The sequence below is a fragment of the Carassius auratus genome, chromosome 2 (assembly GCF_003368295.1).
Source record: "Carassius auratus strain Wakin chromosome 2, ASM336829v1, whole genome shotgun sequence".
In the NCBI taxonomy this organism is placed as follows: domain Eukaryota; kingdom Metazoa; phylum Chordata; class Actinopteri; order Cypriniformes; family Cyprinidae; genus Carassius; species Carassius auratus.
Genome location: NC_039244.1, coordinates 16,238,693 through 16,526,212, shown reverse-complemented (window position 1 = coordinate 16,526,212; position 287,520 = coordinate 16,238,693). Strand labels below are relative to the sequence as shown.

At 36.8% G+C, this 287,520-nt stretch overlaps 13 protein-coding genes, 1 long non-coding RNA gene and 1 pseudogene across 26 annotated transcripts; 6 read left to right on the top strand and 9 right to left on the bottom strand.

Moving 5' to 3' along the window:
• Positions 1–10,287: 10,287 nt before the first annotated feature.
• On the bottom strand, positions 10,288–44,825 carry LOC113117966 (V-type proton ATPase subunit H). 2 transcript variants are annotated; one of them, XM_026286850.1, is made up of 14 exons: positions 44,743–44,825; positions 44,059–44,192; positions 42,153–42,252; positions 41,794–41,883; positions 41,306–41,419; positions 39,382–39,486; positions 33,994–34,047; positions 32,863–32,960; positions 32,139–32,331; positions 24,603–24,781; positions 24,395–24,520; positions 19,644–19,745; positions 18,277–18,390; positions 10,288–10,645 (listed from the first exon to the last, which is right to left on the bottom strand). In XM_026286850.1, exons 2-14 carry the CDS (start codon positions 44,160–44,162, stop codon positions 10,579–10,581), a joined length of 1,446 nt encoding a protein of 481 aa, XP_026142635.1. In that variant the 5' UTR covers positions 44,163–44,192; positions 44,743–44,825; the 3' UTR covers positions 10,288–10,578. The 2 variants fall into 2 exon arrangements, with proteins under 2 accessions (XP_026142635.1, XP_026142636.1); XM_026286851.1 differs by lacking the exon at positions 33,994–34,047.
• Positions 44,826–45,700: 875 nt separating this feature from the next.
• Positions 45,701–54,652, top strand: LOC113117938 (regulator of G-protein signaling 20-like). 3 transcript variants are annotated; one of them, XM_026286845.1, is made up of 5 exons: positions 45,701–46,118; positions 51,261–51,424; positions 51,803–51,880; positions 52,150–52,384; positions 52,485–54,652. In XM_026286845.1, exons 1-5 carry the CDS (start codon positions 45,906–45,908, stop codon positions 52,671–52,673), a joined length of 879 nt encoding a protein of 292 aa, XP_026142630.1. In that variant the 5' UTR covers positions 45,701–45,905; the 3' UTR covers positions 52,674–54,652. The 3 variants fall into 3 exon arrangements, with proteins under 3 accessions (XP_026142630.1, XP_026142625.1, XP_026142634.1); XM_026286840.1 differs by having other exon boundaries at positions 51,791–51,880; XM_026286849.1 differs by lacking the exon at positions 45,701–46,118 and adding an exon at positions 49,204–49,729 and having other exon boundaries at positions 51,791–51,880.
• A 1,290-nt stretch (positions 54,653–55,942) lies between these two features.
• On the bottom strand, positions 55,943–59,601 carry LOC113117928 (transcription elongation factor A protein 1-like). Its single transcript, XM_026286832.1, has 10 exons — positions 59,423–59,601; positions 58,817–58,879; positions 58,618–58,723; positions 57,957–58,056; positions 57,656–57,801; positions 57,238–57,294; positions 56,974–57,128; positions 56,741–56,887; positions 56,590–56,661; positions 55,943–56,478 (listed from the first exon to the last, which is right to left on the bottom strand). The coding sequence occupies exons 1-10, from the start codon at positions 59,495–59,497 to the stop codon at positions 56,470–56,472; spliced, it is 930 nt and encodes a 309-aa protein (XP_026142617.1). The 5' UTR covers positions 59,498–59,601; the 3' UTR covers positions 55,943–56,469.
• Positions 59,602–61,806: 2,205 nt separating this feature from the next.
• Positions 61,807–86,410, top strand: LOC113040657 (oxygen-regulated protein 1-like; annotated as a pseudogene).
• Positions 63,804–78,083, bottom strand: LOC113117912 (uncharacterized). 2 transcript variants are annotated; one of them, XM_026286819.1, is made up of 7 exons: positions 77,450–78,083; positions 77,052–77,252; positions 74,993–75,999; positions 74,396–74,465; positions 71,170–71,347; positions 67,850–68,015; positions 63,804–64,377 (listed from the first exon to the last, which is right to left on the bottom strand). In XM_026286819.1, exons 2-6 carry the CDS (start codon positions 77,239–77,241, stop codon positions 67,856–67,858), a joined length of 1,605 nt encoding a protein of 534 aa, XP_026142604.1. In that variant the 5' UTR covers positions 77,242–77,252; positions 77,450–78,083; the 3' UTR covers positions 63,804–64,377; positions 67,850–67,855. The 2 variants fall into 2 exon arrangements, with proteins under 2 accessions (XP_026142604.1, XP_026142608.1); XM_026286823.1 differs by lacking the exon at positions 77,450–78,083 and having other exon boundaries at positions 77,052–77,391.
• A 4,015-nt stretch (positions 86,411–90,425) lies between the features above and the next one.
• LOC113117904 (uncharacterized) lies at positions 90,426–92,410 on the top strand. Its single transcript, XR_003294226.1, has 3 exons — positions 90,426–90,631; positions 91,272–91,309; positions 91,406–92,410. It is a non-coding gene; the product is annotated as an uncharacterized LOC113117904 (long non-coding RNA).
• A 4,485-nt stretch (positions 92,411–96,895) lies between these two features.
• Positions 96,896–165,343, top strand: LOC113117852 (catenin delta-2-like). 6 transcript variants are annotated; one of them, XM_026286797.1, is made up of 23 exons: positions 96,896–97,164; positions 109,494–109,627; positions 116,593–116,705; positions 124,995–125,029; positions 126,143–126,259; positions 130,066–130,232; positions 131,003–131,357; positions 131,498–131,641; positions 132,934–133,183; positions 135,333–135,389; positions 145,384–145,516; positions 145,949–146,162; positions 148,711–148,894; positions 150,816–150,933; positions 154,183–154,368; positions 155,578–155,772; positions 156,305–156,455; positions 157,303–157,525; positions 159,200–159,284; positions 159,554–159,680; positions 161,640–161,771; positions 162,113–162,189; positions 162,979–165,343. In XM_026286797.1, exons 2-23 carry the CDS (start codon positions 109,499–109,501, stop codon positions 163,222–163,224), a joined length of 3,438 nt encoding a protein of 1,145 aa, XP_026142582.1. In that variant the 5' UTR covers positions 96,896–97,164; positions 109,494–109,498; the 3' UTR covers positions 163,225–165,343. The 6 variants fall into 6 exon arrangements, with proteins under 6 accessions (XP_026142582.1, XP_026142570.1, XP_026142565.1 ...); XM_026286785.1 differs by having other exon boundaries at positions 130,817–131,357; positions 155,578–155,751; XM_026286780.1 differs by having other exon boundaries at positions 130,817–131,357.
• LOC113117890 (ankyrin repeat domain-containing protein 33B-like) lies at positions 164,246–175,749 on the bottom strand. Of its 2 annotated transcripts, XM_026286808.1 has the most exons (5): positions 174,604–175,749; positions 173,314–173,880; positions 169,279–169,408; positions 168,297–168,437; positions 164,246–168,159 (listed from the first exon to the last, which is right to left on the bottom strand). In XM_026286808.1, exons 2-5 carry the CDS (start codon positions 173,758–173,760, stop codon positions 167,342–167,344), a joined length of 1,536 nt encoding a protein of 511 aa, XP_026142593.1. In that variant the 5' UTR covers positions 173,761–173,880; positions 174,604–175,749; the 3' UTR covers positions 164,246–167,341. The 2 variants fall into 2 exon arrangements, with proteins under 2 accessions (XP_026142593.1, XP_026142588.1); XM_026286803.1 differs by having other exon boundaries at positions 173,314–175,749.
• A 2,179-nt stretch (positions 175,750–177,928) lies between these two features.
• Positions 177,929–193,994, bottom strand: LOC113117826 (E3 ubiquitin-protein ligase MARCH6-like). Its single transcript, XM_026286759.1, has 26 exons — positions 193,707–193,994; positions 192,800–192,899; positions 191,608–191,681; positions 190,681–190,824; positions 190,492–190,564; positions 190,125–190,293; positions 189,468–189,660; positions 189,303–189,364; positions 189,185–189,217; positions 189,039–189,090; positions 188,862–188,920; positions 188,670–188,750; positions 187,888–187,956; positions 187,503–187,577; positions 187,087–187,221; positions 186,888–187,007; positions 186,397–186,497; positions 184,487–184,624; positions 183,892–184,096; positions 183,712–183,781; positions 182,856–183,037; positions 182,533–182,667; positions 181,830–181,919; positions 181,620–181,752; positions 180,025–180,160; positions 177,929–179,674 (listed from the first exon to the last, which is right to left on the bottom strand). The coding sequence occupies exons 1-26, from the start codon at positions 193,723–193,725 to the stop codon at positions 179,587–179,589; spliced, it is 2,736 nt and encodes a 911-aa protein (XP_026142544.1). The 5' UTR covers positions 193,726–193,994; the 3' UTR covers positions 177,929–179,586.
• A 4,128-nt stretch (positions 193,995–198,122) lies between these two features.
• LOC113117835 (neuropilin and tolloid-like protein 1) lies at positions 198,123–204,972 on the bottom strand. The gene is made up of 9 exons (XM_026286765.1): positions 204,416–204,972; positions 203,945–204,016; positions 203,667–203,801; positions 203,339–203,587; positions 201,150–201,191; positions 200,931–201,058; positions 200,542–200,770; positions 200,218–200,331; positions 198,123–199,414 (listed from the first exon to the last, which is right to left on the bottom strand). The coding sequence occupies exons 1-9, from the start codon at positions 204,441–204,443 to the stop codon at positions 198,831–198,833; spliced, it is 1,581 nt and encodes a 526-aa protein (XP_026142550.1). The 5' UTR covers positions 204,444–204,972; the 3' UTR covers positions 198,123–198,830.
• A 2,027-nt stretch (positions 204,973–206,999) lies between these two features.
• LOC113117845 (cerebellin-2) lies at positions 207,000–209,347 on the top strand. Its single transcript, XM_026286774.1, has 3 exons — positions 207,000–207,358; positions 207,475–207,594; positions 208,451–209,347. The coding sequence occupies exons 1-3, from the start codon at positions 207,071–207,073 to the stop codon at positions 208,646–208,648; spliced, it is 606 nt and encodes a 201-aa protein (XP_026142559.1). The 5' UTR covers positions 207,000–207,070; the 3' UTR covers positions 208,649–209,347.
• A 12,409-nt stretch (positions 209,348–221,756) lies between these two features.
• LOC113117820 (suppressor of cytokine signaling 6-like) lies at positions 221,757–227,978 on the bottom strand. Its single transcript, XM_026286753.1, has 2 exons — positions 227,645–227,978; positions 221,757–225,515 (listed from the first exon to the last, which is right to left on the bottom strand). The coding sequence occupies exon 2, from the start codon at positions 225,396–225,398 to the stop codon at positions 223,800–223,802; it is 1,599 nt and encodes a 532-aa protein (XP_026142538.1). The 5' UTR covers positions 225,399–225,515; positions 227,645–227,978; the 3' UTR covers positions 221,757–223,799.
• Positions 227,979–238,124: 10,146 nt separating this feature from the next.
• crispld1b (cysteine-rich secretory protein LCCL domain containing 1b) lies at positions 238,125–245,391 on the bottom strand. The gene is made up of 15 exons (XM_026286742.1): positions 245,194–245,391; positions 244,587–244,893; positions 242,303–242,421; positions 242,055–242,187; positions 241,803–241,918; positions 241,607–241,707; positions 241,218–241,385; positions 240,960–241,020; positions 240,801–240,867; positions 240,515–240,645; positions 240,392–240,435; positions 240,231–240,303; positions 240,056–240,125; positions 239,499–239,632; positions 238,125–239,146 (listed from the first exon to the last, which is right to left on the bottom strand). Exons 2-15 carry the CDS (start codon positions 244,842–244,844, stop codon positions 239,095–239,097), a joined length of 1,527 nt encoding a protein of 508 aa, XP_026142527.1. The 5' UTR covers positions 244,845–244,893; positions 245,194–245,391; the 3' UTR covers positions 238,125–239,094.
• Positions 245,392–248,686: 3,295 nt separating this feature from the next.
• pi15b (peptidase inhibitor 15b) lies at positions 248,687–252,586 on the bottom strand. Its single transcript, XM_026275055.1, has 6 exons — positions 252,508–252,586; positions 252,080–252,365; positions 249,823–249,941; positions 249,538–249,670; positions 249,350–249,465; positions 248,687–249,193 (listed from the first exon to the last, which is right to left on the bottom strand). Exons 2-6 carry the CDS (start codon positions 252,344–252,346, stop codon positions 249,058–249,060), a joined length of 771 nt encoding a protein of 256 aa, XP_026130840.1. The 5' UTR covers positions 252,347–252,365; positions 252,508–252,586; the 3' UTR covers positions 248,687–249,057.
• A 15,936-nt stretch (positions 252,587–268,522) lies between these two features.
• Positions 268,523–286,822, top strand: LOC113117791 (junctophilin-1-like). Of its 3 annotated transcripts, none has more exons than XM_026286730.1 (6): positions 268,523–269,161; positions 271,745–272,507; positions 278,561–278,679; positions 283,021–283,682; positions 284,302–284,399; positions 286,102–286,822. In XM_026286730.1, exons 1-5 carry the CDS (start codon positions 268,783–268,785, stop codon positions 284,380–284,382), a joined length of 2,004 nt encoding a protein of 667 aa, XP_026142515.1. In that variant the 5' UTR covers positions 268,523–268,782; the 3' UTR covers positions 284,383–284,399; positions 286,102–286,822. The 3 variants fall into 3 exon arrangements, with proteins under 3 accessions (XP_026142515.1, XP_026142501.1, XP_026142506.1); XM_026286716.1 differs by lacking the exon at positions 286,102–286,822 and adding an exon at positions 284,566–285,359; XM_026286721.1 differs by lacking the exon at positions 286,102–286,822 and adding an exon at positions 284,508–285,359.
• Positions 286,823–287,520: the final 698 nt, after the last annotated feature.

Below are 287,520 nucleotides of genomic sequence, written 5' to 3'. Positions count from 1 at the left end.
AGACTCACCTAAACAGCAGAAAAACCCTTAATGATAGTGTTTTCATGACTTTTAAAAAGAGAAGAAAAAAGAGAGATTGATGGCAGTCAGAAGAGAGAACTAAGTGAAATTTACTGTTACTCCCATTGCCATTGCATTAGAAACATCATTAACAAGTTTTATGTAATATGATGCAAAGGTAATATAATACAAAGTATAGTGTTATAAACGAATATATCAAATATCAAAGAGTAAATCTTTCAAAATTGATGATTCAGTGATGTCATCATCCAGTTCAGCTGTCTTCCAATAGGCTCAGTGTCTGTGCAATCAAGTGAACAATATTGCCAATAATTAAGCAACACCAAACTAAGCAAGCCAAAGGTGGCAGTGGCAGGGAACCAAAACTCCTTTGGTGACAAAAATGGAGAAATAAAAAAATCCTTGGGAAAACCCAGGCTCAGTCGGGGGGGCAGTTCTTCTCTGGCCAGACAAAACCAGCATGATGTGGTTTAATTCCACCAATTTAATTCCAGAAGTCATCTCTAGGCGCTGATCCACCATCTGGTAGATATGGACTGGATCTGGATGGTTATGGTAACCATTTGGTCTGGAAACAGACTGAATCTGGGTGGTTACGGTGACCTCAGAATAAAAATGAAATGGACTAATATTAGCATAGATGCCATTCTTCTTATGATGTAACAAGTACATTAGGTACATATATGAGTACATGTATGAGAATTGTTCCTGGTTCTGGTTGACCTAATTAATGCAGCCTATTTTAATCCTTATGAATTAAATATGACTGTGTGTTATGTGCATGACAGGTGAAAGAGATGGGTCTTTAATCTAGATTTAAATTGACAGAGTGTGTCTGCCTCCCAAACAATGCTAGGTAGATTGTTTCAGAGTTTGGGTGCTAGATAGGAAATGGATCTGCCATCCAAATGATGAAAGGTCAAAATTTACATATATTATTAAGACGGAAAAATGCAATTTTACAAATTCTAGAAACATGGTTTTCAAAGGAAAGATTGCTATCAAATAGCACACCTAGTTTCTAAACTGATGACAAAGAACTGACAGAGGAGCCATCAAGTGTTAGAGAGTGTTCCAGGTTATTACATGCTGAGGTTTTTGGTCCAATAATTAACACTTTTTTTTCAGAATTTAGCGGTAGGAAATTACTACTCATCCAGTTTTTTATATCAACTATGCATTCCATTTGTTTTTCTAAATTGGGACGTGAAGAAAAAAAGAGCTCAGTATCATCAGCATAACACTGAAAGCTAGCACCATGTTTCCTGATTAAATCTCCCAAGAGTAACATGTAAAGCGTGAAAAGCATTGTCCTAGTATTGAGCCTTGTGGTACTCTTTACTGTACTTGTATGATAACTCTTCATTCACCGCTACAAATGAATGATGGTCAGATAAGTAAGATTTGAACCATACCAATGCAATTCCATTAATACCAATATCATTTTGTAGTCTACTCAAAAGAATGTTGTGTTCGATAGTGTCAAATGCAGTGCTTAAATCCAGTAGCACTAACAGAGAAATACAACCATGATCGTATAGTAAGAGCAGGTCATTTGTTACTCTGGTGAGAGCAGTCTCAATAGTATGATACAGTCTAATTCCTGACAGGAAATCCTCACAGATACAATTTCTTAATTTTTGAACCAATAAGGGCTGATGCATTCTGGGTTTCTTAGTTCATGGCCTACTTGATGTTACTTGGGAAAAGAAAAGGGTAAAACAACTTATGAAGTGTGATTTCTATGGTTTTGGTTGTTGCCTGCATGCTAGAGGGATGGGACACTGTCAAAGATGTATTTGCAGACTGTAAACATAACAGAGACGATTGTTGTAATACTGTCCCATTCTGTGCTTACAGGTATTTATTATTGTATTTATATTGGTTTATTTTTGTTATATAAAATAATCATAAGAAATCTGCTACATGATGACAACAAAATTCATAGAATATGTCTAGATTACACTCATACAAACATTAATAATATGGACCCTTTTCATAGATTGTGACGATTTTGCTGCTGTGCTGCTCAGTGGTTTGTGAGTAGATCTATGTAGCTTTGTTTTTCTGTTGTAATCTTGTGCAGTAAGTTAGCATTCCGTTAGCTTGTCATAAAATTTTCCATTTACCATCCCATGGAATACACATACTGGTTAAAAAAAATAATAATAATTATAGCCTGAATGCACTCTAAGTTGCTTTGGATAAAAGTGTCTGCTAAATTCATCAGTGTAATGTAAAATGTACGAGTTATATGAATATATTCTTCAACCCCGTTAATGACGTGGGGTACTTCAATCTGAACTTCTTTGATTTGTTCTTTTCATTTGTTACTACGTATAAATTATACAAATTTTGATGAAACGCAACAAATTCACACCATTATAATCTTCATGTGACCTACAGTGTCAGCTGTCTGTCATTCACAAATCATCTCCCATGATCTCATGGGATATCATCAGATGTGCACTTCAGAATCTCGCCAGATTTAGTGAACTGTAGGTCATCCAGGTTTTTGCCTAAATACTGTTTTATAAATACTGTGTTACCACTCTTTCACTTTCATCTTCAGATTCAGTTTAATTGTTGTTCAAGTGGGTGTGCAATTTATTTGTAATTAATCCATCTAATTTCATTAGTTTCAGGCACATTTACGAACCTGTTATGAACATGATCTGCACCATTATTCCACACAGCATGATTAGTCAATAACAGTGCTTGGAGACACAGCCTCCTATCATGTGACTTTTTTTACCGACCTTCACTCCTCCTCACATTCACCGAGAAGAGGCAAGAGAGATGCTACCTATAGTGTCACTTTAGAACAGCAGGTGAAAAAAAAAAAAAAAACGGTTCTTAAAAAAATCCCTGATATGGTGTTTTGCATATCTTTATGAGTACAGTAGTAACTTAAGTTTTTTTTTTTTTCTAAATATGCCTCTGTATTAACTATAAATGGTGTTGAAGTAAAGTTGAGAAGTAAGAAAGCATGCAATATATTTTTTTTCTATTAAATATTTGCTCATTGATGGCAATTTTAGAAACATGAATGGAATTAAAAAAGTACCTTTCCTTTATGAAAGAACATGTACTTGTTTTTTCTGTCCCAACAACTTTGAAATCAAAACATATGACTAAGGGTCCACCAAGAGCCAATGACCCCCTTTAATGTTACTATTTACCCTTCCATATTGATTTTACTCATCTAACGCAGTCTTGTCATGCCAGTAATGGACACAATAGACATCTAGTTCATTAGCATGACATTCTGTAAAAGCAGATTCTTGTTTGTTTCGTTCTTTCTAGGCAAAAGTAGGTATAGTTCACATGTTGCTAAGAGACGTATGTAGGTGTTGTTTGTGTGGTAAGCCCCCCACCACCCCCAGTGCTTGTGCTTCATAACCTCAGGAAAAAGCGTTTATAGGGGTAGATAATTACAGCGCCATCATCAGACATCACAAAATCCCACTCAAGGACACAGCTGTGCGGAAGGAAAAATAAATTTAATCAGTTATTTTATGTAGTCTTTGTTTTTCTCTCATGCGATTTTTTTTCTTTCTTTCAGGCTGAAGTTAATTGGATGTATTCTGCATATTCCTTCATATTCTGCATACTATTTTATTATTGTACAGCCATAAAACTGCATATAAGATAAAAAATTAAATGATTAGTTTACCTAACAATGACAATTCTTTTTTTTTACTATTACAATTCTGCTGATCATATGATGCTATTATTTTCATGCCTGAAAATGAGTGAAAGTGTTACGAATGCACACAGGAAACGAGAGATCCAGTTGCAGTATTTAATGGGAATTCAAAAATCACATCCAAAAACAGGCAAGAGGTCATAACAAAATCAGTTCCAAAAACTAGAAACAAGGAAAACAAAAGGGAGCATGAGAAAGCCCGGGTGACGGAAAACAAGGACTCCATCAAACAGATAGAAACAGACCGGTTTATATAGACAGGTGAAACGATGAAAGTGGAGACAGCTGAGTGCAATTTACAGGTGTGCAATTAACAGTGATGAAGCTACAAGGCTTCATGGGAAATGTAGTGCCTGCAGTGGGGTAACTATGGGGAAGTGAGACCACTAGTGGACACCAAGGGAAACACAGACCAGACACTGTGACAAAAAGTCAAAGAAATTGCTTTTGTCAGCATTCATTTAATCACATTACTAATCAATGACTTTTTTTGGGAGTAAATAAAATAAAACACCAACACCACCAACCCCCCCCCCCAATAAAAAAAAAAATCTAAATAAAACACTAAACTAGATAAAAAAACAACACAATGTTTTAGAAGTATCTGGTAAAAAAAAATTTAAGTTGTGTTAGCCAGGTAGCACACGAACGACTGGAAGATGTCTGTTAAAGATCACTTCAGTTGGAAAGCATGCGGAGTATACAATACAATATCTGATAGACATCTTTCAGACATCAGCTTTACATACATTCTAGATCATAAACATCTTAAAGACACCTACTAAATGTCAGTTTGACATCTGATAGGAAATGTCCTGTAGATTTATAGCAGATGAGCAAACACCCTAAAAAAATATTTCTTGCAGCCATCAAATAGACATCTCAGTGATGTGCAATCAGGGTAGTCGTGACGGATGCTTTACATATAACAGGCCATAGTAATAGCCTCTAATGAGGCATTTATCTATATATGTCTACTGACATCATGACATTTTTAACAAGCTTGAAGAATCAATGGCATATGTCCCTTATGCAGCTTACATGAGGATTTGTACATAATGGCATGATTAAGATCCCTATTTATTAGACACACAAATGCCATTTACACAAATTTTCCAACAAATTTGTTAAAGGATAAAGGTGAAAAGGATAGAGAATAATGACCAAATCCCTTTATTTGTGTGTCTTTTAAAATTGCAATGTGTAAAATCAAAACTAGAACATCACATACTGTACATGCCAATGATAAATTCAAGCACTACTGGAAGAGAAAACTTGTGAGAAAAAGGGGAAAATGTAACCGTGTGCAGTTCTATTTCAAGGTAAATCAAGTCAAGGACAAGAAAAAACCTCCATCAGAGTCACATGAATCTCTTTTATGATAGTCTTTTAAACCCAAGCTCCGCAGTTGAACACACTGGTGAAGAAGAAACTCTCCAGTCTTATCAAGTATAGATAAATATATTAATATACATGTGCTTTACACTAATGAATTATAATTTCTGAAACGTGTGGGATTTGCAGCTACAGTAGGGTGAGAAATAACCTGCTGTAATTGGCCAGAAGGAAAAAGTGGAGAGGACAGTTTATGGATATGCATTTTTATTTTTTTGCATTTGAAGTAGGGAGAGAGAGTGAGGTAGAACGAGAGAGATGGTGGGATTGTTCTTTCTATTTTCCAGTGCCCTTGAAGAATGAAAGGAGTGTACCTTGTGAAGGTATGGGTTAGTTTAGAAACAGTTTCCAAGGAAACCAAAGTTTCTTTTTTACATATATATATATATATATATTTACCAAGGCGCAGCAGTTCAGAGTGTGCGTGATTTCATGCCAGATCTCAGACCTTCCAGCCATGAAATAGATTGTTTGTGCCCTTCACAAATACAAATGAAGTGTTACAATGACAACTCAAGAATGCTGCCTGCAAGCAAATCAGACACACAGTCCTTAACCACTCTGAATGCTACTGTAGAGCAAAATAATAAGAAATAACATAAAGAGCCAATTGTAGAAAGCTACTGAGAATAACAGCCAGGTTATCAACACTTTGTCTCACAGCTAAAGGCATGCTTCCCAGAAGAACAATAGATTTACTGGAAGTCCTTACAGATCTGTCAGGTAGTCATAAAACAAGCAGCACATTCACAATTTAGAGTTTATTACCAGACATGCCATTTCCATCCTCATATATATCCACAAATTTACAACAAAATAATCAGTCAGTCTTATATCACATGTTAATAAATTAATGTCATATAAATAAGTGTGACAAAAATGCAAGTGATCTGTGGGAGATAATCAATTTTTTCCTTTTTGTGTCTCTCCTTTGCAAGATATAATGTTGACAATCGCATCTGTAAGTAATGTAATGCTGCATATGGGCTACACACTAGGCATGAAGACAGCTCTTGAATCTCTGCTTCATTTCCAGTCTATGTTCACCCTCTTTTTTATTGTTGTTAATCCCAAACGCAGTGACCGTCAGTTTTTGTTATAATGGGCGAGTGTTCATCATGCACACAGTGATAAAAAGGAACACAATCTTCAGATTTTATTCCATTTCAGCCCACCTTAACATTGCAGAGAGCATGTCCAATTAAAGGCTAGCCACAGATGGCTCAGCTGATGCTGCCTAGGCTTGATCAAAGTGTGTGTCATGCTAGAACAGGCCTGAAGATTGAGCACTCTTAAAGAGCCATTAGTGCTGATGGTGCAGTATTGGAGGACACATTTATGGGTGAGCCTTCTCTGTGTTTCTGCAGTTTATGATATGAACTAGTAATAAATAGCAACCTGCCTAAAAGCAAGTAAAAGTCTGTTCTACGGCTGCTGGCTTTAGATATGAATATTTATGTAACCACATAATATCAATGATGATTACTTTGGGACTTTAAGGCAAAATAAAATAAATAAATAAATATAAATGTATAAATAAATAAAATAAAATAAAACAACCAAACTGCCCCCTGACAAAAATGACAACACACACACACACATAAACACAAAATAAATAATAATTATTGAAAAATATGAAAAAAAACACACAAGATAAACCCAAATAAGAAACAAAACAAACAAACAAAAATAAATAAAAGAAAAGAAAAGAAAAAGTGTATTGAAAACCAAACCAAACAAATAGGTTCAAACAAACAAAGACACTCAACATCACATATGAAATCAACCATGTGACCAACATCAAAGCTTGCCAGATACATATCTGTCCATTTATTGTATACTAATCATCACTAAATGTAAGCTTTACTTGCAAGGGGACAAGAATATGTATGAACATCCGTGTATAATAGTCCTTGTGACTTCTAAAGAAATATGAATATATTTGATCAATATCTTTCAGCAGTTTTCTGATCCCTATGATTATCATCTTGATTCTAGATATTTTTGAGCTAACCAAAAATGATTAATTGCACAATGTCTACATTTAATAACAAATAGAGAAATGTGTCCTGTAAGTCTGGTTTTCATAGCATGATTCAACGAATGAGCTTATTGGCTGATGCTGCAGGGTTAAAGGCAGTCTCGCTACTGATGTGCTGTGAAATGGCCCTAATCTCAGCAATCAGGATCTGAATAGGAACTCCTGATGTTAGTGAAATGTTCACTGGAGAAGGTTGAGCTTACGGCAGCAAAATGTCAAATGGATTCAATCGTAGACTGATTGTAACAAAGCGGTATAAATGTGATCCAATATCTAAAGACAGTGCAGCCATCTGTGCAAATTTACATCATCCACAAAAATGATTCACTAAAAGTACTTCATTATGCTTAAGAATACACATGATACTATTATTTTATGAGTTCAAATAGTTCCTTAATGTCATTACAGCGTTTGGATGAGATTCAGCTTCTGCAAACTTTGAAAACTACAAATACCACAACGAATCTAGCTGTCCATCTGCTGTCAGGATGATGGGGAAATCACTCTTAAATGCTGTCTGAGTTGCTCCTGTTTTAATTGTAACCATGGAAACAGACACTCTTTGACCCACGTCAACAAAAGCGGACAAATCCGGTCAATAAAGTTAGTCGATAATAGTCTGCCTGTATTACAAAGCCACATCTTCAACTGACAACCTCAGGGAGCAGCTCGGTAACAAACATTGCAAACGTTTGACTGCAACATGCAACTGTAAGCATACCAAGTCTGAGTCAATTGAAAGTTTTGTCCTTGCTAGGAAATTCAATCAGTGCATTTAATGTCACTAAAAGAGGCTGTTTATGAAAACAGCCCTTGGAAAAGCTACATGCAGCGTGAAAAAGACTTCACAAAAGCCATTGGTGAAGAGTTCTCAAAGCGACATGCCTCCAAGAGCACTTACAAAAAAAAAATCATAATTGATTATAGCAAAAAGGATGTCTGAGTCATATAATACTTAAAGCAGCCACTCAGTGTGGGAAGTGTCATACAAGCACTGGCACGCCATGAGATGTGGGATCATAGATGTGAGTCAATTCGTTCTTGACACAAAAGCGGCATCTGAATATGATAGAAGAAAAAAAGTTTCCCAATAATGTTTAATCAGGCATCTGATAATGCCACTATGACAACCTTGTTTCACAGAGCCTTGTGCAGCCTAAGATGACCCTATTAGAATTCAAATGACCCTCGACACATCCCGAATGAGTTGATAATATGTGCTGTGGATCTGATGGTGTGGTGGTAATAGGCTTTGAAGGTTATGTCTATCTGGATATTTGCGAAGTGATCGTGCTACTGCTACAGTTTGTTTTCCATTTAGAGAGAGAAGAGAGGGCGACTGAAGACATATTACCCAGTGGATGCATCTGCTCTCGTCTGATGCTCTGCCCGGTCGTGTATGGAAAAGGTTCTGGGAGGTTATTTAAAAAATGGGATTGCACAAGATATGCTGCAAATTGGCAAATGCGTTTGTGTTTACGAATGACACAGGTGGGACACCTTATCATAAAAGGTGTGAAAAGGGCCGTTGTGACATGAAATGAAATACATGAGTCTGATTGGAAATATTCAAGAACATGAGAGAATATACATTTCTGCAATGTTTTGGGCCATTCACACAAACACATTTTTTTTGCATTTAAAATGCAAGAAGCCGGACAATGGAATGTAGTATAGTTTTTAAGGTTTAACTTTTTTAATTTAACTATAGCAACGTTTTTAGAACGCTGTCGTATAGGAGATGCATGCTCCAAACCTGTATTACTTTCTTCTGTGGAACACAAAAAGAGACATTTTGAAGAATGTATCAGTTGCTTTTGTCCATACAATGCAAGTTATTTAGTTTTCACAAAAAAACAAACAAAAATAAAATTACATCCATACAATTAAGTGTAATGGCAATCCGAAAAGGGTGGAGACTTGGGTCTGTGCAATGGGTGTTGTCTGGATCTTGATTGTGGGTATAGTACTCAAAAATGGAGGTAGATCAACTAAAGAAGTCTGGCATACGTCACCAGAAAGAAGGTGGGAAATATGAAAAACTATAAGCCCTTTAACGGAAAAATATGAAATCATATTTCAAGATCTGAGGTTCATAGTGTTGTTATAAGACACTTCAGTTTCTTGATTATGAAGACACACTCATCATGTCAAAAGACAAAGTTCACCTTAAGGTTAATAACATATTCCCTTAAAGCAATGTCTATGATAGAAAAATATGGCTGTTTAGTAGCAGTTTTTGAGCCCTTACACAAGCAAAACATTGTGAAACAGAAACTAAAATGATGTCTTGAAGGTGGTTGTATTGCTTATTACACTGAAAGACATGATATGGTCCAGGGGCTTCTGATATTGAAGGATTATCATATGAATTTGATATTTGAGCAAGACACAGAAAATCTCTGTGTGTTCTATAAGCTCCTGGGATGAAGTGCAAATAACTTCAGATCGTTTTTTTTATCTATACTATCTATACTAACATCTATTCTGAGAAAACAAATTTGAAATAATCAGACATAATATGACTGTCTCTGCCTGTCAATTAATCTATCTATCTATTCTCTCTCTCTCTCTCTCTCTCTCTCTCTCTCTCTATATATATATATATATATATATATATATATACACACACACACACACAAATGTGACCCTGGACCACAAAACCAGTCTTAAGTCGCTGGGGTATATTTTTACCAATAGCCAAAAAAGGATTTTATTGAAAAAAGCATTTTATTGAAACAAAATTATAGATTTTTTGCACCCTCAGATTCCAGATTATCAAATAGATGTATCTCAAATATTGTCCAATCATAATAATCCATACATCAATGGAAAGCAGTAATATATAGATCTCAATTTTGAAAAAATGACACTTGTCCAGGGTCATACACACACAAACATGGGTTATGTCCTCGTAAGTCACCCTCTACTTGTAATACCTGTGTCATACCCATGTCATTATACAGAGTTGTGTCCTGATATCTCACAAAGCAAGAGCACCAAACACACACACACACACACAAACACACACGCACACACACACACACACACACACACACGACACCTTACAACTCGACCACAAAAACTGATGTCTCAAAAATATTTGAATGAAAAACAGAAATATGTCATGGTAGAGCTTTATTGGAATTCATACTCAATTTTTTTTTTTTTACACTGAAGACATAAATAACATTTAATATTATTCTGTGAACTGTTCCGATCACTTTATGTGATTTAATTAAAAGGACACACAACTTTACACAACGACATAGAGCACAATAAAGAAGCAGGAAATCATACATTTAGGGTTCAATACATCAACTCTGCTTTTGTTTAACAAGTTAATTCTATAGAGCACAGATTTACATTCACACCAAGAACACGAGATCACACACACAAGTACAGGAGCAGTTCAGCTCCGTGCAGCCACGGCTGGAGTCGACTGCTCGGTGGACTGCAGCTGCTTCCCCAGGTACTCCCTGAAAAAATAAAAAATAAAGACCATAGAATGATTATGCAGGTTTATCTTTTTGAGCATCTATGCACCTCTTTGCATTTACAGATATTCCTTAAGCCTTTATGGAAGTAAAAAGCAGGTTTTTGAGCCGCCACTTTAAGCTCAGTGAGAAAAAAAAAAGATGTGTGCGGAAAGAGATGATTACAAAAGACACGCAAGTTTGATCGCAGCATTTTCCAACAGCTCCCACACAGCTGTTTCTCCAATCTAACTACATTCAGTTCAACCTGCCTTCCAGAATAATCTTCATGAGATTCGATTCCATTCCTCTTTGATTATTGAAAATGCCATTTTACCAGAGAGGGTTAATTCTGAATGGCACCTGTGGTTTCTCAGCTGTTGGGAAATGCTATCTGTCATTTAAATCCATTCAAAGTGTCCACCATCTTGACGTCCAGCCAAAGCTGTCAGCGTTTGCTGTCTTTATGTCGAACCTTGTTACAATTTCTCCTTAACTCTGACCTTTTTAAAGTGGCGTGCTTTACTTCAGGCCTCAGGTGCTTCAGATAAGATTGCACAGCTTATGAAGGAGCAAACAATTGAGAAGCGATACACAACATATGACTCGTATCAAGCATCATTCATGTCAGAATAAACAAGATCCAATAAAGCAATTACCACATCTCTGAAAATCTAACATGTACAAGCTGTGAACTGTCAAGAAATTAATCTAGTAGAACAGTGGTTTTCAATAATTTTTGTAAAAACAATCTTTTTTTTTTTTTTTTTTTATCGACGCGTCACCTATTTTATATATATATAAATATTATTGATATATTAATAATCATTGAGCTGTCCCTCATTGCAGTTAATCACGATTTCAGAAAAATCCATTATAATCAATTAATCTCTGTACACTGCACAATAAAGCTCTTACTTAAATCGTGCCTACACATTGTTTGTTATTATAAGAGGATTAGCTTGTAGAATTCAGGACTGAACAAGAACTCTGTGCCTGGCTACAATGTTCTACGCTGTAAGAACACATAGTTATTAGTTACCTTTGATGCTCTCCAGAGGGCAAACACAGAGAAACAGGGACGCACTGGTGTCTGCCGTGAGCTGACTGACGCTTGCTTTCATTTTGGGGTTCTTTTTGCTATTAAAGTAAAATTTGCCGTTTTCTTCTTCCCTGAGTCTTGAACTTCGATAAATGCATACATTTTCCTAAAATCATCCCAGCAACCCATTTCTTAAGTCTCACAACCTACCCAAGGATTGCAACCCGAGGCGTAAAAACTGCGGTGGTGGAGTATACGCTCTGAAGTCATCCAAGTTCAGAGACAACTATTTGAGTTCAGGTCTTCTCTTCCTCTGTGGCCAAACTGACTACATTAGTAACACCTGTCATTCATTAATTGTCATTTCTGGCGGCTTGTCAAACGTCTACTGGGTTTGACTTCAGCACATCAGTCGATATTTGCATGAAAACAGCAGATAAGCTGCGCGTGGTTGTACATGATCAGCAAGATGGAAGGCGAGAATCAAAGACAGCTGATTCATTGGGGATCAAGGAAAAGAGATAAAACACCATAAAATATGAGGATTAATAACAGCTTGACTGCCAATTTATATATTACTTGAGCTAATATGTTCACAGCTGGCTCACAAGACAAGATATGCATGGCATTAAGGGTTTGTTATGGAGATTTAAGTAACTGCAGAGCAGGGTTACCCAAGCGGAACTGCAGGGGGTATGTGAGTTGATGAAAACCTAATTAATAATTAAGCCATAATATATATATATATATATATATATATATATATATATATATATATATATATATATATATATATATATATATTAGGGCCGGGACTTTAACGCGTTAATTGGGATTAATTAATTACACAAAAAATAACGCGTTAACTAAGATTAATTAATTACAGAAAAAAAAAATCCCGCGTTTTTAATAACTTATTTTTGCACCGCGGAACGTTTCTCACTGGATGCGTTTCAGCGGACCGATTATACTGGAGCACCAACTAGCGTTCGCATATCACCGCAGCAGCACATCGAGCCTCAGGTATCACCTCAACGCAAAACATATAGCAGCTAGCATGGACTTTACACTTTATGTTGAACTATGTATTATGTTGTTGGTGCAACAGTTTATGTTGAACTCTTTATTGTTTTGACCAAGGTTATTGAGAGTTGGAATTAGTATGTTATGGCCTCTTAAGCAACAGAGAGATGTTTTCTAATAGTCAGTGTTTCCAATGTTCTGAATGTTTTGAATTGACAGTAGTGTGTTTTACTTTAAAAAAACACCTTACAGAAGGTTCCAGCACATAAGCTTCCTGAATTTCTGAAATGTAATATTTCTAAATTGTTTCTAAATATGCTATTGCTACACTTCATGGCAAAAATGCACTGGTCTGGCTAGACTTGGTTGAATAAAAATAAACAATATTTTTTTGCTTAAGCTTATGTATTCAGTCATTATTCAATGGTATACTATAAATCCATGTGAAAAAAAATACTTCTCACTGTTCTCAGGTCAAATATTTATATGCGATTAAAATGCGATTAATTTAGATTAATTAATTACAAAGCCTCTAATTAATTAGATTAATTTTTTTAATCGAGTCCCGGCCCTAATATATATATATATATATATATATATATATATATATATATATATATATATATATATATATATATATATATATATATATATATATATATAAAATGAATAAAAATGTAACTGAAGTCTCAAAAGGCTGGGATGTAGTCTGATGCACTATATGTTCATTTACACACAAGCAGCTCATGTTTTCAGCTTTTGGTTCCCAGTAAATGCTGCTCCACATGAGCTCTATCGCTGCAGGTCACTTATAATACATTTGGGAAGGCCCCATGCATCACTTTATTTTCACATTTGCCTAATTAAAAAAAAAAAATTGTGGATACGAGTTTTCAGCATTTTATCAGATGTGTAATAAGAAATATTAACAAACCTGTTGTCAGCTAAACACAGATTCGTTTTCCACCAAAATAAAAGCTAGAGGGTTTCATGTTTGAAAAGGAAGAATTTAAAGGCATGTTAATATTCATAAACACATTAATGTTTTTAACTTAAAATCTCAGGGGGTATTTCAAAAATATTTTATGTCAGGGGTTGGGCTGATAAATGTTTTTGTGAATATAACCTGAAATCTGAATTCAGGAACCATATATACATAAAATGATAGAGCTTTGCTTTAGACAGAAGCTGAGCTAACAGTTTACATTGTACTATAAGGTCTCTCTGTGGAACATGGTACATTGAATATTAATGTCAGATTAGTTGCCCTGCTTTGTGCTAATTGAAGTAAAGCTTCATGCTAATATAAAGATCAGCAGTAAATGACATTCATATATTAAATTGCCTTAAGAAAACTTTCATAAAGGACTTCATTTAAAGGGCTTTATAGGCTTCTTATGAATAACAAAAAAATGTAGAAATTTAAGTGCAGTCTACAATGCGTATGCAGAGAGACACAGTACCTTAAAAATGAATCATAATGAATCATTTCCTACTAAAAAGCACTACGAGTCATACCTGAGGTATAATTTAGTACATTTCCCAGGTTTAAAATAGACTACTGCCATTTTCAGTGTACTCTCAGAATTTTAGACTGAATGGCATCGAACACAACCCCAGTCCTACAGAACAAACAGGACAAAGACAACAGTCAGACTGAAGCAAAGTCTCCACTGGGCTCAACCACCTGCACTTTGCAGTCAATTTTCTGCCAAACTTGCAATCGACCGAAACCACAAGATGTATGTGAGGGTCACGGTGTCAGCGGGATGATTTCAAGAGACTCTTAACTTCTTCACTGACACCTTGAACTGATTCCTTCATTTTTTCAATGTCAAGGTCTTATAACTAAAAGCAAGAAAAGTTAGCAAACCTGACAAAGGAGAGTTTTCGTCCTCATTTATCCCGCATACAATGCAAGAGACGACAGATTTATCCTCTAAGTATGGCTTATGAGATGCTTGACTATGTCTGTGGCCTTATTCAGTCAACCTGGTAAATACGACAATGATCCATGGCAACCTTGTGTTTGAAGAGCTGTGGCTGATTTTAACAGCTGAAAAGAAAAAGACGACTCTGCTGTGGCTACCAGGCATCGACAACAACCACGCATTTAAAAAATAAAAAGCACTGAAGTTAACTTTGAATCACTTGGGATAATCCTGCAGTTGAATTCTCCTTCTGCTCTACACAATCTCAGGATTGCATGGATCCAATATTTCCTCATTCTTTTTCTCTTTTTAAGAAGAGAGGGGACAACAAAACCATCCTCACTGCTTTAAGACTCCATTTTGTATTTTTTCGCAAATATATTCGCAAAGGAATAATGAATATGCATTGGACTTCTTTGACTAAATTATTTCTAGGTTGAAGAACACGAAAAAAATACATATGAAAATTTCGGTCTCAGTGTGCAAGGACCTTCAGAGGCTTCAAATGAATGTTCTATTACTCTGTGGAGTGGACTGCTTCTAGAATTATCTAATTCTGAGTTCCTGAGTTCAAGAAATGGTAATGAACCCCTGTCCCATGATGAAAATGAAGGACAATTCTTTAGAAATAATTCTCCAATAAATATCTAAGCATAGATACATAGAAACTTTATTCAGTTTGGAATTAAAGGGCCAGTACACAATATTAATATTTATGTAAATGTGCCATCTTAGTTATTACAACAACTTTTCAAATTTAGTCCCTTTTAAGTTTGCAGATCATGATTTTAAAGTTACACTAAATGAGTGAGAGGTTTTACATTTTAAATGTTTCTGTCATGCACATTTTGAACCTGTTTGTATACTGACTGTTCAAGTTTTGGACAAGGTGCCTGAGTCCAGCTGGATTAACAATATGTATAGTATATTGAATTGAAATAATAAAGTGTTGTTGCCTTTTTATTCAAGTTTTATTACTGTCAAAAGTGACAGTAAAGACATGCATAATGTTACTAAAGATTTCAAATATATGTTTTCTGTTCATCATAAAATCCTGGAAAACAGTATCATGGTGCCCACAAAACTATTAAGCAGCACACTTATAACTTAAATAATTGAAATAGCAATGAATGTTTCTTGTGCACCAAATCAGCGTATTAGACTGATTTCAGAAGGATCACTGGACACTGAAGACTGAAGTAATGACTGCTGGAAATATTGTCATTAGAGAAATTTAATTTGATTTTAAAATATATTCAATATATTCAAAAAGATAACAGGCATTTTAACAGGATTCTATCTATCGGTGTGTCTGTTATAAAATAATATAATGTCTTACATTTGGATGTTTAAGCAATCTTTCTTCAAAATTTTCCACATTCACTGTGTGAATTATTCTATAATAAAGATATGAAGCATATGACACAGCAAAGGTGTAATTATCTTTGACCTTGTTTTGCAGTGAACTCTTGCTTAATAATTTTTTTGTTATTCCGACCAGGACTTCATTCGAATAAAATGATGTTTCATAACAGCGAAGCACACCTGAGAGATTTCACGCTAAGCTGCATCAGACAGACCGTGGATGAAGTCCTTAAGTGCATAAAGGCTTGTGCAAAACAAACATTTAAAAAAAAAATTGATTAAACACTGTGTGTCATCCAACATCTCCAGACTGTGGAGACGCTGGCTGAATTTCTGCACAAGCACAGCGGCACACCTCCAGGGGTTCACCCAGATGGTACAGATACAATAAGCTAACAGCGCAAAGTCGACCATCTAGAACTGTGCCAACTTAAACATCTTGTCCTCCGGCTGTTGCCATGACACCAAACAGTCTCAATGGAGTGAAAATAGGAAAAAGTGACAGCCATAGTGTGGTAGCAGCACCACATCTCTCAAGGGGAAAATAAACTACTACGCACATATGCTTTTTTCCCTGTATCCAATTCTGAGTAAAAAAAAAAAAAAAAACCTACAAAGAAAAATACCCTTTCAGTATCTTTATACAAAAAAGCATGAAGACAATGTGTTATGCAAAAATTGCCATTGAAAAAAAACAAGATGTTCCTCTATGAGAACATCATCTCAAAACCATGATAACTGAAGATATTCCTATAAAAAGAAGAGTACAGCGAGAGGAAATGTCATTCATGGATGCACCTGGATTGTAAAGATGCTGTTAGAGAAGAGGGAGAGAAAGGCCATTCTTGTAAGGCTCTTCTTGAGAGCACCTTCAAAACCACGTTCACCAAATCTTAACTCAATCATCCAGCTATTACACACCCTGTAATTTCCTCCTCCAATTAAGAATACAAATAAGTGTTGGCCTCCTTTCAGATCTTCATATAACACATTCACTCTCTGTCTCTTCAGCGCAACTGGCATTTTTTTTTTAGTCCCCTTTTAACTATGGGTCCGTATCTGAGGGACCTGAACCCAGAAGCAACCATTATATTATTACTGAGAACAAACAAAACTTATTGTTCTGCTTGCTTTTTTTTTTTTTGCTTTCTTTTTGGTGGTGACGAGCTAAGTTTGCGTCAAACTGCTTCAAATTTATGAACAATTAATCCTGAAAATTACATGTGAGCCATTTAGCTAATGGCTAATAGTTGCTATGATACACTGAGTCAAAATTAGCAGACAGAACTGTTTCTAAGCAAGGAAATGAAAGACCTGTTCAGATGATCATATATATATATATATATATATATATATATATATATATTATCATATACAAACCTTCTGTCTGGGTTCACAGTATAAATACTAGCATATAAATTCTTCCCTGAGCATCGGCCTCTGTAAATTTGTGGCCGATGATAAAGATGAATTATTCGGAGATACTTTATGGCGTATGTTACTGCCTTCTCCCAATGCAGGAGTAATCTATACCACTCAAGCAGCATTTAAAGCAACTTGTATTCTGCTCAATCTCAATTTAAAGCCACTGTAATGGAACGCTGACACCCAACATTTGCTCTTCATGGCACCACTGAATATATGCCAGGACATGTCTATTGTGCTTTAAACACGCATGCTGTGTTCTGGGGCCTTGGGTTTATCATCCCTGTGGAAATAGTAATCTTAAGCGTCTAAGAATGAATGCAGACACAATAATAAGCCAACAGTTTGGGATGTGTTTGTTCTATCTGAACCTGAGCCAGTGCCTCGCTGGCCTCGATTCAACAGTTTGCCGCTCTGACAAACACATCGAACATGCATGGAGAAGATAATCATGCTTTTTTTCCACTTATTTTGTGCCCTGGGTTTTAATCAAAGATCAGCTAAGGCTGAAAAGACACAATGGTCCGCTGAATAATTCATTATATTATGCAATGCTGAAGTGAGAAAATTACTACTTCGTGGCAAAGAGAGATTAGGAGGAAGCTCAATTCCAGGACCCTACTGAGGGCACAAACACTGGGGCTGTTTTGCTTGTGGAATAAAAACAACAACCAGAATTTCTGTGAAGACGTTGAGATGTTAGGTTAAAGAGATATGAGGTTTTTTGTGTAAATATCCTGTAAATAAATTAATAACAGTAACATATAATAATAACATATAAAAAATAGTAATAAATAAATGCTGAGCATAAATTTTGGATTCATTAATGAATATGATGTTAAACGTACCAGTTATGCACCATGAGCTTCTGAACAGCCAGCAGGGCATTATAGCGGACAAGCTGGTCTTCATGATGCATGTGGTTCATCACAAGTTGTTTACCACCCAGCTGTTCGATCACTCTAAAGGACAGAGAAGCAGAGAGATGCAGTCGCAGATTATTATGTTCTGCAAGGTGCGTAATAACACAGGGCCTCTATGCCTTTCAATTCTTGTAAAACTTGCCACTATCATACTAGGATGCTAATGTACCCTTTTAAGAATGTTGTATGTATGTAAATAAATAAATAAATTTAAAATGAACAATTACTAAATACTGATTTTATAAAATTTGATATTTGATAAAATCTAATCATTTTTCATTTTTTTTTATTCAATTGATTTGATTTATTCAATTGATGAATCCTTTTACAATAAAATAAATTGAAAAAGAACAGCCGCATATTAAAGCATCAACAAATACTGAGCTGCATTTTTATCAGGTTCTATAATCAAACTCTCACTGATGCTTTAGTTTATCTAACACAGTGCTTTCTGCTAAATGGCACTTACAATTTTCCATTTAAAGCAATTTTGAACTTGATCTGAAATGTTCACGATAGAAAAATGTAGCCTTCTGTTCGAAATATTATTGACAAAACCATTCTGTTCCCACTTGAGGGCCAAGTGAGGGATCTGTACTATAGATTCAGATAGACAGAATGACAAAATGATAGATAGACAACAAAATGACAGGATGGATGAATGGACAAATAGACAGTTCACTGCTTGGAGATCACAAAAGTAATATCTTAGCACTTATTGCAAATGAGTGCAGTTCTTAAGGACAACTGCTCATCTGCAGAAACTAATTTGTTCTAGAGTGGTCCGATCACAGGGTTCAAACCAGGGCTGATGAGACCAACGCGTCCCTACAGATTCAGCATGGTTTCTTTGAACAATGTGGGTTTTTTGAAGAGGAAAGTGAGATTGTTCTGTGTTCTGAGAGGCTAACCTCAGGGGGAGGATGTTCTGGATTAGAGAAAGGAATTAGCCACTCACAGCGGAGCTGGACATGAGTGGCGGATCACTCTACTTTTAGAGGAAAACTATATATAACGTTTTTAAGTCTAAAACTGATTGGCCGATCATGAATGCAATGTGCCAAAAATATAAACGGAAAGCTCTTGCAATAGCTCAGTCTGGATTACTTAGCATGCTGCTTTCTTTGAAGTGATGTAAGTGTAAATTAACACTGATATCGTCGCATGCATGCTGCTGCCATGGATGGTATTTAACTCTAACCAGGACGATTTTCAGCACTAAAATCACAGAGCTACAGAACATGTGGAAAAGAGGGTCATTTATGGATGAAGGATGAAGGACACTCGCTCACCTCTTGCCACGAGGGTAATGTCTCACGTATTCCCCCACGTCGTGAGCTGCAACGGCAATAACCTGAGGGTCATCAGACACTTCCAACAGCCTGGTCAGTATCCTGGCAGGAAGCACAAACACACAATCATTTCAGGTCCATAAAAGCAATCAGTAACACCTCCAGGGCAATACTAAACCCACGCTGAGCAAATATATCCCAGGGTCCTGTACAGATGGAGATGTGATGTCTACCACAGTCCAGAGAAATATTAAAGGTTATGTTAGTTCAGTAAGAAAAAATCCTTGAACAGTATTTTCATCATGTTTTTTTCAGTAAAACGATTTAATCATCAACCAAATACAATGCATTTAATAGAGAAGACAGAGCGCTTGTTTTCAGAAAATATACAGTGGGTCCCAAAAATGTTTGGGCTCAGTAAGATTTGTAAATGTTTTTGAAAGAACTCTTATAAGCTTGCTTAGGCTGCATTTATGTGATCAAAAATACAGTAATTCAGTAACCGTAATCATTCTTATATGCTGATTTGGTGCTCAAGCAATATTTCTTATTATTAACAAAGCTGAAAACAGCTTCTTTACACTATTTGTGGAAACATGATATTTTCTGTCAAGTTTCTTTAATAAATAAAAAGTTATATACAGTCGTGGCCAACAATATTGGCACCCCTGGTAAATATGATCTAAGGCGGCTGTGAAAATTCATATACGTACATGGTTAATCCTTTTGGTCTTTCATTAAAAAAAATAATCACAAAAATGTATACTTTCATTGGATAATAAGAATTTAAAATGGGGGGAAATATCATTATGAAATAAATGTTCCTCTAGCTCAATTGGTAGAGCACTGCGCATCAAGCGCAAGGTTGGGGATTCGATTCCCCGGGAACACATGACAGGTAAAAATTGATAGCCTGAATGCACTGTAAGTCGCTTTGGATAAAATCGTCTGCTAAATGCATAAATTTAATTTAATTTAATTTAAATGTTTTTCTCTAATACACATTGGCCACAATTAATGGCACCCTTTTATTCAATACTTTTTGAAACCTCCATTTGCCAGTTTAACAGGTCTAAATTTTCTCCTATAATGCCTGAGAACACCTCACAAGAGATCAGAGACCATTCCTTCATCCAGAATCCTTCCAGATCCTTTAGATTCCCAGCTCCATGTTGGTGTTTCTCCTCTTCAGTTCACTCCTTTCATTTTCCACAGGGTTCAGGTCAGAGTACTGGAATGGCTATAACTTGGTTTTGAGCTCAGTGACCCATTTCTGTGTTGTTTTTGAGGTTTGTGTTTGGGTTATTGCACGGTTGGAAGATCCAAACATGGTCCACTATAAGATTTCTAACAGAGTCAGTCACTTTTTGATTTTTTATCTGTTGGTATTTAATAGAATCCATGATGCCATGTGTCTAAACAAGATGTCCAGGAACCCCAGCAGAAATATAGGCCCACAACATCAAAAAATACAGCCGTATATTTCATTGTACACATGGGGAACTTTTTTTCTCTGTGTTCACCAAACCCATCTTGAGTGTTTGCTGCTAAAAAGCTCATTTTTGTGTTTCATCTGATCATAGAAGCCAGTCCCATTTTAAGTTCCAGTCGTGTCTGATAACTGAATATGCTTTAGTTTGTTTTTGGATGAGCTAGGAGGATTTTTCTTGAAACCCTCCCAAACAACATGTGTTGATGTAGGTTCTGTTTGACAATTTTTTTTAAAGGTTTTCTGAATCAGAGACTCAACTATTGACCCTTGGAGACCCTTTAGCTACTCAAACTCTCCTTCTCACAGCACATTAGGACGATATAGACACACGACCTCTTCCAGGCAGTTTTGTAAAATGTTCTGTTGGTTTGGAAATTCATAAATATTGCCCTGAAGATGGAAATGGGAATTTTCACTGCTCTAGCTCTTTTCTTAAAGCCACTTCACCAATTTGTGAAGCTCAATTTTCTTTTTCTGCACATCAGAAATATATTCTTTGGTATTTCTCATTGTGATGGATGATTAAGGGAATTCGGGCTTTGTTTTCCCCTCCTCTTTATATTTCTGTGAAACAGGAAGCGAGAGCTGGATGATGTTTATAATCATGCTGGAGTGCTTAAAATTGTGAATATGAATGGGAATATACTTCAGAGATATTTTACTCATAAGAATTTCTAGGGGTGCCAATAATTGTGTCCAACGAGTATTTGAGAAAAACCGCCATTTTGAATTCTTATTATCCAATGAAAGGATACATTTTTGTGAATTTTTTAAATAAAAGATCAAAATGATTAACAATGCAGATCAATTTTCACAGCCTTGTTTGATCATTTATCCCAAGGTTTCCAATATTTTTGGCCACGACTGTACATAAGAAATATAAATCTTTTTTTACATTATAAATGTTTCACAGTCACATTTGGTCAATTTAATAACACATCTTAATAGATTATAGGGTTATTTTTTCATGAATGTTGAGATATTTTCAACAAACATACTGCTTAAGAAAATTTGGTATTTTGTTGTGAGCAAGAAGCTTGTTGTTCTGGGAAATATAATTTCAATCTTTTTTTGCTCACAAACAATAAGTATGAGACAGATCTCAATTGCATGAAAGCGTGAAATTATAACAATCGTACAGAACGGAGAGAAAGAGAGAGCGTTCAAGCGCTACAAATCACCTGCACATTGAGAGCAAAAAAAGGAGGGAAAAAAGAGAGACGAACTGAAGTAAAACACAAATTGCTGAGGGCTGAAATGGAGCCTTGTGCTGATTGTGGAGAGGGCGGTGATGAGAGCAATGAGATGAGTAGATTAGGATTTAAACAGGGCTGTCAAAAGGGTCAAGCTTATGCATGATTAAACTACTGAGAGACAATGAAAATGAGAGTTTTGACCGCTGGTACTCGGCTTTGGTTTCAACTTGTGCGACCTTCACCAGAGAAGGAGGAGAGGAACACGCACACAACCACACGATGTGATTCAGACAGCAAAAACAACTTGTGTAAAAACAGTACAGAATGTTCAAAACAGTCATTTAACCATTTGCTCAATACTGCAAAAATGATTTCAGTTCCTTTCTGAACACTTGACCCCTACTAACATCTATTTATTCTAAAAGCAGGGAGAACTGAAAACACTCATTATGACTATTCAGACATGTGTATGATATCAATTCACACAGCATGTATGTTTTAAAGCAGCCACATCAGGGTTCACGCTCTATTTCTGTGAGCATTTTCCAATACTTTTCCAGGAACATTTTTATTTAATAACAGTGGGAATAAAATACAAAGATCATGCCCTAAAGTAATATATTCCTCTCTCCAGAAGTCTTTAAAACATACAGTTCGTGGCCATGACATATCTATCAAATCAGCTCTCTAATATGAGCTCTTAATTATACATTACAACAATTATTAGAAAAAATAAATAAATTAAGTTCATTAGAAGTGTTAATAATATTAAAGAAAATAATATTTCAAAATATTGGCATGTATCTTTCAAATGTTATTTATTAAAAAAACTTTTAAGTATTGCTTTTAATAGGGTTGTTAATGAATTAATGTTAACAAAGTTGCTTTCCACTATACTACAAATATTCATCAAAAACTAAATGACATCATTCAAAAAACTGTTCACACTGTCAAAAGTCAGTATTGATGCACCAATCTTGATATTTCATGGCTAGCTCCAATAACTAATTAACATTTTTCTTTTTTTAAGCAAGAGATAAAATTAAAATATGAGTACATGATCAAAATGTTTTTTGCTCTATTACAGGCCATTTAAAATGAGAGGCAAACACTGCATTTTAATCACGAATCACGATCCAAAAAAAGATGCTACGTACATGAGGACTTTCTGATTTAATTTAGATTCAATTAGATGTCATTTCAAAATCTGAAGCAGAAACAGAATGTTCTGACTTAAAGGTGCAATAGGTGATTGTTTTATTTATGGCCTTTGTTACTGTTTTATGAAGAGAGATCGACAGAAATAATGGGGGGGGGGGGGTAAAGAATTCACAAGAACACAAATATTTAGCAGCCACTGTATCTTAAAGTTTTCTTGGGGTAAACTGGCAAACAGGTTGTTCTTAAACAATAAATTGTCAACATTTAGTGAGCTTTCTGCTTTGTATATCAATATATATTCTAGAAAACAAGTCCGACTATCATAAACAAGTTTGTGCTTCAAGTAAATGTGCTTCTTTAAAAGGAAGACAAGACCTGTTTATTTGTCTGTTGAAAACTAAAAACTCAATCAGTTAAATATCATAAAATGGATCACTACAACTGTAAATTATGATTTGCCACTTGTTCACAATCTTCACAAATTAAATAATTAAATATTATATTTGTGACTCTTATCAGCTGGAGTGGGAGTCACAATTAAACATTTGAAGAAAAAGCCAAAAAATAAATATATAAATAAAAAATAATTATTATAATAAAAATATTTTCTTTAAAAATGTAATTAAGTTTTATTCTTTTTGATAAAATCTCAATCTCAAATTCTGTCGATTAATTTTTTTTTTGAGGTTTCGAGACTCTATGGTGCGTGTGTGAGTGTGTGACTGTGACAGATCGCTGTTAATGCCAAAAAGAAACAAATGATCTCTCCCTCTTTAACTATAGCACATTTGAGAATAGTGTTACATTTTGAATGCCAGTGTTACTATCTACAGGTTGACCCTAAAGCAAGTTATACAGCAACTCACAGTTCAGCCCAAATACTAACACCAGACGCTTCTTACTTCAGCAGCTCATAGTTCTTCTCGTTCAGGCGAACAGCGTTTTCCCTCCAGAACTTCTCCGATTTGTGCACTGGACTCCACTCCAGACGGCCAGACTTCAGCTCAGAGCTGTACTCATCAAAAGAACTACAAGAGGAAGAAGGAAAGAAGTATAAATGTGAGGGGAATGTTTTTTTGAAAACATGTTGAGGAAGTATGTGGGCTTTACCTGAGATCCTGAACGCTCTCTCCCAGTTTTTCCAGCAGGAACTTGATGTCCTCCGTGATGTCCTCATCATCATATTTCTGCTGGTCCAGGTTCTCCAGCTGTTTGAGCACTTTGCATTGGATCATAGCAAGTGCGTACTCCTGACGGGTCTCTCTCTCAGCGGACTTCTCCAGCAGGTTCTACAGCAATGACCAAACATGAAACGTTAACTTTGTTATCGCAGAAATTATTCAAGTGGATAACAAGTAATAAGAGTACTGAAAATGACCCAAACACAAATTATTCCTATTTCTAGAACAAAAAGTAACCAGATTTAAACATTCAATTCATTTTTCAACACTTCTTTCATTTCAAATATTTAAAAGATAAACTCTTTCTTTCATAAGATTTCACTTGAAGGTGGATACCGTGTTACCATGGTGTTTAGCAATAAAGAACAATATACATTCAAAATCAAAACAAAAGATGACATTGAAGAACTTCTACATTTTAAATCAGCAATGGCTGAATAGCTAAACCTGGACTTTAAAGATCTGTCCTTGGCTTCTGCAGTCAAATGATTCAGTAAATTCAAGACTATTTCCCAGAAAGAGAGCTATTGCACAGCACTGGAATAAATAACTATTTGAATAACTGAGACTTGAGATGCACCAAGACATCTGCCAATAATTGATATTGGCCGATAACAGCCTAATTTGTTTAGAAACAGACAATAATTATGGCTGATTATTTCTTGTTAATCAAAAATGTGCAAAAACATGGGAGACAGCAACTTGAGTGAAGAAAATGCATATTGTGTCTCATTTAGAGCGCTACAAGTTAAAGCAATAATAACGCATTAATGGAGTTAACACCGATTCTACTTGACTCTATCCGTCACCCATAGGTCTTTTTTGTAATGCACCTCTTATCCAATAATTACAAAGAGCTTTGGGTTTTGTTGCTTCTAATAAGAAGTCTCAGCTCTCAAATTCTATCCATTTTTTTCCCAAATTCAAACAATAAATGCAGTTTTCACTCTCTTAAATGTGGAGTTACAGATCACTGTAGCCACTAGTGGCAGTGTGGAGCGATAGTCTCTTCCAGTTTAATACATGTTACAGTTTACAAAAATGTAATCTCATGTAATCCCTCAATCAGTGTTTCAACCGAAAAACAGACTATAAAAACAGTTTGAGAACAATCACTTAAGGATTTACCTTAGGAAAGTTATCCGGTGTTCATGTCTGTTAATTAGAGGGGGGCTTATTTACTGCTAATTATATATGTAATGTTTGAATGAATCTGTCATGAAGACAATTTAAGAAAAATATGATGTGCAATTGTGTTGTATACAAATGTTTTATTCAAATGCAATTTTTTATATATCTGAAAATAAATAGCATTCATTTTAAAGTTTTGTTGTTAATTTTAACCTCTAATATCATGTACCAAATTAAAGGGTTCCCTGTATAGTGTACAGCATTAGTTGGGAGAGATTAAATTTTTTCCTTAAGTAAAATTAAACTATTGGCATAATTATGAATAATCATCTATCAGTATCGGCTGAGTAATTTAGCATCGGTGCATCTCTAATTGAGACTGATGTGAAGAGAAAGTCAGTGCTTAAAATCTTAAATATGCATTCAGAGTTTCTACTTAATTTAAAAAAAAAAAAGCAGAAAAGCTTTGTGCAACCACATAGTGTCCGCAATGTTTTACCAGAACCTGTTTGACACAAACTTCACCACTGAGCAATGTGACTTGAAGAGGAAATTAACATGCCATATTTGAATAAGAGTGCTTTTATTTCTAAGAATTCATTAGTCTTAATGGACATGGCTCATTTGGCAGGAAATGCTAACATAAGCAATGACTTCCTTCTTTTTAAAACTCCTTGCTCTTAGCTGTACTAAAATTAGGTGTCGCTCTTTGAAAACTCACCCGCAAGCCTTGAAAAACATGCCCTTTCTGTCATTACTGGAACATTCCTCTTAAATTGTTCATCTAGATACTAGCGGTAGTCATCAAACACTGATAAACTCAAGGTAGTACATAAAATGTAATTCCACTCAAGCAGCCTAAGAAGCTGAGCTCTCAAACAGGTTAAAAAGTGATTGCGCTGAATACTGCCAAATATTATATTGTATTTAAAGGCCAAAAATCTCACTTGCTTTTAGTGTTGTTGCTGAATTTTTAATTTAGCAAAAAGTCACGTCACAGGTAATCATGACTGATCGTGGCTGACACTATCAGTCATTGGTGTGCCACTTCAGAAAACCTGTGCATATCACTATTAATAGTCCTACTATGTATTATTTGTAGCTAGTGTTGTTGTAATGCTTAACTATAACAATTAATTTGAAATAACCCAATAAATGTATTAAATCTTTCTTAACAGTTGGGATTTAAGATAGGTCTGAAGTTATCCTAACCTTACAAAGCTATTTACAGTGATTTTCAATTTGATTCTTTTCAAGAACAACTTAAAAAAAAAAAAAGAGATAAGAATATTCTTAAGAAGAATGTTTGGGAACACAAATTATTCTTAACTTTTTTCTTAAGTTAGAAAATATGATACAAATGGCAGTTACGGCAATTTCGGCAATTTCTGAGAATGTTTCATGAATCCAGCCCCAGATCTCATTTTAAATGGTCCTGAATCACTGTTACTGAGACACTTCCACTACGTTGAAGCTAGTGAGGTAGAAACAAAGCAATTATTAGATATCTCATTGCCTCCCAGCAGCTTTTAATCAGCAGAATTGTGACATTATTACACAATAAAGCCCCTAACGAAAATTGAAAAATTTAGAGTCAGTGATCGCCCAGCTGCCCAGCATGAAGGATGTCATGCTGTTGCACGTATGAAGGACAGCAAAGATTTAAAAGAGGTGTAAGTAAGCTAGCAAAGAAAGAGTTGATATTAAGAGGAAGTGACAGACTCCTAATAAAGCGATAGCTGCAGCACTGAATTACAATTATGCATTTTGAAGAGGCGATGAACAGTGCTGGCATTTTAATTTGCAGCAGCCTAATGTTTGGTTTCAGTGCAGATGCTGTAAAGCTGTTTGACAGGTCTTGGTTTTAGCAGTCCTGCTGCAAACATGTTCCGGACACACATCTCTATTTCAGACAAAGGCTTCATACCTTTTCTCATTCTCATTGCCATGTATACAGTGTGTCATATTCTTTATCAGATCCTATTCCAGATGTACTCATCAATACCATGTAAACATTCTCTGTAACAAGAGACGTAGTCTCCTTCATACATTTGTAACACAATTTCTGTCCATGTAATGCTTGTTTTGCAGCACATAATAAATCATGTTGAACGGGTCAGAAAACTGATTAGCCCAATGTAGAGCTCTAGTTAACAAGATGATGGATTGTGTTAGCACAATGCTGTCCTGCACCTTCCTCTGTGACATTCTGCATCTATGCATACTTACACGCTGCTTTCCCATTCAGTGGAAATAAGACATTGATCAATGAGCAGTAAGCATGGTTCATTTGCATGAGAGTAAATGAACTTGTAAAAAAAAAACAAAAAAACAAGACACTTGGATTCAGAATTGGAAAATGACTGAGCGAGTGTTAGATACTGTACAATGATTGAACGATAGACAGCCAGACAGACAGATGATAGATAGACAGACACACAGACATATAGACAGAGTAGTAAAAGACTACATTATGTATTTATATTGTATTCATCTGTCATATTTGTTGTCTATTTCATTTAATTTCATCTGTACTCTTGGAGAACTGACTCACACTCAGAATTGAAAAACGATAGAGTGACAGAATGACTGTAGAATGATGTTAGTGTGTTATTGTTAAATACTATAGAATGATAGATAAATTGAAAATCAGACAGAATGTCAGATAGAACAAGAGAGGGTTTGATACATGAAGGGGTGTCCAAGACCGCTCCTGTCCAATCAATGTCCTACAGAGTTTAGCTCCAACCCCAAATTAAAACAATCTCTGGCTCCCAGAGATTGGTTATGTGCCCATGTTGAACACAGATTACTCCTGTCACTTTAAGAAGTTACTCTTAATGTCAGCTTGTTAGGAGTATAAGAAATCTCTCCACATAATCTGTATGTTCCATTCCAACCTCTCCCACCACCATGGGCAAGACCAAGGAGCTGTCAAAGGATGTCAGAGACAAGACTGTAGATCTGCACAATGGGCTACAAGACCATCAGCAGGAAGCTTGGTGTGATTACTCGGAAATGGAAGAAATTCAAAACAACCATCAATCAGCCTCGTTCTGGACCACTGTGCAAAATCTTGCCTCATGGGGTAAGGATGACCGTGTGAAAGGTGAGGGACCAGACCTGAACTACATGGGAGAAGCTTGTTATTGATCTTTAGGCAGTTGGGACCATAGTCACCAAGCAAAACATTGGTAACACACTACGCCACAATGGACTGAAATCCTGCAGCGCCCGAGAGGAACCCCTGCTCAAGAAGGCACATGTACAGGCTCATTTAAAGTTTGCCAATGAACATCTAAATGATTGAGAGAAGGCTTTGGAGAAAGTGCTGTGATCAGATGAGACTAAACTCACAGTTGGAAACATTATGCTTAGGGGCTGTTTTTCTGCTAAGGGTACAGGATGACTTCCCCGCATTGAAGGGCAAATGGACGGGGCCATGTATTGTAAAGTCTTAGACGAGAACCTCCTTCCCTGAGCCAGAACACTGAAGATGGGTCACGGATGGGTCTTCCAGCATGACAATGACCCGAAACATACCGCGAAGGGAGTTTGTGCATCAAGTATTTAGTCATGTTTTGCTTGGGGGTCAAATACTTATTTCACTCACTGAAATGCAAATATATTTTTAACCTTTTTAGCATTTTTTTTCTTTCTGGATTGTTTGAATGGTATTCTGTCTCTAGCGATTAAAATAAAACTACCATAAAAATTTACAGACAATTCATTTTTTTGTAAGTGGGCAAATTTACAAAATCAGCAGGGACTCAAATAAATATTTTCCTCACAGTAGCTCAATAGACAGACAGACAGACTTTTGCCTAATTAAGGTTGATTTTAAAGGGGTCATATGATGCATTTTTAAAGATCATTATTTTGTGTATTTGGTGTAACAGAATATGTTGACATGCTTTAATGTTCAAAAAACACATTCTTTTTCGAATACTGTACATTACTGAAGGTCCTCTATGCCCTGCCTCTCTCAAACGTGTCATTTTCTACAAAGTCCCTCCTTCCACAAGCGCAGTCTGCTCTGATTGGTCAACTGACCCGGTGTATTGTGATTGGCCGAACACTGCAAGCATTCGTCAGAAATGTAAAGACTCTTTCTATAATCATGAGCTTCATCTTTCAAAATAAATGTAATTATAGTTAATAATGTCCTTTGTTTGATTAAGTATGTGTTTGACTTAGTATGTGTATGTTAGTATTGACTTAGTATGTGTTTGCAGTACACAAGCCACAGACGGTTAAGACAGCTGACTCTATTTTGATGTGACTGTCTCTGTCTCTGTCTCTGTCTCTCTCTCTCTCTCTCTCTCTCTTGCTCTCTCTCTCTCTCTCTCTCTCTTTCTCTTTCTCTCTCTCATACACACACACATGACGTGCAAAACTCTGCATCTGAACTGTCAATAGCAAATACTTAAACTAATAACAAAACATACATACAGTAGCTGATTCAGAAGCACCATATTGTCATACCAAAGTCAGAATTACCTCCTTGCCTAGGTTCACAAACGGTTGTCCATAAAATGCGTTGCTGTTCTGTTGTAAGTAATCTTCAAGATTCCTAAATGCATCTATTTTCGGAAGGCCAAATAAAGTGCTTTTGCTTTCGCCAAGAAACACACAGCATCTCACTGACACGGCTGCTTCAATACTAACTGCGGTTACTGAAACCACACCTTGCTTCTTTGAGTGAACATTTGGGCGGCATTAAGCAAATATTTCCACATAGTGATGTAGACGTGTGGGGGCGTGTTTAAATGAGCCGTTTAAGGGGGGGGCGTGGCAGAGTCTTAACTTTGATAAAGAATATCTCTTTGGATTTGAGACTATAATCTTTGCAACTTTACAGATCTTCTTAATGGACCAAGAGCTTGTAACACTCCAAAGCGAAAGGAAAATTTAAAATTGCATCATATGAGCCTTTTAAATGTGCTTTATAATTAAAACTGAACTGAAATGAACTGAATTAAAGTTTTGCTTTAGGCAATACTATATATAACAGTGGGGAAGAGCGTACACATGTGAAACATAAATAATTGCAAATGTGCAGAGGCAGATCCACTAATAGCTGCAGAATGGAAGCTATGCAATCATGCAGGCACAGAGAGAGAACAGCCAGTCAAGACAATTTAATAAGCTCTTCAGCAGGTGAGATGAATGAAGCGCTGCACTCTAATTCAATACTGTCAGCGACATGGACAATGAATTCATTACACAATTCTAATACCAACAACATAGCCCAGCTTTCAGGGCTAATTTGAACATTAAATGTATGAACAGCACTATGAACGGCATGTGCAGGAAAATGAAATGCAGAATAAGAGTAACACACGGCCTGTTTTTGTGCCTCAGTTATGCATTAAACAAATATGTGCCGGCAGTGGAAAAGTAATAAGCCCAAAGGAAGATAAAATGCCTTAGGACCACATTCGGTCTAGCACTAATTCAAATGATCAACACAAGCAGGAAGGGCAATGTGGGTGTGACAAGTCTTTTTCTTCTTTATTCTTTCCTTTTATAGTCTCTAAAAACCAAGCACTGAATGGGCGATGATGTGAGAGTGTGGAAGAGATTAAAATGAGCGCTTTTGTCAATCTGCAACCTTAATAAGGTAATAATGGTGTTCTTAGTACATTCATCACGGAAACGCTGGGCAAATTAAATCCTTTCAAAATAAAAGAGTGAGTGATCTGCTAATGGACTCTGAAGAAGACACCTTCTGCTGAGTGAAATCCTAATCTGAAAAAAGTGAGAAAACCAACACACCCATCCATCTTTAATGGATTCAGCACATGCACTTTCATTCATTATTTGTACACCAAGAAAAGTCAGATAAATAGTCTGCCATTAGACTTAATGATCACTCATTAAGTGTTTTTATATGTTTATATGATGCCTTTACTTACCTTAATTTAACAGATGCTTTGCTTTTCATTTCCTCAAAGCACTCTAATTGCAGCAGTGGTGCCTTGTACATGATTGGGGTTAAGTGTCTTTCTCTTAAGTGTCTTAATATGGTGTGTCTCTGAAAAATGTTTCACCCTTTAAGTGCGATAGGTCACAATGGTTCAAATCTGTCTCTAAAGACTCAGTGGACATTTGTGATATTTCTATCAGCCGTTTATTAATTAAAATTAATTTAGAAAAAAATCATAATAGAAGCATTAGCTAGTCTGCTAAAGTCAATCACATAAGGATGATTTAAGGATGATCTGACAGTCCCTAATGAATTCGGTTGCATTCATAAAGTAATAAAGTTCATAAAAGGAGACTGGGTTGCTACCGACTGCAGTTTGAAGCAGACACATTTCAAGACACATACCCTGAAAGCAGCCAGGATTATGCGAGTGACCTTCTCTTTGACAGACTCTTGGAGGATGTCGGAGAGTGCCGGTACTACGTTGTAGCGCCGCAGCTGTTCGCAGAGTTGCGGACTGAATGCCAGGAGCCACACACAGAAGACCATCTGATACTGCAGCTGGAAGCCACACTTATTGCTCAACACTGCCGTGATGCTGAAAGATGCACAGAACAGAACAATCGAAGTTACTAAACAGTAGGGCATCCCCCACTCTCCCCCATATGGTGTGCTGAGAGGATACTCTTCATAAAGTTAGACCTGATGGTTTGATGGGTGAGATGAGGGGAAATGAGAGCTCACATTTTTCTGATATATAATGAGACCATTACATAAAATAAATTTTACTTCAGAGGCAAGAAAAATACAATTATCTTCAAAGACGCCTCATTGTCCTGTCTTTTACTCTGTCTGTACACTAGCAAACAAAGGAGTATTTATGATCACAGGGCTAAAACCTGCTAGAATGAGAGATGCTTTCTTGTTCTACAAGATTTGTTCTTCAATACAGCAAGGGATGGGAAGCATTAAAGGGGCGTGAGTAGAGCACATATATTAATTATAATAATAAATTGGTTACAGGTTACATATTCCTTTTTAACAATAATTTTTATACCTTTTCTATGAATTTTCCAGACAACTGGTTACAGATTTAAAAAAATCATATTAGTGTGAAAGTTGGTGTTACCAGTTCACTCCGTCAGCCTCCACCCAGGCGAATCTGTATTCATTCACTCTCAGCATCAGCTGCAGGCAACCAGCAACGCACTGCACATACTGGGAGCTCTGTGAGGGTCAGAAGAAAAAAATACACATACACCAAACACGCAGAGATTAGCATGCACACAAACACAAAAGGACAACATGATCAGAACAGGAAGAACAGAACAGTTCAGATAAGCCGGGAAATGGATGCGTGGAATAACAAGCCCATCCTTTTCAGGAACTAGCAAAGGAACACTATGAAACTAGGCTGCTCAGGCAGCATTTACACTCTCTGTAATTCTGCATTCACTTATGCACATGCAGTACAGTTCTGACTTTATAAAAAACAGCTTTTGGGTAACATGCTGGATCAAAGAGGCAATCCCACAATGCAGCAGAGAGAAAGCAGCAGCCTTGAAACCTGGATAGAGTGAGTGAATCATAGAGAGATGTTAGAGGAGACGTGGCTGAGAGGAGTGAACAGACTCAGTTATTAACCAGGAAGATGATGCTGTAGATCAGCACCATATGCATAAAAGCAGAGTGGTCCAGAGAATAGAAGAGACAGGCAGAAAGGTCATGACGAATAGCAAAGTGGAGACGTCTTAAGAGCCATGAGAGGTAATTGAACAGATTTGTGCCCGCTTGCATTGCGCCAGCAGATTTTGACTTGCGACATATGATGAAAGGAAAAAAAAATAGTATTTTCAAATGTACTCTAAAAAGCATAAAAAATAAAGATGAATACTGCTAGAGTACAAGACAAAAGCCTTCTCGTGGTCATTTCAATCTATCAGGTCTAGGTAAAAAAAAAAAAAAAAGAAAAAAAGCCAGATATACTGATTTATGACCACAGCCACTGGCAAGAGAGGAAAGAATCTTTGTAAAAATGCTTATAGATTGACACAGACAAAAAAAAGTGTTGTGGTGCAGCTGTAGGAAAGAGTGAAAAAATTCACAGTGAATATGAATGGAAGAAAAAATAAGCAGTAAACAAGAAAAAGTGTGTGCCGCATCTCAGAAAAGATAGGGGTGAAGATCTCGGCCTCTGAAAGGTGATGGAGGATAATTCACACAGTTGCACATCCACCTCCTTCATTTGTGACATACTCACTTCACTGGGGGAGATGGTCCCTGTTCCAGGTTCAGCACCTGTACCATGTAGTTTCTAACAAACAAACAAAAAAAAACAAATACAAAAAAAGATAGAAAGAAAAAAAATCTGTGATTCTGGGCCTCTTGTCGGAGGAAAATAGAGCGACATTATTGGACAGTGATTGGAGGCATATGACTCCTGCATGAGTGAGACGGCTTGTTCATGACAGGCAACCGTCTTAAATTCTGTGGAAGAGTGGCACTGAATTTATTTCAGTCTCAACTGCACTGCAAAATTAAATGTTTAAGCATGTCACAAGAGCCAAGTCGCAATTTGTATGTAAAGACACGAAAGTCAACACTTTTGCAACTGGCATCTTAAAATCCAAAAATAATTAAACTGGTATTTATAGTCATTTCCAGCTTAGAATTGAAAGCATTTTTCCTGATTCATTAAAAACGTTTATTCACAGCTCAGCAACAATTAAACTAATTTATAGAGCGCACTCAGAGTGGTCTAATAAACATGAACTGCTTTGAGAGGTCTTCTTTTTATGATTTTCAAAATTCATTAATTCAGAGGGCCCAAGGGCTAAAATATGAAATTGCATGCAAAATGCAACATCCTATTACTGTAAGATGATTTGTAGGGGAAGTGAAAATGAAAGCTGGACTTTATCATGTGATCTGTAAGTATATGCATTCAATAAGGCCAGAAACCACTGTATGAATAAAAATACCAAACAAAATAAAACGTGTTCTAATTAGCAGAGGACCAAAGCACTGCTGATCTCTGATAGTCATAATAAAACAACTAGAATGAAGTAATTACTTTATAAATAATGAACTGAATAAAGTTTTTGTAATGCATCAAAAGATCTTTCATTCATTTTGAAGGTATTTCATGAGATGCCATACATTCATAATTTATTTAATAAGCTCATAAAAGCAGAATAAAGATTCTAGTACGTTTCATTTAACTGAAAGTAAATGTAAACCATCTTATTTATCACATCTACTGTAGAATAACAAATTATTTATACAGCTATTTTTTTATACAATAAAACAAAAACAAAAAAACTAAATGTCTATACAGTACAAGTAAGTCATGTTTTACTCTCTCTTTTTACTTCGGTTTTAAATAAACCAATCTAATGCAGTAATCTATCTGAAGGTTATACACTCTCCTGAAGTATATAACTGTGTCTTTCCACTAAGCTCAAAACTGTACTCTAAAGCCATTTTCTAATGAAGCAATCAAAAAACACTGAATGTGTCAGTACACAAAAGAGGGATGTTTTCAGCGATTAAATCACAAATATGGCTTTATTTTCTTACAACTATGAACCCCCAAAAATTCATTGTATGCACACTTCTTTTGATTAAACCAAAATAAAATCTCAACTTCAGTGGAGGTACACTACTGTTCAAATGTTTGGGGTCTGTAAGACAGTAAGCTGCGTTCACTCCATGTCATAAGTAACACAATTCTGAGTTGACGTTCTACTCTGAGCTATTCCAGGTCCATGGACTCTGAATTATGCATTTCTATGGCAACACTATCAATGGCAACGCATTCACATGCTCGTAGAACTCGTCATTACAACTTGCAAACAGGGAACAAGTTTTGACAAATGCTGTTCAGATTAACTTTTTTTCATCAAAATGGAAATAACAATGGAAATTATAATGGTTTCTAAATAAATATTATGCAGCATACTATTTTCAACATTTGTTATAATAAGACATGTTTCTTCAGCACCAAATCAGCATATTATAATGCTTTCTGAAGGATCATGCAACACTGAAAACTGGAGTAATGGCAGCTGAAATTTCAGATTTGCCATCATAGGAATAAGTTACATTTTAAAATACATTCAAATAGAGAACAATTATTAAGAATTATTACACTTTGGTAAGATCCTTAAAAAATAATAATAATTAAAAAGAAATCTTAAGATCCAAACATTTTGAACGGTAGTGTATATCCGGGGACACATTTTGTTTTGCATTGAAATGTGATCAACTGGAGCTTTGTTGGTGAGGATAAAAAATAAATAAATAAATAAAAGTATGTAAATATAATTTGAAAACTTAAAAAACGTGGTGGGTACATGTCCCACCGTCTCCAACGTTAAATATGGTTATGAGTGAAATCAAGATTCTAAAATGCTGACACAGAATTCCAATCTCTAATATAACCAAAACACTTTTCCTGTTATCACTGCTGCATGTAAATGGAGGTTCATTACAACTATCTTCAAACATGTCCATACAGTGTCATGTGAAAGTATTCATACCCCTTCATTTTTTTCACATTTTGTTATGAAGCAGCCTTATGTAAAACTGCTTTAAATGACCTTTTTTCCAAATCAATCTACACTCCATTCACCATAATGACAAAGCAAAAACAGAATTGTAACAACTTTATTAAAATTTAACAACTTTTAAAGTAACAACTTTATTTAAAAAAAACGAAATAAGTACATTGCATAAGTATTCATCCTTACCTAAATATTTAGCTCAAGAACCTTAACAGCCTCAAATCTTTTTGGGAATGATGCGACAAGCATTGCACATCAGCATTTTGCGATTATCTGCAATTCTTCTCCTCGCCTTTTTCACATTGGATGGGGCAGATGAAGATTTTTGTCTATAAGCTATGCTTGATGTGTGTTTAGGGTCATTGTCCCGTTGGAAGGTAAACCTTCTGCCCAGTCTAAGCTTCCGAATGCTCTGGACTGGGATTTCATCAATGCTATCTCTATATTTTGCTGCACTGAGGATCCCTGCTGCTGAAAAATATCCCCACAGCATGAGACTGCTACCAGCACATTTTACTTGATGGTACTCTGCAGATGATAAGCAGGGCTGGTTTCCTTCAAACATAATGCTTAAAATTGAGGTTCATCAGACCAGATAATCTTGTTTCTCAGAGTCTGGGGGATCTTTTGGTGTGTTTTTTTTTTTTAATTCCAATGTTTTCAGGTGTCTTAACTGAAGAGACGATTGAGTTTGGCCACACCGCCATAAAGCCCAGATCAGTAGAGTGTTGCAGAGATGTTTGTCCTTCTGTAGGTTTCTCCCATCTGCGTATATGATCATGGAGCTCAACTAGAGTGACCATCAGCTTCTTGGTCACCATACTAACCGAAGCCTTTGTCAACCAATTGCTCAGTTTGGCCAGGAGGCTAGCTCTAGGAAAAGTATTTTAGTATTTAAGTATTTTATTTTGAATAAATTTGCAAAGATGTTAAAATACAGTTTTTTGCTTAACCATTATGGTGTATGGAGTGCAGATTAATGTGGAAAAAGGTAATTTAAGGCAATTTAACATAAGGCAGCAACTTAAAACATGAAAAAAATGAAGGGTTATGAATAGGCACTGTATTAACACATATTTGCACTCTGATATAAATGGATTTTGGTTCAGGCTTGTGAAACAACACTAAATATGTTTGAAAGTTATCAAAAATGGTTAAGATTAAGAATACATCCAAATCCAAACAACAAACACGCACACACACACAAATACTGTGTAATAACCAGGTGTGACATGAAACGAAAAGCAATTTTCAGTGGTACAACAAAGAGTTTTTATGGGGCATAAAAGAAAAAAGTTTGTACTTCGACAGGTAAGGCTGACCCCTGGTTCCCATGTGACTCAACCCAATGCACTTAGCACCACTGCACCCTGAGTGATTCTCTAAATCTGTATCTGTGGCTGGCCTGCTGCAGCAGAGCTCACAGTTCACAGCTCATTCTGAGTCAGGAGGATCCAGGATCAAATCGTGCTCTAGGCACTTCTCGGTTTATTCTTCTTATTGTGCCCTTTATATAAAGCATTCTGCTGCAGTAGTGGCCTGGCACGGCTGCCCCTGCAGATCCTTACCCCCTACTGTGTACATGTAGGATACGAGGACTGACACAGTACATACAAATTCACTCATTCCTGTGCAGGTGCTGCAAAATGTTAGACACACAAGCTGGGCTCAGAAAGTCTGACTTCACTAGTGAAAATGCCTGTTTTTTTTCAATTCTGTAAATATACATTTACAATTTTTTTTTTAATATTATAAACTGAAAAATTTTCGGAATTTCTTAGCCCATTTTCCTGTTTTGTGAGCAATTTTCCGTGACATTTCAATGACCTTTCCCATTATGTTTCATATATAGCATAAAACAACCATTCAAATTCAGATCAGTTTGGTAATGAATCATGCAGAATCATTTGTGAACCAATTCAAATGATTCAGTGAAAAGAAACAATCCTGAACCAAACTGGACCCCACTATGGCTTTCAAGAAAATGCAATCTACACAAATCTAAATAACTGACTGATTAAATAAATACTGGTTGATTCATTAATAACTTGTGATTAAATATTTATAGTAAAACCAAGTATGCTAATTATAGAAATATTCATTACTTTTTCAGGCCTAAAACACAATTTTATAAGTCCTTAATATTTTCAGGATTTTACATTTGACACATTTTTTAAAATAAACTACAAATAGTGCTCAATCAAATATTTCTGAATTTATTTGAAGTTTTAAAGTTGCTTTACATTTGCCAAAAAAAGATTTTGATCTTAAATTTTCCATGTGGACTCAAACTTTTGGACTCCACTAAAATAACTGAAACATTTTAACTGTAACTGCTACTGACAGTAAGTAAAACTAAATAACCATCTTCAATATGAAGGCTCACTTTTTAAACCTCAGGGCAAAAATTATTATTATTATTTTTTAAAGAACATGGCACATGGCCAGTGCTTTGACACATCACAAATTATTCTCAGCTTGCCTTTCACACTCCAGTGTTAGGAGGGGGACTGATAAAAGAAGAAAGTGATTGCATCTTTTAAAGTTTCCATTCTATAGGAAAATTTACATCATTAGGCACAGAGGCAACACTAGATTATGTTCTGTGACTGATGCAAGAATAAGATGTGTTTTAGATCATGTGAAGATCTTTTCAAAATATAAAAGCCTGCTGAGAAACAGACAATTTCTGTCTAGCATGTAAAAAAAACGTAATCTTCAAATCTCATGTAGATCTTAAAGGGAAAATTACAAGATCCTTTACTTAGCATCATGTTGTTCCAAACCTGTATGAATTTCTTCTGTCTAACAAAGTGTTCAATATTAAGCAGAATGTCTTTCTGCAGCCTCTCTTCACTTCCATTTTATGAAAACAGATGCAATGAAATGGACACTGAGACTCAGTCACTAACATTTTACATAACATTGCAATTATGTTTTTCAATAAAGAAAGTCTTCAGGTCTGGAATGACATGACGGTGAGTAAATGAGAACAGAATTGTCATTTTTGGGTGAACTCTTCCTGTAATTGGTTGGAGAGAGACGTTATGTTGATTTTAGGATAGAATCTCTTTGTTTTCTACCTGAGAGCTGAGCTGGGTCTTAATCCAGTTAAAGTAATAATTCAGGTCACTGCCCTCCATCAGGTCACGTCCCCAGGCAGCCAGCTTGGCTATGATCCGCGCAGCCTGAGAGAAAGAAGAGAAATGTTGCATCAGTGCTTGAAAAATACATTTCTGTTAGACATGGCTTTCATACAGATGCTTAAATATAGGAATATATATATATAATGCCTTGAAGCGGCTGTGGCCTAGTGTGCCTTGTTTGGCACAATGAGCTGGGGCCATGCAGACAAACAGAATTTGTATAGAGCTCATAAATCTTCCCGATCCTGCTTTTAGTCACTCGCCCCATCATTTCCTGTTCTCTTTGTTTTACTCTGAATAAGAGTAGCAAAAGGCCAAAGGACAATTAACAGCCTTAATTGTGATAAGTAATGGCAACTGTTGCTCCACATCCATCTGAAACATTCAACCTGAAATTAAACGCCCCAAATTAATATTTTAGCCAAATGAACATGCAACCACTGCAGAATATACTTGAATTACTGGTCAGATGAAGTGATTCACTGAGAGCTCTATAGCTGCCAACATTTGTGTGTGCGCGCTATGGTAATGAATGCATTTAGAGCCATTCTGATGTTTCCAGAAGACATGACATTTACTCTTGCTTGCCATGCAAAAGGGGAATTTCGGAGTGTTTCATTAAGAGCTTAGGTGAGGATGGCAAGGGGAATAAATACCATCCTCATGCAGTTCAACACCCTGTGACCGCCGTCTGCCTGAATGGTAATTAAACTGTGACTTCACGACTGGCTTCACGCTGTTCTGCGTGGAAATGAGAGTACCCTGGGAAAATGTTAAGCTCAATCTTCAAAACTAAGCATTGAAAACTCTTTGATGAATTATTGATGGACCCCATACTTACAACGGACTCTCAAACAAGAGGTTTAAAGGTTCTGGCCCTGAATCTAAGCTCAATAATCCACATGTATGTACAAGCTACTGTTGAATAAAAATCAAAAAATTATTGCTTTTAAGAACAAAACACAATGCTACTATACAATAAGCAGAATACAATGTGGAAGATTGTGGATGACCCTGAATACTGGCTGTATTTCTGTTTAGGCAATAATGTCACTCCAAAGTAATTATAGAGAGAAGGGAGGATAAGCAAACTTTGTTCAGTAATTACTTGGAAACATTTTTCTTCCAGCAGAAAAGGGTTGTGTGATACTGGCCCATATTTTATGGTGACTTTGTTATGTAAATGCAGTTGAACCACCAATAAACACCACTGAAATTTAATTGCGTGTGTGTAACTGTGTGTAGTAGAAATTCTATTTTTTTACAGAACAAAATATGAGGTCAAAGCAGGTGAAATGGGCTTCTTAAAATACTAATACAAATAATTTAAGGAATATTGTGATTATTTTTGCTCATAACTGTAATAAAGTACTTCCTGTCTTTTATGGCTGTTACAAGTATGAAAACATATAATAGCATTGCAATTTAAAATAACCATTTCATATCTACACATTTTAAAATGTGAAATGTTTTAATTCCTGTAATGACAAAGCTGAATTTTCAGCACCCATTACTCCAATCTTCAGTGTCAAATAATCCTTCAAAAAACATTCTCATATGCTGATTTGGTGCTCAAGAAACTTCTTATTCTTATTATTTATGTTAAAAATAGTTGTGGTGCTTTATATCTTTGTGAAAACTGTGACCGAATTATTTGGTGAACAGAAAATGAAAAACATTTATTTTAAACATAAATCTTTTGAAACATTGAATGCAAATGTCTTTACTGTCACTTTTGATCGATTGAATGCATTATTGCTGAATAAAAGTATACATTTCTTAAAAAGAAAAATCATATTGACCACAAACTTTTGAACAATAGTGTTTATTATACATATCTATTTTTGCCTGAGCAACTTACCATGTGAACAGTAAAGAGGTCTTGACGGTTCAGCATTGGAAGGAAATACGACCAGGCTGTATTCTTAGTCTTCTTGGCATAATCAAAAAAGATATTCACTCTTTGATGGTTTTCCTGTATAATAGAGCAGAAGACCCATTACTGCAACATAAAATAAACTGATCAGAAAAGTTGGGTGATTTATAGAGATCTCAAACACATCGTCTGATATAGAGTTAAAGGCTTTCCACAAATGGACATTAAAAAGATCAAGTACTGCCATTTCAACACCACTACAACATGAGCAATACTTGGTAACGTTGTTGTCTCCTTGAAAAATACTTAATACATCCAACATCATATACATGATACTTCACGAGAGTGAGACAGTTTATTTGTTCAGTTTCCTCAGAGACACCTTTTTCATTTCAATACACTTTATACCTTTCAAGTTAGATAATACAGGTCAATTTATGTATTATAAATGAACAATACAAAGGCGTTTTTACCTGCAGCGTGTCATCAATCAGGGTCAGGATGTACTGAACTGTTTGCTCTTTAGATACATGAGCCATAAGGTTGAGGAAGGTCTTTGCACACTACAATAAAATATGTTAGAAGAATTAGTTAAATGTACAGACTTTATATATATATACAACAACAAGCAAGCTTAGCCTATGTGAGCCTAGTCATTTTCACAGTTTTAATTTCTATAAAAAGACCTGTAACATCTATGGTTCTAAAAAAACTAACAAAAAACACAGACAATGATCTACCTTGGTTATGCTAAATTAATGTGGTACATTTCATTTTTAATCTAAAAATGTTGGAAGGGGCAAAACTAATACTAGAAGATTGTGGTATCCACCTGATGTCCTTCTTTTGTCAGAATTGCTTGCTTGTCCTCAGACCCGGCAATCTCAAACTTTTTAATGAACTCACAGTCCTCAGCTGAGATCATTTGGCCCCTGAAAAGCAAGAAACTTACCAATGACTAAAGGGAGATAGATACAACAAAAGCAAAGTGCATCAATTGTTCACATTCTTTTTATTAAACATATTTACTCTCACTTGCTTTTTTATTGTTTTAATCTGTCAAAGTTCCAATATATCCATTCTCAAGAGCCCACACAAGTAAATTGTGTTTTTCTCATCTGTGGAGAGCTTGCAGGATGCAATAATAAGGATGTATGGGTCAGGCCCATTGATGAACTGTTACTTCTCCCACTGGGTCCTATTGATCACATATAAGTGTCTAAGTCTTAAAAATTAAAGGTGCACTCAGTATTTTTGTAGGTATAATTTCTGGCTATTATTACAAATTAAAATTCTACAGTTCTAATTAGATCTAAATGTAGTAATTGTAATTGCTTTACTGTATTTTGCAAAGATACATGTTGTTGAGCTGTTCCTTGTTCCTTCAAGAAATATGGAAAAATATAGACTAGTTATCAGACTTCATTATTCAGTATTTATTATACTTAATTTGTATCAAAAGAAATTCTAGCTGAATTTTTTATTGTCCTCAAAGTTCTGTAACTTTCCAGTTGCCTGGTTTACAACATAAAACAAATAAAAACAACCATAATACAACACAAATATATAACAACAACTACTATTTAAAAGCCTGAGGCTTGAAGGATTTTCTAACATTTTTAAAAGAGGTCTCATGCTCTCCAAGGCTGCATTTGTTTGACTACTTGTTTACAACTAAAAATACTATTACAACTTAAAATAACTGTTATATGTATTAAAATGCAATCTATTGCTCTGATAGCAAAGCTGATTTTTTTTTTAGCAGCTATTACTCTAATCTTCACCTACACACAATCCTTCAGAAATCATTATTTAATATGCTGATTTTGTGCTCAAGGAACATTTAGTATCATTATTAATGTTCAAATAGTTGTGATGCTTATTAATTTTTTTTGGAAACCGTGATACATTTTTGTAACAATAAATTTTTTTTAAAAAATCCATTTATTGCGTCAGGTGCCACAAAAAAAGAAAGAAAGAAAGAAAGAATTAATTTATTTTAAGTAAATAAATAAATAAGTCTGACCCCAAACCTTTGAACAGTAGAAGTGAGTAACTAACCCCTTAATGACAGGGTCGAAATACTGACTACATCACTATGTAAACGGTAGATATCACTAATGGGTTAGGAAATAAATGACTACATTTATAAGCATCTTAATGGTTGAAAAAAAATAGTCTTGGCTTAGTTGGTAAATAACATGGTTGGACTTTATTTTACAGTACGTGTACATACATGTACTTATAGTGTACTTACAGTGTATTTATCTAAGAAAGTTCTGGTAATACAAGGTAACTACATGGGGTAGGGTTAGGTTTAGGGTTAGTACCTAGTTTCTACATAGTTATTGTAATTACTATAATAAGTACATAGTATGTACATCAAGGGGAACAGGACTGTAAAATAAAGTTCTACCAATAATATTAAGGGAGGACTATGCATACAATAGATGACAAACCTTAAAACGCTTAATGTCAGAACCAGACAGAAAAACACCATCTTCATCATAAGTGTCACAAGACAATTACACAAACTCCGTTTCCTTACAAGATCCTGTTCCTGTTTTAACGAAGCATTACACCAGAGCTTATTTTGTCTGTATCAAAGCAACCAAGATCCAAATTCTAAAGATACACAAATGCTTTTATTCTTGTTTCATAGTCAGTGGCCTCTATAGACAGTAATCTTTCTAAAATATAATACTAGTGAAGCAGAAGTGGTATTTAGATGTACTCACTGGAGGTAGGACTGCCAGTTGACCTTGTTAGCTCGGACCTCTGCGGCCTTGGCTGCGATGATATTGGTAGGGACGGCAGCATCCACTGCCCCTCGGATATCCATCTTCAATTCTTATTTATTAGGACCTTTAAACTGAACACAATATCAAATCTTGATGTTCTGTCTCTGGAAAGGCCACCATGACAAATACTGCAGCATCTGTACTCATTCCAGCTAGCTCCCCCCGAAAAGAGTTAGAAAACATTGATAACACAATGAAAAACAATGCTTAACACAGATAACACAAGATTACTGTGGGTAAGTTATCGATAAACATTGTCTATAAATATGATTTAGCTTAGCAGGAGTCGTGTATCAGCTAGCAAAGGGCGAACGGGTAAAAATGCGAATTACAACTTCACTTAACAAAAAAATAAGGTTTACTAAACGTTTCGGAGGATCCCGACACATTATTTCAAAATAAGATTATATTATTTGTTGTAAGTCTTCATAAACAAACAAACAAAATACTGAATGGAGAGAGCCACTGCTAATGCAGAAAACAGCGGGTTAGAATGCTAGCGCCTAGACTATTTGTTTAGCCAGACGTTGCTATACAGATATATGACCATGTTTTTTCGAACCAGATAATAAGCAATATTTGTAGCAGAAATATTAGAAATACATTTGACTTCTCGCTTACCTGCTGCCTCTGCTGTCAAATTGGTACAAGACGTCACGGGATTCATGTCACGTGACGCTGTCATGTGAGAAGGCCTGCGATTAACCCTTGAAGAGTAGAATCTTTTCAGTGGCGAGGGTTTTGATTTAGCTCAGTGACTCGATTCATTTAAATCCGTTATGGTTAAAATGCGTTCACTGATTCGTTCAGTGGTGCTTTTATGGAAGTGAGGCTGTTACCGCTGGACGCTTTGTAAAGAAATTTGAGGTATAATAAAGGCCTACTTCTGTAAATAAATGTCCATACTTTAATTTAATATGGCCTAAATCTGTAGCCTATATAAATTTACACCAGTGGTTCTTCAGCTTTTTGACTCCATGCACCCCATAAATAATATTAGCTGAAATGACAATGGAACCAGATTAAAGTAGGTAACTACAATAATTATAATTCAAATAATTGTGATGAAATTATATACATTTAAATAAATCATTGAATTTAATAATTATAAGTGGAATAATTGCAATTAAATAATTGTAATAGTCTAATTATTTGATTAAAATAATAATGTTTCAGAAGTGTTAAGCACTAAATGTTTTTCAAGGAACCCAACCTTTTTAACCAGTTAATTTACATGACTTTTCATGTCATTCATGGTTTTTTGGATAAGAATTAAGAAAATATTTTTGCTAAAATTGACTACCTGATCAAATTTACTTGCCATTAGTATCAATGAAAACATACATTTACATGACTTTTCTAGGTATATAAATCAAACTTTTAAGTAAAGAGTATTAAAGTTAACCACAATTGACTGGTGAAGTTCTTATATATTGAATGAACACTATAAATGCATCCACTTTATTCAAAATATCACTCACTCAACACACTTGTGGCTGTGAACGACAGACACACATCCTGTGTTTAATCTGCTTTAAGCCTTTGAAGTGGACTAAACCACTGGAGGATTAGACTCGATTGGAAATGCACAAGTGTAATCCCTTTTCTGCCATCTTCACCAAGTGCTACTCTTCTGTTGTCATCTGTTGTCTTCTGTTTAAGTTCATTTTGTTAAGGTACCTGCCAACCAGAGATGTGAAACTGCTGTGGATCATGAGAGACCTAATGGCTTTGGGTCTTTGGGAACATGTTCTTTAACAACATGGAAAAGCTTTAGATGAGCTATGCCATGTAACAGAATCATCTTAAAGTGGGAGGTCTGGCCCTCTTCTGTGGTACAGAGCATTTGGCTTTCTCCCTGCTTGATGTGGGGACAGCTACGGCATCTTCTCTTGGCCTGTCAGCACGACGGGGGTTACTTAGCGACAGGAAGTTATGAAAATGAGGACCAGAATGATAATACGGAGGACAGATCAAAGGATCCCATATCCTTTCAGGTAAGTCAGGATATGGACCAACCTGACTGATGTCAACACTATTAATTATTTAAAGATAGCCATGCATGATAGCCACAAGAGCTTTACAAAAGATCATTTTGTCATTCCTGACAGCTAGATTTACTATGATGAGAAAGTACAGATTTTCACAATAACAAATGCTTTTCACATCCATAGATTTATATCAGTGGTTTCTGGGTGTTATTCATGTCAGTGGAGGCAGCTCTCTTTGATGGGATCAGGTTATTTCTGGAAGCCTTCCTGTCTGAAAACGGATTAAGAGTATTTGAATAACTTATTGCATAATCAAGTATGAGCAACACAATTTATGCAACACGTTTTGTTTAATGGGAATCTCTCAATGTACATATGAGGTCTACACTGTTTTTTTTTCTTTTTTTTTTTTCTTTTTTTTTAAATTAAAGAATTCTTACTTAGACATCATTAATTACACCAAAAACAATTTAGAGAAGTTTATCTTCAGAATGAGAGGAGGGATTATCTAATATTGTGCAAAACGGAAAAGTTATTTTCTGTGGTCGTGCAAAACTTCCAATTAATTAGCTGTGATTAGTAAATAACTAAAATAACTGGTGCAGTAAACGGAAAAAATATTTGTGCTATTATTCAATGTGTTTATAATTCTGACAATAAATTAAAATATTACGAAATAAGAAATGCAAATATGCACATGCAAGTCAAATGTGGACACCTCTTTCGGATACACAAATCTTTTTCATTTGTGTAGCAGCTTTTCAGAAATTCATGACATGTCATGTGCCTTAAAGTCCATATTTAAAGCTTGGCATTAGGATAGTTTATATTTCACAATGACATTGAGTTTTTTCTAGAATGAGCCCTATATAGTTGCCCTCTGACACCTTCAGCATGTTGGATGAAAAGTCTCTTTTAGTTATCAACTGATCTCTGAGGGAAAAATGACAGTTTCAGATTCAGAGCTTGTTCTCATTAAATGGAACACTTTCTATTCACTTTTAATTTCAAGATTAGTTCTTTGTTAGATGATGTCATAGACAGTATGACATATCAGAGCTGGCTGCTCTTGAAACTTACAGTGGTGGACATCTGGTGTATTTTTTAATGAATGTCTTAAATTCACATAAGAATAACTCTAATGACCTTCATGGAGATCAATTAAAAATGACATGAAGCTTAAGAACAGCTTCTGCTCTCCCAGAGAGTTCTTGGTTTGTGTTTTTCCTGACCTTTTTTATTCCAAAGGGCAGAAAGAAAAGTTCTCCCCCGCTATATTGGCATTAAGGTATATGGATATAAGGAATATGTATTGGAGCTAAAGAAATCCTATGGTCACTGAATGCTTGTCACATAACTAACATGAACATTCTTGATACATAAAAACTCTCAAAGAAAACAAATTAATTACATGATACTACTTGATAGTCATATTTAATTAATAACTCTGAAGAAACCCAGTGGCAGTATGTGACATGTAAAGAGTATATATTTATTACCTTTCATTTTAAATTACTTATGTTCTCTCGACTATATATTTTCATTTCCATCAGGAAGGCTACTGTTTGCATAAAAGAAAATTAAACACACTAAGAAGGGTAGTGTGCTCAACATCAGATAATGTTTGTTAAAGCATTCAAACTGTTCATCTGTCATGGATACTGCAGCTTGAGTCAGTGTTTGCATCATTAGAAGGTGCTGGAGCACAAAGTAAGCTAGTCTTTTTGTCATTCTCTGTTTCTGAATGCTCCACAAGGTGATACTTTATAAGTCTAAGACTGTTGGGAGCATATTTAATATCATTGCCTATTTTACAACATTCTTCCAAAACAGGCTTCGACCAAAAATCAATAGACTTTTGAGCAGACTAAAATAATTAACATATGATATGTTGTAATGCAAATTATATTAAAATATGCAGCACTACCCATTACAAACTGTCAATTGTGAATTTGGGAAAAGGTAAAGACTATACAAACGGTCAAACAGTACCACCAAGTGTTTGCGTTGAGCTGTGCCTCTCCCACTCTCTTTTCCCACACTGTGGTTGGATGTCATGATTCTGTCTCTATATATAGACTACTATACCTATATCTACTCATTTTTTACACATTTTCAAACTTCACGTTTCTGAGTATTCCCGATTAATATTAAATCTTTAAATCGCACATTATCGCTTTTAAATACGGCTTTTCTAACATGTACAGCAGGCTCGTCTCTGATGTCTTACATTCGTTGTTTTGTTTCCCCAGCAATTCCGCTCACAGCTCCAGCAGATGTCAGTAATGCCCTTAGATAGCAAAGATAGTAATCACGACTGTATGCGACTGCTAATTATGTCAGCAAATGAACACGTCATGTTGTTGGGTTAAAGTCATAAGCGTTTTCATATCATCCTATAACAGTTACCATACCTACAACATAACGAGTTATTATTATTTTTGGTATTTCATTGCACAATGAGTATTTGTATGCTTTTAGTTGCTTGAAACTGTTGATGTTGCTGCGATTCAGCACCATGGACAGAGTCAGTAGTGCTACGATCCACAGTATTATCCTAAGACCAAGAATTGATCCAACTAGCTTCTCAAATTACGTAGGCCCTACCATAATATTAGAGGTAATTATTAAGTGTTTTTTTTTTTTTGTTAAAAAGTGTAAGAGGCTGGTAATTTGAGAACTTCGTGTGGTGTACAATTCTATTTTGAAAAATCAAGAAATTGCCAAAATATTCCGACGATAGGCTATCAGCTGCATGCTATTACTACTACTAATTATTTTTTTCTGAGATTAAAAAAAAAACTGGCTAATTGCAGATAGATCAAATGCCTGAATTATTTCACACTGAAAGAACAAATTGATTCGTTTTCCCTTTTCTTCACTTCCTCAAAATCAACATTGATATTTAAAACACAATTCTTATGCGGTAAGAGCAATGTCTACCCCAGTCTACAGGCTGTTACCAGTATATAATTTATTATCTGTTTATTTATTTGAATTTGATGTATATTTATTATCACATTCTTGTAGATACATTTAATTTAGGAATGCAAAATAATTTATTAGCCTAAGTCTAGGAGATAAGTGACTAGGAAGCCATTCCTTACAAGAAAAGGAACCTCCGTATGATGTTCTGTACTTAGTGCGGGGGTCTTCCTCACTTTTACAAGCACATAGCACACCATTACCCTGTCGGTCATGTTCTATGACACATTATTGACACCTCATGTGAGGCGCACAGGGACACTCGTGAGTCTGTGCTCGTTTCATTGGAAGCAGTGTTAAATATAGCTATCCTCCTCCATTAAACATACAAAAGAATATTTCAGTTTCATTTATTATATTGAGCTGACGTTTGCTTGTGCGGATATGGCGTTAATTGTTTGAAAGTAAGAACCGTAGGATTGTAGGAAAACGTTTAAATATGTCGTTTTTCGCCGTTAGATGTGCATCATGAATCAGTGACATCCAAATGATTTACGCTACCACCGCCACAGCTCGCGAGAGACACGCATGCGCATTGTCAAAAAACAGCCGGTCTTAAAAAAAATCCTTATGCCAACGGATGTAATCAAGGCAAAGAATATCTCTTATCTCTGGGCATACATGGTGAAATTGTAAGTATGAGGATCTTAAGTTGTTTTTAAATAAGGTATCCGTGGAGAAAATGACCTTTGATTTTGATTGTTGATGATGGCATGTCATGTTTGACAGAAATGTCTTTTCGATGCTGTCCTGGGCGATAAAGATATATAGTAGCTGTGCTTAATGGTTGCACTTTGCAATGCGAGAATATGCGATGGAAATACTGTCAGACCATTAGGTTTTTTTTTTTTTTTTTTTTTTTTTTGGATAGTAGAATGCTCTTTGTCTTTTGATTTTCACAGTGCGCCCCATCTTTTAGGATGCGGTCCACATATAAAGCTATGATATTGCTTTTTCGTCTGTTCTGCTTCGGTAAAATCTAGCTGTCCATAACAGTGTTTTCTGTGAGCCAGTGTAACATCATCATTTGCCAGTCGTGAAATAATGCTGACAAAATAATCCGTAAATTACCGAATTATTATTATGTTTTTTAAATCTTATTTTATTACCATCAAACATGGCCAAGCATTTATATGCACCGCGGCTGTGATCACTGATTAAGTGATCTGACTGCAGCTAGATGCGTGCTGCGCCCCCTCCTACCCCAAAATATTCCAACATCTTACAGCTCAAGCGAGGAATTTGATTCCACTGTTCTTTGGAATTAGCACAGCAAGATTTAGCAAGATCGAAGATACTGATCGGGAGTCATTTGATAATTATAACTCTTATATGTATGCATTTAAAGACAGCTCAGTCCAGGAGCTTATTTATTTGCTTCAAATAACCTTCGGTTTTTTTATCCAATGTATGGTTTGTTTGAGCCCGAAAGTCATGGTTGTTTAAATCAGTACAGACACCAATGCTTGAAGAATTAGAGAAGTCCCACCCACATGGCAACAAGTCTAAATTGGCCTAAGCATGTTTGCAGAATGAGAAGCACTGTAACACTGAATGTGATAATTATCTTATGATAATAAGCGATTTCATCAACATGCTTGTGATTCAGAGATGGTAGAAACTGGAATCTATCAGTTATTAAATGTACAGGTAGGCTTTATAATGGAAACAATACTTTTTCCACACAAAATCTAGAAATTGTTTACAAAAAAAGTCGGTGTTAAGATGATAAGTGTTTAAGTAGGGGTGATATGCATGGATTCAAATCAGCTGTGGAGAGCCCTTTGAAATAAGTATGACATGACATGTTAGGTCATGTTAGTGTTCGTGACTTGCTAGGACATTTTGGTTTCTGGTCAAGTTAAAACATGTCTTCTTCACCCAATTCATATGCGCATTCAGCATCTTGTGGGGGTTGCTGTTCCATCCTTTTGTTATCTAGCATGATCAGTTAATGGAAACCACTTTTGTTCATCTTTGTTGTTTTGTTAAAAGCATTATTTTCTCCAATGGAAACCACAAAATGTTTAAGTGGACTGGAGGAAAATAACTTCCTCCGTAATCTACACCCTACAATTGCTTGTTGAACCATTAATTCGGCTTTTTGATATCTGTGGCTGCATTTGTATTGGCTCCATCTCAGTTGCATGCTGTTTCCTGCAGCCCATGGGATCAGAGCGGATGGAGATGCGAAAGAGGCAGATGTCGGTGCAGCAAGAGTCGGTGGCGGGCACCACAGCACCGGCACAGAACGAGCAGCCTGGCCAGGGGAACCGTGGCTCCAACGCCTGCTGCTTCTGTTGGTGCTGTTGCTGCAGCTGCTCCTGGTAGGAGTTTTTTTCTTTTTAGCTATACTGCTAATGTCAGATCTTACCTAAAAAGGTCAATTTAAGGCCAAACTAATGACCAGGAAATCACTGTATCATAATACCTGGAATATTGCTTAGATGTGATTTAAATACTATTTTTGTTCATTCAGCATGCAAAGTATTATGTATAATGTTTACTGAAGTGTCTGAGATCCCAAGATATCTGCTTTGAAAAGCGCCAGAATTCATGACAGTCTGGGTGTGAGTTTATAATGAGCAAGAGTTACAGTTATAAACTGAACAATGAGCAGATGACTACTCCAAAACTACTCTAATGTCTGCTGTTAGCTGTCTTGAGATCATGATGTGTTTACTACATTGCAGTCTCACTGTTAGGAATGAAGACAGAGAAGAGAGGAACCGGAGAGCCTCGTATGATCTTAAAGCAGAGGGGAATGCAGACTTCGAGGAAAGGTCAGTCATTTTACCAAAAAAAAAAAAAAAATTTAAAAGGATTATTATTTTTTAATTACTGTAGTTTTGCGAGATGGAACATTGAGAAATGACAAAGTAAAATAATCTTTATTTTTATTTAAATGAATTACTATTGTTCTGCAAGATACAACCGTCTGACGAATTAGACTTTAAATATTTTTGCTGTGACAGTATTTCCTAAAAAAAAAAAAAAAGAAGAAGAACATAGGAAAACTGTTGCTGATTAAGAACCATGTGTTTTGTGGCAGTCTGAAACCGACTGCGGAGGAGGTCCTCTTATGGGGGCAATCTTTCGACCAACTGATGCACTGCCCCGCTGGAAGAAGTGCCTTCCGGCAGTTTCTGCGCACTGAGTTCAGTGAGGAAAACATGCTCTTCTGGTTAGCCTGCGAGGAATTCAGTAAGGAAACCAATAAGAGCGTCATCGAGGAGAGAGCACGGATAATATACGAAGACTACATCTCTATCCTTTCACCCAAAGAGGTAAGAGTATGCATCAGCCCGTCTAGGAACAACCTAATCACACTTCCTGTATAATGACAGTGATTAATATTCTTGTTTTGCATGCTTTTTTTTTTTTTAGGTGAGCCTCGACTCTAGAGTTCGAGAGGTTATAAACAGGAACATGTTGGAGCCAACATCCCACACGTTTGACGATGCCCAGCTCCAGATATACACACTAATGCAAAGGGACTCATATCCGCGATTCATGAACTCGCCGGTCTACAAAAACCTGATCAAGACAGTCTCTGAGCAGTTGGTGGAATCTTAGATCTCTGTGATCCCGGTTGAATGCCCCATCCCTATCTTTTGGTTGTTACCTTTTCTTGTGTAGAATATGTTTAAAAGGACCTCAGCGAGGGTCTTCCCAGGGATTTTACTGCTATAGCGATCTGTACCTGAAAAAAAGACACTCAGGTCTCCAGGTCACTGGATTAAAAAAAAAAAAAAAATGTCTCAAATTTCCTGAGGGCTCAACACCACAAGTACTGCTACAGATCAGCATAGCAAACGATGCTCCAAAGGATTATCAGTGCGTTTAGATGTTTTAAAGAAAAAAAATCTATTTTATTTGTGTTGAAGGGTTGTTTTTATTAATTTTTTTTATATCAATGTTCGAAGGAAGATGTGATACCAATCGTGGACTATATACAGTAGATATATTTATGAATTTATCTTACATTCCTTCAGCCTTTTTTTTTCTCTCGTGTGATAATATTTAAAGAAGAGGGAATTATGGGGCAACAAGTATTGCCTGAAAAATGCGTATGAGAATCAAAGCTTAAGTCAAGGCAACACTTCACAGGAGCAGTCTGTTGTAAACAGTATTGTTTCAGCTACTTTATCAAATACTCCCTATTATAATGACTTGGCATCTCCAATGAGAAATCATCATTATTTCCTAAAGAAAAAACCCTAAAAACTGTAATTAAAGAGATAATTGTTGTAAGCGGAAATATATTCAATTAAAAAAAGGTTGAACTGTATCATGGATAAGAAATAATTATTATCATAATGCATATATCAGACAGCTTAGTACAGTTATTTTCTCTGCCTTATGTACTGCTTGAAAATATCAAGAATTTATTTACAGAAATATCATGAATCTATAAGTGTTTTTCTGTATCATAGCATTCATTTATTCCTAGCCACATTCAGAACGAGCAGCTAAGAGTTGGTTGGGCATGGCAACAGTTCCTTGCATGTACTCAACCCAAAGACACTATGAAGACTGAAAGCCTCATCTGTGTACAGTATATAGAGGAAGTATTATTTTTATGAATGACCTTGAATAGAAGAGATTTAACCTGCAGGTATTATACTACAGTATCAAATGTGCTGTATTTCTAAACATGAGCACTGAATGGGAAGGTGCAGGTTTTATTGCTAGGACCCTCAGAAGTAGATGACACCAAAGTAGCCAAGTTCAGTAAAACTGTGTGATTAGCTTTCTCTCCAATACAACTGACTAGAATTGGAGCTGCCAAGTTCTTACTATATTTTTAGTTCTGTGAATTTACTTTGTTGCCTGACTCTCATGTCACTCAAAGACAAGATCCTCACTCGGGGAAGTGCCTTGACATTCAATTTTGTGGCATCTCTTTTTTGGCAATAGTTGATTTAAACTCTTGCCACATACAGTATGTAGACTCTGGGCCTTTGATCAATTCACCAGATGACTTGTCCTGCACTGTGATGTCTGAATTGAACGATTACACTTCATATGCCTCTAGTTTTGGAGCAAAAAACACCATTGGTTTTGTCAAATGCTGAAGTCGCACATTTAAGAAAGTGGGTCTGTTTGCCAGTTAGTCAGGTACAATTCATTAAGATTATTGATCTGAGTCCAGACATACATCTACCAACATGTATTTCATGGTGGTGCTTCTACTTGTCTTAGGCTAACTTAATATGAAATGTGCAATTGATATGTGCAATTTGAGCTGATGGATTCACCACATAGATCAACCTCAAAAACAATCTAAGCCAATGGTTTGGAGTTATACTGCCTATGAATCTTTTTTTTTTCTTTCTCTCTCTCTCTCTCTCTCTCTTTTTTGTTGTTGTTGTTGTTGTTCTGTAACGTATACAAAAACAAGTGTTATTTTCCAATCAGTTTACATACAAATTATTATAAATGTTTTAATTAATAATATGTGAATGTTTACAGTAATCAGATTCGTTTTTTTTTTTGTTTTAATGAATTGAGAAAAATAATGATTTGTGGGCATTTGGAATCTTTAAGATACAATAAAGCACAATAATTTTAAAATGTGTGATTGTTGTCAGAGCTCTGGAATAGTGGATATATATATATATATATATATATGTGTGTGTGTGTGTGTGTGTGTGTGTGTCTGTGTTATTTATGAGCTTTTGGGATCAAAAATAAATACTTTAATTAAAATAATAGAATATATATATATATATAATTATAATTTTTTTTTTTTTGCAAATTGCCAGTACCAAAAATGGCATTATTTGATCTTTATTTGCCATTTGACATGTAAATAATGAATCCAAATGTTCAGAATAAACGCAGGGCTTTCAGTTTGGTCTTCATTTACAGCGGATCATAACTGCCTTCTCACTCTTTGCTCTGGAGAGGATGCACCTGGGAACATCACAAAAGAACCTTGAAGCAAGTGTCCTCCCCATTTAATTGTTTCTAAAGGCTAAAGTTAGTGTATGTATAAAAAGCATTCATAATGTAAACATTTTCTTATAAAAAATTGGAGAGTCGTTCTGCTAATCTTAAACTACTGTAAATGAGCAAAGATGCAGTGGATTCAGGATGATACAAACCTCGTTTTCCATGTGCACAAAAGGACATCAAGAACAACCACCAAAGGGTTGTTTGTTATTCAGATGAGACATTGCTAATGCAAGGGGCTTATTAGGACATCAAGGCGGTAGTGGATACTACAGCAAAATCATTTAAGAGAGCGATAGAAAATCAAACAGAAATAGAAATGTCATCTGGACGCAAGGCAAGCTCTATCCACTTTGTATTGATTGCTGATGTCAAAAGTAACATTGACATGATTGATAGAATATGCTGATGTATGTTTTTTTGTTTTGTTTTGTACAACACATCATCTCATTATAAATCTTTGGGAGAAAACCTCACAGAAAAACAAACAAACACATGAGCTACCAAACGAAACATTACACACACACACACACACACACACACACACACACACACACACATATATATATATATATATATATATAGGACTCAAATATTAGTTCAGATCCCTATCATCCACAAAATTTATAATAAAAATCTGCTGAAGATAATACGTGGACCCTACATAATTGATGAGCATGAAAGAGTTTGAGATTTCTTTTTTTTTTACTAAATAAATAAAAATATACAGTGACCTTGATCTATAAGACTATCCATTGGCTTGTAAATAAGTTAAGAGCAGCAAATAATAATAATAAAAAAGAATAGATTTGACAAGAAAATCACCCATCTCAGATGTATAATGTGGCATTTTGTTAATATTATGTATAAAATTCACAAACACCATCAATCTTAAAACATTTTACTCCTGGGAGTAAACGCAATGTACACAGTAAAAATTTGCAAATCATGCATATAAATATGTACAATTCAGAGTGACAAACTTCCAAATGAAAAAGAAAAAAAAAAAACACTTGAGCCAAAAAGCAAACATATTCTAAAAGCATTTTATTTTAAAATAAAATAAATTTGTCTAGGAAAATTAAATAGTTTTCACTAGCTTTCATTAGAGCAAAGCAAAACTATCTAAATATGAATGTTGTCAAACATTGTCAAAATGTTTAAGTACATATAAAAAGTGATGGTTAAGGAAAACATAAATTTGACAACATTGATCATAGTCCAAAGGCCTATGGCCTAGCTATACGTCAAGTTAAAACACTGGACATGAGTTTGGACCATTAAAACAAAAACAGTTGATAGGATCTACTGTGGCCTTTTTACATCGGGTGCACTATTAAATTGCTGTCCATGATACAGAAACTTGGTCCTGGAATTTAGCTACATCTCCAAACACAGAGAACAAACCCCAACTTCAGCAGAACTGTGAAAACAGATTGAATAGAGACAGCGTTAATTCAATTTGTCTTGTTTGTGGATAACAGAAATGTATCAATGGATACAACAAAATAAAATAGCAAAAGGAAAAACCTACCTTCCACCTATTTCCACATTCAGTGCAGAAGACGAATGTTGTCATCGGTTCATCAGCACTTCGAGTTTGAACCTAAAGAAAGTTGTGCGTTTATAAAATGTATATATAAAAAAACCCTTCACTGATATTCATAAACACTTTCTAGGATTACCTGGGTATAGGTACACTTCTTCTTTTTGCACTTGCCACAAGTGAACAGGTCAGTCTGGGTGCCCCCAGAAGTGGACACCTGGTGGTCCCTGATGGCTTCTTTGGTCAGATTCTTACGCATCTCCTTCAGCTCATCACTTGCCATTTCCTATTAGATTTCAACAATGTCAGTATGAGAGAGAACATGTTTCTATAATTAATACACAATGTTAAAGGGAACTTGTTGTCACTGACCTCTGCTGTCATTTTTGCCATGCGGTCTGGACTCACATTCCCACACAGCACATTCCTTCTCAGGTTGGGGTTCTTTGCATCCTTAAGATTGGATATTCGGCTTCTCACACGATTCTTGTATTTCATATCAGTATTTTTGAACTCCAAAAAGATACGTGCAAGTTGGTCAAGGAAATGCATGTGAATATTTTTTTTTTTTTACTTTTCTAAAAAACATTTCAATAACAATTGCTACTTTTTTAGGATGGAATTTGAAATGGATATATTCTTCAATCTGAGCTCCAAGTTCATCACAGTCGGCACCAATCGCAATGTAATCATCTAAATGAAAAAAGACAACACTTTAACCATACACACCCCTTGCAAAAGTATACAGACCATAAATATGAACAAAACATTCAACTTTTTCAATTAGTTAAAATTTTCTTCAATTTAATATCACAGTCTAAAAATTGCACAAAAAATAAATTACTAAACTGACGTATAATTAAAGAGTCCACTTAAATTAGTATTAAAGTATTCCATGCATTCTGCACCATTCATTCAAATCTAAATGTACGATTTATAATTCAGAAAAATAACTAAATTAGAACCAGGTCTAAATACTAATAGCAAAACACTGTATGGTAACTTAGCAAGGAGAAAAATGTGTGTTAGGAAGATTTGCCTGCCATTGACTTGCCTCCTGTTTGCAAAGCATTTGCCAGCATCTCCCTGCACTTGATACGGACCGAGTCAGATGTGCCTGGTGCTCGTGGGAAAGTGGCTATCAGCGTGTTGGGTGTTACATCAACAGACTCACTCTTACTGCTAGAATTACTGCTTGAGCTGAGAGAGAAGAAATAAAGAGACCACAAAAAGGAACAGAAATCAGAGGATGAGAAAGTTAGATGTATAAAGCCTTATTTAATGCCTAAGATCATGAGCAATGTGATTATTTAATAAATAAATAAATCTTATGACCATTAAAATGGTCTTGGTACCTCTCCTCTATGGGTTCTGGGCTGGCTTGAGATGGTGAAACCACTGGAGATGTGCGTTCCTTCTTTTTCTCCTCAGAGTTCTTTTCTGCAGCAGGTTCATCTGGATGTTAAAACCACTCGTTAGACATTTCATCAGTGTAATACTAAAAAATGATCAGAAATTGACCTATATATTGGTGTGGTGACTCAAAATCTTGTACTAAAGAAAACCTGCAGTTGCTACCACATACAGGCAATTAATGGTATTACAACAACACAAACACCTCCAGACTTTTATTCATGTTACACAAGAAACTAAAGGAGAAACTTGACATGAATTATTCAATATTATACACAACATTCCAAAAAGTATTTAGACACATAAGGCCCACTTTAAAATGTGTGTACAGTGCAATAACTGGTTTAATACTTGGTAGTTCTAATATAATGGAATCCATACTTAAATTGCAGCTTAAGTGTTTAAATTAAATATAAGCATGCTGATATAAGCATTTTATGACCTCTTAACAATCAAGAAACTACATATGGGCAATTCAACCAAACTGTAAAAATTTGGAGGGAAAACTAATAAGAAATGCTTACAGCATAAAAAAATAAAATAAAAATAAACTACACATAGATTTAAATGAAAAAAGATCATGTTACTGATGATTGCACCCACCAAGCAATTTTTTCCAGGACTTGATCAAGGACTTGGCCAGTGAGGTCACTTCGTCGTCTGTGCTCTGCTTGCGGATGGCATTGACAGACATCCCGATCCTCGTGGACTGTTCAGAAGAGAAGCAGAAGAAATGTCTCGTTAAAATGTGTTTGAGCACCGTAGCGTGAATGAGGAGCAATGGACAACAGAGTAAACATACCTGCAGAAGCTCCAGGGTCATGGGTATACTCTTTAGTTCCTTTAGTAAGTCCAGTGCACCAGCCTAATTTTAAAAATAATAAAACCCGGCTTACTAAAACACATTTCATTATGATACATTGACAGACACCATCAACTTTATGGGAACTTTAATAATACATAAATATTTACAGAAACGTCAACAGACGTTACCATGTAGCATAACACCTAACTATCCTCACTTTTACTGCAACGACGACATGGGTAAAATATTTCTTTACTAAAAATTATTAAACACACTGAACGCAAGAGTCCGTATTTTTTCCAGAATAAATCACATTCGCATTATCGCCTCCCGCTGACTGACCCTGTGCATTTATCCGCGATAAAAGCTAACGTTAATGCTGCTCATTTCCCCGCTAAGCGCTGAGTTTCTTAAACAATGAACTAAACCACTATATTTATCTCACTTAAGCATTAACCACTAAAATCAGATCTAAAAACAGATCCCCAGTTTCGCGGTAGATGATGAAATCAGTTGTTCTTCGTGTATGTAGCTGTTAGCTTGCTACGTAACTAGCCTCGTCTGATCCGATACATGAATTTCATTCATGACAAAACACCTCACCCCGTTCTTCTTCTGTGCCATTTTATCCATCTTTTTTGCGATCCGGATGATATCTTCCTCTTCTTTCTTACTCATTATTGATGTTTAGCGGTAAATGTATAGAAACAACGTAGAACCACACGCGAACACACACCACTCAACCGGCGGCGAGCGCAACAGGAAGGCGTTTCTACGAAAGCCCAGACATCACTAATCAAACCATTGACTAGAAGCGCCATGGCTCAACCAATCGACGATGTAAAGCGCAGGCAACAGTAATCGAAGAAACGAGCGCGCACCACACTTGAAGCATTCTGAATGAATTTCATCAAGTGTATCCTTACACAACTTGAAATTTACACACATAAGTGATTCAGATGTTATAAACAAGATGTCAAATACCTTGAGCCGTATGGTATGGAGCGATTTGATAGTGATTTGTGCTGAAAGTACTGGGTGGTGAGATTCCAGCAACCTCTGTTTGCAACACTAGAGTGCGCTTGTGCTCGTGCTTACTGCTTACTACAAACCATAGACAGTAAAAAAAACGATGTTGGTGCTCAGTCATGTTTTAATAATCAGTTAGTGAGGATATATAACAAAATTAGTTATTTTGGTGCGCATTTTTTAGTATATTGATGTAGCGGTGGGATATATAGGTTTGTTAAGTGCCTCCAAATGTTGGAAATGAGCGGAGGCTGACACGAAAAGGCAATGGATGAGACAGTAGTGGATGCTGAAATACTTCAGAAAAAGAGAAAAATTAGAAGGTAAAATTGTGGAAATGCCTATAACAATAGTCTGCTTGAATGTATAAAGAGTACGGTAGTGAATATTGTGGAAGACTACTGTACATAGGCCACTTTTTATATGTGGTACTTTTTATATATTCTTTCTTTTTAAGACATGTGTATATATTAGAATATAATGCACAAGGGTAATGATGTTCTGGACTTTGGGTTGTGGCCTTTCACTGGTGTAGCTGAATATGCAGACATTTAGTTTTCCAAAATCAGCCTATAAGTTGTCATCCTGACTTCTCAGTGGGATTTCAAAGATCAAGCGTAACACTATGATGCAACGTTTGTCATTGCAACATCATTTATTATAATAGACATATAAATCAATCTATTAATCTAATTAATTCTAAAGTTGGATTCAGATTTCAATAAATAAATAGGTAAGGCCTTGTATCAACATATTCTTGGGTTTATGACAAGGTGAAAGAAATAATTCTATATATAAATATGTCTTTTTCTATCGATACTGTATTGGTCCTTTTGGTTGGAACCCTGGTTGATATAAAATTAATAATGTTCTGAAATTTTTGGTAAGTTTCATATAAACATCTAAAATATGAAGACAAAGTATACCATATAGCTATACTCTGGCCTTATACAATGGAGGTGTGAGATACTATTTAAGACTTTTCTGTTTTTTTATATACATTTTACATTTTTATAGATTTGTTTAATGTATATAATGAAAATAAATATTTATTAAATATACTTTGCTTTTAATGTTATTGATTTAATGGAAATGAATTTGTCACTCTTTTCCAGTGCTTGCTTGTTATTAAATAAAATTTAATATGTCTGTTACTCAGCGCCTTGCATGCAAGCCTCTAATCCATCAAGCATCAAACAATGTCTCATTATGAAGAAAAAAATATATAAAAGTTAAAGAATGAACAAATAGAGTTAACTCCTATGCTGTACATATCAATATCTAATACTGATTAATATGATACAAGATCACCCCAGATGTAATGCATTAAGAACTGATGTTGCCCTGCTGTAAACCAATCACAGTCATAATATTCCTGCTGTGCTTCTGTATCACAGCTATGCGCCCACGGAGAGACACATGCTTTACCAGCTGAGACTTCCCTTTCCCTTATTCAGCTACAGCGTAAAACCTCTCGACTTCACCCCACTCTAATCCCTATTAACAGAGGCCTTAAATCTGCTTATATCTCTGCAAGAAATTAGAAACACCTTCAGCCATCTGCTGGATATCACACACACAGCAGAACAGATACTTCATGTCTCATTATGTTTAAGGGGAAACCACTAAAACAGCATTTACAAATGTAATTTGTTTAAAGTCAGAGGAAACAAATATGCAAGTATACTAGCCTAAATAAACAGTTCAGATCAATTGAAAGACTTGCAAGAGGCTGTTGCATAACTTAATCATGATGTTTTATGTTTGTATATCATTCGTCACACTTACTGTTATTATGGTTATCAGTACTGTAATGTTAGAAACCTCCAAGGATATACAATTTAATTATATGTTAGTGCAAATGCTTCAATTTGGTTTTTTTTTACATTCCTTTCAATATATGAGGACTTAAAATGATGATATTCTTGATGCTGTCTTTCTCAAAAATGCTGTTTAATCATGACCAAAGATTACACGAATCGACCCTGATGCCTGCAGTCCCAAAATAGCCTTAAGTGTTGCTCATAATCTCTTCAGTTGATGGACAACAAACTCGCCAGCTCAACCCTCCTGAAAATGTGGAATAAGGTAGGATGAATGGCTTCAAATATTTGTGTTTTTATCTAAATAGTAGCATAAAAACTGGTTGCATATTCTGTATATATATTTTTTAAATGTTTATACTGGTAAATTAACCTGCATTAGAAAGGGTGTGCTTTTCTTTAGATATTATTTAGTATGGTGTTTAAAAGGCACTGTCTCTTTGCAGCATTTTAGAGTTTGAGCTTTATATATATATGTGTGCTTTTAAATCCTGGTTTCCAGAAAATGTCTTGTGGCTGTTATGCAATGGTTTATTGCTCTGAAAGATTCTTGTAGAACATTATTTGTCAGTTGAATGAGGCTGTCCGTGCCACACGGTAAAGCAATCTGTATAAAGATGATGTTTTTATATAGCTTTTAAGACTGACCAGTTTCTATATTTATTTATTTATTTTTCAGAGTAACACATTTTTCAGGTTTATTATTGTTTGAATTTTAACTAACATTATTTGTTTTATCTGTTGATTTCGTTAAATATAAGCTTTAGCATTTGTTCAGTGGCTTGCATTCTTATACCTGGCCATGTTAAGTAAACATTCCTGATGTTCTGAAGTGCTGAAGAGGCCATTTCACTGTTGACTGCGAGAAGCCATTTCATTAATGACTTTAATGAAAAATCGAAAACAATACCTGACAGACGAATGTAGCTTTTGCTGCTAACGAACTACAGATTGATTTTTCTAATGCATTTGTAGTTGTAAAAATGGCAAAGTATAAAGACATCATTAAAAAGATCATATCACATAATTTAAAGGTTTTGTTTTGCTGTCATAAGCTGAAATTCCCCTTCATTTACAAAAACGCTTGCTTTATGTCTGACACAAAGTGGATGTGGAAGTAATTTCAGGAAGGTAGAATCAAACCTAATGAGATGCAGATAGTAAGAAGAGAATAATGTTCTGGAATGCAGTGCAGAATTTATGTTGTTATTATGAACCAAATAAAGTTGTTGAAAAAAGTTATATGAAAATTATGTAACTGAAATAAAGAACTGAATTTTTGTTGTTGTTGTTATTTAACTGTTGGCACTTTATTTTTCCCCCCAGTATCTCTTAATATGAGCACTACACACCTTAATGATGCACCCCATCCTGACATGTCAGTGGGGAGTTTGCAGACATTGGTCTCCAGACCCCTACACCCCCAACAAGACCCCATTACCACTAAGAGGGTATGTTTCCTCAGTTCACAGGGCACTGGATGCACTGTAAAAAATTTACCGTAAAATTTACAGTAACTTACTGGCAACAATTAGCCAGTAAGTTACTGTGAACACGTTTTACAGTAAGGGTACTGTAATTCTATTTACAGTATTTTATGTATACACTGTGAAATCAAAAACAATTAAATACTGTGATTTTAGTTGTATTTACAGTAACTTACTGGCTAATTGTTGCCAGTAAGTTACTGTGAATATGTTTTACAGTAAGGGTACTGTACTTCCATTTACAGTATTTTATGTATACACTGTGAAATCAAAAACAATTAAATACTGTGATTTTAGTTGTATTTACAGTAACTTACTGGCTAATTGTTGCCAGTAAGTTACTGTGAATACGTTTTACAGTAAGGGTACTGTACTTCCATTTACAGTATTTTGTGTATTCACTGTAAAATAAAAAAAACAATGAAACACTGTGATTTTAGTTGTATTTACATACAAAAAACAGTTAAGCACTGTTTTTATGTATTGTATGCAATACTGTACTATAAGCAGTAGATAACAGTTAATCACTGTAAATTCAGTTTCTCACTGTACAATTTAAATACTGTATCACTGTGACTTAATATTAGCCATCATTAAAAGAATCACCCATATTCTTAAACCCTGCAATCAACTGCAGACAATAAGAAAATTGTTAACAGTTATTTATTTAAAAACATTTGGTGAACAGGAATGACAAAACAGGTACAACATAAAGGGATAATTGACACTGGACAACATGCCATTATGCCATCCAAAGTTAACGAACATTCTGTGTTTGTAATTTTTAATGGCGTGAAGTCTATTATCTGCATATTCTACTGTTGCTAAATTTAATTACTGACTTAAGAAAATTTTACAAAACGAGGCTATTTCATTACAAGTTTTGTAAAGTTACAGAGCAAACTGTTACTAGTTCATTCACTAGTTCCACATGACTGGTTGCTATGGCAGAACAATAACGCAAATTGATACAACACGGTCAAAATATTTAACTACTTTGAAGCTTTTTAAATAACTGATTATTACCACATTCTAAAGAGTAATAAATAACACTATGGCAATACTGAAATAAAATAAAACATTGAACATTTAAAAAAAAAAATAAAAAAAAATTTAACATTTGCATGAACATTTAAAACAGAAAGGAAAATAAACTTCCCCTGCCACTATGGCCTCTTGCATGCCCTGACCTTGGAGACCTAGAATCCTAGTTGGAGCCCTGAAATTAAAGAAGAAAACACATTAGATCAGCTGAATGGTTTCGAAAATGGTAAAACTAAACTGTTTAACTCTGGGGGAGTTGTAAAATGAGCCTATTTCCAAAAAAAGTGGAGTGTTCTTTTAACAAATACAACTTTTTATTTTAATAATGTAGGCTACTAGTAAATAGTGAAATTAACATTTAGAAAAATTAATAAATGCTGTAGAAGTGCAGTTTATTATTAGTTAATGTTAACTAATGTAGTTAACCAGTTTAATAAATTGAACCATATTGTAAAGTGTTACCAATTTGTTATACACCGATTCAGACGACTCGCGAGTTCAGTGTTGGACAGATCAGTTGTTTTAACCATTCATTAAATGTAATCGGTTCAAATAAGTCATTAGTTCGAGAATCGGACGTGTCAGTAGCGGACTATGGCACGCGCTTTATTATCCCGGGAGTTTAGGACATTGCACAAGATTTTTGTCAACACAGGAAACATTTCATCACTGGATAGTTTTTTGTTTGTTTATTGAAAGTGTTTATATTTCAGGTGATGCAGAACAATTTTCAGAGTACATAAGGCAACGTTTTCTTTAGCACAATTCACACCCAGCGGTAATTCAGGGGAAACAAAATCTCTGAATGCTCGACATGAACTTCGGTCTTCCGATCTTTTACCATCATGTCAATTCTCAATTGATTTTGATTAATATTTAGATTTACATTTAAGCATTTAGCAGATGCTTTTATCCAAAGCGACTTGCAGTGCATTCAGGCTAACATTTATTTCCTAACATGTGTTCCCCTGGGAATTGAACCCATAACCTTTTGCGCTGCTAACGCAATGCTCTACACCACTGAGCCACAGGAACATGCCTGAGGGAGCGAGAGAGAGCAAGACAGTTTGACGACTGTGAGAGTGCGTGCGCGGCCAGGGCTCTCTGCTCGTTCTATCAGTAACATGCGCCCTGTCACAAGTGCAGCAGTCATCTACATCACACCATTCAAATGGCTTTGGCGGGACAAAAATTCGTTTTGGCGGCTGAGAGAAATGGAGGGTGAGTTAATACTTTTCTTTTAACTGAATAATGAAACGCAATTCAGACCCTGATATTTATCTATCACCCAAAAGCCGGTATTAGTTTTCCTACACTGTTCATAGGCTTGCAGCCTCCATGTTACAGCTAATGCTGTGAGATTTTATGCATGTTAAATCTTAAACATAAAATAACCTGATCATGTTTGATCAAGGCAAGCGACTGTTCTGACTTGCATAAAAATCCTCTCTATTCATTTGAAATATAGAGTTGGGTTCTGTTTTAATATACCCAAGTGTACCTAAAATAAAAAGAGTTTAATATACAGGTTTGTGGCTCTTAATTTCTTATTATTAATTTAAAATCAAGAATTGAAAGCTTGCGAATCGAAATCGAATTGGAATATCTGAATCGTTAAGGTTATAATGGTATTACTACTCTTACCGATACGGCTTCGATCGATCGATCCGATACTTTAACGGTATTCTTGTCGGTACTCTTTGATAAATATTATATATATATATATATATATATATATATATATATATATATATATATATATATATATATATATATATATATATATATATATATATATATATATATATATATATATATATTATATATATACATAACAAGAGATAAACAATTAACAAAGATACACATTATATAGGCCTACACAGTGCTTTCATTTCAGGAAGGTCTACTACTGTTCAGGTATGGTCTAAACAGAATTCTAGTAAAGCAATCAAATGTAAAATAACGCTGCATCGTTTATCATAGATAGATTAATGCTTATTAAAGCTGAAGTTATTCATTTAAGCCTTTTTTTTGTTTAATTCACAGTAATGGTGCAATCGTCAGCATGTTTATTAGACACTGACCCTTTAAGACCGAGTGCAGATCTAATAGGCGACTGATGCTCTATATTTTCTGACAACTATTTCCATACCTACGTCCATTTTAGACATATTTTTGTGTACATTTGCTAGTTTAGATGTGCACATGAAACTGAAAGTATAATTTGCTCATCTCGTTGCGTGCGCCACCTTGGGAACAGCATCTCATGAGCATATTTTTGTGCTATTAATAGCTCTTTTTATTATTAAACGCGTCTCCACAATTTAGCAACAGTAGCTAGACTGCATTTTACAACAATCACTGAATGCTGAATCTGATTCTGTCGTTACGTTTAAGTTTTAGGGAAAAATGAGAGCGTAGCCTACTGCTGCAAAGGGAATTAAGTTGCGCTATACAGAATGCAGCTATAGTTTTTAATGGTTTTACCTCAAATATATTATTATTATAATCTTTGGAAGCCAAAATCTAAAATAAAATCAGAGTAATCACAAATCTGAAGTGTAACCAGGCTATGTTTGAATGTTTAGTTCTGTCCTCCAACGTCACTCATTAGGGCTGTCATGTGCGCACTGTGGAGATCTCTCTGTCTCGGACTGCGAATAGCAAAAATGCATCACAGACAAATGGTTTAATATTATGGTATATAGAAAAGGTTGGCGAAATAAAACGTCTTTATAGCAATAATAACATTACGTGTATTTTTCCAAGTACCAACAGCATAACCGATAACGTCCGAGCTTATCGATACAGCGGTCTTTCAAAATTCAGCCCCGGGGCCCGTTTAATACCAGCTTTCGGTACCCACCCCTACCCAGCCCTATATGTTAATGGAATATTTTTATGCATGAAGGCGTGTATCACTGATATTAGTAATATAGCTACTGATGTCTCGATGAAAATGTTTAAGAATCAGTATCAGTTTTGCAAAAATGAGAATCAATTAAAATAAAAAAAATCTATATTTTTTTACCCAGCCCTAATAAATAAGGTAACAGTTTATGTTTTACTTACATATATGATTTAGTCAATCAAGAGCAATCAACAAGTCTCTCTCTCTCGTCAGTTAACGTTGATAAGCTACATTGTCTTGTTTGACTTTCTTTGCCATTTACATCTGACTGAACTACAAACTTTCCAATGACGTTTGGATAAATGGATGCGCTCAATTAGCTCACGCGTCTGTCCCGCTGCACGCTCAAGCCACAGCACGTTTTTCTCTTATCAGCTCGCGCACCAAAGCAATGTGTGTTACTATATTTCGTTTAATATTTCACTAGTAAGATAGATTTACTTCATATACTGCCTTTTTTATCCCCATTATACCCTCTGTTGTCAGTGTTTCTTTTTCTAAACACAAACACTATTTACACGCCTGGTATCGGTTGTTGGTATCGGAGTAAAAAAAATCATTTTTACGAGTACGAGAACATTGAGCTTAGTATCGGCCCGATATCGATACCAGTATTGGTGCATTCCTAATAATTATTATTATTATTATCAAATTATGATTAATTATATTAAACCCACAGATACCTATATTATTAATTGTATTATAATTATTATTAAAGCTATTATCAGAACCTCACCTGTATCTAGTCAGTTAGCAAATAGAACTCCGTGAAGTCCCTGATGAAGGAGATTACATGGGGGTTCATGTATGAAGTCTTCCGCTTCACCACTCTCCCAGTCGTCTTGCTCATCTGCTCCTTGGCAGTGCACTTGTTGGAGTCAGGATTAATCCTGACTAAAAACCTATGAACATGAGTATAGGAATTAGGGGATGGGACAATATGCGCACATTAATGAATAACTGTAAGTGCAGTGAGCAATGTAGAATCATACATAAAGGCCAGCTGACAGAGGCATTTCACATCTCAACAGGAGTTAGTCAAGGCTGTCTACTTTCTCGATTACCATTCCTCTTCGAAGGACGACTAGATCATGCGGCCGACTAGATCATGCAGCCGACTAGATCATGCTGCAAGCCACTGACAACAGGTGCAATGGGATCCAATGGACCCCATTTACACAACTGGACGACCTAGACTTTGCAGATTATTTACATTTACATTTATTCATTTAGCTGACGCTTTTATCCAAAGCGACTTACAATTGCTATACATATCAGAGGTCGCACGCCTCTGGAGCAACTAGGGGTTAAGTGTCTTGCTCAGGGACACATTGGTGCCTCACAGTGGATTCGAACCCGGGTCTCTCACACCAAAGGCATGCGACTTATCCACTGCGCCAACACCACCCATAGATTATATCACATTACTGTCCCAAAAACACCAACAAATGTAAGAGAAACTGAGAGGGGTAGAACAGAAGTCAGCTGAGACAGGTCTCCACATTAGCACAACGACCAAAGTGCAAACAGAAAGACACTGGCCAGCTTGATGGTTAACCACAAGAATGGGCAAGGCAAGAGCTGCATTTGACACTCAAGACCAAACTACGGCTATTCGACTCAAGCATTAACACCATACTCCTTTAAAGATCTGAGACGTGGAAAACAACAGAGAACCTCCTGAACAAGCTACAATTCTTCAACCAGAAGATATATTCTCAACATCAGATGGCCTGAAAAAAAAAAAATGAAGAATTAAGAGCTTAATTACTCCCAAAAGGTTTTATGTAAAAAATATAGTGTGTACATGCCCAACAGTCCTAAAGCATTCAAATTGTAAGGAGGCTTCAACCTACACTATTTAGATACTCAGATACTTTACATAATAGGGCTGGGCCATAAAACATTAACAATATGTATCGCGATAGACATGTAATCAATATCAATAAAAAATGCGTTCGATAAAACGTTCCATTTTTTTTTTTCTTTGCATGAACAAAGGCACTCACTCACTGGTAACCTAGCAACATAGGGAGTAACACACTACCAGCCAATCATGTAACAGTTTAGTTGCACCATATTGTTGTCTTGTGTTGGATTCTTCAATAACAGAACTGACGTGGAGTGATAAGTGGAAAGCCTTGTTTGATCGGTGAGTGATGTAGATAAGATGACTGACTGCTGCGCCAATTCTGACAGGCAAGCGCATGTTACTGAGAGAACGAGCAGAGAGAGAAAGAGAGCCCCTCCTCCGGCATCGCGCGCACACTCTCACAGTCTTCAAACTGTCTTGCTCTCTCTCCCTTCTTCGCGCATATTAATTAAAATTGATATTACCATCAAAATCAATTGAGAACTGACACAATGATAGGTCGGAAGACCGAAGTTTCAGGTGAAGCATTCCGAGATTTTTTTCCCTGAATTACTGTTGGGTGTGAATTGTACTAAAATAACGTTGCCTTATCTTCTCTGAAAAGCGTTCAGCACATTCAGCTGACATAAACCACACTTTAAATAAACGACAAACACTATCCAGTGATGAAATGTGTTCTGTGTTAACACAAATCTTGTGCGATGTCCTAACTACTGGAATAATCACACGTGCTGTCACTGCGTCATGATAGGTGCGCATTATATTTTCCTGCTTTTTTGTCCTTTGCCAATCACACCTATGAATCAGAGGAAGGTTAAAGGATTAGTTCACCCCAAAATGAAAATTTCCTAATCATTTACTCACCCCAATGCCATCCAAGATATTCACGTCTTTCTTTATTCAATAGAAAATAAGTTTGAGGAAAACATTTCAGGATTTTTTTTTTAATTTAATGGACTTCAAATGGCAACTAACTCAGTTGGTTGCTATTGTTTCCTCAAAAAACTTAATTTCTTTTCCACTGAAGAAAGAAAGAAATTTTCATTTTGAGGTGAACTAATCCTTTAAGTTTAAAATAAAAATGTTTAAATGTAATATATTTTTCTCCTGGTCCTTATTTTAAATAGGTCATAAAAATATCAATAATTATCGATATCGACCAATATGAAACACTTATATTGTGATACAGTTTTCAGCCATATCGCCCAGCCCAATTACATAACATTTTAAATAGGGGTGTCAAAATTTATCGTTTCTACGATGCAGATGAGGACGATACGGTATCGTTTCAGTAATAGACCATAACAGATTATAATGTACTGACACTTTTCTGACGTCATTTGTCGCGGTAGCATACAATGGCAGAGGGAGGCGAGACGCGAGTGCGAGTAATTAAAGATGCTCCAACTACTTTTAAAGCCTACATCTGGGCACATTTCAGCTTTTATGAACAACCTGGTAAGCACATCCTGAAGAAGACGCACTTTGTGCGCTCATGTCACGCACAAATAGAATATGCAGGAGGTAATACCACTAACTTGATAAACCACGTTAGCCGTTTTCACCCCGAGCTGTTAACGTCTGGCAGAGTCTGATTGCTTTTAGAGATGCACGGACGAGCTCCAACGCTGAATCCACAGCCAAAAATAAATCATCCACCCGCCCCAACAATTTTCTCTGACTTAAGTATCCGCACCCGATGGTCAAATTACTATTATTCTGTGTTGTTATGCGTGATTATAAATGGATGATAGTTACCTTCAACAGCGGACTCAGCGACGGTTGATGCGTGCATCTTTAATGGTAACATAATACACCGATTAATAAACGCTGCTTTTAAATGAATATTTCTTTAAAACAATTTATATGACAGATTTTTCTTTTCTTAATGGCATAAACAAGCTTTACTCCCAACTGGAATGTCACTGTTTCAACAGGCGAGCACACACACGCGCACTCATCACTTTTGAAGAAAAATGTCAAATTGAGTATGCGGTGCATCGCGATGCATTGAGATATCGAATTGAACTGAATCGATGACATGATAATCGTAATCGAACCGAACCGTGAGACCAGTGTCAGTTCACCCCCCCTAATTTTAAAGGGAGAAGATGATTTTGAACAGCTTTTCAATTGTCAATTTGCTTTTACACTGTAATCAAACTATTTAAGATAAAAAATACCTCTGAACAAACTCCAGTGTTGTGCTGGCTTCCACCTGATACTCTAGGTTGAATACATAGTAACAGGCGAAGAGAGCGGCCAAGGCAGTGGTGAAGTCTGCCATGTGAGCACCAGGTGGGATTACGACCCTCCCCTCGATCGACAGCATCCATTTTTTTGCAGTCAGGATTGTCTCTCCTTAGTAAAGACAAGAGTCATCACAAATTATATTTCATAGTAATACATTCTATAAAAGATTTTCTCCACATAAATTATTGTAAAAACAGGGCAGGGAGCATACATATCTTCGAAGCAATGCATTAAAGGGTTAGTTCAGCCAAAAATGAAAATTATGTCATTAATGACTCACCCTCATGTCGTTCCAAACCCATAAGACCTCCTTTTATTTTCGGAACACAGTTTAAGATATTTTAGGTTTAGTCCGAGAGCTCTCAGTCCCTCCATTGAAGCTGTGTGTACGGTCTACTGTCCATGTCCAGAAAGGTAATAAAAACATCATCAAAGTAGTCCGTGTGACATCAGATGGTCAGTTAGAATTTTTTGAAGCATCGAAAATACATTTTGGTCCAAAAATAGCAAAAACTACGACTTTATTCAGGATTGTCTTCTCTTCCGTGTCTGTTGTGAACGCGACTGTTGACGTACGACCCTGCTGACGTGTTTTCTGGTGCAACCAATAACAAAGAAAACACGTCAGCAGCATTGTACGTCAGGGGCGTCACTGCAGTGTTATGAATGCGCTCACAACAGACCCGGAAGAGAAGAAAATGCTGAATAAAGTCGTAATTTTTGTTATTTTTGTAGCAAAATGTATATTCGATGCTTCAACAAATTCTAACGGACCCTCTGATGTCACATGGACTACTTTGATGATGTTTTTATTACCTCTCTGGACGTTGACAGTATACCGTACATACATTCTCAATGGAGGGTCAGAAAGCTCTCGGACTAAACCTAAAATATCTTAAACTGTGTTACGAAGAGGTCTTACGGGTTTGGAACGACATGAGGGTGAGTCATTAATGACATAATTTTTATTTTTGGCTGAACTAACCCTTTAAAGGAACACTCCTTTTTTTGAAATAGGGCTTATTCACATTATTTCCTACATTTAGATAGGTGGGCAAATGCATTTTTGTGTCAGTGCATGCATTGTTTTAGTTTGACTGGGTCGGCGTTAGCTTAGCTTAGCACAATGAATGGAATCCTTTGTTGCCAGCTAGCATGGCCTGAGTAAAAGTGATCAAAAAAATAAAAAAAACCCCACCTAATTACCTTAGGCGAAGCACTGCTACTTCGGCGCAGAGATATCACGCAACACATGAAATCCCACGACTTCCGTCAACATACCGGCGTGAATAGTAGCTGCCTGGCTATTTTCCTTACAGTACACGAATGGCGATGAACATGGCTGATTTTGAGAGAGACGAAGAGGGTGACTTCTCAGACAGTCAAGAACCAGAACCATACCTATTTGAAACAGAGTTTACAGAAGACGAGCTGCGTGCTTTGGAAATAGACAGGAGGAGGAGGTTGCGATCGCTCAACAGCCTGAGGACGTGAGGATGAGAGCCAACATGAACTGGTGGTGTGAATGTGGGGGAATATGCCAATCTATGCCGACGGAAATAGAGTGTCTGTGCTGTAGAGAGTGGGACATGTTTTTGCCATTGATGACCAGGCTCAACACGTCAGATCAAGATGAGCGTGCCCGAAGTTGTGTCACATCTACAGAGGATTTCACGGCGCTGATCCATTCTGCAGTACTCGATTTTTTTTTCCGGTGTGACAAAGTGAACTGGAAAAAACGCCCCACGTCGAATGGACCAAATGGACAGCTGTCCACAGAGTAAGTGATTATTTTAATCATGACGCATGTATAGATCGACCCATATTATACCTGTATTCACATAGAGTTGATGTTTTCATGTGTTGCATGATATCTCTGCGCCGAAGTAGCAGTGCTTCGCCTAAGCAGCAGTGCTTCGCCTGTGCTTCCCCATAATATAGTCCCAAGTCAATATCTGCCTAGGAAATCGCCTAGTGTTAATCTGGATCGCTATTTGTACTCGTTGTGAATACACAGGCCACAAGAAGTAATTAGGTGGGTTTTTAAAAATTTTTTGATCACTTTTACTCAGGCCATGCTAGCTGGCAACAAAGGATTCCATTCATTGTGCTAAGCTAAGCTAACGCCGACCCAATCAAACTAAAACAATGCATGCACTGACACAAAAATGCATTTGCCCACCTATCTAAATGCAGGAAATAATGTGAATAAGCCCCATTTCAAAAAACGGTGGAGTGTTCCTTTAAAGGATTAGTTCACCTCAAAATAAAAATTTCCTAATAATTTACTCACCCCAACGCCATCCAAGATATCCATGTCTTTCTTTCCTCAGTGGAAGAGAAATTAAGTCTGATTAAAACATTTCTGGATTTTTCTTCGAATAATGGACTTCAATTGTAACCAACGTTTTGAAGTCTAAATCAATGCAGTTTCAAAGATCTTTGAAGTGCTTCAACGGGCTGTGCAGGATCCCAGCTGAGGATTAGGGTCTTATCTAGCGAAATGATTGGTCATTTTCTAAAAAAAAAAATTATAATAATTTATATACTTTTTAACTTCAATTGTTAGGATTGAGCTGGGAACTACATGTCGAAAGGTTGCGCTCGATATCGCCGGTGGAAATACACAAAGATGGTCGGCGAAATGGAGCGCGACCTTTCGATGTGATGATGTAGTTCCCAGCTCAATCCTAACAATTGAACTGCATTGATTTGGACTTCAAAACGTTGGTTACAATTGAAGTACATTATTCAAAGAAAAATCCAGAAATGTTTTCCTCAGACTTAATTTCTCTTCCACTGAGGAAAGAAAGAGATGGATATCTTGGATGGCATTGGGGTGAGAGTAAATTATTAGGAAATTTTCATTTTGAGGTGAACTAATCCTTTAAGCAGCAATAACTGGTTTGGTGATAGAAAAACTATGAGTGATACAGGCATAGCAAGCAATCTGAAATAGCAATCACGACATTATAGGTGGCAACTAAAGATGAGAGATTACTCCACATAACTTAAATTTGGAGTGACTGTGCTGTTACTGACTGGTGCAGAAGCAGAGAATGACACAACACACATTCACTAGTGTTTTCCAGAAACTTTGCTTTGCTTGTGCCCTATACATTCAAAGGATTCGTAAACATTGAATGTGAAACTTACCAAGCATGATGATCCTTGGAGTGACTGGGAGAGACAGCTGGGCCTCTGCGTCTGCGGGAGTGGAAGTCTCCTATGCCAGCAAAGATAAGAGTTACTCGAAACAAGGTAGACTGTATATTATCTCTAGGATAGAAAAAGCTTTTTGAAATTTGTTAATAAGGAAGCAATGAGCAATGGTCCTTTTTTTTTTTTTGCTCTGAAGGTTTGTGAAAGGTTTACACAAAAAATTAACTAAGTACCACAATATCTTTATCAATTACAACACTACATCAATTTTCTCTTAATTAAAATATTGTGCTCACAGTGGACAACAGTGACTTTACCCAGCATTTACCCAGGAATTGAGATAGAAGCTTGCACCATGTGGGTTATATTGTGAGGTGAGGTCTATCAAGGAAAAAGTGCTCAACCACCAATAACATAAACCTGACACAAACCTGTATTTACTTGAAAAACTGGAGGTTCGTCAACCTGCATTAACAATTTGAGGGGGGGGGGGGGTTCACTCTAATCAGGGAAAATGATTCTTCCACAATAAATGTGACAATTAATTGTTGAAAACTCCAAATAAAAGATTTAAATAATTAAGGAACTTACATCAGCAATGAGAAAAATTGACTCCTCTTGCTCTTTGAAGTGTGCCAACATCACAAGCATCGCTGCTAGGCCATCAGATCCTTCTCGGTCCTTCTTTATGGCTTCCTTCAGAACAGCTCTTACTTCTTTCCTCCACTTTGTAATCTGACTACTGAAGAAATCCAGGAGTCTTTTACCCTTTTTGTCCATATCTTCATTCAGTCTTGTGTATAGTTCAACATTGGTGAGAGTGGTGAAGTGTGACAATAAAAACTTCTGTGAAAAGAGAAATGGCCACTCTTTACCCACATCCAGAATGCTTGGGGAAGGCTTTGCGTTGATGTATTCCCGCTGTTTGGCATAAGTGATTGCCATTAGGTCTTCTACCCTTCCTCTCTCAGCGCCCTTTAGTCCCTCTCGGCTGAATATATCAATCATCTCAAGCTTCTTTTCCTCTAATGATGCTGATGTTTCCCCATCTGGATAGTCCGCTGGCTGCCAACGAACACACCCATAACTGTCGATTCTTGCACATGTAGCTACTGCTGGCTGGTCATCATCACCATCCTCATCATCTCTCTGGGTGCGTTTGTGCTTCCTCAGACGGGAAAGAGGGTTGCCTCGATTCAAATATTCTACTCTGGTTTTGAGCTGATTTATAATGCTGAAATACCCACATCCAATTAGCTCCCCCTCTTCATTTTTGTCTAAAAAGCTATTTGGATATTTTTGAGTTATAGCTTTAGCCACTACCACACACTCTCTGCGAGTAGGGTTCAAGGAACGCTCTCTCATCGCATCAACAGTGACTTTTATCAAGTGTCTGCGGTCATCCGGAGCTGGCCTCTCACCAGCATCTACTGCTCTTCTAAGAGTCAGCCTCACTTTGTTCCATGGCACCTCAAAACTGTTCACCCATGCAGAGATGGGACTTATAGATGATATGGGGCATGTGCTGGAATAGGCAACTGACAGTGGCTCAGACGATGAAGGGCTCAGCTGGGGATTTGAAGGACCTGCATTACACACTGTGAAAGCACAGAATAGTCAGGTGAAAATAAGGTTTGACCCTAAAAATAAAAATCTAACAAAAGGTTTCTTAGTGGTTTACAATAGTATCAGATGTACTTAAACTAAAACTTAAAAAATAAAATAAAATCAAAATGGTGGCCGTCAAGTCCTTATAGGTAGGTCAATATAGGGTTAAACCAACAAAATTTATATAAAATGTTTTTTTGTTTTGTTTTTTTGGATTCTGGTACAGTTCAAATAAACAAACTATAAAAAATACTAAATAACAGACTAAAATGTATTTAAATCTGATCTTGGGAAAAGGGTCATTTCAAAAATGGTTGTCATGGCTTCATCTCAATTACTAATCAGCCTAGATGGGTGATTTGAGGTCAACTGATGGCAAACAAGAAAATTATTTTACATGTTAACATTGATGTGTTCAATGTGATTCAATGTGTTTAAAAAAAGAGCAAATGCAATGCATGACTATGTGATCTGCATGGATGGGGGAATATGGGCAATATATTAAATGCTGTTTTCAATTGCAATGCGACCACTATCCTTCTGTACTGTATTGCACTGTTCTTACATACTTGGGCCTATAATCAAGTGATTAGGCTCTTTGGAAAGCTGTGGGTCTGTAGTTTTGCATGGAATAACTGTATCTAGTGCAGAGACAGCATTGCAGAGGCAAGAATATAGTTTTTATTTTTCCCGTATATACCATCTTTTATTTATTTATTTTTTATTTTTTTAAAGCAAATTTGGCTTTATATACTGCCATTAGCAAACAGCAAACTGCACATCCAGAAGGGCATTTATTGCCGTGGGGGATTTCAATAATTCTAACCTCAATCTGTACTCCTCAAGTTCTATCAACATGTCACCTGCCTGACCAAAGGGGACAGAATCTTGGACCAGGTATACACTAACATCCACATATAACCACTTTTTTTTTTTTTTTTTTTTTTTTTTTACAAAATTATGATTGAATGATTGCGGATTTATTTAGTTATTAATTGTAGCGGATCAACTAATATATGTTAATTAAAAGAACTAATCTCACCTTTCAAGGAATGAATAATTTTTCTGCACTGAATGGGTGTGAGCAGATGTTTGATGTCATCTTCTTGAATAAACTGTAGATCATCTGGTCCTTCAACACCTACTTTCACCAACTCATTGACTAAAGTTTCAAGCTTTGCTTCATCTAGCTGTGGTAGCACGGCCTGTATTGCCTTCTCAATGGAGTCCATTACTCATTCTTCTGAAACACAGAATGATGCAGAGCAACACGATTAAGACCAAATTGATTATATACAGAAAGAGGGTAATAATCTGCAAGGTTCTCTACAGGCTGTTGGCTTTCCACAGCCTGACAAGGGTGTGGCACTGAACTTTCTTTTTTTATTTCTTTTTTTTTTTTTTTTTTTTGCTCGAAGTAGTGATGGTAAAGTTACTTACTGATTTTCTGAAAGTCCCGATAAGCAGTCTGTGAAGGATCCGCGATTCCAAGATGGAAACTCCACGGGTGGGAAAAATACATTAACGTTAAAGCCTGTGAAAACGTCTCCGTCGGAGCTCTCACGGAAACGTTTTCGCTGAATTCCTCTCAGGCAAAAAGTGAAAGATATCAACACAAAGACGAAAACAAAATAAATAACTTTACAACCAAAAGACAAATCCGTGTATAAAGAAACGTAAATTTGAGTAATAGTCTGTTATTAACGGAGCTTAACGTTAACGGCTGCGAAGACGTCTCCGTCGGAGCTCTCACGGAAACGTTGTCGCTGAATTCCTCTCAGGCAAAAAGTTAAAGAAATCAACACAAAGACGAAAACAAAATAAATACAAGACAAAGCCGTGTGTAAAGAAACTTAGATTTGAGAATTAACGGAACTTGTCTGTCACTGACGACGAGTCAGAAATTCAAGTGCTGCTGCCTCTTTCGCGCTTTTTTCCCCCACAGATTCTAGATCGTTCTAGACTGGGTAAACTCCGCCCACTCTGGCGCTTTGATTTCGCCAAACAGCTCTGGAAACTTGCACCTTTATCTCGCCTGCTTCCGAAGAAAAAAATATATATAACACTGATGTCTGTAAAATAAAAATCCCATGGTACATATTTATGAGTTAACCAGACAGCCCCAATTTTGGCAAGTAATGCACATGACATAGACTACCCAAAATAAAAAGGCTGCTGCTCATAAGTCATTCTGAATAGACACATAACCAACATATATTTACAAAGCTTGAGAGTTTTGGCTCAAGTTCAAAACTCAAAATTAATCAGATGTTATTAATATTGAGAGATATATAAGCTCAAAAATAAAAACAACAAATATTAAGATTATATTTATTAAATGTATACAATATTTAAATATTAATATACATAATTATGTGAATATACTATTGCAACTTATAACCAATGGTCATGCTTCAGTTCAAATCTGAGGATGATATCTCAAAAAATTATGCGTTTATGAAGCCTATATTGTTAGACCATGTCAGCGGAGACTTTGGAGAAGTTTAAGATAAGGCTTATCAAATATTTTATTGCCCTGTTAACACCCATTTACACGCAAACACCCATTTACAGTCACAAAACAAACAAACAAACAAACAAAAAATATTCTTGGAATCTTATGTGAATTCTTTAAAAAATATATATTGTATGGAATAGAAACCTGCAGCAGGTGCATCAGAGTACAAGTTACATGACACATTTTAATTGATTAATATTACACTTTTACTTAAAGCTCACCATCGAGTATTTACATCATATTCCGGTGATGAATTATGAACAACAATAATCTGGAGCCGTCCATGTGAAAGGGGTACAAAGAAAGATATGATAAAAAAAGAGGAAAATTACAGTAGTTTACTTTACTATTTACAGTACTATAGTGGCTAAATTGTGATTTTTTTACAGTAATGCATTGACTACTGTGATTTCAACTGTAATGCTTGGACTACTGTGATTTTTACAGTCTTACTGTAAACTTTACAATATTTTACTGTAAAAATCTTATACAGTAATGTTACTGTGAAATCGACAGTAAATAACTGTAGATTTCACAGCCATTTTTTACAGTGTGGTCATCAACAGCCACACTTTTAAAACCTTTGATGCCCTTCTAGATGCTCTCTCCAAGAAAGTGCCTCTTCCATTTGGGGTAAGGACCATCACAACACCCAGGGGAACACATGTTGTCCACACCCTTGATGATGTGCAGGATGGGTGCTCTTACAGTAGTATCTGTGCTCAGATCAGAAGAAAGTCAAGTCTTTCGACTTGGATGAGATTCATAAGAGACAGGTCCCTTGGAAGACAAGCAGACCTGCCAGTGCGGGATATAAAGCATGCAGAGAACTGGTCTGGCAGCTAGCAAAGAGAAATGAAGTGACCACACAAGCAGGAAAAATGGCAGAAAACACAGTTCTGGTACGGACACCAAAAAGAGTGACAGTTTACAAAAACAGGGATCTGAGTATGAAGCGAGTAATTGTTCTTCATAGGAGAATAGCCCCAATTTTGAAGCTCTTTTGGATTATCTTTCTCAAGTGATGCAGTTCCCAGTTGTGAAGCTTTACACAGAAGATGGCAAAAGAGTAAGTATATATTATACATGCATACATGGAACAGTTTTGATTCAAGATTATTGATTGTTTATGTTGGTAATACAGAATGCTGAGATATTGCACAGTAATACACAGAACCATTGGGTGTAGCGATCATAGCCATGTTATATCTTGCATTAAACACAGCTGCTGACCAACCTGAATTGAGGAGTCAGGACCGTTTTGCTTTGCCCTGTCATTGAATTTTTATTTTATTATGTATGTTGTTTGCAAAATTTTGACCTATTTATCTTTCAAGCTTCAAAGTATACTATGTCTTTGCTGATTAGTCATTCCCTCAGTCCTTGATTTACTAAGCCATGATGTTTTAATTCTTACCCCCAGCTGTGAAAGTACACTGTAATCTTGTGGCATCTTGAGAAATGTCACACACATGACTGACCAAAGCTCATGTGAGCTGTCAAACTACAGTTTGACTTTCTGAAAAAAAGTTGTATTTACTAGATACATATGAGTTTCTTTTCCGTTTATAGGTTGAAGGGCTTCCTGCCCTCATCTTGGGCTCTGGGATTGCTGTGGCAGCTGGTAACGAACCCTTCAGAACAGGAAACTACAATCTTCAAGCTCCCACTAAAGTCATTCAAGGATTTCTGAATCTTTGCATCCAACACAAACTGAGACACATTTATGTGAGCCTAAATGATTAATATTCGTTTTTTTTAGCACTTCACTTTAATGATTTTTACGTTTAATTGTTGATGTTTTTTTCTCTTTTTTTCCCTTCGCCATCTTTCATCTTCTGTCTTCTAATAATATCGGATCATTCATCCATAAGAAGAAGAAAAGTTTCCAGCTGGGACTATTTAAAGATCAAGGAATTTCTCTTTATCTTCTGAAAGGTTCATTGTAGAGCAGATCAATAAGTCACTGAATGGAAACATATATTAATCAATGGAAACTGAAGGCAGTCAGCCAATGGGATTAGACGAGTTGGAGACTTGTGAATATATGAATGGTGTGGAGCAGAGGAATTACCCCATTATGCCTACCGAAGATGACATTGAAAAATCATTCCAGGTCAATGAAGATGGCAGCATGACAGTGGAGATGAAGGTGCATCTTACCATAAAACAAGAGGAAATTATCCACTGGACAACTACACTGAGTCGCATTTCCGTTAATAACCAGCAGAGTGCAGTGTGCAATTCCAAGCCACAGTTGGGTGCAAACTCATTAGATGTTACCAATGACTCAGGTAAACGGTTGAATGGACCTCACAGCCTAGATTCTAAAGAAATCAATACACTAGCTAACAAATCTGTAGGATTCATCAAAGAAGAAAGGGAATATTATGGCAGTGATGCATCATCTGAAAAGCCTAAGTCCATATATAGAAGGCCACCCACTCCAGGTTCCAGACAACGAAGAAAAGAGGCCTCAGTCGAAAACATCAAATCATTTCAGAGACTGAAGTTCAGGAGAGTACAGTAGGTGCACACTCATACATGGAGCGAACTGCACAGGGAGAACTGACGGAGGGTAACTGTGCGGTCAGTCGCAGCAGTACAAGCACTGTGTCAAAACCTGGGAAGAGTGAATCAGGAGAGGTAACGAACAAAAACTCTTGACTCCTCCTTTAGATCCTCAGGTGTTGCACAGATTCCTCAGCTACAAAACAATGGGACGATGGGCATACCAGAGACTGTGATGCCCAGATATGAATCACAGGGTATGTCTGACAATTACAATGCAAATACATAGATGTATGTGGACAACAAGCCTGGATATCACACAAAAGCTTATCCTCAAAGTGAGCGAGGCTAAACAGACTCAGAACCCCATTCGTCAAGTAATGATTGTGATGTAGATGTCACAAGGCAGTCCACAAGTTCCAGCTCCCAGGATGGTGGAAAAACTAATATGCTGTCATTGTCATCTATCTGTTCAACACCTCCCAAAAAAATAAACAACAATCCATCCATCCTCACTGATGATGAGAAACAAACTTTGGTTGAGTGCACTTCAGAAATGACTAAAAAAGGAAATGGTCCATAAAAGTCCATAAAATCTAAGAAAAGTACTTCTTCTGAATCATCTGGATTTGGATAAAAAATTAGGGGAAGTGCTCCAGGGCCTTCAAAAGACCTCCAAAGTACTTCAGATACACCAAGCCACACAGGATCAGAGAAAAAGACTAGCTCAGCAGAAAGTGATAGACCTGAACACAAATCTGTTCGAGACAAAAATAAGAAGACAAAAACGTTTGAAAGTTCTCCAAAGATTAGAAACATGAATCTCAATGCTGGGAATCAAAGTTGGTCGGATAAAGTTCTTAAGTTAAAAGATAAAACCGTCAAAGACATTTCCAACAAAGTAAACAAAAATGACTATGACTCTAAGCAGCCTAAACTAAAGAAGAATATATTAGACATTCAATCGCCACTCCATCCAGCTTCCCCAATAAAGAGGACATTGCCTGTGCTACAATTGTCTTCGACCTGTGTAAATCAATATGTTGAAAGCTGGCTAAATAAACCAGAACCAGAATCTGTGCCCTATGATGATGAAACAAACCATCCAGAGGTTGTATCAAGTGCAGTATTCCAGATAGGGAGTGATTCCACTGATGGTTCTAATATTAAAAGTGACCAGGAAAAAGATAGTGTAGATGATGAAGGCACTTTTCTAGAAGATAATGCTGACAAGAGGCCAACATTTCACCCACCTGTACAAATAAGGTGTGAGGGAGAGGCAACTGAGCCACAGAGGCCGATAGGATTTTGTAAATCGATGACAATTTTAAGGGTACATTCTGAACAGGAAGGTCTTGTAAGAATGCACAAGTCATCCGAGAACATGGTTCCAACCCGACCCTTATGAGACATCACAAAGTACAGAGGTCAGAGTTAGGTCAGGCATGAAGCCAGTTTTGCAACAGATGTGTTTGTCTGTTCAGTCCATCAAGCGGGCATTGAGTCAGACCCACTTAACACCTTTGGAAAGGGAAAAGTCCAGTAGTCTCCCAGATCTTTCCTCTCAGGTGGCCTCTGCCTTTGGCTCTCCCTCGAGAGCTCTTCTGTCTTTCTTGTCATTGATGACTCTGAGAGATGGACTTCCAGTCCTCTACAAACATGAATCACAAGCCAGCAACTCTACTGTCTGTCCAGAGGCCCTGCAGGTATTTCAGTCCTTGGAAAAAATATCCAATATTAAAGATGAAGATGAGCAAAAGGACAGCTTGTCCAGTCTTCAAAGTTCAACTTCATCCAACTTAAAACAAAGCTTGAGAGATTTCCAAGAGCAAAATGTCCTTGAAGATAGTCCGCCGCTGTCACCAAGATTCTCAGAGCAGGAGTTTGATGTAGAAGTGGACTTAGAAGGAGAAGCAGAAAATCGGGACAAACCGCAAAGTTTTTGTATTGAACAGTTACTGGATGAACTGAACATGCCTAAAGATATTCAGAGAGAGATTTCCTCTTGTGTTGAAGGAGATCTAAAGTATTTTAAGCAAGCAGACTCAATCAAACATGATGATGCCACCAGTTTAATTTCGGTTAAAGAAAAGGAAAATGAAGATGGGTCCTTAAGTGGTAGATTAGAGAAAGCTGCTGACATGGAAGAGGAAATGGAGAATATTGAGAATGATGACATGACCTATGATCCAACTGAACCAGAATCTCAGGAATTATGTTTAACTCAAGCTCATTCCTCTGACTCAGAAACCATAGAAAAGGACCAGGGTAATGAAGATTCTGGTATAGCAGTGTCCATACAATCACCTGGGATTAATGGTAGAGATTCAAGTAAAGCAGATGTTTTAGAAACCTCTGATAACAACCAGATGAATGCAGAGAACATGGAAGAAAGGGTAATGTATGAAGATTCAGAATCTGAAAACAACGATGATGAAGGAAATCATTCTCCAACATCAGAACAAAAGAGGACAGATGTAGCTGTAGAGGAAGTTTCTGAGCTCTCTGATCATCAAGACAATATGTCTGAAAGCGAGGACAATGTAACACCAGAGATTATAGAACAGCGAAACACTGATGTTGAGGAGGAGGACACCATTCAGAACATCAGGGTAAATTACAAACAATCCGATTGTTCAGAACCCGACGACACAAATGCCAGATGCTCATGTTTAGCATTAGAAACTGAGAGTATGCCATTTTCAGACAGAGAGGCAACTGAGCTAAATGAGGAAAATCAGTACAGTACAGTTGAGGACTGTTTCATAGAGGAAGCTGATCTTTCTGATTTTGAAGAAATGATTAATGATGGAGGACTTGAACAAGAAAACAAGTCCATCTTATCACAATGAATGTCCATTCACTCAGAGCCCACAGAGACATCATTGCCTCATCATGATACAGAGAGTGAATGTAGAGAGCAAACATAAGAATCATCCAGCCAAGAAGATGAGCAGGTGATGTCTCCAGATGTCAAAGATGCAGATCAACAAGAAGATGTGCCAGAGGACTCAGAAGGTGAACTCCTGAAGCTGAATACAAGAAAATGCAGCAAATTGAAAAGTAGTATTAATGAGGTGGAGCATGAGAGCTATGAAGTTTATAGAGTAGACCCAGATGCTGAACCAGACTCTGATCCTGAGGCTGTAGATGAGGATGGGACAGAAATGAAGCCAAACACAAGTGATTCCAAACTCTGCAAAGTCCAGACATTAAAGGAAGGTAGTCTCACTAAAAAGGACAGTTCTGCTGAAGAATGTGATGTTGAAGGGGAAGACTATGAAAGTTTGCTGGATTCTTATAATAGCGTGGACGGTGTTAGACACTTGTGTACTGATACTAAAGATTCTGTGGAAGGGGAGTCGTGCAGCAGTATGCAGAGTACAAGCGAGCACCAGTTTGAGAAAGCTTTGGCTATGAAACATGGCTATCATTATCTACTTAACTGGTGCTCACTTGTACTCTGCATACTGCAGCATGACTCCCCTTCCGCAGAATCTTTAGTATCATAGATTCTACTACATCCAACTGAGATCTGTTAGAGCTGTTCGACTTAATAAATTCAGCTTTGTTGTCCTCTACCCTGATTGTCACATGTGATTCAAATGGCAACCTCAGAATAGACCAAGACAAATGCAAAATGATGGAGATGTTTGTAGGTTGCCAAAGGACAGATGATCAGTACGGTAAAAAATGTCTACCGAGCCCAAATACATCAGATCTGTCTGATTACAGGCCTGAGACATGATGGGTACCAGTCGCAGGAGTTTTTACGGAGAGCGGAGAAGAGGAGGTTACGTATTTTTTCGAGAAATCATAAATAAAGATTCAGAGAAGCCAAAAAGAATAAATAATGTAAAAGAGAACGGCTTGATGAGATCATCTACATGGATGACAAAAAAACATACTCCCAGTCCAAGTTTAAAAAGCAGCAGTATTGGTTCTTTTCAGGATACTACAAGGGCAATCCAAGAGACACTGTCCCACAGTAGATGTCCAAGTGATAAAAGTTCACTTGACGGTGACTTTGAGTCGGTACAGTGCATGGCTTTAAAAGATAACGTGGTCTCTGGAGAGACAGTGCTGATTGATAAAGGCAGGTGGCTTCTCAAGGAAAACTACCTTATCTGTAACTCTCCTCCTGCAACTATGGAAATGTATGGAAATGCAGATATCACATCAGCTGACACAGCTCAGGACAACAGTAGTGAGTATTCAGCCTACCCCTCTTTTGAGAACCGAACCTCGCCTCTGGCTGTAATATCCTCTTCTGAGCTAGAGGACATGGCTAAACCCCCTACACCAAAATGTATGTACTTCAATATGTCACATAGCAGTGACTCTGATAATTTTTTGGATGACCAAAGTGTCAATAATGACAGCAGTGGAGGGAATGCTAGGAGAAACAAGGAACTTAAGCAGTCTTCTAAAATGTGGGCAAAGAAAAATGGAAGTATGTCTTCATTCGCATCTGTTGAATTTAAACTGCCTGATGGGAAAGTTCATCCTCAGGAGGGGTTGCGATCTGGTACTAACAGATCTCATATTTCCAACATGTCTTTTCACAGAGGCTGTATTGCACAAATCATCTGATTTACCTTAACTTATTGAACTTCCTAAGTGGTATTTCTCATTGAGAAAAAAAAAAATGCATGTAAACAGCACTGCAAAGAAGTGGTTTGCTGAATGATTTCTCAAGATGTGTTGCCTAACACTTTGAACAACATTTCAAAATATATTTGTATGGAAGCCCTCAGATAAGTAATTTATACTGTTAATTAAACCAAAGTCATCGGTCTAGAATAGAAGAAGAGTGAACAGTGCTCGGTTGTCTGATGTTTCTGGGCCAACAAATGTCACTGTTGGTCAAGTAAATTCATTTTTTTCTTAGGTCACATGAAACACTGACAAACACAATAGATCCATGGGTGAACCCATTTGGCAGCAGGTTATCTGTTAAACTGAAAATATTTGTTATTTGGTCTTTTACATTTTATAAAATGCTGTTTTTAATGCAGTATTAATATCATATCACAACATCCTGGGAAGAGTGGAACACGGGCTGTCATCATCACATCAAATGTGATTCTTTTTTTGTGCTGATATCAAATACAATTGCATCACCTCTACAAATGATCTGTTTTATTAAACTGTTTAGATTAATTGTATACATTTATAGTGTTATATATGTATATATGTACTTCCTTCAGCACAAAAGTTGTTGTTTAATATAAATGCAGACAACTGATTTATATGATTAAAAATAAAAACTAAATCAAAGAAATCCACAACACATATTAAAAAGAAGGACAGCTCCTGGACAAATTAGCTTAGTTACCAAAACACTCTGTTGTTAAGCAGTATGGGGTTTAAGGAAAATGCATGTGGAAGGTCAACCAGCTGAAACTGACTTTATTTCCAGTGAATGAGAATTGTTACATGCTTACCATGTAATTTTATTGCCTATTCACTGTTGCGGATGAGTTTGGAAAAGCAAACTGAGATTTAGTGAATGACAAAAAAAAAAAAAGAAAGAAAAAAGAATAATAATTATTATTATTCTAATTGGAAATATTGTTTGACATCTAACTTTGAAATGAAAACAAGCTACTGAAAAATAAATATTTGTTGAGGAGGTTTGTGCCATGACATTGTTTTCTTGGGTGTTCATGTTTGAATTAATTGCAAATAACAATAAGAAATACAAGTTGGGTATTTTTTTAATGATGGATATACGGAATTGTCCATGGAAAAGACTGCGTTCAGTCCCATACTATTGCCAGCATTTTGCGCTAAGCTTCCAAAGGTTCTCAGCCATTTCATCATCTCTAACAGCTCTGGTGCATCTTTAAGGTCTCCAGTTGCTTTTCGAAAATTGGAAAGGAATAGACAGAAAAAAAAAAAACATTAAAAATTTATTAATTATGGGTTCCAGTCAATTAGTGTGATATAATTAATATCTTCTTTTATAAAATGTAATTAATGTAAATTGTAAGTTTACGTCAAAACAGAAACTATAAACCTACGTCAGAGTGTATATGTTGGACATTTTGCTCAATGCAAAGATTCTCTGAGTCTTTAGACAACACGACTTCCCTCTGGAGTGGTTAGCAGATACTGTAAAGACAGTCAAAGCCACAGTGCCTTGGTGTGGATTAGAAATCGAACAGACTAATCCACAGCTAATCGGTTTAAAGCACCGATCTACTGTTAACTTAGCGTGAATGTATTCCTCATGAATTCTGGAAACTTGCTGCAGGTGTTTAACCTGAATAACAGAAAAATAATATAACCTATACTATAATAATATAACCTTATAATAAATATAATAACCTTCTCTGAAATCTACATAGAAGGTATGTGGCTTTGGTAAGGGCAAAAATGTATATATATATTCAAAGGCGGAAACTGGCTTAAAATGTATATATATGTTCAATGGCAGAAACCGGCTTTCACATGTTTAAGCCTGTATCAGACGAAGACACAGATTTTGAGAGATTTTGCAAGAAGGTTTAGCATTCTTGGTATGAACGTGACCGCTGCAAGAGGCTAGTGGAGTGAACGAGGGCGAGGTATGGAAAGCCATTTTAACATTTCATCTTCGAAGCTATCTGAGTTTTGCAGTGAACCATGGTTTGTCATTGTTGTAGGTTAAATGAGTCCTGATAGGAATGAACATGTCTTCACAGAAATTGATATAAGATGGTACAGTCTCTGTGAGCTCACCCAGATCGGTGGCAGCAGCTTCAAACACACTCCAATCAGTGAGGTCAAAACAAGCTTGTAAATCCTGCTCTGCTTCATTAGTCCATACATTTACAGTCCTTAATAAAAGTGAAGATGATTTCAGTTTTTTCCCTGTAGGTCGGTATAAATACTAAACAATGATCAGAGAGCCGCAAAGCCAGTGGGATGCAGCAATATGCATCCTTTATTGCGGTGTAACAGTGATATATATTACTGTCTCTAGTGGGAGTTTTTTGGTAGTTCAGTTGTAGCCTTTAATCAATACGTACTAGTATCTAACGAATAAGTACTAGTCCCTAATAAATAAGTACTAACATATAATGAATAAGCACTAGTATCTAGTTAATAAGTACTAGAAACTTTTCAAAAAACACTAGTACCTAAAGAATAAGAACTAGTACCTAAAGAATAAGCACTAGTAGTTAATGAATAAGTACTACTACTTAATGGAAAAATACTAGTATTTAAAAAATAAGTAATAGTAATGTTAAATTACATACTAGTACGGTTTATTACATTTTAAAACGTTTTAAAACGGCCCTATCATACAACTGGAGCAATGTGGCGCAAGGTGTTTTCTAGTTTCACCCTGACGCAGTTCTCATTTTCCCGTCCTGTGCCACATAGTTTAAATAGCAAATGCTTTTGCACCCATTTGTGTGCCCATGGGCGTGCTGTAAACCAACGAGCACAACACGCATCCCCAATGTGCATTCACTTTATTATACAGAGGGGTGCGCAGCAGCACACAAACATTTTTAAATTTGAAACAATAAAAGATTCAAATTTTAAATATTATTATTGTGTAGGCTATATTATGAATTATGAATATAAAAATGGCTACATGTCATAATGGATAGCCATTTCATGTATCAGAATTAGTCTACCTATTTCCTCTCGGAGACGCGTTCTGTCTTTTCGCTTGCAAATTCCGCCATGAAAATAGCAAAACCGCCATGGCGCAAGCGCAACTTCCTCTTAAAGGGAATGGGAGATGACACTCTGATTGGTTTATTGCACGTTACGCCCAAAAAACCAATACCCATTACTCATTAAGAGAATAGGGACAACCAATTTAGACCATGCCCCTGGGCGCGCCGACCATTTTCCTGTTCTTAAACTGTTAAAAGTGGATTCAGACACGCCCTGAGTGCACCTGTGCCATGCGCTTTAGAACATAAGCTTAGATCATTAAAATAGGCAACAGAGTTGTGAGTAAAGGTGCGGACACAGCCTTTTTGTTGCCAGATCCAGCTGTTATAAGAGTTTTTGGACTTGTCTTTTCCACTTTTTTGACACTTTAGAAAGTTAATAAAGTAAGGCGTTGGAGTTTGGGGTCAGCAATATATTAATTGCAAAAGATTTGAAATCATTTTGGTTTATTTTTATTTATTTATCGGTTTTTGTTTGTTTGTTTTAATAGCAATATGTGGTAACACTGCATTGACAGTTTGGCTGTGCAGGTCAGGCTAGCCTAGAACATGGGCTTTTATACATAATGCAAATGTTGGGGGTGTGAACATTAATGATCCAGTGTTATGTTTCCAGTGTTATGTTAGGATTCACCTCTTTTTCAGAGGTCTTTTGTATGCACAAGATTTACATGAGGAGGAAATATTGGTGTTTGAGGTTCACGGAATTGAATTCCTGTCTACAGAACTCTCATTATTCAACTATACCAAGGTAAATACAGTTTTCTTTTCTATGACACCTTTAAAATAATTGTGTGTAAATAATCAGTACTTTGGAGTGCACAAAAAACTATTTTAGATGTAAATGAAAATATGAAATATGAGATTTGCTCTTCTAAAAGATCATGAAATATAAAGGTGACTACATGTAATGTAAAACTAGAGAGAGAGAGAGAGAGACTTCACTTTTAAGACCCTTTTAGTTTACACCATTTTTTTTAATCATCACAGACAACACACAGAACTATTTTACTAATTAAAAACCATATTTTCAAACTCGCTCAGTGTCACCAAAGCATCTCTCACACACCCCACCTTATTTTGAAAAAAGATACATTATCAGTTTGCTTGTAATATGCAATTTCAGTAGCAACCCTAAATTCTGCCAATGGTTAAAAAGAGAGAACATGTCAACATCTTTTTTACATTTTTAAATTGATGTGTTTTCAAGATTGCAAACTTGGCTAACTTGAGAGAGATGGAAATATATTTATAATTATCATTATTTTTATAACAATATTTATTCTTATATTAATGTTTTTAAAAGAGTTTATGGTGGGATTTTCCAATAGTTCGTTCGAACTGTAAAAAGCCTGACCCAGAAAAATAGGTTATTTCCTTTTACATCTTTTTAACAGTACAATAAAGTGATTTGTTTCCTTGAAAAGTTTTATATATTTTTTAATGGCCCATTCACTGCATTAGATCATGCAAAACATTCACTTGAGTACACTGCCATTGGGCATATTATTATTCTGCCTAGTTGATATTGTCAAAATAACAAGTCTTGTGAGAATATGTGACCTTTCATGATCATGTTAGCTGGCAAAAGACAAAAATAAAAACACAGAAGAATATGTAATAGGAAGGCCAGATTGAGAAAGAAAACATTGCAATGTTAACTTCCTTGTACGTGAAATTAGTAAATCGTTCATGTTTCAAATAACAGTCGAGGGGTGTTTTCTGAAGGCTCCGGAGGCTGTCCGTTTGACATTGACATAAGATTTACACATGAACTGAAATGCTGACATCACATTCACCTTCAATTCTCTTGGCACCTACAGCAAATGGATTGAACTTCAGCTTGTCTTCATTACTTCAAACTTTCCGCATGCTGTTGCTGAAGGAATATTGACATTCACTACGGGTAAATTGGTAAGTATCTGCAATCATTTTCTTGTGCCAAACACTGTAAAAACTGAGTAGAAAATTGTTTAAAATAGTTGTTTATTTAGTATTATTTTGCCGAATAAACCTAATTTTATTGTGTTATGTTAAAAAATGAAGAACATGTTAGCACTATTTTACAAATACATTTCACTGGTTGCCTTGACAAAAACAGTCAGTTACATAGATTTATGATTTTGTCATATTTTTCTTTTTTGCACCTTTCTTCAAAAGTGAAAGGTCTTTAGAAGCATTAAGTGGAAGCAGCAAGTGTTTTGAAACTTCTGCTTCTGCTAATATTACATCATATGAAAGAACCATCAATGCCAGCACATTTAAAACACCCAAGAAGATCTTCAAATTCTTTTTAACCTTGACAGGCAAGACATGACCATTACTGTTGTTGTTGTTGTTGTGCTGCATTCAAACTTACCTTAGATTTGTATTCAGATAGCCAAGTTGTCACATAGTACAACTTCACAATTCAAGTTAACTAAACTTTTTCATTTTTACGAAGTTTAAACATCTATTTATTTATTTACTTACTGTTCTTCAAGATGTTAGGAAAAAAAAAAAAAGAAACAAATTCACAAAAAGAAATGTAATTAATCTGTCTTGTATTTTTCAGGGCCAAAACATTTTAACAGGAAAGAGTTTTGGGAAAATGTGAGTTTATGTTTCATATATTCTATTATATTTAATCTTAAATCTAAAAGTCATTTCTTAGAAGTAAAAACTAAATTGTCTTTCTCTAAATCACAGTATCAGGCATGATCCTAAACAACACCACAATCCAAACTCGCCTGCCGGAGGACATTAGAATTGCTCTTCTTGTTTTATATATATTCATCTTTCTCGCTGGGACTCTGAATGTTGTACTAATGTCCTGTATGCTACAGTCCCAAAGACGTCTCTCTTTTACCAAAGTGTCTGTGATCAACCTGATAGCAGTGCACTCTTTTTTCCTTCTCACGGTGCCCTTTCGCATTTACTATTATGCTTCTGATGGATTCTGGATTCTGGGCATACATTTCTGCAAAATTGTCAGTGTTATGATCCATGCCCACATGTATCTTTCATTCATCTTCTATGCCTTCCTTCTAATTGTGCGCTATGTGGAGCACTCTGTTCGGCACCACAAGCTAAAGTTTCATCGCATTCTTCACGCTACAATTGCAAGTGCAACCGTCTGGTTGGTCATATTCGGCTCTCTGTTCCCAGCAACCATTGCTAAATATGGAAAGGCACAGAATGACTCAACTCATTGCTTTCATTTTGGTAAGGCTCTCATGGATCCTACTGTGAAAACATTAAACTATGTCATTTGTATACTAGTAATACTGGTTTGGAGTGTGCTGGCATTTTTCCAAGTTTATTTTCTGCTCAAAGTGAGTAAGACATTTGGAAAGGCCACATGTCAACGTCAGGAGTTCTGGGCACAACTGAAGAACGTTGTTTTCCTGTTGGTCGTGTTTTTTTGTTTTTTGCCCTATCAAGGATTCAGAGTGTATTATGTGAGTGAATATGGCAAGACTGAAGAAATGAATTACATAAATGAAGTATTACTTGCTTTCACTGCTTTCAGCTGCATTGATATGATTGCTTTTGCTGGTAGAGATGTATGCAAACTTATAAATTCAAGGGGATGGTTTTCCTGTTCATAGAAAATTGTTGTATGTTGTATATTGTGTGCACAATATTATCACATGAGCCATGTATCATGATTTTTATTGTATTCTTAGGTACCCTGCAATTCCCACCTCTAAATGTTTGGAATGTATATATATATATATATATATATATATATATATATATATATATATATATATATATATATATATATATATATATATATATATTTTATGAAATCTATTTTGTACTTAAGATTTGTTTAATTTTTTTATTTTTATCTGGAATAAAACTGTCAAACCAGTGGTCAATTCAAGTGAGTGATAAGGTGTGGGTGTCAAGTCAAGTCTGCTTTATTGCCAATTCTTCCACTTGTACAGCACATACAGTACATACAGATAATTGAAATTGTGTTAGTCTCAGACCCTTGGTGCCTACAGATAACCCTAACAGTAGAGCATGAAAATGCAGATAGATACAGATTAAATATAAAAAACAATTATGCAAATAAAAAAAACCTTAAATAAAGCAGCACAAGGCAAATGGCAGATAGAGTGCAAACCCGTGAAGTAAACAAACAGGGCGGATAAAATGATTGTAGTGCAAAATTGCTTATTCAGTCTGATTAAAGCGACAAAAAGCTCAGAGAGCCATTCTTTATTTAAACTGACTGAAGAGGTGAATGTGATAGTGAACAGCAGGGCCAAAGCGGGGTGCAAGTTTTACCAGTGGGCCCTGTTTGAAATTGTTTCATTTGTATGTTAGTTCTATTTATTTATTTGTGCTATTTACACAATGTTTCAGTTTTTGCAAGTTTGTAGGTGTCCAGGTACAGAAACCGAACAATTAAATGTAAAATAACACTGCGGTGTTGTCAGTCCAGGAGAGGTCCTCTGTGATGTGGACACCCAGGAACTTGGTGCTGCTCACTCTATCCACAGTCGCACCGTTGATGGTCAGAGGAACATGTTGAGTATGCACTCTCCTGAAGTCAACAAAAATCTCCTTCATCTTCTCCAAATTCAGAGAGAGATTGTTGTCACTGCACCATCCGGCCAGGCGGATAACCTCGCTCCTGTAGTTTGTCTCATCTCTGTTGCTAATGAGAACCACTACAGTTGTGGCATCCGTAAACTTAATGAAGAGGTTGGAGTTGTGTGATGGTGTGCAGATGTGTCTCATCAGACTGAAGAGGAGGGGGCTCAGCACACATCCTTGGGGGGCCCAGTTTTCCGTGTGATGGTGCTAGATGTGTTACTGCCGACTCGTACTGCCTGAGGTCTTCCAGTCAGAAAGGGTGTGAGTTCCTAATAACGTTACATCAATATTGCTATAGAATAGCGCTAATAATAGAATCAGACCCATAACTGCTTAGTGAAGACCCTGACTTTAAGGTGTGACACAAAAACAGTCATTTTAAATTTTTAAGAAGTCACTTCAAATAACATAAATAAGACTTATGAAATAAGTTAAAGCAATTAAAAAATAGTGAATAGGGTTCGATAACTGCGTTAATTTTCATTTCTGCAAAGGAAGAATTCCTTTTTGTATTTTAGCACCCACTAGAGGCATCGAAACACTTGCATAAGTGTTCTAACTAACTACATCCTCAATCGGCTTTTACTTGTGAAATAACTACTTTTCAGAACTGCTTCATTTCAACATTAACCTGACTTCTGTTAGGACATTATAGGTTACTTCTTCCTCTTTCATGTTGTTTCTTTTATGGTGAATGGAAATACCTTATTTCTTACTGGATATGATTGATTCTGATGTAAACACAATGTTCTTTTTGTCTGCTGTTTAGTTAGCCCGACATTTTGAAAAACAAATAAATTACAGATTGTCCTGACACCCATAGTTGGTTGGCGACTAAAATTACATCCCTGCACTGATGTTGAGATTGAACAATTGATTGGCAAACCCAAAAGCCACTTCCAGTAAACTATGACTAATTATATACTGTAATACCATAAATACATCATCATGTGGGACCGATCAGCACCCACCATAAACCACAAAACCAGTAACCACAGCTGATAGGGTTTTTGTTTACACCCTAGTGGTCAACGAAAAGGCACCTCATCACTACAATATGCTAATGCTGTAGAGATTTGTTTAAATGGTATGCAGAAAATGTTAGTGCTCCCTGAAGTACAGCTTACCACTGAAATAGTAAGAGTCTTGAGATATTGCTGTAACAGCCTGGAAACAGTAACATAAGAAGAGGCTGTGGGCTGTGGTGAGATTCTCTGTTTAGCCAATCAAATGACTTTTCAGGTGCCTTCTGCCTGTCAGTCATTATACTTGTTCACAGCGGCCAGTCCATATATTGGAAGCAGAAGCTGAGTGATTTTTTTGTTGTTTTTTTGGCTCGATAGGTCATTGATATGACAGGTAATATTATAGATACCTATACCTGGGTATATCTATGGGTATGTAATTGCATAGTCACCATGGATATGACAAAGAAAAGAGGAGGTGTGGCTAAAATTTGGCGACTGTTCTATGAGGCTTAACAGCAGAGTCTAACATGTCTAACAGCATCCCGTCTTTTTAATTTGTTACATTTATTAAATTATAAAAAAATATTGCTGCTATGTCTACAATGACTTCCATTATTATTGCTTTAGTAAACCATGTATGCAACTGTTTAATAAGCACTACATTTCAAAATGGGAAATGTATCTAGCAATGGGAAATGCATTTTAGAATGAAAATATTTAGTTAAATGCTGCTGTTTGTCACATATTTTCAACTCAGTTGTATTAATTCAGGTTTTTCTATTTTGTTGTGATACATGTATGTTTATTGTGTACATAGCTCCAATTGAGATCTGTATTGTTTAGTGCCATTTTAATACTTCTTTATAAAAATAAAATATAGTGTCAGTGTAGCTGTTTAGCAGCTGGTAGTGTAGCAAAACTTTTAAAGTTCAGAATTACTGTAGTTTGCCTTCTTAAATTTAGGAGTAGTCTCTGCCTTTGGACACATCAGTCTGCTAAAAGCATTTTATTTGTAATTTCTTATTACATAAGTGTTTGTGGTGGCAGTGCCTGTCTGGTGGTCCCAGAGTATTTTTTTATTTACTGTGACTGCATAAAGTCAGTGTTTGGATTGTGATTCTGACTGTGTATCTAAACACAAGAAACATTCATTGTCAGATGATGAATTGTAATGGAATGGGAGTTAATTGTGAGTAGGGAACTAAGTATGTGCTTTTCCTTCCTCTAATCTTCCACTCAATATCACCAGAGTGAATGAACTCCTGTGTCCACAGCGGAAGAACCCCCTCCAGACACGCTGTCTCTATGTGTGTTGTGTTGGCTGGTGGCTGGCAGAAATGGGATTAACAGTGTTTTCATACAATGGTGCCTCTCACATGACATCATGCTGACATTTTAGTCTGCACTGAATACCTTTACAGACAAAGGCAGCAGTGATCTAAACTGATCAAACAGAAAATGTCCTTCTGGTTGTCCATTTACTCTATTACCTCACCATGCCTCAAAAGAGAAAGAATAATTTGATCATGATTCACACTTTTACAAATGTGTTAGCCCATATCTAAAAAAACCTTCTTTAAATTGTCTCTTAAAAATGTTATGGATGTTAGCTTCAGACGGCATTTCCACTGACCATCCATATTCTGTTATATAATACGTAACACAAAAACCAGATGAGTCCTCTGCCTTGCCTTTAACTGAAAATTGAGTGTTTACTATTGTCATTTTGCATTATTTACATACTATTTTCCTATTTAATACTGTAAAGTGCTTTGACATGATCAGTATTGTTTAAACCACTTTATAAATAAAAGTTACTTGACTTGACTTGTTAAAAAACTTGTAAAAGCACTTTCTTGGTCTGGCAAGCTCTAATCTAATTGGCTGACTTTATGCAGCTCTCAAAGATAATGTAACAGGCTTTTTTCCGTCCATCTAGAAACTTGGCAATGTTTGCAAGATGCAATAACAGACATTTTCTTTTTCTTTTTTTAAAGGAAAAGCTGATAACTGGATTAGCCACTTTCTAGACTAGCACATCACATTTCTATGTTAAATAAATAATGCTAATTTTGGACATACATTCAGTTTATGCTAGATAGTTATACTCTTATTTAATGTGTGTGTGCGTGTGTGCGTGTGTTTGATATGCATTTGTCTCTGTTTGTTTACTTGTTAATGTGTGTGCAGTATGTACATATACAGTCAACCAAAAAAAAAATTAAATCTCAGTTCTTGGCCAAAGTATTGCTGCCTTCACATGTTGAATAACCATAAACTATGGATTGTTAATTTGCCTAACCCCACCAAAAATCGATGAACTATATTCTTTCAAAATGGCACTGTTGCAGTTTTGCTCATATTAAATTGTAATTTTGGCAAGCTATTCTTTTTGACCACATATCTCTTGAACGTGACGTTCCCATAATTATTATTTCAGAGGGATTCAGATCTCTCTAAAACCACGCAAAGGAAAATTAAACTGCACTGTGTGGACCAAAAATTACGTCGACACCCTGGCGTTCCTATGGAAGGTGCAATACCAAACGTGACCGCGAGATGTCGCTGTGGGACGCGTCGTCATCACTGCAGCAAGGTGCTCGGATGGGGATGGTCCAGCAGGGAAGAGGAGGAGAGAGAGGGAGAAAGCAGGAGCTGCTGCTGCTGGGTTCGCGGCTACCCACCGCAGATTTCCGGTCTTCTTCAATCCTCACGGTTTTCCTTGGATACCTAGCGGATGCCGTCCTTTCCTAAACACACCAGCATCTCTTCTGCGTTCAATGCCAGTCGTTGGGAATGATTTCCATGTGTCGCTCGCTGTGAATTGTCGGCTTTAATTCGGGGAGGGGGAAGCGAGAAGAGCGTTGTTCCTCTGGACATTATTCGGTAAGCGCAATGTCATTCCAGTTGCATTTCCATCTGTAACATTCCCCACCTACAAACACGATATCTGCCAAGAAAACGCTAGGAACGGTTGCGAACCCCCCCGGTACGCGTAGTAATAGCACATGTTTTGTATTTATTAACATGTGGATGCCGCTGGTTTTGTGTTTAGGGATTTTTTATATATATACATCGCATTTAATGCTCGTATTCACAGGGCTGTGAGCGCAGGCTGGGAACCGAAAATGGAATCCATTAGAGCATCATTCTCCATCCAAGACGGATGGGAGGGGGAGCGCGAGCACAGAAAACCTATTACTTCCCTATTGACCTAAATTTCAATGATGTATTTATAAGATTACACCAGTCCATGGGCATTGTTTCTTTGTCTAGTTTTACAGCACGTTCCTCGCGTTTCGTTATGAAATCCAGACTGTCAACGGCTTTGCTTGTAAAGCACCGTTTTCATATGTGTCCATTCATTTAGAATTTCTTAATTTGCTGGTTCGAGTTGACTCATTTGTTTCCTAGCATTACGCTGAAAATTTTCGGTTTTGACCCTGTGACATAGAAAAATCCTTTATAAAACATTGTTTAAAAGAATATTTAGTATAAAAGATGAATAAAGCTTATTAGTTTAGCTGCGTTGATGGAGAAATGGGAGGGCTGTAGGCTCTGTGGCTAGACTGACCGCCTCTCTCTGCACTTAATTAGTTAAAGTTAAAGTCCGTTTTGAAAAATAATGAACAATAATTCAGTTGGTATAGAAGATATTAGGCCCACATGTGATTTGTGTGTGTGTGTGTGTGTGTGTGTGTTGAATAAGATGCTATCTTTTCCACCACGTGGTACATTCATGTATATGTTATCAATAGTATGTTGGTGCTCACTTATGCATAAGCAGCTGTTTTGTTACGTTTATCTTTTTTATTCTTGAATTTTTAATACATTTATGGTAAAAAAAAAAAAAAAAACCTGGTGGCTGTGGTTGCAAAAATTTTACTGTAAAAATACAGTGAAGATTGCAAACTTTACAGGATGCCATTTTGGTCACTGTATATTTTGCAGTTCTTTAAAAATTATTTTATGTAGGGAATTCTGGGAAACAAATTTAAATAGGCTATAATATAAAAAATTTCTCTACATAATTATAGTTTGTATATATATATATATATATATATATATATATATATATATATATATATATATATATATATATATTAGTAACATTCTACATATTGTTTAAAGTAGAACATTATTTACTGTATATATATATATATATATATATATATATATATATATATATATATATATATATATATATATATATATATATATATATATACAGGTAATTTAATATAAGGTAATTTAACCAATTATTACTGTAAAACACATTTTTACAGTTTAGGTATATAAGCAGTTATTTTGTCTTTTTTGAGTTTTGAGTCTTCAAGAGTTTTTTTTTACTGGCACAAAAGTACTTTTCTACTGACAAAAAAAGAGATTTAATGTGAGTAAGAGAGGGAGAGTGAGAGAGAGATGGAGAGAGACAATATTGATCGTTCAGGGGATCAGACATTCTCAGGTTGATCATAAATTATACATTGCATATGGATTTTTTTTCCTTTTTTTTTTTTTTTTTTATTTCAGTGTAGAAAGGTTTCAGCAGACCTGGCCCTGGTATTCAATATTTTAATGTCCTGATGCACCAACACCAAGAGCATGCTCTCAGAGAGCAACAGTGCATGACTGTGAAATATTGTATGCATACTGTATTAACCTGCTAGCTTCAGCATATGGCTGCATTTGATTTAGAATGGGCGAGCTGTGCATACATTTTGTAACAGGTTGTGTACTGTTGAAGACCTCACAGAGATATCTTACAGGAAAACAGGACAAGTAGCAGTCCTGTTTGGGGTATTTGCAGTATATATTCAAAAAACACAAACATTTATAATGTTTGTTGTTAAATGTTAAACGTTCAAGTATTTGATACAGATAAGACTAGAAAACTGTTTTAACCTGACCTTCTCTATCATTGGGCCTGCAAATTCAGAACAATTTACAGGTAGCTAATCAATAGCTTAAACTTGGTGTGAAGACATCAAAATGTGCAAAAGCAGAGTGCTGGTATGCTTAATTTCGTATTCACATATGATATAAGAGGTTAACCGCAGTTTATTGTAGATTTATCTTGTTACTTTTGCATGTCTTGTTTTATTTGCCATGAATATTTTGTTATAAATGCTAATATTTTCAAACTTTTTTAATAGTAACAGAATTTTTCTGTAATATTTGTAACTGTTTTGTTGTAGGGGGCCAGAGGAAGTCTATATCAAGCTCATATAGCATTCAGTATTCTGCTCAGGAGAAAGTAATAGACCCATTGATAAATGCCAGACTTGACTCCAGCCACTTGGTGTGGACCGATTCAGTCTCCTTTTCTGATAATGACCCCAGAGATAAAGCTGGTGATGACACAGATGCTTGCCATTGTTGTCATCTGAGCTGACACTCACAGTATGTAGTAATAGCTATATGTAGTAAAGAGCAGAGGCTTTTATATTTTATGATTGTCCCTCAGAAGATCTACCAAATAGTGACCCGGAATTTTTCATGACTCGATTTGAGGCTTGATGTATACACTTAATTTGTAGCTAGATGTGCCAACACCATAGTTAACCTCAAAGGATGTGAAAGAGAAAAGATCACTTAATACATATAATGTGTGCATGATTATTATTAATTACAATCAAAAGATGTACCTGTATATAATTTAATATATTGGCCACACTTTAGTTTGGGGACCAGTTCTCACTATTAACAGTCTATTAACTACGACTTGCCTTAGTAAACTAATTTGTTGTTTATTATTAGTTAGTAAGGTACTGTAGTTGTTAAGTTTAGGTAATGGTAGGATTAAGGGATCTAAAATATGGTCATGCAGAATAAGGCATTAATATGTGCTTTATATGTACTAATAAACAGTCGATATGCTAGTAACATGCATGCTAATAAAAAACTAGTTAACAGTAAGAACTGGTCTCTAAATTGTCACTAATGTATTTAATGAGCTAACCCGAACAAATAATAGTTGTATTTTTATTAACGAATGTTAGCGAAGATTAATAAATACCGTAACAAATGTATTGCTTGTTGTTAGGTAAAGTTAAGTAATTGATTGACTAATCAGAATCAAGTATTCCCCAGAGCCGTGTAATTTTTTTTGTTGTTGTTGTTTATTTTTCAATTATGAGCAAACAGAATCCTTTGGATATGACTTAGAAATCAAATAGCCTCCTCTTGCCTCCTATTTCCATTGTGCATTAAATTGTCTTGCTGTTATTGTGGGGTGTCTTTTCCCAGCACTGCTTTGTACACAGATCAAGTGCTTGAGTGAGTGAGTGAGTGAGTGAGTGATCTTTCCTCAACTTCATTTAGCCAGTGTACCATGGAAACATCTTATATGAGCACAACCAATGCATTGGGGAGCTGACTTGCTTATGCACATGCTATCAGTGCTCCAGAAAATATTTGATAGGAGGGTTGAAATACATTCTAACCTTGACTGCCTGGATTATTTAGACCTAGAATGAGGAGAAATTACATTGACTGCTTCACTGTAAACTCAAGTCTTTGATTATTCCAAATCAGAATCAACAACTCTACAACTCAAAACCTCCAACTAAGACAAGTTCATAGTGGGCACCCAGATTTGAACCGTCGGCATTATGTTAATTTCATCATCAAGAGGGCTCATTGACAGCCGCGCACCCCATGATACTGCGCATGTGTCGAGCTCATCCGTCCGCGCTCATCTACGGTTGAGTATACTTTTGAAAGCTGTTGAGCGAGACGGAAAGGATTGCTGAATGTGAAGTGTAGCCGGGCCTTAAGTTCGGCCATCATACACACATGTGACTGACTGCTCGCTCGCACCAACAAGGGGAGGAGGGGTCAGTGTTACTCTACACTGCACTCAGCCTGAGGGATTCCTACTCTTTTATGCAATTACATTTGGTTCAATAAAAATTAACAAAACTTTATAAAACTGAACATAACTTTTTCAGAAACTATCAAAAATATGCCATTACAAAAGAAGAAAAACACAATGAAAATGAAAACAATGAACTCAGTCGCACAAATTTAAACAGGCTCTTCAAATATGCTTCATTTTTTGTTCATGTTTTTCATAGATTCGTTTTCGCTAATCGTGGATTCTGAATGCATTGCCACAGATTTTGATTTTGCGTCACAGTTTTTCGTTTGGTGTTTTGACTCAAACTTCTCATGGGGGCAGGTTTAACAGTGACCTACTCTGATTGGATAGTGAGCTTTTGATGGACAGGTTCTCTCATAATAGTCATAATACCCAATAGAGTCATAATACCCAAATATAATGTTTTTCATATGTAGTGAGAAGCCTAGCAAAATCTTAAACTTGACAAACACACCAATATCATCCCAAAGTTTCCGAGTGTAGTGAAATGACAAAAATAAGTGTACAGTTTCTTCAGAACTCGAACAAAAAGAGCTTGTAAGATCAATGTCAGATTTAAATCTATAAACATCTTTACAGGGTAGAACCTGTGTATGAGCTTAAAAGTAATTTCTTTCACTTTGTCTGTGAAAAATAATTTTTGCAGTAGAGGTCAGATTTAATCACAGCGAGAGCTTTCCTATATGCGTGCCACTGAGTGACGTCTGCACTTCCCGGTCAGAGAGAACCTGACCATCAAAAGTTCACTATCCAATCAGAGTAGGTCATTGTTAAGCCCGCCCTCAGGAGAAGTTTAAGTCAAAACACCAAACGAAAAACTGTGAAGCAAAAGCGAAATCTGTGGCAATGCATTCAGAATCCACGATTAGCGAAAAAGAATCTTTCAAAAACATTAACAAAGAGTGAAGCATATTTGAAGAGCCTATTACATTTGTACGACTGAGTAATTTTTTTTTCATTTTCATTGTGTTTTTCTTCTTTTGTAATGGCATATTTTTGATAGTTTCTGAAAAAGTAACATTCAGTTTTATAAAGTAATGTTCATTTTTATTGAACCAAATGTAATTCCATACTTTTTCAGTCATTGAGGAGACATAGAAAACAGCGCATACCTCAGGAACGGTATAATGGAAAATATTAGTGGTTTTTAAACCGTGAATTTTTCAAATCGCGGTATACCTTGAAACTGGTAATCGGTCCATGCCTACTCTGTAATTACTTTTTGGCTAGTCGAAAAAAACATTTTATGGGTTTTACTGTCCGATTTACAGGTATTTCAACAGATAAAAAGGACTGCATGAGCTATAATCTGTCAAAAATATAACAACCGTTAATGAAATCCAGTCATTTTGAAGGAGAAAGAACAGCTCAGTCAATAAGTAGAGTCTGTAATCACTTTTTGGCAAGTGTAAAAATGCATTTTTAATGGGTTTATTGTGCAATTTAAAGGCATTTCAACAGGTAAAAAGGACTGCATGAGCTATAATCTGTCAAATATAACAACCATGAATGCAATCAAAGTCATTTTGAGGCAGAAAACTACGTTACTACAAAAGGACTGGATTGGTAGGCACAAAGCAAGTAAAAAAGGCTTCTATTATTGCCTATAATCAAATAAATATCATGCCAGATTACGTTATAAACGCCAAACACTTCCTCGGCCACAATTTAGTTTATTCCGTTATAAGAACATTTCTTTGCTATGAGCATGGATATATTACCATGGCCATAAGGTTATGTGTATTTGAAGGCTATGGCCATTTGATCATGATAAGTGTAGAAACTGAGACGATTCAGCTTTAACATGCTGCGCGCACCCCCCGCATTTGGCAATCAGTTTTCTAAAGACAATCAATTTTTGATTTATTTTTTTTGTGTGTGAAGGACGGTTTAAAGTTCCCAATTTAATAGTTTGCTTTTTAACTGGAATCATTTAAAATATCTAGAAAATGCTGGATGGGAATTGTGAGATTATTTATGGAATATCAGTTTATCTGAATAATATTTTAAGCAGATTTTATCTTATTGTTTATCTTATGATATAATGTTATGTCCAATAGCCGTTGTGTTAATATGGTGCTATTATGACAAACTGGGTCATGAATTTGCTTACTTTCTATGCCACTATGCAACTTTATTTTATTATTATTAGATGAAATACTTTATTCTGATTGGTCAGTTGTGGTATTGATTCAGTCCACAACTGCTTTTTTATAGTGACCAACTGGACAGTTCACCCTTGTGGCTTCTTATAGTTCTTTCTTCTCATAGACTAAAGTCATTTAATTAAGTTATAGACTTTGAGTTATAGTTATTTTTCAATAATTCAACAGACCCGGAGTCAATTGTTATTTTGCTAGTACCATGTTTACCACACCTCGAGATGTTTTAGAGATAGAGAGAGAGAGAGAGAAAGAAGTTGTACTTTCCATAGATAATTAGTCTTCAATTAGCTTTACACAAACAAACACACCAAATAGGTTGACATGAGAAAATGAATGTTTGCAAGGTTAGGTCTCTGTTTTATTCACTTTCTTCCTCCTTAAGGAGTAACACACTGCTTTTGTCTCGGAGAACTCAGTGGGTGTATTAAATTTCCACTGCTGTTCTTGTATATAGATAACACTAGTAAACACAGCTCTCAGCAATGTCAACTCTCTCCGGCAGCAAAGTCATTAATCCCATACTAGGTCAGGGCTCTTTTACTGAGCCAACCGCTTCCACCCAGAGCTACACAGGCATGGCAGCAATGTCCTCATGCCACGCTTGAAAAATCAAAGCCTTATACTGATATCCCATGATGCATTTTGCAATGTATTGCAAATATGTTTTCTGTCATTTCCCCGACACAACGACAAATCATCAGTAGTTTCTTTCATGACAGTTGAAGGTTGCAAACAGATTTGAAAAGTTAATAATGCAGTGACATGTAAACAAACTTTTTTTTTTTTTTATCAGTGAGTTAAACCGAAAAGCCTTTTCTTGCTCTTTTCCAACCAGAGACTGAAAAATAATGCCTCTCATTGGTAAACGGATGGCAAAGGGATACTTGTTTCAATTATACTTCTTAATGAGCATATGCTTTACCTTTTATATACTGTTGTATACTTATATTTCACAAAAATAAAGAGGGGCAGAGGTGGCCATTGAAAAAATAAAATGCACTCAAACATTACCACCAGAGACTATAGAGGAGAAAAAGCCCTAATAAGCAGTGGGGCCTGTTTTATCACAGCGAGCCTCACATAATTACTTTTTATCATCGATGTCACGCTCTGCTGTCCTTTGAGAACATGATCCGAGGAGCATTTTAAATGCTTCACATTTGCGCTGCTTCTTAATGTATCATTGACATTTTGGGCAATGAGACATGTATTGAAAAACTATACAATTCTCCTCCAAAGACTTTTGCTGATAGTTAATTAGGTCTTGAATTTGATATGCTATGCAAGGGCATAACCAAATTTAGTCCGTTTTTTTACTGGTCCCTCTTGATTTTGTAATTTGATATGACTTGCAAACACACGATGCATTGCTAGTACACTAAAAATGTTTACAGGTAAAGCAAAGACACGGTTAAATTAATATACCGATTGCAATGTAAAAGACACATTATCTCCAGTCCCATTTCGGTGCTTTGTGCAGAAGTGCATAACGTCATCTCGCAGCCTCACAGAAAACGAGATTAGTTTCCTTTAAGACCTTATTGAACATGTTAATCTTGCAGTGTGCTCTGAATTTTATTGCTGTTTCATTCCCAATGTTGTCAGTCGTGTGGCGACACAATAAATAAACAAATCTGTCCGCAGTCAGATCACAAAGGACTGATGTTTGCATGATTAATGAAGCTGTAAAAATATTTGTTTTCCTTCATCTTCCCATCCCCCCGGCATATAGCCTAAGTTAAATAACTAATATACTTGATAATGATTAAAAAATTTGATTTCGTATAATATTTCACATAAATATTTATCTTCAAATCGCAAGTTCTTAATGCATTACCCTCATTTTCACAGTCTCATTAATTGCAGTAGATAATCAAGTCTGATTTTACACTGAAAATACTGTTGGGTGTGAAAAAGTGTTTGAATGAGCGAATGTGGGTGTGACTGTAAACACAATATGTGCCTTTTGTTTGTGCATTTTGATACTTTAGTATCCTGTGGGATCATATGACTAATCTGGGATTGTAACCGTTATGCCGGCCATTGGCAACATCAGTCGAACACCTTGATGTCCTCTGGGTGTAGGTACTAGATCTGTTTTTCTGGAACATCTGGTGTTTCACTGGGTGAGCAGATCTTGGGAGTAAGTCTTCTGAATCCTGTGGAAAAAAACAAACCAGGGAGCGTCAGAGGGGAGTAAACCATTGTCAGAAGCATATGGCCATTGTCTTAATGGGATATAATGGGGATGAAAATGCAAAAACAAGGCAGATGTCTTAAATTAGATGTTTGATGCAGAAAACAAGATTAACAGGTTGTGTGATTGCATAATGTAAAGCATAAAACAAATGAGATTACTTAAAATTGGCGTTTTCTCTAGGACTGATTTCTGGGTTCTGTTTTCGTAGAGATTGTTGCTATGAGTTGCATGCAATCCCAAAGGACGGACGATGGATTAATTCCATTGGGTGCAATCACAAGACTGTAAATTAACCTGTTAATCTTAACTTATGCCATCCTATAAGAGCCTCCACATGCAGCAAAAACATACTTACCTTTAGAGCTGGGTAAAAATATCGATATCTCATTATTAATCAATTCTCTTTTTTATGGAAGGATATCGATTCTTAAATCCCAAGAATTGGCTAGTCTCACCTGTTTTCAGTTAATAGACAGAACACTGAAGGACACTTCCCATCCAATAAATCGCAGTAAGCATTGTGCTTGGGTGCTTTTAATATGAAACAAAGTCATGCATTGTAAAACGTCACATTTACCTCAGAAACGAACATATTCGGTGATCATAAACTCATAAGTCAGCCAGAAAAATAGACTGTAGAGAGGGGTATTTTGCTAAATATATGCACCATATAACAGGTTCATTATAATTTTTACTGTTTTTATTTATGTTTGAATAAATCCATTTTTTTATGAAAGCACCATTTAAATTTTTATATTTAAAAATGAATTGAAATAGAAATATTATTCTGTAATTCTAACTTTATTATTTAAAAAAAAAAACTTCATTGTGTAATTTTAACAGTTGTATTCTATAGCTTACAAATCAATTCAATTTTGACCTTCAATATTATAATAATGTAGTACCAAACGGCTCTCATTTATATTTTACAGCATTAGTTGAGAGATTTTTTTGTTCTTGAGAAAATTTGGCAAGTACTCTACCTGATATATATACAAAGCAATTGATATTGAATCGAATCGAATCAAAAGCTTGTGACTGAGAATCGAATCTTGAAATTTGTGCCAAAACCCAGCCCTACTCACGATAAAAGAGATGTGGCACCCTGCATAGCCAATGTTTGAGTTTTTTATCATTTTTCTCAGATGTTCATGCAGATCCAATTAGAAATTTTAGCCTAGTGGTTTTGCTGTCCAAAACCACCTTGAATAATAAGCACAAAACATCTTGAGGAGAATTAGTTACGGTGTGCTGCATCACCGATATGATCAACTGTATGCCTCACGGTTGTCTTCTTGGTGAGAGACTGTCATAATGGATTGATATCTCTATGGAAACGGGGGTCTGTTATGCGGTTTCAAGCATGATGTCATAGACAAACTAGGCATTCAGACATGTGCCTGAGCCCCGATAGAGAGCTCCTGCTTTGTTGTAGAGCTTTCAGTGAGGAAAATGATGAACATTTCACAAATTAGATATCAAATTAATTTCTCCTTCTCAGCTATTTGATATCTACAGCTACGCCAGTGTAAAGACTTGAAATGTCTACATTTACCTTAGTGTTTTCAGACAAAAGTCATTGGGGAAGCATAATAAAGTACAGTACGTTATAACAAAAATGTGTCTTTTGTCACTTTAAATGAAAAAGTGCCACTGAGGAAATGAAATAGGATCTAACCGCTGGTTGGCAACAATGGCTCCAACTCTTCCCACTGTTCAATTTGTTTAGTGTTTGACAATGAAATTGAGGTTGTGTTACGGGACTCTCCTGTATGTCTTGAGCTGATCTGATAGGTAGAGTCGGGCCATTGTGCGAGGGTGTTTTAGTAAAATTGCAGCAAATTTCCACTGAGCAGTGCAGGTCTGTTTCTAAGGTAACTGCGGCCTTGGAGTGATTGTAGCCATCATGTGACTCAAGACAATTAGGCTTTTTTTTTTTTTTTTTTTTACCTATTTCTAAGTAATGCCTTTTCTTTTTCTTCCTTTTTCTACTAAACACACAGTGTGTTATGCCAGTTAGCTTCTGTATGGTCTATTCAGTATGTTAAGAGTTTCGCCATTTCCTTTTGATGCTGCGTAATATGCTTGTGAGTCAGAAATCAGAGTACTCATTATATTTTACATGTTCATTTGGATTAATGCATTCTATGACTTTTGGTTCATGTATTGTGCTTCTTAGTGCACAGTCCAGTTCCAGCAAGCCTTTATATTTTTTTGTTGTGAGTTCTCCACATATAATAACAGCACTGAATAAAATGTACATTTTAAATTGTAATTTTCCAAGTAAAAGCACCAATTCAAATAAAGCCAACAGCATGTTTGATTTTAAAGATACCATACCAGCTGATTACGATCAAAACTACATGAATATTACATGATTATTCAGTATAATGGCATGAAATGGAGATATATATATTTTGTTTTTCTTTGGAAATTTCATAGATGATGAATTGGTGTTTACTTGGAATATTGCAAATTCAGATTCTATTTAGTGATTATCATCTGCAGAGAATTTCTCATAGTAAAACATGAAAAGGCTTGCTGTAACTGCAGTGTATTTTATACACACTATTTTTAAAAAGTTTGAGGTCAGCAAGATTGTTCAGTGTTTTTTTTTATTTCTTTATTTTTTTTAATTTTATTACAACACAACACTGGCATGCAACACAGGTCTTCAGCCCATTTATGCAATTATATTTTGAGGTTTTTGTTTATTTTTTAATCATGATTTATTTATGATGTCCGGATACTATTAATCAGAGGCAGATGGATGACTAAGATTATTGTCAAAAAAAAGTGTAATCCATCTGAAACCTCACGCACAAACAGCTGGGACTGGCGTTAGTTGATGTCCTGGTTTGTTTTGCATGATCTCATTGGTAGTAAGTCATCAGTTTGACCTAGAAATGAAAAGCATCTGCATCAGGTTACCAAAACTGATGAATAGATTGAGTATTTTTCAATACTTATTTATCAGTATAAATTTCACCTGCTATTTCACCTGTGACTAAAGCAGCTGTAGCATTAGTTTTCACAGACCTTACTGTTCCCTATTTTTGATTGTATGTTTACTCTTCTTTACAGAACAGAAGTGTTCACAGTTGTGCCTGATGTGGGTGGTAGTGTAAAAAGGCTGTGTGTGCTGGTGCTCATACCTCATACCACATTCACATGTGAGAAGCCATTTTCTGTCTGCTCCTGCTGTGTGCAGACGGTTCTCTCGGGAAGCTTTAAAAAAAGCCACAAAAACATTAAGCAGCACATCTGTTTTCAACATTCATAATAATAAGAAATTTATCATGAGCACCAAATTAGCATATTAGAGTGATTTCTGAACAATCATGTGACACTGAAGACTGGAGGGATGATGTTGAAAATTCAGCTTTGCTATTACTGGAAATTACAAGAATACATTTGATTTTATTAGCAATATTTCACAATATTAATTTACCAATAAATAAGTGCATCCACTTTTGTAAATTTGTAAATGCTTATTAAAACATTAGCGTCTTGTTGGCCTCAAAGCTAACAATTTAGTTTGATAGGGTTTTCAAAGTCTTTTTTTAAGATGATGTATACAAATCAAAGCATGACGGCAACAAGCTGAAAATCGTGTTTGGAATCACAAACCTCGAGAGATGAGGAGAGAAAAGTAGGCCAAAGAAGAGAGAGAGAGAGAGAGAGAGAGAGAGAGAGAGAGAGAGAGAGAGACTGAAAGAAACAGAGATGGTTAATTAAATATTATGTCTTACAATTATTACATCACGACAAACAATTGAAAATGTTGATAAAGCACTTTGATTAGTATTATGGCATCAGGAATGTGCCAAACCATGATTTTTTATGCCATTTTACCTGAAAGTCTGTCATTGCGAAGGATTTGTTTGAACTGATTGCTGTGGTATGCTGAAGCATGACAAAAGCCTTCATCTTGAATAATTATTGATGCTATTGTTTTGGTTCACAGAAGTAATGCCAGTACCAGACCAACACTCTGACATACAGAACTCCAGCATGTTGAGTCCGGTACTGAACGCCTCAAACGGAGATGGATCCGAGACGGAGACCACCTCTGCCATCTTGGCCTCTGTTAAAGAACAGGTGGGTACTTCATGTCAAACTATTGTAAAGTTTTTCATACTTTGATGCTGTCTCTAATAGACGGTTATGATTCTCACCAGACTCATACGGAAACATTCATTTCCCAACTGTTTAATTAGAAACTCTCTAAATCTTTATATACTGTAAACAGTAATTACACAGAATCATACCAGTCCTCAGTTGAACTGCATAAGCCATCTGGGTTAAGGAGCCACAAGGTTTGGTGGGTTTCTGCGTGAGTCATTTCCATCTTCTCGTGCCGCCGGTTTCATGTAGTGCTTGGTGTCTAAATTCACAGATACAAATGGTTTTTAACGGTCAACACACTGTGCAAATGTGCCGTTACGCCTCAGTATCACATGGTTTTGTGGACAAGTTGGAGGAATGGATAGGTTTTGGGCCTGCGTGGTGCAAGAAATGTGAAATATTTGACATGTTGCAATCAGGTCTCCATGCTATGCTAGTCACTACACCGCAGCCTATCTATAATAAGATTGGTCACCTGCTTGTCAGCAGGTGGACAGCTTTCCAGACGTTAGCGCAACCTTATGATAAACCGGCTTGATCTGTCAGGAATAATGACAGGTGATTGTAATTGCTTATGACCTCATTTACGAAATGCTTTATGGGATTATTGCATATGTCAGAATTTAGTGTGTGATGATTGTATTTCTCACTTTTGCTCTGCATATTTATGTCTGTCTTGGCTGGAGGACATTTTTGAGTCAAGACCATGTGTAGATAAAAATGGACTGTGACAAGCCCTTCACTTCCTGCTAGTGTTTAGCTCGCACTCCTGCTTTTAACCACGGGACAGAAAAAAGCGACATGCTCTTAGGGTTGGAAATCTACACAGGGAGTGTTAAATTAGGCCACAGCCATAGGCTGCTGTGGGCCAGTCTAATAGCTCTCCTATCAGAGCGAGAAAAACTGTCTGCCATATTTATTTTTTTGATGATGATGATTTTTACTGGAGGGTACTGGTGGATAAAAAAAAAAAAACATGAAACAATTGTGTAATTTTCTTTTCTAAGTTGGTGTACTTTCCACTGAAACACAATGATTGGGTGGGTCATACTGACCATTCAAAAGTTTGGCAAGATTTTGAATGTCTCTAATCTTACCAGGGCTGCATTTTTTTATTATAAATACTGTGAAAACAATAATATTGTAAAAAAAAAAATAATAATAATAAAATAATAATAATAATAATGATATAAATAACCTGTTTTTTGTATTTTTAAGTGTCATTTATTCCTGTTATTGCAAAGCAGAATTTTAGCAGTCATTACTCCATTCTGGAGTGTCACATGATCCTTCAGAAATCATTGTAATATGTTTATTTGGTGCTCATTTATACATTTACATTTTTTAATTTTAGTAAAAATGATAAATATCTTTTCTGTCTTTAATGACTTCAGTTTTGATCAATTTAATGTGCCCTTGCTGATTGAAAGCATTCATTCATTTAGTTGGTTAGCTAGTTATAAGTAATCTTACTGACCCCAAATTTTCAAATGGTAGTCTGTATTACTTAGAGCCCTGCATGGGCCTCAAATTTAGGCCCTAACCTGGCCGTGGTCCTGGCCCGAGACCCCTAGGCCCTAGCCCGGCGCGTGTCCAACAGCTTATCATAATACCAGCCCAAGCCAGTCTTTTTTCTCCCTTCTCCCAAAACAGCTTATACTACTGAACCCAAACTCAGCGAATACATGTCTTACAGTCAGGAAAAATATATCTATAGAAAGCTATAAAGTAACACTTAACAAAATAAAACAAATAAAAATCAAAAACTCTTTAATTAAAATGATACTCCATAAAGATACAATTCTCTCTGAAGGGGTGTCTGAGGAGATGGAGAACCAGGACCAGCAACTTCATCCTTGCGACACTGAGTCAGAAAACACTATTTATTAGTAAATAATTCAAATATCTCCTTATTGATTCCTCCTGACACATTTATGGTAATTACTTTTGTCGATGCTTTGCGGCTAGCGTTAGGTTGAGAACACAGAACTCTTCAGCTGCGCTGACTGTACTCTTGCTCTGTGCTCCTAGACACTAAACACAACATCGTCGAGCCGCTCTTGACAGTCGCTGTAGCACGGTCTAGTGTTGTTTCCACCAGCCCGCGATTTATTTCATCACTAGTTGGTGGATGTCTACAATATAAAAATAAGGAGAAGCCTTAAAAAAGGCCCAAGTCCTGGCCCACATCTGAACTATGACGTGAGAATTGTCCCGAAGCCCGGCCCAAGGGGCATAGATAATTCAGGGCCTGTTGGGTCCAGCCGGAATGCAGGGCTCTAATATCACTGCCATGAACCATGATTTGCTCCTTGGTATCAAGGCATGCTATTTTAGCCCCTGCTGGTAGATGCTATAACTACACAATTTGGCATCAATGCATTATTCCCCATCAGTCGCCATTCAAAATGAGTTGCATATAGTGATTAAATACATTTTTTTTTGCATATATTTAGACCACGAGTTCAATGGACATGCTAATAAATACCTTTCTTCAAATATTATAGATCTTGGTTTCTACTGCTAATCAGGTTGTGTTAGCGGGCAGGGTGTTCTCACTATTGAGAGCATTTCAATGGACAAAAATGTGTAGTACAAGATTATTTTGGTCCATTTCCTGAATTTTTTTTTTTTTTTTTTTTTACATTTTATAATTTTTTACAATGTGCTAAAAGTGAATTCTGTCAAATTTTAGGAACAGGAAAAATAAGACCTCAAAACTAACTGAAAGTCATTAACTGAATATAAATGCTTATCATTTTGCCTCTGCTTGTTTGCACACAATTATTATGATAAATCACCATAGGCTTATTTTTCCTCCTCCACTAGATGGCAATCTCCCATTTTAGAGGCTTTTAGTAGGGCTTTATAGAGGTTGTGAGGCAAAAAAAAAAAAAAAAACACTCTCAGAAATAAAGATAGAAAAGATGTCACCGGGACGGTACATTTCGAAAAGGTACGCTTTTGTACCTATCAGTTTCTAATATGCGCTAATATGTATCTTTAAGGTACCAAAATGAACCCTTTAGGTACAAACCTGTACCTTTTAAAAAGATACCACCCCAGTGCCAGCTTTTCAATCTTTATTTCTGAGAGTGAATAAACTGAGATCTAAAACCAGCGTAGATTTTGCTGACAAAGGATGCTCTGTAGCACTGAAAAACCATTTCCCCTCTACTAAAATGTCTGGCAAAATGTCCTGGTCTCTTGTATGGTGCTTTGTGTGCAGTTTTCAAGGTTACACGTGCAAACAGAACACAGTCTCTCCTGTGTATGACTCTCTCCCATTAAAATTCTCCTGTATCACTTGTGCTAAACAGAAATACATGCGATGGTCAGGGAGAGCATGTTTAACAACCTGGACACATGTGCAGTGCTCTCACTGTATGGTAAGAACTAGAAGATATTATATTTGCAGTAAAATGTTGCTTAGTGTGATTTCTTCTTTATAATGAAAACTCTTTTATTATTTCCCTTTGAGTGTCACTTTCTTAAATTATGTTGACTTCATGATTATAGTAGTCTTATTAATGTATAAAGTAAAGGTGTTCTTTTTCAGAATTTTCAGAAGAGCTGTAGTTAAAGCTTAGCTTTTTTGTCCCTTTAATTTGGTATTAATTAAAGAAATTGATCTTAGTGTTTTTAAAATGACACATTAATTATTCATAAAAAAGCCTCTGGCATATGAAGTTTTATTATGATCATGTCAAGGCTTTTTGGGGAAAGTGCCAGTGTTTGTAAGGGGTAGTAAAGCTAAGGTCAGATATTTCTTTCTTTTTTATATATATATAAAGTAGGGAAAGCATGTTAATCAGCTCATTATATCTTTGTCCGATAGGAGTGATTTGCTTTTGCCAGAAGTGAAGTCATTTAGATTTTTTAATCACATAATAATTAATGTCACATATTCAATCAAACGAAGCAGTTCTTTAATTACTTAGAATATTCATAAAAGTTGAGGCTGTTTTGACAAATTTATAAACAAAAAGGCTGTTCGGTTTATTTGAAGCTTATCCTGAGGTCCTTTGGATGGCCTCATTCCTGGTGTAATTTTTAACCAGGAATACATGCAATTTTCCCTTTATATTTTGCAAGCCAAATTGGTTCATCCGATTCATTCCTGTCTGTTTAACACTGTTTTGTTTGGCTCTCAGTCGGTGTGTTCAGACTGTGGAGTGGCTCTGGACTCATTTAACTCTGTGAAATTATAGGAATTGGGTTAAATCCTTAAAGGAACTCTTGAGGCAAACCCCAAGTGACATTTTGCAATCAAATGGACCAATGAAGAAACTTAAATGTCAGTCTTTGTCCACAGGGAGCAATTAGGCATTAAGGCCAGGAGATCACATTCAGCTCTTGAAGCAGTCAAATCAATTTCTTAGTCCCTTGGCGATTCGTTTTCTAAACAAATAGGTTTAACTGCCTTTTCTGGAGTCATTATGTAAGATAATGGGAATACATTCCTGTTTCGCTTTCTTTTCATATTGCTGACTATGCAAAACGCATTCTTATCAGATAAAATAGACCAAAATTGGCCTACTAAAACTTTTACTCAGAAATTGCACAATTAATTACAAAGAAACAGCCAGTAATGCCTTGGATCAGATTATCTCCAATAATCCCTGTTTTCTCTTTGAAAAATATATATTTTTTTATGTTGTAGCAAAGGGGCAGAAGAAAATAATGCTTTGACTGTTAAAGAATCACCATTTTTGGTCCATATGGTATGTCTGCTGTCCTAGTCGAGTGCTCTTCTGTCTGTGCGGACTGCTATATTTAACCAAATTTTGTGACAAGTGGAGGCTACTCTCGAATCCGCTCAGGGAGCCTGTTCATTGCAGGCTACTGAGGCAGAACAGTCTGTTAGGATCTCTAGAGGAAGCACAAAGCTTAGCGTTCCACAGTGGAAAAGGTACTTTTTCGCTTCCTGGACCCTCATAAAACACCTCTTTCTCTCTGCCGCTCTGCAATCTTTTCGACGAGACCTCGCGTCTCCCCCCTTGTCCTCTTCAGTGTGAAGCACAGATGGCGTCAGAAAGGGTGGAAGAGTTTAGGAGGAGGCGGAAGAGTGACTGGAGGGCGGTGGTATTTGGCTGGTGGGAGGGACCCTTTGTGATGCAATGTTGCATAAATAATGCCAAAGGGGCTCTAAATTCACTGTTGCCATGACGACCTTTGTGCCTGACTGCACTCCACTTTTTGTTTTCCCGCTTGAAGGCAGTCACTACCACTCTTGTAGTTTTTCTAATGACTTTACTCTACTCATAAGTGGGAATGAACACAGTCTAGTGGGATAGTGATGCGCAGACACGGATCTTTCTCAGCACAGACGGCCTCTGGAGTATGGTACATGTGCCGGTAAGGACGGTGTTAGTTTATGTTTGTGAAGGCAACAGGTGTTTTACTGCGGGACTAAAAGCTGGAGTAGTTTTGTTGATGTTGATGATGCTTAGATTGTTAGAGTCTAGATGCTTCGAGTCTCTGATTGTTTTTATCGTAATTGCTGATGCTTTTTCAGTTGCAGAGCTAAGCAGCTCGCCTGATTGTTGGAAATGCACTGAAATGCATCTGCCATAAAATCATTAAGTGAGCCTCTAGAACTGTATAATGATGTTGAAAAGTGTTTGAATGCTGCAGTTAGCACCTCTTTAGTTGTCATGGTTCATAGAGCTCTCTTCAACACTCTGAATGGGTATTTTTGTAGCCTTCATCTGGGTATGCGCTTAAAATAGCAGGTGATGCGTTCTGGAGCTCTCTTAGTGTTAACCGCTCTGGGGAGAGGGTCTTTGACCTTGTGACTGAGAGAATTCATTTTAGCCTTGTCACAAAAGGAGTGGGAACGACGCACTGCCTGTCGTAGCCCTGGGCACAGGCAGAGTTTCTGACTGGATTTTCACAGTGATTACTTTAAAGAGGAGCTCTGGGATTTTAGCTCTGATTTAGCATTGACAAGTTTGTCATTAAATGTTAAGCAGCGCATATCTAATTAAGAGAGGAGTGGGAGGGGTGTGTACTGTAGTGCTGGAATGCTCCAGTGACTATCAATGTTCAGAATAAAGCCTTTGGATGTCTGGAGAAACTGTGGAGAAGTTAAAAAGAATATACTATTTCAGTTTTTAATCATTGTACTTAGCAGACAGCTGATTCATTATGGGCAGGGCTCAAAATTAAGTATATATGTACCACTGTTTAAAAGGAAGCTGTAAATTGAGACCTATTAATAATGTTTATAATGTAAGTATTTCTATTTAAAAAAAAAAAATTTATTCATCAAAGAATCCTGAAAAATGTATCATGGTTTCCACAAAAATATTAGGCAGCCCAACTGTTTTCAACACTGAAAATATTAAGAAATATCTTTTGATCTTTTGAGCTCCAAATCAGCACATTACAATGCTTTCTGAAGGATCTTATAATACTGAAGACTGAGGTAACGACTGCTGAATATTCATATTTGCCATCACAGGAATACATTACATTAAAAAATATCCTAAAATAGTGTTTGTTTGTTTTTTTGGAATATTTTATATAATTTCACGGTATTAGTGTTTTTACTGTATTTATGGTCAAATAGATGTAGGTAAGCAGAAGAGACTTTCTTTTAAAAATCACATGAACCTCAACTTTTTAAACAGCAGTGTATATTATTATTATTTATTTATAAAAAAAAGATGCAAAATACAGCTTCTTTTCCAAACATAATAATAATAATAATAATAATAATAATAATAATAATAATAAAATCAGTTGACCTGAGACTAGATTTATGATAATTCTCGAAGAAAGATGTAATATGTAAAAATATGTAAAGAAAAGCCCTTAGTGGCTTAGTTACTGGAGCATGTGTAAGTGCATGTGTAGTACATGTTATAGACAGAATCAATTCCATAATTCCTTTAGGGCTTTACACATACGCTCTGTCTGCTTTATGTTTGCAGGAGCTGCAATTTGAGCGACTGACGAGAGAGTTGGAGGCTGAGAGGCAGATTGTTGCCACCCAGCTGGAGAGATGCAAGCTGGGATCTGAGACTGGAAGCATGAGCAGCATCAGGTGGGTCTGGTGGAGCGACACCTCTGCCTTAACTCAATCTGTCTCACCACACCATCACCACTTACACCAGCTAAAACTAAAGATAGATGTCTTTCACACCCTTCATTCACTCCTTGATCGTCATCATCTAACTTGTCATTAAGTCTACAAAATGTCTTGAAAGCATGTTTTTAGCCTCTTCCGTGAAATCCTTTGATATCCCTTCCCTTCCATCAAGAATATTTTAGTGTAACCACATTCCCAGGAAACTCAGATCTAAATTCTAATTTATTTCACTACTACAAAGTAATCAAAGGGTTAAGCTGTCACAAGCTTTGAAGACAGCCTGTAATTAAAATCTCACAGATACTATAATAAAACAGACTTTATGGATTATATATGCAATCACTTTGACCTTTCAGAGGCTGATAAGTGCTTCTAATCACTGTTTACACTCAGTGTTCAAATCAAATTGAATGGCCTCATTGTATTGTCTTCTTCTTGTTGCTGCGAAGCAAATTTTATGTGTTTGTTCATCTAGCTTGAAAACTCAATATATCAAATGTCCTTCAGCTGTTTAGTCAATAAGACTCCCACGTTACTTGCTTTGTCAGTGAGATTCTGTTGTGCAGGCTGATGTCAGGTTTAAAGTTATGCATTGTGTCATTGGTTTTAGTATCAGTACCATCAGTGTGAACAGGGCACTGGAGACTTCATCCAGGGGCACCCCTGGACCCTCTCATATTGTAAGCGCACATGTAAGCAACCTTGAGAAATTATTATAAAACAGAACATGTCAAAATTTACAGCTCTACATATTTGTGTTTCCTAAACTATTTTGTATTTCCTTACCTATCACAACTCATTTTTGCAAGTCCTCCCCAACCCTGTTTTTTCATGCAGCAGTTCAGTCGCTTCTCTCCCACATTAGACGAGAGCTGCCAACAGACATGGTTAGAATATTTAATTAGAGTAAAGTGGAGCGGAGACAACACAGGCCGTGATGATTTGGATGTCAGGCCATCAAGTGCTTTTGCACTTAAGCCCATGAGATGACTTATAAATATACACAACCATTCAAAATATTTGGGGTTGGAAAGATTTTGCAAGTTTTTGAAGGAATGTGGCACCAATTATATTATAAAAAATACAGTACAAACAGTAGTATTTTGAAATATTCTTAGAATTTACAATACATTTTTTATTTTATTACAAATGTTATAATATTTATATAGTATTCATATATTAAAGATTATGTAATAGACAATAATATATGTTTTTTTTGTCAAATTTCTTTAAAGACTGACTGTAAACTTTTGAACAGTACTGTTTTTGAATTGTTATTGGTTAAAGTAAGACATTTTTCATGAGGTCATCAACCCCAGTGTTGTTTTTGAACCTGTCTTTCATTTTTACTACAGCTTACAGAAGCTGCTTATTATTGCTGCAGGGTTATTTTACTTTGTGGACTTTCTATTCCTTAGTTATTTTTCTGCTGTTGACTGCAACAACCATATATTTTTCTGTGATGGCGTTACTAGCTGGTGTTCAATCTCAATTGCAAAACAATACTGATACAAAACACTTCACTGACTATTATATGTTTCTTTTTTATAAGACAGCAAGCTGAAAGTCACAGCTTCAGGAGGAGCACCGTGGGCTAAAGAGAGCACTTTCAGCCTGCGACCCACTTGTTTAATGAAACATGGGTCTTTTCAAATAGCACTCCATTTTGAACAAACATTGTACTGGCCTAGTTCTACCGCTGTTCTGATACTCAGCAAAAACAAAGCTCTGATTAGCCGATGTGCAAAATGCCTCTGCAGTCACAATGGAAATGGCAAGTGAAGTTGTCTTATTGCCTCTAGCAGGCCGTCCATCGGACCAAACCTCGGCACAGTGTCAAACATCTGCTGCTCTAAGTGAGGCCTTTGACTCGATAGTAGACATTCACTGTTGAGCCCTATCCTGTAGTGTGGAGTTGTCTCACTAAACGCTGTCTGTCGAGCACAGCGAGGGAGTATTAAGCCAAAGCTGTTTGACTGTTTTTCTGCCAGATTAGTCCACCAGTCTCCTGCGAGCTTGGACTACGCTGGCAATGTGTACGCATCTACAATGTGTGCCATGAGGAGAGATAATGCCTTGTTGGCATGTGGTGTAAATAAGTTGTATTGAGGAGACAATGTGTTTGACAGCTCTAATGCACTAAAATACTATTATTATTTTCCTGTTTGTAATATATTTACGTTATTTCAGCATTTCCTGTGCGCAGCAACAAGCTCTTTGTCTGTTCCTGCAGCTCAGTTGGTATAGGTTATGTTGCTAGCTACATCATGTATATAAAGTGTGTTTCTTGATTGCAGTGTAATCTGCTTTGAATAAAAGCATTTGCCTAAATGTAAAAAGGAAATGCATGAATGTGCATCTAGTATCAAATACCCACTTTGTTTGAAATTGCACATGAAAAGGAAAGAAAAATTTGAAAGGCTTGTCCACTGAGACTTTATGCATGAGAAATGCATTATATTTCTTTTTACCCTTTAGGTGTAGAGGATACATTTATAGAAAGAAACATGGACAAATTCACTGAACAGTTTTGTGTGCAGTATTTCATAGCAAAAATCTGCTTTGTTTTCACCAACCACCAGCAATCTACTTTAACTTGGCTTTAAGTGAAGTGAAATAGCAGCGTGCTGCGAGTATGTTAATTTAGTCAAACATGCAGTGTAGAAAAGTGCACTTTAAGCATTATGGCAAAGGCCAATTCAGGTGCCTGGATCATAAAGTATGTCAGAGTGATGCACTATTCTGGAATCTTTTTACCTGAGGGCTACCTATAGGTTTATGGGAGTGAATGTACAGCGCTCTCTTCCACCTTCAATACCCACAACTGAGGTGCCCTCGAGCAACACACTGAATTCTAATTGCTCCCCGGGCGCCACAGCAAAAATGGCTGCCGACTGCTCTGGGTGTGTGTTCATTGTGTGTGTGTGTGTGTGTGCGTTCCCTACTTACTGCTGTGTGTGTGTGTGTGCACTTGGTTGGGTTAAATGTGAAGCACAGATTCTGAGTATGGGACACTATACTTGGCCACACGTCACGTCGCCTATACCAACCAGCATTAAGAACAGAAAGTGTGCATTATTGCAATATTTCTGGTCCTCTTTGTAACATTATTTGCAACATTCATTCAGTGTTTTGGGCGCAAAAAATAATGCAGCATATTTAGATGTTGCAGAGTTATTATAGTTAAACAAAAACATAAAGGAGTAGTTCACTCCAAACTGAAAATTGTCATAATTTACTCACCCTCATGTTGTTCCAAACCTGAATGACTTTCTCTCTTCTGTTGAACACACAAACGCAAAAAAAGATATTTTGCAGAATGTTGGTAATCAAACTGTTGAAAGTAGCCATTGAATTCCATAGTGTGGAAAAAGTACTGTGGAAGTAATTTTTTTGTGTGTTCAACAGCTCAAAGAAATACTGCTGTGGTATTGATACTTAAAGTAAATTACAGATTTTTTTTGTACACACAAATAAAAGTGACATGACATGTGGCCAAGTATGGTGACCCATACTCAGAATTTGTGCTCTACATTTGGATCACAAATTCCATTCTCGGAATTCCATTCTCCATTCTCGGAATTTGTGCTCTACATTTAACCCAGTGTAACCCATCCAAGTGCACAATCCATTGAAATTCATCCCGTTGAACCCAGGACAGTGGCAGTAAGAAACCTTCCCATCTGCCTGTGCACCAGGGTGTATGTGCTCAGACAATCCCTCTCCGTTCTTACAGGATATTAAGCATATTAAGGGTGTCTCCCGCACTGGCTGACTCACACTAAGTGTCTCCCCGTACAGTACAGGGAACTCAGAGCGTATTGATTTAGTAAGCAATCTGTCAGGCTTAAGAGGCGATGAAAGCTTCTTCTGCTTCCCAAGTTCAGTTATAAGCCCTGACTGCTTGATTTCAGCCTACGCGTGTAGACTTAAACCCAGTTTGCTGACTGAGACTATCTGCATCTCAAATCCTGGGGTGACCCTGTAGTTATTATATTGAAAGTAGCTTTAGATAACTAGGTTATGCTTAATGAAAATGAAACTTGGGAAGAGATGTCTAATATTGCATAGCAGATTTTGATTTAGATATAGCTGAATTGTTATTGAAATTTCTGAAAAGATGTTTAAATAGTAGTTAAATGTAATTTATCATAGTATTTTTATCAGCTAAATCTTGTTTTATCGTTTAATGCTTTAGGTCTTAATGTGGTTCTAGCATATTTTTACGCAGAGGAAATTGTCTTTTGACTACATCACATGCCTGTCAATACCAGAGGAAGTCTAGACAGCGACACATACTTGATCTGCCTTGAGACAAAGCCAGCACACTGCCTCCTAGCTTAACTGAGACAGCCTAGCATAGTGTAGATCTCAACCACTGAGCTCCCTACATGTGACATCACTCACGCTGTCAGCCTAATGACCCACCACATCCTCAGATGCCCTCAAAATAATGTTTTGTCCTTTTAGAAAGTACACTTGCAATAGGAAATGTGTGATTGATCCTGTAATTGCTTGGCTTACTGCTGTTGTCTTAGCCTCGTGGCAGCACACAGAGGTTAAATCAGTGTTTGTCTTTTTTTAGCACTGAGAATGAAGCATGTTTTTATTATGTTATTTATTTTTTTAATTCAAATTAATCTGAAAACTCCTTCAACTGAAAATGCAGTGACCTTACCTGAAGTTATAAGTCATATTAGTATATTTATAAATGCATACATACACACACATATATTAACCATGGTATTCTATATAAGTACTACAGTTTCCACAGTTTTGTATCACATCCAGTGTGGCTATATTAAAAGTGCTATACATTTCCATGAGGCAGTTTCCAGATTAGAGCCATTCTGTGCCAGTCCGGGCTACTGAGGTGTCTGGGGACCGTGTTTATGTTGCTGTGATTTGTAGTGAGAGTATTTTACCTTTATGCCAGTCATAGTAATACACTGAAAAAGAGTGTTTGCCATCACAGATCAGCTGCACAGCATCTTTGCTACACCAGCCTTATCCACACAACTCAGCCATGATTCAGCACTTCAAAGGGGGCTCTCTCATTACAGGATGCTCTCTTGCGCAGGGATTGGACTGTGTTCCTCTTTTGAGGACTGTGTAGCATCTCTTTTGATTTGTAGTGTATCGTATATCAATTCATGAAGAGTCCAAAAGCCCACACAGGATTGTTTCTGCTTTTTTCTTGTCCTTGCTAAACTGAGTTTTTATAGACTGTAGGAGTGCTTCCATTTGCAAAATGACTTAAATTTCAGTCTATTCCTCACAGAAGGATATCGTATGGTTTCAGAAGACTTGGAATATGGTACTTTTATGATACTTTGATAGTCACTTTAGACCTAAACAGCTTTCATTCTCATTGATTATAAAGAAGAAGTGAGCAAGATATCTTTTCAAAAATCACAGTTTGTGTTTCACTGAAGAAAGTAGAAATTTAGAAGAAATTTACAATTTACACATTCTTTTCATTGTTGGGTGAACTTTTTCTTTAATCTTGGAACCCTACTTGATTAAACAGATTATTTCTGTAAGTCTAGCTGAAAAGTTACACGATACATTGCTATATGTTATATATGCCATACAGTATCAAGACTAACAAGGACTATTTTAGTCCCACTCATCTGGAGTTTAATGATGGGTGGACTGGCTCTTACGGATGAATGCCTTTGCTCCACACTCATTAATACAATCACGTGAAGCCCTTTCACATGCTCTGTCAGACAGCATGGCTTATACAACACACTAAAGACATGGGAAAGTAGTTAGCCCGACCCCCTCAATCAAACACATGTGAAAATCACCAGTTAGATTTAGGTGTATAATCTGAAATTCAACACAAATGTATTTGAGGTGACATTCTGCTTTTCAAGTTATGTGTATTTTACATTTCAATTCCTTCTACTCTATATATTATATGTATATAGCTTTAAAACTGCAGGCAGCCTCTCTTTTTTTGATGGCATGTGTCTATTTCTCTGTCTGTCAGTTGGGAGGCACTCATTGACCCCCAGCGGTTTAGGGCCGGTCTCATCCTCTCTCCCTCTTTCACTCTTTTCACATACATTAGCAGTGAACAAAAGCCGCTCAGAGCTTTGTTCCAGCTTTTCATAGCATACGTTCACTCATTCACACCAAACTCTTGTCTTTCTTTCTCCCATGACAATCCAAGGCAAACAGGCTGTAACAAACATACACAAAAAATCTTTTAGTATTAATGCAGTTTAGGCAGATAGGTTTTGTAATGCGGACTCCATAAGTTGGATTAAAAAAAAAAACATTTATTGTGTGTGTGTGTGTGTGTGCCTATTTGACATTTATAAAACTGGTTTAGAATGGATTTATGAGTTTAAAGTTGATGCTGACTGGTCAATATAGATAGCATTGCGCATATGCTGTACATTTATATTTTAATGCCACATTAATCTGGTCCAGAAATGTCAACGGGGAATGCTTGAGTGTACAACAATAAGTAAAACCAGATTGAATTGATGGGTTGAATAAACAGATTTTGTTTAAAAGTTTTAATGAAGCAAGAATGTGTTGCAAACAACAAAAGAAAATAATGAACTAAAATTAAGGCAGTGTTTAAGTATCACTTAAACTTAACAGGTAGGAAATATCACCTTTGAGCACCATTAATGATACTCTTAACAATTCAACAGGTGCCACTGTCAGGGATATACAGTCTTTTGTTAATTTCCCAGTGTTAGCACTGCATTTGTTTGTAGTTCACACCCCTTTGTTTGTTGTTTATTTGACCATTGCCGTGGTCTTGTGAATAATTGTAGAACAATATGTAGATAATTAAAATAAGCCAGAATGGAGGCAATGTTAAAAATACTAAATCAGTGGGCTAATTGTAATGGCCCAAATCACATTGCTCCAAGTGTTTCAGCTAATATGTTAAGTCAATATGGAAATGGAGCACATAAAGAACAGTGATTAACTACTGACCACACAATGACCCACAGCTGTGATTGCCTCATCTGTTATGTCACTATTCTCAAGTTAATTATCCTCAGAGAGAAAAATATCTTCATCCTAAAAGGCTTTAATGATCCCCAGGAAGACAGACTCATTTTGTACTATCAATGTGATGTTATCTAGCCAGATGTCTTTGAGAGCGAAATCACGTGTCCTGGAAATTGAATGACAATTTCCAGCCAATGGGAACAATTCTTTTTTTATTATTATTATTATTCATTTTATGTTGTAGGCCCTCCTAATCATATCTCACAACTGAATCTGTGTTTAGAGGACTTATTTATTTATTTAATTGTAATTACCTGACATATTTAGCCAGTAATTGTCTTTTAAAGGGAGCTATTAGAATGAAAATAGTTAATGCTTGTTTAAAGACAGGTCGACTCACTCATTAAAATGGAGATTTGGGGTAAAAATGCCTTGTGGCTCATCACTGTTTCTCACTCACCGGGAGCCTGTCTCTGTCTAAGCATTGTTCGTGGAAGAATCGGTGATGAATGGGTTTTAGGAGAACAACGGTGTGGCCCGTTTTGTTTTCTTCTGCGATTCGTCACCCCCTGCACAAACATAGACAGCCTCACAAAATGCATCCTTACACACTCACCGGAAGAAAATCAATAGAGTGATTTAGCAGCCGCTGTAAGGCTCCAAGGACAATGGGTGAGCGTTTAGCCTCCCGATGGCGTTACGGGTAAAGCAGGCCACTGTTTACCGTGTGGTGGCAAAGCCGGTCATTGATTAAGGGTTTCTGGCTCTGAGTTCTTCCTCAAGTCTTCATTTCTACTAAATCCATTACCATCGTAGCCACTGTTTGCGTGTTCTAAAACAGAGATGATACTTCATTGATCAGTGAGTTATGTGATTCAGAAAGTCTGCAAATAGGTTTATGAGCTTGATGGGTAAACAGTTACAGAAACAGTTTATGGCAGCCAAAGTATTTAGCAACACGATATGGCCAAAAGTGCACTTCTGTTTAAAATTGTATATTGTTATAAATATATTTTTAAATGGATTTTATCCTTGTAATGGCAAAGCTGAATCTTCCCCAGCCATTACTCCAGTCTCCAGTGCCATATGATCCATCACATATCATTTTAACATCATCATATCTTATTATTATCAACATTGAAAAAAGTTGTGATGCTTAATATTTTGGTGCAAATAGTTGCAGCACAGGATTGTACCGTAAGGTAAAAGATTGTTTGTGTTGATGATGCATCTAAATCTGTTCTATCCTTTATCTTATAGTTCTGCAGATGAAAAGTTCCGCTGGAACAACCAAGGTAACTGAACAGTTTTCTTGCTGAAATGAGGATTTTCTTACATTTGAAGAGCAAATGAAGAGCACCTTTTCCAATGCATTTTGACATTTGTCATCTTCAAGCAGCCCACATGGTACACCGTGCATGTCAGAGTGAAACATGTTGACTTTTGACTTAATAATTGTGCGCTACAGCAAAATGTTAGCCAAAGATGACAACCTTTGCATTCTAGAATATAAAACACTGAGGAGATCCTGAGATTGAAGAGTGCAGTGCATAAATGAATCATGAGCTTGAGATCACGCCACAATCTTTAAAATACTGGGCTCTTGATGAAGCATCAAAACAAAACCATTCCTGACTAGTTCAAATTCAATTTCTTTAGTAGATTCTCAGTAATGTACCTCAAAATGTTTTGGCCTTAATCAAAATACCTAAACTACCAAAACTACATTGTAAAAACATTGTGATAAGGCTGTGATAACATTCAAATCCATATAATAGGTTCAGTGTTGTGTGTGTGTGTGTGTGTGTGTGTTTTACAAATAAAATGTCACAATGCTGCAGAATCATTTAAAGATCAATATCAGACTCCACTGTATTTTTTTATATTCCTTTATTAAATTGTGACAGACTAGCCTAAATGACTAACATAATCTGAATAACTGGCATATGGTTGTTTTTTGGATACAAACCTACTTTCTGTAAATAATAGTATTTCCCCTGTGTTTTTGAAATATCTAATTCAGAAATTCAGATTATGTTATTTTAAATCCTAAAATGTTGCAGATTGGCCTGGTTTTATTTGCGTAGTACAAATGCGATTTTAACATGTCAACTGAACATTATTGTTCCATCTTACAATTTTAAATAATAGGTGTAATTTCTAGATCGTTTTTGCAAAGTGCAGTGTTACTGCAATGTAACCCAACAGCAATCAAAATGTAACATGTAAAACAAATTAAGCACTTAATGTAAAACATTCATACTTTAGTTACCGTAGTAACTCAGCAAGCTCATAATGTTTTACTTTAAGTGCTTGTTGAGTAATTATCGGCATATTGAAACCGTTTTATGGGTAGGTGTTTTTATTAGTCTGCTCTATGAAGTTATCTTTCATGTCTTTGTTGACAGACGGACAGAAGGATATAGAGGAGGAGCTCACCACAGGTCTGGAACTTGTAGATTCCTGCATCCGATCTCTTCAAGAATCTGGTATACTGGATTCACAGGAATTCACTGCCGGCGAAAGTAAGGAGCACATTTAAATGATGGAAGTTTGGCATGATTAAGAAATGACAGACTGAACAATGCTAATGACTTCTAAATGTTCCGATCCTGCAGAGTTGTGATCTTAAGCTGACATGATTGATGGTCCGGGACTATAATTTACTTTCTACAGCATTCTTTGACAGAAATGCGTTTGTAACATCCCATAAAATGAGTTAGCAGGTGTTGCTCCGTAGAGCACATGAGCTTGGTGTATCCTCCAGGTTTCTGAAATTCATGAGTGAGCCTCCCTGCCTGCCTTATTATGCATGCTAGCATCTTAATTCATGAATTACAGGTTAATTCTGAATTGAGTTTTTTGGGTAACAAATTCAAGGAAGCAACAAATGTTCAAATAGTGTATGTCAAAAAGCATATTCACAATGCTGAGAGTATATATCATGCCTACCTCATCTGAATAGATTAAATATGAATACTCTGAACAGTTCATATATATTTTCAAAGGCTCAGCTTCTCAGCGTTAAAGAGGTTGAGATATACAGTAGTGTATAAAAAAAGGTTTCCAGATAGCAGAGAAAAAAAAAGTTTGACAGCTGTAACTCAACAAACTTCACTACAGGAAACCTAAACTAAAGTATCAAATAGAACATGAAATATTGAGCAAACTGCTAAATAAATCAGTGTACATGGATAAATGGACTCTTAATAGATATTAATTAACCACTTAAAAGACATAAAGTATATTTTGTATTTATTTACTCAGCTGTAGTGGTTCCACTCTCTCTAGTTGTGAGTTATAAATAGAATTCAGCTGAAATATTTATCGGTTCTGATCTAAAATGCAGGTCATAAAGAGTGGAGATAAAACCCCTCTCCCCAAACAGATAAGTGACCGGCCCCCTAGACATAGATTGTCCACTGCACAACCACTATGTATGGCAGCAAATGGCATCTTATGATGTCTAAAATGCTTGGGTGGAGACTGGAGAAGGACCAGAAGTCTGGTATAGATTTATGAAACTTTCAGCTCTTACTGTAAATGTGCCTCTTTTTGAATCTGATAGTGGCTAAGTGGTTAACTCCAGCCATTTTCAGTAACCGCAGTCAGTTTCTGATATTACTGGGTCACCCGAAATGACCCATCCGAAATGACCCAGTTATCATCTTCAGTGGTTTTGAAGTCACACTGTCACATAGTCAGTTTATGGGAAATCTCTTCATAGACTGCAAACCTTTATTGGTTTTCTTTTAATCTTCTTATTTGCAGCCTATTTATGTTTGAAACCGAATCAGAGATGAAAATTTAGCAAGTGAATATCACTAAAATAAGGTGTTTCATTATTGTAATTCATCTTACAGAATGTTGTGGCATGTAGATCTTTTGTAAACAAACATTATTGCTCTGTCAGGCCATTTCAAACTCTCACCTCTTTTAAAGAGGCAGCATCTTTAAGTGCTGTCAGACATCCTCAGAAGAGGAGAAACATGCTTCGGTTAACTCAACACAAACCACACACCGTCATCATGTTAGACTTTGCAGGGATTAAACAGCATACAAGCTCGTCTCTGTGCATACAGGTTATAGCAGTGATTCCAAAACAGGAATTACTTCACATTCCAGAGTAGAGAAATTTGGATTTTGTTCTCTTAATCCTGTAAAACATAGATTATGACTTTAATTTTCATAAATTAGTTTCAATAATTTAAATTAATTTAAATATGTTTACTATTAAACATTTGAAAGCTAGTGTATATTTTAAAGTCTACACCTACAATTCAAAAGTTAAAGGTTGGTATGATTTTTTTTTTACTGCATTAAAACATTTCCTTATTATCAGTGTTAAATATTTTTGCAGAAACTGTTATTCTACTTTTTAAGGATTCTTTGAATAGAAAGTTAAAAAGAACGTGATTTTTTTTACATTTTGATCAATTTAATGCATCCTTGAAGATTTCTTTAGAAAAAAAAAAATTTATTACTAACCTTAATACCGTAATTCCTCAAATAAAAACCGGTAGTCAAATAAACCGAGAACTGTTTCTGTCAGACGCGTCCAATTGGAGAACCGAGGAGCTGATGATACTGCGCATGAGTGATTCAGCGTGAAACAGACTGACACACATCGCATCTGAACCGAACTGATTCTTTTGGTGATTGATTCTGAACTGATTCTGTGCTGATGTTATAATCTCTGTCCACTGGAACGCTATCGCTTTTTATTTAAAACGGGTTATTTAAAACAATTACTTATCAAATAGATGGAATTAGAAATAAAGACCTGCCTCTAATAAAAGCCTGCTTAAAAATAAAAGCCTGTTACCTTCTGCAGTTCAGGTAAATAAAGGCTCCGGCTTTTATTTGAGGAATTACAATAGTTTTGAATGGTAGTATATGATAATAAAATATAAATATATGAATGTATGCTATGCTGTATACATAGAATTTCATTAAATATCATCAAAAGCTTCACTTAACTACAAATGTTTTATTAAAACAAATATGAACGCAAAATGAATATTTCATCAGTATATCAATATATCTGTTTTTCTGTATGCACTGTTGGTTTGACCCTCACTCAGTGAAGTTTTTGAGTTGCAGAAAGTTGGAATACTCAAATTCTTATGGCCATATTTGAAGTGAAAATAATGTATAATATGTTGTAACGTGCTCTATATTTCTTCAACAGTGTTACTTGATTCACTCACACTTTCATTCTGTTAAATGTCTCAACCAGTCAAACTAAATGCTGTTATAAAGCCAGTTTCGATTGTTTTTCAAACTGCTTTAGTAGGTAAACCTGCTTCATTTGTTTTTTCCCCAACAGTATTCGATTTTGGTCACAATTCTCGCTATTAACAAACCATTAACTACAAATTTTACCTAAAAAAACTCCTAATTTGCTGCTTATTAAGTTAGTAAGGTAGCTGTTAATTTTAGGTATTGGGTACGATTAGAGATGTAGAATATAGTCATGCAGAATATGTGCTTTATAAGTAATAAACAGCCAATATGTTCATAATAGGCATGCTAATAAGCATCTAGTTATTAGTGAGTATATATAAATAATAATAAATACTTGTACCTTATTTATGTGATTGTGGGGGACATACTGTAAGATGAAAAAGGACTGGGAATCACTGCTGACAGCATAAGAGGGACGAGTGAACAGAAGGGACTGCGATTTCTGTTTATGCTGACCCCATTTTCTTGAGTGTGTGCTCATTGAGTGTCTTCCAGCAGTGATTAATTATGCATGCCTATTCTGTCCATCTACTCACTGTGAGGCTTGAAATAATGAGCTGTATAAAAGAAAGTAAAAAAGAGAACTGTGGATGGAGGCTGGAAGACCATAAAAGAATATGAGATGAAATGGTAAAGCAATTAACCAATTTTACGAAGGTAGAATGAGGTGAGTGGAATTATCTGGACAGAGAAGAGAAAGTAACAAGATTTGCATCTCCTGAAGGAAACACATGAGCTTGCAAGGCAGCAAAAGAAACAAAGTTTTATGTAAGTTTAGATTTTAGGCTTTGATTCGGTGTAAATGTAATACTGCATCTTGCCGCTTTTGACATAGTCATAAAAATCATCATACTTCATGCTTAGCTGCACACAAGAATGAACAGTCGCCGTAAATGAAGTTATACATGGTTAAATATATGCAAAGACGACAAGACCAATTACAATTCTGTATGCAAATAGACAGAATGAAAGACCAAATGCAAATCAGTGACTTTGTTGGAAATAAATGTGTGATATTTATACTTAATCTTAAAGTTAAACAGTTTTGTCTTGTATTTCTTTTCCCCAAATTCCCTCTTCACAGGACCAGGCATCCTCTCTCAGAGTGCTTTGCAGCTCAATAATCAAGAGGGCACCTTTCCCTATCAAGTCAGTTACCATAGCAACCAGACCCTGGCCCTCGGCGACCTGTCGGCCTCCCAGCCTCCTCTCAGTGGTCAGGTGGTAGGAGCATTACATAGCTATAATCAGGTGCGGATTCATCTCTTTGTAAAAACTCAGATTTTGACCCTCTTGTCTTAAACTATGGATATAACCCTCTGGGGGAATTCACTAAGTAGTGCGTCCGCTAATAACACTGTTCATGTGCATGCACAGTTTAACTAAAACAATGCAACAAATTAATAAGTAGGTTTTTTCCCTTTCACATATAATGTGCAGGCTGTGCCTTTCAACTTTTAAAATATTTTTTTTTTAATAAAATTATATATATATATAGTTACTGCGTTGTTACTGTTTTGCCATGTTAGTTATTTTTTGCAAATGCAAATGAGGCTACAGTGTTGCGCAACAATAATTGTGCTATCTTTATTGAGCCTAAATTAAATAGAAAGGAGCCTTGTTTGTGCTGAAAAGAATGACAATGACTTAAATCCTCATTTGCATTTAAACTGGCCTGTGAACTGTTGCTGCGCTAAATTACAAATTGCAAAAATTGCAAGTGTTTAGTGAATTCACCCCATTTTCCCTTGAAATTATCATGTCGGTCACCATCACTTAGTTCACAGCTCCTAGATGAGTGAAATTTTAGCTCTTTACATGTCACTTACCTCCAGGTGACGTCTAATCGTGTTGCCCAGCTGGCTGCCAGAGAGACAGCCGCCCGGGCCCATTCCCAAGACTTCTTTGCCCAGGGTCATGGCAGTGCATTCCACATGCCTGACAATCAGCCAGCAGCCCCTGTAAACTATTCCTGCTCCACTCTACCAGCCCAGCGAGTGAGCTCTCCCTTTTCCATGCAGGCTTTGGGCTCCCCATCCAAACTGCAGCGGCTGGGCTCAGCCTCTGACATGCCCAGCTATGCCACTCTGGCGCGGGTGTCATCGCCCAAGCAGTCTCCAAGCCGGCTGGCCAAGTCCTACAGCACCAGCTCTCCCATCAACATGGCAGTGGGAGGAGGGTCGTCCTCTTCACCACTGCACATGGCCGGACCGGGCAATACCTCCAGCTCGTCTCCGCTACACCAGCTCAGCGCTGCAGTGGGAAGCTACGCCACTCTGTCCCCCACCAAACGCATGCTCCATACCACCGATCAGTACAAGATCTCTCATGAACTGTACGCCAACGCCACCCTCCAGAGGCCTGGCAGTCTGGCAGGTCAGTGCAATTTGTGTGATACAGCATTTCTGTTTGGTAGTATTACCACATCAAAAACTCATAAGCACTGGTCACACTAACTGTAGCGGTTGTTTTTCTGGTTAACGGTGCATGAGAATCTGCCTTTGTCCATGATGTAGGTTCCAGGGGTTCGTACAGCAGTCAGCACAGTCACCTGGGCTCAGAGCTCAGACCCTTGCAGTCTCCTGAGCACCATATTGACCCCATTTATGAGGACAGAGTCTATCAGAAAGCCCCACTGAGGAACTTCAACCAAGGCCAAGGTAAGACAAGCAGACATCAGGTTCTCTAACAATTTAACGTCAACAGCAAAATCTTCTCAGTTAGAACATCATGGCTCTAGTACAGATGTGTTTATGAAATAAAAGGCTTGTTTCGGTTTTATTTTTGTTTAGAATAGAAATGTTTTCCCAAGTGCCCAATTTGTAGCAGTGTGCAGCTAGACATCATCACTTTAACTGTATCAGATAGTATATACTTTTTTGCTTTTAAGGTTTTAAAGTAAATTGACTTCCCTTCACATTTTGTTTTAAGCTGAATATAATGTATCATTACAACTAATCTATGGTGCTTTAAGGCATGTCTAGACACCTTTTAAAAATGTCTTGTATAAAAATACAGTGCAATCTATTTAAAAGCACAGGCTTCTATATATGTACATTACATGTTTGCAGGCTAAGACATGTGGTATTCAGTGTTTTGACACTGACAGCTGTTTCTTTGTATACTCCGTGACCCACTCAGAACGGTCTTGCCACCAACCAATTGAGAAACACTGGGATAGGGTACAGATTTGGAATTTATTGGATTCTAAATAGTGGGTGTTACATACCAAAACGGAGACAGATGGTGGAAAGGGAGGCGTTGAAAATTCATAGGGAATGGTTATATAATGTAAAAAAGGTTTACTTTACATTTTTAAGAAGGTCCCATTAGAAAAAGTTTCAGAATATCTGTCATATAAAAGTATTTCATACCAATTTTTATGCTGTAAGTGATTGTTTATTGCTTGGTATTGTGTTTTAATCTATCCAGTTTTTGCTATTAAAATAGCCTTTAGTGCTGACATGACATTAAAATAATAATAGAATAAACAAATACTTTTTTTAAATAAAATTATGCACACCAGGCTTGTGCAATAAAAGGTAAATGTTCTTGTTGACTTTAAAGTGGGAGTGTTTCCAGCACATCTCTGAGCTCCAGTCTGGAAAACCCTGCCATCAGGATGAACAGCCCTCAGTGGTGGTTTCTGGGTAGCTATTCAAATCTAAACAAAAGCAGGCCAGAGAGAAAAAAAACTGTTTTGCATTGACACTCAGACAAGCTAATAAAGCACCTACTGAAGAGCTATCATTATGGGTCAGTTTGTTATTTTGATGGCTTAACATCCTTTCTGTTCTGTTTTACTCCTCCTCTCCACCTTCTCCTCTCTTATGATTGTTATACCTGGTCAACATGTATCGTTTTTCACCTTTTTCTGCACCCAAAGATCCAATGAACCGGATTTGTGACCAGGTCCTAAACTTTCTGCTCTGTCCCTACTCTCCTGTTGTAGCCCCTTCCTCTCCTGGTGTTGACTCCATACCCTTGCAGCGCACTGGAAGCCAGAACGCCACAGGAACATTCCCCCGTGCCGGCTACGCCACTGGCCCTGGTGCCTCCACCGCTGACTATGCCAACCCCTACCGTACACTACAGTTCTGCCCTTCCACAGATTCACCCTACAGCAAATCGGGACCTGCTCTGCCCCCGGAGGCAACACTGGTCAGGTCGCCCTCTGTGGACAGCATCCAGAAGGACCCCAGGTGAGTTCTCCCACTGTCTAATGCATCTTGAAGGTCTCGATCTCAACCAGTTAGTGAGATTTAGAGCCAAACTGACAGGCTGTGTGATTAACAAATCAAACAGAGCACCACATGCACAAGTTGTCAATTAAGACACTGTAGGGGAGAGTGGGGTAAGCTGTGCCATTGTTTAGTTTGATTTGTCCTTAAACCTAATATGGCTAAATACATTTCAGGATATCTTGTGTCAACTGAATACAGAAGAAAAGCATCTATTACAAAGGGTCATAGAAATATGAGTTCTCAACAATTAAAAATTGATGAGTAGAAGCAATCCAATTCCAAAGTCTTATTTTTCCAACACATTATTCGTAAACCACCTAAGACAGATGTCACTAAATATTTGAATCAAGTTGAATGAAATGATATTTCTTGCATTTAGAGGCAAAGTTCCTTATTAGTCAAGCAGACACAATTTACCTCAAAGATACAGTACCATTCAAAAGTTTGGGGTCAGTACAATTTTTTTTATGGTTTTGAAAGAAGTCTGTTATGCTCATATGTTGTGAAATATTATTTAATTTGAAAATAATTTTTTAGCATTTTCAGCAGAAACATTTCTTATTATAAATGTTGGAGACAGTGCTGCGTAATATTTTTGTGGAAACAGGAATGCAATATTTTTCAGGATTCTTTCACTGTGTCTAAACCGGATACACCATTGTTAATTAAAAGACAAAATCTTACCCCAAACCTTTGAGTGGTTTTGAATTCACCAATATGATACATGTGTAGATAATGAAAATGCTCAATATTTATGTGCATCTCTCAGTCACAAGCAGCTGTACATGATGGGTTCTTTCTAAATATATGGTCACTTGGTCACAACAATTGTGCAGTTTACTTGATTAAGGGGGTGACACATCTTACTTCACTCTCTCCTACAACATGAATCAGACTTCACATGACATCACTTCCTGTAGTACTTTAGTTTGCCTGTGTACACCTACAAAATCCCAAAAAGATATTACACATTTGTCACAATTGTAAACATTCTTCAAGAATGATAGCGCATGATTTTATGGATTATATAGGTAGTCAGTTCCACCTTGTTCACTCTGTCTTTATATTGATATTAAGAGTACTTTTGGTTTTATCGTGTGACATTAATGTGATGTGCTGAGAGGCCCTTGATGATCATCTCTTGTGAGCTAAAGTACTGTAGGACTTTCTCTTTTTTTGTTTGCTTGCTTTTTCTGCTGATTTGACCTTGTTTTAGTTTTTTTTAGTTACTTGTCATCCCTTTTGTTGACTTCTCATGCTTTCTTTTCTCTCCCATGTCTTTTCACTGCTAGTGGCTATGGTGGAGATGGTATGAAGTGTGATGCATTGCATTTACTGACTGCAAACAAATGCACAGATATGGTTCACTAATATAGTGTTTGGTATATTAAAGGGTGGGTCTGGCAACAATACAGTATATCACCAAAATCCTTTTAAATTATACATAGATTTTTTTTTTTAAACTTGAAGGCAGTTTGTAGCAAAGTATTGAACTGTACATACATAAAACACTGCATTAATTATAACTCCTTGTACCCCCGTGACGAAACAAGAATGTATAGATTAGGGGTTTTCAAACTTTTTGAATGACACCAATGACCCATAAATATGATAATCTCCTTCTTAAAATATAAAGCTGCTGTATATTTTCATGTAAAGACTGTAAAGACAGACTTATTCTGTTTAAAATATTTATATATATATATATAATATTAGTATTATTATACAATAAATATTTGTGTAAAATGTACTGTTTTTATTTATTTATTTTATTAGTTTTTTTTTTTAAGTAGAACGCAGAGGACTTCTTATCATTAATCAGTAGTAGCACTGACTGGAAATGTGAAAGTTTATCCCAACTATTAAAGTTTATGTCTAGCTCACACTGAGTGATATGGATGGGACATCTTTTTCATTATGTGAGACCCCTCTTTAATAAAAACCTGCACCAAATTAACTTTGTAGTGCATGTTGAGTCAAATGCAAGTGTGATGTATGTTCATGCAGCACAAGAAGACAGCTAAACATAAATACATTCTTTTTAAAATGTCAAATCCCTTTGTGCTAGACATCTACCCTTTCTCTCTCTCTGCCTGTCTCCTGATAGGTACGACCCTGAATTCCTTGTCTGGAATCAAAATCAAGCCGAGCAAAGAATGACAAAGTAATCCAACATTTATTTACATTTCTACTCCTCATCTACAAAAGCACTGTTCTCCTCTCTACTCAAGATCATATGCTAGGGCAGCATGACTGTGTTGAGACAAGCTTTGCTTTACAGAATATGTCAGAAAATGTTTTTAATGTTTCCTTCCAACATTTCCGCATTCTGTTTACAAGAAGAGCAGTAGCCTTTCGTTCATCCACAGAAAAGTTAATTTGTGGTCAAGTCCATAGTCATTTTTGATTGATCAGATTAATGGAGAAATTAGTCATAGTTACATGAAGAGCAGATGTTCAGATCTGGGTTGGTTTTTCTAGGAGGAGTGGTACTACATAGGTGACCAGAATTTGTTCATTCCTGCAAAGCATCACATTGTGTGTGTGTGTGCGTGTGCGTGTGTGTGTGTGTGTGCATGTGAGTCTCTCCAGTTGTGTTATTCGTTGTTTTGTTATCATTTTATGTCAAAGCATGCTTATTATCATTTTTAATACTTTATTTAACACCATCGTCTTACTTTCAATGCAAGCAACAGCCACGATTTTGTTGTTGTGTACCACATTTTCCATAATGGAATCATTTTATTGGCTACAAACAATATTTTAATTTGGAGATTACTTTGGGGTGTACTTTTAAAGTGTATTAAGTGAAACTAGACTTTTACCATGGTAACCACGGTTTCTGTCAAATAGTTGCTTTAATTATTGTTACTATAATAAAGAATCTGTCAAATGAGTCATTAGACAGAATTGGCATAACATTGAAAATTAAATGATTAAAACAAAAAAAGACACAATACAAACCTTTTATATAAATATATAATTTTTTTGTGAAATATATACATTTTTCTGAAAGAAAAGTAATACTTTAAGCAAGGATGCATTCAATTTAAGAAAGTGAGTAAAAAAACTACTTTCAATGTATTCTTTTCATTTCTTTTGAGCTTTCTATGCCAAAAAAAAGTATCACAAAAATATTAATCAGCACAAAAGTTTCCATCATCATTTATAATAAGAATAGTTTATTGTGCACCAAATTAGTATGATTTCTAAGTTATTTTCTGAGTATGAGTGTCATGAGACACTAAAGACTAGAAAAGTCAGCTGTGCCATTGCAGGAATAAATACAATGCAAAAATATATTGAAAAAATATTTTAAAGCATTATTTTAAATTGTAATGATTCACATTGGTACTGTTTTTGTTGTATTTTGTGTAAGCATAATCAACTTAGATAGATAGATAGATAGACACTGTTGGGAACATTACTTTAAAAAAGTAATTAATTATAGTTACTCACTACTTGTTCCAAAAAGTAACTGAGTTATTAACTGAATTACTGTATAATAAAAGTAACTCGTTACCAGGGAAAGTAACTATTTGCCAGGGCCGTTTGAAGGAATTTGGGGGCCCCAAGCAAAATGGACATAGAGGCCCCCCGACCCCCGCACGCACGCAAAGCCTACACACAGAATAGCCAAACAGTTTAAGTCCACACTTTATATAAATAAAAAAGGTTTACAGTGCAAATACTGCTTGAAAAAATAGTTTGGTGGGAATTCAATAGTGATTTGCACAGTTTTTATTTTTTCTAATAATATGACAGCACATACTTATCAGTTTAAACTCTGGGCTGTGCAGAATATCATGCTATAATTATAGAGCTTGTGGTACCTTGGCTATATAGAGGAAACATCAGCACTGAGAAGTGATGCATGATGTTAAGGATGGTGTAGCTGGGAAAATAATTGAAAAAAAAAAAATCTGATATTACCTGTGAAGTACGTTTTACCATTTCACTGTTAGCATATTGACAGAGGTCACTATTAACAGCTCAGGGGTGCGTTTCCCAAAACCATAGTTGATAAGTTAGATGGTAGACACTTTGTAATAACAATCATTAATAGTTGGTAAATTGATAGTTAATTCATCTTTAGTTAACTGTCATTTAACTGTTAGCAAACAGTATTTTTACTTATTATAAAGTTTACAGAAAAATTAAAGATATGTTAGCATTTCCATATTTTGATTAGAAGGGAAGGGATGCAGGCAGCTGCTTTCACTACCTATGCTTAAAAACATCCCAAGCTAATGTTTGATGCATGGAATTTATTGTGTGGTTTTCATAACCCCCATTTGGTAAATAGATTATCATGGTGGAATAGTATAGCATGCTATTTGCTATGCCACTTTCATCTAGGGCTGTAGCTATCAAATTTATAGTAATCGAGTATTCTACCAAAAATTCCATCGATTAATCGAGTAATCGGATAAAATGTGTTTTGCCTATTAATATTAATTATGCAAGAGAAAATAAGACTCCTGGGTCTTTTAAAATGAACAACTAAGTTTCCTTTTTAAGAAATTTTTATTTTTTTTATTTTTAAATGCATAGATTGCAATGCATACATCAAAAATAAACATTTAATTATTATCCATTGTTTCTCTGTCTGTACTTGTACTGTGAACAATGACAATAAAGTTGACAGATGAATTAAGTGCATTTAAGTGCCATTCAGTTGGGGTTTTAAATAAAGCATTTTCTGAGATGCACATTAAACACAAAACATTAATTTAATTTATATTTTAATTATTTAAACAATTTAGAAAACTTAGCTTTTTGGTAAACAATGGGGATTTACTATTAAAAATAAAACATGGAAGAAATTGTGTGTTATTAAACCTTAAAAAAAAAAAAAAAAATTGATTTTTTTTAGTAGTAGGATATGTACATTCTGTTGAACAATATACATCTCTGCCAAATACTTGTCTAAAACAGGACTTTTATTTTGACGGGTTGATGTACCTTTACATTTCTGTGTATGTGATGTGACGCTAGTTTTACTTAAATCAAACGGTCAAATGCTCATGAAGTGACTGTCAGAGCAGTTCTGGAGATCTTGTTCTTGTGTTGTCGTCTTATTTAGTGAGACAGCAAAGTTTTTCTGCACTTCAAGTATTATCTTTGTAAGAAAAGTGTTTTTGGCCACTAGCTTTCTATATGCGTGTCACCACTTGCCTTTGACCACAATGAATTTGAAGTAGTGCTTATATCTCCACTTTGAAAATAGCAACTTTTCATCAGATTGCCCCTGACTCGCCATTTCTGCTGCTGCTGCGACTCTCTGTAGCTGTTGGGTGCGTGTGTGTGTTTGGCGCCGCTGGCGCTGCCGCGTGTGCTGGCATGTGTGTAAAAAGACTAGCTCTGATTGGCTACCATGAAACACATGACTCTGCCTTAGCCAATCATAATCGCTCATCTCGTTATTAACCCACCTGCTCACTCGCTGTGAGAGCCAGGGGGGCATTCGGATTGCATAGTTCATTAAATCAATGCATAGTAATGCAACGCATTTAACGTTCAGTAACGTTAACGGCGTTGTAATGACGGGAAAAGTAATTAGTTAGATTACCCCGTTACTGAAAAAATAACGTTGTTACCTAATGCCGTTCTTTTAAACGCCGTTATTCCAAACACTGTAGATAGATAGATAGATAGATAGTATCTGTGGTTACCATTGTAAATGATGCACATAGGTATTATAACTAATATAATGTGTAGCATCATTTACCAAAGGTTTATTATCCTCTGCATTCATCAAAATATTACTGACAAGACGTATAACCACCATTATAAGCCATATGCTTGTCTGTGATTCAACAGAACTCTTTTGGTTCCAGAATTATGCTGTTAATATAAGAATGTGAGATGTGAAAATTTATTAGCCCATTTTGTGGAAATACAATTTATGTGCTGTTTTGTTGAAAAATGCCGGAAGCATTTGCCCATTTTGGAATGTGGGAGCATTAATATAGTCTAATGCTGAGAGGTGCAGTGCTGATTTTCTGATCTCTGCTCTGAGTAGGTGGCTGGTGATGAAGTGGTCACTGAACGTCACAAAGACATTTCCTGACCTCTCTCATTTCAAACAGTTCAAGCCGCCTCTCAGGACCATTCAAGCATGTGTGTGCTGAATCCACAAAACTACTGACCACTATTTCCTAAAGCGGGGGTCAACCATGGGTCGCACCTTCACACCCTGTTAGAGCTCACTGTTCCTCGCTGCCCAAATCATATTTATGTGACCGTTAGCAGCTCTTTGATTCCCCAGTTTCTCTTACAGCTGTCAAAACAGTGTATTAGAGGTTCAGTTTACTGTAGGGTGAGAGCTGTCAGAATTAGTCACCTGTAATCTCAAACTCCCTGGTGGTTCATTGCCCCCACAGCATGATTTACAGAAGTAGAACATATTATGTTGGTCCTGAAGCAATATAACCTAACCTTTGATATAGAAATGTTGTCCAGTCCCCTAAGCTTATCCCTTAACTCTGATTGGTTGACAGGTATGTTCAGGATGACCAAATAAGGATGCCAATCAAATAAATGCCAAGGCATTAAACTCAAAAATTGTGTTAAGTTTGGCATGAAAAAGAAATTGCAAATAATATTTTCTTCTCTATTGTGACATATATCCAAATAAAACATGTTCTTGAATGAGAAAAGAGTCTAGTTTGGGACTTGATTGTGTCAGTCAGGAATTGTCATTTTCTAATTGCTGCAATCTTAGGTGGCTGGAAGGGAGGGTTATTGTCTATCTTCAGAGAAGAGGTTTTTTTCTAAAGCAAATAAATGTTTGATTAGAAGATTTTAAAGTCATGTGCACTTTAAAATTAAAAATAATGTTCAATTTCATGGTTACTGTAAAGGTGAAATGTACATTCTTGTGGCACTAACAACAATAATCAGAGTTTCTAAACAAATACTGTTGTCAAATATGTTTCCCATACAATTCCCCATCTTCTATTGCTCAGACAAGCAGAATGCAACTCCTAACTCCATTGGTTAGACCACTATTGCTGTGCAAGCCAGTGATGGAAATTGTTAAAGATTTTCTTCCTGTATTACGTACTTTATTCTGTGAGCACACCTTCATGTTATTTCAAACCTGTATTACTTTATTCTATGAGCACTAAATATATTTTGAAAAATGGCTTAGTGTTTTTTGTCCATAAAATAAACATTAAAGGGATCTAAAGTCATTTTGGATCCTACAGACTTTTATGGCAGGAACAAAAACTGTTAAAACATTCTTAAAATGTCTCTTTTTATGTTCCACAGAAAAAAGAAAATCATACAGGTTTGGAACAGCATGATTGTAAGTGGATTATGAGAGAATTTTCATGACTATCTCTTTAAGGTGAAATAGAAAAAAGGAATTTCCTTTATCCATGAATCCACAATTCTTGTCTAATCTATCTTGTATGTGCACAGTCTTTGATTGAGCTGTCACATGTTGTTGTTCCGGCAGTCATTTTCCCATTTCTTTCAGACAAAAGCATGCACCAGAATGGAAGTGCATGAAGTGCATGTTTCATGTGTGTGCCGCTTATTCAGCGCTCTGCTCGTGTTTGAACAGGAAAGCCAGGGAGCAAGCCGAGAGGACAGAGGAGCTCTATGCTCATTAGAGTGTTTGTTTTAACAGTCTGCACGCTTCAGCAGCTAAGCCACAAGCTAGGGCTGGAGCGATTACATGGGCTGGTGACTGGTCTTATTTACTCTGTTCAGCATGTGTAAGTTCTCTATTCATCTCGCCGTGATGCCAGAAGCTAGTTGTATGACATACAAACAGGCCTGTAGCGTGGTAGTTTTGTTGGCGCTGCACACACTTAGAACATGTGGCACTTAGCAATGTCACTTCTATCTATGAGCAAGAAATGAAAGAGAACTGACTAATTGTGCAAAGTGTTGTCCTTGTCAGTGAAATCACTGCTGAAAATACATGATGATGAAAGTTGTTTATTTATTTTTAAATATATGTGCATGAAATAACACTTTAAGTTCATAACAAATCACTGATACTGTTTTTATATAGAATTAGTTGAATAAATATTGGCGATTTAGCTGCACTTTAGCTGCACACAAATAAACTGACCAATAAACTGACCTGTACTTTTTGAGGAGGATCAGTGTGTATCTCACATAAAGACTCTATTAGATTTATCTCTGCTGCATCCTGTTCAAAATATCAGTCCATTAGCTCTATTTCTAATAATCATGCTCAGTCAAGCATCCTGAATGCATAATTAATGATGCTTTTATTTGGCTGTTTTTTATGCCATGCAACATTTAGTGGTCGTGGACAGGCTTATCCTCTTCTTCTTCGGTCCCTGTGGGTTATTTTGGCTGTTGTGCTGAAACATGAAGCTGGGTTTTGTGGTGTTAATGTCTTCTATGAGAATGAAAGATAGGCTCACCTGACTGAACCAGAACAAAATCCCAAATAAATAAAAAATACTTGTCACAAACAAGAGAGTTTGTCTCAATCCAGCGAGACACCCTCCGCTGAAGGATTTTCAAGCTGCATGCCTAGCAAACCTTTTATAAATCCATGGACAACAAGACCCAATCGTTTCTTCTTCTAGCCTTGTTCCTAAACCCTAGTGAGCTGCTTTGTCACATATACAGGCAGCATTGTAGTTGTTGTAGAACATTATAATTTGGAACACACTCTTTAGGCAGCATCTCAACAATTGTTTTCAATAGAATTTAGTGCAGTGTTAGGGATAACATAATTTTGTAGGCCAAACCAGCAGTTTGCATTATTCTGCTTTCCCAATAATTCAATGGCTTCCGTGGGTTTAGTGTTATTTCAGAAAATAAGCTCTGTGACCAACAAAAGTGTATGATTCTTACACGTTTTATTCATCAAGAAAATCTTTGCAAATGAATGCAACATTTAAAAAATGTAAATCCTAAATATATTTAGCCAAAGTAAGGTTATAAATGAACTGCACCACGGTCACTTGACTCCAGCGTCACCACCACAAGCAACTCTTTCAATCTTTATTTATTTAAAATGTACAAAGCGAGGATAAACACAACAAGGATGTAGGTGAGTTTTACTCTTTGGTGTGGTGATCTTTAATAATACACAAATACTGTGCATTTTTCAGTATTGAATGAAATATAAGTTTATTTAATTTCTTATCTTGAAATACTGCCTACATAGACAGCACACTCACTCTGTTTGGGAACAGAGCCTCTCTCATTTCTGACTTTTCAAATGAAGGTCAGCCCCTAGTTTAATTGTGCTGATGAGGGGGTGGATCCTGCAGGTGAAGGTTAAGGGACACATTTATAAGTAGACCAGCCACCCACCCACAGCATCTCTCCGTATCAGACCTTGAGGGGCGAAATCACAAGTCTGGGTGTGCACATAACGAAAGAGCTCTCTGTCCTCTGTAGCGTGAATGAGTCATTTCCCAGCCAAATCCATCTCCAGCTCTGGCAAGGGATGAGATTCTTTGCAGGCCTGGGATCTGAGCAGACGTTTGATTATTCGTGTTCTGTGATTAATGGTTGGTTCATCCCTGCTTTAGCGGGCTGTCACAGTGACTGGAGCTGTGCTGGGGGGAGTGGCCTCACCCGGGCATTAATTGTGGTAATGGGGAGGTTAAGGATTTGGCTGCCAGTGACAGACCTGACAGAGAGGAGGGAGTGTCACCAGGCTGCAGCAGCTTGCACTCTGCATATGTGTGTGTCTTTGTAGGACTGGCCTGCTGGGAATGACGAGGACGAGCAGGGTGCCATTTCTATTCTGACTTTAATCATAAATGATATAGGTGGTTTCTAGAGCAGCAGATATCGAATAAACCACATTTAAACCGTTACTAACATTTATTCCTCATTATGTATGTATGCATACATTCATGCTGTGATGCTGCGTTATTTATGGATGTAGAGCACAACTGTGACTGTCCACTTCTTCGGGAGCCTTGGTAATTGAAGTATTTTCCACTTTCCTGTAAAAAATCTTCAGTGACACAACCGTCTCACTTGAAAATGGAAAGGTGTTTTCGCCTTTTCGTATTTTCTGTGAGCGTGCAAGACTTTCAATAGGTTAATAACTAGAAGATTCACAAAATGCAGTGAATGGTTAAGCTATTTGCGCTGCAAACCAGCATGTTTATGTTTGCCATAATAATTAAAACATTATGATAGCAAATACCAATTTACAACATCAAGCAGCATAACAGACTGATTTTTACCATTAAAATAACTGGAGCAACTGACATTTTAGTCCAAAATGACACGCTTAAAAAATTGTGAATAATGCAGTCGAATCAAAAATGACTATTTTCATCATTAGTTATTCTCTTAAACAATTAATTTAAAACAGTGATACATTCTGAAAACAAACTATGTGTTGCTCAGAGACTCAGCAGGTAATTCTACACTTGAAACTGTTTTGACTGATGGAGCATAAATATGCAGAGTAAATAACAATGTGTCTCTAATATGTACGTTTCTGCTTTGCTAAACACAAACATCACTTCTTGATGAACTCAGAAGCTGGTAAAGCATTGGGGCAATGCTTTATGCTGAGCTGCCGTCTATAATTACACGAGGTAAACATTGAGTGAATAATTTCATTTTGGAGCACACGTTAATTAACGGAGTCATTTTAGATTTTCTGTCAAAAATGTATTTACACTAATTAACCTAGAATTTGCTTATGTGACAGCACAAAATTGATTGCCTTATAAACTTCAAACATTTTATAGCCATTTTTGTGTTACGCTTTAATTACTGATTAACGCAAATATTACCAATTAGCCCACTCCTGTGATTTATGAAAGCCTAATGCATTGGAGAGTTTGCCCTGACGTTTTATGGGCCGCTGGGCATTTCCTACCGTCTGTAATGGATTTGGTTCTCTATTTTGTGCTATGTTGAGGGGTAAAGCCCTCAACATAGCAGCTTAAAGAGATGTGATTTAAACAAGCATTCATTTCTCAAGGTTAAACAATGATAAAAAGCAACAAAGATACAGCAAGTGAAAACCAAGTACCCAATCTCAGGATTATCTCCAGTTTGACCTTTCCCCAATGGATCCCATTCTTCTTTTCCTGACTGCAATTGCCCTCTCAGGTTTACTGGGTGTGCTAGAGAGAAATGGGACATGATATAATAGATGTTTCCCATGGTGACTCTTACCCAGAGATGTTTGTACATCATGTTGTTTTTTAGCAAGCATTGCATTTTCTCTCTGCCTCCATATCTTATTTTTCCTTTCTTGTTTTCCCTCCTTCCTTGTGCTCTCTGTCTATCATTACCACCCCATTCTTTTTCATATTAGGTCTTATTATTTGAATCGATTTCTCCTGTTTGACAGCCTGTGATATGGTGGTAGTGTAGAGACAGTGTTTGGTAGTCTGAAAAAGGTAGGGAGAAAAAGACATGAATGTCAAACACAATGTTCTCCTCTCTTGCCTACATGTGTGTTTTCACAGCAGACTTCAGGATAGTATGTTGAATTTGCTTTTGCTACTTCTTAAATCACTGTGTTGGTACTGATATTCTGACGATAGAGTCGCAGGACTCAGGGGTTTAGGAAATGCAGATCTTCTCCTGTGGGGTTCCAGGCACCTTAGGACTGCTCCAGGCATTAGCACAGCTGTCACTGATACCAGTGATAAGGCCGACATTTCAGGGAGGATTTTATTGTCTGTATACGTTAGCTGAGATCTAACGTTCTTCTGCAGTAAAAGCATCAAAATCAGAAATTTAAAAATGATCGCTGACGTGTGGTGGCTGTGAAAACTTTGTTTCTTATGCGTAATTTATTAATCTCTCCTTACCAGCACTGTCATGCATGATTTTTTTGAGGTTAATTTGTTTTTGTTTAGTTGCATTCGTTTCTATGGTACTGTAATTAGTATTACTTCACTATTTTCAAAGGAGAAAAGTTGTGCATTTAACGGTGGGAGATCACAGATGTTGGCAGAAAGTTATAGTATGCAGCATTCAGTTGAATTAATTGAGAAGAAAAACATTCAGAGCTTCAGAGAGGAGAATGATTTTAAATATATTTACACACCATCTAAAAGAAATATGCTGTTACTACAGATACCTTCACAAAAATGCTTTTTTAATGTTATAGTATTCATGTCAAAACTTCTCTATATTCACTTTTGTGTGTATATGTGCATCTTCAGGGAATTTGGCTGGAGGGATCCTGAACTGCCGGAGGTCATCCAAATGCTGCAGCACCAGTTTCCATCAGTACAGTCCAATGCTGCTGCCTACCTCCAGCACTTGTGCTTCGGAGACAACAAGATCAAATCAGAGGTAACACCTGCATACCAACATCAGATGCATTATGTACCTTCTACATAGACTGTTCTAATAAATCCTTGCAGTGAGGATCATGATTTCAGGTTCATTTGAATTTTCATTAATTCAAGCTAATTAGTGCTGGTGTGGTGTCATTCTAGCTCAGTGGTTTTCAACTGGTGTCCCAAACTGCTAAATAAAAAAACACTGGAGATTTTTTTCATGTTTTTAAAGGAATCTCTAATGCTCACACGGCTGCATTTATTTACATTTACATTTAGTCATTTAGCAGATGCTTTAATCCAAAGTAATTTACAATGAGTTTATTTATTAATGTGTTTGATCCAAAATACGAAAAAAATTATAATAATAATGTGAGATATTATTGCAATTTGAAATAACATTTTAACATATTTCCAAATGTATTTTATTCCTGATGAATATCAGATACGGAGGCAGGGTGGGATCCAGCTGCTGGTGGACTTGCTGGATCACCGTATGACAGATGTGCACAGGAGTGCCTGCGGCGCACTCAGGAACCTGGTTTACGGCAAGGCCAACGACGACAACAAGATCGCCCTGAAGAACTGCGGTGGGATCCCTGCACTTGTGCGGCTCCTGCGCAAGACGACAGACGTGGAGATCAGAGAACTGCTTACAGGTGCTCAGGACACTTTAAGCACATTTCAATCTCATTCATTTTCGTTCCTTCTCCTTTGTTCTCTGGCGTGACTGGATACTGGTGAGAAGTCATTTGTTTGTCCACACTGAAAGAGAAAATGCTGCAGAACTTCCTCTGCCTTCAAGTGCACCTAGTAAACATATACCTCTGAGTCGGACATGCGTTATAATGATACGCAGTGCATTCAATTCAGACACAAACTTGCTTTCTGCTCCAAGATCTCTATATATAGATTTTTCTATATATAGATTTTAGGTGTATCAGATTAGATTAGATTTGATTAGATCCCCACATCTCAAGTATGTAGTTATATGGAAAGGGATGTTGTACCAGTGAGATTTTACTGTAAAAATGATTAAAACAAAATGTGAACAAAACTTTTCATGGCTGATTAGGATGCGGAGCCTGTCCCCCAACTTTGAATGTGCTGTATCTTTATTTCTTCTCTCACCGACATTTGTTGCAAGTTCAGCATACAAATACATTGTATGTGACCTTTCTGTCACTATCTCTGGCTTCTGTGTAATTGGGCACAATTTGTTAATCAGTTCTCCTAGAATCATCCGCTTGTTACGGTAGACCCCACTACCCATTAAATGATTTGTAAATGATCTCCTGATTTGTTAGGGTTATAATAATTAAGGATAATACTAGTGCTTGGCGTAGCCTCTTTAGGGACCTGTGTATAATGAGTCTTAATGTGTTGACAAAAGACAAAGGCTCTTCTAAATCCCTTATAGAAATATTCCTGAGAGATTGGGTGGCAATTTGCTTTTTTGGGGAATTTCATAAATGTCAGATGCTGAATCGTTGGGAGACTCTTCAATAGAATGCTGCGGCTCCCTTGTGTTTCAGCCTGGTGAGTAATCTATATGTCCATCAGTTGAAAAATCACCATCCTCCTGAATCCAGAGCTCGGAGAAACATCTGAAATGTTTCAAATGAAATACAGGCAGAGCGAATCTGAATGGCACCTGCTTATTACAGCTCCATGTCTCTGTGCTTGTATTCACTTTAGCTGAAACATTCGGAAAGTGGCGAGAAGCCATTTATGCTTTTTCAAAGATAATTAACATGTAAATTAGAGAGTGGTTCAAAATAGAAGACAAAGAGTCCTATTGTCAGTCCATAACCGACCCCCCTCACGCAACATCCCAGTCAACTGCTGATTGCTGAAGCCAGACATGGGCCTGTTGTGCCTGCTGGGGCCCGAATTTGAGCTCAGAACTCTTCGTTCTGCAGGTGGTTGCATAAAAACAGAAACTATTTGATGTTTTACAAACAAGATTGGATAGGAGATAAGATTAAGATAAGATTCAATTGGCTGGAGCAGAGCTGTACACCCTGCTAGCAGCACAGAAGAAGGACCTACAAAAGCTATTCCTTGTATACTCCAGGGAGACTGTTTCATGCTTTTGTAAAGAAATGTAATAAAAAATGTAAGAAATATAACAGAAATACATACTAAGCTGTTTGTGTTGCAACACAGCAGTGAACATTTTGAAACAAACACATGCTACTGTTCAAAAGTTTGGAGTCAGTTTACGATGTTTTTGAAAGTCTCTTGTTTGATCAAAAATACAGTAAAATTATAATATTGTGAAATAATATTAAAATGTAAAATAATACAAAATTTAATTTCAAAATAACTATTTTAATATATTATTCAAACTGTAATTTATTCCACTGAAAATTACTGTAAATTACTCCAGTCTTCAGTGTCACATGACATGATCGATTTGGTGCTCAAGAAAACTTTCTTCTTATTATTTTTTTCCTCTTGTAAAGAAAGTTCAAAAGAGAAACAAGTATTTAAAATGTAATATATGTGTGTGGGTGTGTGCGTGTGTGTGTGTGTATATATATATATATATATATATATATATATATATATATATATATATATATATATATATATATATATATATATATATATATATATATATATAAATTTAATACATCTTTAATTTAAAAAATATAATTTCTTAAAAAAAATGACATACTACTGTAATCATACTACTATATAATGTGGGATGCACCGTACTGTTTAGGACTGGAAGTTATATTTAACAAACAAGATAAGATGCAGTTTCGCTGGGACAGAGTTTTATACCCTGCTAGCAACAGGGAGGAGGAACATGCAAAATCGCTCCCTTGTTCAGTAAATCCGAGCTGTAGGGGTCTCGTGAAAGAGATGAAATATTTATAACGTGCTTTTTTTAATAGCATGCAAAATGAGACACAGTGATTGTGATATGGCTTGGATCATACCCTCAAATGTTCATACTAAGAGCTAATGAGGACACAGTAGTGAAGCTTTGGAAAGTGTATCCTTTGAGGGCTCTTGACCAAGACCTCATGCAATATTCAAAGGCACGTTTGTAGCCTGCTGCAATCATTGTTTTTAATTATATATTTTTGTGAACAGCAAAAACTTAAGGTGAAGAAGGGAAATTGTCGTTTGTATGTGTGTGTATTCTTCACTCAGACATTTTTTGGTTCATAGCTGTTGCTTTCGTGTGTACAGGTGTGCTGTGGAACTTGTCCTCATGTGATGCTCTGAAGATGCCCATAATTCAGGATGCTCTGGCAGTGCTGACCAACACAGTCATTATTCCTCACTCGGGCTGGGACACCTCGCCCCACCAGGACGACCACAAGCTGCACCTGCATTCCTCACAGGTGCTGCGCAATGCTACCGGATGCCTCAGGTACAGCTTCTAATTAATGTCAATGCAAGTTTTTATTCATCATCTGTTGATTTTCATCGTTCATTCATATTTATGGACAGACAAAGCATCACTTTGAAGGACCTGTAGTTTCTGTTGTTGCATTTAAGAGGCTTAATCACCACCTTGAAGCAATTCATTGTTTTATTAGATGATTATTCAAGTAAGAATTATGCAAATATTATGTTAATGCATCAGAGTTTTTCGCATTTCAAAGCGACATGATATGATGAATTTGTGCGCCTTCTGAGATGTCAGGATATATTGGGGTCTCAACGGGCAAAAGTACACCCCTGGATAATGGCTCTCTGCTTCTGTGTTTCAACCAAACTCATTTGTGAATTAGCTTTGAGGTTTTTCCAGGAGCCCTTAACTTAAGTTAATTGATCTGAATAAATAGATTCAGTTGCATTTGATGAATTTGGCTGGTCTCAGACTCTGTGCACTTTGTGATGGAGCTCGTTCTGCCACTTTAGTAGGATTATATTCTGCCCAGTATTCCTGGACGGTTCAACAATAGGATTCTGTAGCTCTCGAATAGTATTAGGCACTGTGATCGTGGACCTGATGGCATGCCAAAACCTTCCCATTGCCCAAATCTCATTTGGACCCAAAGGAATTATGGTGCCTATTCCTTAAGCTGTTCTATTCATTATCTCTCTCTCTCTCACACACACACACACACACACACACAAACACACAACGTCCACATATATTTTGATTAAATAGAACAAAATATGGGCATGATGAACCTGACTTTTTGATGCACTGAGGCATTAAAAACAGTTACACTTTAGAGTCCAAAGGTTTGGATGGGGTTGGATTTGGCACAACACAGGCATGGGAGAACCTTTGGCACATTGTCAGATGTTTATGTATCGGGGTAGTCCACTATGTGCAGTCTAAAAAGACTGTTTAATGCTGTATGTTGTGGCTTTGTCATTTTTATCTATGATGAATGTTGATGCATCATGCATAATCAATGATCGCACATACAAGCTTTTCCATTGTAATGCTGCTGATATTGAGTCATCTTAATATCATTTCTAGTTTCTAGTTTTTGCTGACTAAATTTATGGAGTGAATTGTGGAGCTAATAGGAGTTCTCCGGAACCATCAAAAAATCTGCAGATACTTTCGGAGCCCAGAAACGTTTTACTTAAAAACTCATTTTGATATTAGCAGCACTTCACATTTATAGCACATGCTATATGCACATATTATCCTCTCTCCCCCCTTCACATCAGCATTTAGGTTTGAAGCAGCAGGATTGTAGAAAGTGCTGAGTCACTCTTGGATGGCTGGACTAAGCTCCCTATACGCCCAGCGTGATAATTAATCCTCTTCATGGATGGCTGAGGAACTAGAAGTCTGATTGAATATTTAATGGCTGGACACAGTTCCCACACCACCTGCAGCTGCCTGAGACACACAGATCTCTTAGAAGCTTCTTGGAGAGTATGAGAGAGAGAGAGAGACGACAGGATGTGGTCTTTGATTTTTCACAGGCACATTCAAATAAGGCCCTGATCAGACTTCCCAATTCAGGTCTCCTGAGGCTCCAGCTCTTGGGATTCTAAGCTTGTTGCTTTGAGGCATGTTGCTGGTGGTTCATAAAGCTGATGTTTGGACGTAAAAAAAAAAAACTTTCTTCTACTGCAATGTTGGCTTCTTGAAGAGAATAAAAACACTGCTATCCAAACAATGCCCTGTTTGAAAAGAACTTGGGGGACAGGGGGAGAGTCAGTTACTTCTCATTTCCATGAACAGCTTATTGATGTTGAAGACATGCCCTTTGGTTAGTTGAGTATTGATTTAGAAGCTCAGAGCTGCCAAAAACGTAATCAGTAGAGTCAATAATACAACATGCGTGTGAATGTGTGTGTGAATTCGTTCTGTACAGGAATGTGAGCTCAGCCGGAGAAGAGGCCCGCCGCAGGATGAGAGAGTGTGAGGGGCTGACTGATGCACTGCTCTATGTCATCCAGACAGCTCTGGGAACCAGTGAGATCGACAGCAAGGTTTGACCTTTCCCTACTCTGCCTTTCTACCGTAGTGTTTGCATTCAACACCACTGAGAATTCTGGCAGGTTTAGTTGTGCAGTTTTTGTTCCCCAACCATTTTCAGTACAGCACTAAAGCACTTCTCCACTGCTAAATGTTAGATGAGATTGAAGACACAATACACAAAAACTCCTCAGCTAAAAAGCCAGTTCTGCTGAAAAAAACCATGTCTAGACCGAGTCTCAGACGGCATGCCCACGGACCACCCACAGTCCATTCAATCACAGTCTGATGAATATTACGCATAACACTAAAAATCAGTCTCATTCAGGTGTGCATGTAGCAAAAGTATTGTTAGCCATCTATGATTGTAAGTTACCAGTGTAATTCAGCTATTTAGAGTTTCCCAAAACCACAGTTCCAATGAACAACATCTCATAGTTGTGTGGTCAGAACTACTATATTGTTGCTGAACAATATAAACAAACTAACAGACAGTTTACTCTATAACTTTCATTTTATATATATATATATATATATATATATATATATATATATATATATATACTGGGGCTGGTAAGAGATTAATTTTTTTATCTAATTAATTACATGATGTGGTGATTAATTAATCTAATCGCACATCAAATTTGGAGAAATTACTCTGAAAAGATCATTTAAAGTCATTGTTGTGCAAAGCATCAAACAGAGATTACAAAAAGTAGGTTCAGCAAGAAATCTTTATTTGATAAAATGTATAACTTTTGGGACCATGTGAGTAAATGATTGTCATTGTCATTTTTGGTTGGGTGTACTATAACTTTAATAATTTATTTTCTTGATTTTATTATTGTTACTTTGAAAATAGTTTCTTCAATGGAATGGTACTCTAAATAATACAGTAAACTAAAACTGCCACTGTGTGCTAGCAATGTCTTAATGATTAAGTAGTAGTGTCATTTATTCATTCGTTTGATTCATTCAAATGGCTGATTTATTCGGGAGTGAAGTAAATGGTTCTTTATGAATGGCTCATTGAATCGTTAGGCTTGAAGAGGATCATCACCATCAGACCGATCGGTGTGTGACTTTAAAGCACCGCAAGAGCTTAGTGAGCAGACGACTCCTTGTGTTTTTGAATCGCTCTCGTGGTACTTTGATGTTATACACCGATCAGTCTGTGCAGCGCCACTTCAAATCCAACGTGACTATGGCCAATGGTTCAACGCACCAAATGGTTCATGTGATATTGCACTTAGCCGACTTCTCGTGTGATATTTCTTAACTATGTGATGTAAATATGAGACAAAATTTCAATCAAGGGCATTTTGACAATTTTAGGGATTCTCTAGGCTCCATTATGCAGTAAGTTGTTGCTCAGCCTCAAATTAGTCATCAACTGACTGTATGAAATGGCAGATGATCCACATACTGTAGGTCTGGGGCGGGGCAATTGCGTTAAATGTGTCAATAATTTGGTCACATTATTTTTCTCTATAATTAATCTAATTAACGTGTTAAATTACCAGCCCTCATAAAATATATATATATATATATATATATATATAGACTCCTCGTGCAAACAAAAATATCACTGGATTATTACATTTAATGGCAAAAAATTATGTTTGGAAATGTAAGCAGATATTTAATACTGACACATTACAGCAAAACATAGAAATAACTGACTTACAACCATTTTTTGTTGGTGAAATTACTTGTGGCCAAAGATGTTTGCACAGTACTGAACATACATATCAATTTTATAGTACACATTTTCATTGTCAGGAGGATGGATGCTCTGTTGTTTATATAAATTAAAACAAGCTACAGTTGATTTTTCTATACAGTACACATTGATCAGTAGGTATTTCATGCTGATTTTATCTTCAATAGTCAAGCAGGTTTACATGCAGAAATAACAGTTTTAAAGGGATGTCTTTCTTCAGCACAACACAAAAGAAGATCTTTTAAAGAATGTTGGTTACTGTGGAAGACAGTGGCCACTGTCAACTGTTTGGTTCCCAGCATTCTTCAAAATATTTTCATTTGTGCTCCAAAGAAGAAAGAAATCCTTAGCATTTCTCATCTAAATCTAGATTAAACATCTTGGATGCTGTAAAACTGGTCCAAACCAGTATTTTATTGAATTCGTTCAGCAGGGACGATAGACATTGTATCAGACAGACAGTGGCTACTTTTACATGCATCCAAATAATCCATTTGTAATCGGATTGACGGCTCAATCAGACTGAAAAACTTTCATATAAACACCTTAATTGATCTGATTGAGCTCGATCCGAATGAAATTTCTTCTATCTATCTTTCTTCAATCTTCTAATACGAGAAGCGTGCATGAAAACACTTGATCGGATTGAACCACGAAACTGAAAGGACTGCACATGTGCAATGACGCATAAATATGACTCACAGAACAAGCGGCTCTTGTATAAATGCATGTCCTGTCATTATAAAACTCTCCTTTCACTCGGCAACTGTGAAGCAAGCAGGACAACCTTGTTTTGGAGACTCCTCCTCATGAAACCCGTTTTGGGCGTGGGGAGGGGCTTTTTCTTTTTTGCATGCTAAATATGAGCAGCACAGCACAAAGTGGTTTATATATTTACCCATAAATATATAAACCACTTTACTCAGTCCGATTGAACCAAAAAGTGTAAACGTAAACACTGTTGTTTTGGCTCCTCTGCTTTGACCACCAACAATGTTGTAAAAAACAACTGCTCATAGCTGCGGTCGCATTAAAGAGAACTTTATGGTAATTACACAGATAAAGTCATGCAGCGACATACGTCTCGTTATTGAGTTTTTGTTTGATTTTCCAGGGGTTTCTGTTACTGGCATAATACTTTGCGAGAACAAGTTTGAATGAGGTGGAAAAAAAGAGCGTCACACTTTAATCCCCATGAAAGCATTTACAAGATCAAAGTCGTCCTCTTTGTTTTTCCTGCCTCGCTGCTCATCACAATAGGATTAGTTCTCCAGCTCTCCACTGGAGTCCGTCCAGAGGACTAATCTAACAAGAGACTATTAAGAGTTCAGAGCACAATATTGCACAGCCTTCCCAAAGAGGACAGATTGTCTCGCAAATACAAAAAGACATTGTGACATTTACTGAGTCAAACGTCTGGAGGTGTGTTCCTGTGAATTCCCATTTGTCTCCCTTTTTAAGAGTTTCCATGTTTTGCAATTTTGTAATCTGAAAACTTGTTTTCCCCCAACCTTTTTGCATCAAACACGCACCCTTCTAGACCATTGAGAACTGCGTGTGCATCCTGCGGAACCTGTCGTACAGGTTGGCTGCAGAGACGTCTCAGGGGCAGCAGATGGGATCGGAGGAGCTGGACGGGGTTCTGTGCACCGATGCCAGTGGGAAGGATGCAGAGAGCTCCGGCTGCTGGGGCAAGAAGAAAAAGAAAAAGAAGAGCCACGATCAGGTGGGCCGGGGTTTTTTATCCCTGCAGCTGCTGGCAATTAGCATCACTTAGCAGTATTCGAGTGCGGGTCGCCTGTGTCGTCACTCGTCCTCCTCCAGTGGATAATTACGTATTTTCCACGCTGATTGCATTTAGTTTCTGAAAACAGATGAAGATAAGGGCATCGGGAGTGTTTGTTCAGCATTTGCATGGCATGAATAGAGAGGTAAAAGGTGGCATTACTTTGCATTGTGGCTTTTAAATTACTAAATAGTCTGTGAGTCATCTGTTCCTTTAACAAGGATGCAAATGCACATCTGGCTGTGTGACGGTTGAGTTTTCCCTGTCTTTTTAATTACTATGTATCCTAAACAACTAGTGAACTTTATCTTCAAATATTTCAATTCGCAGCAAAAAAAAGCCATGCTATTTCCAATAAATATTATGGGATTCTTTAAATTACCTTGGAGTGCCATTTAAATACTATACTATATAAATAATCATTCCGTGCCATAATATGATCATCAGTGTACATGCCACATTAAGCTGTTGTGCTCAAGCTGGCAAGTTCTAGTCTGGCTCCTGTTTCCCCCTCTCCTCACCATCATTTCCTGATGGCTCTGCTCTGTGCTTATTAATAAAAGTGGCCAAAATTGAAATAGCATCTGGCACTTTTCATGAATAGGGTATAGTTTGGTGACCCATTACACATTGGCACAAATCCCATGTTTTTTGTTGTGAAACCCCCTCCGTCCACTTTAAATTGTGATTTTTGGCCAGTCCCACCTCAACTGTATCTAGCAATTTAAGCCATACAGCAGTGGCATAATTTTTGCTGATATTTAGTTTATTGTTGAAAAAAAAAAAAACATAGACTACTGCTCAGAAGTTTGGCATCAGAAAGTTTTAGTTTTTTTAAATGTAATTTATACTTTTATTCCGCAAAGTTGTATTAAATTGATCAAAAGTGACAGCAAAGACATTTATAATGCCATAAAAGATTTACATTTCTTTTGAACTATTATTGCTTGCAAAACCACAGAATTCAGGGTTAAGTATCACTTATATTGCTAAAAAAGGTTGCAAAACCAGCGAAAATATATAGAAAATAAACTAAATCAATCTATATTTAATGAAGTATAAACATCTACTTTGTGGAATGTATTTGTGAATGATTCTTTTCTTAATAGTTACACTGTGTAATAACCCTCACTCTTTCTCTGCTTTCAGTGGGATGGTGTTGGGCCTTTTCCAGACTCTAGTGACCCTCCGAAGGGACTGCAGATGCTGTGGCACCCATCCATCGTAAAACCGTACCTCACTCTACTGTCTGAGTGCTCCAACCCGGACACACTGGAAGGAGCAGCTGGGGCTCTACAGAACCTGGCAGCAGGTAGCTGGAAGGTAGGCCCCACCTTAAAACCTGTGAGTAGCCCTGCACCCAAAGAGCCACGAACCAAACAAACTGGCTCTGGCACCCATCACCATTATGACTGGCACAAATACACATTCATACTTCAGTTATATCTGTCAAGGTCATGGAGTTCTACAAACAGCAAACAGATTTCTAACACAAACTTGGAGAGCATAGTGTACTTTATATTGAGAACAAAGTCTTTCGAGTGTACACAACCAGTGTAAGATAGCTGATGGGTTCAAACTTACATCTTCAAATGGATACCACGTAGAGAGCTGAATTCTCACAAGAAGTCTTGAAAGTGTAGATGTTAACTCCGATATTCCGTGTCAAATTGAGCAATTTTGCACTTAAGAATCTTCTGTTGTCTTCATTTTCTGCTCATTGTTTACAGAAATGTGAAACAAACAGCAGTGCAATTATCTAAATTCACATTTCATGCTGTCTTGACATCAAAATCTCCAGTGTCTTTGTTTCTGCTCAGTTGATGTGTTGATAATCATTTTGTGGGACACTTGTGTCTGTTTCCTGTGCCTGTAGTGGTCGGTGTACATCCGTGCAGCAGTTCGGAAAGAGAAAGGACTGCCCATTCTGGTGGAGTTGCTGAGAATAGACAATGATCGGGTCGTGTGCGCTGTGGCCACAGCTCTCCGAAACATGGCCCTTGATGTCAGAAACAAGGAGCTCATAGGTAGGTTTGGGACACAGAAGTATGTTCGCCTCAAACTAACCTTTTTTTCTTTGACTCCAGCAGAGCCGAATGCCGCAGAGGTACGTGTACCCTTAAATTACTTGTATGGCAGAGGCCTTTCAAGATCTGTGAGCGTGTGTATTTGTTATGAGTGTATCAGCGAGGGCATCTGTGTAGCATTTCTCGTCAGGTATTGCAGTGAGGCGAGGTGGCATTGTTTGAAAGGCTGCTCACGACACTAACAGACTATTGATCTTTTTAATAGTTTGTGTATTCTGATGGGCCCGCTTGTCTCCATGGCAACAGCTCGCACTCTTTCAGTCTGGTCTTGGCCCTGCGTGAGTTTGAAGGCGCGTGCATTTCTTTTGGAATATAGGGCAAGAGGAGCGGCATAAAAGTGTACAAATGTCGAGACGGCAGCGCTCTTGGAATACTGATCCTGCGGGCTCATTTCAGATATAGCTGTTCGGATGTCCTTTATTATTTAAGGAAATCAGTTATGAAGCGGTCAGAGCTGCAAGTGCTCATGGGAACCTTTCTTTCATGTAACTTCAATTCACACCGGTTGAAAGCAGTTGTGTAGCACAGGTCATTGCAGAGAGAATTAGCTGCCTGTTGGGAATGGGTCTTTTCTTGGTCACGTTAAGTGTAATAAAGCTGCTGGGTAGTGATGTGGGTGTATCGGACGCTTTGGCTCTTTCAGTTCTGCAGTTGTTGCAGCCTTGAGCTTCAGCACACTTAAAGAGCTCTGCATGCCGACAAAATCTGCATCTCTGAAAAGGCCTCTGGTTGTCACACCTCCTCTCTGACTTTTCTTTTTGGTTTATCTCGTTCACGCAACCAACAGGCAAGTATGCCATGAGGGATCTGGTCCATCGTCTACCGGGGGGCAACAATAACAACAGTACTGGCACCGGCGGCACCAGCAAGAGCATGTCCGATGACACCATCACAGCGATCTGCTGCGCTCTGCATGAAGTCATCACCAAGAACATGGAGAACACCAAGGCTCTTCGTGATGCAGGCGGCATTGAGAAACTCATCGGCATTGCCCGCAGCAAAGGAGACAAGTAAGTATCTTAGTATTCTGTAACATAATAACAACCAATTAGACTGTGTAGACAAATTCTACCCTGTTACTTCCCATTGAATTAGGCCTATTTAAGTTGAAAGTATTTTTTTTGTTTTATAACGGAAGAGGACATGCTGAACCCTTCATTCAGTACATCTCTTATTCTTTGTCATTAAGAATTAAAAACTACTTAAGCAATTAAATTCCACTTTAGCAGTTATATTGCAAGACTACATTAGAAAAGCAAGCATTTGCCTTGAATGAAGTCAGATTTCCTTTTAAGAGATATTAGGATGGACGGAAGTCTAGTAGCTCTGTGAGCTAGCATTTGTGAGCTATTGCACTGGATCAGTTATCTTTAAGCATATTACAAGACAATGTTTATTTTTAGTGGATTTTTTAATTTTTTATTCAAAGGGCTCATATGATGCAATTTCAAGTGTTACAAGCTGTTCGTGAATAAATAAGATCCCTAAAGTTGCATACACTAAAGTCTCAAACCCAAAGAGATATTCTTTATAAAAGTTAAGACTCATTCACGCCCTCGTAAAATGCCTTGTTTAAACACGCCCCCACATGTCTATGTCACTGTGTGGGAAGATTTGCATAACACTGCCCAAAAATTCATGCAAAGAAAGAAGGCGTAACTTTGATTCTCACTGTAGTATTGTTGCTGTATGGTAACAGCATGGTAAGGGGTGTAACATTTCCGTCACATGCTTGAGGTATTCGGCCAATCATAATGCACTGGATAGCTGGCCAATCAGAATGATGAGCTTCGTAAAAATCAACATTTTTCAGAAAGGCAGGGCATAGAGGAGAAACAGTAATGTACAGTATGTGGAAATAATGTGTTTTCTTTAAACCTTAAACCACATAAACATTTACACTAAATACACAAAATAATGTACTTTTTAGCACTTTCATATGACCCCTTCAATTTTTTATGGTAAACACTAGTGTTCAAAGGTTAAGGGTCAGTAATAATTATATTTTATATTATATTTCTGATTTTCTTTATCAAAGTATCCTGAAAAAAATATATTAAGATTTACTAGAATGATTTCTGAAGGATCATTTGACACTGAAGACTGGGTTTAATGGCTTTTCCATCACATGAATAAATTACAAAATATATTAAAATTGAAAACTGTTATTTAAAATTATTGTAGTATTTCAGAATATTACAGTTTACTGTATTTTTTATAAAATAAATGCAGCCATGGTGAGCATAAAATACTTGTTTCAGAACAATTTTTGAACAGTAGAGTAGTATAAATAAACCAACTCATCTCCGGAGCATTTGCTATAGATATTATAATATTTATTGTTCCTGTTAGAGCTTATTTTGTTAGAATTTAGAATTTATCACTATTAGAGAAATATGTGGACAAATTGAGCTGAACTAAAATGAATCTTTACTGAGATATTTATAGTCCACATCTTACAACACTGTTTATATAGCCAAGAAATTACTTTATATAAAGTTTCTGTATTGGACCACAGGGTTTTATTTAGTTTGCACTCTTGCAAAAAAATTATGAAGCCATCCATTATATTAGCAGCCCCAGAAATGGATTAGAAACCGAACATTCACTTATATTGCTTATATTATATTATTGCAGATAGGGCTATAGGTTATATTCATTTTCTCTTCTATGTTTCCCTACAGACACACACCGAAGGTGGTGAAAGCAGCGTCTCAGGTTCTCAACAGCATGTGGCAGTACAGAGATTTGCGAAGCCTCTATAAAAAGGTAATAAACTGAGAAGACCACACTATTCTCACATCTATAGCATTTGCACCTATATAGTTTGAAATGGGCATCAATGAAGTTAGAGGCTTTTTACTGCCAAGTGGTGCATCTACCAACAGGTGCTTACTGGCCATGCTGACCCTTTAGTTTATTCAGTTTCAAATGCATGAAAATCTTTCTGTGTCTGTCATATACTTGTTACCAGAAGGTCTTAATGAGTGGAGTTTCAGGATGAACAGATGATCATGCTCCTCTTATTTTTATGACAGGATGGTTATTCTCAGTATCACTTTGTTGGCTCTTCATCGACAATTGAGAGAGACAGACAACGACCTTATTCCTCCTCTCGCACTCCATCTATCTCTCCTGTGCGGACCTCGCCCAATAATCGATCAGGTGAGAGCCGCTCAACTTTCCTCCATTTTGACAACAAGCAATATCATTGACATTTCCTTTGCACTCTATTATCAACATCTTCATCTCCTCAGGAGTAGATTAGGGGAATAAAAAAGTACTTGATCAAAACTATTTCTTTTCAAAATCATGTAGTCAGTGGATTGCATGAACACCTAGTGAACTAATCAGTCTGTATTATAGAACTGTTTCAGATGAGCATCAGGATGGAACAGAACACCAGGGTCTTGAAACACAGTGAACTATTTACTAACCACAATACTCAAGGCACTCAAAAAAGATGTGACATTTGCCAGAGAGTGCACTAATTAAAGCATCTGAAACAAGTTGACCTCATTCATCAACTAGTCTCTTGTTGGAGAATTTGCTAACTTGTCATTCATAATGACTAATCCTAAAATAGTACATTAATGGGAGAGAAAAAAAATGCCGTTATGTGATCATAGAGCACAGATGTCAAGATCAGGGTACTTCCTGATATTTGTCCATTTCCAACTGATGGCAGCGGGATGGAGAATACAGTACTGTACTGTCAGGCAGGGCACCATAATTACACAGTGCTACAGAAGAGATTGTTCTGCTTAATTAACACGCTTCATCAGACAGCAGGCAATGTCTGTTCTCTAGTTTTGTTTCAGACAGTTTATTTTAGTGGATTGTGAGTTTGAATTCATTTTATGTTTGCATTAATAGTGCTACATCATCTCCAGTCTGTAATAAATCTTTATTCAGAATTATCATTATGCTTATTCACATGTAGTCTAGGGGCATCCTGTCCTACATATCATGGAACAAAGAGGGGGCATATTTATTCTACCTTCACCTTGGGAGGGTGTGGTGGGGAACTATCCTAAAAAAGAAATCTCACACCTTTTAATTGTCCAACTTATAATTTCTCTGGAAAATGAAAATGAATAAATTTGCAATTAAGATCCCCTTCAAGGGTAGACAAAGTCATGCTGAAAAGAGCAAAAACACAGAATACGTCCTCAACAGCTGATTCATTAACTTCCAGATAATTAAATGATGACACTTAAGTATCTCTTTCTGGTATAATGAAATGCTTTGTTGTAAAATAATATTTTCTTGAACTACTGAGGAAGTTATTGGGTATTTTTTCAACTGTGGGCACTTCACTTGTATATCCCAGGGTATGAATTTTTTTAATGTAGGTCACATTAAAACAGTTAACTTCTTTATCATTATTATATTTTGATACTTTTCAGTAGCCTTCTATTTTAAAATGTAATTGTTTTACCCTTGCCCTTGTTTGACTTTCAAACTATATGAAAGTTAATGAAATAATAAACAAAGAATGAAATTATTAAAAGGCTTTTTTTTAAACTAGGTGAAAAAGTATTTTGTGTTGTCAAATATCCTCTCCAACAAATGTTTATATTTATAGTTTAAAACATAATATGAAATCATTTATTTAAACTTTGATTTATGTTTTTAGTTTCAATGTGCATGAACTATGCAGTAATCTGTTCATATAATATTTAGTTAATCACCTTTATAAAGGGTTTTGTTAAGTGATACTATTCTAATAATATCTACTTTTTTATCTATCTATTAATACTTGGATCTCACTTCCTGACAGAAATCTTATAGACAGCATTATTTAAGCCGACCAATGCTTTTCCAAAAAACAAAACTGACAAGAAAAGTGAAATCAATTACTGGTGAAGGAACAAGAAAGAAGCCCAGACGAAACCAATCAATTAACCTGACCAATTCCATTTAACAATTAGGAGTAGAGCACTGACACTTGTTTGCCTCAAAAGAAAACAAGAGAATTGCTTCATTACAGTCAATGAGTTTTTGATTTAAAATAAAAGGTCCCTTGATGGAATGAGATCTTATTGCACTTTCAAATGTGCCAAGACAAACAGGCTGTTTTCACCCCCCACTCATTATTGGTTGACTTGCTGTGTTTTTTAGCAAGTGCACCCACCTCCCCCCGAGAAATGATGAGCTTGAAGGAGAGGAAGACCGAATATGAGTCAACTGGAACCAACTCTGGTTACCATGGAAACAAGGGTGAGCACACCTCCAGAAAAGACGCCATGGCAGGTAAGGCCACAGTTCGGAGTCCTACAGCGCAAAGTTAAAGCTTCCACATAACCACCGCCAAATGAGTGACAGAGTCAACAATGATTTCCAGACAAACCATCAAATATACCATAAACGACTCAAAACTCTAAACAACGTGAGAGTTGTAATTAGTAAAAGTAGCAGTGTAACAGCTTTATTCCATGGAAAAGTGTCTGATATCTCACCTTTGCATCTTGGTGTGAAGTCTCTTACCTCAGTCATGAACTGTAATTCATACTGTATATCTGTACACCTGTTTCATGTCTAGTCCAAGTACCTACCAGTCCTCTTAGAATCTGTATAATTCACTGTCTCTGCAGCTCAAATCTCCAGTGGGACATCCACACTGTTCAGAGGGGCTTACATGTCTCCCGGTGATGACATCAAGCATAACCAGGTGAGGTCACCACATATCACACAGAGCTGGAATGTGGAGCTTATCTTGAGATTTTCATGTGTCGAAAAAGGGGGAAATGTTTTTGTCTATTTATTATTATTATTATTATTTTATTTTTTTTGTTATTATATTATGAATAAATTAATGTTAAAATAAAATATATCTGCCTCTAATTATTACATTATTATTATTATTATCTTTTATTTCTTAATATTAATTATAATTATTTTTAATTATTGTATTTTGTCAGTTGTTATACATAAAGGATTTAATGACCTTAAAGTAGTATTTAGAAAGGTATTTAGGCTGTCAATGATTAAAACAATTTTTTTAAAATGACAGTTAAGCCAATTAAACTCTTTTTTTATTCAGTTATGTTCTATGAAAGAAACTAAAATTGTCTGGATGAAACTTAGAAGAAGAGAATAATATATTTGCCATTTATTCATTCTCTGTTTTTCCACACCAACTAGACTTTATATTAAATTAGTTAATTATATTAATCATAATGTGAAACGATCAAGTGTATTACCAGTTAAAATGAACACATTTCTGTTTTGGTGTGGATGAAGTGCTTAAGTCTTTTTGATGGCGCTGTGGGGTACCTAAGACGAAAAACACTGGTTTAGATGAAGTACTTTTTATATAATATATATTCATTGTCTTTTAACTTTATTAAACGGAAAGTGTTTGATTTGAATTTTAAATTAGATTCTTAGTTGCTGAATTATCGCATTACACATTTTTCACTTCCCAAAGCAGCCCCTACACTCTCGTTGTTTTCGCCAGGTCTCTGCTCAAGGCAACCCTCCAGAGGCCTATCCTCCCTTCCAGACTCCCCCAGGAGCCAACTTCGAGGATCCGTACTACGAGGACCAAACACTTAAACGCCCCCCACCCGCCGCTGATGGCACCATGCACCTGGGACTGAAGTCCACGGGGAACTACGTGGACTTTTATTCAGCATCCCGCCCGTACAGTGAACTCAACTACGAGACGAGCCACTACCCAGCCTCGCCGGACTCTTGGGTGTAGAGGCACAGAGGCAGCTGAAGGCTGGCCTACGGACACCATACACAGAGACCAGCCCAGCATGTGCATGAACACTAGTAGACATCTCACACACGTTAACCTTCAGTTCACTGCTCGCACCACAGTGGGCTGCCAGCCAGTGAGCCAGGATAGGAAAGTGCTTGAAGAGAGAGGATTTAGGAAAGACGTTTTACAGAAAGGACCACTTGAACTTTGGCATTTTTCGAAGCAGTGGAGGGGGAATTGACGCGTAAACGGGAAAGCAGAAGATATGTGGCGCAGAGATGGTACAGTTACGTGAAGCACAAGAAAACGGCATTCGACACAAGCTAAGGAAATAGTTTTCACACGTTTTTTTTTACATTTCTTTATGTTAAACCATGCTTTTTATGGAGTGCTTCGTTACACTCTTAGCCTTTATATCTTTTTTTTTTTTTTTTGGTTTCTTTTTATTATTTGCTTGTTTTTGTACCTCCTTTTTAACTTCTTAAGTCTGGTGTAAAGTACTTGTTGTATATAACAGATGTAGATACAAGATGCATTGTGTATATTACGCAAAGACTACCGTGTCCTCCCATGTGGCTCAATATATCGTTTTATTTTCCTGTATTTTAAACGAGAGAGGAACATACACTCATTGAACTCCAGCATCCTGTTTGATGGGTAGGAAATGCAGCAGAAAGCATGTAATTCAGAAGTGTCTTTTGCTCTTATGTGCACCCCCCCACAACTACCATTTTCTATGTGAGAAAACTACTATTAACTGTGAACAGAGCATCACTGCCTGGACAGAGTTTACCACCAATAACAAGAACATTTCCAGGCCTATCTGTCTGATTTTTTTTTCTCTTTTTTCCCCAACTGTATTGACATGAAGACTGGTCATTCCACAAGCCATCGAGTGATCTGTGCTTAGTTATGTGCCAAATGTGGTAATCCCTGTTCCAAGAGGTGCTGTAGCGCTGCTTTTGAAGATATGTTTACCGACAAGTCACTGGTTCAATCAACGGCCGTTTGTAAATGCTTTTTTTTTTAAACAATGTGTTTCGACAGCATTCACACTGTAACAAGAAAAGGAGGGACACGGTCTTTGACAGCTACTTCCCCTCCAAAGATGTACAATTAGTTGACGCTGTGTTGTAAAATAGACATTTGCGAAATCTGCTTTTTTTCTTCCAGAAAATCAGTGGTTCTTAAGCTCATCGTAGACAGATCTGTCGATAGCGGATGGATATATATTATATAAATACAAAATATATATATACTTTTTAATGTGCAGATGTGGATGTCACCCAACGCAGAAACATTGAAAGGAAAAAATGCTAGTTAAAAAAAGCATAGGGTTTTTTTTTTATGTTCACCTTAATTTCTAATCCAGATGTTGACCTCCTATTGTCATGATGTTGTTGTGTAAAACAGGCGAGACCAGGGTTCATTGAGGGCTGATGTAATGAAGCTTCTAATATTGACTTGAAAAGGTGCTAAAACAATGTTTTTTAACACCTTTTGGCCTGCATTACTACCTTTTATTAATGCTTTTTGAATGTTTCATGACCTTGGTTAAATGGATGCCCCTGAAAAGAATGGCTTTGATTCCTACACAACGTATGCTCTAAAAGGAGAGCTGTGCGTATAGATCCACCTCTTGATATTCTTTTTTCTTCTACTCTGTATTTGCTAATTATCTTTATCTTATCTCAGGTCATCTTATTACAGGAGAAGATGGATAAACATTCCTCTATTGACTGAACAGAGAGCAAAAAAATGACAATATCCTATCTTTTTGTGATTTTCAAATCTTAAACATCAAGCCTGTCAGATTTCCAGAAGGTATGAAGCAAGCCCTGGTCTTCCCTTCATGTAATTTTACACTTACAGTAGAGGTAATTGTCAGATGCAAGGATTCAGGATGATCCCCAAATCACGTACAGTACCTTCAGCACCATCGATAGTGAACATCTGAGAACAAGCAAAATATCTGTGAAAATGTAGACATATCAGACAAATTGTATTGAAGATGTAAGTACAACTCTTTTTTTCTGTTGCTAGACAAAGTGTTTGAGAGAATTGTGAACCTTTTTAATGCCAGGTTGCAACAGCTATATAAACTAATGGAGAATCACTGGTCTGTGATTTATTTTGTTCTGTGTCCGAGTCATTTCTTTCTTTATTGGGGTTTCCTTTGGATGACATTGGTATGCATTTTACCATCAAATTTGGTTTCAAATATATATCCACATTATACATCCACATTAAAAAAAAAAATTAACACTTTAACATCGCTGATTTTTTCCCCATGTATTTTGTTTCGATCGAGTCAGCTGCATTTATTGTGTTCTAGACATCAGCCCTAACAGATTTCTGTTAGTTTGTGCTGGCCTGAGTTTTCAATTCATTGTATTTTTGATGGAATTCCTAGATAGCTATCAGAGGCCATGCAGGCAAGCTGCGAGCTCCTGTTAGGGTTTCATCACGACTGTTTTATTACCATTTCCCCACAGAGAGATATTTTGACATTGACAGGCTATGTGTTTCTCACTTTGTCCTGAGAACCAGTCTGCAGTATAAATACGTGTGGCAGGCGCTAAACGACAACCCTTGCCTGCAGCTCTGAAACACCAGGCCCTCCACGTCCCATCTCATCTATTCAATCTCATCAATGTTGTAAGAGAGTATTAATCCATGTTCAGTTTGATGCAAAGAAATGTGGTGATGGTGTGATGTGAATTTTGTTTTGTTTTTATTGCTAAAGTAGGCGCATAAGATATGGACATTGCAAAATGCATTTTGAGAGCGGATATCTGGATTGTGTATTTTGGGAATGTAGGCCTTATCGCAACTGACTAGGTGTAATACTGACCCCTACTGGACTACCCATTTCACTCTGCATTGCTGGTGCAGATGCACCCCTTATTTCAACACGTTCATTTTACATCTTTATGATTGATTGTCTAATTTATCCAATGTAGATTTTAAATCTAAAGCTATTTAGACTAGCCTATCTCAGACTTCTAGCCTGTATTTCTATTTTCTTTTCTTTTTTAAGTGTTTAGGTTTAGCAATAGCCTACATTTGAATCGTTTAATTATGACACCTAATTCAACACCCACTTTGAACATGAGCGAACTGCCTGATCAGAGCGTCTTTTGCGCATGCGCGCCACATTTGGTTACGGGTGCTTTTACACTTAGTTCGATTTCCTGGTCCGACTCCGAACCCGAGTTTAAATAAATTGTGAGAGGAATGTTACGCAGTTTGCCGCATTTTCCTGCTCCGTCGTTACTAAGCAAAGAAATAGACCCCTGTAGGGGTGGAAGAGGGGGGAGTAGACCCCATGGGTGGGAGAGGGGGGAAGTAGACCCCTGTAGGGGTGGGAGTCTGGGAGAACGGGGAGCAGACTCAAACTCGCGTTCGGACCAGACAAAGCAACCGCACGTAAAAATCCTATCCACCTTATACCTATGAACCGGATCTCTAGCACATTCACAGAAAACGGCTCTCTTAAAAAAAAATAATAATAATAAAATTAAAAAAAGAGAGAGAGAGAAAAGTGTCTGACGAGTGCATTTCAGTTATTTAAGCTGTAAAAACTGCAAACTGGTAATATTTGTAATATATTTACTTTTCATTCATATCTGGTTTGAAGCGCAAATAGGTTACCGCAAATCATAGTTACCTATGATGTGACAGGTAATAATTCTGAAGTCACACTTACAGGAAATATCCTGTGATCAGTGTGAATATCTTAGGATGTCAACAAAACGAGCAACATTTTGTAACACAGACTCAATAATAGGCATACTGAATCAACAACCTTAGTATTAATAAGATAAGGGAACATGTCAAGGCTAAATGTAGTATTTCATATTTAAGAAAGTCCTTCATTGTTATGTTTAATGTTTTTTAATATAAGACTCCCTGTTAAAAATTCAGTCTTTGAGAGTAATATAAAATATTAATAATATTTATATAAATTATAATCATTACAACTTTAAATAAATAAATAATAGCCACCGTCCATAGCAGTCTAAAAGAGTATTGAACGTATTGAACCTCACACTGACCACAAGCCTTCACAGTGGAAAACTTCCTTAAAAACACTAAGGCATCAAAAGCCACATCACTTTTTGCTCCCAGTAGGCATTCTCAATCTTTCCAAGCGTTCAGCTTTCTTCCTCTCCTCCTTTAGAGCTTTGTACTTCCATTTAGGGATTTGTATGTGTGGTGAATCTTTTGAAGTTCTGCGCGGCGGACGCTCAGGGATGTATGAAGGAGGAGGTGCTTTCAACAGCAGGACTTTAGGAACCACGATCCCAGGACGGACGCTGCTCCTGCGCATCATGTGAAGCGGCAGCAGGCTGCTTCTCCTCAGAGCCGTGGAGGCAATCGCGACACTGTGCAGTAACTGCGGCTGCAGACTGGCGCGCCGCTCCTGCTTCTTCGGCACCAGCAGGACCCTGGAGTTTTGGAATAGGCGCTTGTAGTTGTTGAGGCGCTCGGGTCCAAGGTTCTTCAGCTCAGCCAGACGCTGTCTACGGAGGATGTCCTGGACAGCAGGGCGACGTTTTCCTACACACGGAGGGCTGCCCGGGCACACGGTGTGGCAGGCGGTGGCTATGAAAGGGCTGGCCAGCGCTGTGGTCATGCGTACCATGTAGTCCATGACGCCTTCATCCAAAGGGTTGGTCTTCAAGCTGATGGTAAACAAGTTACAGACGCACTCTGAGAACTTTCTCCAGCAGGACTTGGGCTGTTTTGAACAAGCCACCAGTTTGCTTAGCATAGGCCACTCCATGTGGTAAGAGTCACAGAACTGTTCGGCACATGGCTGTTCCATCAGTCGGGCCATCAGGTCGGCGGTCTCGTAGCGGCCCGTGAACAGGGCCCATTCAAGTGGAGTCAGCTTACGGCCTAAGTCCCTTGCTTCAATGTCTGCTCCTGCATAAGGAAACATATCAGAAAATAGGTCTTGTGATGGAAAATTATTGCCCACATTAAGGAACAAAATTGAAGATTATTACGTGCTTGAACTAAAGTAGGAACCTGTATACATTTTTCAGCTTACGATACTGTACCTGTCATCATGAGAGACCGTACGCATTCAGCTCGACCCTGCATAGCTGCTTTCATCATCGCTGTGAAGCCATGGCAGTTCCTGCAGTCAGTGTCAAGCCCGGGAAAATAGTTCAGCAGGTAGTTGGTAATCATACTGTGGCCTATAATTCAGAAGGACATTTGTGCATTTGGCAGACACTTATTCAAAGCAATATTATGAGTTCAAGTATTCCTTGAGAATCAAACCTATGATCTCTGTGCTCCACTGTTTGAGCTTCAGAAATACAGGTGCAATATAAACACCAGTTATAAGCATTTAATCTGCCAAGCTCATGCAAAAGGTACTGCCACGATGGGTCGTGAGGGTGTTTCTATGAAGCTTTTGTAGTGACTTTGTATGGGCATGCTAGGTTGTTTTAGGTGGTTGTTTATGATGATCTAGTCCCTATACATGGTCCTTCATTCATTTGGTGTACAGAGGATTTTTTGTTCTCTTTTAAGTGTTCCATGAGGAGGAAAAACACACATCTGGTCTTTTGAAAAGTAATCGCACATTTCTACTGAACAGTCATGATTTGATGTGTGATTCTTTAACAAACACTGCTGAAGTTTAATACTTAAGTTTCGGGGTATGTTCAAATCTTTCAAACTGGCATGAAATGAAATTTGTTTTTCTTTTCTTTTTATACCTCGTCATTTTTAATCAGAATGATCATCCAATCATTAAGTCACTTTCTTACAATTTACTGTAAACTTACATTCAGATCTGCCTCCTGCCTGAACCAAGACGTCATCCTAATTTATTTTCCTTAGGGATATATGCCCCAATAGTGAAGAAAATATGTGTTGCTACTTCTGTTTCATCATGACTAAGCCTAAGTATGATACATATATTGGCTCTTGTTTCGTAGAACAGCCAAATGATGTCCCAGGGGGATCTACCGGGAGTTGCTGATTGTAATTTTATTGCCTTTGATAGCTGAATTGCACCACTTCCCTTACCTGCTTGTGCAGCAGTCATGAGAGCCGTATTCCCTTCTTTATCTTGCCAGTTCACATCCACATATGGACACTGAGAAAGTGCAATGACCACATCCACGTAGCCCTGGTAACACGCCACTATCAGACCCGTCTGTTGAGCAGTGGAGAGGAAAAATGAGTCATCGAAAGTCATTTTCCTGGATGTCCATCATTACTGCTGAAGAAAGTGTTTAACGTGCAAACTGCAGAGGCATTAAAGTGGTTGAACCCTACTATGTAACCATTCATTTAAGGGTAGGGATTGTTGGAGGGTGAGTTTCCACATCCATCTCTGGAGGGACTCTGAGGGTAGGAGAGACCTGGGCTGAGTGGCCTTATTTATGACTGTCACGATGTTTCTATGGGTTTTACAGGTGAAGTGAGACATTCTAAAATACATCTAAATACATAAAATCCAAATAAAATTAAAATGAACAAATTGTCCATTTATACTAAGTGCAAATAACACTTTGCAAATATGCTAAGGGTTACCCTATGCATACTTCCGTATTTTATAGGCTAGTGTACAAAAAGCATAGTGTATGCAACAGTGCCTCCCCATGTTTTCAGGGAGCTTGCTTGTGGAAATATCTTTGGTAACACTTTAGTTTAGGGACAGATTCTCACTATTAACTAGTTGCTTATTAGCATGCCTATTACTAGCATATTGGTTGGTGACTGAGTCAGTTTCACCATTGGCAGTCTTTTATTGGAGTGGGCAGGCACTACAGAGCTCATTTGCTCTTTAATTTCTCTTACTGGTCGAGGTTTCTGGGCGAAATAATGGAGTATGAACTCCTCTCATTTTCCATTGGTTGGACATGTGATGATAACCCCACCTTTAAACTCATGCCATTGGTTAAACCAGTGTACGTTTGAGTATGTGTGTGTCACTCAAACCAACAATGATTTGAAATGGCCACAGTGTTTACATGTTTGAGCGAAATGCAGTTAATGACTTATAGTTTTATTAATTTCTTTTTATTTTTTTTGCATAATAAGTATTAAGAAAGTATTTCAACATTAACTCTTAATAAGTTACTGTATCTAAATACAGTAAAATGAAAGATAAAATATTATTTGAACCGTCTAACAATCAAGTATAACAAACTATACATCTGTACAGTCATAGACAAATGCAGTGTAAACACAGAGAGGCCTGTGTGTACGCTCTTCGAGTGTACTGTAAAAGGCACAAATGAGTGAAGGTTATGAGGGAATTAAAACAAATGTAAGAGGTCAGAGGCGTTACTTGAATAGTACAGAGCAGTTCCGTTTTCTTTTGCGTCTCCAGATTGTGAGCACTACAGGCAGATGGTAAGCCCCATAAAGACTATTAGCTAAGATTTAGTATGGAGTTCCCTCTGAGCTCAGAGCGCCTGTCTGCTGCCATTTATGGTTCTTAACTCCAGAATATCAAGAAACTGAATATGATTATTGCTATAATGCAATCACAGTGCAGACAATTTAGGACGCGTTGTCTGTCTTCTCTTAGTCACATAGGCTCCCTTGCGAATATTAATGTTTTTTTATTTTATTTATTATATATTTTAAATATATAAAGGTTATTACAGGCCAATAGCCAGTGCAATATGAGATGTAGCAATTTCTACTTAGTAGTAGATCCTAATGACACTTCATAGGGATTGTATCAGGTTACACAACACAGTCTCACAGGGAAGCGAAATGTCATGCTGTCGTAAGATGATTGTAAAGGAAAGCCTCTCGAACCATCTAAAGCTCCCCCTCCGGGGATCAACAGGAGTTCAGCAGTGAAGATGAATACAAACTTCAAGGTGAAATCTAAAACTTTAAGCTATCGGATGTGCATCCCCACAGACAGCGGGATTCCTGAACCAGAAACGTTTTTTTAATTATCAGTGCTACGCAACAGTTTGATCGTTCCTCAGAAAGGATCGTTAAATATTAGTTCTTAATGGTGCTGTTTAACTGTGATGCACATATAATTTCACTCATGCTAAATGGCAGAAGAATAAGATTTGTATTAAACAAATGATGAGGGCTTGTGTTAGTTAGGAGACATTTACATGCAAATGGGTCGTAGAGTCATAAAGAAAGACTACATGGCTTTAACTGCCACAGAGCATTTTCTGTCTCGGTGTGAGTAACCATTTGTTGGTGTGTGCGTGTGTTGTTTCTGTTTGCATTCAGAACAGTTTTTAAACTGCACCATCTGAGTTAAGTGTGAGTCATAGACCGAGTGTACAGTCTTAGATAGAGTGTTATTTAACATTGATGAATAGTTAAATAATATGTCTATTAACAAATTCAATGCTTGTACCATGCACCAAAGCTTTCTCGATGCCAACATGGTCTCAGTAAATGCAGAGGCACAAAGGACTGGGGCAATACGTGATGCCTCATTTATTATAGCTCTATTTTCAGCAAGACAGACACGTTTAGCAGAAGTCAATGCAATTTGAGTTCAAATGATTCATTGGGGAAGGAAGTCATCTCAATTCTCACATATAATTTAGCATGACAATGGGTGGCGGATTCAAATTTAGCTTTTTATGGCCTGCAGCCAGACTCCTTTGAGTGGAATTATGCTTACATTATAAGTTCTGCGCTTCATGGACAAATTAGGGTTTCTCCCCTCATATGACATGCAGAAAAAAAATCCCTGTCTAGGCAGAGCCCTGCAGCATTTTGACATCTTCGAGAGCCTTTTAAAAGCTTAGGCATGATTACGATCTGATTGGGCTGCATCTCAGACTGCAATCTGTTACAGGGCTTAGCTGGCTGACCCATAAGATGTCAGCTGGAGATCACAGTGTCACAACACAACTGGACGTCAAGTCAAGACAAATATTTGACTTAGAAATGTCTTGACTCTATTGTGTGTGTGTATATTTATAATTCAGCCAGAGTAGGTCAGTGTTATTTTAGCTGTATATTTTATAGCATTTATTAATACTTTTAATTAGCTTTTATTTTTATGGTTTCAAGTTTTCTTTTTCACTTTAGTTTTGTGCTTTTTTATTCTAATTAGCTTATATTGATTTTAGTTTAAATTGTATTAATTTTACTTATTTCATTCATTTCCAAACCCCAACAAGTGATTATCTAATCAAATTTTAACTTTATTTCAATGAACAAAAACAATTTTTATAGCTTTGGTTTTAGTTAACAACATTAACCGTGACTGTGCTTTCAGTATCATATTTATGTACCCATGAAAGTGTCTCAGCATCTCAGCCTCACTTCAGCACAATGTCGGTATTTATGGAGGATGGAGACAGCCAGTGCATGAGCTCATTCCCTGAGGAGCCCTGTGTGGATCATGCATGCTTAAAGACTCTTTGATATGATAATAGCCTTGCATAAACATGACACTGTTATCACCCACATTATCATAATTGTAAGCTTCTCAGAGCTAAGCGGAGTGAAAGGCCTTTTGCTAATCAAGAATGGTACTCTTTAAACATAAGGTTTGATTGAATGGATTCTGGAAATAAATGTTTGTTGTTCCAATATTCAGAAAAATCAAAGCAATCGTAATGATAGATCTTCCAGCATGAGTACATTCGTGCAGTTGAATTCTTATGACCGATAATATTTCAACCACCTGTGATAGTAAACCAAAGACCAACATATTTATTTATTTTTCCTTTTAAGACCACTTAAATATATTCAGAGCCGTCTTTGAACCGAATGAGAGCTTTAAAATTCGGAGAAAACTTGTTTTGATCCTGTCTTCTGTACTCTTGCAAATAATTAAAGATCAATACAATATTTAAAGCTTAAATGTTATTTTGTATATCTCAGCCTAATATGCAGAGAACTTTAAGTAAACAATTTGTAGCTGTAGAGTTTGACTTCTTACATTGAGCATCTAAACAGCACTGATTCGACCAATGGCGTGTGTTTGGGGGCGGAACTCTGTATTTGTCTGTCTAATGGCAGGGTTTGGGAAACCTGTTTGAAAACAGTCATTTTTACATTTCAGTTCGGTGGCACTGAAAATACACATTTGACAACTGTAGCAAAACTTACTCTGTTATTTCTGTCCACCTCTCGTACTTCCTCCTCCGTCACACCTTGTCTTATCATGATTTTGACGATGATGGCGTTGTTAGTGCAGCATGCTTTGAAGAAGCTGATTGGCTCGGGGCTCTCAGGATTCTGACATTTTTCAAAGTTGAGCGAATCATCAGGTGGGTAGAAGGAATCGTCTGACACAATGCTCTTGGTATCTGGTAGTTCTGAGAAATCCAACTCCTCGAATTCTTGGTAGATGTCATCGTCATCATCATCATCATAACGATGGTGGTCTTCATCATCTGCATAATAACAGTCCTCTGTTGGTACCACAAAAGAGGAGCTTTGTATTGAGGACTCTTCATTGTTCCAGCCTCTCGCTCGGTTTTGGCCGGTGTAGTGTTGGTGATCTTTGACCAGAAGTACACCTCCTGCAGTACCATTCTCAGTCATTAGCACCATTTAACTATCCAACAGGTGGAACACAAAACCAAAAACCACGTCGGATCAAGAATGAGATTGTCACATAATAACCGGTAATCCTAAACACCAGTTCTTGATGGAATGAAGAGAAGAAAGCCACTGGAACCAGAAATCAAAAATCTTTTAGATACATATTTTCCATATCATATCCTCTGCTCTTCAAGAACTGGTTGTAATCAAGTCCAGCCTTAGTTTCTGATTATCACATACATACCCAAACCTTGTTTTTTTTTTAAACTTAACTATCCCATTTTTTCTTCACTTGACTTGCTCTGTGATCCAATCGTTCTCTTGTTGGAGAATTCACCAATAGTTCAAAGTGAGGATGAAAATGCTGTGACTGGCATGGCCACTGTTTTGAGAGAAGCCTCCTAATCCCCTTAGTCTCTCTCTCTCTCTTTCTCTCCCTGTCTATTCTTCCCTCCCCTTTCAGAGTAACATGTGCTGAACAGTAATCTCACTGTCCGAAGAATAAATGTAGTATATTTCCCAATTCATGGAACACAAATTTACTTCCAAGAATCAGCATAACAGTGCTCAACACAGCTGATGCTTGTTTATCCACTGATGACTTTTGTATTCAAGTTGTACTGTTGTGCCCCATTATTACTCGTATTGTTCTATTTTTAGCCGACTTTGATACTCACATGCACATCTACAGTGACTTTCCACACTTTGATAGCCTGTATTTGACCGTGATCTACTGCTGGCTCCACGAGCCACTGGATTAGTGGAAGGTTAATTGGATGCAGCAGAAATAACATGCTGCTGTGGATAAGCTGTTCTCTCATTTGCATTCTTAAAAAACAACAGCAAACATACCTACACATAATGTCACTTTCAGTGTTATTGGCCACACTAAGCCTGATGATACATGGGGCAACTAAACAAAAATAAAGAAAGAAAGAAAATATGTACAAGTCTCTTTTTTGGATCATAGACACAACAACAAAAGGTACTTTAACACAAGCTTCTATTGCTTGTTCCCTTAACACCAAACAACCCGACCCTAATCCACAGCAAGTGATCAGCCACATGTACAACACTGGCAGCCATTTTATAGTCTAGGCCACACCCCAGGAAGTTTACTTCCTTACATATGCACTTTTGGTCCTATTAAGCATTTAAAACAGCATCTATTCAAAATACAAACTCCAAAAATTACAATATAGAAATACAACATATGAATGAACAAATATAACCCTTGTTTTACAGGTCCATTGAAATGCCCCCCAAGTGACATCATACCCAACATGGTTTCTCCCAATCAGACGGTGTCCACCATGTTTAAATAGTTTAGGTTTAAAACAATTCAGGTTTGGCCACTGTTATATTACAATGAGGTAAGTTATATTTATTATACTGTGTGACTTAATCTTAAATAAAGACTTTTTTGTATTGTGGGTTTTTTTTATAATGAAAATGAATGAAGAAAATACACATCGTACCTCACATCTCTTAAAACGCATAATACACAATACATTTGAACAATCACAGGCATTATACAGGTCCGTGTATACATGATGTCAGTGCCGGCTAACAGACCATGTTAATTATGCGTGCAGTGTATGTGTGTGTGCTAGATATGGTGTACATGCATACGGTCCATTTATGATCATTGTCAATATGAAAGTGCCCAAGCAACATTGCTCAAAAAATCATCAGCCTAAAACTGAACTAGAACCCATAGATTATATGACTTTGAGATGATGTGTAAAATTTTGTTCTGTCCTGATATTTCTGGTCACAGAACATCAGAAACAGCACACCCTACAGGCTGGTTTTGATAAATTATCCAAGAAAAATGATCCACTGGCTTAACATACTTGCCCATGGCCAATAATGTCTTCACAAACGATCTCACATTTTCTAGAGAATATGAGTTAAACCATTGAGAAACACTGAAACAATTTAATTTTCAAATACAAATATTAACATAAAACATTAATTCCGGTTATTTTAGTATTATTTCTATATGATTATAGCATTTATTAATATTTTTGAAATAGTTTTTATTTTTATTTTAGATTGCTTTAGTAATTTTTATTCTTTTGTCATTTTTATTCATTTGTTAAATTTCGATTATTTATATTTGTTTGTTTTAGTCTTAGTAATTTTAGTACTTAAATATTTAATTGAAGCTAGTTGCCAAGGCATCATTTCTAATTATCATAAGTTCTTCATCTAAATTTTTAATTTTATTTTAATTAATGAAAATAATTTTACTTGATATAGTTAACAGTAACAACTCTTATTCATAAGAACTATACAACTTTATATTGTGGCATTCTAAAGGCAGGTCATTGTGTAGCTCAGACATGACACATCCGTTACATAACTGTACACTGTGAGAGATTATGTGACTAACACACAATAAACATTAAAGCTGAAGATGGTCACTTAATGCTTGTGACTGTGACTAAGGTGACTGAAACCCTGCAACAGGAGGTTGACCAAATGAACCTTTCAGCAACCACAAAACAAACTGGTCATTCCAAACCTGTGATTTCTCGAAAATTGCAGGTTTACAATGACACTAATTCATTCAAGTCCCCCCAAAAGGCTGGTCTAATGCACAAGCAGACAGGATAATGCAGAGACTCTCAGTGGGGAATTGGTTCAACACTGCAGCTGGAAATACTTGCTAGTTCAGTGCTGAACAGTGTATGGAACTGTCTCGGCACGTTTAGGAGAAGTCAGACTGAAATCACACTCTGCAGTGACAAAGCCTCTCATTAGTTTTATATATATATATATATATATATATATATATATATATAGGGTCTTATGCGAAACATTATGTTCAGCATCAAACTGGGGAAAAACCGATCTGAGTGCATAAAATCAGTGAAAGGTGGAGGAGGTGTCATGGTTTGGGGATGTTATCTGCAGCAGCGTTTGGGCCTCTTATACAGATACATGGCAGGGTGAACGCAAATGTTTATCAGAACCTTCAGCAATACACATTTTCTTTCCTGCAAGGATATTCCACAATCAACCTGCAATTGCCCCATCACACTGTAAAATGTAAGTTTCTTGAAGCTAAGAAAAATGAAATAATGAAATGTCCGGTCCAGAGTCCTGATCTAAACCCAACTGAAAATCTTATGGCTAAAAAACCCAATAAAATTACCAAACTATGGTAGAGAGTGGAAGAAGAGTGGACCATGGTCACACCAGCGCAGTTTGAGAAATATAACATTGGTATAACCACAGCTAATATTCCTTTAAATTCTGAGCGATAAAGATGAACAATATTTCAGAAAAAATTTAATAAATAAATCAAGTATTTATAGATTGTTCTCTAATTTAGATCTCTACCGTATACGACAAGAAATTCGGCCAAAAAAATGTCAATGGCCATTTTAAACCAAATCAAACAAATTAGTGTGATGTAATATAATGTGGAACCATGAGAAGCAAAAAGAAAAGCAAGAAAGAAAAGTCCTAGTAGTCTATCAACTTACATGCAGAAAAAAAAATCTCAAGCCAACAAAGATGTTTGAGCTTGTTTCTCTATCAGAAAAAATCTGGAGAAATTTAGCATTACGTCACTTGCTCACTGTCTGCAGGTATGTTGCAAACATCACAATAATCCACAAGTTATACAGTATCCAGTCCTCAGTTAATGTCTTGTGAAGAGAAAAGATGTCTGTGTCCATCATCATGCTGGACGATTGCTTAAAGCTACAATAGAAACCTATAAACCTCCAAAAATATTGCTTTCCCAAGTGAAAAAGTAATCTCATCTGAATAAGTAGAGAAACATGCACAATTTAAGCAGTTAATACTCAAAAAGTCAAAAACAGTTCTAAACAAATGCCAGTGGACTTTTTCACTTGAGGAAGCATTATTTATTAATATGAATTGTGCAATTAGCGGCCTTTCCATGCATTTTATTGTTTTTGTACCACAAACATCCAATAGGTTTATTAGCTTTTAGTGAAGTTCTCTGTGTGCGTCTTATAAATTCAGATGTTCCAAAACTCATTATTTTGATACTTCAAACATGTTTTAAAGTCATTTGTATACCAAACATCTTTATATTACATTGACAATCTTTTGTAATAAACACATTATTCGATTTTGAGAATTGTGTAAAAATAAGTGTACGAATGATCTGTTTGATTAAAGACACAAAAGCACCGTAAGTACTACACTGTGATTTAATATTTGTAATAAAAGTTTTCAACAAACAAACAAAAATCGGCCATTATGAGGATGTAATTATTACAGCAAGAGCCTCCAAGGAGGAGGTTTGAAAACATTCAGAATACCGAATACTTCTCTCAAAAACATGCTATGAAAAGGAGAAGGCTTAGTAAACCAGACACACAAAGGTGTTTAGTGCTGAACCACTACCTTTACCTGGAATCTAGCAGACCTCAGAAAACTTCAGAGGAAATCAAATCAATGGCTGAGCAAACATGAAAATGGTGTCACTAAGTTGCACATATAAAAATAGAACATTTGCCTTCGCAAGCTATCAAGAAGCATACAGTATCCAGTTTCAGTGTAATAAGATACTATAAGGTCACTTATAGAATCTCAGCGCTGATTTAACACTATCTCTTAAGCCGTCTGCGACAAATTCTCTGGGAACCGTGAACCTGTAACAGAAGCAGCAAATCTGAAATGGAGAAAAACATACTCAGCTACGAAGACTCGAAAAGTTACATTATTTACAAACGTGTTGAGGATCTCCTCCTTACCAACAGACACGAAACTCTTCTACCGAACCAAAGCAAGAATAATAAACCATGTTTCGGCTTTGAATCAGTTTAATTAATGTTTGTGAGCTCCTATACGAGTAAGGACTTCAAATGTTGTCTAAAGGGTTTCCAAAGTACCGCTGCTCTTAAAAGACACTTTCTTAAATTAAAAAAGTGCAACAACCTGTGTATGTGCCAGAGTTACATCTATGAAAAAGTGTTGCTAGGCCATGCTGAGCACGAGACGGACATACAACAGTCGAGATCAACTTAATAACCACTGACGCAATTAGCAACGGTCTTCTAAGCTACATGAAAGGATGTTTCAGCGTTAAACGAAGAGCTCGCAGGCAGAGATCGGGTCTGCAGCTCACTGTGAGCCATAAACTCTACCGTCAAACTACACTTCTGCTTCTAGATACTGACTCTGTGCTTCAATGTTCTTGAATTGGTCTACAACAGTCGCGGACAAACTGTTGATGAACCAAAATTCCCTCTTTTCCACATGACAGGAAGCAGATGGGTGTGGCCTCCATCCACTTCTGTTCTGCACATAAAATTAGGGAGGTTAAAGCAATCGAGAAATGAAGGTAAGACACACTACCGAAAGCATCGAATCAAACAAGACCCTCTCATTCAAAAACGTCAAGATCAAATTTCATTGAAAATTCTAAACTAATAAATAAAACGTTTCTAATGTGACAGTCCAGCTCCGTTATGACCCAGACATCTCATCCCTGGAGTCTGACTGGCCTCTCCACGAGGGTGATGAAAGGAACCATGTGGGTCGAGTCTTGCCACGAACAAAGCTCCACAAATGAGGTAACATCTAGATTTAATAAATTAATACACAGTTAATTTTGCTGTCGTTTCATTTTTTTTTTTTTCATTTGGCAGTAGGGGTTCACTCTTTCTTTCCGTACATGGCTCTTTCGCCCTTTTCTTCTGGCGGGGTCAGAGAGGCCAGAGGTCAGTCTTAGTGGACGTGCTGGATGTATGGATGCACAAAGAGGGAGCAGTAGAGGAAGGATCATTCAGTCATTCACGCATGCTCGCACACAAAGAGAGTGACTCCAGAGCAATCCCAAGCTCTTTACTCCTGCACTGAACTGCTGTGTGTGGTAGTGCTGGGCTTGCCAGCTTTTCGTTCATAGTTCACGAGTCTCTGTCCAACAAGGTACCTGCATGGATGAATAAAGAACAAAACACAAAGCCCAGCCGTCAGTAAATAAGGTGTGAAGTGACTGACTTTTTTTTTTATTTTTATGCAAGAAGTCCCTTATGCTCACCTCTGCTGCATTTTTAAAAAAAAATCTTATTACAACTGCAGAGTTCTGCTTCAACCCTAATCTGAACAAACTAATCAAGGCCTGAAGGGTTACTAGGAAGCTACAGGCAGATGAGTTTTTATAAGCGTTGGAGCTAAACTCTGCAGGACTGCGGCTCTCCAGGACCAGAGTTCGCCATCCCTGCACTAGACATTTGTATTGCTTCTTAAGAAAGTAGTTAATTTCTGACACTCATGACTCACTTGTCATTCTTGATGTGCTCATAAAGGCGCTTGAATTGTCGGATTTGGAAAAAGAGGATGCCCATCAGCACCACTACCATCAGGAGGAAGGGGTAGATTCTCCTCTGCACCAAATTCTGCATCTCCATAGTGACTCCTATCCAGAGACAGGAATAGAAGGAACGGATAAATGAACGTACGGTAACGTTTCGTAACATGAGAAAAAAACCTCTCCAAGAAAAACATGTCTTAAGATACATGTTGCTTTTTTACTGATTTCAGGCAGAAAATGTTCTATTTTGGGTGACTGAGGTCCTTCAGAACTCACCTGGCCTTCTTAAGGCATGATAGATATCCATAAACTAATTGTACCACACAGTCACTGATACACCCAGAATACTCTAAGTGGTTCAGCAACAGAAATTAGTAAGTATATGTGAACATATGTAGTAAGATGGTGATCTGCTCTTAATTGAGCCCCAAAGGGAGTTGGACGTGACCCAACAAAAACAAACAGGTATTTACTGGAATCTTAAACAACAGTATACAACTCCCATATAGAGTATGAAGGGTGCCCAACTGTTCAGATATCATCTGAATCTTGCACTTAAAGAGCTCATTTACAATGCAGCTGTTATAACTGGACTTTTTCCTCTTTGAATGAAGCCACTCTAAAACCTCTTTTAATATATATATTTATTTATTAAGAAAGTAAATATGGGCAAAGATTCATGTTTTTTTTTATCGCGATTAAATTGCATTATTGTCTATGATTAATCGCATTATGCACAAAACTAAAAATGCATTCAACAGTGGTGTATTGTGCACTTTTTTTCATGTAGAAGTAGGTCTACTGCTACATGAACAAAAGTGAAATAACATTTGATTTGCAAACATTTTAAACAAATAAGATGCTATTTACAGCAGTGCTCCTTTTACACAGTAGCAGTTACAGTATTTATTGTAGCCTAAATCTCAACTTATAACATAAATGTAATTAAATATAAAACTAGCCATTTGAGACTTGATGGGCGGGTAGAGACTCGTGTGCGGGACGTGGGAGAATAATTAGGGTGTGCTCATACTAGGCAATCTTAAACGTGCTGGAGTGCGTTTGACCCCCAAAGCCTGGTTCATTTGACTAGTGTGATTGTTCCGTTTAGAAGTCCCTGGCTCGGTTGGAAGAGGGTGGGCTAGAGCACGGTTCAGTTATACATAGATCAGTGAGTGTGAGCGCTAACCCGGCTGTAAAAGCAAATCTTCTGATATGTGCTGCATGATTGCTTGAATATTTCTGTGCAGCAAAAGCCTGTTACCGCATCCCAAAAGACTCAAAATATTAAACCACAATGTAAACAAAACGATTTGCAAATTTGACTTAAAATATACATGTAATTATTTAATTTTATATTTATTATATTTAGAATTAAACCAGAGGCGTATTTTTCTGGCATGAAAACAGTAAGTTTTTAGATTGACTGAACAATTACAGCATCATACTTTTCAGAATTATAACAAATAAATAAAAATTACATTTACACTAAATACAACTATGCCTAATAGAAAAATGTTCTGAGAAACAGAGCTTTGACTAACATGGCATTGTTTATACCTACCTAGAAGGGGGACGATGCCTACAGAGATCACATAGGGGATGCAAAGAGAAAGCAGCAGTACAGCAATGACCGGGGCCGCCAGCTTCCTGATGATGAAATGAAGGTCAATGTTCCTGATTCCATTGGCATACACCTGAAAAGCAGTAAATTATTCAATTAGTGAGTCTGTAACAGCACCACAGAGATCATGAGCAAATGATAGACACTAACCTGCTCAATTACGGTCTTCAACCACCACTGGGGACCCATGAGGGTGATGGCAGCAATGATTTTGGCATGTAGCACTCCTAAAGCCCAGTCCTTAATGATAAAGAAAAAAAAATAAAAAATAAAAAAAGTCAATACCGCTTGCACAACCATACCTCTGCTCCACTTAGCGCCTGTGGAAATTAAGTTCTCCAAACAGGATGGATTAGATTAGTAGGGAAAAGGAGTCTTTTGAGTATCCCTTTAACATACATGTGGCTTCTTAATGGAGAAACCTTATGCACTGTGACCATCAACACATTTTCTCTGGTGATGTTCAATAAATGACAATTAAAAATGACAATTTCGTCATTTATTTACACTCATGATTTCAAACTGATTTGTCTTGAAATACAGAATAAAAAAATAAATATGACCTTTGAAAGCCACTGGTTCTAACATGCAGTGTGACCAAATATCAACTATGTCATACGGACTGCTTTTGATACTTTAATAGTGGGATTTTGTGTAATTTTGGAGCTTGACTGGCCCAGTCCTCATTCATTTTCATTAAATGGAAAAGAGCAGAAAGAATGTTCTTTACAATAAACCTTTTGTGTTACACAGAAGCAAACCACAGGGGTTTAGAACAACATATTTATAAATAAATCTGTTCTTTTCTAACTGAACTGTGCCTTTAAGAGCAGGACTCCTATGAGTGCTTTACCTGCCAGGGGTAGAACAGAGGCGTCTGATCCAGCGGCACTCTAAGAGGAGCTACAATCACCAGCTCGAAAAGCAGTCCCAAGAGCAGAGGGATCACTCCAGCCAACAGCACAGCCACAATCAGTGTCTTCATAATCTGAATTCACACAAAAACACCAAAACGGCACATTAACAAAAAAAAAAAGAGAGTAACAGACAAAGTAGACACTGATCATCTGTCTTTGGTTTCAGCCATGTATGCAGTATTTTATAACTATTTTAAAACTACTTGGTCTAGTCCTCTCTTTTATTTTTAAGCCACAATGAAATCACTGCATTCAGTACCATGAGGGTCCACTCCTCAACCTTGAGCAGGATGATTGTCCGCCCCTGAGGCATCCAGGCCAGCATCACTGTGATTGCTCTGATGGAGAGCCAGCACACATACAGCCCACACGCTGCAGTGTACAGCTCATGGATCTTAGCACTGCCCGTCCAGAAGGACATCAGCCAGCGTCCAGTGAACACTGCGATTAACACAAATAAACAATTCAGAGCACTGCTGAAAATCTGAGAGACAAACTTTTCTATGCTCTCATTCTCTGGAAGCTTAAAAGAACATATTTTTAAAAAAGCAGATTATAGTATTTTTTCAAAGTTATACTCCCTTATGATCACCAAGGCTGCATTTATTTTAACGAAAATAAACAGTAATTTAAATTCTGTTATTATTCCATGGAGCATAGGAGAAGATGTTTTGGCAACACTTTACAGTGTCCTTGTTACATACAATATTACATCTATTTATTATAGTAATAGCAGTAAATTATTGATAATTACATGCAACTAACCCTAAACTAAACCCTAATCCTAACCCTATAGTAAGTTCATGTTGCTGTGCTGGTCGCCGTCTACATACAGTTAAGGAACAACGACTGAATACTTCAACTTTTAAAACTGCTTTAAAACACCATTAAAAAGGTCCTTAAGACTAATGTGCTTTTATTCTTTTATACACTGACCACTTATAGTACTTCTGAATCCTTTTTTAATATCATCATTGCAATAAAAAAAAAAAGTTCAACTAGTACAATACTTTAAATTCCCATTTGTGTTCCACTGAAGAAAATAAGTCATACAGGTTTGATTAAATCAAGACGGTGAGCAAATGATAAGACATCCCAATTTGATGGACGCTCACCTGGTAACGTGAGACACACCAAACTGGCCAAAAGCAGCGTCACGCACATGAACAAAATCAGCAACACAATCTACAGGTGGCCAAAACAGGAAGACAAATATTAAAAGATCATTCATCTGAAAATCAGATTCACAAAATCAAAACATTCACTGAAATATAAAAGTATACAGGACAGAGTACCCTTAGAGGGAATTTCATTGGCCGGTGGTAGGGCTGAAAGCCCACTGGGCCCCCCTGCTGCAGTATGGCCTGGTGGGCAGCGTGCAGTCCTTCTCCCACCACAGGAATGGCGTTGTTTCGGGCCTGCTGGTTGTTGTTGTTGGCCTGCTGGTTGGCATTGTTCTCATTGTCTTCCTGGTCTCCCAGCAAGTAAGAGTGCAAGTCCCTGAAAGCATTGATTGAGATGATCATTACTCCTTCAAGATTCAAGAAATTCAAGAAAGAAAGAGAGAAAAGGTGAACTAAGCCCTCCAAGTAAAATCAATGTGTTGATTATAATCAAATGAGAGCAGTCAAAATACCACATCATATTTTAACCTAACCACAATACATTTTAACCTAAGACCTATTAAATCAAAACGAATAATTGCGATTATAACATCAACGGGAATATTCTACAATTATGATTTGTCATGATCGTGCTACCCTAACGCAAAGTTCAATTCCAGTCACAGATTTCTTTAGGACAACACAGAGAGAACCAGGAAAAGTCATTTCAGTACATGAGGTTAACAGACGTAATGAGCAACAGGGTAAATGTGTATATAAGACTCACAGCAAGTAGCCAGCCGTCACGGTCCACGCTCGCACCAGACCTTTGAGCCACTGCCGCGTATGTCCCTGTTCCAACAGAGCAGGAAGAACAACCTGCAACAATAGCAACTCCAGAGACAGCTCACTCACTGGAGCATCGCTGAAAGAGAGAGAGAGGGAGAGAAAGTCATTACTTATTGTATATGAACGACTGGTATCACTGTTCTCATTTAGCGAATAGAGCGGTTCATCCATAATGCTAAACGTTCATGGGGTCTCTATGGAATTGGTTTTTAAATAAAATTGCCTGGGCTATCGCATTTTTCCTGCCCTTTTGGAACTCTTTAAATAACAATTTCACACCATGACTCCCAGACAAGTTCATTCCATACATTCAATTCATAAATACTAAAAGGAACGTTTTAAAAATAAAGCAACACTACTGCCCCTTTTATGTGAGTGCATGAGCTTGCTGTGGTGTGATTTACCCTACTACCGTTGTAGTCGTTCTGCAGCAATTTAATTTTTGCTTTTAAACCATGATTTTCCAGGCGTTTTCTGCTTTAAATTCTTTAGCTCTTTAAAGTTAGTAAGTTTTGATAGACTTTCAATGTTTTTAGCATTTATCAGCTGAAAAAAATTATAAAATAAAATCTGAAATTTATTATTATTGGTTATTAAAACTTTTAAGTTACAATTATCAATATACCGTTTTTTTTTTACGGACTATATGTCGCACCTTAGTACAAGTCACATCAGTCCAAAAATACGTCATGATGAGGAAGAAAAAACATACAAGTCGCACTGGACAATAAATCGCATTTATTTAGACCCAAGAACCAAGAACCAAGAGAAAACATTACTGTCTATAGCCACGAAAGGGCGCTCTATGCTGCTCAGTGTAGACTACGGGAGCACTGAGCAGCACAGAGCACCCTCTCGCAGCTGAAGACGGTAATGTTTTCTTTTAGTTAATTTCTCTTGGTTCATGTCAAATTAATTTTGATAAATAAGTCGCACCTGACTATAAGTCGCAGGACCAGCCAAACTATGAACAAAAGTGTGACTTATAGTCTCAAAAATACGGTAACTATTGTCCTTGGTGTGAGCAGCCCTTAATTCTACTCATAAATTGAAAACCAATATTCTAAGAACTCATTTCAGAGTTAACCTGAGGAGTCAAACAACAGGCCAGGAGAGAACAGGACATTGTAATGTTGAAGCTAAAAATTAAAGGGAGAGTATACCAATAAATGAATATTCTGACATAATTTACTCACGATCTCACAAACATGTACGACTACAGAAGAGTATTCTTATTTTGAAAGTTTTTTGAAAGTTTTTGGTTTTGAAAGTTCAAAGAGAAACTTCAAACATCAGGTTTCTCAGTCATTCAAACCATAATTAAAAGCCCCCATCATGTGAAGGATGGCCTCTTTCTACAGAAGCAGGAGTCAGTGCCCTAGCAAACACTACAGCTGTTCAAAGTACTCTCATAGTGACCAATGTACACAGCACAGCTGAGAGGACAGCAGGGTTACACAGGGTAAGATACACAAACATAGAGTGAGGGGATTTTCTATGACGTTACAGTTGTGGACATTATATTAATGGCTCTCTGCAATATCAGACAGTAGTAATGCTGTGCTGGGAATGATGACATCAGGTGTAACACACCTGCCAAATGATGCAACAGGCCCACCTGACACTACAGAGAGTCCTGACACTCATTAGGTAACGAAGCAAAGGTCTGCCATGACAGCAGTAATTAGCCATTTTTATGGCCCTTTTAAACAAAGTCACACAGAGAAAGAACTTTGCTTCTCCTGGCTGTGATCTCTGACTGGATTTATACACAAAGTTTAGATAATTATCACAAGGAACATTAAACGTTAAGACTTTGATAATGATATGGAAATACATTTTATTTACCTGTAAAGCATCACATTGTAGGGAAGAAATAAAGGGAAGATGTGTTTGATTATCCGGATAGGAAGCCACAACATGAGGAGAACGATTGAGCCAAACACAACCTGAAAAGAGAAAAACCTGTTCATTTAAGAACACAGAAAAAACAGAAGAGCACAGAGCACCTTAGGGGACATGGTGATGGAACAAAATATGTGATGGAAGGAAAAACATTTCAGTGCTTTCTCCTGAGAAACACATTTGCATACTCATGAAAGTATTGTGTTCCATTGAGAAACTTGAACACTGAAATATAGTTTTTCCTCCCACTTCACATTAATTCCATCACAAAAGTTTTGCGAGTGAATGCAAAGGTTTCTAGGAGGAAAACTATTATTTTGCAAGAGAATGCAAAAGCATTGAATCATTTTTCCTCCCATCTAATTTTCTTTATACTGTGAAATTTAAGGGGATCATTTGAAAAGGGTTTCAAAAAGAGGTGAACATTTACCCACCACTGATAGTATGAATCTTCTCAAGTGTCTATATATTGGTAGGTGTATCATTTCTTGCACTGGGTTGAAATCTGGATCATTCAGATTTCTGAGAAACCACAAGACTCCAGGCCTTAGAACCTGAGAAATACAAGGACAGCATTCTAAAAAATCTCCTGAAAAATCTCCTGCGTGATTAAACTGATTTAGAAATGCCCACCTCTCTAAGTAGAAGAATGAAAGAGGCGAAATAGAAGACGTAGACCATCCCCACCAGCCAGTGGAGGAACATGGTGGTCCCTGGAGCGGATTCAAAACTCAACTCTCTGTCTTTCAATGAGGCATCAAACATTTCCTACAAAACACAGAGATACATTTTTTTTTTACCTTTACTGTATGAAAAGTACTAAGGATAAGGTTCCTAAACTAAACTTACTAAGGCTTAAAATTTGCACTCACGTTTTTCTTCATAAAAATAAAAAAAAGAAATGAAGCAGAGCAGCTAACATTGAGATAAATGGGAATGCTAAGCAATCCTAGCTTAAATCAGCTCCAAATACTAGACCTTTTTGGGCCAACATGACCAAAAATGAGTGCGCATAGCCTAAATTAATTTGATGAATTGAAAAGAAATACCAGAGAGCAGATATCAAGCCACCAGCCGCAGATGAGGGGGAACACACCAATCTCTACAACTACTAGAAGAGACACCTAGAAGAAACAAGATTATAATTTAATAGGAGCTTCAATAAAAGACATACATGACAGGTACTAAACAAGAGGCAAATGTAAATTGCATAAATAAGTGTATCAGGCACAGGCCTGTAATCTAAGCTTATGTACCCAATTATAGCATTAGCGTGATTGAGAACATAGAATTACCGTAAATCCCAAAAATCGTTTGCAAAACCAGTTGTTGCAACCAATGTTATCAAGTCATTGTTTCTGCCCTTTCTTACTCAACAAGTATAGCAATCCTGGCTTTATAGAACAGCACATTTAAACTGCTGATGTAACTGACCTTAACCACAATGTAGCAGACTCCTAACAAGCGGCGTGATCTTTGAAATCTCACCAGCGCTGCTAATCCCTGAGATCTGAATTAAGGAAAGGAACATCAGAGACTAGATTACAGGAACTTCCCATCTTAAGTCTAGTTAACATATGAGAAGTTCAATGTTCTAAACAAGACCCTAACTGAAATTGTTATGGCTATTAAATAGATATGGCTCTGACGTAAAGTGTGGTCACATAAGTGAAATTTCAGCAAAGTTTTGGGCAAAATTTTCAATAGTGTCACGATATATGAGGCACAGCTCACACAGAAGTCACTTTCAAACCAAGCAACTTTCTGTTGGCTGACACGGTGAATGCACACGACCAACATGATTCATATTGAGTCGATTCCCACTGAAACTGAATTTGGCCTGTAAAAAAACAAACCCCGAACAAGGGTAAACGGCACCTTTAGGAGCGTTTCTGTAATTCTGCCCTAGAAGACAACATAAAATGACACTGGATGACTTGGAGGTGGATGTGTGGCAATTTCACACACAAAAATAAATAAATAAATTGCCTAGACATATTTGGTGTGTAACTTCCTGAAAGACTTGGTAAACCAGAGAAGGTAGGTAGTTAAGCCGGGTGTACATGGTGCAAGTTCGGACAACAAAGTGACAAATAAAAAGAGAGATTTATTGTGCAGTGTAGAGAGCAGAATGATTTCTGAGCTCGTACGACAGCAAAAAACACACCAGCCTTAAATGGTGATTATTTCAGATGTTATTGAGCGATTAAGGATACATGACACACAATGAGTGTGATGGCCAAAAGGACATATCCAACTATAGTGGTGATGAGTCCCTCAAAGTGTGAGGCACGGACCTGAAAGCAGATGCGAGACAATTGTCAATGTTGAAACTGCATTTACATTATTTATTTATTTTTAAGTCAAGCTAGATAAAAAAAAAATTCTAAAACTGATCTGATACTTACATACTCTTCAAAACCAAGTCCAACCACTGAGAAGTGGCCAATATGGTAGGGACAGAAAGCTGATATGATTTCAAGAGTAGAAGTTAGAGATCATAGTCAGTGTTTTCATAATGGGTTACTTAACATGAATGCATGAATGTTATAATTAGATTTAAACTAATCTGCAGTGATGCTTACCAAACACCAAGATGAAGAGCGTGTTGAGTGAGACCACCCAAAACACATGCTCCTAAAACAAAAATAACCCCCCCAAAAAAACACATTAATTATTGGTTCTTATGAAATGGATGTTTTTTGAGAAATGAAATATTTGTGTCACTCACCAGAAAAACCAGGGACCCATCAAGCCCAAGCATCTGAAAGAAGGGGGGGAACAGGTTTAATGTTTTTCTGAAAGATTCTGGTATGATGCATGTATGATACAGTGACATATAGTCTCACCCTTTCCCAAGTGAGCTCTTCAGCTGCACGATCCCATTCCAGAGCATTCCAGTTCATATCATCTGCACAGAACATATACAATTTTGCTGCCCAACAGCTTTTTGCACCAGTCAACATTTATACCCAATGAAACATTGCTCATTTGTTTAATTAAAGCCGTCATACCCTGTGCTCCATTGTTGGCATCCGCCACATCTTCGGCTCCTCCATCCTCCTCATCTTCATTATCCAGCTCCATCTCTTCCGCAACGTCAGCGGGGAGGTCAGGAGCTTCAGCCGCTGCAGCGTTTTCTGCTGGAGGTTCGGCCGGTGCAGGCATGGGCTGGTTTTCACCACCCCCATTACCCTGGCCAGCAGCCTAATGGATAGGATATTAATAAAGAAGAAAACGTTCTACTGACTGGAATCAACTTTGGTAGAGTATATACATTTGTCAAGTAGTAGTAAACTGCATCTGGTTCAAACCAATAAAAAAAAAAAAAAAAAAAAAAACAAGCAGCTATTTTGGTAAGAGTGCAGTCTCCAGATTCAGGAGATAATGGGGGATTTGAAGATGACAGAAGGTCAGCCAGGCTACTGTGTTGTGCTCAAATCAAAATGATGCAGAGTCTTCTTTCAAAAACATTTGTAAAAAAATTCCTACCGACCACAACCTTTTGAATGGTAGATGCCAATGTATAAATGACAACTCAAATAAAAAGAAAGTGCATTGTAAAGTGAATTTGTATTAATGTATCACCATTGTTTATTCCAAATCCATTCAATTTGAGGGTGTTATGCATTCAATATGATGAAAAGCAGCATGTCACATGAGTCTCGTACCTCATTGGCCGGTCCTGCAGCATTGGCAGGTTGCTGCTGGTTATGCTCCAACCACAAAGGAGCTCCACCGTGAACAATCTGCTCCCGCAGCCACACCAGACTGATGAAGGCGCAGAGGGTGCAGGTCACCACAAAGCAGCCCTGCAGGCAGTCAGCAAGCAAGTTCTCTCTGCAGAGCATGAACATTCACTGATCATCACTTCTGAAATATCCATCCATTACAATTCCCCACGCAACCCCATCCACGGCTAAACCCGAGACCGCAGCGAGTATTGAAATAACCCATCAGAGTTCACACTAAGCCAATAAGCAACGCAAATAAATATTTTGAGGAGAAAACTTGAGAGCTTTCCTGTCTTGTACGTACGTGGAGAGCATGTCTAAGGGAAGAGTCAGGAGGGAGCTTACAGATCCAGTGAACAGACACTTATAGATGCGACCTACAGGAAAAGGAGAACATTACATATGAGTAACATCACATACAATGCACAACATAGGGATAAAGAGAGTATACTACTAACAGCGTACCAGACTGTGACCTCTGGGCATCACTTACATGCTGTTAGAGGTACAACCCCCAGCCAAGCGAAGGCAACTAGCGTGTAATGAAACCAGTATCGGATAGCCGTGCCTATACTGGTGACCAGTCCTGCGAAAATGTCCTGCACCGGGAGCCGTGAAGGCATGTCTGGGGAGTAAACTGAAAGGAAAAGAGATGAGGATTTTAATGCATTTTATATTACAATTGTTGATAAACAGTTTGGGCTCCACTGGAAGTGTACCATTCAGTACTGAAAATTGGGATTATAAATGTAATTTAATTCCAATTTAAGATGCTCATAATCATCTGCAAACTGTTTAAGTAAATTAACTAATCAAATTTGTTTAATAAATATATTTAATATAGATCATGACTTTGAAAAAGCAGAACTCTGCAAACAGAAGTGTAAAAGAGGCATCTCTTCCAAACAATGAGAATAAAGAGCTTGTGTGTACAAGAACACAGTGCCATGCTTCACTCTAAAACACACAGCACACTATAGTCATTTAATTAAATCACAGTCTTTGTGATTTAACATTGTGATTTTGGTGCCGGTTTGATTAAACGTGTCATTCTATGTTAAGTAATACATTAAGTTCCCACAGAAAACTGGAAGTAATGCTTTCCATAGGGCTTGTGTTTAAAGTCCTTCCAAAGCTTCTGAAGAGCAAAGACTAAAACTAAGTTAAAAAACCCAAATTGTAGCAAAACCATGCAACAACTCACTCTGGGTGTAAAAGGTTTTTTCACCTCAGCAAAGAGCAGCTACGTCAAACAACACGAGTGCCATGCTTTTACATCACATGATCAACCCATAGAGCCCGATCGCTCTGAAGCACACAATTGCTGCTATTGAACTGGCCATTCCAGGCCGCTGTGACTCTATAGAACTGTTCATGGCTTTACCTCCCCTGAAGAATAATATGAGAGTGGGTTACTTACTTGGTGTGAAAGCAAATCTGTGCTTGCATAATTCGCAGTACTCTTTTCTGCTGTGTTTAAGCCACTGCACCAAGCTGTGAAAACACAAGAGGTGGGCAGGAAGTGGATGTGAGGATGATGATCTGACTTGTGTGAAAAAGCACAGAAAATCCTGCTTCATTTCCCATTCCCATTCCCACATGGGAAGAATAACAAACGCTGGAACTCCATAGTTAGTTACCGTTACATTGAGGACCCCTGAGCTCATATGTTACAGCTTGTCAGTTAGTCAAATGGGTGTTGCTGACTCCATTCAGTAACCAAAAACAACAAAAAGCTGAACACAAAGCCTAATGAAAATAACTGGCCCCAATAGAAAGGTTAACTCAATCTACTGACAGACATTCAGTTCCAGGAAATGCCAAATTAGTCGATTTAGGGTATTACAGAAATGTGCAACACAACCAAAAAACTATATTCTTTTTTTATTTACCATTTTCTTTTGCCAAAGCAATATACATTATCATTCAAAAAGTTGTGGTAAGTAACTTATTTTTTTTTTTTAAGAATTTAATACTTTTATTCAGTAAGAATGCATTCAACTGATCAAAATTCCAGCAAAGACGTTTATAATATTACAATATTTCAAATAAATGCGGTTCCTTTCAACATTCTGCTGATCAAAATATCCTGAAAAAAAAAAGATTTTCAGATCAGATTTTCCGCAACTGTGGATCTTCCACATCTTAACTATGCTTAATGCCTGCACTTGTTGACTTTTAGCTCACTAATGGACAGCAAGGCCTTTGTCAGATCAGATCATATTCTTGTTTGTCAGAGCTTGGAACCCCTTCTTACATTGCAAGTGGTATTCCATTTCACGCCGTCCCATTTTTTGGCCATTACTGACACCTGGAATTATTACGGCAGGACAGCAGGATCAGTGTGGTTAACTGCTCAAATTACATCCTCTGAATTTTATAGCAGGTATAATAAACTAATAATAAAGTGCCTTTAGGCATGAGCCAGCTGTCATCTTTGAGCATTACTTCTAATGTCCCATTTCGGAGTTAAAAACAACGCACACGTTGGAACACAAATCTGACACGTTGGCAGGTACTTAACATTGTTTGACCCAAAAAGCATCTTATAAAACATTATAAAAATAGTTATACTTACAGGGAATTCGTCACCGAATTAACAAAGTTCTTACCATTCTTGGTGGATGAACTTAATGCTTCCAGTACACACGCAGGGATGGAAGAGGGGTTTGTCCTGAGTTCCCTCAGATCGACACACCCTACATATATCAGCTGGCAGAAAAGATGGGCAAAATAAACATTTAAAACAGATATATACAGAACACATTCAATTAAATTAACAGGATATGAGTGTTGCAACAAACACACTGTACCTGCCAAATCATGAAAGGCTATGAGTTAAGAAATTAGACTTAATTACACGTTGTGATTTTCAATTTATACAGATGAAGAAGAACAAAATGGAAGACACATGCAAGATTATTGCCAATCAATCTCCTGGTCATCTTTACCCTCTTCTTACAACTTGCTTACAACTGTATAAACTTTAACTAGATAATAATAATTAACAGGAGAGACAACTATCACACATAAACATGCCGTTCAAATATCAATGGGTTTTAAAGACAGTGCACGTGATTTGACTGATCTACTACGTTTAATTTTTCTCATCATATTTCATGTGCGTTTACACCTGATACACAAAAATACACAAATAGACCATTCCACGTAAGTTGTATCATTATATGATAATGGCTAAAACTACTTTATATGATTAATGTGCTTTAGAAAAATTCCCATGCCGTTCTATAGTCAAAATCAAGTTTAAATTCATAATAGTTTCTTTACTTTGCTGTTCTTGGAGGATGACAGCTGTACTATACACCAAGCTTGCATGAAAACATTTAGCTCGATCGCTAGCTTGCAAAGGCCACATCGGTTAACGTTACAGATGCATATTTGGTTGCGCGCTCGGCTAAATCATCATAATGATAAACATACTTTAGTCAAATCACATTTAAAAATCAACAACAAGCAAACAGACAGCAGCCACGATGCCTCCGTGTCTAGACTGCTTACCTTCTTCGGCGGTGTCCATCTTGTACGGTGACGCACTGTCCTCTTTACAGTCAACACATAACACACACCGCGGAACAAAACACACAATATCAGTTTATGACTATCTAAAATACATCATGACGAAATCGATCGCCGCATAAGCCCAGACCAGGCCCCTTTTTTCGTGTAGTGCTTTCAGATAGCGCTGATCAAGCTACTGGTTAATCGACTATATTACAGCTCCGCTGAGCATGTTTGTGGCCTCTGGATCTGAATGTGCTGCTAAGGTATCGATTTACGACAGCACAGCGCGCACGCGCAGAGCACGCGACACTTTCTGACGTTTTCCGGAAGGTGACTGCGCTAAGCTGTGGATAAATTACGTACAGTACGAACTACTACAGCTCGATATGCATAATGTTAGCATATATATAAATTATACATTAAAGTAAATAAGCATTAAAGATGCTATTATTATTATTATTATTATTATTATTATTATTATTATTATTATTATTATTATTATTAAATACAATACGGAATCGGATTGGGAATTTTCGATTTTTTCGATTAGGAATATGGACTTTTTACTGGCCTCTTTTATCAGTATGAGATATAATTTTATAATAAATATGACATAATACTTAATTAAAGGAATAATGTTGGATTATTTACATGACAGGACAAGGCATCGTTAGAACTACTTCATATGAGATAGTTGGGTACAGAGCTTTAGGGTCACGGTTCGGTTCGGTATGTGCTATGTTCAGGGGAAAAATAAAAATAGAGAAAATAATAACAAATAAACAAAGCAACAGCACAGCTAAATACAACAAAGAGCAAAGATATAAATAAAATAAACAGTGTTTTTCAGGTGTTTAACAGGCACATAAATGTAAAAGTAATCAAATGTAAAATAACAGTACATATTTCACTGTACAAATTAAAGACCAATCCCTGAAGTTGCAAAAGTTTTTCATTTAAGAGAAGTGAGTTCCCTGTCTTTTGTTGTTTAACATTTAAAGCACAGACAGCAGGAATAGACTGCTGTTCCTCCACTTTTTATATTTAAAGAATTTGCCACTGACGATTCAAACGTGAGTTTTGAGAGGTGTAGAGTAGCGCTTATAGTTTGTGATTCTCTGATCACAAAGGCAGACATGGTTTTATGTTTTCGTGGCACCATACACAATGTTTAAAAACACAAGAAAAGTCATTATAATCAGTAATTATGTCCCCACTGGATGCAACAAATGCCTAGTTTTTAATGGGTTTTATTGGTCTTGTCTCATCGTGCTGGGAAAAAAACGGCATCACAGTATGTTAAGCAGCATAACATTTCCATCACATGCTTGAGGTATTCAGCCAATCAAAACACACTGGATAGCTGGTCAATCAGTGTACACCTGGCTTTTCAGAACGATGAGCTTTGTAAAAATTGAAATTACAGTGTATAGAGGAGCAACAATAATGTACATTATGTGAGAAAAAAATGCATAATACATTGCATAAACACATTGCATTATACACAACAAATACACAACTTAATATTCTTTTTAGCAATGTCATATGACCCGTTTCAAACATAATTCACAGACCTAGTACACTGATACACATGAGTAATCTTTCTCAACTGTTTATGTTCACTTAAGACATCGGTGTTTGCAAGAGGGACATGATGAAATTTTTTTTTGAGTTAGTCTATCAGTTCAAATTCAAGTCTTGAAAGAGAACCGCGGTACATACCAAGAGTACTGTGATGCGCATTGTGGGAGGCTTTTCGGTTTGGTTCTAATATCTTTACACCCCTAACTTTTACTGAATAAAAATAAATAAATGAAGCTTTAAACAAAACAATAAAATACTCATCAGAATATGATCACTCCACACCTGAGAAAATACACAAAATAATTCATACAATATAAATGCAGAAAAAAATGGACTCTTATTTTCATTACTAAAATAATAGTATATTTAATATATTTATTATATTTAGGATATTTAATTAGGAACAACAGGCAACTAAAAATAGGCTACTTAAAAATAAAATAAAAAAAGCTTACATGAGAGAGGCAAAATGTTTGTCAATATTGTAAAGAAATAAATGAAAGAAAGTACCTTTCATCGCTAGTTCTTGTCTTTCACTGTCTCTATCATTTCTGATGGAAGGTTTGAATGTCTTGGCATAAAAAACCCAAACAGTATCAATTCCCTCTCCAGTGACATCATCAGGAGTCTAAACTCTGGAACTCAGTTTGGAGCTTGAATTCAAGCTGCTCCATCTGTGACGAATAGTGAGTTTCTAAAATAAAGGCACTCTAAAATAAAGCCTGTTATATCTTTTTACTTAGAAACCTGGTGGTGTTGTGATCGGTGCTTGTCCTGGGACCTGGAGATGGGAGTATTCTCAGTCTCTCCTCGCAATTTTTGTTACCCTCCTCTCATGCCCCTAGACCAGATCGTAACATCAGTACCATGCAAATATCATAGAATATGAAAAAAAAAAAAAAAATCATTCAGTACAGTGGTAGGTTATAAAGGCTATCAGTATTACAATAATTGTGACACTGATGTAACTTGATAACAGTTTATTAATCTGTTAACAGTCCTTAAAATCTTGTTCCTGAAGTTATCGCTGACTTCAAGGCAGTAGAATTTGAGCTGAACCCATGTTTACCCACACCTCTGTTTATCAATTTGCACTGGCTACCAATAGCTGCTTTATTAAATTCAAGGCATTGATGTTTGCATACAAAACCACCTCTGGCTCTGCACCCCTTCTAGATCAAATATAACTTTTAATATTTCTGACCTTTGGAAGGTGAGAACAGACAGGTCAATAATAATCTAAATGTTATATTTGTAACTAAGATTTTAATAACTTAGTATTTACAGATTGATTCAATAATCTGTATGTAATCATGACACGTGTTAGTCTCTTTCATAGGTCAGTTTTTCAGAGTACTCCAATGTGATCATCTTTGGGGTTCCTCAAATTGTAAGATCTGATGACCACACACACACACACACACACACACACACACACACACACACAAACACACACACACACACACACACACACACACACACACACACACACACACATATATATATATATATATATATATATATATATATATATATATATATACATTAACATTAAGGTCGTTTTCTCCACAGATCCCCTGCCGATATCCACCAGACTCGAGAAGGAGTCTATCTTTTGTTCGTTATCTGGCTCGGCTCGGTGTTCATCTTCAGTTCTCTCTTCACAGCAGTTCAGTCAGTTTACTGTTTGAGTAAATGAATTACTCCGGTATTGGTTTATTCTGACTCAGAGGGAGTGTCAGTAACATTAAAAAAGTTAACAGCTTAAGTCATTTGTGGATTAATGCTTATTGGAGACGCAAACCGTTTAAAACGATTCAGTTCGATCTGGTGAACTGGTTCAAAAAGCTCTGGTTACATCGAATGATTTGTTCGCGAACGGGATATCACAAACTGCTTTGTTTTGAACTCTCTCACACAACAGACACGGAAGAGAAGACAATGCTGAATAAAGTCGTAGTTTTTGCTATTTTGGGACCAAAATGTATTTTCGATGCTTCAAAAAGTTCTAACTGACCCTCTGACGTCACATGGACTACTTTGAAGATGTTTTTCTTACCTTTCTGGACATGGACAGTATACCGTACAAACAGCTTTAATGGAGGGACTGAGAGCTCTCGGACTAAATCTAAAACATCTTAAACTGTGTTCCAAAGATAAAAGGAGGTCTCACGGGTTTGGAACGACACGAGGATGAGTTATTGATGACATAATTTAGATTATTAGGTGAACTAACCCTTTAAGAACGTTTTCAGTCCGTGTCCTTGTTGTAGGTACAAATGGGAGACAAACTTTCCTCCGTTCACTCACTGCATAGAGAGCGACCAATGACCCTCCGACGACACAAGTTGCAATAATGCCGAGTCGTTTTTTAAAACTACTTTCACCAGCTGATCCCTGCTTATAAGTCTCTGTGGAGGGATTGGATTTATTGCGGCAGTCAGACATCATGAAATGAATGAAAGCGGTGGGACTCATCAGCTGACCCCCTCAGATTGGCCAATAACATCACGCAGCTTTTGACAGATCGGTCTGTTTGCATTTCACGAGACGAGTACTTTTATATGGTTATTCTTTTAATTGTGATCTAAGTCCATCTCCTGCAATTACTTTTATACACCAGAAGGGGGCACTATTGTGCGGATGCACTCAGTGTGTGCGCTCATTACACATCTCTGGCTGCTGCTGGCTGCTGCAACATAAAATGACAGTTGTAATGAAAACTGTATTTTTTATCGTTTCTAAATGCTATTATGACGAGCGCCAATAAACAAGGTAAGAGGAGACATCCAATGGAGAGGCATTTTTTAAAAGACCATTTTTGTCCTACACCACATTTTATAATAAAAATGCAATAAGGTGAGATACAGCATAACGACCGTACTTGTTTGTAATTGTATCAGTAATGTGATATGAGAATGAAAAGTGAAGGGTAACAAATTATAAACGATGCACAAATGTTCTCACATAGGCATAAAAGCAATGAAAATACAAATAAATTAAGTCACAATTAAAACACAATTAAACTAAACCACGCAGCTCAAGGAAAGAGGGGAGCCTGTCCCACATCACAAAATACAAAGGTGAAATTAGGCATAGCAGTAATGACATGTTTTATGTAATGTTTTTAATAATACCCACACCAAACACTATGCATCAAAATATTTACATCAAACATATGCAATGATTGAGTGTCCTAATATCACATCTCAATACTAGGATGAAAACAAAAGTGCATAACAGTCGTCAAATTATATGGACTAGACAGCATAGGACTAGTCATATACAAAATAGGAAAAGTAAAATAACAGCAACACAGATTTATGGTTCACATATCCATTTAATGCACCCATGTTTTTTGATCTATAATCCTTTATAGATACAAAATGGTGAAAACGAACTGACTAGACAAGGAAATTTTGTCTGTCAACAAATGTAATAAACAAGTGCATTACTACTACAAATAAAAAGGAAGACAAATAGGGAAGTAAAGAATCAGTCTCCTAAAGCTGGGTTGAAGTGCATGGAAAACGTGCATCAAAAGTCATTAGATACTGACCGGTGCACAGTTCTGTCCATTGCAGCTCGCCCACAGCTGGTGGTGGGCCCATCATAAAGTTCATCATCCAGGTCGCACTCTTCAGCCCCATTTTGCGAGTAGCTGTGCTTCATCACTAGAATATTCCTGCGGCTAGTAGGGGTGGATTGCATAGGGAAGGGGGGTTGTAGAGATTGCTCCATCTCTGAGAGGACAGCTGCAGCGTCTCGCAGGCTGAGATCGCTCCGGCTGCCCCGAGTGCTGGACACCTGGGAGCCACAGTGGTGGCCGTGGACGCATTTGGAGGAGGTGCGCTGCAGTTTGGTGAAGTCTTCAGGTAAAAACTCATCATCGGATGAGGGTGCTTGCCGTAATGTGCACAGCTCATAGTGTGGGGGTTCAAAGGCCTCGTGCAGCAAGGTGGGATCAAATTCATCTCTGCGGATTATGTACTTCTTCCGTGGCTGTTTTATTTGAATGATTATGGATATGGTGAGCAGGATAATCACCAGTCCGCAGGTCACGCCAATAATGGTCACATTAGTATTGTCGAGACCGTCCAGGATGTTGGCTTTTCTTTTCTCTGTATGAAAGGAGCATAAATATTGCATGTGCCACATTGTTTTAAATTTGGAAAAGAAGAATAAGAAAAAAAAAACAATATTCACTACAGTTAAAATGTTTTGGGTTGGTAAGTGTTTTTTATGGTTTTGAAAGAAAGTGGATCTCGTGCTTATGAAGGCTGCATTTATTTGATCAAAAATCCAGTAAATGTTGTGAAATATTATTTTTTAAATTAACTGTTTTCTATTTAAAACATTTGAAAATGTCATTTAATTTGATGCCGTGAAAGCTTAATTTTCTCCAGTTTTCCATATCCCATGATCCTTCAGAAATCATTCTAATATAGTATTCTAATATTTTTGTAGGAACTATTATAAATTTAAAACAGAAATCTTTTGTATCGTTATCCATGTCTTTACAGTTACTTTTGATCAACGAGTTGAATCTGTCCTTACTGAATAAAATTATTGATTTCTCAAAAAAGTACAGATTTATCAAAAACATGGTGTAGTTTACTCAAAAATGAAAATGCTCTCATAAATGACCTGTATGACTTTAACACACACACAAAATATATTTTGTAAATATGCTAATTTTGTCCATCCGATTGACTTCTCAACAAAATAAAATGTAATATTTGAATATTGATATTAATATTTGAATATTGAAATATAAATTGAAATGTTTTCCACAAAGGTCGGGAAAGTTAGACAGGTTTGGAATGGCATGAGGGTGAGCAAATGATGAAATCATTTTAATTTTTGGGTACAATATTTAATTATTAATTATCAATGTATTTCTTTTGAATATGTGATAATATACCTTTGCAACCATTCTCATCCCAAGGATAGACGCAGTTTTGGATACCATTGCACACCAATGTGTGGTTAATACACATGTTGCTATGACAGAAGAAAGCGTCTCCTTCACATGGAGCTGAAGAGCAGAGCAAAATCATAATAATTATAGAAGAAACCACAAGAGACGCTAAAACTGTGACTCAGTGACTCAGTACAGCACTGATAATGTGTAAGTCCAAATATAGAGTTAAAATAAGAGGTTAATCACGACTTTAACGCTAGAAAGAAATCTAAATGTGCTACTGAAATGTGTGAAGTTTTGAAAAAACAAGATTGAATGACTCACGCTCGTGGAAGGTGGTAAAGAGGATACGGAATCGGCTCCTGCGGCTGGTCTCATCGGCCCACATGCGAATCACACCTAATGAAGACAGCAGCATCACGTCGTTGGCCACCGTGCTGCAGAATTTATTCTTCAGGTGTTCCACTGAGCTGCTCCCATCATAGATTGCCACAAAGTTACGCTTGCACTCGTTTGAGTTCTGCATCTCATAATCCAGGAAACGCAAATAGATCTATACAAGACGAGACACATTTATATCATTGTTCTTAGGAGATCATTTAACATTTTTATTTATTGTTATGTTTTAGGTCCTTACATAGCGGAGAGTAACAAGATCAGCCCTAGGCCACCATGCTGGGTTTTAATTTCGTTAAATAAAGTGAGAGTTTTACCTTCGCGCCAGGAGGAGCTCTTATGAACCACCAGCAGTCTACAGCCTCTGTCTGCAACGCTTTGCCCTCTTTCGAAACCATTACAGACTCCACAATCCCCTCTGGCCCGCTCATCTCAAATTCACAAACTACAATATGAAAGCACAGTCATGTGTCATTGTGAAGTGGTTTTATGATGCAGAGGAGATCAACTAAATAAAAATAAAAAACTTCACTCACTGGGAAGAGGTTGTTGAACTCCGAGGTCTTTGAAATCAGGATCTGCAAAGCAGGCAGAGGAGAGGGACTGATTAAGGATTTTTATAAGGCCTTAATCTGTTTAGTGTACATGGTCACGTAACCCACAAACACACGAGTGATTTCATACTGTATGAACATAAGTAACATAAAAATTGTCCCAAATATCAAAGCAGTGGCTTCTTGCTGTTGAAAAGACCGGGTGAATTTAAAGGCTGGTTTATGCCATGCTGTTTACCATCAAAAACACTGGTTATCCGAAAACGACCTTTCTATGCAAGTTGGTTTAGAAAAGTAAGTCATGCCAGTAAGGACACCAGCATGCGAAACGGTGCATTTACACTACCAAATATCCAAATATTTGAAGTCAGTAAGGCTTTTATTCAGGAAGGACACATTAAATTGATCAAACATGACAGTAATGTAAAAATAAAAAGGGTAATTACAGCAGAGCACATTAGGGAGGCTTGACCTTGAGGAACTTCTGTCCCAGTACAATCATTTATGTTCTTGTGCCATAATAACTGAAACACATAGGATTAGGGAATGAGAATGATGTCCTGAGGCTCGAGTCATGATTGTACATGGATTAATAATCCCTGCATCAGCCTCACACAGATTAGGGTGCCCAGTGTGACTAGAAGCAAAGTAATAAAATGTAGGTGTGTTTATCAGAACCTGTTGGAATTTAATTTATTTATGCACAGTATTTCAGCTTATTACCTAAGAGAGGCAATTGCCTCTCTTTATCATGTTTATCTAGATCTAATTTATCATATCCAAAAAAATCACCAGGATATTACAGAGTCTTTTAAAGTTTTGGTCCAAAATCATTCAGGGATTCACAGTAATCCTCTCGTGTTTTCTTACCTCTGGTACAGCTTGGCTATGATTATTCTTTATGCTGATGTAATCGGACGCATGGATGTAGGTCTTTAATAAATCTCTGATTTATGATGTGCAGAATGATATTTTACAAAAAAAAAAAGATCTGTTTATTTTCTTTAATTTCTTCATTTTTCTTCTTTGATTTTTGTAGTAGTAGTAGTAGTAGTAATATAAACATTCATACATCTCTTAGTGGTTACAAAAGTACATTTTGTAAGATTTGAATTTTTTTTGCTTTTGTTTAAAAAAATAAGTAAATAAATAACAATTTTGGTTGGGTTTCCACAGTGTGTAGATGTCCCATCTTTGCTGATGATGCATGTATTTTGTATGCTTCCTTAATTACAGGGTTGTCAATCATTTTCACAGGGGCCCAGGACAAAAATGTGATTGCTGGTCCTCTCCTCCTATGATCCTGGTGCATTGCCAAAATCTAAAGATTGGATTTAGCATTGAGAGGAGATTACCACTGCTGTCCGGTGTTTATTAGGCAGCTGTAATGGACACTGGTGCAATCAGACTTTAAGTAACATCACATAATCAGGAAGACCAGCCAACTGTAGACAAGACGGACATCACATCTGTCCCAAATATCAGTTGAGTAGACAAAAAAAACACTCACTTCTGTTTTCACTTTGGCTCTTCTTTGAATGATGTGAAATATGGATTTAAAAATATCTTGACAAAAGACTTATGACCAGTTGTAACCCAACAGTATTGCATAAAGCAAATTATTTTGGCCATCCCATACATTTGCAATAGGATTTGGAGAAGACACGCTCCTCTGAAGACAAGCTTTCATTAACTGGGATCAGAGACATAACAAACCTCCCCCACTCAGCTGCTGCATGTGTGCCCGCACTACAAATGCAGGGCCATCTGACCTGAGCAGAGAACACGGCATTTACAAAAAAACGGAGGATCTTGCCTAGAATAAACCACCAGTAAAAAAAACAATATTATAACTTTATATACGTTTCGTTTCAGAATAAACACAGTGTCCAAAAGTTAGAGACCACAAATCTGCTATTCAAATTGTAATTAATTTAAACCTGTTACATGCTAACTATTTTAAAACAAGATGTAAAATTAATAATAAATCTGATTCTGCACTATTTCCAGATAAATAATCAAGTAAATTTGTGACAATGATCATGTGACTCTTTGTACTTCCATTAAAGTAAAAGATTCTCGAATCATATCGGACAAACTTGCATTAAGAAACTGATAAATACTTGGTGGATACAGACAAATGCATATACTGATGACAAAAACACTCTTACCTTGGGTGAAATTGTACCGAGCTGAAAATCCAGTGGCTTCTAGTTCACTATCTGCCACAAATTTTATCCAAAGGTATCGTCCGCTGGACCTAACATAGGTCGGGCTCTCTTGTCCACAGTAACGTCCGATAATAGGAGAAAAGCTGAAGGGACCATCCCTGACTTCAATATGGTCAAACTTACACTCCCATGATGGCTCAATGGCGTAATTTTCATCAAAATACAGGTCAATGCATTGCCTTGGAGAAGCTATGACATAATTGAAACCTCTAGTTAGACATGCAAATGTGTTACTGATTAAAAACTGGAAAAATGGAAGCTCGCTAACCTTCAATTATGTATATGCATTCTCTGTCAGCAGGATATTTTTCAGGATAGTTAGGAGATGTGAAAAGCCCTCCATCAGATTCTTTGACCCAAGCACCACACAACCCTGCCGGCATCACACCTGAATTGTTTTTAACTGAAGAGACAAAGCGTTTCTTTATTAAAATATATATATATATATAAACAATCTACAATCATATTAATCAATAATACTTTTGTATGAGATCACAATGCCCTTCTTGCGTCATTAAGATGTACTTGCAAATGAGAGATAATTACCTTTAGCTTTCTTTGGTGGTGGTGGTGCTGTTGGTGCTCCAGAAAATCCAAGATTGACAAAACTTGCAACAACTGCAAAAAGAAACAAGATTAATGTTTATACAGTTCTTAAATGTTCAAATACAACTTTAATGTACAGTATACTTTGTATATTGTATATATTCTGTATTTTGTTTATTTAGTTAAATAGTGTTTTAATCTATCTATGCCTTCTGCAACTTTATCACCACTATTGCAAGTGTAAGTTAAGTTAACTGCCACTTTAGGTTTAGTGATATAGGCTAGTGCTACTCGTATTCGTGTGAACATTCGAACAGAATAACGCATTATATATAGAAATATGGCTTAAACGCAAAGGAAATAATGTAGCCTATATATTGTTCCCAAGAGGTTACTCGGTCGATAACAATAAAATTAAACATATTTATGTGCGTTTTCATAGGCTCGCGCACTGTTTTGATATTTACTCACCAACAAGCAGTTTCATCCGCGGCACCATGATTCTCCCCAAGGGTTTTAACTTTGAATTCCATGAAATGTCTTTAGTAGAAGCTGCTTAAAGAATCGCAAAAAATTGTTGCCGCTATTCCCCGAACTCACGGTGTACTCTAGTTGGAGACTCGTGGAACAGGTTGAACACATCTGCGTAATCCGCCTCAGAGCACAGAAGACCCTTGGACGCGAAGAGTGGATTAACACGATCCCTTCATTCACATTTGACCAGAATAATCTATATTACCCTGCCTCAGATGAAGTTTGTGCAGGTGATGTTAACCCATGGTTTGCTAACTGAGTCTGTTTAAGTAGCTATAGCCTACTTTAGCCTCCTTCAAAACATGGCTCATTCATGCGGGCAAAATGAAAACATTGTGCAAAATGTGAGCTGTGTCGAGTTCCAAGTATGACGCTCTAATAAAAACGCATTTCTTTATATTTACTGGCCTATCAAAGAATACAAAATGTATTGATTACACTCGGATATTTTTTTAATTTTTTTTTAATTTTTTTTAAAGAATTAAAACAAGGCTGTAACGGATAGACAGTCGGTTGTATGCTGATGCTGATGTATAATGAAAAATGTAACAATATAGGCCTACTGACCTTCATTTGCGATAAATCATGGCTTATACCTGAATAATATATTCTTTATTGTGTAAGTGTGATAATATTTATATATTTAGTATATGATAGCCTATGGCAAAATATTTCTTAGTAACATCTAAGGCCATACTTTCAATTACAAAAGTACTGTTTTCTTTGGCCATCTAACATAGCATAGGGTTTTGGGATAAACAATTCTAAATCTCGGTCTGTTGTATACTGTAATGCCCTGCAAAACTCCAAGTTTCTTAAAATAAGTCACAGTAGGCCTAAATGATCAACATTTCCAACTCACTCACTTCCAGAATCACTCACTATTGTTTTGGCAGTAGCTGTTATGGTATGATAACACAAAACTGTCAATAAAATAGTAAAAGCTCGAAATTAAAATAACTGGTGGGTTTGTGCCTTCTCATATGCCCACCTTATTCAGAAAGTCTAGTCACAATCAGATCATTTAAAATAAGACTGATTTTGTATGTAATTTAACTGGTCATTGTTTTTTTTATTAAGAACAGAGACAAACATGAAGACACATTCTGACTGTGGCATCTGGACAAATAATAGCCTGCAAAAAGATCCACTTTTCCTTTATGTTTCTTTCCACTATACTGCTGCAGCTGCACCTACTGTAACAACAAGACTGTGTTCAAACTAGAAAATAGAAGCACAGAAAAGAGGAGGGGGAAAAAAGAAAAGAAAAATAAGACACTAATATGGTCCCAAATGCCTTCTGCTAAACTGACATTCTCTGTGGGGCTGCTTTCTATCAGTATCTTATTAAAACAGAAGAAAAATGCATGCTGCATAACACAGCGAAATACTGCAAGAGGACCTGCTTCAGTTGGCTAAATCTCATATTTCAGCAAGAATGATCCAATTAGCAGACTGTTTCATAAAAACAAAAATATTGTTTGAATATTTGTATTACAAAATTTGTGGTTGTCAAGTGTCATTTGATTAATATAAAAATCTACAGCAAATTGGCATTAGAATGAGCACTAAACTGATTTAAAGTTATAAATAGTAAAATACATAAATAAATAAATAAATAGTTACTGACTCCACAAAATCTGTCACATAAAAAGTTTAACACTGACAGCTCAAACATTTTAGTTTTACAAGGTTGTGACTGTAAATAAGTCTGAATTCTGAAACATATTGAAATATGTTGACATTTTGTACCAAATATGAACATTCTATTATAAATTCATAACATTTAACCAAAAATCTTTATGCTGCTAAAATAAAGAGGCCAAAGAACTTGTTATATATCAAATGGTTTTGCTAGTCATTCGCTTAAATTTTATGCATTTTGCATTTAGTTAGCACAATTTTTGCACGTGTGAATTCAAATTAAAGTGCTAAATACTTCTCTAGTTTAAAGTTTCTTCATGTGACAATGCTTTAATATCTTTTGACAACCACTAGATGGTGCAATAACACATCATATTAATTTCTGAAACATTTCAACACCAAACTCTAAGATGGACCAGTGGACTGACCTCTCTTACAGAATATCAGTTAACATTAAAATTCATTTTCCATCAATAAATGCTGAGTAAATTTATAAGATAATATAATCAGACCTACAGTGCACTGAATACAGTAGTGCTTTTAACGGTTTGCTGGAATATCAATTCAACGCAAACCCTTCATTTATGCGTCTACACAGTTAAGATCTCCTATGTAAAATTGGTTGTCAAAGCATTGATTAGTAATACGTTTATTGTAATTATATATCTTTTTATTTATTGTTTAGCTATGATACATCAATTTAGCCTTTTGGACTTTTTGCCATCGATTAGAGACTATTGCGCAATGGAAACTTAAGCATATGGTAAAACAAATCAGGGCGTATTCAAATAAGGCGAGTGCGCAGTGATATGTGGATGAGAGAGAGAGAGAGAGAGAGAGAGAGAGAGAGAGAGAGAGAGAGAGAGAGAGAGAGAGAGAGATGCTGTCGTCTTCACTGATCTACAAAGAGACCTCGATAGTAGTTTTGCTCAGAGGTCTTCCACAGTCATGCTGAGAGCCAGGGAACCGGGATCTTTGGCCGTGCTGGCCTCTACCCTTCTTTTGGGATTCAGCATTGCGTTTTCCCTCGGACAGAATGACACAGAACCGGTAGTTTTGGAAGGAAAATGTTTAGTTGTGTGTGATTCGAACCCGTCAGCTGAAGGTGGAGTGACCTCGTCGTTTGGGATTTCTGTCCGAGCTGCTGGTGCTAAAGTTGCTTTTTCTGCGGTCAGAGGAACTAACCATGAACCATCAGAAATGAGTAACAAGTCCATGACAATCTACTTTGATCAGGTCAGACCCTGCTTTCACATTTATTCAACGCATATCTGTGCGTTAAGTAGACTTTAATATTTTTCTCCCCGAAAACATGTTACCAAAACATACGTTAACAAACTCATTTTTTGCAGGTACTAGTGAACATTGGAAATCATTTCGATCTTAAGGCGAGTGTATTTCAAGCTCCTCGGCGAGGCATTTACAGCTTCAGCTTCCACGTTGTGAAGGTCTACAACCGACAGACAATTCAGGTAAGTCTATTTCTTAAAATGCAAGGTTTTATTTGAAACTAATTACAAACAAACTGAAACTTAAATAGAATGGTTTTGCCATTGAATTATAAAACTATATATATATATATATATATATATATATATATATATATATATATATATATATATATATATATATATTATATATAAACCCTGATAAGTGCAGATTTCTATTAATTTTTTACTATTAAATTTTACACTACTTATTCTTTTACTTAATATTTACAATATGTTCCAGGTTTCTTAGTATAACTGAATAGACATTAGTATTTATTTATTTGACGTCTGTATTCCAAATGTAATCTTTACCAGGAAGATTTTAATTAAACTGTAAAGTATCATTCTGGCTAGTTCATATCATTTGTAGTTTCATATGACAAATAAAGAAATGATTACTAGTGAGACATTTGGGATGGATATTTGTATCTCATAAGTATGTATTGTTTACATAAAATAGCCCCTTTCAAAGCTGAAATAGATACCAATAATTAAATTGGAATAGGTGTCAATTACAATTGTTATTCATTAACTATTAAAAATATTATATGAATACACAAACACAGATCCCCAAATAATTGAACTGGAAAAATTATCCTTACCAGTAAAAACAGAATAGTTAGTTTTCACTATTAGAATAGAATAACTAAATTGGAATAACTAAGGATCAACTTACAAGTTAAAAGTTAAATGGAAATGGTGCTCATCACTATTACTTATTAGCAATTAAAGATATATACTAAAACATAATAACAGGTATTATTAAGTGTTATGGAGTAAAGGATGATCTGGCTTCTTGTAATGCATCTGATCACATTTTGTGTTTCCGTGTCATTAGGTCAATCTGATGCATAATGAATACCCAATAATATCTGCATTTGCGGGTGATCAAGATGTGACCAGAGAGGCAGCAAGTAACGGCGTTCTGCTTCACCTGGAGCGTGAAGACAGACTCTATCTTAAACTGGAGAGAGGGAACCTCATGGGCGGGTGGAAGTACTCCACATTCTCCGGCTTTCTTGTTTTCCCTCTCTAATTGAATTTACCCATTTTAAAAGGACCAGACTGTAGACAAAGGGACATTTCAGTATCTGCTTTCTAAAATAAAGAGAGCAGAGAGAACATAGAATGCATTAGCTTATTCTATTTATTGTTATGATCTGAATAAATGTAACAAGTTTGTATGTATGTGTGTGCGTGTATGTGTGTATGAATTTAAGTATTTGTGAGATTCAAAACAAAATACAATGACAATATTTGGACAAAATGATGTCTGCATATTGCTTTGGGAAAGAGTGTTTTGTTATTGCCAATTATATTTTAGCATTCAGGAGCATATTTTGCACGAAATGTGTTTTGTTATATGCTTGTCATTTTATTGATTTGTATAGCCCTTATAAATTTGATGTTCAGTATGAGTGTAAGTACAAAAAAGTAATTTCTCTTTCATTGTTGTTTGGCTGAATGCATAGACAAGCAATGATGTCTTGCATTTTTATATTACTTGAATGTAAATACACTATGTCATAATCACAAGGAATGTATTTAAAAACTCTTATAGGACTTAAATGTTGTATTTTTCAAGAAGGGTATACAGTCATTTAAAGGAATAGTTCAACCCATAGTTTTGTCCCAAACCTGTCTGAATTTCTTTCTGACGTGAAACACAAAGAAATATATTTTGAAGAATGTTGGTAACCAAACAGTTGCTGATAGCCATTGACTTTCTATAGTTTATTTAAAAAGAATTTTATTGAAGAACTTTCCCAAAATAAAGAAAAAAACAAAAGAGAGAAGAACTCAACGCTGTCCATGGTGCTGAACAACAGCTGTCCATCAAAAACTGTCAAAACACATATGAATGATTATTAAATGCTTACATCAAAACAAGCAGTGCAAAATGTATCTGTCACATTTATTTTTTAATAGATACATCCACTACAATTGAGTACCGCATAGACCTTCAGTTCCCACTAGTTAGACTACATTTAGTCATTAATACATTCTGCAGTCTGCACCTACTATATTACTGTAGAATACATTTACAGAAACACATGGGGATTTTATCATCTAAAAACTTGTTTTTGAGAGTAATTGTGAAACGAGAGTGCAAAATATAATATTCAAATATATCAAAGTCTCTCAATGGGGGCAGTTTTAGGAAGGATGATATTAACACCCGCCGATTTCAATATGTACAAAACTGGAAAGATATAGACACCATGCAGTTTTGTTGTCTTTTCATTTATGTAAGGGCAGTGGTGTAGCATGTGTTTTAAGATGTTGTCTTACACAACAGGGAACTTTTAAGATTACAATACATTATAGAATAACATTTATTGCTTTATATATTTTTCAAAGCATGGCTGGGAATCGGGATGGAAACTAGGTAATTTATTACCATGGGCACAATTAAAAACCGTGAAGACAGCCTTATTTGAAGGTGAAAAGCAAATGTGATGAGGTCTGAGAATGATGTGGGTGTTAAGTGTTAAACAGTGAAATATTCCTTCCAAGAGAAGAGCTTAAAAAGACGCTAGCACATATTTTCACTTGTCAAGATCGTGTCACATTATATGATGTTATTTCAGGGGGTAACCAGTCATTATGTTAGATAATATTTTAGAGTTTTATTTGATTATTGACATCATGTTCAGAGCTTGAACCTTTAAAAATGTATATTTTTTAAAATCCCATGTCTTGCCACTGCATCTTCATCCTGTCATTTGATTTGGCTTGGAAGTAAAAATTGCCCAAAGGCCAAAAGCTGTCTGATGCCTTTAACTGACCTTTCTTTTTCATAAAGATGATTAAGAATGAAAACATGACTCAACTGCACATGTCACTGCTAGGTCACTAAATATGACTTTGATTTTGGGTAACGCAGAAAACTTTTTTTATGCATAATTCTTTCATTTGTCCTTTAAGAACATAAATGTTGTTGCTTAAGTATTTCAAACTCTTAGTTTTAATATAAATATAAAGGCAAGTGCTAAACACACTTTCATCACTAGCAACATTTATCCTGCTCATGTGTATAAATGTCCTTCTATGAGGTCTCACCCCCAACACTCATGATTTAATTATTGTAATTACTGTGCTGAAGATGAAGTGTTATGATTTCTTAGACGGTGTTTGTGCTTTATTCGTGGCTTGTACTATTGTGTGCTGGTGAATTGAACTGGCTTATAATGAATCTGCCTACTGGCAGTCTTTTATATCTCCTTCATATGCAAAAGTGAGGCAAGGTCAGTCTACTTTTGTTTATGTTGTCATTATCATACTAAATATAAATGAGTGATTATGAACTAGAGCTAAGCAGTGAAACTAATGTAAGAAAGGGAATTATGCTGTGATTTTAAAATGTTCAGTAAATCAAACCTGTTTTAGTTTATTCAAAGCAGACACCCTTCGTCTAGATGACAGCTCTGGGCTTCTATCATCCATTTCCCTAAAGTACATCCTGGAATGATTTTTAAGCATTTGGCCTGGTTAGAAAAACAGCTGTAGACTGCTGATCCATCACGATCCTGTCCAACTCCATTCTAATTATTTGTTTTACTTATTTTTTTTGGTTTTGTAAACTACCTACTAAGCAAATGCAAGTGAGTTTCCCAGCTCTCTTTTTGTCTCATCCTTTGCCATCAACAGGAGCAGATTTCTTGTCGCTGTACCTATCTTTGGGCTGTAACGTGTGTCCCGGTTCAGATGGTAAAGGCACAGCCTCCTCATCTCTCCAGCATGAGTGCAACACGGGGCCTTTTGATGTCCGTACCCCTTGTAGGATGCATGCTGGGAGAGCCCGAGTGGTAAAGCACCAGTCCAATCTGTGACCCAGTGACACATGGCATACTCTGGCTCTGTAATCAGCCCAAGTGCTGCAGACTCACACCAAGCTGCCCTTAATAAGCAAGAGGAACAGAAACGTCTCCAGAAGAACCCACGGCAATCTCTACTGGGCATTTAGATACATCAGGTTATCAACTCTCAGCCTGCTGCCTCTTATGTTGGGCCACACAGCTTAAGCGAGATATTAGACTAAACAAATTAGCATGAGAATCTATCTAATCCATATGATTTTACTGTAAAGATGGTGAGAAAATGAAAATGTAAAAATGCTTATACAAGACAGATAATGTGCTGATGGCATGATGCTTACAGTTATTGTAATTAAAACATAATTAGTTGCCAGGTTCCTCTGTGCCTCTCTGACACCTGGAACACTAGCATCAATCTTCATTACAGCCTTCATTACAACAGAATACCAGCTCACTGAATAAGCTACAGGACTGATCTTTCTCATTTAACCTTTGTTTTTACAGAATATGCTTTGGACTAATACTTATATTGGGGTGAATAATCATTAATTTATTTAAACGTTAATGTATTTTTAAATAATATTACTATAAAATGTTAAAGTATATATACATTTCTATATAAACAAATTGTGCATGTGTAAATAATTAAATATCATATGGCATTTGAAAAAAAGAATGTATTTTACATATATTGTTCATATTATAAATTTTTATATTTACAGTATATTTTTGGTTTGTTTATTATTTATAAAAATAACAGAGAAAGAGAGAGGGAACTGCATTTGTAAACAACCGCACAATACAAATGTAAATAACTAATTATCTTCAAATTGATGTTTCAGTAATTTATATTTTTTCATTAATAATTGTATATACTCTATATAATAGAAACAATGTATATTTTATATTTATATTTATACAAATTATTGAATTTTAAATAAAGAACATTCAATATATTTTTTATATCTTAATAAAATAATGTATATATAATTTACATTTAATGTATGAATAATAATAATAAATATAGGTGGTGTCGGTTTTAAGGGTAGATTTGTTGAAAGCATAAGTGTAGACCAGACTGAGCCAGTATTACCTGAAAGTTTTAACTATAAACTTTTAATTCCTCAGGACCCTTAATTTTAAATGTTTTTTAGGTAAAATACACTGTATGGAAATATCAGTGTGTATCCTTTGTCCCTTTGCTCCATCCCCAAATAGTTTCTCACTTTATGGTCTCTGAACAGATTGTTTGAATGCAATAGTTGACTTTGCATGCTGGCTCCATCACAGACAATGGTTTATTCTGTCAAACTTGGCCAGAGTGTTTTGACATTACAGCATTTTCGGCATCTAAAGCAGTTTTTCGTACCCCATCTGCTGTGATTTTCAGACTGTAGCCCATCATAAAATTTATGTGCAATCTGTTGATAAAGTTGTTCATAAATTTGCTAGCACAGTAATGTCCAACAATCAGTTGTAATATTAGATTTTTTGTTGTTGTTGCTGTTCAAATAGTCCTCAGAGGAGCAAGCCAGCTTTGAACACTACGATACAAACAAGTCTTGTCTAGGGCACAGTGTCAGGTATTCAAATACCCTAAAGCAAATATTGCTTCAGAAACGTATTTATTTTGTCAAATGCTTCAGGTCAGGGAATCTTTAATAACCTAACAACTGACTGCACCAGAGAGCAGTTTGTGCCATTGTGCTCCGTTCCTAGAGCCTCCGGATTGTCTTGTAAGCTTTAGACCTTGTTGCCAACTGTTATGAATAGCTGTCTCTAAAGGATGTCAGTGGCTGTATGTAAATAATAAATAAGAGCATCTGTTGGTTCCTGTTATTTACCCTTTACTTACTTCTCATTAAGTCAGTAAGCCTGAACGAAGAGCGCGCTCCTCACTTCTAGTTATTGTCACACTGATGTGCACATGGTGTGCTGACGATGCTTGGATAATCTCATACTTTCAGTTTAGCAGATTGGTTTTCACATTAATGGTAACATTAGGATTCATTACATTTACATTATTATTAATTGGAATGGAATACTCTGATTGGTCATCACGTCATTCAGTGGACAGTGGTATTTCCTGTCATCCGGGTAACAGAAACTCGTATCATACAGCGGACTCACGATCCATTTTATACGAACGCAGCTGCATTCGTGCATCTCAGTTGTTGAGTGAAGTTTAAGTAAAGTTTGTTCTTCAGAGAACTCTATTGTTAATTTGATTTTTGTTTAGTATTGTTGCAATGTTTGTTCATGGTAGTGTTTTACTATTGCAGTGTTACAAATATTGTAATTTTATGATATAGTGTAGGTCTAATGATATTGAGGTAAAATGATACAAATGTAAACTCAAATCAATATTTTATGTCCATGTATTGTTATTTGGTAAGTAGTTTTATAACCGAGATAACATACTGATTGTACATTATTCTTAACCTTATACATCAACATGAACTAAATTAGGTATAGGCTGACTTTAACAGAATTTATTATTTTTGGTTTTTGTTCATTTCTACCCTGAAATAAATTGGTGTAGAAATTTTTTTTTTACTAAAAAATGTTAATTCATTAAATATTAAGTGCTTTTAATTATTGCTTATTGTGATTTCATTCTAATACCAAAATAAAGAAACTATTGACAATACTGTGCAGCTATGATACATGTCTATGTCTAATCCATTTTGTTGTGCTATATTGTTAAATAAAAGCTAAATTGCAAGTAAGTATTTAATAGTGTTTTGAAGTGTTTTAGATGTCCCTTAATTTACGATACCCTCTGCTGGATTCTGTCTTAAGGCAAATGAAAGATCTCCTATGGATGAAACTCAGCAGGGGATACACTAAATTAATGAGACCACACATTTATTCTTGCCTAAGTGTGAATCTCAAACACCTTCAAATGTGGTAGCGCCAAATTAATGTCTTTTTTTAAAAAAGGATGCCTTCACAACTTTGTCATGATTGATCAATTCAGACTACCTCATTTAATCACTCTAATATTACAGCCACTTTATTATCACTTCTAAATACCACTTTATTAAACTTAAAAGTAAAACAGTCGCTTTTATTAAAAAGGATTGCTTTGCACTCAGGTTATTTTTTTTTTTTCATAAGGAAATCAAAACCCATGACCTTGGTATTGTGCTATAACAACTTAAAACTAGAATTAAAAGTTAGTGAACTAACTTTGATGTTGGCTTGGCCATCTTGGCCATGGAGCAAAAGAGCCAAAGTACTTGTGTGCCCAACATTGAGTTGCCCCGCTGCAAAATTAATACACATAATAATGCCATAAAAAAATACACCTGCAACAGTCTTTTTCCATGCTCCCTTGCTGTTTTCTTTTTTTAATAAAAAGCCTGGGCTATGATAACAGCTATGACAGGGTTGTCTAGCTGGATGTGAAATAAGTCATGCCTATTTTTCTCGTGTATGTATTTCACAATCCTGCCACCGTTGCGTTGTGGGCAACGACACACAAGATTACTGAAACAATGCATTTTAAATCAAGGAGATCATAAGGGGTCCAAGCACAATGGTTTGTATAGATGATGCAGTTACACACTGTTTAAAATTGTTTAATTTGTACTGTATGTTCATTCTATTTATTTATTTGTGCTATTTACATAATGTTTACTTTTTTTAAGTTTGTTTTTGTTAATGTAAAATAGCACTGCATAGTCTTCACTGTAAGATAAAATACACAATCAAACCAAAATGTATTCAGACACCTTCAACATTTCTCACATAATCACAGTTTATTTGCTGTAGTTTAGAAACTGGTAATAATATATGACAATAACTCAGAACAAATTCATCTTGATAATTTCGGATAACTTTGATAAAAAGATATGTAATGGAATCAACCAAAACTTCAGACTGTCAGTATGACAATATTTACACAACTATCAATACTTTGTTGAACAGTTACCAAGCAAGAAATGCTTAATTTGGTTCAGTCTGTGGTGTGAAAAGGTTGCATTAACAATTAAAGAAAGAAACACTTAAGCAAAACATGGGCAGGTCCTTAATTATTATTTTTTTAAATCAATTTCACTGGTAGCCTACTGTATGAAGAATTAGTGGGTATAATATTTCACAGATCACTATTTTGCCATACTCACTTACATAAATGAACTAGTGGCCTGCACCCACTAGTAAAACAATTCTATCTTATTTTTGGATTGACTTTGGATAAATTCTTGTACTACAAGGTAATTCAGTCAAGAGCAGTGAGTGATTTACTTTCATTTTCATACATTAAAGACTCTGACAGCAGAGCTAGTAAATTAGGCGCGGTCCCTTTAAGAGACAAATGCATCCATTATGATGATACACATCCGATTTTTTTTTGTGCAAATCTTTACTTTCACTTAAGACATAACCACATACTTATTCGAACACACTTTCCAACACGGGTATTTCGACATATTTTGTATGTATTTGTTGTCGGTACAAAAGCAAGAAGACTTTGAGACGCGTCTCTGCTTGCTCCCTGAACAACACCGCGCTGCTGAATTGAGCTCTTTTGCTTTTCGCTCTTTTTTCTGTTTATTTAAACTGCGATTTGAATTTGTTCGTTCAGGTCCAGGAGGAAGTGAACGTCCTGAACGACAGCTCTGTTCAGTGTTGCTGTCCCTGTCCGCGATACGCGCGGCTCTCTCTCGTGCACACGCGCCATCAGCGGCTCAGTTTAGTTTCCCGCAGCGCGGGGCTGAAGCCAACTTGATGTGTTGAATGCTCGGAGCACGTTATAAAACGTATTCTTAAAATACACATTTCTGTTTTAATAAATGGTCATATTAAATCATAGCATAACACATAAGTAGGTACAAAAATAATCAGTGATGCATGCGACCCTTTTGGTCTCAGTGTAGCTCCCTGCTTTACCATGTTATGCAACGCTGAGCAATTGCTGCGACGTTAAGCCTGACAGAGAAATCTCACAAGCACATATAAACACTCATTTTCATATGTGTAATATATTCTTCTAATTGTTTTGTGCCGTTTCGCTGCAGTGTTTTAATGTGAAAGGCTGTAAATGTGTACTTCAAGTGTTCAGACAAATACATCGCGAGCTCATCTGTGACGTTCAGCATGATGATTCAGTTAGAAACCAGCTAAGACCAGCGTGGCAGTGGCCAAAACTACTTTAAAACCATATAATATATTATTCTAATTGTTTTGTGCCGTTTCGCTGCAGTGTTTTAATGCGAAAGGCTGTAAATTCTCTGTGGACTTCAAGTGTTCAGAGAAATACATCGCCAGCTCGCGAGCAGTTGGCTGCCGCGAATATATAATGTTATTACTTTAAACAGTTCAGAAACATCTGAATTTAGCTCTTGGTGTGTTCTAACGTGTGGATTGCGTGTAATCGCGTTTTTAAAAGGTCTTAAATAAGAATGAATTCGCTAGTTCTCGGCTCCGTGTAGACAGCCTGGGCTGAGCAGCAGTATTTTTAACCAGTTTAAAAGTGAAACGAAACCCGACTCCGCCCCTAAATGTCATTGCAACTGTAGGGGCGCAATTTTTCTCAGACAATGTAAGTCTATGGGTAATGAATTTTGACATTTAAAAATTAATAAAAAAAAAACTTTAAGTCTGATCACTCTGAAAAGATATAGCACACACCACCGCTCTATCCCGCAGGTGTCTGCCGAGTTTGGGGCTTGTGGCTTTAAAGCCCTAGGAGGAGTAGCGTACAGAATTTCTGTCAGAAAAATAATAATAAGAAAAAAAAGAAGAAGTTTAAATAGCATAACAGTATGTTGGCTTGTTGCCAAGCCAACATAATAAAATAAAATATTTTAGTGTGATTTTTGACATCTGTCGCGAAGTGTCTACATGAATTCACATTTATTATAAAGTAGTGTTTTTCCTGAGAGATTATACATTTATATTGTATTTATTGAGAGATCTCATCTCAATTGTTGAAATGTAAAAAGCAAGGCCTGCTGCACCAGCCACAAAGAAGATTTTACTGTATCTAGTGCATTATGGATGGTGCATATTCTTATTTTATCAATGTCAAAAGCAACCAAAGATTTCAGAGTAGGGTTGCAGACAATCAAAGATTTGAACTATGAAAATTCTCTAGCTACCAAAACCTCTTTCAGAAGTTTGAAAATAATATAACAAAAATATTGAGTGTTGCTATAGACTTAATATGATACACTGGGAACAGTTGTTTTTAAACTTTTTTTTTTTTTTTTAAACAAAATGAAAATTAGTAAGAGATATAAAGTATAGAGCTATAGGTAGAGAGACAGATTCATTTGTGAGTAATTTTGCATTAAGACAAACATGTATTATATTTTCCTGTAATCAGCATCTCCGTTTAATCAGTTCAGGCATAGTTTTTAAAGTGATAGAGAAATTTCAAGTAAATTAACAGCAATCAAAGCAGAGTATTGAGTAAATTCAATCAAACTGAAGCAAGAATCCTCATGAGACACAACTGCATGCTATCCCACCAACATGTTACTGAAACAGCTCACCTGGAACCACAACACAGCTGGAAACCCACTTCTAAAACTTCACAGCCCATCTGATCTTCTCACATTTTATCTTATGCTTAATTTAATGCTAATGATTCAAAGTGTCATATTGGCTATGCTAACATTTATAGTACCAAGAACAACAGGTGAAGTCTAGGATATATAAATGCCTTTAGGTTAATCTCATAGAATACTGAATCTTCAAGTGAGTGAGGTATGGTGCAGCGCAGTACTGTTTGCTTAAGCCACCCTTTTATGTGGAGACACATGGTGTGCTCAGAAAGATGTCTTCTGGGGTTTCTGACAGATGGCATGGCTCACAGATAAAGACGGCGTCAATGTGACAAAAAAGCTCAACTCTGCAGGTCTCTAGTAGAGACCCATTGTAAGGCTGCATATGCCGTTGTGATTTCCAACTCCATTCTTGCTCATTTTGCACTTAAAAAGACTTGAATCAGAGGTGCAGAAGTGCATTGGCACATCAAAATTATGCTGAAAAGACATTCAGCAGTCTGAACTATCTTCAAAGTCTCAAAGGGCCTAATAAGTAAGAATTGATGACAAGCCATTGAATTATTGAAAAATAAAGCACACCCACGAATTGGCCTTTACTCCTTGGGTGTGCATTATTTTTCAATAATTCAATGGGTTCTATAAATGGCGTCTCCCAACAGTGTTCAGCAGCAGCATCTTGACTAGAGAAATTGTAGTTTAAAAAATAGCCAAATTACCGCCTTGCTAGTAAATGACGTGTAGCTTTTCATATTTCTTTGTTTTGTCAGTATTTTTGTGAGTTTTGGTTCATAAAAACTTGTAAGGACTTTGAAATAACTGAAATAAATTGGAATTGGAACTGTAATGAGGTTGACAGAACTTCTTCACAGCTATGCATTTATTAAAAATAGCTCACCATCTTATAATGTTAGTCAACCCAATAGAATTAAGCATTCGACAAGTGTTCTAGTGTATTAATGATCTAAACATTATGAGCCATTCTACAGAATTGGTCCAAACTCCTATCCCACAACCAAAAACCTCATTTAAAAAGCATTTGAGTATTCAAATCTTTGATGTTTACTAAGACCCTTCTATTCTCTGTTGAAACCCACAATAATATTTTAAATATTAGTAAGCTTAATATATATAAAATCAAGATTTATTGAGTAACCTCAATTGGCAGGTGGTTGTCCCAAGCCCTAAGCCCCTTAATGTCAACTTAAGAAAATGATATTGACATGTTTATTTTTTTCATTATTGTTTTTAAAAATATATTTCTGATTCTTTTAAAAAGTGAAGTTCAAAATTTTATATATATATTTATTATATATAATTATAATAATAATTATATTATTTTTTTTTTCTTTTTTTTTTCTTTGTAAATTATAAATGTTTATTTTTAAAAATGTGTCCCGCATTTTCCATGTCACTGCCGAAACTGAGAATGAAGTTAACTACACCCCTACATTTATGATCTGGAAATATTTATGTGTCACACTTTCTCATAACTACAGGGTGAGTAGATAGAACCCATCTGCGTGTAACTAAGGAATGTCACTACCGAACACCTTTTCTCTGCAATTAAGCACACTTTTTGGGGAGTTATTCCATATAATTTAATGTATATGTGTGTACAACTGTTCAGAACTGTGATTGCTAACCATGTGCTGATTAACATCTTTGAGATATGTTCAAAAGTATCTAAAATTGTCACTACCAAAACAGTCACAACCAAACATGTCATTGTTTCGGTAGTGACAAAGAGAAAACACTTTTTTTAGTACAGCTATGCATTTTTATTTTAGTTTGTTTAAGTAGTAAGCATGCAAGTTAAAATTTTGTAATTTTTGTATATATTCGAACTAACGATCCTTTACTTTGAAATTTACAAAGAAAAAACTGGATTCACAATACAATAAATCTCAATTGTTACTGATTTACCTCTGAAAAAAAAAATTACAATGTAGATACAAGCAAAATCTTAATTGGTCAACATAACCCATCTAATTCAATTACTATAACTATGCTTCGGTAGTGCAAATCTGGGGAGAGGACAAATATTCCAAAACTTTCTGAAAATACAATATGAGAATTAACTGCACAACTACTAGAAATGTGTACCTTGGATTATGATTTTGCACACATACAACAAGTTACAGACATTTTTAACATTTGACTTTGGAAGTTTGTAGAATGCCCCATATAGGAGAAAATATAGCATCTTGAATGGGCTGTAACAAAGGTTGATGTTGAAAATGCTACATAATTTCAACTGAATACTTAACAGGTAGTTTACAATATTTATTCAATGTCAAACGCCATTCATAGGAGCCCATCCAGCTCAGATAACATTTCATCATCAAGCCAGGACAGAAATGACACCTCAGGCTATAAGAATGTGATTGGATTGTTTCATCTATGACATTTTGGTCCTCTGTGAAATATCCTAATTTAATACTTAATCAAGGATGTAACTTTTGCAGAATGTATCCTGATACTGAGCAAATCAGTATGGTGAAAAGCAGCAGCATTTGGTCTTATCATGTGCGGAATAGTTGCCATTAGAAGAAACGAACAAGACAGACTGTGGAAAAGATGAAATTGTGAGTAATGAGAAAGGTGTACACAAACTTTATTATTTACATCAGGAAATTAAATAACTGAGAATTGCATGTTTGAAATCCAAGGAAGTTTTAACAAGATGAAAGATTTAAATGACTTTGAAAAGCATAATGGTGGATGTTAAGCGTTGGTGGATGCATGTCAGAAACCGCAGTCCTGAGGGGCTTTTCATGCACAGCAGAGTCAGAGGTTGAAATGCGAATGGTAGGCTATAAAAAACATCCAGCAGCAGTACTGATTGACAGGCTCAAGGTAATTAAAGCAATAGTTACAATGCATTAAAATGACATCAAATATTAGAATTTTGAGTCACATCCCTAAGAATTATTTCATTTCTCCATTTAAATGTAATAGTTGATTCTCAGATTACCTGACCTGAATTCAAGTGAACGTACGAAATCTATGTTCTGTCAAAACTCCTCAATTACCTCGGATACAATGGACAAACAGATCCATAGAGGTAATTTTGATTAAAACATAAAAGGCATTTGCACCGGTAAGTGGAGTGTAGAAAGCTCTCAGTGGAGTCTGAAGTGAAATTCCAAAGAAACCAATTAAAACAGAAGGGAGGGAGTAATAAACAGAGCCAGAAATCCTTCACCACCTGTAATAAAGCATCCTCCAGAGCCTTAACAGAATGGATTATTAGAAGGGTCACAGCGATGTAGGGGATTGACAAATCATGCACTGACAACATAATATCCAATATATGATGAAATTAAATCAATAATACTTCTGCAGCTTTCTAAGTGAACGCTTACTAACAATGGAAGTCAGATGGGTGGCTTAAAGCACAATGCAAGGAAAATGGATGCTGGTTAAGATTTAGCACTGATACGTGGGGCAGCTGTCTGAAGATCATGATGCTTTCTCAAGTCCAGATCATGTAAATGTTACATCCCATGATAAACGCGCTCACCTCCACCACAGCAGCCATTGGCCTTCAATCTATTAATGATTTTAAATGGCAGTGAGATATACTAACAAAACATACTAAATACAATCATTGCATTAAAAAGCTAAAAGTTTCAAATGATTTTAGTTTCATGTTTCAGACAAGAAAATCGAGCATTAGCAAAATGTTTCTTTTCCACAAAACACCCTGTGTAAGGGAGAGACACTTTGATTGTCCCACAGCAGCATCAAATTAAACTTTATTAACACTATGAACTGGCCTGAAAATGGAATGATTTGTCCAGATAGAACGGTTTAAAACAACAAAAAAACATCTCTGGAGTCTTACAGAACTGCTTAAGCAATTTATGTTGGATATAAGAGTGCTCAGCATGTCCTTTTTGATGGAATGTGACGATGTGTTTGCAGAAAGCATATGAATTCAGCCAGAAAGTTGTTGTAAGGGAGTTGTAGGCCCTGTGGTGTCCTTTATTTACTCAGCAGTTACAAATGAAACTTCAAAATATAAAAAAGTAATCATCCTGGCTCAAATTGCTTAGTAATATATATATATTTAATATTATATATGTGTGTGTGTAAATGAGAAGGTTAATACAGTCTTAATAATGTGCATGTGTGCTGAATGGGAAAAAAACACACAAATGGCACCAAGACTCTTTGGCAACCAATATTAAAGCCTACACTCTGCCCACTTGTTATTTCCAAAACCATTAATTCAAGCAAAGAAACATTAAAATAACAGCAATGCTGTACCGAGCCAGCAATCAAGAAAGTTCTCAGCTGAAAAACAAGGAGCATCACAACTGATCATCAATCTAAAACCACTAAGTGCAAAGGCCAAATCTCATGTTTACAACCTGGTACAAAAAGTGGTAAACTAATCTGTTTCAATCATATTAAGCCTTAGAGTTTTGCATAATTAAGGGGATGGCCACTTGAGTGACTGGTGGATTGCTGCTGCTGTCGCCCACCGTCGACCATTTTTGGATTATCCGGGAGTGACGTGCTGCCAAGATGGCAACGGCCACCTCTGCCCTCTTGAGGCTTCAAAAAGGCTCTTCAGAAACCTACGGGTGACAACACGGTCACTACGTCCATGTTTTTATACAGTCTATGTTTGCAACTCATTAATGAAAGGGTGCAACTCTCCAGGTAAAAGCTCAAATACAACATTAAGCAATGCATATAAAAATAAAACAACAATGACAAAGTTGTAAGATAAACAAAATCTGTTTATAGAGCTAAAATCTGTAATAAAAATAATAAACAATTCCAGCATTGTCCAGCTCTGTGTCTGTTAAAAGGTATTCACTACCATAAATGGAATCTTAAATTTGACATTTTACATTAGAATGAACAGAGAGATTAAGCATATAAAATGTTTATTTTGAACTGAAGAACAAGTTCAAGTTACAACATATCAGTAAGCAAATTCTGTTCCCAAATAGAGATGATTTGAAACTGTACCATTCATAACAGGAAACCTTTCAGTTTTTAAACAATGCTATACAATACTAATGAACACTTAAACAATGCAGGGGCGAAAAGACCAGATGCATTTATAATGTAACTGCATGCCAGTTAAAAGATGACCGTTATAAAGAACAAATCATACAGTCTAAAATCAATTAAGTACAGCAAAGACGAGTTTCAGTGAGGCACCTAAACTTGGCATTACGTGCTAAAGAATGCAAACAAAAAAGGGGATGTGAATACGGTCTGACAAATATGAGCAGCTAATATAGCTTATTAGATTAACTCCACAGAAGGGTAAGATTCATGTGTATGGGGAGAGGACATCATTTGGAATATCGTAAAGTATATTTTCCCTTTGAATAAGATGATGACATAATGACTGGTAAGGAAAGAAGGTATGCACTCAAAAAAAGGGGATGAGAAGGAATGTAATCTATGCATTCACAAACATGCAGTCATTATTAAGGCTTCTATACCTCTGTGCATTCTTGCCAAGATCGTCGAAATGCCCTAAAATAAGATGGAGCTCTGAGTTGTGTGCTGATATTTCATAGTGTGGGATTATGAAGAAAAATTCTGGACTGTCTTTGACTTCAACAAAAAGGAAATGCTACAGTACTAAGAGAACATGCGAAAAATGCTCCAACATTGAGACCCAAACGCTCTAACGACATTCTGGCACTGTGTCTCTACACAAACCACTGAACTATCTACTCTACCAGACCAACAAACATCATCATTCCTTTCAAAAAATTGCTAAATCGAATGGTAACAAAACTCTTGAAATGTCTGTGAAACCGGTTTCGTTGTGTCATCCAAAAAGTGCAAGTAGCAACCAAGTCATGATTTACTGCTTTCAGTAGTGCTTCTCCTGCAGGTAATCTTTCATTTTGTTTGGTAAAGGCAATTTCTGGATCAGATCTATCCGTGTGTACTGGCGGATAACAAAGCGGCACAAGTACTGCAGTGAGCGCACTTGCATAAACCTTGAAACGGGATTGGTCAGTCTGACGGGGTAGGTGACGGACCCCGGTAAGCGAGATCTGGAATAGCAGAATGCTCCATTCTCTGAATCCTTGACCGAATTATCAATGAGATCCACAATTGATATGTGGCCTTCAATGTCTGGTTGCTCGTAGAAGCTGAAACTGCCATTAGAATGCTCGATTCGAGTGTGCAGAGTCTTACCCTGTGAGCGAAAGCTCAAACTTAGAAGATATCGATCATCAGAGCTGTCGCGAACTAAAAAAGAACCATCTGGAAGATTCGTCAGCTTTTCTTCGGCCTCCCATCTTGTAATGGGACCCCAATACCAACCCTGCTTGGCTAGTTTCTTCAGTTCAGCCGTGAGACTAGTAACCACCATGGGTCCGTTGTTCTGCACGGCATCATAGACCCGCTGCACCCCCGGAGCAGAGTTGGGGTCAAAGTTGAGATGGTGCATGACGCTCTCTGCAACATGAGCATGTGTACCACCAAACCCAGAGAAGCTTCTCTGGAGATAACTATTGGGCAAAGGAGGTAGCAAGGGGGAAAGTGGGGCTTCGAGTCTTGAGCCCTGCAGCAAGACATTTGCAGTGTTTAAAAAGAGCTGGTTCACCGATGACGACTCCATAAAGATGTCTGGAGACAGGAGGTCTTGGTCAATAGGTTCCTCGTCTGCATGAAGAGATCTGCATCCCTCTGACTGTGGAATGACGTCCATGGGTGTGGTGCCGTCTAAGCAAAAAGAGCGCGAACCTTCATTGTCAGGAAAGAGTCCATCATCTAAAGGCATTGTGTACTGAATATAATCCTGAGCTGCAAGACCAATGACTACAGGCATGTGTTCATCCATTTCAAGGTGCAAATCAGCATTGTGAGCACCAGAATGGTGGTCTGGCACACGTCTGGTGATTCTCAATGAATCGCTAGATTCTTTGAACTCTCTCTGGAGGTCTAGGAAGTCTTGGTGCACACTGTTGAGAGCCGGACTAGGATCTGAGGAGTTCATTAATGCCTTAACATCCATTTTGACGCATGTCTCCTCCGAGTTCACTGGTCTGAGAGGCCACGGCGTGGGACTGTAATGATGACTATGGATGGATGCTGAGCGGGAGGAATGCTGGGATTTTAAGTCACTTAGAGTAATGGGTGCCGAAGAGGAGGAAAAGGTGTCATCATCTATAGAGCAAACAGATGGAGAACCACCCTTGACCTTTGGTTTTTGTTTCGCTGATAGTCTCCTTTTCAAGGTGCCCATGAGACCCTCACTCTTAGATCTGACTTTGGATCTTTTTTCTTCCTCATTATCCAGGTCGCTACTGACGAGATCTTTGCTGTAGCATCCTCCAAACAGAGAGTCTTCAGCAGAGAAACTGGCCGCCAAGTCTGGCTGTGATACGGCAAATTCATTCTCTTCTTTGCCTTTAATGTTAAATGACTTTTTAATTGTTTTCAGACTGATCTTCTTCATTCTCAAAGATCCCCCTTAATGATTTGGAGGGGGATTACACGTGAGGTTTTTGGGATGAGGGAGATGATTGTGAACACTTACACATAGCTGATCACATATGGCCCACGACTCCCTTACCTACAAAATAGAATAAGACATTAATATAATAAAACATTATATAAATACATTACATTCGGGATTAAATGACAATCATAACTTTCGCAATGAGAAAAAATTCCTTGAGATGTTTAAGAAGTTTTTCACCATTTTATACACCTTTTCACCTTGACTAACTCATCGCGAGTGGTGTGACAAAGTTAAAAAAAAATATATAATAATTCAAATATTCTGTGAAGATTCTCAATTTGTCATAAAAGCTAGAGACTGAAAAATAGCACACTTTTAAGACCAACTCTTGACAAAGTACTAATAAAGTGATTACTAGGTGGGATTTATACTTCCGCCTGGCTCCGCGTCGGGATACTCTACTGATTGCGTGTGCACCTTCCAAAACGGATGAGGCTTTTATACAAATACTTTTATACTAATGTCCAATTGTTAAGTTACAAACATTACTATTCAAAAAGTATGGGGGCAATAAGGTTTTTTATTTTATTTAAAGAAATTAACAGCAAGGAAGTAAAGACATTATTAATGTTACACAATATTTATATTTCAAATAAATGGTATTCTTTTGAACCTTCTATTAAAAAAGGAATCATAAGTGCATCACAGTTTACATAAAAATATTAAGAAGAGCACAACTGTTTTCAACATCGATAATAATAATAACATTTGTTTCCTGATCACAAAATCAGCATATAAGATTGATTTCTGTATAACACTGAAGACTGGAGTACTAGCTGCTGAAAATTCAGCTTTGCCATCACAGGAATGAAATATATATATATCTTTTTACTTTAACAATATTGCTGTTTTACTATATTTTTAAAGGGGTCCTTTTATGCTTTTTCAACTTTAGTTCAACTTTAGTTAGTCTGTAATGTTGTGGTGTGAGCATAAAAAAAACACCTGCAAAGCTACAAAGCTCACAGTCAACTTCAAAAGGAGATCATTTTTTAACAGAGACCACTTTTCAAAAACTACAAGTGACTTGAACTACAAAGCATATTTTCTGGGATTTGTGATATCACAAATATCAACTAATGGGACGAGACCTGGCTTAGCTTCACTAAAGAATTATGGGTCGTTCTTGAACAATTCGTTCATTTTGAACAAATCGGTAATATAACTCGCGAAGAACGAGTCGTCTCTTGGAGTGATTCGTTCAGCTGTGCAAAATTCTATATGTTCTATCCTGGAATTAGATTTTATTGTGATCAACATTTGTGTAAGAACTAGTAGATATCAGGGAAATAACATGCAAGATTTTAATTATATTTAATAAAATGAACAAAATTAATGAAAATTACTCAAAAAAAAATATTTTTTCATTTTGCTGAACAAGACACAAAGGTCAGAGTTGGGCAAATGATCTGACAAGGCACATGAACTTAAGAGTAATCATCAAGGTTTAAATCACGCACAAACTGATGTGATTTTGATGCAATATTTACATGAGAGCCTGTTGTAGTACACCCCCAAAACAAAATCAAGACTTTGTAAAAAAGCATAATAGGGCCCCTTAAAAAAAAAAAAAATCAGCCATGGTGAACAAATTATAGTGTATTATCACTTCGAAATGATTAATTGTCATTTGAAATGTAGATACTGAAGCTTAGATGGAGCATGCAACACCTCAGGGCATGGCAAAGTCCTAAAGACAACCATAGGTGTTTTTTTTTGTGGAAATAACACAAATGCACAAATGACTCACACAGAATAAGACAAGCAACTTATTTGCTAAAAAACATATTGCATAAATTTAACATAAACATATGGTACCAATAACCACTTTTCTAATCAAATGTAGGTTAAGGCTGACATTCACGTGCTGTGTATTTCAAAATAATGGCATTATTATATTACAGTATGTTAAATGTTTATGCCTGATTGTTGTCCGACATGTCTAGTGTACATTATGAATTCAACAAACATTAACAGATATACAATATGAATCTGCCACTGTGGAAACAAGTTCAAAGTTCAAAACACTGCTTGAATTCATACATATGAGCGTACCAACGCTTTAAAAGCAGTTAGCACTCAGGCTAACCTGTACAGGCCCTGTACGTAAAACATCACTTCTTTCTAACGCTACTACGCTAGACATCAATATTTACAAACAAATATTAACTATACATTACCTGTCGTGCCTTGAATACACTGTCAGCTAACGGCAGCTGTCATATCAGTGTCCGGAGAGCATTAGGAGACATTATTACTTCATGGCTAGCTGATACCTGCACTTACAAAAACACCGCAGAAACGAAGTCAATTTCCACAGAAACGAGGAATAATGGGCACTTTATGACCGCGTTTTGCGATAAAGTCACACCGTACGCTGTGGACGTCTTGAATTGTACCTATTTTCGGCGTTTAAAACTTTTCTCTAGCTAGCTGCCGTTTTGTCGCCTGCACTGTCTTTTCTCTGCCCTCTTTGTTTGGTGTTGCATCATGGGAATGAATGTGAAGGAGGGGAGGAGATCTTTGATGTTCGCCGACGGTCGACTGTCTGCTTGAGCACAAGAATCCTCATAGCAACATTGTTTATGTTAATAGGCTGTTATTTTATTTATTTAACATTTTATACATGTCAGGTCCGTTATCACGTGTTTTATATTTTGTTATGTTCAGTTGTTTTTGTAATTCCAAGTCCTGTTGGCAACACAATATTTTGTGATGTCACCTGTACTTAGTGTTTTATTATTAAGTATAAGCATTTATTATTAATGCTAAAGCGACTTCTTCCCCCAGGCAATAATGGCGGTATTTTTCTTTTTTTCTTTAAATGAATATTTATTTATTTATATAATATATATATATACAGTTTGTGTTTTGCAGAGTTTGCTGCTTCTGTATTTGTAGATTATTTCCCCACATGTTTCTATGGTATATTGGCAAAAAAAATATATAATAAGTATTTACATTGTTGACCCTTGTTCTTTATAACCTCTGCAATTCGCTCTGGCATGCTGGTTATTAGCTTCTGGGCCAAATTATGACTGACAGCAATCCATTCTTGCCTTATTAGTTCTCACAATAGTTGATCACAATTTGTGGGCTTCTGTTTGTCCACTAGCCTTTTGAGGACTGACCATAGGTTCTCTATGGGATTGAGATCCAGAGATTTGCCTGGCCGGAGATCCAAAATTTCAATGTAATGATCTTCGAGCCAGTTTATCACTCTTGCTTTGTGACATGGTGCTCCATCCTGCTGGAAAATGCACGGATCATCACCAAATTGCACATGGATCATTGGAAGAAGTGTTCTTGCAGGACATTTTGATACCGTTCTTTATTCATGACAGTGTTTTTGGGCAGAATTATGAGAGAGGCCACTCCCTTGGTTGAAAAGCAACCCCACACATGGATGGTCTAATGATAATTCACTTTTGGCACGTCACAGGACTCATGGTAGTGTTCACCTAATATTCTCAGAGCAATCGATTTTCCAGATGTCTCAAACAGTTGGGAGCTTCATCAGAGAAAATTACTTTGCACCAGTCTTTTGCTGTCCAATCCTTGTGCTTCCTGCAGGATTTCAGTCTGTCTTTGATGTTTTTTATTTGTTATTGTTGTTGTTGTTTGAGAAAGAAGTGGCTTCTTTGCTGCCATTCTTAATTTTCTTAAAATAACAAACGTCACCAACACAGAAACTTTGTGTGTGTGTGTGTGTGTGTGTGTGTATATATATATATATATATATATATATATATATATATATATATATATATATATATATATATATATATATATATATATATTTTATATATATATATATATATAAAAAATAATTATATGAAGTGAAAACAACAGTGATGGGTCTATACTTTTGCAAGGTCATGTATGAATAATGATTTACTCTAAAGCTTTGATTCTGAATTAATAAAGAAAAATAAAGATTAGGCTATTTGAAATATTTAAGTTTGTCTTCTTTTTACAAGTTTTATAAAAGTAGACTATAGACGCTCATGAGATACACTACTTGTACTTGTGTGACACTGCTATAATCATAACTGGAGAACTGTCTTTTATTAATTTCTTTCTTTGTTTGTTATATTTTTGTTATATTTTTGGTCATTACTGTGTGTGGTACTGTAGAGGTGCAACTGCAGTCATATAGCCTATGTATGTACACATTTTAAACAAAGCAAAGAAAACCAGGCTGCTCACAGAAAAACTGCAAAGCCTCCTGCACTTCTGTTGTGCTTTTGCACATCAGACTTTTAGTTGATTTAAGTGTGGTCTAATTAGTGTCAGTAATATTTTAAAGAGGGCGCCTATGCATGCCAAGGCCAGGCTAATTGATGTCATACTCTTTCTCTGTGTTGTTTGTTCTGCCCCGTTTAACTGACAGAGCTGTGGGCTGTTGTGGTCAGGTGTACTGGAAGCTACAATGAGGAGACAGATACTCTGCAGACAGAGGGATAATTACCTTCAGCAGCAAGAGTTAACCAAGCACCTCTTTCACAGACAACACAATGTATTCTGCTTTTACTGTAATGCATTTTACAGCAAATTACTTAGAACACTAAGCTTTATTACCTTTAGTAACATTTTAATTTTGTATCATTATTTATGTAATAATTCCCTGGCGTTTCACCATTGTGAAATGATGACAAATACTTACGTATTATTATCATCTACTCAGTGAAGTTTAATTTTCACTAATTAAATAAAGTGATGTAACCTGTAAACAAACACAGTTTAGGGATGAGTATTAGACCTACATTATGTAATGTATGGCAAACAAATCTCTCCATTGGTTTTGAACAGTGATGTGACAAAACCCTCCATGACAGCTCGCATTACTTTCCCCTGATAGCATAAACTGCCTTGAGACTCAATGTCATCTGACATGTTTTCATGCCTCGACTGGCGGCGAGGCCAGATGGAAAACATGAGCAAGAGTGATTGACATGCTCACGAGGGTTGGAGGTCATATTCAGCAGTCATGATGGGACATCCTTTAGCTGAGACGTTTAACAGGTGCACACAGAGGGCTGGTGAGCAGCAGGACAATGAGTCTGATTGGGGGCGATGGAGCCCGGTGTGAGGGAACGTGTGATGACTCAACCAACAGGCTGTTCTCATTCACTGCAGAAGTCTTCCCGTGTGATGGAGTGATGTGAATGATGCATCACAAATCAGGGCTGATTGTCGACATAAGGCTTTATTTCATTCTTCAACGGAGAGAGCTGACCCGATTCTCCTTTACAGCCCAGTCCATTAGCATAGGACTTTAACATCGGAGGAAAAGAGCTTTGTCTCCACTTTGAGGCACTAAAATATTATTTTCCTTTACTTTTGGAGATAGAAATGCCTGGGGAATGATGAAAATGTTCATAATAAAGCGAAATGTTAAAAGATATTAGTGCTTGTGGAAATACACATAATCAAATATCTGATTTGCTTTTAAAAGTAAGAACACATTAATCGTTTAACATAATCATCTGCCTACTTTAGCTGATATTTTGGTACTCAGCCTATTTGGTTGATTGGTTCTTCTCAAGTGTGATGTTGTTGTTGTTGTTGTAAGCTCTTGCAAGAGAGTTGAGAGTTGAAGAGCTGAAGCACAATACAAATAATTGGACTGAGAGTTGTTAGTGTGTTCCACAACTATTGTCATTTGATTCAGCATCATCTAAATAAATAAATAAGGCTATACTATTAAACAAAGCTATGAATTGTAAGCACATGGAAAGTGCTCTCGGCTGGTTTGTTTTAGCAGCAGCATGCAAGCCACTGTATGATAGGTCTCTCTGTTGTTTTAGCTCCAAATGATTTCTGGTTTTCCACTTGGCCTGCAAGTGTAAATAATGCTGCTATTAAGATTTCACTTAAATAAGTCATCTGTGAGATACTGTATAGTTATAGTGGAATATAAAGTCATAATTGTGAGAAATGTGGAAAAGCATTACATTTATACTCAAAATCATCCTTTGATGTCTCTCCATTGTTAGCTTTGCTTGATTTCTTGCTTTCTACTTTGTCTGCGATTGGAAATAGTGCTAAGAATTAAGATATCACTGGTACCTCTCATTATCTCCCGCAGACACCAACGGTATCTCGGTTGTCTCCTACAGCTGTACCACTGCTTATTATATTTATTCCAACACAATGCTTTAGGCTACAGTTGAAAGTAACTAACATCAGCAGGAATGGACAAGCTTCGTTTTCATAGCTTCCTGTACCGGTTCCAGGGTTTGTTTGTTGTTTTGCCTCCCTTGTGTATCCGTTTCCTCCTGCCTGGCACTGCTACCCTGGGGCCTGTCTGTTCATAATATTAAAATATCTAGGGAAAGGGAGATGCTGCCATCAAGAGGTGCGATAGCATCTCCTTGGAGGAATTAAATATTTAAGCTGCATAGTAATATGGTACACTGCTGTGAGATCGAAAAAGCTTTTGCAAACTGCTCAGTTTTTATGTGAAGAATAGAATGTGCTACGTTTGTGCTAATGCAAACTGAATGTACAAAACTATGTAACAAAATGTAGATTCTGTGAAATCACAGTTGTTACTCAACTATCAGTATATAGGCCTATTTCAGACATAACCTCAGAGTAATGTCACAATGACCAACTGACAGGTTTGTTTAGAATACCTTACCGAATAAATTAAATTTAAATAATAATTTAAATAATGGTTTCCTTTCCTTTTATGGAGAATACACTTTGGTTTGGGGAACATGTTAGGGCAATGTTTGGATTGTGGGTAACCAAACAGTTGATGGCCCCCAGTAACTTCCGGGGTATAGAAATAATACTATGGAGGTAAATGTTTGATTAGCCACAATCTTCAAATTACTCCTTTTCTGTTCAGCAGAATAAAGACATTCAATCAGGATTGGTTAATTTGAGGGTAAGTGAATGATTACAGAATTTTCATTTTGGTGAACTATCCCTTTAAGATATTAACTGCTCATATCTACTCACTATATTAAAAAGCAACATATCATGAAAGTAAAAAACAAAATGAGTGACAGTAAATAATAGTATTTGAGACCTTTACAGGTTATGCCACATTTAAATAAGACATCAAGAGGAAGTGTGCTGAGGTCACAACTGCTGAAACTGGCATTAGCTAAGGTGGTTACAGGCAGGAAAACATGTCAATCACTACTGAGGGCCTCCTGCCGCTTCGTTCAATAGCCACACTGGTGCATTGCCATCCACAAATGCAAAAATTAGGTTGCGAGTAAATAATCACAGGTCATGTGATTATTTTGGCTGTATTTAATGGACTGTTTGTGTATGCAAACCTCAAGATTTTTTATATCTTAAATGGCTGGCCTAAATTTGATTTAACTAATGTGATATAATAAACTAAGTGAACTTGCAAAAATAAAATACTGCATCTCCACGCTTGAGAGACATGGACAGGGGAAGAAAATGAGACTTAAAAATGGAAAAATTGTCAATACAAATATATGAAAAGGTACGCAAAAATATCATCAGCACCCACAATGAATATATTTTGGAACAGAACGAGCACCAGTGGGGTTGTAGTGGATCTATGAGGCCATAGGCAGGCAGTCTGTTGAAATGGGGTTTATTTTCTTTCTGTTTAGCTTAACCCCATTGGTTCCCTGTGGTCTACACACACAGTTCTGCTGCATTTGCGCTTTCTTTGATTATCAAGAAGAAAGCAGTATATATTGTGCCAAACTTCCCTGAAGCGAGACGAAATTTGGCTTCTTCCACACAGACCTGCTTTGACTGTGCCCCCAGTGTCCCCTTATAAAGGGCTCCCTTGTTATCCGAGACTTGATGAGACTAAATTTAAAAGATTGAAAACAGGGGCAAAAAAGAACATAATGTTTCGTCAAGTAAATTGAGCACTTTTGTTACACTCCTTTGTGGAACAGGCATAAGTGAATGCAGAGCAAGTTTGGACTGTTTTCCTTGGCTTTATAATATGAAATTTCGGAAACACAATGCATATCTGCAGAATAGCTTCTTTTCATGAAAGGATGTGTAAGTTCGAACATTTCAGCAGTGGAGGCACGACTGGCTTATGAAATATTGCTTGAGGCATTCAGATGGAATATTTTCAAACTACCCAGGGTGGTTGTTAATGTTTTCTTTTGATAATAAATTATCACATCTGCAGAACAATACGAATGTTGTGCTTAAGGCTAATTGAAATGAAAATTGCAATGACAACTGGAGGGAGAGTCCAGTAGAGGGCAGTGTTGCTTTTAAACAGCCGGTGGGTGGAAAATCGAATACAACGTTATAATGTGTCCATATTCTCAGCCACACTCACTTTGGTGGACTTATTGCGAAAAAAATTTCAAATGCATATATTTAAAAATGAAGACACAAGTAACATATGGCACTCACATGTTGTCCTAAACACTTAAAGGAACACATCAGGCAGGGGATACAATAATTTAGCATGAAACTGATTTAACTGGCTGCATAAGCAGGCGTTCCTGTTGGTTGCGTGCCATTCTTTAATGCCTTGGCTGCTTCACCTCCATCAGATCAAAACAACGCTACCTTTTTTACACTCACCTGCTGTGCACAATGAGTTATGTGTGAATGTGAGGAAAAAAGAGGTGAAATCAAATCCCTCCTCCAAACAGAAAAAAGGTCAGAGATGACGTGTACAGTGAGGGCAAGCCCCTCTCCTGACCGTATCATTAAGCAGCCAAGTTCTATAAGCAGCACCTTTTGCTGTTTACCCTTGGCAAAAGAAACCCCTGCACCCACATAAACACCGCGACTTAAATGAAATCATGTCATCGCAGTGTACACACTGCACAGTGCACTTATGTATGTCCTGCGCAGTCAGCATTCAAAGTCACAGGGCATATACTTGAAGACAGAGCAACACACCCGCAGCAAATCATTTGTGTTTTCTGAAATGGTTAGTAAAACTGGTGTAGAATAATTAATAGCATGGTTTGAAATGCTTTCTTGCTTTGCGAACAAAAGCGATCTTGTTTTGCCAGTGTTTTGAGACCTCACTAATTCAAAACCTATGTGAGAAACCTACTGTAGGCCAGTGATTTTATAAGCAATTTGATATTGTGGAATCCTGTCTCTGTCTCAGGGTAAAAAATAAAAAATTTCACATTGTGAGATATAAAGTCACGTATAATTAAATATAATTTCACATTATAAGATGAAGTCATAATTGGGGATTTTAAAATGACAATTGTGAGATATAAAGTCATAATTGTGAGATTATTATAGAGAGGTAGAGAACTATTAGATACAGTCATATTGTGAGATATCAAGTCAGTCACAAGAAACAAAGGTTTTAATTATTTAAATATTTAAATTAGTTTAAAACTGTAGCACATATAAATGATGTGTTCTTGATTATTGTAAGAATATTACAGAATAAAGCAAGATATAATCAATGCATAAATTATGAGATTCTAAATTATGATCATCAAGTACATTAAAATGACCCACTGAGACATCACTCTCTTTCAGTTTGCTTCACACAAGCTGACAAAAACGAACCCTCTGTCATGATTTCAAGACACGGTGTGTACTCCCAATGAAGCAAAAATATACAATTTAATGAAATTCATAAATATTAGGTTGAAGGCTCAGTTGTGTGCACACTGATCAGGTCAGCAGGAGGAGGGCACCTACGGCTCATGCCAAACTTTAGCATACCTATTTTAGCCACGATGGAAAATTTTCCTCAGGTTCTTCGAGGGCATGCAGTGGGGGTACAAGGGAGTGGGCAGAAAGCTCTTTGCTTTGCGACTGCTGTGTGAACATAGGGAGAACTAGCACAACCACCACACTGGCACAATTTCAGTGTGTGTGGGATCTTGACAAATACATCTTAGAGCACAGCCAATATCACAGTCAGGAGGGGGAAACGCAAAAGATTTAGGGTACTGAGAAACGGGAGGGTTGGCAAGCATCTGTGCGTTGGTGGGTAAAAAGAAAAAACAAGACAATCCTCAAAGGTGAATATTATTTCAACCTATCAGCAAATGGTGTGGCCTCAGTTTGAATAATTCCCTCTTTTGTGTCTGAATGAGAAAGCAATGTAATCATAATGACCCACACCTATACCGCCCATCACAAATACATCTGCAACCAGCATTTGGGAACCATAACATACTGTATCTCAGATCACGTTACAACTGTTCTCCTGTAATTCTGTCCAGTGTCTTGTTTTTTAGAATTACGCTTATATGTATAGAATGAAAACATCTGGAACTAGATTGGACACTTCTGTGGGCTGCGAGCTGGATATTTATGTATATAAAAACAGTTAAAAATATTCCATTATCATTATACAAACCAGCAATGCAAAGAAAAGCACCCTCATCACCAAGTTCCTGCTGTAAGTATGTTAGAATAATACTCATTAAAATCTGCTGCGGGGGTGAAATCACACATGGCCTCTGCAAGCCCTTATGTGAAGGTACTTATTGTCGACCGCATGCACATCATATACGTCCACTCAAGCTAGCAGCTTCTGAGGAATTCATATAAATGTGTGAGTCATTTCTAGAAACTGGTTTGCAATCACCAGGCTGTGGATATCAAAAATGGATTGGTCGCAAATAGACATCCTCACTATTCAGTGCTGTGTTCATCTCTCTCCGGACCATTGGATCACAGGTCTGTTCTGAAATGACTGTAGGCAGCAGGGAAAAAACAGTGCTAAATATGAATAATAAAATGCAACTGTCTGTATATTCATGCACGGTTAAGATAGGAAAGTTATCTCCAAAAGGCTATGTGATGTAAAGAAGCTATTAGTAATAGGCAGATGCCAACATGGGCAGGTTGCGTGACATATCCTCATTCCTGAAAACCAAGAAAATTACACAAGGTACACATTTTCAGTTTTCATTTAACATTTATTTTTATAACTTTAAATTTTTTTTATAAACTTCATGATGTTAAAAACTATGGCCAGCAAGAATAAGAATAAAATAATCGTAATTAATCTCATGATTTCTGACTAATTTGTAGATTTCATTTAAATGAAAAAGAAATTAAAGAATCTAATTCTTAAAATATTTAAAATAGTAGATATGTCATTTAATGCAATCAAATATTTCCTAAATATCCCAAATATGTCACAAATTTATGGCAATGAATTACATTAATAAGAAAAATTATTTAACAGTATGTTCATAACATTTGGTGGCATATTGATCATAATTCATTTTGACCGCAATTTGAACCACAAAGATTTTCAGGATCCAGCCAATAGACTGTTGGGTGCAAATATAAAATATAAGTCACACTGTTTTCAGACCTTGGTTCTAGTCCAAGAACACTCACTGTCCACGGTTCAAAGGTCCACAACGTCCTTAAGATGATAGTTTGGAGATTTATTAACATGCAAATAAATGTAGAAATAAAATAACACCAGGTACAATACCCTTGTGTTTTTGTATTTGCAGCACTGCATGTGCATATTCAGTACAGACAAGTCCTCATCCCGTCCCATCTCCAGCTTCTGCCACACTGGGCTGTGAATTTTGACAGAGCTCTGATGCATGCCTCTTTTCTCTCGAGACCATCATACAGATCTGCTCTGGTTCCCAAGCCTTTGGGAAGTTTCTCCACAACAGTTTCTATCTCCTAGTAACTGTGGTCAGTCAAACTGCTGACTATTGTTCAGAAGGCTTGCATCAAAGTGTGTTGACAAAAGACAGGTAAATACTGCAATGTGTAACATTTGTTGCAATTTGTTTCACAAAAGCTGACATGTAACAATATATATTAAAAAAAAACACAGCTTTTACTTTTATAACGGGATACTTTTACGACTGAAGCCTTATTATCATTTGGATGAATTTTTCACAACACATAATGTACATACTATAATTCTGCGAAACATAAAATTCTATTCAAAAGTTTGAGGTGGTAAGATTTTTTTAAATGTTTTTGGAAGAAGTCTCTTATGCTCACCAATTCTGCATTTATTAAAACAGAAATTTTTTAAAATACTATTGCAATTTAAAATAACTGTTTTAATATATTGTAATATGTATTTTATTCCTGTGATGGGAAAGCTGAATTTTCAGCAGCCATCCACACAGTCTCCGTGTCACATGATCCTTGAGAAATCTTCTAATGTGCTGATTTGGTGCTCAAGAAACATTTCTATTATTATCAGTTATGAAAACGTTTGTGCTGCTTAATATTTTTGTTCATGAAACATTATTTCAGGATTATTTGCTGAAAACAAAGCTCAAAAGAACATAATTTATTTGAAATATAAATCATTTTACATAATGTATTTGCTGTTACTTTTGATCAGTTTAAAGCTCCCTTGCTGAATTTTTTTTTTTTTTTAAAGATATCTCTCTCTATAATATCTTACTGACAGTATAGTGTGACCAAAGCACTATTAATTTCTTTATTAGTAAACCTTTTTAACAAGGGAAAATGTATTGAGCACGCAGTTAAGTTGCATTTGAAAAACTGCATTTGAAGGCAGAAAGATACTTGTGATTTTGTGTTAAACTGCAAGGGGCTGTAAGCCTGGAGGCAATGATCTTGAGAGAGCCTGAGAGGGCGGACAGGAAATGAGAGAGGTCAAGGTGAGTGACAGAGAGCTCACTGCTACCACTCGACCACATCTGTGCCTGACATGGAGGAAATGCACTCCAGGAAGTGAGATTAAAATCACACACAGCAGCATACACACAATGTCCTTCTTTGTCTGTGGTGCCTGTGCACTGCCAGAAGAAGTTGAGTGTTTTCACATGAGGCATGTTGGGTTTTCATTCTTCAAGGTGCAGAGGCTCTGTCTGCACCGTCCAGAGTCTCGTATTTGAAATAACCTCACAGCTGTGTTTAGCCAACAGTCACAGAATTTCAAATACATCAAAATATACAATACAAATACATATACATTATACTCACGGTGTTCATAGTCAAGTGAATGTAGTCATGATAGGTTTGAATTGTAATATTTGTAACAGAAGAATTATGAGTCTAAATATTTTTATTTTAGATTACATGATAATAAATAACACAAAAATGTCTCTCCACTTTCCCCATATGGCTCTTTTTGTGGTACATTTTTCAAATTCTTCTAAAGCAATAATGATTTCCTGGCCTGCCAGGTTGTTACAGTATCAAATTCTGCACATATGCAGCATAATATACTGTAAAGCGCAATACACCAATGAGCAGCTTCTGAACACTGATATAAAAATATATAAACTGCAATATGTGGCCTTTTCTACACATTTTACATGTTAAGACATGAACACTTTTGTGTTTGCATGCATAATTGCTCTTTTTTTGTAATTTTAAGGAAAGCTTTATATCTTTATGTGCTTAAAATAGCAAAAATATACTTTTTATAAAAGCATACAAGAATGAATGTAATGAATAAAAATTCACTATATTTACAACTCGTATATATACATTACATTTACATGCTGAGTAAAAAGAATGGAGACTTTGTTTTCTCAGGGCCAGATGGTGTCAAAGTCTTTTTTTTTCCTGTTGAGGGGATTTTTCGTGACAGCACTGGCCTTAGATCCAGCCAAGCAAGACCAGCAAACCAAATGCGTGGTAATTACTGGCTGTTACCTTACCAAGAGCTCTATTTCTTTGCATCTGTCCTTGGAGGATGGTTTCAAATGACCGCAAACACTCTGAACGCTTTGCCTCCTAGGGGATTCTGTATGCTAAATGGAAGAATAATGGCCAATATTAATCCAGGAACAGCAGGATAGAAAGATACATGATTTAAATGCCAGTATGATTCATGAATCACCCTTCAGATACTCACGATACCCTCAACATGCTTTATAATAAAGCATAAACCAGACCACCTACACAGTCCGGTTTTTTTTTTTGCAGAAAAGCAGGGTTTATAAGATTACTGTTCAGCCACCCACTAAATAAAATTATTACGTTATCCAACCAAGCTCATATAAAAGGGATATTAGGTATAGACTGAAGACCAGCTGAAGCCAAGAAGGAAAGATTGGCTATATAGCAGTAGTAGCTCAAACGCTGACTCAACACACTCTGTACCTCTCCGAGGTGATCCCATTCTGGTAGGAGCCCTTGTACTGCCTCCTCTTTTCCACAGGCATTACGTCCAGATAACCTCCCGAGTCACTTTGAATCACCCCTGCGTGGATAGCTGCCCTGCATATACTGGAATTCTGCGCAGTGGGACAGAAAGAGGAAAGATGGCTCATTTTCTACTGCAGTCGTAACAGAACAGTGACGTCCTAATAGCTGCAATTGAGTGACCCAGAGGAACATTTTATTGTTCTTTTACAGCTCAGGAGACTTATGTGTATAACCAATTACGTTAATGTACTGTATCAACTTTGTTGCAGATGATTCGCCTAAAATAAACAAAAATAGACAATGTTTGGCATATTGCCCTATATATTTAAAAAAGGGCTTCTTTTAAATAAGGCATCATGCTTTTTGAAACTTGCATCGTGTGACACAATGCAAAAGATGCAAAAAAGCACAATGGTCAATATAGTTTATTTACATGAAAAAATCTCAAGCAGTGTAGTGGAATGAAAAAAAGTGTTCTGTGTGAATAACCCTTAAATGTGATGCAGACTTACATCTGAATAATAGTGGGTTCCGATTACTCGGGCATAGTTGTCATATAAGCAATTACGAGGACAATACAACCTGAAAAAAACACACCTTGTTAGTTGTTGTGCTACTAACAATATATTTACTGCATAGTATTTTGTGAAATCCATCAAGATTATTTTTGTTACAAAGTCAGTTAACCTGGGACAGTGCCGGACGGGTTTCTTGAACGGGCAGAATTGTGCCACCGTTGTTTCACAATTAACTGCTTTCACTGGAAGTCACAAAACATTTTTTATTTAATGTCTTTTCTGAAACTTTAGTAATATTATCTCATCAAAAATAATCACATGTGCACTTACCTGGGACATTTGATACAGTGAAGGCATTGGCACTCTGATTTTTCCTAAGGAATAACACGGAAAACGTGAGAACATTGTTAAACCCACATCCAGCAAGCATGAAACGTGGGTTCTGTGACTTACGCCAAGGTCTGAACTCCATTTTTCAAGGTCTTTAAGAATCGTTGCCTTCTGCCCACCCTTGTGACATCCAGCCAGCCTCCATCGTCATCTATTATTCCAGCATGCAAGCCACTGCCACAGATACTGGATTGCTGGAAAAGCAGCAACATTTATGAGAGACCCTGAGCTGCCACAGTCCATCCAAAATTAGATATAATATTTAAATACATAACGGAAAAATCAACAAGTGAATCTGTGCGATGCCACATTGACATAAATAAAACACAAAGCAACTGCATTTACTTACCATGTCGTAATGACCCGATCCAATTACTTTTCCATAGTTGTACAAGCAGCCTGGTGGGCATTCGTACCTGATTAAAGATTTACCAGACATGAAATTATTCACTGTAGAATGACCAAACCACATTTGATTTTAGCTGATGTGCGAATCGCCCCATTTTACCTGTTACAAGTAGTTCCTTTACATCGATCACGTAGTATAGTATCACATGCTACTTGCTGAGCTGCATGTAAAAAAGAATTAATAGATGTCAGTATAGTATAAACAAAGGAGTGTTGTTTCTTCTGGTCAACATTTTAGAAATATAAAAGAACATACATACATATATATATATATATATATATATATATATATATATATATGCAAACAAACAGTAGAGTTAAGTCATCTAATGAATGAAATGTTGCATTGTTATCTTACACATCTGTGAAGTACTGATGACTTCATTCCTCTCAATGTTCTGGTTGGGAGAAGGTGTCGGAGTCTGATCTCTGTAGTGGGTGTCGTGGCTTCGGACTGGCTTGGGTTCTTGTTCAATGTAGTTATTTTCCTCTGTCTCAGGGGTGTAATGATAATGACTGCCATCATCTGAAGAGAGAACAATGTAAATACATTTCAGGACCTACAGCCTTCATATTTTAGCTAAATACTGTTTTCTTTACTACTTTCGAGATGTCAGTAGTTTAAAATGTTAAAATTATTTATACTACTATTATATAAACGTATTTTTTTTTAAATAATCACACTAAATTCACACATAAAATTCATAAAATACAGCACATCATTTTATAATATAGTCGGTTAAGTACCTTTATAGCAGAGATTGCTTCTGCAACCGCCGCCATAGCTGGGTGGGCAGGCAGAGCAAGGTGTCCCGTGCTTGTATGGCGCATGCCCCCACCAGTTACCTCTGTGAAAAGGATGCCACATGATAAAAGCTAATAATAGTGCTTTATTTGAATTATATCATATGGCAAATGACCAAAAAAAGCTGAACATTCTTACGGCGGAGAGTAATTGCAGACCAGGTACACAGCTTTGGCCCAGATCATCCCCCATACATTCATGTTGTAGCACACATTGATGGCACAGCCAATTTTGTTGCTTGTTGCCCAAACCAGCTGTGAAAGAAAATCATAATATCACTATTTCTATATAGCATATCTCAACTGTTTAAATGCTTGTATCATTGCAAAATGTAAATTGCTAGAGTTACGGAAGGATATTGTTGATTTTGGAACGTGAATGTGGTTTTACCTGTGTGTAATGTGTGCAGACGGGCCCCGAGCACCTGTAGGGGCAGTGAGGGTTACACTCTTGCGGATAAGGGTAGCTGAAATCTCTCACCTCATCATACCAGGCTTGGACATGAAATGTTGGGGGTCTGTCTCTAAAGACAATCATATTTAACGCAAACAGTTAGTGCACTGTATAAGATAGGAATAAAATGCAATTGCTATTTGATGTGACAACAATATTGTTTTTATCTATTCGTAATACAGCACCTGCCCCAGTGAGCTCCCAGGTTCTGGCCGATCCGGGTCAGTAGATGAGATGGTCCATGTTCCCACAGACAAGTGTGTGCCCAGTGCTCAGCACTCCTCTCCAGTTCAGTGTCCCACACCTGTCACAGCGAAGAGCCACAAGCTATATTCACATAGCAGAAGAATTTGGTATCGGTCCAGTATTTGAGTGCTTAATACAGTTGTGTTCACACATAGTTCAGTTACTCTCCCTAAAAAAATACAATTCTGCCATTATTTACTCACCCTCATATCGCTCCAAACCTGTATAACTTTATTTTTTCTGTGGACCTAAATATAATTTTTTTTTTTTTCAAAGTCAATGGAAGTCAATGGTCATGACAATATTGTTATCAGTATTCTTCAAAATATCTTCTTTTGTCCGTAAATTATAGAATTTTCACTTTTTTGGTGAACGATCAATTTAAAACACAACAGCAAATATTTTTGGTAAAAAGAGCTCAGAACAACATTCTGAGACATTCATTTTTTTGTCCGATTGTTGAATCTGGTTCTGCCTACAGTATGTGCGTCAATGCATGGTGGTTTAGTTCTGTTCAGTAGATTGATACTAATCTACAAGTGGACCTGTTGAAGTTAAAAATCATAAAGAATTTCTGTTTCACCAACCTGGGACAAAACAAAGGCATATTAAAACTGCCATAACTCTACTGGTTTAAAGTGTTTGTATGAAAGAATAAGCAGTGTACTGTTCTATATGGGTTCTGATTATTTCAATTCAGAGCAGCTTAATTTTAAATTACATATGCGTAGTTTGCTGCCCCATGCTAATGTCTTCCATATGTGCAGAGCTGGTGCATTCCATTCCATCAGTCCTCAACAAAAAGTATTCCTCAACCATCTAGATAATTCTGATATTTTATCCTGCACAATGAAAAAAAAGAATTGCATTTTAATCATGCTTGGATGCCACAAATTGCATTCTTGCCATTTACAATGATGTTAATGCGAGATGAATAAATGTACTGTCAGTATGTACTTGAAATGTTTACCATTAATATGAATGTAATATTGGTCTTTCAGGTGCACAAAATTGCAGCAAGATTTCTGCATCTGAGTAGAACATACATAGAGATGGAAAGCCCACTGGCATTTTATGTGGCCTTTGAGACCCGTCTTGACATTGTTTATTTTTTGTGACGCCTAATTTGCTGTTACAGCGACCATCTGGGTGCATTCCAAGGGAGATATGCATCCTCTGTGACTCCCTCTACTTCCCTTTCAGAGTAATTACCCAGAGGACTGTGTAGCGTGGCGGTAGCTAATGTCTCCTCCCCTACCTGCGCCCCACACATAGACACATTCTGTTAAACTTTACTGTGAGATACAGGGTTCTGGGATTTAACAGATTTAACACTGAATTGTTCAGAGTCCCAGAGCACCACAGATGTTATAAACTCAAAAGTAATTGACTAATGAAGAATGTTTTGAAACTCTCCTCTTACAGAAGATTGCAAGTGTCAGTCATATGGAATGAACCATGTGCAGTGCTGAGAAATGCATCATATATCATGTAAAAGAAACACTGTTTTGTTGTACACTGGAGCTAAGTGTTAAAATACAAGGATGGTCTCTGCTGATTTAGAGTGTTATATTCTATTCTATTCTTTGATGTCTGAGTCAATATTTGCCTTCATTGTTGCCAACTGCTATGCAGTGGGGCGAAGCAGCAGCAGCTATAGGTGGTTCTAAGAAGTATCAGGTCATATTTGGCCAGAAAGCAATGAGAGGTCTGGCTAAGTGCCATGTACTGTAGGTGAGCCACAGAACATGGGAAGGAGAAGTTGTATTTTGGCCTCCCTGATGGACCTGATGAATTGTTTGTTGTAGACCACAAACTTGACTGTAGTTCAGTCTGTTCCAGTGCATTTGTGCAATGTGTGGTTATGGTGTGGCACCCAATACCAATTGGCAGAGCCATCTGATAAATTTATGAGCCCCCTCATGACCCCACCAATGTATAAATAGCCTTTTAACTAACAAATTCAATAGGAAAGTTGTACTTCAGCATGAGTTTACAGTCATGTGACACTTAGTCTTTTACTTTTAATTTGTTTAAACAAATGACATAAACATTTAATATTGGATATTACATAAAAATAGTGTAGTAATCAACTTAATTGTATTCACTATTTGGCAGGTATAACCAAGTCTGACCCTTAATACATTCTTGTCCACGGCTTGATCATAAGTTAGGAACATGATTCAGTAGAACGGTGACTGAGGGAGAATCATGTGATCTTACCATGTACTCCATGTTTGAGGCAGGGGGGTACACCTGACCTCTCAGCTTATTATGTAGATCAAGAATCAGTTGCATATCACTCTGTGAAATTGCTCTTTTGCCCCTTGACTTGGATTGCCACCACGTTTCATCCTTATCCATGTATTTTTCCAGGATGGCTTCTAAGTGGGTGGCATTGGGAACCACCATGGAGACCACAGTTTGGACAGTCACAAGCAGAACAAACCCACTAAATAAATCTTCATGTCCACACTTCATGCTTCCACAGCTGTCAGTTACAAAATCCAAAGTGGTATCTGTCCTCTTCCTGTGAAATCAAAATAATTTTTTATCATGATTATTTATTTATTTTTACATAAGGTAATACAACACAATAATTATTTGTCTGCATTTTCATTTGCATGGATGCTCAGAAATAGATCAGTTCACACAAGCCTGATTGAAAAGTGCAGTTTCAGCATTTTCACAACTGAGCTGATTGTTTCTCACTTGTCAAAGACTTGTTGTGTACGTCTTTTGCCACACACATGCAAGATTTCATACGGTCATTAAAAATAATCACGCAAGCCTTTGAAGTCTGAAGTACTGAAATCAAGCAGCATTTTACCTTTTGCCGTTCTGCGCGTGGTTGTTTAACTCCGCTGTTGACTGGTTGAAATAGTTATTCACTGCTCTTTATATAGGCTATTTCACCTACACGTGTCCCCTGTTTTGATCTGATTTAAGTTTTTATTTTTTTATGAATGAGTCATAATGAGTCATTGCGCGGCAAAATCAAGTACGTCCAAATGTTAGAATTTGTGAGGCTGCATTTATCATTTATAGTGAACATTTAAGCCACGCCCACAACCACATCGACACACCCACAGCATAGAAGCGTTATATACAGGTGAAAACATAAGTATTCTGTATTTCTGGTCTGCGTATCTAATGCTATTTCTATTTGTGTCCGTGTTGTAGAGACCAATACACCCCATTTTTGGGCATTTTTGGTAAAATGTCTTTTTTGTTTGTTTGTTTGTTTGTTTTTTATCCAGAACGTTTTCTTTGAGGGTTAGGTTTACAGGATAGAACAGTATAGTGTATATACATCTATATATCTATCGGACAACAATGGACTGTACAGTATTGTGATACTGTGTCATAGTGCAAACAAACACTAGATGGCAGTAGTGAGTGATGAGAACGGGTTGATAATACATACATACATACATACATACATACATACATACATACATACATACATACATACATACATACATACATACATACATACATACATACATACATACATACATACATACATACATACATACATACATATATATATATATATATATATATATATATATATATATATATATATATATAGCCTTTACTGTGTGGATGAAAAGCTTTGTTTGAATTACTCTCTGAATGCTCTCCAGAAACATGAAATTTGGACTTAACAACTACATGGATTCATTTATACTTACTGATTTAAAAAAAAAAAAAACTAAACTAAACTAAATTTATTTATCTTGAATTTTAAAATAAGACGCTTAATTTATCACATAATAATCTGGTATATCTGGCAAAGTCACATAATATCAGGTACTTCTCTAATTTTAGTAGAGAAAGAGTTCAAACTTCCCTTTACATGTATACATTACAATGTGTGCATCTGTGGAAGGAGTCATGCAATTGGTGTAAAATTATTATACATTATATGTCTTAAGTGTGAAAAAAGGTCATTTCTGTGTATCTGTTGGCTGTGGTGACCGTCAGCAGGCCAAGTTTATGTATGCAGTGGTTCTGACCTATATTTTGCTGAGGGAGCTGGGTTGTTATGTTTGTTATTTTGGTGATGTGAGGGGGAGTCTTTCAGTTTCTTTCTACTTACCTCCATTGCCAATACTGATGGTCTGCAAAATAAAAATAAGGGTGTGTTATTTTTTCCCTGGCCTGAGCAAACATACTGTTGGTTCACTATTTCTCATATTTCAGCTTAATCCGCAGAAATGATGAGAATGTTTTCAGAAGATAAGTCTTGCAAAGTGATAAGGATTATTTCCAGGTGTCTCAAAACTCTGATTTTTGAGGCCTGCAGATTTGAGGACAGCTCTGAATTTTTCATCAGAAACAGACCAGAAATGCTTATATTTGAATCTACACAAGTGGGTAGCAAAAAAATAATAATAATATAGGAAAATCTTAAATCTTATCTTGTTTTTTTTTCCACATTGGGCTGAAATAAATAATCTCAGCAAAATATGTGCCATCTTGTGTGTATAGGGATATTTAAGGGCATTCAATATACCTATCGTTTATTTAAAAGAAAAAGAAAAGACAGAAGAATACAATACAGCTACTATATCGTGGGAATGAACAACAAATGTCAGTTAATTATCATCTCCAATTGAAAGAACTGTTTGTTACAATATTCTAGCACAAATAATATATTATATATAATTGATATGAGACTATACCATCATTTAATAGCTTAGATGCACATCCTCATTTCCAGAGAACTATAAAAAAAGGAAGTGGAGTTGGGAAGAGGTCACAATCTGAGGTCATGTAAGTGTAACCATAGCAACATAATGTAAAGCAAATCATATTCAGATTAACAATCCTTGGCAAATAAGAGCACCATTCCATGATCATTTATCATGGACTGCCAATCTAAACAAGTAAAAGCATCAGGCACACAACAACATAAAATATAACAAACTTTACCAAATAAAAATGTTGAAAATACATTTAGAAATTTTGCTACTGAAAATACACTGACAGCTATAAAAACATCATGTGTCTTTTCTTTACCAAAAAATATCTTGAATTCTTTATAATTAAGCACCTTGGGAAAATCCTGATGTAACAGATGTTAAAAAAATAAAGAAATAAATTGTGTATAAAAGGGGAATATAAACATAAAGTGATCTGCACCGACCTCATCTGTGCACCAGAAGAAAATATAATTAATCTATCCATGAGCATCAATATGATGGCTGGTCCTAAAGCAGTCATGTTAAGATTAACATTAACATTAGCACCATTTCTGGAACTAGTAGTATCACATACATTAAAAAACAGCCTATCTGCTGTACAAAATACATATAGATTTAAATGGTATATTACACAGTACATCACTGTAAAATGCACACAATAGCATTAAAGGAACAATTCACCCAAAAAAATAAATTAGCTGAAAATGTACTCACTCTCTGGCCATCCAATATGCAGATGAGTTTGTTTCTTAATCTGAAAAGATTTGAGGAAACTTGCACACCATTGAATCCTCGACAGTGAATGGGTGCCGTCAGAATGAAAGTCCAAACAGTTGATAAAAGCATCACAATAATCCACAAATAATTCACATGACTCCAGTCCATCAGTTAATGTCTTGGGAAGTGAAAAGCTGCATGTTTGTAAGAAACAAATCCATCATTTAGGCTTTTAAAGGGATAGTTCATGAAACAAATGACATTTCTGTCATTAATTACTCAACAATTAAAACAGTCCATGTGACATCAGTGGTTCAACCTTAATTTAATACTCATGCGAGAGTATACCATGACGAATGTGTGTGATGCTGCTGATACAGGAGCCGGCATTCTGACGTAGAACCCAGATGTGCTGCACCTTGTTTGCAAGCAGAAGAATGCACACGCATGCGTCGTGGTACTCTCGTGAACACACAACAAAGATGAAATAGAAGAGAAGAAATTGTTGAATAAAGTCGTTATTTTAGTTTTCTTTGCACACAAAAATGTTCTCGTAGCTTCATAAAATAAAGGTTGAACCACACGTCACAAGGACTATTTTAACAATGTCCTTTCTACCTTTCTGGGCCTGCATGGTCAGAAAGCTCTCAGATTTCATCAAAAATATCTTAATTTGTGTTCTGAAAATAAACCGAGGTCTTACAGGTTTGGACATGAGGGTGACTAATTGATGACAGAATTAAACATTTTTGGTGAACTATCCCTTTAAATTTAAAATGTGGCTTCTTGTCAAAATACAAGTCGATAATAACACTTCCTCCAGTGAAACATTCCATCCCATGCTGTCCTTTCACATCAAAATCCACTAGCATATTTGTTTAGAAAAGTTTTGGAATGTTTTTGCTTGTAAACAATGGTTGATCTCTAAACATTTCTCTTCTGATTCAGACTCTGACTGTGATTTTTCACTGGAGAAAACAATATTTTGGATAGAGGAGTCCTATTTTAACCAAAAGCAACAGTTTTAATATTTTTAAAACAAACTCACGTTTTATCTTCACAATATTCTAATTGATGGACTGGAGTAGTGTGGATTACTTGTGGATTACTACATAAAATGTCTTTGTCATCTGTTTGGGCTAAATTTCTCCAAATCTGTTCTGAGGAAGGAACAAATTCATCTAAATCTTGGATAGCCTGAGGGTAGTAAATCAGCAAATTTTCATTTTTGGCTGAACTATTCCTTTAAACATATAACAGATAGCTTATTTAAACCAGTACATGAAGTTTGAGTTGATGGCAGGAAAGCACATGTTGTTGCTGCATGAACCTCCGTAGCTGGGAGGGCAGGCTGAGCATGGCACACCGACTCTGTAAGGTGCCTCACCAATCCAGTTACCCCTGAAAAAAATAGGACGGTTTTAAAAATATATCACAAAGATGAGCATGCATAACATCTAAGTCATATGCTTGCATTATCAGACTGAGAATGGTACACTCTTGAATGGTGCTATTGAAGGGTGCAAGATTGCATTAAAAGATAAAAACATGACTAACTTTGGAGAATAATTGCAGACCAAGTATGTTGCCTCCCTCCACACGACGCCCCATACTACCATATTGTAACAGGTTTGGATGGCACATCCAACTCTGTTGGATGACGCCCACACCATCTGTAACATGCAGAGAGTGTCAGACATTTTGCTGTTTGCTTAATCTGAATTATGACTTGCAACCAAACTCACTTGTGTGTAATGTGTGCACATGGGTCCATAACAGCGCATTGGGCAGTGGGGATTGCAGTCGCGTGGGTATGGAAACACATAATCTCTGACCTCGTCATACCAAGGCTGAACCAGCTGAAGAATGGAGTAGTAACTGGCAGGAGCAGAAACAATTTAGATGCAATTGGGGCAGGGGGAGCATTATCCACTGGACTGCATCCAAAAAACTAAATTCTGGTCTGGCCCATTGCCTTGAGTCTTGTTCATTGTTTCAATAGCAAACAACTGTTCACATGCAAGACTTACTTGCCAGTTCGCACTGAGAGGTTTTGACCCAGATATCGGAGAAGGTAAGGAGGTCCATGCTCCCAAATACAGGTTGCTGCCCAAGCTTCTGCTGACCTGGCTAGGTCTTCATTCCAAAGCTAAAATAAATTTAACAATATAACAATATATATATATATATATATATATATATATATATATATATATATATATATATATATATATATATGGGGGGGTATGTATGCATTTATGTAAATACCCACATGAAAGCAATAAATCAACAAAAATTGTATACTTTTTAAACGCAAAAGTAAATTTATCGGTGGGATTAAAGAGCCAGTAAGATGAAAATTCTAAGCTTCCTATCACTGTTTATAAGTCCTGTACAACAGGTTTAAATCCATCCAAGGTTATAAAACATTGTCATTTTGTCAAAATATCATTTTAAAATTACCTCAATTCTCAGAGATCCCCAAACGGTTCGCGCGAAGCTGTTCAAAAGATTCAGTTTCCTTAAACCCCACCTTTCGGTACCATACCGTGTTCTGATTGGTCAACTAACATAAGCAGTTTGGATTGGTTGTTCCGTACACACCTCCACGGTAAACTATGCGTTAGCATCTGTTTGGGGTGAATTATGTCTTATTCCTCTGACCGTGAAGCAAACAGTAAAATAAAAAACTTGGAACAGTCTCGCTGCTTTTTCTTCTGTGTGTGCGTATTCAAGCCTCGCGCTTCAGTTTGAATCTGAATAGCGCGTTCAGTGCGGGGGCGTGGTCACATTATAAGGGAGACATGAAAAACAGACATCGCGTTGTTTTCATATGGATTACTTTATCACAGAATATCTGTTTTCGGCAGCACTTGTTTAGTTTTAAATTAGACATGTCAAGCTTTCTATAGACGTCTCTTCTCATGTCTCTTCGTTGAGTATTCACGGAGTTACACTTCATTTTAATGACGTGTTTGTACATGACGATCAGCACAAACAAAGGCTGCAGACAGCACACATAGAGATAAGATGCTCGGGAGAAAACAGACACATAACTTCATAATCATACTTCGCGTTGTGATTCGGAGATGCTCGTTGCTCTAAATAAAGTTGGTAATGAACCATCTTTTATGGCCAAACGCTTTGAAAATCCCGCTGTACTCACCGAGATTAGAAAAGCAGTCATCAGTGAAATGTTGTGAACAGTTTCTCCCATAGACAGTAAAAGAAATGGACACAGCGACCCCATTGGAACTCAATTGAGACCAGTGAAGCCCATTTTTAGAGTTTTTTAGCACTTCCGTTTCTGACGCGCAGACTCAAACGAAGCTTGATGACGTCAGCAACCTGTCTGACAGATGTAAATGTTCTAGTAGCTGTGCGAACAAACTGCCATCGTTAATCTTACAGAGACGGCGAGCTTGAGCGGGGAGTTCTTTGGCGTGAGTGAGTAGGAGTAAGTATTTTGATTAATTATTTTGTATAGTATTTTAAAATGTAACGCCAGTTTTATATAATATATAATAACGCCATATTAAGTTAACTACCTGCGAGCTTCTCCTCCTGTCTGTACGGTAATGCAGAGTGGTTATGACGCATATTTTAGCCTATTTTTACAAAAACTGTTTCTACGGGGCCATAATGTAACATAGAAGGTAATGGAGCCCTTTATACATTGTCATGTCTCTTTAAAATTAAATAATGGACAAATTGAGTCTTTAAACGCCTCAGATGTAAAGTTATTCGCTGTCAAAGTGGCGCCAAAATGAATGGGAGTCAATGGGAATGCTAACGCAAGTGAAGTTCTGCTACAAGATGACAGCGCGCGGCCGACTTCAACTTCCGGTCGACTTCCTTGCCGCCTGGTTTCTCCCAACACAGTAGGCGGAGATTATTATGCAAAGTGCTCCTAGTGACGTACATAGAGATGGGCAAAAGATTTGAAATCTATAACGACTCGTTTCAGCAATTCAGAGTCGACTCCTTACTTTAGAAGCCAATAACTTTATAAATCGTGTACTTTTTGGTTTAATTACTTTGCACATTGTTTACACTGATGGACAGCTACATCATACACTATAATACAGGTAATTTTTGATTTCCCATCTGTGTGGCTCTTTAAATGGTCTATTTATAACAGGCTTTTATAATTGTATTGTATCCAGCAGGAGGAGCTGTCGAATGATATTACCGCATGCAAATCTAATTAGTTTTGTATTGTTTTGCTTCTTGCTATTAAGAGGTAAAATGCTGCATATTGTTTCTTTGGAAAGATGAGTTGCTTACCATATATTCCATGTTGGCTGCAGGTGGGAAAACATTCGCTCGCACCTTGTTGTGATAGTCCAGAATAGCTATCATGTCATCTTGCGAAATGTACCGTTTTCGCCTTGCTTTGGGCATAGATGCTAATCCGTCATTGCCCATTTCCGATTTATTGATAGTGATATTGGTTGAGGTGAGTGTTTCAGTCGCATTTCTGATAATCCAAGCGCTCGCATCACTGGCTATGAATAGAAGAACCAAGTCGGTAAAAAAGTTGATGCTCTTCATCCCTCTTTTGGTAAATAATCTGCAAATAAAACAATACTCATTAACATTAAGGTTTCTAAATTAAATGTGATTGAAACAAAGAGTGGTATGATATTTGAAATATATAAAATGTCATATAAAGTATATAAAAAGTTTATGTGGGTTGTTTCAAGCACTCGTACCGTCGTGTGCGCCGAGGCAGCAGCTCCGTGAGTCTCAGTTATCCTGATGGAGCTCTCTCTCTCTCATCCTGAACACTGCTGCCCCTGGCTTTTATAAGCTGCTGCTGCTGTGAATCAGGAGGCAAACGCAAGGTGCTCTTCTACCCGCTGGTCACCCGAACAGTGCATGTGTCCAGCCCGAATGAGGACAGCTCTATCTTACACTCTTAATAGTATGCCCTTACGAAAATTAACCATGGTTTTACTACAAATGAAACCAAACAACCATGGCTTCCACAAATTAACCACAGTTTTGCAACACTACCCATTCTAAGTGGTTCTAAAAATGGTGATCAGTAGTTTGGCCAAAAAAATATTATGGTTACTACACTTTAACTGTAATAAAACCACATGGTTAATTTTCATTAAGGGTAGTGAAAGTCTATCTCCAAATCATGATCAACCTGTGTATTACTCACTCATTCATTCATTCATTATGAACACTGCTATTTAACTAAGAAATAGACATAAATGGGCAAAACATAATAATTTTTATGAATATAAACATATAATTTTTACTTACTTAGGAGGAGATCGGGAATGGTTGTAACACGGGTCTGTTGTAACACTCCCAATTTATCAAACAAGGAACAAGTTATAAATCACCTAATTTGTCTTCACACATGCTCAGTTAAATCCTTATTCCACATGTGGGGAAGTAGAGCCCAGTGGCAGTCACAGCAGATTATAGAGGAAAAAAACACCTTTTGAGGAAAGAAAGTAACTTTTTATACTTCCTGTGTGTGTGTGTGTGATGGCAGTCCAGTTCCCAGATAGATGGTTCTATAGTGTTAACATGGGCAAATATAATTATTCAGAAACTTCTGACCAAATAGGTTTAAGTATTCTGGACATGCAGGCATGTAATAAGACTAATTAGTTTGTATATATATATATATTGTAATAATAAAGACTCCATAATCATCAGGAAGAAGGAGGCGGGAACCGGCGGACAATCAAATAACATTTTAATAATTCAAAATAAACACAAAACAGCGCATCAGCCCCTCACGGACGACTGATGCGCACAAATAAAAACCAAAACATTAAATAAAGCCCAGGCTTGGTCCTCTCTCGTCCTTCACTGTCGTCGCTCCAGTTTTATATCCTTCCATCTCCTCTGTGGGACTCGAGACCGGTGGTGGGTCGCAGGTGTCGCTCATTTCCCAATCACTCCACCGGCCTCACTCCTCGTTCCCACATCCCTCGGCCCCGCCCCACTCGTCACATAACCCCATCGCCCCTTGCAGGCCGGGGGGTACTCCCGAGACTGCGCTTTACCACCCCCCCACCCCCCACACTTCCCTCCAGGGGGGATCATTCACGGGGACCTGCGGGAAACTGGGGGTAGAACAGATGAAGCGAGAGTAAAGGAGATGGAAGGAGAAGCGACAGAGACGATAGAGGGGAGAGAGAGAAAAAAATTCCGGCTCCCAAACGCACTGCTGCTTGGCCTTCCACCAGCTGGGTGATCTCCTCCGCGGTGCCTGGCCTTGGCACTGCACGGCCCTCGGCGGATGGCACGACACTCCTCTGCTGCCTGGTGGATGGCGACGGCTCCTCCGGTTTTGGGCAGCCGGCAGCCGGCAGCCGGCAGCCGGCAGGAGTCCCCCGTTCCCTGCTCCTCCCCGTTCCAGCGGATGGCAGCAGGCCCTGGCGAACGGCGCCGACTCCTCCGCTCCCTCACGGATGCGCGCAAATAAAAACCAAAACATAAAATAAAGCCCAGGCCTGGTCCTCTCTCGTCCTTCACTGTTGTCGCTCCAGTTTTATATCCTTCCATCTCCTCTGTGGGACTCGAGACCGGTGGTGGGTCGCAGGTGTCGCTCATTTCCCAATTACTCCACTGGCCTCGCTCATTCCCACATCCCTCGGCCCCGCCCCACTCGTCACATATATATATATATATATATTAGGGGTGTAACGGTTCACAAAATTCACGGTTCGGTTCGATACGATACACTGATGTCACGGTTCGGTTCGGTTCGGTTCGGTTCGGTACGTTTTAGATACAGCAAAATGTAAAAACATCTCAACTTTTCAGAATGCCGCAAGCGCACCGCGGGTCATGTGACAAGAACTAACCAATCAGCTTCAAACTTTCCCGTAACAACGTTGAAAGCTCAGTGAAGATGAAGGAGCAGCTGATCATAGTTGTATATGGATTGCAATTTTGAAATAAATTTAGTAGCAGAGATACTGCAAGCGATTTTTAGAGCTGCAAATCCATTTATCCTTTGCTGAAATTTCCGCGTCTCATGTAGAGAGCATGTCATTGTTGCTTAGCAAAGGCAGACGCTTCAGGAGCGGTTCTGCCTGAGCGCTTTGGAAAGAAGGAGAAAGACATTTTTAGGCACGATATGTGAACGGCCTTAAGGCCTTAAGGCGCTGCGGCGATAGTTTGTTGCGTGTATGTTTCTCCTTTTTTTCGTCTTTTCCCAGATACTGACACAAAAAGGTGATGTCAGCGTAAATGAGTTTGACATGTTTTAAGTATTCCCGCTGGTGTTTTTTTTTTTTTTTCACTGGTGTACCCTGTCATGTAGCAGATGCGACATACCGTTGTTTTTTTATCCACCACTCTCTTGCCATCACCATTATAGCTTAAAGGAACACTCCACCGTTTTTTGAAATAGGGCTTATTCACATTATTTCCTACATTTAGATAGGTGGGCAAATGCATTTTTGTGTCAGTGCATGCATTGTTTTAGTTTGACTGGGTCGGCGTTAGCTTAGCTTAGCACAATGAATGGAATCCTTTGTTGCCAGCTAGCATGGCCTGAGTAAAAGTGATAAAAAAAATTAAAAAAACCCCACCTAATTACTTCTTGTGGCCTGCGTATTCACAACGAGTACAAATAGCGATCCAGATTAACACTAGGCGATTTCCTAGGCAGATATTGATTTGGGACTATATTATGGGGAAGCACAGGCGAAGCACTGCTGCTTAGGCGAAGCACTGCTACTTCGGCGCAGAGATATCACGCAACACATGAAATCCCACGACTTCCGTCAACATACCGGCGTGAATAGTAGCTGCCTGGCTATTTTCCTTACAGTACACGAATGGCGATGAACATGGCTGATTTTGAGAGAGACGAAGAGGGTGACTTCTCAGACAGTCAAGAACCAGAACCATACCTATTTGAACCAGAGTTTATAGAAGACGAGCTGCGTGCTTTGGAAATAGAACGACAGGAGGAGGAGGTTGAGATCGCTCTACAGCCTGAGGATGTGAGGATCAGGGGCGGACTTTACCATTAGGCAAAGGTCGGCAATTGCCTTGGGCCCCGAGCTACCTAGGGGCCCCCAAAATGCCCCATTAACTTGCTTAAAGATTTTTATTTTTTTTTACTTCGTGCAAAATATATATTTTTAAAACTCCATTTGCGAAAAATGGCATCAAATCATTAGTGTCGCAGACAGGAGGGCCCCCCCACCTCACTACATTGGACTATTCCATTATTTCACTTACTGCGCATCTGCGAAAGTGACAAGGCTGTAATGCGCCAAAAAACTGACGAAGAAGAAGTGATTGACAGTGATAGACATTAGCTGTGTCCAAATTCAGGGTCTACATCCTTCGGAGGACGCATTTGAAGGATGTTACGTCACAGTGCCGCGACGAAGGCTGTCCAAATTCGTAGGATCCTTCAAATGCGGCCCACAAATGCGTCCTCCTTTTCCCCGAATTCGAAGGATGGGTGTGATGGATCCTTTCGCGTCCTACCTATCCCATAATTCTTTTCGGCAGGACGAAGCGAGCGGTAGCGGAGTTGGGGAGGAGTATTATTTTCGATGTATTCGATGTGTTTCGATATATTTTCAGTGGTTTTCTAGTTAGGCATTTTGTTTTAGCATTAAGCTTTTTTTTTTTACATGTGTACGTGTATATGTAAAAAAAAAAAAACGTTTACTTTCGTAAACTAGCTTCTTCCTTACTGCCTGTGTGAATATCCCCTTACACACAGTTTATTTGTTAGTGATTGAAGCTGTTTTAACGCTTCTAAGGACGAAAGAGCAGACAGAAGTGTTTATAAAGCTCCGGGGAGAGAACGATGAGCTCTTCACCCGCTTCTTGCTTGGCGCTGTCACGGTTGCTAGGCGACAGGATATGAGCAACGGGTAAGGGAGGGAACTGAAAGAAGGGTAGGCTGTCCAAATTCACAAACACCGACTTCCGGTTTTTGCGGTCGTCGGAGGACCCATCCTCCTTCAACCGGGTAGGAAGGATCCTAAGGAGGATGCAGACCCTGAATTTGGACACAGCTATAGTGTACAGAGAGAGAGAGTGTTGACAGTAAAAATGAAGCGAAGCGGTGCTGAAAAAAGGAAGAAACAGGAGGAAAGCAAAAAGTTTTTAGCAAAATTGATGAGTAATGAGTACTAGCAGTCACTAGCCGCATTTCCACTGTCGGCCCAGTGCGAGCCAGGGCTTAAAAGAGGCCGTTTGTTTGCATGCTTTGTTATATATTCAAATTCAAAATCATCGATGTTTTAATTATAGAATTGATTTAATTTATCAGGACTCAAAATTAATCACACATAAATACACTTATTTCTATTTTATTTATTTATTTTTAACGCTTATGAAAATAGCCTGCTTATTCAGTCGAGTCTGTTTCTGTTTATTAGCCACAGTAGCCGTCACATTTAGAATGAATGATAATATCTCTATTTTTATAAAAGCTCCTGAACAAAAAACATTATTAGGCTATATTCTTTTATGATAGGCAACGTGAGATAAACTCTCGAGACGAGGCTTGTGAAAGATAATATAAGTTACTTAATACACTATTGTGATAGAGAATAAGAAGCTGACGTCTGATTTCTTCAAGCGGTGTTATTTTACCATGTTTACTATGGTAACATGTTTAGCGTGCATATCTTTTTCATCGCTTATACATATTTCTGCCTTGTATGGTGATTATCCACATTGGACCAAGTTATTTCAAACACTCGCTGCTGACTGAAAGAGAGTTTTGAGCTCAACTTATTTTTTTAAGAAGTGTTTAATGCTGGTGTTAAAGCTGTTATCTTTCTGAAATGATCCTCGGCGCAGACTCGCTATTTTTATAAAAGCTCCCGAACAAAAATCATTATTATATTTTGATGATATGCAACGTGGAGCTAAACTCTTGAAAAGAGACGACAGATAAAATGTTACCTAATAAATACACAATTGTGATAGAGAATAAGAAGCTGACGTCTGATTTCTCCAAGCGGTAATATTTATCATGTTTACTGTGTAACGTTAATGTTTAGCGTGCATAGTCTTTTACATCGCTTATAAATATTTCTGCCTTGTTTAGTGATTATAATCCACATCGGATCAAGTTATTTCAAACACTTGCTGCTAACTAAGGGTGAGTTTTGAGCTCAACTTATTTTAAAACGTCTTTAATGCTGGTGTTAAAGTTGTTTTCTTTCTGAAATGATCCGCGCTGACGCTCTCCAGACACGGAGAAACTCCGCCTTTGTTCATAACTCCTCCTCTAGCCCCAGCTGGCCCGCTTTGGCCCAAGGTTTTAGTCGGGCCAAAAAACCCTGGCCGTTGGCCCCGAGGAAGCCCCGGCGAGGCACGATCAAGCCCCGGAAGTGACAGTGGAAACGCAACTGGACCTGGCACGCACTAGCACGCCGGTCTTAGCTCGATAGTGGAAACACGGCTATTCTGACCAATTTGTTACACTTGAACTTGAAGATGACCAAGCACTCTGGCCAAAACATCTCACTGACAAAGAACGCTGCTTAATAGTGCAGAGAGGCCCTGTTCAGAGCAAGGATAGAATTTATCCTTTTTATTTTTCTTCTTTTTTTCTTACAGATACAACTCCAGATGTCTATACATCATTGCTGTGTGAAGACTGCTGAAGAGAAGTAACAAGTAGGGCTTTTTTTTTTAAATAAGGATTGACAAAAGGAGGGAAACGAGATGTAGAGGGCCCCATGTCTGTGTTTGCCTTGGGCCCCAAAATGTCTAAATCCGCCCCTGGTGAGGATGAGAGCCAACATGAACTGGTGGTGTGAATGTGGGGGAATATGCCAATCTATGCCGACGGAAATAGAGTGTCTGTGCTGTAGAGAGTGGGACATGTTTTTGCCATTGATGACCAGGCTCAACACGTCAGATCAAGATAAGCGTGCCCGAAATTGTGTCACATCTACAGAGAATTTCACGGCGCTGATCCATTCTGCAGTAACGTTACTCGATTTTTTTTCCCGGTGTGACAAAGTGAACTGGAAAAAACGCCCCACGCCGAATGGACCAAATGGACAGCTGTCCACAGAGTAAGTGATTATTTTAATCATGACGCATGTATAGATCGACCCATATTATACCTGTATTCACATAGAGTTGATGTTTTCATGTGTTGCGTGATATCTCTGCGCCGAAGTAGCAGTGCTTCGCCTAAGCAGCAGTGCTTCGCCTGTGCTTCCCCATAATATAGTCCCAAGTCAATATCTGCCTAGGAAATCGCCTAGTGTTAATCTGGATCGCTATTTGTACTCGTTGTGAATACGCAGGCCACAAGAAGTAATTAGGTGGGGTTTTTTTAATTTTTTGATCACTTTTACTCAGGCCATGCTAGCTGGCAACAAAGGATTCCATTCATTGTGCTAAGCTAAGCTAACGCCGACCCAGTCAAACTAAAACAATGCATGCACTGACACAAAAATCCATTTGCCCACCTATCTAAATGCAGGAAATAATGTGAATAAGCCCTATTTCAAAAAACGGTGGAGTGTTCCTTTAAAGGGAATCCAAAGTGAACCCAAACACCAGACCTGTTGGTTATTGGAGGATCTTCTATTTCTGGTCTGTTAAACGCATTGGCCACCGCATACCGTGCATGAACTGCTCGCTCACTCAGCGCGTACTGAGTGAGTGAGCGCCTGACTGAGTAGCCTAACATAAACATATAACTATAAGTTGGTGTTTTTTTTCTTCTTCGGGGGTGTCAGGAGTGTTGCCTTTTACGTCGTTTGGGTTATTGGGCTACCTTGTTGAACGCATATCATTATATTTCTCTTTTTTTATATATAAATATAATTAATTAGTCCAACGGACCGTTCGGTATACATAATGCGTACTGCGTACCGAACCGAAAGCCTCGTACCGAACGGTTCAATACGAATACGCGTATCGTTACACCCCTAATACATATATATATATAGCCTAGCTTGCCATGTTGTACTGGATACAGTTTTTTATCCTTAAAAATAAAATCATAAAATCAACATATAGCATAACAATCCTAGGTGGAGATTAAAACATTAAAGGGGGGGTGAAGTGAAATGCTCATTTTCACTCAATGTCCTGTTAATCTTGAGTACCTATAGAGTAGTACTGCATCCTTCATAACTCCAACAAGTCTTTAGTTTTATTATATTCATAAGAGAAAGATAGTCTGTACCGATTTTTCCCGGAAAAATACGACCGACTGGAGGCGTGGTGTGTGGGCGGAGCTAAAGAATCACGAGCGCCAGTAAGCTTTTGCGTTGAGAGCGTTTGGAAGCTGTGACATTACCTTGAGGAAAAAACCATCATCCAAAACAAACCATGTCTAACAGTCAGATTCAGCCGTTTATTTATGATCCAGAATCAGATCCCGAGGCTGAAACTGAACGAGAGCAGCAGCAGCAACGACTCGCTCTGAGAGGGGCTCGAACCCGGGTCTCCGGCATGGGAGGGGACGTACTAACAAGGAGGCAGAGATATTTTAAGCAGTTTTACTCACCGCCTGCGGTTCCAACACACGATCGTGACCCTTTTTCGTTGGGATTGCATCATCCTTAAGAAATAAACCATACGCAAATCCGTCGTCAAACTGGGCCTTGTGAACAAGCATCTTCGAAATGCAGGGAACAAACACAATCACTTGCACAACTCCGTTGATGCTCTGTAAAAATAAACTCCATCCACTGGTCCCTTAATGCTGTTTTTTTTGGTAATCTGTGCAGGGTTGTCTTGCCTTGGCAACCAAAAACACACTTCTTTTGTGACTTTTCGCGACGCTCTCGCTCTGATCAGTGAATGTCTGTTGTGCTCTCTGTGCTCTGCTCTACGGGGCGCGCTCTTCCGGCAGACGTGCCCTTAGGACCCATCTAAGGAAATTCCGCTCCATCTAACGTCACACAGAGCCATACTCGAAAAAAACTTTCCGAAACTTGTGACAAACCAGAAGGAGTATTTTTGGAACAGAAATACTCCTTCAAACATAAAACTTAATTTTTGAAACTTTGTCCATGTTTAGCATGGGAATCCAACTCTTTAACAGTGTAAAAAACTCAGTATGCATGAAATAGCATTTCACCCCCCCTTTAACTAACTTTTGTAATTAACAGTTTTTTGTAAGTAACAGAGATATGGTTTTTGTATTATATGTATTTGTTTTGTCTTATTCATTATACAGGTACACTTGTTCAGTATTTGAGTCCAAAGAGCACATTTGCCAGCATGTGTGTAAAGCCAAGTTAAGAAGCCCTTCAGAGGCATATCGTTTTCTTTGGCAGGTGGAAGCTGAGTAAGAACAACGTGACACACAGATGACCCTGCTCCCCCTTCAACTCTCCTCCCTTCTTCCGCTGAACTGTGAATTTGCAGGTTTTCTTGGAATTGAGTGTTACTGCTTATGCATCCTTTGGTTCAGAAGAGAGATGTTTACTGTGTCCAAGCAGATATTAGCCCTAAGTTAGAAGTTTAGTTTTGGGGTTAAATTGTATATAAGGGAAATGTCTGACATTATAACATGACTTTGCAACCTATACTGTCCTGCAGTGTTGAGCCCCAGCCCTAATTAAACACCACTGAACCAGCTAATCAAAATCTTCTAGACTCACTAACTTCTAGGCAAGTGTGCTGGAGCAGTTTGGAACTAAACTCTGCAGGACATTGGCCCTCCAGGAGCAGGACTGAACACTCCTGAAGTAAACCAATAATGAGCGGACCTTATTGGAACCCCTTCTTAACAGGGCCCAGGGAAATGTTCCTAGTGGTTATAGAGTTGGACTTGTATCCTGAAGGTTGCAGGTTTGATTCTCAGGTCCAGTGAAATAAATATGTATTTATTACAAATAAATAAATACTGTCAATAAATAAAGTCTTACTGACCCCAAACTTGTAGGATAAATGCTAATAAAAAGAACAGAAGTTTGGTGCACATTTACAGCTTCATTTGTTAGGAAGAAATAATGCAACTGAAATAGGGTGATATTATGTTCTTGACAAAAATTAAAAGATCATCCAAAATACATTTATTTCTTTAGAAAGCATTGTTGCATACAGTTAGGGAGGGTGTTTGTTAATGTCTTGAATGATTTGTGAAATATATATGTAATATATATTTTTCTATATATATATGAGATTGTTTTTTCTGACATGTGGATGATGTTCCAAAACTTTCCACCAATTCGTCCCCTTGGAATTATAAGGTTCTATCTGACATTTTTGTCAAAATTGAGTTATTCACATATTCGTATTCTGTGACAATTTATTTACATTATGTGATGTTTTATTTTAAGTTGTGTACATTTTGGGATTTTTTATTGAAAAAACAAAAAGGTTCTATCTACAGAAGTCTATGGAACACAAAAACTTTAAAGCTCAATATCTCAAAACTACTCAGAACGCAGATAGAACCTTATAATTCCAAGGGGACGAATTGTAGTTTGATCTCAAACCAATTTTATTGAAACAAAAATACAATATTAAGTTGTCTGCAACTTGACTTAATATTTAATGATTAAGCTAAATGGCATCCTGTCATGTTTTTTGACTCTGTACTGATGTAATGATTATTTAAATGGATTTGCGATCAAAAGTACATCAATATGGTACTGTACACAACACATGCAATTATAGGCCAGCCCTAAAACACAACTCTTTATTTCATGCTGTATGTAACAGTCTAATGGGTTCTTGAACTGAAAACCTGAATCAAATACATCATATTCTCTGAATAGTGTAGAATATCAAACTATTCTGACATCATTTCTTGCTTCATTGTTTACTTGCTAACAATTGTGCTTAAAAAAGACTCCGGTGACAGAGAAACCTGCTCAACAATTATGATACATGGGAAATTCTAGTAACAATTAAATCCTTGCTTTCATGTTTTTGACTCATAAGATGTCAGAGTAAGAAGAAAAAATACAGAAAAGGGGAACCTCCAAGCACAACAATCCTCTCAGTACTACATAAAAGCACTGGACTACAGCTTGAACATGAAAAAGAAAAAAGTGATGAAGACCTCCCTTACTGTCATGAGTCACTCAACAGGATTCCCTGGAGCACAAAGAGAACAAACCTCTGATGCACTCACTTAAACTGCTGTGCTGTGATGAGCACTCTAATAAAAACAATTGTATTTCAAACAAAACACATTAATGTCTATGATAAGGTTAAAGCTTATGAATGGAGATCACCAAACAAGACCTCTGGAGTCTCTATGCCATAATTCATTAACACAAATTATCAAATATTCCTTTAAAAGAGTCATATGGTTCAGAGAAATTGGCTCAGCCTAATGCAATGATTAACTGTCTGTTTATCCTTCAGTCCACATGTAATCCTTGATTTACTTTCTTACAGTTGAAGCTGATATCAGTGATGGACCTCAGTATCAGCTGGCATGTGACCACCATGATGCAGAGCAGTGTTTTTCTCATCATGATTTTAATGCCAAATGATTGATAAGATGACCTCAATCTACCCAATGTATAGCCTATAAAAAATATATATTAAAACCACATTTCGGAATATATAACCAAATTAAGAAATCTAAATATAGTGTGTTTTTTTATCAATGAATTATTATTTTGTGGCTTGGCAATTTTCTGTCTTTTGGCAAGACAAGGATAATGGAGTTCTAACAGTGTGGAAAAGGATTTCACACATCAGATTTATTTACAGGACATTCTCTGGCCCTGAGTATCAGTTTAACACAGATATATTGACTAAATGGAGAAACAGCATATGTGCCATACTTTTGTAAATTGCTACACATAGATTCCTATTGAAATGACAGGAACAAGCAAGTGGCTTTCTTTATGAGTGAGAATATCAATCATTTTCAGTCATTCACTAAACTGATTAATTGAGAATCACTGGTAATGCAGACTGGCTGCATTTGAATATATTTTTTACGACTATTCAGTCAGTAGGCCAAAAAAGTAGCAGTTTGTGAAAAACGTATGTAAAACAAGTAATATGTCAGAATTCACAGTATTTATAAATAAATAAAAACATTTATTAAACACAAACTGTGTTCTTTCTGGAGCGCTGCACGGTGGAAACCAAAGCAATTTAAATAAATGTGAATTATAAAGTGCAGTGTGGAATAACGCACAAACTAATGTTGAATGTTGTAAAATGTCATGTTGCATCAAAGGGAATTTTTAATGTGGTGTAAACCGAATGGAACAGGAGCTGTATTTCTTGCAGTGATTAAAACGATGGTGCACTGGGCTCGTCAGTTGTCTGGTTTAGACAGGAAGTGGCAATGACCTGTATTTTCAGAACATATGGATATTTGTTTACATCTTGCATTCATTACAACACCATATTGTCACCAAAATAAAGATGTCTTAAGCATTCTATGAATTAAGCGTTGCTCCGAAAGAAAACATGCATACCTTAAATGCATTGTAAATTGCTTTGGATCAAAGCCAAATGCATTAATATACATATAAATGTCTGAATCTATCTCCAGAACCTTCTGATACATCGTAACAAAGGGTTGCACTGTAGGTATGAATTTCAGTGAGAGCAGAATAAGTGTATGTGTGTGAGTGTTTAACAATTCTATTGGCATTCCAACATCTTTTTTCTCCCTCAATTCACATGTATGCCAGAAAATAAAAGAGCTCTCAGTACCATATATAGAATTGCACTACAAAAATAGAACTAACAGACGGCATTTACAAATGTTCATACTATTAACACAGAAGATTATTACTTGGCGATATCATCATCCACCACTACAACTGTTTATAGGAATGACACAATATGATGACATGCAAAATCTATAAAATGAAACAATGACTAAAAAATGTATATTATAAATAAGCAATACAAAATTTTTCTCTTGTCACAGCAATGAAAGGAGATGTTAACAGCCAACCTTGTTTTAACAATATAAAGGATTGTTTAAACAATAACAGCTGACATAATGGCAAGAACTCATAGTTGCCAGAACTCAGCTGGCTGAAATCATAGTTTCAAAAAAGAGATGATGTCATTTAACTATGTTTTTCAAGCTGATACAAGGGGTGCGATAAGGAGCAACAGTAAATCAGCTCAACAGCAATTTACAATGAAACTTCCAAACCAGATTTTGTCTTATGTTTGTGTAGCGTATAACTGTGGCAGCACTGTGCAGTTCTATTGTACTTTTCATGCACATGATGAATTGTTTACCAAACGGATACTGACCAACATTATAGAGAAACAACAGAAAAAGATAAAGAGCAACGACAGAGAAAGAATATTTTAGATGTCTCTGTATCTATTCATTCAGTGCATGTGTATTCTTGCACACTTACACAGAATACAGCAAATCTTACTTTCACACAAGTCAAAGTCCATGCCAACTGTACACGATCAGTTACATTGTTTCTGCAGGGAAAGAAAACCAGTTCAGCACTTCCACTGTTTTTCTGAGATATTTGAGCACCCAATCTTAGACGTCTTGTCCTTGATGTAAGGTAACATATGAGCTTTGGTGGGTTGCTGGGAAAAACCCACAGCAATATGGCATGTAAAATTATCTTTTTATGTCTTGATAAGACTTTTTCATATTGCTTACCCTGTTAAAATTTCATTAGGCATAAACTAACACAGGCCCTTTGGTATTCATGTCTCCTACAAAGTCTCATTTTAATAAAGAGTGCACTGATAGGTGTATCTATAGGAATATTTGGTTTTGCAGTGCCCTCTGGAATATACTGGCAGCCCTGGTTTTGTCTTGGTTCAAGCTAAATGCTCAGTGAGTGTTATTGTTGGCTTGCTGTTCTGTTTCCCTCCCGTTTGAGGCATGAGCTCTCTGCAGTGCCCCCAAACAGAGACCCACCATGAACTACTGCCTAGAGAGAGGCACGGAACATGTCTTAAACGACCAGCTGGTGTGCTTTATTTTTTCAGGTGGACATAAATATAAGAAAAATATTGGATTGGATAACCATGTTGCCAACTATTGGACGACCATGATACAACCGAATCAGCTCCTGGGGTGAACGTTCATTTAAGCCAATGTCAGTTTGCAAGTGATTCTAAATTGTCATTTTTTGTTTATGATGCAAGGAAGAATAATTTAACTGTTCTGTTGTTCTGCTGTAACAACAAAAAAAAAAAGTCATTTTCCTTTTTGGGAAAAGGCCATGGACATCATAACAATGTTTGTCCAAACGGAACCAAAGAGGCCTGTTTCACGTTATAGTATTTTCTAAATTATTTGAACAGTCCTTCAAATAATGTCCAAAATAAGGCATAAGAGAGGAAATCTGTATTTATAGATTTTCATAACTCATAAAAGAGGTGTAACGACGTTTAGGTTTACTCTACACACAATGGGAAATGTACAAAGCACACACTGACATCTTGTGGTGTATTGTGGTAAAATGTCCTGCTGGATCCTGGCCTGGGGGGGGGGTGTTATATTGTGAAAGGTTTGTATTTTTGTATTTTATTAATTAATTTCGTTTGTTGTGTATTTGTCTATGTTGTTACAAGTGAGTTTTTGTATATCTATGGTTTGTTATTTTATTTTAGTTATTTTTAGCGCTGAAAACAAACCTGGAGGAAACATGGTCTGAAGCAAACTGTTACTTTTTCGTGGACCGTAAAGCATATTTTATTGTTTTTAACAATGAAATAACTGAAGCAAAACAACTCACGTTATACACATTTTTTTTATTAATAAACATAATGTTGTAGATTCGCATATCAATAGTCTATAGCTGTCTTGATGTTTTCAGATATATTTTATACTTGTCACAAAAATTAATCTTGACCTAATTCTTACCGAACTCTATATTAAAAACTTCGCCTCTGAACAAGGACACACTGTATGTAGAGGATGAGAGCGAAGAGCCAGAAGAATAGACACCAGGGGTCACTATTGGCATTCTTTTTTTTTTTTATCTTTTTTGTTTTCTTTTGTTCAACTACATTGTGAGATTTAATTCATACTCACCAACACCTGACCTGTTACTAAGAATTATTCAACATATTAGTTACAGGAGGCCCCTGAAAATACAACAGCATTCTATTGGGTAAAAATCTGATTAGAGTTAAGTCGAGTAAACATTTGGTCACACTTTAGTTTGGGGACCAATTCTCATTTACTAACTAACTGCAATTTTGCCTCAATAAACTACTGCTTTTTAACTGTTAGTAAAGTAGTTAAGTTTAGGTGTGGGGTAGGGTAGGGTTAAGGGATCTAAAATATGGTCCTGCAGAATAAGGCATTAATATGTATTTTATAAGTACTAATAAAAAGCCAATATGCTAATATGCATGCTAATAAGCAACTAGTTAATAGTAAGAATTGATCAAATAAGTATAACCAAAAATGTATATTTTCAAATTAAAATCATTATTTGACTTATATAAAATATGTTAGAATATAAAGATTTCAATAATGACAATTGACAAGTGTCACCCGCAAGTCTTTTAACTAAAGCTTATCTTTAACTTACCACAACAGTAGACTATGTACTTCTGTATTCAGCTAAGTAACTTACAACAGCAGCAGACTACTTCTGCATTCAGCTAAGTAACTTACCACAGAGTAGACTATTTACTTCTGCATTCATTGTTTTAGCATTGTTGTATAATACTGTGTACATGGATCAGTGTTTCTATTCTAAGGACTGATGACGTTCTTTGTCACCTTTTGCATGGCACAAGTTCATTCATCTTTCAGCAAATGTCTGACATCATCTGAGTCTACACAGAAACTGCTTTCTGCAAGGCAACATACTGCTGAAATGTCTTGGCAGTCCTGTAGCCTAAATGAATTTGATTCCACAGATAAATGATACATTTTCAAGCTCTATTTTTAGTTATAAAAGCATAGTGGCCAATCATTACCACCTAAGCTGTTATAAATCTACCTGGGACAAACGTGGCCACATCTGATCGTGACAGTGGTTGGCTATTTTATTGTGACAACATTACCACTGTTTTCTTGACTAGTTACAATGATGTGGCACAAGTTATGGCCAAGGTAAGCTGCATAATTATAGACCTAATTGCGGACTAAATTGGTCTGACTGTTGGAGGGTGAATTTAGAAACAATAAAAGTCTATGCCACATCCATAAATCTCAAGGTTGTCTTGCAGCCCATTTTGTCACAACAAAATGTATTATGAAATTTGCTCAACATAGCTGTCAACAATGTGATATTACTGTAGAGCTTTCCATAAGCTACTAGGATACGTTTAACTGATATCTATCATCTAGAGTCACCAGAGTTGGCATGTAAACAATTACAATTATTGCTAAACCGTATAGGCTAAGTGCAGAAATATCATATAGAAAATTAGTAAAAAAAAAAAAAAAAACACACAGATTAGGCTACAAAGAATACACTTCAAAGGGAATTAATTATTATTATTATTATTTTTAAATAGGATATTTAGAAAATATGGTTATGCGAAACAAAATCTCTCTATATCTGATCAGGGGTGTCGGACTGGGGATAAAACCAGTACTGATTACCAGGGCCCCAAAGGAAGAGAGGGCCCTTGAAAAGTCTGGAATATATATTTTCGGGGGGGGAGTGGGGGGCATTATGCATAGGGCTCGGGATCTTGTGCAGCGCCCCTGTTTCTGATGATCAAAAACTTAAACTTCCATCTTTCGCCCAACCTAATGAGAGACGATATGAATGTGGTCCAACGAGAGGGCGGGCTTGTAGTACTGACGTCATCAGTTGGGTGTCTCTCGCCCGGCTTTGGGCTCCTGTCTCCTCTCTCATAAAACAGAAGCCAAGAACGGCGACAGTGACAGCGGCTGCGGCTCCGGCGGCTGCGCGCGATCCTCTTCTCAGTCACCGCCGACACTCCCAACAATGCGCGCGCTCACCCATCTCCACCAGACACCACCGCATCACACCACTGCGTCCGCAGTCTGAAATTTACCTCCCCCGTTTTATTGTTGTAGTTGTTCAGCATCCGACATACTACCAACCATCGAGACGCAAACACTTTCATTTGTACCCTTCATCTGAATGACGGGCGGACGGTTTGACTTCGACGATGGCGGCACTTTCTGCGGTGGATGGGAGGACGGAAAAGCCCACGGACACGGCATCTGTACCGGCCCCAAAGGCCAGGGCGAATACTCCGGGTCCTGGTCCAACGGGTTTGAGGTAGTCGGGGTGTACACCTGGCCCAGTGGGAATACATACAATGGTTACTGGGCGCAGGGGAAACGGCACGGGCTCGGCGTGGAGTCCAAGGGGAGGTGGCTGTACCGCGGGGAGTGGAGTCACGGATTTAAGGGTCGGTATGGGGTTCGCCAGAGTCTCAATACACCTGCCAGGTATGAAGGCACATGGAGTAATGGACTGCAAGATGGATATGGGGTCGAGACATACGGAGATGGGGGTGAGTGCAGCTAAACATCACTTGACCTATTTAATGTTCTTTAAAGTCTTGCGTGTGTTTGATACCGCTGTCGAGTGAAATCATTTCTCTGTTTTATAATACATCACTATAAAACAAATGCCTCTTATGAATAATAGAAGGATTATTTTTCTTCCATTTTTGTGAAAGATCAAACAAGATTGCGTCTTGTAGTGCTTGGTTTATTTATAATGCCTATGTTTTGCCCCTGAATAATGGGCTATAGATTTATGAACAGCTTGTCCATGCAATTGAGTTGATGTATGGCATATATGTGGAATGGTCAGCAGAAGTTGCTCACAGAGGTCATGGCTAATAATAGTTATATCTGCAACATGTCAAATCAAAGCTCTTTGAGCAGACTAGTAAACCAGCAGAAGAGTTCTTGTCTCTGCTTATTTATTTTGCAAAATATTTGTGCCACATGAATATTCTGTGCTGTCATTTGTTGGAAGTTAAATCGTAAAATGGAGGTATTGGCCACCTGTTAATTTAATTCACTTGTTCATATAGTGTACAGTATACACTCTGGGAGTAGTTCACCCAAAAATGAATTTCATTATTTTCACACCCCAATGCCGAACCAAACCTGTATGAATTTAATTCTTCTGCTGTACACAGAAGATATTTTGAAGAATTTGGGAAAATTTGTGTAATATGGGTTACCAGACAGTTGATGGTATTGGCTTCCATAGTATTTTTTCATGCTATGGAAGTCAATGGCTACCATCAACATTTATTCAAATGTCTTATTTTGTGTTCAACAGAAGGAAAAAAAAACACATACATGTTTGGAACAACGAAAGGATGAGGGAGGAATGGATTAAAATTTTTGGGTGAGCTATCACTTTAATATACAGTGACCATGTTTCACTCATTATTAAAATACTGAAATATAGTCAAAACTGATTAGCTTATATTAAGATTTTTTAATTAAATGTCACTAAATTACAAAGTGATTAAACAGCATCACTATTCAAATAGTTTTTAGATTGCGTAGTAATATATTATGAAGTCTTCTAAGAAGAAATTTAAATCTGGGGTAAAATTATATTTGGCAAGGGCAATGAAGTTATCTTGAAACGTGCTGGCGTCAGAAAGTTGGGCCTACTGTCGAATTTATGAGGTAGGGTCATACATTACTGCTTACTCATAACTTAATTTCTTCTTCTGCAAAGAATCCTGAAAATAGGCTCTTCTGAACTCTGTATATCATAAGTCACTTCTTTCGCCTCTTTACCTATTATTGGAATGTTAGCTTCTCAGCATTACTGCTATAGAGACAGTGCAGAGCATATGCAGAATCACAAGGAATGAGTGGATAAATAGGTGAATAAATAAGAGTTATGGTTGGCTGGAGTCACAAACTTCACAACGGCTCAGATTACTTCCATGTTTTAAAATAGTGCTGGCTCTGCTGTTGAAGCTGTTAGGTCTGATATAGAAGGGAGAGCTGTTCACTTCATCACTTCAGCGTCATAGTGCGGATAGGATAACACCTGTATATTACTAGCCTGAAAATAATTTATTCAATTATAATCTGGTGTTATTATATTTATGCATTTTAACACTTTGTATATTTGATGAAGTTCCGATTAAAAAACTTTTCCCCTAGATTATGACTATAGCACCAGCGCTATATATCTATATTATATCTGTATCGAATAGTGAGGACATACAAATCAGTTACATTTTTTGGGGTCAGTTATTCATTCATTTATTTTGACAGAAATGAATAACAGTGACAGTAAAGACATTTACAATGTTACAAAAAGGTTTCTATTTCAAATTAATACTGTTCTTTTAAACTTTCTGTTCATCAAAGAATCACGGTTTGCATAAAAATATTAAACACTGGTGATAATAATAAGAAATGTTTCTTGTGCACCAAATCAGCATAAAAAGACGTTTCTCAAGGATCATGTGACACCGAATTCTGGAGTAATGGCCTTGCCATTACCGGTAAATGAACAAATTAAATTTTCATATATATTATTAACAGAAAACACTTACTTTGTAATAATATTTCACAATATTACTGTTTTATTGTATTTTTGATCAAATAAATTCAGCCGTGTTGAGCATAAGTGACTTCCTTCAAAAACAATACGAACAGAATTGTGTTTTGAATGATAAGAATCTTGGTTCCTGATGGTAAATTGTTTTTTAAGAGTGATTTGTTACTAAGTGGATGCTTCCATCCAGCAAACTCTTTATCTTTAAATTCAGCCTTTTAATAGAATAAAATATATTAGGATATAATTTGAGAAGTTTAATTACTGATACTGTTTTAAGTATTCATGGAATGCAAAAAATAAATGCAAGAAATAAAATATTAATATTAATTAATACATTTTATTTAAATAATGATTTTGTATTAATTATTGAAGTGAATTCATCATTTAATCTAATTAGCTTGGATTTTTATTTATAATTCTAAACAATGCTTAAAAAACATCAAAGCACCCTGACGTGTGAGTTCCTCTGGTGTATTATTTTATTTATAATCCCTGTATTATGTGTTATGCAATATCTAGAATAAAGTCTCTCTAATCCCTTTGCCAGGTACGTACCAGGGCCAGTGGATGGGCGGCATGCGACACGGCTATGGCGTACGTCAGAGCGTGCCTTACGGCATGGCCACTGTCATCCGCTCCCCACTGCGTACCTCGCTGGCCTCCCTCCGCAGCGAGCAGAGTAACGGCTCGGTACTTCACGACCACATGTCCGACAGCCCCGCTGGCACCCGGGGCGGCTTCGTCCTGAACTTCCACAGCGACAGCGAAGTGGGCTCCGGCAAAAAAAAGGGCCTTTTCAGACGGGGTTCGCTGTTCGGGAGCCTCAAGCAGCTGAGGAAGTCAGACTCCCGTTCTTCCATATCCAGCAAGCGCAGTTCAGCACGAAGTGACGCCACCATGAGCCGCATCAGCTCTAGCGATGCAAACTCCACCATTAGTTTTGGAGATGGAGAAGGGGCCGATGAGTACATGCCAGCTGAGGACAATGTCGATGCCACCACCACTGAGTCATACATGGGCGAGTGGAAGAATGACAAGCGGAATGGTTTCGGTGTCAGCGAGCGCTCAAATGGGATGAAATACGAAGGCGAGTGGATAAACAACAAACGCCACGGCTACGGGTGCACGATATTCCCTGATGGGACGAAAGAAGAGGGGAAGTATAAAAATAATGTTTTGGTGCGTGGCATCAAGAAGCAGCTTATTCCCCTCAAGAACACCAAGACGAAGCAGAAAGTGGACCGTGCTGTTGAAGGAGCCATAAGAGCGTCTGCCATTGCCCGCACAAAAGTAGAAATTGCCACCTCAAGGTTAATACTTCCTCCAGTTCAATCCTACACCACACAATCAATTGCATCTTAAAGATTTATTCCACTTTCTTTCTAAACTCTTTTTTTTCTTTCTTTACTTGCACATAAAACATACATTTTCTTCATCTAACCAACAGTATTGGTCACAATAATTTGCATTACTCCAACCAACAAAGCACCTTGCATGCAGGAGTTGAAGGCTGCTCATTCACTCTCATATAATTGAGTGAAACGTGGCAGGGAGGAGACCAGGCATTTTTTTCAACTGTTGTGCAGAAGATCCCCATTGAACAGTCTGTTTGCATAAGTGCCATCACATGCCCCCTGGCCATAGCTCTCATACTGATCACATAATCAATGCAGGGCCAACAGGATGTCCTGAATGAAGTCACAGAGGAGTCGTGGTGCCAGTTGTCATGTTTATAATCATTTAAACAATTTTAGAGAAATTGTGCGATACTTTTATGCATTACTGCTCATTACAACAATTAAAAGGCATATATGTTCCTAAAAGAGGTTGAGAATAGATGTGTATAGCTCAAAGGAGATACTTATGTAATTTTGGTGGTATGTGTAAATTAAATGGGAAATGCGTTTGCAAAGGCAAAGCTGCTTCATTCCTCTGGGATTGAATTACCATCAGTTCTTCTTTTTATATCCGTCTATAACACATATTTATCGATTAAGTCACACGTGGAATTGTGGAGGAAATGTCCGATATTGTTTTCTAAACACAACAACACGTTTCCCCACTCCAGAAAACCACAAAAACGTAATTTCTTTACTCTTGTAATTCATCAACAGCGCTGGCTGAAGGCACAAATCGATTGTTGCAAGTTGAAGCAGGTTGTGAATCTCAGAGTGTGCTAAACAGGGACTCGGTAATGTTGTGTGAGCTGAGAGGTACCTCAGAATGATTCATGTAGGGACATGTTAGCTTATAGGCTAGTGCTAGTGCTGGTGTAAAGTGCTGGTGTTGAAGCAGATTCTGATCTAGGAGAGGTTTCTCACTTGTTCAATATTAATTTCTCTTCAATTTGAGACACATATGTAGTTATTCATTTTTGCTCCTCAGAACTGTCTTCCTCTTGCATCATGCATCAAAGAGTAGTAAGGATGACAAACTAATGCTTAAAGGGACAGTACACCCCAAAATTAAACTTATGTAATCATTTCATCATTATGTTGTTTCAAACTTGTATGACTTCAGTGGGCCACGAAAATCTGAATGTGTATATTAATATAAAATATCCTGCACATGTTTTTCAATATGAGTGAACGAGGAATGAGGCTGTCAAGCTTGAAATTGGCAAAAAATCTTTACGTTCACTTCCGTTTCTTCTGAGTTCAGTAGCGATATCAGATTTGTGAATGAATTATTCTTTTCAACCAAACAGTTAATTCTGTTCACAAAGCTGATCTGATTGATTCGGTTTAATGACTCTGATCTGACTGATCTGGTTCTTGATTTCAGCTCACTTAATCATTGATCTGATCAGAAATTACCTACATTTCAGTCTGTTCATCAAACAAAGCTATTGTAAAACTTTTTCTGAATCACTTTTGTGAAGCTTTTTAAATCTTGAAAGCTCCAGTCATTATTCCTTATAATTTCAGGAGTGACCTCCTTACTCTGTTATTCTTGCTTTTGTGTTCTACAAAAGAAAGTCAAGTGAAATATAAATAGTGATTAAATAATGGCACATGTTACCATGTGTTACCATGTGCTTCTTTCTGATAGCTAAAAGAGTATGAATTTTAATTAAAGCTGCTATAACGAGGCGTGCACGGTTCATGTAGCTAATGAAATATTAATATTTCCTAGAGCTGCTGGATAAATAAAATATATCTCAGTGCCTTTGAAGATTGTTACGCAGAGAAGTGATAAGTGCTGTGAGGGTTCAGGGAATGTGTGGAGAGCCTGAGAAGGCTTTGGATAGACATGAAGGAGTCTTGAAAAGAGGGGTGGAGGGGTTCTCAGGCCTGTGCTCTCTCACACATGTGTGCACTGTGTGTCAGCACTGAGCCTGACTAAATAAGGCAAGGCAGGAGTTGGCTTCTCAGTCGCTGACAAGAATATAGTCTTGCAGCCGTCACTGATACAGTAGCCACTCTGCGTCCTGTTATCATCTGTTAGAGCAGTCAGGATTAGAGCCGCTTGTATGTGTGCATGTTCATCCTTTCAGCACAGACTTTCTTTTTTACCACGGCAATAATAATTCCTTTCAAGATATTGGAATTGCTACAATTATTGTAAATTATAAATGGGATCTCTATACAAGAATATCTTTGTCATTTTATTTAATACTTTTTTTAATGACAGTGGTGAGAAGACTGTAAAAACTATGATATTTTGGTGAAAACAATTCTTACCATAGATCATTTTTTGTTAAAGATTTTGTAAAAAGTTCCATATGAGAGATTTATACATCTTGTGACTCTCTAGATCTGGTCAAAGCTTTAATGGAGGGGATTCCATAAATAAATTATCCATCGTTTTTAATCTTCTGTCATCAGCAACAGTTTATGTAGAGGATTGTTTCTTTTATGGTAATCTGCTTTATACACTGCATCTTGTAGTGATTTGTTGATTGCAAAAATTATTTGACACTAACAAGTTTCAGTAGGCATACTTACTTTTATTTGAATTATTTATCCCCAAATTTTATATATATATATATATATATATATATTTTTTTTTGTACACAAAAAAAAGATTTCCTATTTCACTGCTGTGTTTTGTTTCATTTTGATAAATATGGAATTTGCACCGAATTTAACTAAAGAAAAATTATGAGATTAATCATGCTCTAATATTTGAGTGATTTGCAGCCCTAGAATGTTTATATTAATTATCAGTGTAGTCTGAAAACATCATATAAACTAGCAGCATAAGGATACAGACAGAACTGTGCATATGTAAAGGCTAACTGGACAGATCAGAATCAAGACACGTGTTGAGTTGCTGTAGGCTCAAGCGGGGAGGATGTGATCCTCTTCACATCTTCATCTGATCTCTTGTGTGTGATAGAGTGGGCGAATGTGAGGACACACTGCCAAATTAAAACCCTCAGAATTTCTGCAAGTGCTCCATCTGTCACCTAGGAGATGTTCTTTGGCTCAGACTCCAAAGAATATCAAATTAGGTCCATTAACACGTAGGGAAGGTGCCGCTTATTACTTGGCTGACAAATACATAGCTACTCTCTTAATATTGTTAATATTATATATGCCTTGAGTGTTTAAAATTCTAATCAGCATAAAGTGATAGATATCTTTTAATGTTTATTGCATTGAGAGTCAGGGACAGTTCACCCAAAAATAGCATTTTTCACTCACCTTCATCTTATTTCAAACCCTTATGCCTTTTTTTTCTCTCTCTCTCTCGATGCAACACAAAAATCACCATAAAAATAGTCTGTCTAATACTGTCATACTGTAGTTTTATGTTATGAACAGACTGAAATAAATTTTCACTGATAATCTTTATCTCATGTTTGCAATCCCTTTAAGAGAATTCATTTCACAATGCATAGTTTGCAGACTGAAAGTTGTTTTAATGTTTTTAAAAGAAGTCTCTTTTGTTCATATGATCAAAAATACAGTAATGTTGTGACATATTATTAAAAATTAAAAGAACTGTTTTCTATTTTAATATATTTATAGTGGCAAATCAGAATTTTCAGCATCATTACTTCAGTATTCAGTGTCACGTGATCTTTCGGAAATCATTCTAATATGCAGATTTGAACCTCAAGAAACATTTCTTTTCATCAGTATTGAAAATGGTTGCAATTTAATGCATCCCCTGCTGAAAAAAAATTATATATGCACTTATACTGGCCCCAAACGTTTGAACAGTAGTATAACTGTAAAAGCAATGCTGTTCAAGCTAAAGCTAGCTCTTGAGACCCATTTGTGACCGGTTTCATTTAGATCTGTGTTGGCTACCGAGAGCTATGAATCTCGTCAGGAGCTGCTCTGTGCTAGGTTGGTTTGGACTGAACCATAATAAAGCACTAATCCCAAACACCAGACACTGTGTTAGTGCAATCACATCATGACATGACTCTCTAAATCAAGCTTACAGTATATCTTCCTCCTATTTAAGGTTTCATTTATCACCGTTATTGCAATTCTGAGCAGGGGACTAGTGCTATACATCACAATTTTATTGTACTATGTATATGCAGTGCAGATCTTCATCTTATTACTTGAGGTTTGTTTTTTAGAAGGAAAAGAGAAAGCTAGTTTAATTCATTCAACCAGAGCTTTGGAATTTCAAATTATTGGCATAGCTCTTCTTAGAATGTGATGAATACAAAGCTCCTCCCCACAGTTAAAGTCTATGATCCCTTAAAAGCAAGCTTAGCATAACAGTTCTAATGTGGATGGACTTCAAAAGATACTTTGTCTGGAATGTTTTTATGACAGCCAGCTAACACTTATGACTTGATTCATAGTAAGACTACATGGCCTTGTGCAAAGAGGATAAAAAAAGTAATGGTTAAATGTTTAACAAATAATGAGTTATGTGAAAGCACTGATATTCCTATTTTACTCTGTATATGTGATAGGAATTTTATTAAGTAGGCCACTGTCTAAAAGGAGAATGGTGTAGTTTTACTGAGGAGTTAACCTACAAAAATGTTCACACTGTATTAAATGTTAAACGTAAAACAAACTAAAATTAGGTTTGGATGGCCTTCCAGTGCTCATGGCACTGCATGTCTGTAGTTAAATATATGAAGTTATATTGTAATATGTATACATAACTCTCTCTTTACTGACTCATGCATGTGTACATCTTAAAAAGTGCTCATCCAATGGGTTATTTAAGGCCTTGTTGGGCTGATATAAAATACTAAGTTAAATGTAAAAGTTTATCATCAAAAGTTATTAAACTTAAATTATTTCAAATTAAAATAACTGGGTTGTATTTCATTTTAAAATGTAGCTAATTTTTGTGATGTCAAAGCAGAATTTTCACCAGCCTTTACTGTAATATGAAGATTTGTTCCTTATTTGTGTGTGTGTGTGTGTGTGTGTGTGTGTGTGTGTGCGTGTGTGTGTGTGTGTGTGTGTGTGTGTGTGTGTGTGTGTGACCCACCCTGGACCACAAAACCAGTCTGAAGTGTCAATTTTTAAAAATGTAGATTTATACATAATCTGAAAGCTGAACAAATAAGCTTTCAGTTGATGTATGGTTTGTTAGGACGGACAATATTTGTCAGGGATACAACTATTTGAAAATCTGGAATCTGAGGGTGCAAAAAAATCCAAATACTGAGAAAAACGTCTTTAAATGTGTCACAATGAATTCTTAGCAATGCATTTTACTAATCATAAAGTTGTGAGATAACTACGGTAGGAAATGTACAAAATATTTTTTATTTAATTTTGCAATTGCTTTTGGCATAAAAGAAAAATCGATCATTTTGACCCATACACTGTTTTTTTGTTTTTTTTTTGGCTATTGCTAAAAATATACCCCAACAACATAAGACTAGTTTCGTGGTACAGGGTCATAAATATAAATAAATATAAATAAATATATATATATATTAGTTCAATAGTTAACAGCATTTATTTGAAATTTAAATATTTTGTAACATTATCATATTATGTCTTTACATACACTTTTGATTAACTGAGTGCATCCTTTGAGGCAAAAAAACAAACAAAGAAAAGAGAAACATCTCTTTCGGACTCCAGACTTTTGAATGGTAGTGTACATCAAACTTTCTTTATTTCTCTTTCTATATGTTTTAAATTTATATATGCGTTTCTGTATGTATGTATGTCTGTATGTATTTATTTAATTTTTATTTCTTTTTTTGTGAATAGGAAAATGAAAACAGTACACAGCCTAGTAACTTGTTTCTTAGTTTCTTTTAATGAAAGCATCATTGTGTGCTTGTTGTGAGCGGCACAGTGCCACTGCAGTTTTGCTGGCTGATAGTGCTAGAAGCAATGTTCAAATGATGTATCCTCCTCCCATATCTTATCATCTATGCTGTCTGACTCCAGCTTTGTCTCTTTGCTTTACATAGAACCGCACACGCCAGGGCCAAAGCAGAGGCAGCTGACCAGGCGGCCCTGTCTGCCAGCCAGGACTCTGATATCGCCAGAGCAGTGTCCAGAGAACTGTCCCCCAACTTCTATCAACCAGGTATCCCACCATCCACGTGCACATTCGCTTTCTGTCATGCATACGCACATGTTTTCTACGCCCTTTCGCCCCTCCCTAGTTGCTCCCTTTGTGTCCTTTTCTTTGTTTCTGGGTCAAGTGTCTCTTTTTTTTGCCTCCCTGTCAAGCAAAGGGGAGGAATACCATTTGCATAATGATCTGCAGATTATTTGAGCCCAGTTCCGACCGATTTTAATTCCTCCAAATATTGAAAAAAAAATGCTCATGGTCAAATTTTTTAATCTGTGTGGCAGACTGTATATTTTATTATTAAACATTTAATTTCACTATCCTAACTAATATGTTAGAACTGCCAACATGACACAAGAAGGTGAAGGTCACACAGCAATATATGATATATAATAGCACATTAACCTCAATTCAGTGAGACCACATTTCTTCGACCTCTTTCTGCTCATATAAAGCCTTGTTAAAGCCAAAAAGCCTTTGGTATTTGTCCATACATTACCAAATGGTTTCGAGTTAATTCCTAAACACTCAAAGTGGAATCCTAAAATGCCCATCCCCAACTCAATCGCTGATCTGCATGTCCAGCCTCTGACGTCTTGCTAATAAAAGCTAAATATATTTTACACCTTGTGGATAACTATATCTTGTTCAAAATCCTTGTTGCTGAAGTATTGTAAATAAATAATGTGTAGTATATAATTAATGTAAATAAATAATATTGAAATAATTGTCTATTACATTAGCAACAACAAAGATTCAGTTGTCAGTTAACTGCACACTAGCCAGTTCTGACAGCATAGTCACAGTGAGATTAAAGCTGTTGTTTAGTGGAAAACATTAGTCTAACTACTGTTGTAGCTGTCTGTGAGTTATAACAATCAGAGCCTTAAACTTTTGAAATGCCTGCAAAATGTTTGTTTTTAGGATAAATCTGTTGCCTGTTGGGTGGGGGCATTATTCAGAATTGAAGTATATGTAAATATCGCTCTGGACTAGTAAGGTTTTATTCCATTTTATTCAAAATATCCTTACAAAATCTTGTTTCTGAAATCTTGAGGATTGTATTAAAAGTAGCCAATGTTTATATTAGTGAGACAGACTCTTTTTAGTTCACACTATTCATTTTTTTATGAAGATTAAATTGATAAAGCATATAATGGAATCCTAAAGATTTTGACCTCACTGTATCACAAAAACTGTCCCGTAAAACAATATAACAATAAACAAAAGCAAATAAAAAGTCCATGTATTTATAAAGGTTTATTAAATGCATACAAAAAGGAAAAACACTGTATAGACAATTTATCAAGTATCGTACCCCAGAATCACAATATATACATTTAATTACATATTTCACAATAATTATAATTACACTGTTTGTGTTATATGTAATAGTCAAATTATAATATATTATAATAAGTGCTTGTTGTCAAGACTGTCTGCAGATGAGCTGTTCCTCACTTTAGCTTTGTATAAAGGCTGATAAAAAGTGTGATATAAAGTAAAGACCAAAAGTTTGGACACACTGGTCATTGGTCACACTGAAGGCATCAAGGGCTATTTGACCAAGAAGGAGAGTGATGGGGTGCTGCGCCAGATGACCTGGCCTCCACAGTCACCGGACCTGAACCCAGTCGAGATGGTTTAGGGGTGAGCTGGACCGCAGACAGAAGGCAAATCGGCCAAAAGGGGCTAAGCATTTCTGGGAACTCCTTCAAGACTGTTGGAAGACCATTTCAGGAGACTACCTCTTGAAGCTCATCAAGAGAATGCCAAGAGTGTGCAAAGCAGTAATCAAAGCAAACGGTGGCTACTTGGAAGAACCTACAATATGACATATTTTCAGTTGTTTCACACTTTTTTGTTATGTATATTATTCCATATACAATTCCACATGTGTTAATTCATAGTTTTGATGCCTTCAGTGTGAATCTACAATTTTCATAGTCATGAAAATAAAGAAAACTCTTTGAATGAGAAGGTGTGTCCAAACTTTTGGTCTGTACTGTATTTGCAGTCTGGCCCTGGGCATGGTCCAGTACAAGTTCTAGAAAACCCATCTGTGTCAGCTGTGAGGCCACTGTGGCATGGCCTGTGGTCTGGAGAATCTGGAGAATGATTGGAAGTTCAAACTTAAATCATAAAGCAAGTGGCAAACTGTCCGTCCCTGCATAAACACTAAACGTCTGATACTGTGAAAACGTGAAATTGCATCTGTTGTGCTGGCAGTTTATTCTGAGCTTGATATTCACAAGCAGCACTCTTGAGATAAGCCACATTTAGATTCATCAATGTCTTTTTGTCATTTTTGATTTTTACTTTGTTTAAGAATCAGCCTGTATAAAATTCAATAAAAATATAAAATCTTGTGTTTATTAGGGGTTTAACGATACATGTATTTGTATATGTATGTCCTCACTGTATGGACATCTCGGTTCGGTGCATAAGGCCTTACACCAAACACAGGCAATTCACCCCCAATCCAGAAGGGGGTGCCCAGAGCAATGCAACGCTGTTTGATAACCGGCCACCAGAAGAAAAACAGTGAATGCCGTAAGTTGCACAATTGAAAACAAAGCAGAAAAAAGACAGTGACCTGGCTGCATCCAAAAATTTAGGCAGCTGACTTGTTGCCTTGCTGCCCTATAAAGCAATGTTTGTACATGAAGGCACCTCACGAAACTGATTTTGTACAGACTTCTGAGGCAGACTTCTGTGGCTATTTCTCGCTAGAAATTACATCAAAAGTGGAAAACGTTGATCAAAAATTTATATTTACACACAAACGGACCACTAACCACAACTTTCAGAAGCCATCTTTATTTTTTAGCTAAACTGCCACAGAATCGAATGCATAGGATTGTGGGATATCAAGGCCAGCGAAGGATACATCTATGCTGCCTTCAAAAAAAGACAGGTGAAGGCATCTCAGGAGACAGAAACTGAAGCTAACATTAAATTCGGACATGCCTTGATGCCTTCCTACTTTGCAATGTGTCCTCCGAAGGCAGCGTTTTTCAGTGTTCGGATGTAGTCATGTACTGTCTCTGAATTAGTCTCTCACAGACTGACAAAGGAGTATACTTTAAAGACTTGGGCCCTCAATTGCTTGGGAAAGGAGCGTTGTGCTTGTGTATCCTACCTATCTCATTCGGCACAAATCCAAATATTCCATAATATTTCCATATTTGTGATGTAACTTGTCTGAATGCTAAACTATTATTTATTATATAAATTAAAGGCTTTGTACTTAAGTTGCAACACCAGACTCGTTCATAATTGGTTTACTGTATTTTATTTTGATAAAGTACTCACTGCGCTCTCCAGTTGGCAATGCTGGAACTGATGAGTTTTGTGTTTGTGCGTGCGCACTAGTGCGATCACTTCAACTGTTTCCTTATACCAGCAGAATCAACTTTAAACACTTATTGTCTTATTAACAATGAATCACTGTAAAGGTCTGCTTTTATTTGTGTACACTCACAATGAAAACAAAACATTGTGCTTTTGTAAAATAAAGAAAACAAACAGGATGTTGCTTTCTACCATTTGAGTTTCCTTTCTGTGAACACATTAAACATTTCACAAACATGAACTGAAACTCAGCATATATAGCCTCCTGAAAACCAGAAAAAAAGCTTTGTGAATTTAGAATTATTTCACGTTTTTACATTGTTTAGAGCATAAGAAAAAAATTGAAAATAATATTTTTGAAAAGTTATATTTTATTCATATGTTTTGCTATGTGCTCTGTAGAGGACACCAGGGCTCACTTTTTCAAAAAAATAAAATTACATGAATACACATGAAAGGCAAAAACAATGGCATTAAAAAAAAATCACCAATCAATTTTAGGTTTCAGGATTATTTTTATACCAAACATTGTATAAGGATGATTCTCAACTATGTTATGAAAGATATATAAAAAATTGTTTGATATACCATTTTACTTTATGCAATATGTGTGTAAAATTTCCATAAACTGTTTTTTTTTCCATTAAACACAATGTTATCTATACACTGTGCCTAATTTGCATATCAATGTGCTTTTTGGACAGCATGTTGAAAAAGAAGTGTAGTAATGGGAGTAATAATTGGCCAGATTTTTTTTATAATATCTAATATTTCATAAGAATATTGATAGATGATTTATTTTCCTATTCATTTGTTGTGTCTCTCAAAATGCATAATAAACATGCTTTTAGTCCTGGTGTCCTCTCCAGTATGAAATCAATATCCTTTTTCATAACAGGAAGTCATATTTTGGTTTGAATCTTAAAATATATAATATTAATCTAAAATATTATAAAATAAAATATAAAGCTAATTCTAACTTTTTTATACAATTTTAAGGCCCTGACTATATCAAGCAGAGGTTTTCCATTGAGCCCATTGAGATTAAAGAAGTACCAGAAGAAAAGAAAGAGAAATCGCCTTCAGGAAGTCCGCACTTTTATCGCAAAGGCACAACCCCAACCCAGACCCCTTCCCAAAGCCCCGGTCCTACCCCACCCCCCTCACCTCCCCTCAGCAAGAAAAAGCCCTTCTTTAACAGAAGTGCCCCAAAAGCCATTAAAGAAAACAAGTCCCCTGCTGCCGACAGCCTGGCAGCAGGTGTCACCAAGGCTACTTCCAAGATATCAGACAAACAGGAAGTAAAACAGGAGGTAGTACCTGTAGCCAAACCCTCCAAGCTGCCAGCGCCAGTCGCCAATGCCTCCAGCCCTGGGAACGGTGAGCTGCACTCCCAGTATCACGGATACTACGTGAAGGCGGAGGTGATGATGCCACCCGATGATCCAGAGGATGAAGAACACCATGGAACGACAGCTGCTCATACTAGGATGCCCCCACCTGCAAAGCAGTACCGCGCACCAACCCCCAAACCAGTAATGGCCAAAGAGAACAAACCCGAACCCAAACTGAAGAAACAGGAATCATTGAAGCCAAAGAGCCTAGCAGAAACTAAGAAAGCCAGCATGGAAATTACTACTGACATCGTTGAGGAGGAGTCAGTAAGTAGCTGCAACATGCATGACATATATCATTCAAATGACTACATTTGGCAGTGTTTATCACTATCAATATAATATATGACTGTGCTTTTACAATATATTACAAATGCTATTTTTCAAAGATGTTTTATACATTATCTGTATCCTCTCAGTATTAAAATTCTATATTATGTCTTTACAATAAAACTAAATGAAAAAAAAAGAAAAGCAATCATTTGAATGCTACACTCAATTTTAGGCATCACAAAATACTGTATTTTGAGAATCCTTGAGTATACATTTAATAGTGTTTCTAAATTTTTAGTGTTTTCTATTTATTAATTTGAGTGATTGTGACACAAAGGCAAATGTAATTGAAATAGTACATTTGTGAAATGATCATAGTTAAATATTCTATATTGGTTGATTATTATTTATTTTTTATTTTTTAAGAACAACATAGAATTTTAATATTGGCCACAACTTGAAAATAATAATCGGCTTTTCGGTATTAAAATTCAAATTGTAATATTGGTGCGTGCCTAATATTTTCCATTGCATTATGAGAGCAGGTGTCATTTTGATTGTCACGACATTCAGTTGCTAATCTCCAGCTTTGTCTCTTTCGCTGGTTCTTCAGGGTCCCAACTCAATATTGGTCATACTAGTGATGCTGATAAATATTGGACTGGCAATTATTTTTGTCCATTTCCTCACTTGACGGAACATTAAACTCAGGTAAGACTCTTGCACTCCGAGGATTTCAGGTTGCTATAGGCCCTGATCTTTGCCCCATGTCAGTTTCCAACTAATGTAGTCTGCCTTACTTTTGCCGTGTAATTGCAGCTGTGCCTGAATGTTATTCAACATAATGACTTATCCTCTAACTGTTTCGACCCTTCAGTGAGCTCATGAAAACTAGCGGCATAGCCCCTAATTCTCCGCAGTTGCTTCAATGGCCTTTAAAACAAAATGGCACCGGTCAGACTCAGACACAGGCAAAGGACTGGACGACTGGAATTAGAGCAAATCATGGGGGAAAGTCGAAACCCGGACCATTCGGCCTGAGCCAACCCAGTTCCTCCGGCGATGATTTGTGACTCGCTTGGGCTCTGAAAGCTGAAGCAAGCAGTCGTTGGGAAAGAAAAAGAATCTGCTGATCCAAGCCGTACCCAGTCAAGTGCATGTCCACCCCGCTGCTATGGGGAGGGGTGGAATGGGGGGACTTAACTGGATATGTTCGGAGATGCACTTTTAGCTGACGGAAGCGAACAGCTGCCTTACTATTTTACCAACTGACGTTTTAAAGGGGAGATGTGCAGTGGGTTGCCAGTGTGTTTGGGCAGCAGGAGTGTGTACCAGTGTCCGCTTTCTGCTTGGTTCGAAACACCATGCACATTTGCCAGTCTTATTCCATTACCCATCTCTACAGCCTTGTCTAACATCTCTTGCTCCTGTTTTAGGAGATTCATCCATGACATGCCTGTGCATGGTACTGGTTTAACGACTTTGTCTTGACCTCTTGTTTTTTCTTTGTTTTGTGTTCTTTATTTCTGCACCTGTAGCTAAGGATGATGAAAATATCTCTAGTCCCCTGTAAAACCAAACATAAAAATTAAAGTACACTACAGTTTTAACTGTAAGATTTACACATCCTATGGAGAAAACAATAATAGAGTAAAGTGTGTGGTTTGATTTTTAAGTATATATATATATATATATATATATATATATATATATATATATATATATATAGATATATATATAGATATATTGTATTATTGTAAAATTGTGTTTTCTGTTGAAGAATAGACAGTATGTTTGATATTGTACTTACTGTAGGCTATAATGCATGGCTTTTATTTTTTGAGAAATGATTAGTTGTGACAATTTGCACCTTTAATCTGGTCTGAAACTGTGCCCTCTAACCCCCCAAACCTCTTGCACTACCCCTGATCCTGACATGTGCAGAACGGTATCTGCCTCAATATTATGCCTGCTAAATTGTGTTGAATACATTCAGGTCAACCCACTGGTAATAAATGCGAATGTAGAGATGGTTGCCTTTAAAGAATTTGTAACAGTGTTATGGTTTACCTCAGAAAATGTGATTTTTTTTGAAATGCTGTCTTAATTAGGAATTTTGTGGAAATCTGCTTTTATTCTCCATTATTTTGGCCTGGGGGTGCATGAGGATGTGGTTGCAATTATTGTGGACATGGTGCATTTGCACCAGTATTTAAATGACAAGTGTATACATATAAATAGATTTATTTTATATACAAAGTAAGAATATATTTAGTCAACAGTTGGACACTAAATGGCCTTGACTAAAATTACAGCACTGCAACTTTTGCTGATTGATTCGAACATCCTGCTTGCTATGGATGTGTTGTGTGAAGCATGAATTTCGGCTGTAACAGGGTGACTGTTTTCCCAGAGGTTTTGTCAGACTGCGAGAGTATGTGAGAGGGAAGGAGGAGGGAAGAGAAGAGCATCAGAATGGGTGATGGCTTGTCATTTAAAAAGAGAGATTAATCTTCAAATTGAACAGACTTATTTTTAAAGGAATAATATCTTTTAAAGAAATATTTATTTTGTGGTGGGGGAAACTTCTTTGATTTACTCTTATTGGCTATGTAAATGGCTGTTTTTCAGTTTTATTTTCTATTTTTGTTCATATTCCATCCTGACCATATTACATCAATTAAAAGTTACTCATGAAATCTGGCATTTGTTTAACAGTAAAGATTTTTTGTCATTTTGTTTTTAATGTAGTATTTAAGATGTTTTCATGTAAAACAGCATTTGATTTAACCCTTTTATGCTGTTTCCCTATCAAAGCTGCCAAGATGTTTTAAGCTAAAAAGTTACAGTAAATCTTGTATTAAAGCAAAAAATAAAAGGAAGCATGGAAGGGTTAAATACGGCGTTTAAAATGGCTTTTATCTTCATTATGTCATTGTGATCTTCTCATTTTTTAAATGGTTTCAATGTATTGTTTCCATTTTAAAGGTTGAATATGGAAAAATGTTGATGAAAGTTTTGATATGAACTGTCCCACACACCTTAATGATATTGAAACGTATATATATAAATATATATTATTTTTTGGAACTTACTGATATAAATTCTAATTAAAGAGGTGACTTTGCAAAGTCTTGATGTCCTGACATTGTTTTTTTTTTTTCCTATTTCATTAACCAACACCAAGTGCAATAAATGTGTAATAACCTATTATTAGACAAAGAAGAGTTTTAAAATGATTTCACAGATTAATGCAGAAAATTATTAGACAGAGAAGAGATCAGACAGGGGGCTCCCATTACTTCCATGTCGTCTGTCTAGGCTTACAGGTATGTTTTATTTTAGCGCAGTACTTCCCCCTTGAGTGTGAAAATTGTTACTCGTCTGGAGGATTGCTGCAGTGAATCCTAAGACCAAAATAGTGCAAAGCAGCTGTTGGCTGGGAGAGGTTTGTATTTGAGCACCATGAGAGTTGCGCCAGCCTATGTCGTCTTTCTCCTCCTCTGCGCTCACCGGGGAGAGTGGAAGGTCACCCACCAGCTGCTTTGTTGTTCTCTTTTAGTATGAGAACATGGACCCCAGTGGACTACAGTTAAAATAGAGAGAACCTGAAATAGAGGCTCTACTAATAGACATAACACAAAAAGTTCTGTTTCTTAAAGGCCGCAGCCATTGGCATCTAATCTCACGTGACATTTTACCTCAGTAGCCCTTTGTTGATGCACAAACAGGAAGAGGATCACTCAGTACTGTATGTGCCATCAGTGTGCACTGATGTCATTGTTTGTAAAATTTCCGAAAAATAACTTTCACCCCAATTTGTTGAGACTAA

Excerpts from the sequence above, each read along its gene's own strand:
- LOC113117966 (XM_026286850.1), bottom strand. The coding sequence starts at position 44,162 with ATGGATATCCGAGGGGCAGTGGATGCTGCCGTCCCTACCAATATCATC. Across the intron at positions 32,332-32,862 it reads GAGGCTGACGGAGTGAACTG|CATCACGGCAGTGTTGAGCA; the intron begins GTAACACCAACT and ends TGCATCTTTCAG. Across the intron at positions 19,746-24,394 it reads AAGAACTATGAGCTGCTGAA|GATACTGACCAGGCTGTTGG; the intron begins GTAAGAAGCGTC and ends GCTTCCTGCCAG.
- LOC113117938 (XM_026286840.1), top strand. The coding sequence starts at position 45,906 with ATGCCATGTAACAGAATCATCTTAAAGTGGGAGGTCTGGCCCTCTTCT. Across the intron at positions 46,119-51,260 it reads AGGATCCCATATCCTTTCAG|CCCATGGGATCAGAGCGGAT; the intron begins GTAAGTCAGGAT and ends TGTTTCCTGCAG. Across the intron at positions 51,881-52,149 it reads AATGCAGACTTCGAGGAAAG|TCTGAAACCGACTGCGGAGG; the intron begins GTCAGTCATTTT and ends GTTTTGTGGCAG.
- LOC113117928 (XM_026286832.1), bottom strand. The coding sequence starts at position 59,497 with ATGAGTAAGAAAGAAGAGGAAGATATCATCCGGATCGCAAAAAAGATG. Across the intron at positions 58,724-58,816 it reads TGACCCTGGAGCTTCTGCAG|TCCACGAGGATCGGGATGTC; the intron begins GTATGTTTACTC and ends TCTTCTGAACAG. Across the intron at positions 57,802-57,956 it reads CCAGAACCCATAGAGGAGAG|CTCAAGCAGTAATTCTAGCA; the intron begins GTACCAAGACCA and ends CTTCTCTCTCAG.
- LOC113117912 (XM_026286819.1), bottom strand. The coding sequence starts at position 77,241 with ATGGACTCCATTGAGAAGGCAATACAGGCCGTGCTACCACAGCTAGAT. Across the intron at positions 74,466-74,992 it reads CAATTTTTCTCATTGCTGAT|GAGACTTCCACTCCCGCAGA; the intron begins GTAAGTTCCTTA and ends TTGCTGGCATAG. Across the intron at positions 68,016-71,169 it reads ACACTGGAGTTTGTTCAGAG|GTTTTTAGTCAGGATTAATC; the intron begins GTATTTTTTATC and ends TCATGTTCATAG.
- LOC113117852 (XM_026286780.1), top strand. The coding sequence starts at position 109,499 with ATGCCAGTACCAGACCAACACTCTGACATACAGAACTCCAGCATGTTG. Across the intron at positions 159,285-159,553 it reads TGCGAAGCCTCTATAAAAAG|GATGGTTATTCTCAGTATCA; the intron begins GTAATAAACTGA and ends TTTTTATGACAG. Across the intron at positions 162,190-162,978 it reads ATGACATCAAGCATAACCAG|GTCTCTGCTCAAGGCAACCC; the intron begins GTGAGGTCACCA and ends TGTTTTCGCCAG.
- LOC113117890 (XM_026286803.1), bottom strand. The coding sequence starts at position 173,760 with ATGGTGCTAATGACTGAGAATGGTACTGCAGGAGGTGTACTTCTGGTC. Across the intron at positions 169,409-173,313 it reads AGGTGGACAGAAATAACAGA|ACGGGTCTGATAGTGGCGTG; the intron begins GTAAGTTTTGCT and ends ACTGCTCAACAG. Across the intron at positions 168,160-168,296 it reads ACGGTCTCTCATGATGACAG|GAGCAGACATTGAAGCAAGG; the intron begins GTACAGTATCGT and ends TTCCTTATGCAG.
- LOC113117826 (XM_026286759.1), bottom strand. Across the intron at positions 189,091-189,184 it reads ATGGGTCCCTGGTTTTTCTG|GAGCATGTGTTTTGGGTGGT; the intron begins GTGAGTGACACA and ends TTTTTGTTTTAG. Across the intron at positions 184,097-184,486 it reads GTGACGGCTGGCTACTTGCT|GGACTTGCACTCTTACTTGC; the intron begins GTGAGTCTTATA and ends CAATGCTTTCAG.
- LOC113117835 (XM_026286765.1), bottom strand. The coding sequence starts at position 204,443 with ATGGTGCCGCGGATGAAACTGCTTGTTG. Across the intron at positions 204,017-204,415 it reads GCGGATGAAACTGCTTGTTG|TTGTTGCAAGTTTTGTCAAT; the intron begins GTGAGTAAATAT and ends TTCTTTTTGCAG. Across the intron at positions 200,332-200,541 it reads CTTTACCACCTTCCACGAGC|CTCCATGTGAAGGAGACGCT; the intron begins GTGAGTCATTCA and ends TCTGCTCTTCAG.
- LOC113117845 (XM_026286774.1), top strand. The coding sequence starts at position 207,071 with ATGCTGAGAGCCAGGGAACCGGGATCTTTGGCCGTGCTGGCCTCTACC. Across the intron at positions 207,359-207,474 it reads TGACAATCTACTTTGATCAG|GTACTAGTGAACATTGGAAA; the intron begins GTCAGACCCTGC and ends CATTTTTTGCAG. Across the intron at positions 207,595-208,450 it reads ACAACCGACAGACAATTCAG|GTCAATCTGATGCATAATGA; the intron begins GTAAGTCTATTT and ends CCGTGTCATTAG.
- LOC113117820 (XM_026286753.1), bottom strand. The coding sequence starts at position 225,398 with ATGAAGAAGATCAGTCTGAAAACAATTAAAAAGTCATTTAACATTAAA.
- crispld1b (XM_026286742.1), bottom strand. The coding sequence starts at position 244,844 with ATGAAGTGTGGACATGAAGATTTATTTAGTGGGTTTGTTCTGCTTGTG. Across the intron at positions 240,868-240,959 it reads AAAGGAACTACTTGTAACAG|GTACGAATGCCCACCAGGCT; the intron begins GTAAAATGGGGC and ends ATCTTTAATCAG. Across the intron at positions 240,436-240,514 it reads AATGGAGTTCAGACCTTGGC|GAAAAATCAGAGTGCCAATG; the intron begins GTAAGTCACAGA and ends GTTATTCCTTAG.
- pi15b (XM_026275055.1), bottom strand. The coding sequence starts at position 252,346 with ATGAAGAGCATCAACTTTTTTACCGACTTGGTTCTTCTATTCATAGCC. Across the intron at positions 249,466-249,537 it reads TGTGCACACATTACACACAA|ATGGTGTGGGCGTCATCCAA; the intron begins GTGAGTTTGGTT and ends TGCATGTTACAG. Across the intron at positions 249,194-249,349 it reads GTCTGCAATTATTCTCCAAA|GGGTAACTGGATTGGTGAGG; the intron begins GTTAGTCATGTT and ends TATTTTTTTCAG.
- LOC113117791 (XM_026286730.1), top strand. The coding sequence starts at position 268,783 with ATGACGGGCGGACGGTTTGACTTCGACGATGGCGGCACTTTCTGCGGT. Across the intron at positions 269,162-271,744 it reads CGAGACATACGGAGATGGGG|GTACGTACCAGGGCCAGTGG; the intron begins GTGAGTGCAGCT and ends TCCCTTTGCCAG. Across the intron at positions 283,683-284,301 it reads ACATCGTTGAGGAGGAGTCA|GGTCCCAACTCAATATTGGT; the intron begins GTAAGTAGCTGC and ends CTGGTTCTTCAG.